The sequence below is a fragment of the Mirounga angustirostris genome, unplaced genomic scaffold, assembly GCF_029215605.1.
Source record: "Mirounga angustirostris isolate CCGP_5_RB_7025 unplaced genomic scaffold, mMirAng1.0.hap1 SCAF_6, whole genome shotgun sequence".
NCBI lineage: Eukaryota > Metazoa > Chordata > Mammalia > Carnivora > Phocidae > Mirounga > Mirounga angustirostris.
The window spans coordinates 122,800,132-123,035,723 of record NW_026991714.1 but is presented as its reverse complement, the minus strand read 5'-3'; the positions used below and the strand labels follow the sequence as shown (position 1 = coordinate 123,035,723).

The following is a 235,592-nucleotide window of genomic DNA, read 5'->3' as shown; positions in this document are numbered from 1 at the left end:
AGCCCAAGGGATGCCTGCTGTACCTTCAGGGATGTCCTGGGGATGTTGGGAGCTAGGCGTGGCTGCTTGCTGGCCCTGAGACCTTGGGTAAGCAGCTTCCCCTCTCTGATTCTTTCCTGTAACACTGAGGGGTTACTGGAGGAGGTCAGGATGGTATGCCCAGCGGTGGTTAGCTCTGAACTTAACAAAGTACCCTTCTCTTCACTTGCATATTGTCCTGTTTTATTCTATTCACTCTGTTTCACTTTGCAGATGATTTTATTTTTTCACTTGTTTGTCTGTCTCCCTCACTAAAATGGAAGCCTCATGAAGGGAAGCCTCACTTTTTTGCTATAACCCTGGGGCCCATCACATGGCTGCCATGGAGTCCCTGAATGTGTGTTGCACGAATGAAATCTCAGAGCCTGGGTTCAAATCCTGGTTGCATTGTTTTCTGTGTGACCTTGAGCAAGCCACTTAAACCTCAACAGTTTTCCCACTTGAAAAATAGGGATTAGTGACAGTGCCTTTTTTATAAGGCTCTGGGGATCAAATGAGAAAATATCCAGGAAGCATTAAGTCCACTGGCTGGTACAGAGTATAATTATGATAGTAGCAAACCTTAATGTAGCACAAAGGCCAGGCACTGATCTAAATGCTTTACATAGGTTAACTATGTTAATCTTGAATACATCCTGTTCTTTTTTTAAAGATTTTATTTATTTACTTGAGAGAGAGTGAGAGATTGATTGGTTCAGAGCTAACCACCGCTGGGCATACCATTCCTCTCTCTCAATAGCACAAGCAGGGGTAGAGGGAGAGGGAGAAGCAGGCTCCCCGTGGAACAGGGAGGCCGAGCTGGACTGGATCCCAGGACCCTGGGATCATGACCTGAGCCGAAGGCAGCCGCTTAACCGCCTGAACCACCCAGACACCCCACTACAACCCATTACACCATTTTACAGATGAGCAAAATGGGCACAGGGGTTAAGTAACATATGCACTCAAGACACGTTAGCTGTTATTTTTATGCCCTAGGTTCCTTACCAGCTCCCCGCGGGCGAGCCTTCTCAAGGACCAGAGGGCGCGAGGCCCAGCCAGTGGCCGGCCAGGACAGAAAGGGTTACTGAGACCGCGCGCGCCTAGTCGCCGAAGATCCGCAGGCCCGCGCTCTCGGCTCACAATGCCGCGGGGCGGGGCGGCGGGACGCTTCGTCGCCTCCCATTGGCGCACACGCCCCTTCCTGTCACGGCCGGACCGAGCACCGCCCCCTGGCACCGCCCACCACCCGGGCGCTGCCGGAGTGGACGGTTCCAGACGCATGCTAATGAGGGGGCGGGCGCCGCGGCCCATTGGCCGGCCGCGGAGTGTCGGTGAAGTCAGCGCCGAGTCCCAGAAAAACAGAGCGGGGCCAACTGCAGCGTGTAGTGCGAGTGGGGCAGGACGCGCGCCGCCCGCCTGCCCGGAGACCCGCAAGGTAAGCCCGCGCCAGCCGCCCGCTCGCCCGCCCGCGCTCTCTGGATCGGCGGCCGCGGCGCCGGGGGCGTGCGGCGGCCCGGCCCCCGCGGGCGGCGCCTTTGTTCCGCGCTCGAAGGAGGCGCGTTTAAAGGGCCAGCTGTTGGAAGGACTTGGGGGACGCCCTCCCCCAGAGCATCCCCCGTGGTCACGGGGAAAACCGTGGTCCTCCTCGGCCGAACCTTCCTTCCTGCTGGGTGGATCCCCAGTCTCTCCAGGAAAGTTCCCCAGGGTGCGGGGGTCCCCGGGATTCAGGTTTTGTTTTCTTTTTTGTGGGTGGGGGTACGTGCGATCATGGCCACTTCTTCAGGCTGGCTGCAATATGGGTGGGTGGAGGAGACATCAAAGCCCGGGGGGGGTTGCGCTGTAAAGTGAAACTACCGAGGAGGGGCTCCTCTGCAGCAGCGAGAGGAAGAAGAAGGGAGCGAGCGGCAGGATGGAGGCATCGCAGGTGTGTTCATTCATCAGCATCCCCCGGGAGGAGAGGGCGGCGGGAGGGGCGCTAGGACGATCCGTCTGGCCTAAGGACCCGCCTGAATGAGCGGGTACGTGTGTGGGTCCGGGAACCCCGTGCGTGCCCATCCGCCCATGCTGCTTCATCCCCCAGGGTGACTGGCAGCATCTTGCTAGGCGGTTCATCACCGACAAGGACGGAAAGCAACTCCTTTCTCCGAATTCCCCGGGCATCCCTAGCTCCCACCTGGCTGCTTTCCGATGTGGCTTCCTTGATAAGCGGTAGCGCCATTCAAGATAGAGGGGGGGGAGAGGCTTGAAGTCATTATGTACCTTTCATGGGGGGATGTGCTGTCGAATTCTGCATCCCCCCTGCATCCGCTGTCGTTAAGATGGCTTTGAAATTCACCAGTGCATGCTTTCTTTGGGCAGACAGAATTTATTACGCTATTACATTGCTGCATAAAAGCAGAAGGGGTCCCACTGAGCGCGGCTCCTTTTATCCAGACCCTGTGTTTTCCCAGCATGTTCTAGCTGAACCTTTGGATTTTTGTTTTAAACTGAGCGCTGGGATGCTCCTGTTGTCACAGGGCTGACCTGCTGAAATTGCCAGAATTGATTTCACTGTCAATAGGAGGGAGGTTCATTTAGAGACATCATGGAACCTATCTGGCAGTCAGGCCTCTGACATCACCCCCTGCCACACACACACATCCCTTTTCCTCTCGTAAGTGAAGGCCAGGGATGGCTTGTTTGTCTCCACTCTCCTTGGTTTTTGAGCTCCTCTATTTAGATTCAGTTTTATGTTTTTAATTGGAAAGGAAGCTTGGTGGTGGTTGAAGAGAAGGGGGTGGATTGAAAGTGGGGTGGGCGGCAGATGGGGACAGCAGCCTCAATGACAGAAAGCACATGCTGGACATTTGGAGACTCCAGATCTACAGCCCTTAGAGACACAGGTGAGATAGATGGCTGTCTACCCACTGGGAGGGCTGTGTGTGTGTGTGTGTGTGTGTGTGTTGGCTTGAGGGAGGGGTGGAGGAAGAGGATGCTGCCAGCAATTTTCTGCCCCACCCTCTTGATGCTGCCTTAAATAGCTCCTTGCCCGCAAAGCTCGGCTGTCTGGGGCTCTTGGCCTGAGGGGATGGCAGGGAAGGGTGGGTCTGTTGGCACCTTTGCTGTGGGCACTTTAGAGAGGACTGTTAGCAAAGGGGTAGTTCTGGTGTTGCCGAGAGCTCATTTCTCAGCTGGAGGGCACTGAGTTGCGCTGTCTCTGGTGACTTCCCCGCAGGGAGTTAGCAACCGAAAAGAAATGCTTTCTACCCTGTGGGGCCAAGAGATGGGAGGGTCTTGTCATCTTCCCTTAGAGCCCACCCCGTTGGCTGGCCCGATCCTCCTCCTACCTGCTCTCTTTCCTGCTAGTTGGAGAGTTTCAGTGAACTTTTCTGAAGGGATTGGGAATAATGAGGGGTGAGGTTGGAGTGCTGGGAAGGGACGAGCAGATGCTTCTTACTGACAGAACAAAGACCTGTTCAGCGCTCCCCTCTTTCCCCCTCCCTAAAATAGAGTTCTATATAGATAGCAGACTCTGGGGTTTTCTTTGCAGAGTATGAGTGGGCAGGGTTCAGGAAAGAAGGCTTTTACCAGGCAGCATTGGTAATCACCTGGTCATCCAGACGCAGCTCTGGACCCTTCCCTGGACGTGGAAATAGATTTGCTGTAGAGGGCACTCACAGGTCATTTAGGATTTAATCTGTCTCTGTAAAAGGAAATGGATGGTCCCAAAAAACTTTGGTGAAAGAGCTCTGGACTAGAGGCGGGGCAGCTGGCTTTGATCCTGGCCACTGATCTGCTTTGGGCCTTGGGCTTGTGGCTTCCACGCTCTGGGCCCGTGTCCTTGTTGGGGAAAAAGCAGAAGGCTTTGGAGCAGACTATTTTCCCGGGTTCCTGACAGCATTACTGTTCTTAGATTCACAAGTCCAGTTTGTGGGAGGGCCTTTTAAGATTCTTTTTTGTTTGCTAAATGTTGTTAAAGTCATAGTGTTGCTCAATGGCATGAAAGAAGTATTCCAGGACTCAGGCTTCTGATGGCTTCAGACTCACCTTTTCCTCAATTAGTACAATTTATGAGGATTTACTGTATGTAAATACTTGAGAGCTAAAATGGCCTGGAGAGGCACAGACCCTCTGAGTGGTGGTTGACTGGGGTGACTTGAATTGGCAGAATGCTAAGGAAAAGGAGTTTCTAGAATTCATTCTCCTTTCCTGTGTATGTTTAACTCACTGCTTTATTTATGGTTATACAGGTGAATGTTCAGTTATTTAGAGCATGAGTGTTGGAAGAAAACCATGATTGCCATGTTTTGCCCCCCTCACTGAGGAATTTGGGATTGGGAAAGTTGTGATTTGTCCAAAGTCACACAGGTAGCAAGATGCAAAGTTGGGACAGGACCCCTGGTGGGTAGATTCTGGGTCCTGTATTCTAGATGTAGCTCTTACTCCCTCCTCCTCTGAGATTCTAAAATGGGATAGAGAAAGTGAGGAGGAAAAAGGCTTAAAAAGGGAGAGGTTGGAGGCAGGTCAGGTGGGGAAGGGGAAAACACAGCCTCCAAGCTTGGAGGAGGGAGGGATGGAGCTGAAAGGGGGGCTCTTCCAGCTGTGAAAGAGCAGATTTCTGCAGCCCTTGGATGGAGGAAGCAAGAAAGGGCTTGGCTTAGACAGGGGTGGGAGTGGGTGGACCTGCCTGGGCTTGGGGCGGAGGTGGAGTCTCCTTGCCATCTCTCCTGTTGACCCTCAGCCTGCAGAGTGTGGTAGAAGCTGCTTTGTTGTAGGGTCAGCTGAGGCCTTTGGAACCACTAGGGACGTGGAACTTGAACACGTGGGAAGTCAGATGTGCTGGTGGTGACAATACTGAGGTGGGACCCAGTTCTGCTGAAGTCCCAGTTTATTTTTAAATGCAAAACGAAAGAACGTTTTCTGTGGAATTTCTTTTCTTTCTTTTTTTCTTTTTTTAAAGATTTTATTTATTTATTTATTTGAGACAGAGAGAATGAGAGAGACAGAGAGCACGTGAGAGGGGGGAGGGGGGAGGGGGGAGGGTCAGAGGGAGAAGCAGGCTCCCCGCCGAGCAGGGAGCCCGATGCGGACTCGATCCTAGGACTCCAGGATCATGACCTGAGCCGAAGGCAGTCGCTGAACCAACTGAGCCACCCAGGCGCCCCTGGAATTTCTTTTCAACTCAAGCATTTTTCCTCTGACTTTCATCGGTGTTTTGTATGTTTTATGAGATAGTGTTTCACGTACTCCCTTTTCAAGAGGCACGCTGGGGGCTGGCTGATTCACTGAACTGTAGCTCATGTGTGGGGAGCTTCTGGCCTGGGACGTGAGCTAAACCTCCGAATGTTTCAGTGAGCAATGAAAGAGCTGTGAACAGTGGTTAACCGGATCAGTAGCCATTCAAAGGCAAGGATGCAAGGTGATAATACTTTGAAGTCTATAACCCAAGCCAACAGCCAGCCTGTGTGGTATAGTTTACTTTGGCTTGTTGGTCAGGCCTGGGAAGTGTCTCTGTAGATTCCTTGATAGGAACCGCCCCCAGCCCTTCCTGCTCTGTCAGACCCACTGGATGTCCCAGTCACGAAGACCTCATCCATGTCCCCAAAGACCAGGTTCTCCCTCACACCAGGGCTTGTTCCTCACCGAATAGGATATGGACAGGTCTGTGTGTCTGTGTATCTCACTGTCTCCCGTTCTTGCTTTCCCACGTCTCCATCTCCCTCCTCTATACATTTCTTTCTCTCTCCTCCTGCTGTATCTTTCTTTTTCTTCTTACCCTCCTCCCCTATTCTTTCTTTACTGTCAATAATACAGCTTTGTAGTGTATTTTAATGTATTTACTGTTATTAAAATTTAATCTTCTCTGTTCTTAATTTATAGTCAGTTGAGTTCACTCCCTTGCAATGTGTGGATATGTGTTTTATACACAGAACAAACGAACAAAACAAACCCTATTAAATTCCTTTTTACTTCTTTCTGTGTGGCCTTCCATTGATTTCTGCCTCCCCTTCCCTCCCCTCCCCCCTTTTCTTCTGTGGTCAGTAGTGGCTCTTTATAGAAAACAAAATTTCCCAGCTCACTGTCATGTGGATATTATTGTTTTTATAACAAAAACAGTTAGGACAATAGAAAAAGTTTCCGCCCCTGTATTGTGGACACAAGGGACACCCTCTCCCAAGAGATGTGCCCTATTTCTTGATTTCCTTCCATGGAAGGAGTGTCTGCAGTGTATTCTCCAACCAGAGGCCTGGACTGTAAAGGTTGGGGATGTTGATGGTGAAGCTGGGGCTCTTGTCTATGATTCTGGTAATGCTTAAAGTCGGGGAGGTGGGTGGGCTTATGGCCAAGAGAGGACATCTAAGAATTCAGTGTGATGGCTTTTCTTTGTTTCCCTAAGCTGGGCTAACCCAGCAGTCAGTGACAAGACCCAGACCCCTTTGGAAAAGAATGAGATGTTTCTCAGCTTTCTGATTCATCTCGGTTGGGACCCGAGGGAAGCTAGGCAGAAGGAGGGTAGGCACCCACTGACAGGTTGCAGGTCTGAAGTTCCAGGTACTTTGATGGATGCTTGCTGTAGTGCTTTAAAATTTTTTTCTGACTCAGGTTAATTACAGAGAAGATCGAGTCTTGGTGCTCAGTGGTCAGCAGATAGTTTAGCATCTAAAGCTGGCCTTGTAAGCAAGCAGTCTCCTTGAAATCCCTAGTTAATATGTTAAAAATTCACATGAGTTTTGTATTCTACTCTATAATATGTCTGGGCTGGTTTTAGTATAAAGGTATTTAAAATGTTTTACTGTCGGGCTGCCTGTGTGGCTCAGTCGGTTAAGCGTCTGACTTCGGCTCAGATTGTGATCTTAGGGTCCTGGGATCGAGCCCCATGTCCAGCTACCCACATAGTGGGGAGACTGCTTCTCCCTCTCCCTCTGCCCCTCCCCCCTGCTCGTGCTCTCTCTTTCTCTCTTTCAAATGAATAAATAAAATCTTAAAAAAAATATATGCTTTGCTGTTAAGTACAACTGATGGTCCAGGAAAATGCTGTGTTTATATGGGGACTTCACTTGTCCATGTCCACTTGAATTATGCACAGCAGGTCCCGTCCTCCAGCTGGAGAAGCCAGCAGTGGGGCAGGCATCAAACCTGGTGGTGTGGGGAGCTGCCCACCGCCCCCAGCCCTTCCTGCTGGCTCTGTCAGACCCACTGGATGTCCCAGTCACGAATACCTCATCCATGTCCCCAAAGACCAGGTTCTCCCTCACACCAGGGCTTGTTCCTCACCAGAAGAAGGCCTTTTCTCCTTTGCCTGGTTGACTCCTCCTTCTCGTTTCAGACTCTCCTCACATCTGAACGAGGTGCTTTTCTCCCTATGTTAAGTAGTAGCTGGTTCCCTGTCTGTCTTTTCTACCAGATTGTGAGATCTGGCAAGACAGAACCTGTGTTTCATCTCTTTTTAAATTCAGTTTTTTTTTTAAAGATTTTATTTATTTATTTGACAGAGAGAGAGAGACAGCGAGAGAGGGAACACAAGGAAGGGGAGTCAGAGAGGGAGAAGCAGGCTTCCCACGGAGCAGGGAGCCCGATGTGGGGCTCAATCCCAGGACCCTGGGATCATGACCTGAGCTGAAGGCAGACGCTTAACAGCTGAGCCACCCAGGCGCCCCTTAAATTCAATTTTAATTTACATCAAAGTCCTATTTTATTTATATATATATGTATATATACGTATATATGTGCGTGTATATAGTATACATACATACTTTTTAAAAGTACGTGTATATATACTTTTTAAAGTCAAGTAACACTGCAAGGCTTATTAGAAAGAAACGCTGTGTCACCCCTTCCCATTCCAGGGATTACTCCCCAGAGTCAGTCACTGAATGTGATTTTCTATGGCTGCAGTAACAAATTACCACCAACACAGTGGCTTGAAGCAAAATAAATTCATATTATGGTTATGTAGCTTAGTAGTCTGAAAAGGTTCTCACTGGGCTCAAATAAAGGAGGTAGCAGATTCTTTTTGGGAAGAATCTTGGGAAGAACCCCTTTTGGGAAGAATCTGTTTCCTTGCTTGCCTCTGCTAGCTTCTAGAGGCTGCCTGCAGTCCCTGGCCCTTGTGATTACTTTGGGCTCCCCTGCATAATCTAGGGTAATCTTATTCTAAGTTCCCTTGATTAGCAACCTTTATTCCATTTGCAACTTTAATTCCCCTTTGCCAGATAACATGTTTATAGGCTTGGGGTTTAGGTTATGGACACCATCTTTGAGGGGCCATTGTTCTGCCTACTACAGTCACTTCCAACTCTATTAGCTGTTTTTCCTGATATTACTATTATATTTGTGAGTTCCCTACTTACATTGCTGTTTCTTGATTGTTCAATTTGGATATTATTTCTTGATGTCCTGCCATGGATTAGAGGAACCCTTATTCCCCTCTTCTCCCCATACACCTCTGTTCACTCTGTCCTCCCAATATGGTTACATCACAGTTTTGGGTTATATTGATATTCAGTGCTTACATTATCTTGGCTGTGTAAATAGCATTCATGGCTGAGCCATATAGTTGTGCTATAATGATATTTCCTTTTTTGTACATCTTTTTTTTTTTTAGTTGATAATTGCCTTCTTTTTTCTATTTATTTTTCTATATACTTATTACTAATTCTCAAAGTCTCTGACAGAATTTTAAAACATCTATGTTTTATAACACATGTTCCTCTTCATTTTTTCCCCTTGGAGACCTCCCTCCCAGAGGCCTCCATCCCTCTCCTCTTTTTTGGGTTGATTGACCTATAGGCCTGTGATATGACTCATCCTGGGGATTCCTTTGCCTTGTCCTAGGCTGGATCTTCTGTTTCCTCTTTCTTGGTTTATTTCCCCAGGAGGTTCTAAGAGAGGGTCTGTGGAGGTTGATCACTTCAAACTTCCATGTCTGAAATATCCTTATTCTACATTTATACTTGATTAGTGGTTTAATTTGTCTAGAATTTTAGGTGGAAAGCCATGGTCCCTTAGAATTTTGAATGCATTGCTCCACTGTCTTCTAGGTTCCAATATTAATGGCAAAAATTCAGATGCCATTCTGATTCTTGATCACTTATGGGTAACCTGCTTCTTTCTCACTGAAAGTTTTAGGATCATCTCTTTTTCTCTGTACTGGAAATTTTCTTGCTTTTAAAATTATTGTGCTAGGTCCTTAGTGTGCTGTTTTGATCTGAAGACTCACATTCTTCAGTTTGGGGAAGATTTCTTCTATTTTTCTTTGATAAATTCCTTTTTTTCTTTTGTCTTTGGAACTCCTCTGTTAGTTGGATGTTGGACTTCCTGGGTTGAGTTTATAATTTTTATTTTTATTTTATGTTTTTAAACATTTTATTATTTTTTAAAAGTAATCTCCACACCCAGTGTGGGACTTGAACTTACAACCCTGAAATCAAGAGTCACATGCTGTACCAACTGAGCCAGCTAGGCGCCCTGAGTTTATAATTTTAAAATCTTTTTTTCTTGTTTTTCATTTTATTTTTGTTTCACTTTGTGAGAGGCCTCTTCAGCTTTGTTCTTAACCCTTTTGAATTTTCAAATTTATGTTTTCATGGTTTTGCATGAAACATGCTTGCATGCTTTCTGGAACTCCCTCGTTCTTAGATGCTCACTTTTTTTTTTTTTTTAATAGCATCTTGTTCTTGTTTCATGGGTGCAATAAATTCACTTAGGTTAGGTTTTTGTTTCTGTTTTTGGTGTTTTTCTACTGTTTTCTGCTTTGTCTTTGTTTCCTCCAAGCCCCTTTTTCCGCTTATTTTGGTTACTGAATTTCCCATTGGAGCTGTTCTTCTACTGATCCTTGACTGTCCATTTATATTTTAAGATTGCTGATTGGGCATTTGTGTGACAAGGAAGGGGGCTTAACTTCATTGTAGGGTTCCAGAAGAGAGCCCACTTTCAGTGTCTGTGCCTATAGATCTTTTTTTCTAGGGGATGTTGGGTTTTCCTGGAGAAAAATGTTGCCTGGTGGTGTAATAGCCTGGATGTCCTGCATCATGGGAGCCTTGATGGGAAAGGAGGCTAGGTACCCTGTTTGGTATGCAGACTTTCACTCACTTGGTCCTTTTCTGAAGGTTCTTTCCCTTCTTCTCAGCTGTGTCCTTCCCTCAACTGTGTCTGGATCCAGAGTCTCTTGGTGTAGTTTGCCTAAACAATGAATCTCTGCCTTCTTCTGCCTGGGGGAGGGAAATCACCAGACTGAGTAGATGTAGGAGAGGCGACCCTGGGCTGGAAGTGCTCCTTCAACAAACTTTTAGTGGACTCTCTTTTTAGCCCCTCTCCCCTCCCCTCTTAGTCCTTGGTGCCTTCCAATTTCTGAGGCTTCTTCTGTTTCTGTAGCATAAGTCCCCACTTGCTTAGTGTTTCCCTCCCCTGCTTGCACTTAGCAGGGCAGAAACCTGAATCAGCTACTGCAGGGCAATCAGCTCTCTGTCTTCCAGAATTCTGTTCATATATCTCATCTGCTGTTGTCTTCTTTCCATCAAAAATCAAAATTTATACTGTCCTTTTAGTGGGGTTCTAGAAGAGAGCAGGCATAAATATGGGTATTTAACCCTCCGATTTGACCAGAAGTTTCATCTCTTTATCCAAGCCCTTAAACTGGTACCTGCTAGATGTAGCATATATTCTCAGGAACTGTTTGTATACTGATTGAGTGCATGTTCCTGAGGTGGTATGCATACAGTTAGTCATGAGATTTCAAGACAGTCCCAAGCATACAATCTTACAAAAATAAATCCATTGTTTATTCTGAGATAGATAGCAGATCTGCCCTTCTCCCATGTAGCATAAGAAGCACTGTTAGACAGCATTGTCAGCTGTTGGGCTGGAGAGTGACCAGGCAGGCTCAGGTGCTATCTCCAGTCCTATCACTAATGACCTGGGTCACCTTGAAAAGTCACATAACCTGTCCGGGTCTTGGTTTCCCCAGGCTTAAAATGAGCTATTGGTCAAGATTTGATGCAGTTCACCTCCATAAATACCTGCCGTGTCAAGGCATGGTGCCAGCATCTTTCTGGCTGTTTCTTCTAAGTCAGTCGGGTCAGTATTTTGTAGATAATGTCTGTGAGGACTTTTGTCACACTGAATGACTGTGCCTTGTATGTCTTGCTCCTGATTGTATTCCGTGCCTGACACAGTCGGTACACTGCAGATTTGACCTCTCCCTCTGGACGGCGGGCTCCTTGTGAGGGCCACATCGCAATCATCTTTGTGTCTGACATAGCCCAAGGTGCAGGGCCCAGGGTGCATAGCCCTTGGTGCATGTTGGGTTTTTCCACTTAGAATACATCAAGGAAATAGAAAACAGGAGCTGCTTTGCCAGAATCCCTAGACGCCGCTTGGAGAACGAGGCCTTGCTCCTTGGGAGTCCAGCTGCACACTCCTTGTGGCGCAGCTTTGGAGCTAGGGGCCCAAATCTCAAGTGCATTGATGGGAAAGTCAGCAGAGATACCCATTCTGTACCACAGCCCTGACACTAGAGGATTGTTTCCCCCAAACAGGTCACCAAATGTATTTGTTTAATGGGCCTCATACTGTTACAAGTTAAGATCAGATTTATCTTAACTAAGAAAGTGAGTTATAGATACAATCCTGCGTTTATAGTGTTTACAAATGTTTAAGTGCTTTTTCATAATTATTTTGGTTTTCCTAAACCTGTGAGCTAATGTGCCAGGACTAGTAAGTAGGAATTTCAGGGAGATAGATTTGGCTTCATAGAAGCACTTTTCATCCTGAGAGCCATTCCCTGTTGCATTTGGGAGGCCCTGAGCTCCTCGCCAAGCCAAGGCTAGATGTCCATTAGTCAGGGAGCCTCGGGAATCAATCCTGGGGTGGGAGAGGAAGTCTTATTAGAGCACCTGAAAAGTCCTTTGCTTTTGATTTGTTCAACAAATCATTACTGGGTACCAACCGTACACCAGGGTCTGGGCTGGGCTCTGGGAATACAGTGGTGACTGAAGAGAAATGGTCCCTGCCCTCCTAGAATTTATAGACTAGAGCTGTGCTTTCCAGTGTGGTAGACACCAGCCATATTCATTTTAAACTAATTAAAATGAAATACAGTTTACAGTTCAGTCTCTTGTTCACACCAGCCACATTTCCAGTGCTCATAGACACAAGTTCCCATCATGCCAGGAAGTTCTCTCAGGCAGCTTGCAGTGGACTACAGAGCTAAGCTTCTGTGTTTCTAGACCAGGCATCTGTGATTAGCCTTCTTTCACAGCGGAGACAGCTGATGCCGAGAGAAGCCATTTGTTTTAGGCCATGTCGCTGGATGGGCCTGAGCTGGGAGCAGATCTCTTCTCATGGAGCTCGGCTCTTCTTGCCTGGAAGTGAGGTGGGGAGCAGAGTGACAAAGGCTGCCTGAGTCCCCAGCCTGCGTCTGCTGCTTCACTCCTCCGTGCCTCAGGTGCTGCACCTGTCAGATGGAGAAAATAATGGTACCTACCTCGAAGGATTGTGGCTGATTCAATGATGCAAGTCTCTAGACTGTGCCTGACGCGTGGTAGCGCTGGTTGCTATGTTGAGGAGAAGGAGACAAGTTATTGGTGGAGTCAAGAGGCATTTTCAAACAGGACACTGTTGAGTGGAGAAAGAACGTCGGCAGGCGAGGCTGTGTTTGCAGAGCTGACTGGCCACCTGGAGAGGGACACAGAACCGAATGTGTCTAAGCCAGGAGCTGCTTTGGGCATGAGAGCTGATGTAAAATGCCAGCGAAGCTCTCTGAATCCCAGTACTTATCACTGACACTTGAACAAGGATCCCTTTGATGTCCCTTTCCTTCTGGTTTGCCTCTACCCATGGACCTTTCTCCTGTCCCCAAACATTTCTTCCCCTACTGTATTTCCACCTTGGAGGGTGGGGTCTCAGACATTTGCCATCAGCCCCGTGGAGCAGAGGGATGGCCAGAGCTGTGTGAAGGAGAGAAGGGACAGATCCTGGGTGATTTGGCAGCTGGCTCTGTGGCTTCTCTTTGGGGTTTCTGTCGCTCGGTGATTTGCTCAGTCTTGCAAGCAGGTCCACCTGGTGTGGCCTGATGTGCTCGGGGTGCCCCGTTTTGTGGAGAAAGGGAGCTCTGATGTTCGCCCCAGGGCGGGGAGGGTGCTGCATTCGATGGGCGGATCCCTGCTTGCAGGTGGAACTTCAGTTTAAGAAGCGCTTTTTTTTTTTTTTTAAAGATTTTATTTATTTATTTGAGAGAGAGAATGAGAGACAGAGAGCAGGAGAGGGAGGAGGGTCAGAGGGAGAAGCAGACTCCGTGCTGAGCAGGGAGCCCGATGCGGGACTCGATCCCGGGACTCCAGGATCATGACCTGAGCCGAAGGCAGTCGCTTAACCAACTGAGCCACCCAGGCGCCGTAAGAAGCACTTTAATAGCCATGGGCTCATTTCATCCTTCGAACAAATGTTGGTGAACGTGTAGCCACGGCCCCCGTCCTCCCCGACTTCTTTCCTCCTTCACGCTGAGAGCGCGGGGCTCTTGGCTTCCCCAGTAGGCATCCGGCAGTTTGTTTCAGGTTTTGAGGTGGGAAGGTTTTGGTTGGACAGCGTGGGTAGGGGTGGGGGTGGTGACGGTGCTCTAGACGCACCTGACCGATACGGCATCTCGCTTCCGCCAGGTGAGGCACACAGAGCAGGTGGTAGAGCAAGGCCAGTGACAGACCCCAAGTGAGGTGCCTGGTGATGGTGGACCCAGGACTGACCTGGGTGGAGACTGCTCCTGGCTACCCGGATTCTCACTGTGCCATACGCATGCTGCCTGAGGACCGGTGATCAGGAGTATTGAATACTTGGACGTTATCCTCTACTTGGCTTTGCCAGGCTCGTTCTCCTTTGGGCCGTGACTTTCCACTATTCATGGACGATGTTCTAGCTCAGAGCAGCTGTGACAGGAATGGGTGCTTAGAAGATTCCGGAATTGCCCACGTGTCAATGCACAAACTCATTACTCATTTATATAATGCCTAGTGTGCATCGATTATTAACATCAGCCTGTAGGCCAACCTTTGAGTTTGGTTTCCCAGCATGAAGGGTCACCAGGACGTATCTTTTGAAATACAAACAGTTTCTCTTGTTGCCTGGAATTTGCGTGGAACCTGGCAGCTGGGCATCTGAGCGGTTTCCTAGTGTGACCTGTAAGAACTCGTTCATGTGCAAATTGCTCTTCTTTAGAGTTTGTCTTTCGTCTGTCCGTCGGGGCAGATCCAGGGTTGAGTGACTATTTCCTGCGAGCACAGGATGGTCAGGGGTTGCAGCCACTGATGCTACATCGAGGGGGGACAATGTAAACATTTTCGTGTTATGTTGATGTTTGAGAGTCTTTCCCAGGCTGCTTTACCATACACACTGCTGACTCTTCTGTGGGTGCGCCTCTCCTTATGGACAGTGCATGCAGAAGGCTGGCGAGAGGAGGGGATCCTGCAGCTGTGGGGGAGGGGGGATGGGCCGGAGCTGGAGCTGGGGGTCTGTCACTGTGGGATTGAGAGCAGGCCAGGGATCTGGACGGAGAAGCCAAGGCAACAGGAGGAACTGGGCCGCTGTAAGCAGGACAAAAGGAATAGCGTCTCCAGAGAAAGAAAAGCCCCAGCGGGGATGGAAGATAGAGTAGCTAGAGAAAGCTGGACTCGGGAGGCCCGAGGGCCTGAGCAGGGTCAGGTGCCAGCTGCTGACAGACGGGTTGCCAAGCCCGTGAGCCTGGCCCAAGACAGTCTCAGGCCTTTTAGGACAGTTTTGTGTTTGCTTTGTGGGGCCTTTATGTTGGGCTTGGTGCACTAGTGAACCAGGACTGGCAGGTGTGAGGGGGCGAGGCCCCCGGGAACTGGGAGATGTTAGTCATGCCTGAGCACGGAGAGAAGATAGGCTCCTCTTCAGAACAGCTGCTGCAGGAGGAGGCCCTGCAGCCTGCCAGCCTACGGTACCATCGACAGTCTTGGTTTGATCTTGAATTATTAAGGTCATGGGCTATTTCAGCACTCACCTGAAGCATCGCTGTGAATAATGGAAAGGAACACCCAGCGAAAATACCCATCCCTGGGGTCCAAGGGGCTCCAGTAGAGAAGGGGTTTTGTGGCCGTGGTTCTGGATTCCCCAGCTTGTTCCCGCAAGGAACAAACACCTGGGCAACCAGGAAATCCAGAGGTTACCCTTGATGGCAGGGTGTGCACCTCCTTGGGCTATCTTGATGGGTATTTTTGCTGGGTGTTCCTTTCCATTGTAGCAAGGAAGAAACAGTGATGTTAGAAGACGTAAAATATTTAATACTGTCTTTAAAAAATTAAACTGCCCAGGAGTCTTTGGTTGGTGATGCCCATAGCAACAGGCATGGTTTCCAGGAGTGTCTTCCTAAGCTTTTGAGCTTCTCAGAAGGGGTGCGGGACCCCACTCCCAGCAGGCTGGGAGGCCTGGAGGAGGCCCACCTGCCTGCTTGTTGGTCCAGAGGCCGGGCAGTATTGAGACTGAGCGACCCCTTCAGAGGTTGGAAGCTGGGGTCTGTTTTGGTAAGTAGTGGGGAGCAAAGGGGAGGAGAACTTGCCATCCTTTTGGGGCTTGTTCATTCATTTTGTTTTATTGGCCTGTTAGTCCCTGGCACTTAGGCTTCTCCGTCCAGTCTCCGGACTTTGCCTGTACAGTTTCCTTAGCCTGGAGTGTTCTTTCCTTCCTTTACCTAGCCACTGTTCATCCTTCAGATGTCACCTACAGCAGCATGTTCCTGGAGAAGCCTTCTCTGATCCCCTGGAGCAGTTTAAAACCTCCCGTTTGAGGCTCTCATGATTCAGTGGTTCTAGACAGAACATTCTTCACGGCATCTGTCTCAGCTGCTTTGTTACACTTGTTTGGGAAATCATTGTTTGTCTGCCCACCCCTCCAGTCTGTAGGATCCACAATTGCTGTGGCCAGGGCTGTTTCTCAGCCACATTCTGTCCCCAGTGCCCAGCATGTGTCTGGCCCACAGAAGGGGCTCACTAGCTGTGAGCAAATTAATTCATATACTAAGTTGTGGGTTCTGTCGCAGATTCTGGGAATATAAAGAGAACAAAACACCCCTGCTGTCCTTACACTGTTCCTAATCTAGAGCAGTGGGTGAGCTCTCAAGAGATCGATTGAGTGGCAGGAAGAAAACATCAGTTAAAGTTCTATTTATTCTTTAACTCAAACATAAGAAAGATGTAGCTTTCCTATTTATAGTAGTACGGATTTTATAATTAACTTGTAAGTAAATATGCTCAAAGCTATTTTACTAACAGGAAGGTATGATCAGAAAGTTGGGTGACTTGGTTTGAAGGGAGAGGTAGGCACATGAAAAGGTTTTTGTGCCCAGGTGTGATAAACACTAAGTTAGAGCAAGTACCAGCTGCAGCAGGGGCCACCGTGGAGGTGGGAGGGGGCTGGAAGAGGACCAGAGGAGGGTGTTCCCGATAAAAGGCAGGGGCACCAGCATGAACAAAAGCGGCGTGGCACGAGAAGGCTTAGTGCATTGGGAGAGGTCAATACTTTAATAAGGCTGGGAGTGTAAGGCCAGGGGAGGGCCTGCTAGATGCCCCTACTGGTTTGGGGAGGGATTGAGAATTGGGAATACCAAGATGGCTGAGACAGGGTCCCTGCCTGCAGGGTGGACATAGTCTAGTTGGGGAGAGAATTGTGCATGCATGCCTTAAGGGGCAGACAGTGCAGTGAGTGCCTGGATTCAGAACAAGGTGGATATTTGGGTTGGGGGGGATCAGGCTGGTCATGCTTTCAAAATCTACCGTGCCCAACCACACGGCCCCCTCTTCAATGCAGGAGGGGAAGGAGGAGGGCTGGCCACTGACTTCAAGCCTCTTTCAAAGCCCATCTCAGGGTTAGGCTCTCCATGAAGTTCTCCTTCATCTACTCCTACCCAGGGAGCTTTTTACCTTAACGTGATTTAGACACCTCCATGGACTATATTTTCTGGGTTACAAAATGGTATATGAACAGAAAAATGGCATATGGCATGTAGAAATATGCGTATTTGACGTGTTTACTTACCTGTGTAATGATACACACTCCTTTCTTTCTTTTTTTCCCTTAAGTCCCAAGGCTTGAAGTAATTATGTAATTAGAATCCGCATAGAGTATGGTTAGATAAGGTGTAATTAAAGAGGAAAGCCTAATTTCGGAAGAATGATAAGAGGTCATTTGATTCAGTCTGGGCCCAAATCCAGTCTTGGAAGAACAGTAAGAGGTCACTTGGGTGTACGGAGCTTGGGGCCACCCGGGAGCCCAGACTGGCCTGAGAATTGGGCAGATTCTGTTTCTTTCAGTTCACTGTGAAAGCTATTCATTGAGCATCTTCTTGGTATAAGGTAATGTAGGAGGCCCAGCTGTGGGTGAGGAAAAGAAGGTCTGCGTCTACGGAGGACGTGGGGGTGGTGGGGAGATTGGCTGGAGAACAACCAGGAGGTCCTAAGGTAGAGAGATGAAGACTCCGTCGTGGGGGTGTGTATGTGTGTGGAGGGGGGACAGTGGGGAGATTGGGGAAGGATTCACAGAGCACGTAGCATTTAAGATTGCTTGAAGGGTAAGAAGGGTTTCAAGAGTAAGGACAAGGACTCTCTTGCCCTTTAATTAGATGCATTCAGATAGTATTTGTGAGGAGGCTGAGGTTGGAGTTGGAAGGAACTTGGCCAAGCTGGTGGGTGGCCATTTGCAGTTTGATGAGGTAAAGTTCATGCAGCTCAGGCAGTAGAGGGAAAACATGAGGCCAGGAGAACACCAGGCTTAGGCCCTTAACTGCATAGTGATGACTACGCATAGAGGAGTCAGAGATTGCTGTGGGCTGTGGAGTTCAGAGGAGGTGTCCTCATGGAGGGGCCAACAGGATAGAAGGAAGGGGAGGACGGAAGATTTGCCAAAGGAGGGGAGTGACATGGGCAAAGGTCTAGGGAGGGAGCCAGGAGATCATCCAGGAGAGAGGGGAGGGGGCACATAGGGAAGCAGGGCAAAACCAGGTGGGCTGGAGTAGGTGAATGAGGTTCCCCGGCCTGTTGGGCAGGAGATCCAGTGGGACAGAGGAGTCCATGGGAGGTTCTTGGACAGAAGAGTGGCATGGAAAAGGTATGTTGAGGGGAGAGGAATTTGGCCCTGCTGTGTAGAGTGGGCTTCTGGGGAGTTCAGCCTGGGCTTCTTGTCATGAGGTGATGGGAACCAGGCAGTGGGTTGGGAGGGTGAGGCTGGCTGTGTGCAGGCCCTTATCACAAAGGGCTACTGGTCGTGGTGATAAGAGCATGAGAGAAATAGGGCAGGGGAAGAAGCTGAGGTGACTGCTGCCTTCGGAGTCTGGGAGAATCGTGGTACCTGAGACAGGAGGGGGTGTAGCTCGTGGGAAAGAGGGAGTGGGCACAGAGGCATGGTGTGTCTAGAGCCCAGAGACCCACGTTCTAACCCAGCCCCGCCTCTGAACTGGCTGAGACCTTGGGCCTATTCCTTCCTCTCCTGCCATCCGATTTTTGGTCAGTAGGCGTTTCTACCTTAGGATTCAAGCTCACCGGAGACTGTGGAGTCATTATAGTTCTAGGGTTCGGGCAAAAGGAAGGGTCTGGGCTGGAGATGTGTGAGGCCCTCCCGTGGAGGGGAGAGAAGAAACCACATGATCTTCTTCCTTGTCTTCCTGGAGTGAGTGGGCAGTGAGCAACAGGAGGGACTCCGGGTGACTGAGTTGCGGGGGAGAGGATGCTGTCCTGACTCCTCTTGCCCATCACAGTGGTTATGGGACTCAGACATAATGCGTGTGTAAACTCCAAGCCTACACAGATGTTGCGGTCAGTGCTCCATTGGGGGGTGGAGCAGGGGAGGGGTTAATCTTCCCGAATTCACAGAAAGACAATTCTCAGGCAGGGAACCTCTTCCCCTCCTCCCCTTCCCTCCCCGAGCCAGTCTTTGGGAAACTTATGGCCTTGGACCTTTAGAAGCAGAGTCCATGCAGAGAAGGCTTCCTGGCAGAGGAGGACTTGGACAGAGGCCTGGGAAAGGAGAGAAGGAAGGACTTTCCAGAGGAGGAAGATGACATGGAGTTATTTTACCCAATTTAAACTAGAGTCCAGAAAGGAAGGGCTGTGTGTTTTGAATACCTAGTGTGTGTACCAGCTCTGCAGTAGGTGCTTTCATGATGTTTGTCTCGTAATCTGTACATCATTTCTGCCTCTCTTATTATCCCATTTTACAGATGAGGCAACAGTGTTATTTTACTCAAGGTCTCGGTGGTCTGGCAGGATTTTATTTTATTCAGATCTGACTCCAGTGGCAACAAATACCCACTTCTGTATTCTGTAAATACCATATTCTGCTGGCTCTTGGGGGAACATACGGAAAAAGAGGATGATTTGTCTTTGTGACCCTTATTCCCAGTGAAGCACTTACTTGAAATGTGGATCCAGCCGCCGTCCACACGCAGCATTCCAATGCAGTGTGGCATCTTGGAGAATGGTAATGGGGGGGGCACTTAGAGCTCCTCGGGGCCTGGAGCCCTCATTTCACAGGTTAGAAAACCGAGGCCCAGCAAGGAGAAGGGATATGCCAGGGTCTGGGCAGAGTGGGGATGAGAACTAGAAGAGTCTGGAGGCTTGGAGACTTGTGGCTCTTTTAAGGCCTCCCTGTGGAAAAGTTTGTTTTTAGACAACAATGGAAACCTTTGTCTGGAGAGTTGGTCTGGGCAGGGTTGGATCTGAAAGGTTCTCTGTGTGTGCGTGCGTGCGTATGTATGTGTGTGTGTGTGTTTTCTTTCCTTCACTTTAACCTCAGATGCCTTTGAACCACGGGAAGGATTCCTTAAGACCAAAGGTTAAGACCAAAGGCATTTAACAGGTGGAAAGGACATAGGAAGAAGGGGGAAGATCAGAAGCCACAGAAATAGAAGACTAAACTCTAGGCATGACTAAAAGGAATTTTCCAGGCCCATAAATAATCACTAACATTTATTGAATGTTAAATTCACTTACTGTGCCAGGCAATCGTTACGTGTCATTTTATGTAACTTCAGGGCCTCCCTATGAGGTAGGTGCTATTTTATTGCTCCCATTTTAAAGATGAAGGAACTGAGGCTCACAAGGCTAAGTGACCTACCTAAAGTGGCAGAGTTGATAAGATGGAGAGAGGCAGGACTCCAACCCAGGCCCACCCAATCCAAAGCTCTGCCTTCAATGCCCAAGCTGTTTTGTAGGACTAGGAGTTCTGGGTGCCTGAGTCTTTGGAGATGTATGGACTAACGCATTTAGGGAGTTCACCCTCTGGCAGTGGTGCTCGGCCAAGGGCAGTTTTATCCCTATAGGACATTTGGCAATGTCTGGAGGAGACATTTTCGGTTGTGGTGATGTATAGGGGTGCTATGGCCTCTGGTGGGTGGAGGCCAGCATGCTCTTAAACGTCAGCAGTGCCCAGGACGGCCCACAACAAAGAGGTATCCCGTGCCAGATGTCAGTGTGCTGAGATCCAGGAGCCTTGCCCTTTGGGGCCTGGTTCTGTTTTCCCCTCAGAGCACAAGGCTAGTGGAAGGCCATTTGGAGAGCCCGTCTGAAGAACTCAGTTTGTTCCCTTATCTTCAGGGACTTATGTTGTTGTACCTCAGTGGATGTTTGCGGTTTGGGCCCCCCATTGACTGAGCCCTGAGAGACTGGTGTGGGGTCGTGGTGGGTGGAGGCCAGGAAGAAAAATTCCAACAAGGCGTGACAGGCCAGGGTGGCCCAGGGCTGCAGGTGAGAGGTGGGTGGGGTGCAGTCTGGGCTGCTGAGAATGGATTCAGCTGTTTCTGTGTGTGGAATTGAAGTAAGTCAGGTCCAGGGAGTTGTGTAATTCAAAATGCCTTTATTAAATTTTTCCTATGACTACTCACCATCGGAAAGGTCTGAGAAAGGGGTATATGTGCTTCGCATCTAACTTGGGTAGTACTCTGCTGCTTGCCAGACATCTTTGTTTCTGGTTACTGTTTAACTCCGGTCTACCCCATGCCACATAGGACAGAACAGCAAACAAATCTGGGGAAGCCCCAGGACCCTTGGCCTTTATGTGAGCTTCTCTGAGCAGCTTCTGCTGAGCGTTGCTGGTGCCCGATAAGTCTGACAGAACAGCCCCCTCTCCTGAGAGGGCACCGCTTGGGCAGTCCTGAGGAAAGCCTCCCTGCTTCACCCCAGACTGCTCTTTCTTCAGGCCCCTCTTCCAGGTCAGACATGGAAAAGGTGGTCCTGGTCTCAGATGGTCTACATCACCAGGGAGGATTTTCACCTCCCTTTGTGACCCTGGTTTCAAGCAAGCCCTCCCTGGCCAAGCTTTCTACTACAGTGCCTTTCCCCCTGCTGGCCTCGCTGACAGGAATGATCCCCCACTACTTTCCATCCCCTGGGCCCCACCCCAAAGCTCTCTGGCCACTCCAGCTAGCAGGATCACCTCCCTGCTCCAGACACCCTCTGTTCCAGTGAGTCCTTTGGTCTTTATTCAGTCAGTGAATTCTAGGCTTCCTGTGTCACCTTTCAGACACTAACTAGCCGTGTGACCTCGGATGAGTCACTTAACCTCTAGAGAAGCAGCATGGGATTGAACCAAGTCAGGTAACTTCAGTTCACTTCCAGCATCAGTGCTGAATGAGAGTTATAGCCATAGGACCTGGGGTGTTTCTCTAAGGTCGTTGGCAAGTCAGGTTCCCCTTTGATCTCATACAGATTCATGGAGGACTCAGAACTGGTTAAGGAACCGTCTTTGGACCAACTAAGCAAGCTGCTTTAATATTAAATCTTTACTCAGCAAATGTTTGTTGAGTGCCAGCTGTAATTAAGGGTGTGTGGTAGGTTCAGTAGGGCTGTAAGTTGGGACCTCTTGGGCTTTGTCCTCAAGGAGCTCATAGCCTTGTAGGGGCTGGGTATGTCTACACCGTAATAGAGTAGACTCTCTGACTCTCCAGCGTATCACCCTGTGTCCATCCTTAATATCAGTTATCACAATTGTGATAACTTCCCCCCTGCCTATGAGTTAAAGTTCTGTAAGAGCTTGATTTTTTTCAGTCTTACTCACTATGCACCTAACACAGAGCGAGCAGTCAGATTTTTGTTGAACGAGTGCAGTGAAAAATGGTACCAGTTGACTTGGGTTTTGAAGGAGGGTAGGAGATAGACCTACCTGGATGGGGGAGGGGGACATTATGGACTGACAGGGGATGTGGGTGGGGTAGAGGCAGGAGGAGGAAATGTGTGAGCAAATGCACAGTTGTAGCAAGGCTCAAGGCATGCTGGGTAACTTGCAAGTCCCTTGTGACTGGACCCTGTGATAGGATCAGTATCAAGAAGGCTGGAAAGGTAAAGTGGGGCCAGATGTGGAGAGTCCTGAATTCAAGATGTGTTAAAGGGTTTGGATTTATCCTACAGTAGGATGACCTCACATTCTAGTTTCCCAGCGTGGCTTTGGCTGTTGTCCCCATGTGATTATTAATAGTGCCCCCCCTGGCTCACAGGTGTCCCTGTTTGGATGATAAATTGTATGACCCCACAATCCTAAAGGCTACTTGGAGCCCTTGAAGGGTTCACGGTGGCACACGGTCCTGCTGGCGTGGGGAAGGTCAGTGCCTGGTGGCACCTGGAGGCAGGAGACAGGACCTTCTCCAGTCCAGGTAGAGAAGGCCTGATCCCAAGAAGTAGTAGTGGCATCTGAAAGGAGGAGAGAGTCACAAAAGAGACTGAGGCCAAAGTGACACCATGCACAGTCTCTAAGATGGCCCCAAAGTGGCTCTTCCCACGATAGACACATTCTAAAGTTCACACCCACTGGGTAAGCAGTTCTCTAACTTGAAGTTATGACTGATAAGAAAAACATCTACATTGTGCCTGTTTCCTGAGCAATTAAAAGTCAGAGAAGCTTCTCCCCAGCCTCCAAAACGTTCTGGTGAAACACACTGGTATTCACTTTCCTAAACCCCAGTATTGTTCCTTGGAATTTAAAATAGGTTATGAATGTGCTTGATGTCAGGAAAGATAAATCTGTGAGGAGGACTGTAGTCAATACATTTCCTTTTTAAGTAGAAACAATATAAAGAGCTTCATTCAGTCCCGAATCAATCTCACTTTGTTGCCATGATTGTGTAAAACCTGACCTGCTTTATGTCCGTCTCACTGTTTATATTCCCCTGATGTTCCCCATCTCAGCTGGCCCTGCACGGAGTCAAAGCCTTTTTAGGCCATGCACTGCTCCCTTTTCCCAGGGCTGGCTTATTGCATGCTGCAAAGGGGCTATGCTCTGAGCAGTCTCTTCATTCTGTATCTGGGGTGCTCTTCAGGACGGCTATTCCGTGTGCCCCCAAATGAGCCGCCTCTGTCTCAGAGTTGGAAGCCCAAATTCCTTGGGTTTTTAAAGTCCCATTAAAAAGATGATTACATTTTAAGATTTTATTTTATTTTTAAGTTACCTCTACACCCAATGTGGGGCTTGAACTCACAACCCTGAGATCAAGAGTTGCACGCTCCACCTACTGAGCCAGCCAGGCGCGCCCCCAAAATGATTACATTTTAAAATAGTTGATACATACACATGGTTCAGAAATCAAAACACTAAATGTATGCATTGAGAATTTTCTTTTGTTTTTTTTAAGATGTTATTTATTTATTAGAGCACGCATGAGGGAGGAGTGCGGAGGGGGGCAGAGGGAGAGGGAGAAGCAAACTCCCCGCTGAGCAGGGAGCCCGATGTGGGGCTCCATCCCAGGACCCCAGGATCATGACCTGAGCCAAAGGCAAATGCTTAACTGACTGAGCCACCCAGGCGCCCCTGCATTGAGAATCTTCATTCTTACCCCTGCGATGTCCACATCACTCCCTCCTCCAACCTGGGCCCTATTAGGTGGGCTAAATGTAATATTCCAGTTTACCTATGACAGTCCTAGTTTGTGTTTTCTATCCCAGTGAATGGTCAGTAACACCCGCTTTCATCCTCAAAAATGTCCCAGTTTAGGTACTAAATGATGTATTCCTCTACAGACAGGTAATTATTTTTATTGGTTTCTTAGATTTCCTTCCAGAATTTCTATATGTAAGGGGGGGGGTAACATACATTGCCTTTGTCACTGAATATACCTTGGAAAACTACCTATCAGTAGAATTGGGGTGTCCTCATTTTGCTTAAGTATCTTTGTGTTTGTAGAGACTAGTGGGCAGTTAACTTTCCCTTGGTTTATCAGTTTAATTACTGTGTAGGAGTTTCTTCTGTTTACCTAGAGAGAAACAAAAGACTGTGGGAAATGAAGCCAGCTTCCTTCCCTTAGGAAAGTCAGTTCAGTAGTAAAGTCATCCTGGAAGCTTTAAGGCACCAGCTTTCTGCCAAACATGGTACTGGGCACTTTGGATGAAGTGGGTCCTGCCTTTATCTCTCCTTGTCTAAATGCTTCAAGATCTAGCTCAGGCCTTCCCTGATTCCCTGGCAAGAATTCTTTGGCATCCCATCTCCATCCACTCATCCATCCATCCACCCATCCATCCATCCATCTACTCATCCATCCATCCATCATCCATCCATCCATCATCCATCCATCCATCCATCCATCCATCCATCCATCCATCCATCTGTCCTTCCATCCATCCATCCATCCTTCCATCCATCCGCCCTTCCATCCATCCATCCATCCATCCATCATCCATCCATCCATCCATCCATCCATCATCCATCCATCCATTTATCGTTTCAGCAGCCAGCCTTCACTGAGCGCATCCTTGTGCCAGGATCTGTGCTAGAGAATAACAGAGGAGGAGCTCCTTGCTGTAGAAGACAGAGAGATGGGTGTGTGAGCTGAGTTACAATGCAGTGCTCAGGCTGGTTGCAGCACAGAGTGAAGGGTGCCCCACTGCTGTTGAATTTGGGGAGGGCTAGGGAGACTTTCTGAAGATACTTCCCCTAATGAGACTTGCTTTTTACTCTCTTCTCTAAGTACTTGCCTTATCTTCACTGTTGTACCGAGGTCCTTCATATTACCCTCAGCTCTGGCCCCTTCCCATTACTGCACGCCTGGTGTAGTGCTCTGCATTTCATAGTCATTCAAATATTTACTGAGTAAAAAAGTCCAAATTAATTAACTAGACCTAGCCTCAAGGATCTTAATATCAAAAAGAGCAGGTGAGATGTTCTTTGCTGCCTTTGGCCTTCACAGTTTATCTAGGCAACTGGTATCCTGCAAAAGCGCCTCTAAATTAGTGCCTGCCCCTCCCTTCAGTCTCCTTCTCTCCCTGCTAAGTGTCCCCCTCCATCTGTCACCATCGCTGTGGTCAGGAGCCCCCTGACTCTGACAAAGAGCTGCGTGAATGGGAACCCCAAGTCCCACCCCCGTTGGTTTTGGTTTCCCCCTTGGAATGAGGGGGGTAGGGTATGACCCCCAAGGATGTTGCACCTCGGACATTTCAAAAACAATGATCTCGGGAATGAGCTGTGGCACAGCCAGCTTCTTCTTTTATCTCCTTCTAAGACGTCCAGCTTCCCCTGCAGTTTCCTGGTGCCACAGGGGGTGATCAGTCCGGGATAAGAAACGGCCAGGCCAGGAAAATGACTTTTTAATAAAGCTGGAAGGGCCACCGGGCGAGCGGGGCTGGCCAGCCGTGTGGCCGCCAGCCACCGGGCCGCGTGCTCTGTGCTGCAGTCGGCGCCGGAAGAGTCCCAGGGAGTGACTCCAGCCGCGGCTGCTGAGGAGGGGACAGAGTCCGGTTGTCCTGGAAGAGGGTTTTGGCCAAACGTTAGCAGATGCTTTTCTAAAAGTGTGCAGAGCAGCCTTTTGTGGGAAGAGGTGAGATCTGCCTGACAGCTCACACTCCCTTGCCCTCATCCGTTCTTTCTGCAGCAGCTTTCCGCAGGAAGTAGGACAGGGGGGCTGGTGTTCCTCAGGTAAATCCACTTTGGACCGATGCTGAGTGTTCACTGTGTGCCTGGCACTGCCCCGGGCGTCTTCACATCCCATTAAAGTGGCAGTTCTCAAACTTCGGGGAGCATCAGAATTCACCTGGGGTACATGCTAAAAATGCATAGCACTCCCTGCTGGGGCCCAAGGATTTGAATTTCTAACGTGTTCCCTAGGTTAGGCAAGTTATCTCTGGATATCGTCAGCTGCACATAACACACTGCAGCTCAGACTGGCTAACAATAGCAAAACTCGCTTCTCAACTTGGCGGGGGTGCATTGTATAACTCCCAGACCCACCGGCCCCGTGGGCTGCAGTGTGAATGGTGCTCCCTGGAGCTGGCAGTGGGACAGTTCTGAATCTAGAGGGAGGGTGGGCTTTGGGGTCATTTCGGTGGCTCCGTGACGTCAGCAAGGCCCCAGGTTCTTCCCCATCTCTGCCATCTTTGTGTTGGCTTCGTCTGCAGAGAATAAGACGGCTGCGGCGTTTCCAAACGTCTTAGTGAGACAACCGCAGCCAGAGGAAGAAGAGGGATCTAGATGGACTTCTGGCTCTCTCCGGAGCCAGGACGGTTCCTGAGGCCCCTCCAGCTCTCTCCCATGATGCCTCCTTGGCTGGAGCTTGGTTGCATGTCCATCCCTGAGTCAATCACTGTTGACCGGAAGGTGATCACACTCCTGGAGCCATCTGGAGGAGAGGCAGGTATCCGAACAAAATGGAGGCTCTGTTAGGAAGGAAGGAGCAGGGACTGGCAGTGGGGAAAGCAATTTCCAGGGCCCAGTGTGCAGGTAGTCCGAGCAGCACTGCCTCCCGTCGTCCTGAGCAGCCGGGCCGTTGGTAAGGTTATCTCTGTCGTGCAGATGAGGAAATGAGACTCCCTGAGCGTAGTGACTTGTAGATAACACACCCATCGCTTGTGGCGGTTGGGAGGGAGGGAACTGAGGTGTTTGCGCGTCCTTTTTAGCCCTAGGAGAGTAATCATACTTCTGTTTTTTGTTTTTAGCCTTTCTGATGTGTCAGAACTGCCTCCTTCATTTCTGATTTCTCTTCCATGACTGCAATTATTCATGGCAGGAGGCCTTCCTCTGTTTTTCCTATGGGGATATTTCTCAAGGCGTGAGGAGAGATCTATACTGAGCTTCCTCCACCTCTGCTTTGGTTGTACCTGAAAGCAGTTGAGATCACGATATCCACCCCAGTTTGGGGGGAAGAGGGTGGCTAGCATGTCAGCCCCTAAGCCAGGTGCAGTGCTTACATTATCTTAAATCCTGGCAGCAACCTATCAGGCTTTATTCTCCGTATTTTAGGGATGGGGAAACTGAGTCGCAGGAAGGCAAAGCTGACAGTGGTGGTTGCACAGCTTGGGGGCAGTGGAGCCAAACCTGCCGGCTCCAGCTCAAGTGCCTTTTCCCTACTCCACGCTGGGGCTTATCAGAGGCTGCCAGCCTTGTTTATGTCCTTGAAGGAAGGTTCTCAGCGAAAGGGGTTTTAGTGTCAAAAGAGTTCCTAAGGGGCTGAATGTTTCCTCTGGGAATAATTCTCAGGGCACCAGGAAAAATATCCTGAGCATAATATACACAAGAAAGAAACAGGAAATTTGGTTTGCTATATAGCAGCTAAAATGCCATTAGGAAAACCCTCCAAAAGGCCTAAAGATTTGTTGGATTTGAAAATGGCTGGCGCTGATTGAGAGGGGAGGAAACCCCTCCATGGGTTTGGAAGACGACCGGTGGACGTGGACCGAGTGGCAGCCAGCAGGAGTGCGAGGTGGAGAGTGAACACCCCGCTTTTCCCCCAGCTCTGCTTCCAACTGTGTGATCTCGGGCAAGTCACTGAGCCTTTCAGCGCAAAGTCCGCACCTGTAGCCTGCGGTCCTGGCTGGCAGCTGGCTGGGCAGGGGGACCAGAGAGGCAAAGGGGGGGAGCGGGCCTTGCCAGCTGTGCAGGGGTGAGGGAGTGTCAGGGTGTACGCCACAGTTGACACCCCAGAGTTTTAAACTTGATGCACTTCTCCCTGGTCGTGAGCTGTTGTTAGCTGCCTAGCGGGGGCATGTCGGAGCGGTGGAGGGCTGGCTTTGGCCTGAAAAAGCGCCTTTTTAGCTCTGGACCCTTGGGTCCCTCCCATGGCGCTTTGCCCGACCTACGCCTTGCGGAGTGTTGCCCACAGATGCCCAGGGGGAGATAACAAGTAGTACCTGGTGGGCTGAGATGAATGCCCCACGCTGAGAACAGAAGGTACAGACTGGGGCTGCTGTGGGTTGTGGGAGGACCCTGGGGGCTTAGGAAGCACTGGACAAGCCGGGAGGATGGAGCCAGCAGTGTGTGTTGAAGATGGATCACAGTTGTGTGTGTGTGCGTGTGTGTTCATGTGTGTGTGTGTTCGTGTGTGTGTGTGTGTGTGTGTGTGTGAGAGAGAGAGAGAGAGACAGACAGGTGAGGCCCTTTCCAAGTGCAGCCAACATATTTCTCTGATTATGGTGGTGCTGGAGACACAGCGACCTGACTTCAAATATGAACAGAGGAAATAGAGGGAGTTCTCCCCCACAGTGAAGCGTATCTGCAGCTTCATAGGGTTTCGAGTCTGTAGTAAGAGATTTAAGATTAGTTTCTCCCTCCCAGCCTTCCTACCCTCCCATTTATATTGGGCAACTTCTGCATAGCACGCTGAACTTGGTGCTGAGGTTTCGAAGACCAAAATCATTGTCCTTGAGGAGGAGTCTTGTCGCTAAACGAGATCATTACAAAACTGTGTGATAAGAGTTGACAGGTATGTACAGGGTCCTCTGGGAGAAGTAGGAGGGAACAGCTGGTTGGGTCAGGTCGGGGGGAGGGACAGTTATTTCTCGGAGGAGGTGACACCTGAGCCTCCTGAGCCGGGGCTTGAAGGCTGGGAGGGAGATGTGCCAGGCAGACCAGCCTCTTGGAAGGAATCTAGGCAGAGGGTGGTAATAGCTTTCACCTGACAATAAAAACAGTTCCTGAAAGTCTGCTGTGTGACAGGGGTGAGGCAGAGGTGGATGGGACTCAGGCCCGGCCCTGCAGGTGCTCGCAGTCAGGGGAGAATAGAGAATGACAGTGCAGGTGACAGTGTGATTTAGTGGAGGGACAGAGTCTGTGGAAACCGGGGCCCTGCGGGTTAGTTGTGCTATTGGCTTATCAGCCTTTGTCCTACGGGACCCCTTTGCAGGTCTTCCGTTGGTGAGAGGCTCTGTTTAGGAAGCTAGCTTGCTGTCTGCTGCCCTGGGGTGGACTGTGTCCTTCAACAGTTTGGATTATTCTATGAGACATTTATTCGTACTTACGGGTTTCTTCCTTGTGGAGTCTGCACTGGGTTTAGGAAGCTGGACTTAGGCAAAACACTTCACTAGTCTGGGCTGCCCACTCCCCGCCCCCGCCCCCCCCCCCCCCCAGCCTCCCCGCTTATGGAAGAAAGGCTGTTGGATCAGATCAGTGTTTCTCAAATAGCAGTCCAGGGACCAGCTCCTTTAGAAAGGCAGGGGTGCTTGTGGAAATGCAGAGTCCTCGTGGGGTGGCGCCTCCTCCCTGTTCTTAAGGCCAGACGCTTGGGAGCAGAGCCTGGGATGTTGCATTTAACAGGCACTCCAGGTGATTCCTAAACATCTGAGAGTTTGGGGACACCTGGGCCACATGATTGCAACCTCTAATCCTTTCAGCCCTGATCTCCTCAGCCACATATACGTCCACCGGAACTGGGAGGATAAAATGTTGTCCTTCCCTAATGTTTTATCCTTGCAGTGGATGCCTTCAGCAAACTGCTCCATAGTTGAGGTGTCCTGGCTGGACCTAATCCGCACGCCGGTTTTGCTCTTGCTTAAGGAAGAAAAGCCTTATTAACACGCACCCGAATGTGACTGTCAGAATCTGTTTATGAATCATTACGATAAACACTATGTTGGCTTTTCATCTTGGCTCTGGATGTTTGACTTGCTTCCCTCTTCTGGGTCCTTCCCCCTTGGCCTCCTGCATCCTGACGAGGTCATCTCCGTTTTGATTCCCTTCTGATCATCTTTGCGAGGTTATTAACGGAGGTTCACGATATTTTATTTTATTTTTTTTAAGCTATTTTATTATTTTTTTAAATTTTATTATGTTATGTTAGTCACCATACATTACATCATTAGTTTTTGATGTAGTGATCCACGATCCATTGTTTTCGTATAACACCCAGTGCTCCATGCAGTACGTGCCCTCCTTGATACCCATCGCCGGGCTAACCAATCCCGCCTCCCCCCTCCCCTCTAAAACCCTGTTTGTTTCTCAGGTCCATAGTCTCTCATGGTTCATCTCTCCCTCCAATTCCGCCCCCCCCATTTTCCCCTTCCTTCTCCTAATGTCCTCCATGTTATTCCTTATGTTCCACAAATAAGTGAAACCATATGACTTATTTCGCTTAGCATAATCTCCAGTCCCATCCATGTTGATGTAAAAGTTGGCTATTCATCCTTTCTGATGGCTGAGTAATATTCCATTGTATATATGGACCTCATCTTCTTTATCCATTCATCTGTTGAAGGGCATCTCAGCTCTTTCCACAGTTTGGCTATTGCGGACATTGCTGCTATGAACATTGGGGTGCATATGGCCCTTCTGTTCACTACATCTGTGTCTTTGGGGTAAATACCCAGGAGTGCAATTGCTGGGTCATAGGGTAGCTCTATTTTTAAATTTTTGCGGAACCTCCACACTGTTTTCCAAAGTGGCTGTACCAACTTGCATTCCCACCAACAGTGTAAGAGGGTTCCCCTTTCTCCACAACCTCTCCAACATTTGTTGTTTCTTTCCCTGTCCATTTTTGCCATTCTAACTGGTGTAAGGTGGTATCTCAGTGTGGTTTTGATTTGGATTTCCCTGATGGCTAATGATGATGAACATTTTTTCATGAGGTTCACAATATTTTAATAGCCGCCGTGTGTGTTCTCATTTTTTTGATATTGTGTCTGAAAGCACAGGTTTTAATGTTCAAAGTAAATAAGGGCTATATATAGCTGCCCGGGAATCTTCCCCAGCTTCTTACCCCCTCCCCCCCCGCCACGAAATCTAATAGCCCCTAAGATGCCACAGTGCTGGTGACTGAGAAGCTGTTGCCTAAGACCACTCTCAGCCTGATCCCCTCCTTGTATTCAGGTGTGAATGAAGCGGTCTTCGGTGAGGACCAGGCACGTAGTCTGGCCCATCGTAATGATGAAACCTTGGCATCTGGTATTCCATATCTTAAAAATTAAGAACTTTCCTCTGGATCTTGGTTCAGTCTGATTCTCTTATTCTGTGTTGTGGTTTTCCTTGTCGAAATCAATCTGTAAACACTATACTAGTAAATTCTGACGAACGTTGAAACGTTCCCCAGGTGGGAGGAATCCAAATCCAGCCTTAAACGATGAAAGTGGCAGATGTAGGAATGTGCGCAAGCAGACAGGGCCAGCGTGACGCTTCTCTGCCTTCCCTAAGGAAGCCCAGTTTCTTGCCCACGGCGTGTGCCCAATGTGTGGCTGCTGGAAGGATGGATTTTTTTAAAGAATGAAAGACTGATGATTAAACTGGTGAAGGTAGGGTATTCAGAGGGTGGACAGTATGATTTTGAATTTGCCCTTGGTTCTTAAGTTGAATTTTCATGGAAATATCATTAGATGCTGGATTAGTTGCACTGTGGAATGGCAGCGAAGAGACCAGGTAGACGTGGTATGCATGTTAAGTACTTTGGTACATCCGTTAGTTGTTTATTATTTGCCAGTCATTAGATAATCCCCAGAGACTGACTGACAAACCCCTTCATTTTGTGTCCTGGGAAACTGAGGCACAGGGATGAAGTAATTAGTGTGTAAATGTCCATAGCGAAGCTGTTGGCAGGCTTGTTGACCAATAATCAAGGAGGATTTAGAGGACCTACTCTCTACTGGAATACACAAGAATTAAAGTTCTGCTTTGCAAAGGCTGTTAGAGGTGCAGGAGGTCACCTTGGAGTATATAGTTGCTTTGTGACATTTCTGTCACTTAGCTGTTTAGCTTTTGCTGGTGTGTCACCAAGGACAAGGAGCTCACTATTCACTGAGGCAGTTCCTTTTATTTTTTTAATGCTTCTAATTATTAGAATTGCTTAATATGAGCCATCATCAGCTTGTCTGTTAATTTTCTACTTTAGGACACATTTCTCACCATATTTCGCACCATGATTCATTCATTCAAGTATATGCGTTGAGCACTGGTTGGTTTTAGATTCAGGAGAAATAAGAGTAAACAAGATAGAATTCTTGCCTCCTGGAACTTAGAGTCTCATGTTAGTACAGTGGAAGGAGCATTGAACTAGATGTCAGAAAATGAAGAAATTTAAAAAGAAGAAAGAAAGAAGCAAAGGTTTTGTACCACTTGCAACCTGTGTGAACTTGGCTAAGACACTTACTTCGTTTTACAGAGGACATTATCCCCTCTGACCTTCTAAAGCAGCGAAAATTCACTGGGTTGATGTATCTTACGGAGTATTAATTGCTGATTATCATTAGGAGCAGTAGTAGCTGTTGCTTCTAGAGCAGAAGTTCTCAAAGCCGGGGAGGCGGGGGGGTTGGTGCTCAAGGCCAGCAGCATCAGCATCCCCTGGAAGCCAGCTAGAAATGCAAGTTCTGTAGCAGCACCCCAGACCTGCTGGCTCAGAAACTTGGGGTGGGGCGTGGGGCCTGCAATTGTTTTTTTCAAGGCCGCCAGGTGATTCTGATGCCTGCCTAGTTGGAGAATCACTAGACTGAACTGCAACTTGGATTCACCTGAGAGCCGGGCTTTTCAGCCTCTGCCTACTGTGCCCTGAGGACTTAGATCAGAATCTGAAGGCGGGGCCATGCAGAAACTGCCCAGGCTCTTCTCCTGCGCAGCCAAGGCTGGAGGAGCCGGCGTTTATGGGGTGAGGAGCACAGATGGTGGAGGTACTTTTGCTTTGGTTTGAGTCCCGGTTCTGCCCATTATCAGCTCTGTGGCTTTTGGCAAGAAGACTCTGGCCTCAGTTTCCTTATCTGCATTACGAGGATAAAAATGCCCATCCCTCAGGGTTGTCTTAACAGTTGAGCGGGGTGATGTGTACGAGTCTCCCAGGATGTGTCCGGCATGCTGGTAAGTGAACCAGGACTGACGCTATTGGTGGTAGGATGGATTTTGAAGTTGATGATGGGTCTTTGAAGTTGATGATGCTTGTCTTTTCTCCCAGCCCTCTTTTCTCCACTCTAAGCCTCTCCTCTTCCTTCTGGGACATAATTTCCTGCCCCCTCTTTTGGGAAACTCCCTTTGTCCATGACTCTCTTTAAAGGGCAGTGGCCCATTTGACAGTATCCATCACAATTACAAATGCACCTGCTTTTTTTACTGTAGTTCTGGTGCTCGGGATTTGTCCTGCAGCTATACCTCCTGCAGAGGGGAGAAATGGTATGTATGTTGATCTCTTACACACTGGAGTAGCAAAAGATTGGAATAACCTCAGTGTCCGTCAGTCCAGACTCTCCGTGCAGTTCAATCCTGTGCAGCCCCACAAAGAATGAGGCTGCTCTTCAGGTCCTGGCAGGGAACTCTGTAGGATCGATATTTCAGGTGAAAAAAGCAGAACTGCGCATAGAGTGTGCTTCCATTTGTGCAATAGAAGGGGAGGACAATATACGTTTATTTGCTTATATATGGGTATAGTACCAATGGAAGGGAACAGAGAAACAGGTAACATTGTTTGCCTCTGAGGAGGAGACTGGTGGCCACAGGACCGGGTAGAAGGGGGACTTTTCACTATAAACTGTTGGGTGCCTTTTAAATTATGTGATTGTAACCCATTGAAAAGACCATTTAAAAAAGTGTGCTCTCCTGAGCGGTATCCGCCACTTGTGGCCTGACCGCTATGGGGTACAGTAGGGGTGTTACCATTTTCTCCTGGATTGGACAGTGTCCTACTTTTGATGCCATTTAAGACTGTGTTACTCTTGGCACGGCGGGCTCCGATGGACCTTGTGGTCAGCTGCAGCACCCAGCTCTGGGTCTCGGGAGTGCTTGCCAGGGCAGGCCTCTCGGACTGGACGAAGTGTGGAACTGCCCGCCGCCCCCCAGCCCGTACTTGCACACTCGGCTGTGTTTGGCCCAGGATGCCAGGCTGTTGGGATCATTTGCATCTAGATTTGGTCATCTGTAGCGTTAGCTCTTCTTCTCCGCTTTGTGCCATCTGGGGGTTTGAGGAGCCTGCCTCCTGTGTCCCGTCTTTAGTCCGGTCATTGTCCGGAAGACAGCGGACAGGGTGTGGCTGAGGATTGAATACTGTGTCGTGTTGTCAGTAACCTTTCTCTGGCTTGCCATCGGGCCATTAAAGATGGCAGGGTGCCAGTTTACTCACCAGATGTTCAGTGCATGCCCCTTACGTGCCAGGCACTGTGCTGGTGCTGAGGGTACACAGAGGAACAAGACCACCTTCTTGCCTGAGAAGAGAGAATCATTTGGTACAGAGGCTAGAGAACTTTTCTTCTAAAGGGCCAGATAGTAAATACTTTTGGCTTTGTGGGCCCTAACAGTCTTTGTCATAAACACTTAACTGCCCCTGTAGCACAGCTGTAGACAACATGGGGCCCAGTAGCCTGGTGGTTCCAGTAAAACGTTACAGACACTGGTGGCTGGCTGGATTTGGCCTGTGGGCGGTCTGGTGGGAAGACAGACTAATAGTTCAGTCAAGTTTAGTAAGTGCTGGGAGAGGGGTATGGATATGTACAAAGTACAGTGGGCCCCAAAGCAGGAGAGAGTGATGTGTATTTTGTGGGGGTGGTTGTTCAGTAGGCTCCATAGTCCTACACTAATACAAGCTGTTTGACTCTGTTTCCCTAACGTAAGTGAATCATGGGAGTTGAAGATGCTTTGCTGACATCATGATACATTGTAGCTCACATTTCACCTGCTCCACCCATTTGGTTATCACAACAAGAAAACACCGATTGCCTTTTGGCAGGACTTGGTCATCCTGTACTCATGTTCATATTCTTTTCTAAATGTCCTCAAACCATTTGTTGTACACTTTTGCCAGGAATCGTTACTGGTTTGTAGTTATCAGGGCTTACTTATTTGTAGGTGTCGAGGGATTGCCCACTTTCCTACTTTAAAATGGGGACATTTGCCCATGTCTCCTGCCATCAAACCCTTCTTCTCCTTTGTGTGATTTTTGAAGTCGATCAGTTGCAGTTCTAAGAAACTTTTATAGGCTGTTTAATATGCATGAAAGAAATTATATTGTGTAAAGAAAATTTGGAACCACATCAAAAAAGTGGAAAGAATGCTGAAATAAATTAGTCATGGCTCACCACTCCAGCTTGGCCCCTGGTAACATTTTGGTTCATTTCTGCCAACTATTTGAAAAATAAAGCTTACAATCGGACTGCTTTGCAAGGGTTTTGGCTTATAGGGGGAGCCTGACGTATAAGCTAATTACTAAAATTGTAGAGGAGCAGGATTCAGGTGTGTTCAGAGGGTAGTGGAAACACGGAGGAGAAAAGGGTCCCATTCACCTGGATAGGGAAATGGCTAGGGAAGACTCCACTGAACAGGTGACTTTTTTTTTTATTAAGATTTTTTATTTATTTGCGAGAGAGAGAATGAGAGACAGAGAGCACGAGAGGGAGGAGGGTCAGAGGGAGAAGCAGGCTCCCCGCCGAGCGGGGAGCCCAATGCGGGACTCGATCCCGGGACTCCAGGATCATGACCTGAGCCGAAGGCAGTCGCTTAACCAACTGAGCCACCCAGGCGCCCTGAACAGGTGACTCTTGATAAGCAGAAGCATTAGTTGGAGGAACAGGAAACTGAGTTGTATCTAAGCTACAGTCACAATCATGTGCTAGATGTATATGAAAAAAAACCCCAAAAACTGCAAGGAAATGTCCCAAAATAATACTGTGCTAGGAATGTTGGCAAATGTGGTTTTATTTTCTCTGCTTTTCCAAATGGCGGTCTATTGCCTCTTGTTAGTATTTTTCTTAACACCACACACACATGCCCCAGTCTTCAATGAGTCAGGGTTGCAGAGCGTGGCTGCAGCCTGCGGCCGGGCCGGGAGCTCGAGCTGGGCCGGCAGGGTTCATGTGGCCCTTTCATTTTCATCTGTGGCACCCGAGGATGAAGTCGAGAAGCCGATAATGCTCCATTAGCCCAGATCACTAGGAGTCATCCAGTGAGTAGTCCAGTATTAGCTCTGACATTTGAAAGTTCTAAGCAATTCTTGGATGTGACTTGAGTAAAAACGGTACAGATTGCTTCTTTGCAGCCCAGCCTGATTAGGTCCGACCTTGCTTCTCTGTGCTGAAGCCGCTGACATACCAAGGGTCACTTTCAAAATGTTCAAGTGCAAAAGCTTGAGATAATGGTTTGGGAGGTAAGTGACGTTACTGGGGACATAAAGTGTTTACATGCAGATTTCTCTCTCCTTCTCCCCCCCACCCCGCCTTAAAAGTCATGAGAAACACCCAGGCATTTACTGCCATCATGCCCTGTGATACTTCTGGCACCTAGATTTCCGGTCTTCAGCATCCATTTCCACCAGCCATGTCCAAAGGGCACGCAGAACTGGGGAGGGCCTTGCACATTGAGTCGTATCTCACCCGTCTCCTCCACCCGTCTCCTCCTCCGAAGAGTTGTCGGATCATCCTGGGTCCAGATTTGGCTTAGTCTCTTCCTTGCTGTGTGACTGTAGGCAAGGTGTTTGAGCTCAGCCTTTTTTCCTCCATTAAATTGGGATGATAAAATGGACCTCACAGTTGTAAGTAATGTAGGTAAGCGCTGGCCCAGTGCCCACCCTATGAGCAGGTGCTCCGTGCATCATGGCTGCTGTTAACTCGTTACTACCATTTGATTGTCGGCACCAGCCTTGTGAATCGGCTCGTGTGTGTCCTGGAGGTGGTTGTGCAGAAAGAACTCGGGCCCTGAGTTCATGATCAGCACTTTGCACCAGTGATTCTGATTATGGACATGAAGAGGGCTGGGTGTGGGGTACTGATGGGAGTTGTGGTCCACCTGCCTGCCTAAAATAACATTTGGCGGAATTTCACCTGGAGAGATCATGATTCACGAAAGACTTCCTACAAGATCCCCAAAGGGTGGACGTCAGAAAATGTCAGGTGCTTTGTATAGTTGCATTGTGTTGATGATAAAGTGGGAAACACTCGAATGTGAAGGTCTCAGATATGTGTTGATTGACTAGAAAAACAAAAGGGGAATAACCAGCAACAGGGGAGAACGGAGAAAAGGAGGCCCTTCTGGGTTGGGTCTTGGGACCGTGCGAAAGCTTCCTCACCCTTCTTGTCTTTCTCTAACCTGTACCACACTGGGACCTGGCTCCGAGCTTTCTGCAGGCCTGGAAAATTTGTCTTCTTGCAGTCGGTGATGTGACTTCATACTCTGTCTGGGAAAGCACCAGTTTTTACCTTTTTTTACTGCTCTGAAGTCCAGCTGAATCCCAGATTCAGTCTTATGCGTGACCAGAAACAAGATAAAATTAGGAGAGAAAGTTCTGCCCTCAATCAGGAGGCCCTGAGGGTGGGAGGGCTGGCTCAGAAGCCACCAGAGAAAGGGTGATGAAAGGGTTAATCAGTCTACATTTGTCAGCCTCTTTGGGTGAAAAAGTCGTCTCTAAATTAGGGCTGACAGAGTCCTCAGTTACTGGAGCACCAAGCTCTCTCTGTATGCTGCGCACCTCTGCCTGCTGGTAAATACCAGCTGTATCTGAAGGCCTGGGATGACCTCCGGTCCTTTTTGTCCATTCTTACCCTGGCACGGCCGTTTGGGCACGGGGAAGACAGGGAGTCAGGCGAAACTGGGACCTTTGGTCTGAGGGCTGGCACACCATAGGTGTTCAATAAAGATTCTTTGGTCTCGGCATCAGGGGCAGCCCCATGTGTGGTAATTATGTTGAATTCAGGGCACAGATAGAACTGGAACCATCCTGTGTGTCTTTTTTAATAAACCTGCACAGTCAAGGAGATGGTATTCAGAGGACTCAGGTCAATATATAAAAAACACTTTAAATATCTTTGCAGGAATGTCCATGTTAACACATTTTAGAGAACATGGAAATCTGTTGCTCTTAGTTTAGCCGCTCATTTCCTTCTCCCTGGTGTGTGGAACCATCGCTTGGGACCTAACAGCTGAGCTCCGTTCTCGATCTTGCTGCAGGTCTCTGCCGCCTCCCAGCATTTAATGCGCAATCCTGGCAGTTCTCTGTGCTCTTTCAAGTGTGCAAGCAATAACACTTTATTTTTATATACCTTAGCATTTTTACTTTATAAATGTATATTTTATCATTTCGAGGGTTTGCCTGAGTATATTTAGGCGTTAAGAGCTTATTTTAGGAGCTGGAAAATGTCTTCAAGTTCTATGCCTGGTATCTGGGTAGGTGGGTCCACTCAACATTCGTCCGTTTGCTTTTCGTCTTTTGTGGGAGATTGGGTGTTCATGTAGTACAGTTGGTGTGTCAGGCGGGTTATATCTTTGATGTTTGATGTTTAGCGGGAATCGCACACCTCCCTCTGGGAGGCAGCTTGGGTAAGTAGGGCCAGGCAGCTTCAGGGGGGTGGCCTACTGGGTGCTGGGCTTCCTCTTTAACCCCATTCCTTGTTTTTCCTTCTCGTCTCCTCTTCTCGTTTGATTTCCCTAGTTTCTCCTGACTCCTGTGCCACTGAAGTATTTTGTATATGTTGCTAGATTTAGTACATTGAGGCTTGAGAAGGGGATGTTCTACCCCCACTCTGCCTTCTTCTGCTCCTCCTAGCTCAGGCTTTGTTTATTTATTTTAAAGCATGTTTATTTTTTTTGTAATCTCTCCACTGAACGTGGGGCTCGAACTTATGACCCCGAGGTCAAGAGTGGCATGCTCTTCCGACGGAGCCAGCTAGGTGCCCCGCTCCGGCTTTACGTTGACGAACGTTTTACAAAATGGCTTTGATCATTTCCCCTTGCTGTATGTGTAAAAAAAAAAAAGTCTGTGTGGGTTTTGCAAAGGATGGGATGGCTAAGGGGTCAACAACCTTCCCAAAAATGGACGTCAGCTATTTGTGCCTCCTATTTTGGTGCTGAGGGTGACGGTGCTCCCCCTTGGCAGGGCCTGGAAGGAGGTGGTGGCCAGCGCCAGGCTCCTTGGCTCCCGCTGCACCCGTTGCTGACTCTGCTTTTCGGCTATTGTGTTTTGGCTTGTGAAGTGTCGTTTGTATTGGCCATAAAGTCTGTGCTGTTCCACAGCCTTTTCACCCTAGGAATTACACAATTTGAGCATTTTTGACCTTGTAAGGCTTGGTGGAGAGACTGTAAATCCCAGATCACTCTGCACAGCCTTGCAGGGGCTGACACTAGGGAGAGATCATTGCTTGAATGGATGGCCTCGGCCTCTGAAGGCTGATCCTTCAGTTCGCCTTGGCTTACACGTTGAAGACCTCCCAGAGGGAGCTGGTGCAGTATAGACGGCTGGTGGGCAGGAGCCTGAGGGAAACTGGGGGACAGACACCTGCTTCTTTCACAGCAAAGGATATTTTTTCATCTTCCTGCTGCAGAAGGGAGGTTTGTGTTTCACGAAACATATGGTAAACTGGGCCTTTTCCCTATTGCGTATCCTTGGTTCATTCCAAGCCAGTGCTCAGGGGGCCTAGTAGAAAAGTCTGTGGCCTCTGTCCTTCCTTTCCCACCAGCAAGCGCAGGGTCTTTGGCTCTGCTTCACCTCTGCTTTCGGTGAGGGAGGGCTGAGCAGCCGCATGGTGGGGTCCTCGGTGAGAGCCTGGCCGATGTGATCGGTTTTGACGGGCAGGCCTTTGTGTGTGCCCAGTGGCACTAGCTCTCCTCTCGAGATGGTCATCTGGTCCTTTCTTCTGAACTACTGGCGAGGAAGCCTCCCTGGAGTCCGGGGAGGTAAGATGACCTACTCTGGGTCACATGACAGCAGAAGATCCCGGACTAGAGTTGCCTGCTTTCTGCAGTGCGTTTACACCACTGCATTGGCTCACGGAAGCCTGTGTGTCCTTCAGAGTCTGGAGAAACTTACACGGAATCAGCACGGGGATAGGAGCTGAATATGGCTAAAAGCAGACACTTTGCAATCTAACTGGGGTTCCAATTCTGGCTTTGCTGCCTATTAACTTTATGATTGTGAGTGTGCTCCTAACCTCCCTGATTCCGTTTCCTCATCTCTAGGATGGCGGGATGGCCATCCCCCCACCTCGTTAGGTTTTGCGGCTCACCCTGGACTGATCCCTGGTACGTGTAGACAACCATCACATTGCCAATGGCAGTAGCGTTTTCCACGCCTTGCTTCAGTGTTCAGGGTGGGGTGAGTGTGGAGTCTTCCCACCTCTTTAACAGATATCGAGGTAGGCAGACTGCAACAAATCCCAACCCTACCTGGACTCCTGCACCATCTGTGTGCGGGACTTGCCGTGTGCACCGACAGAGGCCCTGGGGGACGTGCGCCCATTGGGAGGAGACGCCTGTGGGTTTCATAATCCTCCTCTCCTGGCTGAGTGATATGGCAGAGGCAGATTGCTTTTATTGGGGCAGGAAGAAAAGAGTTGCCTGCTTCTGCAGGTAACGCTGGGTCTCAGCCCACCGGCCCCTGAGTTATCTGCCTGTGTACAGCAGGCTGCACATGGCCTCCTGTTTCTCTTACCCGGCCCTGCCCGGCTGCCCTGGTATGATTCATTCTCTGAGGATCTGAGTACCGCTATGTCCGAGGCGCAGAGCACGACACATTGGTGAGCATAGACAGAGCTAGGCCTTTATTCGATGGAGCCCATGAGGTTGTGGGGAAGATAGACATTAAGCAAATAAGAATAAAATTATACTTGTAAGGTTGTGAAGAGTACTTTGGGGCCTTCGGAACATACACTAGAGAAATTTCACCCAGTCTGGGAGGCCAAGGAAGGTTCCCAAAGAAGTTACAATTGAGCTAAGAGCTGGAGGAAGACCAAAAGAGAGAGTTGGGGGTGACCAGCCACCCTCCTTTCTTTCCCTTGGTCTTTTAGGAGGCAGTCCATCCTCCAATCAATCCTTTTGTAATTTCAAATGTTTGTTCTGTGTGTGTGTGGTTTTTTTTTTTAATTGCATAGTTTTCAGGGCAAAAATATAGTATGGCTGCTACTTTAGGAGTTCAAGTGGTGATAGCTTATATTTTGTAATGTCTACTGTGTGGCAAGCACTGTATGTATCGTGTCATTTAATTTTCCCAGCAACCGTGCAAGGTGAGAATTTTGCTTTCTAGGTGAAGAAGCTGAGCCTCGGAAAGGCAAAGGGACTTGAGCTTTGTCTCATGTTGTTTAATGATGGGAAAGTTGGGCTCTGATCCCTCTGGGCCACTGCCAAACCTACCTGTGCCTTCTGCCTCTCCCGCTTGCTGATGGAATTTTGTGGCTTGACCTGGGGATCCCATCACTCTGTCCATGTTGTGTCCATGGGGAACATGCAGTCTGAGCTCCAGCCCTCCAACTTAGAAATGAACTTTTGGAGCATGGCCCACTTGTCCATTGAGGATTGTTGTCTGTGTCAGGTCAGCATTGAGACTAAGTGGATCTGTCTCACAGTGGTTTTAAAATTGCTTTTTCAGTTCAAATCCAGCATTAATGGAGGATGGTCTTAGAAATGGTCACTTGAGGTGAGTAACAGTGGGCCAAATAAAAGAGATGCCTATTTCCATTCTTGCTGCCCGCGGTCTCCCTGTGGGCCGTGGGGAAAGAACTTGGTTTGGACTGGTAGTTTTTAATTACTTAGAGTTAGGTCTCTGCCACTCTTCTGTGGCTTGTCAGTGAGTGGGCTGTGGGTGGGGGTGACATGTGTCAGTCACTTCATCTCTGTGAGCCTCAATCTCTTTACCTGTAAAATGGGATGGTAATGCTGCTTTATCTTCTCAGCATTGCTGTGAGATTCAAATGAATTATAGGGCCTTAGAACTAGAAGAGGGTATCCATAAGATAATGTTTAAAAATGTTTTGTAGGCCTATGTGAATGGATGCCACTCCACTGTTGATTTACTGTTATGGTTCATATTATTAATAGCATAGAATGCCCCTTCTCAAACTTCAGCTATATCAGAATCACCTGGAGGGCTCATTAAGCCACACATTGCTGAGCTGCTCCTCCAGAATTTCTGATCTCGTAGCCCTAGAGTGGGGCCAGAGGATTTGTATTTCTTTTTTTAAAGATTTATTAGAGCACGCATGAGAGCGAGCGTGCGTGCCCAGGGGGAGGGGCAGAGGGAGAGGGAGAGGGAGAGAATCCTCAAGCAGACCCCCGCCCCAAGCACAGAGTCTGACACGGGGCTTGGTCTCATGACCCTGAGATCATGACCTGAGCCGAAACCAAGACTTGGTACCTTAACTGACTGCACGCCCCAGGCGCCCCAGGCGCCCCAGGATTTGTATTTCTAATACGTTCCCATGTGATGCTGATGCTGTTGGGCTAGTGTGGCCACACTTTGAGAACCACTGAAACACACCACTTAGATCTGGAGCCCCTTGGCCCTGCCACTGCCTCAAGCCTAGAGAGTGCTAGGTGACACCCATTGATTGTTGGAGGATAGTGCATGTGATGGTCCGTACAGGCCTGTGTTGTAGCCACATAGAGCTGAGTGGGCATTGGTGACCCTAGGTCATTGGCTACGATGTCAGGAGTTGGGTGGGAGGAGCTCACTGTTTCTTTGAATCCCTCAGGACTTAGGATGGCTTTTGGTAGTCCCCACTACTCAGGTGCAGAAGGTATCTCTTGCAGGTTGCTTTGGGCCAAACTTGGACAGTCCCATCTGCATTGGCAAACTCTTTCATTCTTTAGACTGGCCCAGACCCACCCAAACTGAAGCCATCTTTGGTTCCAGTAAAGGAATCACCTTTCTTATGATCTTCCCAGGTTGTAGTGGAGGGAGAGTCTCCCTGTGGGCTGGGTGGCTCATCTTCATATTCTCTCTCTTAGCCTAGGAGATTCCTCACTAACTGCTCAATCACTTTCCTCCCTCTCTCCATGACATGTGTGGTTTCTGCTGAAATCTCTTTCCTAATTGAGATACCCAGCCTTTCTCTTAATTATCCCCATTTCAGAAGAAAGGCTGGAACAGGCTAGCAGCAATTCTCACACTTTGGGGATCAAATTGGCTTGCTTAAAAACACAGATTCCCTGGCTACACCCTCAACGACTTTGATTTCTCAGGTCTGGAGAGATTTTAGGGATCTGAGACCTAGACTTGGGGATCCAGTTAGAGAGAATTTGACTTGCTTCTCAGTCTGCCAACATGTGGTGGGCACGTTTACTCCAATCACCCAGGAGCCCCTGCTTGGATGTCTGTCCTCCTCTGAATCTATATTCCATACCTGAGAGAAACAAAGCTGTGGGGCTGGGAGGGGAGAGGGTTGGCTTAATGTTGGCTTTCTGTTCAGCCATTGGTTCTTTGAGGAGAAGAAAGCCTCAGGGTTTCTGTTTTGGCCTCTAAAGAGATCATTTACCTTCCATTATATTCTGCTTACCAAACTATTCCTACCCCAAGGCTCAGTGCAAAGTCTGGGTGACGTTTGTAGCCAACACTTGATCTAGTCTCTCAATTTCTTGTGACTGATAATGGTTTTTTAACCTTTTTTTTTTCCCTTTATATGGCTGTCTGACTAGCTTGCACTGGGTGGTTTTTTATCTCTGAATTTCTGTTGTAAGCATCATGTCTACATGGTACTGGACATATAGATATCTAATCAGTGGTGGGATAGGTAGGTTTCCTATGACCTTTCTGGGCTGGGATGACCACTGCTTGATACCTGCACAGATCTCAGAACCATGGCAATAAGGGGCTAGAACTGGCTTGATTTCCAGTGTCTTAGATGGAAAGTCTTTTATGTGTATGTGTGTGTGTTCTTTTTAGGCCCTTGAGGATTACTGTCAAATAGTACTTCCAAGGAGGGAGCTCCCGGCAAGTCTGGGTCCTAACTGAAGCTTGAGTTTTTAACCAAAAATAGATGAGCATCAGGAAGGGAACTGGTCAGATAACTATTCCACTTCATCAGTGGTTGGCAGAGGCTGCTGGCTACCACAGAGTCCGCTGGGCATCATCTCTGGCAGCGGATTACTCATAAGGCTGGTTGAGTATGTGTGTATGAGGAAGAAAGAGAAAGAAAAGGTCCTTACTTCAAACAGCATTCTTCCTGTGTCTCCCAAGGATATAGTTTGTCCCTTTAAATGTTTCTTTTTTCTTTTTTCTACATAATAGTCAATGTTCAAGATTGTGGGGAAAAAATTCAGGAAACAACCCAAAAACCCAATTTTCAAAAGAGCCTGGGCAAACCGTCAGCATTTTGTAAAGGGCCCTTTCTAGCCTGGATCCTTTCTGTGGTGGCCTGCCAGGTCCCTCCAGCAGGATTGCCGGCTGCTTTGCCCATTCTTTGCTCTCGGTCTAAAGTAACTTCTCAGTTCATTCTAGTTTTTTTTCGTTTTCGTGCGTCTTGCATTTGGGTAACGAAATTTAAAGGGAGAGCATGGAATCAGTATAGTACAACCACAGACCCCAAGCCTGTTGGAGTGGCAAGAGTTTTCCATAGATGGGCCTTGCCGGCCTGTAGAGATCCTGCAGCTGCTTGGGGCCACGGTCCTCAGCCCAGGGGCCCCGTGTCTGAATCAAATACTCTACTCCTGCCCATGCTGCCATTGCAGAGATCCTGGTTCCCTCTACCCCGCCGCTTGGCCCAACACAGGTGTGGCCCGTGGAGAGCAGAGGGTTTCCAGGGCCAATGGCCAGTGGAACTGCTTAAGTTCAAGGAGACTAATGAGGAAAGGCGTGTTGTTCAGATTGCATTTTAACATGGGTTGGGAATAACACTGGCTGTAAAAACATGATCAGAAATCTGCAAAATCAACACTCTTTCTTCCTGGTAAGCATGAAAGCCTGGCAGCTGCACCTCCCTCACATTGTGTTTGGCCAACTGTCGTTCAGGACATCGTGCCTCCCTCAGTGGTGTCTGGGAGCTGACTGAAGCCAGGATTGGCATTCCAGCTCTTTGCTGGTGGAACAGGGCGTTTCAGGGCTCTCAAGAGCTGTACCCGTTCAGGTTGTCATTGAACTTAAACTGGAGCACGTACGCACCCATCTGGGGTTACATGGACACTTGGATACGGCCCCATGTCCCTGGTCTGGCTTTGCCAAGTCAAGACCCCCAGTGCAGGTGGAGGAATGGATCTCACTTAGAGGTGATTTGTGGGTGATTTCTTTTCCGTCAGAATCCTCACCCTCTTAGTCACCCCTAACCTCTGTTATACAAGAGAATTTTGTTTATTTCGGAGAATCAGCCCACACACAGGCTTGAAGCAAGTCCAAAAGGAACATTTGCCACTGTATGAAAATGCGTCTCGTCTTGCTACTCTTTGATGAGAACTGGTGCATCCCTTCTACTCACCCCTCCACCCCCTTCCCCCAGGGGCCTAAATCCTATGTAGAAAACTTACTGTATGGGAATTTACTGGTTTCTTTCTCGAAATGGAAACTAGTGCCTGACTTTCTTAAGGAAAGCAGAATTGCTTTATCTGCGCTCTCATTTTTCTTTTTTTCCTAGGAGTTTTCATGAATCTTCATAAGGAGATGGCTTAGGGATAGTTATGGAGAAGAATGCAGCAGTAATTAAGAACCAGTATTCCTGGGACAGAAGCCCATGAGGAGCCTATGGCTAAAATGGGAAGTAAGGGCTGGGTGATAAGGCTGCAGGTAGATTCACTGCTGGCCGGATTACCAGAACAGCTAGCTCCCCGTTCTCTATGAGGGAGACCGCTCGTTGCAGACCTCGGGTTGTGCCGGGTTTCTATCCCAGTCAGTATTTTTTCTCAGACACTCGGAGCTGTAGAGGACAGCCATATGAAATGCACAGATCTCTTAGGGCCGGGCGAGAGAGCTTACATTTCAAAGAGTAATCAGAACCCAAAAAGCTCTTTTAAGATATGTCCAGCATCTAGGTTATAAAAAAAAAATCTGGTATGTGTAGGATGGGGGTGACCTGATTTTAAAAGAAGCTCTTACAAAATTCTAAGCTCTTGGTTTGAATTGAGCCTTGTGTTGTTACGGGAAAAAAGACTCATTTTGGAAGATCAGAAAAAGAGGCAGGTCCCTCTTAGAAGGATGGAGAGGGGAATAGGTGGTTCTTGAGCTGGATGCCCTGACCGTTTTAGGTTTCCTTCTGGAGCTACTACTCCCACCCCCCAAGGTAAAGCTGGGCTGGGTACATGCCCCTTCTGCCTGCAGGCACCGCAGGTACAGTGTGAGTTGGCTTTGACGTTCGTTCTCCTCCCTGGCCTCTCTGAGAAACCACCACCTTGCCCACACAAAGCCTTTTTCATGCCTGCACTGGCTTTTCCAGGCAGGGGTCTGAGCTCTTCTTATTTCTGAGGGTTTCCTCATCAGGCCCTAGGCCCTGGAGCTGACAGCTGCCTTTGTTTTGGAAAAAAAAGTCTGCAACATGGTCTGTAGAAAATGGATAAATGGAGCACTTTGTTTTCCTGTTTTAAACTTAAAGACAGATCTGTTCTGCCAATGCAAAAAGTAATTAGAGTATGAGTTCAGTTCCTTAGTGCATCAGTTAAGTAAGGGTGGCGGGAAGAAGGTACAGGTGTGAGAGGGGAATAAAACGGGAAGCTGTGGGGGGGCGGGGAATAAAACAGGAAGCTGGGGAGGGCAGCTAGTGACAGGTGGGCGGGGAGAGAGAGGCAAAGAGACTTGCACAGGAAGAAACAAGACACAGAAAACAACAATATCAGGTGAAACCAATTTGTCGTAAGGCCTCCGCCCCATTGCAGTTTTATGTCTAGGAATTCTGGGGAAATCCCAACCACTATCAAAAAAGGGTTTGTTTTTTCTTTGTCATTGTACCATGTAGTTACAATAGGACAACCTGACCTGCCTGTCCTCACAGAAAGAAATTTTTATTGATGGTTTAAGAAGCTAAGGCCCAGTTTAATACTTTGGAAACTATTCCTTCTCCCTCAAAATAAAAGCCTTATGATCACTGGATGAATCCAAAGAGTTAATGAAAATTCTGTTTTTATTGATATATGGATATACATATGCACATATGTCAGAAGAAACTACCTCCAAACCATCCCATGGTTCTCTCTGGATAACTATTTTCCTCTTTTTCTCCCTTTTTTGGAGGAGGAAAAAAGTTATTAAAACATAATAACTCTGGAAAATATGGAGAAATAATATCATTGATTTAAAGTATTCCCCCCCAGCCCTAAAGTATTGTTTTTTTTAAAAACTTAAGTTGGGAAATAGATGCATCCAAGGTACCCTAGCCCCTCCCCCCCTTTCTTCCTTTTAAAAGTTGTAGTTTTTATCAAAATTACATATGTGTATAGTTTCAAGAATCAAATAGTTCTACAGGACCACACAGGTTCCAGTCTCCTCACCTCCACCCCATTCACTTAAAATGGCATTCACTTAAAAATCTTTTTTTTTTTTTTTTTTTTTAGATTTTATTTATTTGACAGGGAGAGAGACAGTGAGAGAGGGAACACAAGCAGGGGGAGTGGAAAAGGGAGAAGCAGGCCTCCCGCGAAGCAGGGAGCCCAGCCTGATGCAGGGCTCGATCCCAGGACCCTGGGATCATGACCTGAGCCGAAGGCAGATGCTTAACGACTGAGCCACCCAGGCGCCCCATTCACTTAAAAATCTTAACAGATTCTTCTAGTATGTACTTCCACATTTTCACTAACTTGCATGTGTTGCTGCTTTGGGGCATTATCTGTTGACTCCTCACCACATAAGATGAGCATTTAGCTCTTCCCTCTCCCTGTATACTATCCCCTTTTGACTCTGGAGGAAGAAAAATCCTGTCCTCTCTAAAAGTCCTGAGTATCATGACTTATCCGAGAGGGACAAAGGATCCTTACATGGAGTGACATACACATCTTTTGGCTTTTCGTGATCTTGCCAACAAGACTTTTAAAGTCTGTCCAAAATTCTAAGCTCTTGGTTTGAATTGAGCCTTGTGTTGTTACTAGCTCCATGGACCAACCAATACCAAGAGCCTGTTGGAATCTGAATTGAATTAGGGCGTCTCCTGGATGTTGTTTTTTTGGACCAAATATCAACTCATTTTGTTATCCTTTGCTTTTCCATAAAAGAGTGTAGAGAAAATCCACCATCCTAATTTATGGCGGGCCATTGTTTGCCAGACTTGGGGTCTTGGACACTCTCAAGGAGATAGCTTCTGTCTCTATTTGACTGGTGATATCCAAAGTTTGTGAGATGGTGGTAGAGACACTTGTATCCTGGGAACCCTAAGGAATTTATGGGAAGTCCTAAAAGTGCTCCCTTTTCCAGAAAAGCTGCTGCAGTCCAGTCTCCCGGTAGAGCACGTGGACTCTACTCTGAGTATCAAGAGTTTGACTTTGTTCCCAGAGCCACCCACAGACACCTCTGAATTCTTTGTCTAATTCTAGAGGCCATTCCTCTGGCCTCATCTATTTTCTCCAGGCTCGTGGATGACTCCTACCTCCTCTACTTTGCCTCTATTTATGGTCCTTCTGAGTTCTGGAGGAGACTTTGCTGGGCTTACAGCAGTGATCTTCCGGTCTTTCTCACTCATGAGGAATGAGGGAAGGCAACAGGGTGGGACTTCCACTGTAAGAAATGAAGACTCTGAATCTTAAAGGTGTCAGGGACCTTGGAAACCACGTGGTTGGTTCAGCTCTGCTTGCCTACTTCCCAGCAGTGAGCGGGCCACTCTTTCGAGAGGCCGTCCCTTTCAATGTTGGATGGCTCATCTCATTGGGAAGTTCTTTCCTACTGGACTGATGTCCTTGTCTGGGACTCCACTAAACAGGTGAGGGCAAACTTGAAGGTCCAGTTTGTTGAAACTAGTCAACAAATTATTCCCCCCATTACTCTTGCATAAGCAGTATTAAAAATGATTTTAAGAGGCAGCTGTAAAAGATGCTGGTAAAAATTAATGTTTTCTAAGCACCAAGTGTGTTGCCAGAGAGGTTCAGTTTTGTTTTTCTTTTTCATTATAATTTTGATTTATTTGAGTCTGATAGAATGGTATCAGTGACAGGAGGAATAATTACAGTATCTTCTGAAATCCTATCCTGGAACCCCACTAGGAACTGACCCAGATTCATGCCAAAGAACACATCATAGGTTTGGGGTTTTTAAAAATGTGTTTTTAAAAATGCTTGTTTGAAATGCTAGACTTTTTGATACTTAAAGAACATTGTTTTAGAGGGTGTAGTTCTTTTTTGATCCTCGGAGTTTAAACTTCTTAGTTCAGGGGTGGCCATAGTGATCAATCCTATATTGTGAGTTTAAGAGGCCTCTGAGAAGCAAGACCAGCACACATGTGTGTGTGCACGTGTGCGTGCCCACACCTATCTCCCCTTTCATCAACCAGGTCTAAATTTTCCTCAATTCTTACTGCTTTTACGGATTCTTCAGAAATGCTTGCCATCTTAGGAAAACTGGGTATAATCTTTAAATAAAAATGACTTGCCATAAAGAGAGACTGGCAGCAATAAATCAACATGTTAACATTGGTAGTTGGATTATTGTGTTTCCTTTGAGACTTCCTGTTTTCCCAGCTTCCTGTGATGAACATATATTAATCTATATTAGAGAAAACTATTTGGGGGTGGGGAGAAAGCATGGTTGCTTTTAAACTCTTTCCTAGTCTGCCAATGAGGTAACAAGGTGGAGAATGCAGGACGGATAACAGATTGGAACCCAGGGACGTTGGGAGCCAGCGCTACCATGGGAACTATTGTCCTGTCTTTTTATCATCAAAGATGCCTCTCTTTTATTTTTACTTTTATACTTACTTCTAAATTTCCCTGATTTGAAAGATTTCATCTAACCCAACATTGTGTTTATTAAGTAGTAATCCCCCATAGTTGATCCCTCCAAGATAGACTAACTGCCTGTAAGAATTGCCTGGGTTACTTTATGGAGTTGATGCTCTTCCAGCTGGGGGGGAAGGTGTGATGTTGGACCCCCTGTTAGGCACTCATCTATGTTCTCCATCTTTCTGGCTGCCGGTGTGGGACTTCCCGAGCCGAGGACCCAAGGTTGGGGTTCTGCAGTTAGAGCTCTTCTGTGTTTTGGGCCCAAGACCCTGTATTCCCTCCAGTACTGGTATCTTTTCCCATAAAACCTGCCTTGGTTTCATTTCTAATGCAACAACATCAAAACAGCCCCAAACTAATAATACAGTAAGGCTTCGTGACTATGCTAACCTTTTTCTGCCTCGTCATTATCATCATCGTGGTAATAACAATTGGCATCAGTTGAGCACATACTGAGCGCCAGATCCTGTGTTAGATGTCGATCTCATTTGATCTTTACAACTCCTCTGAGAAGCAAAGACTGCTCATCAGCCCCCATTTTATTGATGGGGGAAACAGGTTCCGAGAGGTTGAGTAATTTGTCCAAGGTCATGAGGCCAAAGAGCCACAAAGCCAGAATTTAAATTGCTTATCCCTCACACCCTCCATACCTTTTCTCTAATCTCTTTCTTCTTTAGTCTGCTCTTTCTAGACCAGGACCTCAGCTTCGGATCTTCCTCACATCCCAACACATCACCTGCTCGTGGGTGGGCTCGGGGTTCATGGGTCCTCAGCAGGAGGTTCAGGGAAGGTGGCCAGACCCTGACAGTGGAGGCTCGGGTCCGTGGCTGGGCTTATCCCTGAGTGTGTGAGACTGGAGTTGGGACTTGGTCTCTCCTTCTAATTTCCCACTTTGAGAGTGGGGCTGTAAGGGGTGCATGAAGGTATTCCCCAGCCACAGAAAGGATGATTCCCTGCCTCCAGTGCTGTTTAATTCCCTCTGGGAGTTTGGGGGGGGGGCAGAGAAAGCCTCAAATCCCTTTCTTCTGGAAAGGTGAGGAAGCTAGGGGAGGTAACTTCTCTGCTCACAGGATGACCTCGGCTCCATTCCAAGGAGAGCGTGTGGAACAGGGATTCTTAATTTTTGTTGGGTCATGGACCCCTTTGAGAACCTGATAAAAAGTTTGGACTCCTCCCTAGAAAAATTATAGTAATAATAACTAACATTGCATTGTGAGCACTTAAACAGGTATTACCTCTTTTAATCCTCCTCCTAACCCGATGAGGTTTAGGTAGGTACTCTTGTTTTCCTGTTCTACAGACAAGGAAACCGAGGCATTGCGATGTTAAATGGCTTGCCTGTGGACACATGTTTAGAAAGTGGTAAGGCCTTTGCATATGCTATCAGTTGGACCCCAGGAGCTAGAGTACCTCAGTTCTAAAGTACAAACCACATCCTGCATTGCTTACAGATGGAAATGTGTCTGTGTAATAAGATAGCAGGTGGATACCACTCCCCCACAGCTGGTGATCAACCTGCTGTCATGGTGGTGGAGGAAGGAAAGGCTGCTCTTGGCTCCCCTTTGCAGAATCTTCCCCCATCCTCTTGGACCAGTTAGGTGCATCTGCGTGGGGTTTCTAAGTGTCCCAGCTTTGCGGGGATCCCACACAGTTATCTAATTGGCATTTAATGGTGGGTGGGGAGTCGGACAATCTGGGCTTCTCTCCTGGTTTTGCCCCTCCAAGCTGTGTGGCTTGGGGAGTCATTCAGACTCTTCTGAGCCAGTCTGCTCATCTGCAAACCAGAGCAGATGAACTCTGGCCTTCATTAGGATAAGGAAGGTCTTACCACTGTGGGAGGAAGGCAGTGCCCTTAAGCAAATGGCTGGTACCAAGCAGTGTGCACATCGTTCTGTTAAGATTAATGAACCCAGAGACTGATCTGTGGCTGCTGACCATGCTTGACGACTGCAGCTTTAGAAGATACAGAGAGTATTTTCATAGAGTGGCAATCGGTGATCCTAATGAGATTTTGGAATAGTTTGTACTCTGTACTTGTCTGCCTGTCTGCCTTTCTGTTCCCCACCTGTTTGTTCATGACCCCCCACAGCAGGTTTCCCTCAAATCATAGATACCTGGAATGTTAGTTCTGGAAGGGAACTCTGATCACCTGTGGCCAGCCTTCTCATTTTGCAGGAATGGAAATAGGCTCAGAGAGGTATAGGAACTTGTCCAAGACCACACAGCTAATCCATGGCAGAGCCAGAACTTAGGTTAGCAGTCTTTCAGTTGTGCCGTATGGCTGTCCCTGTGTCCATTGGACACAGCTCTGCATCAGTTTTTACCTTATGTGGCCCTCATCCCCTCTACTTGCTTCCTTGAAAGTAGAGACTGGGTTATTCTTCTTTTTTTAATTTGAGAGGGAGGGAGGGAGAAAGGGAGGGAGAGAGAGAGCAAGCGAGAGCACTAGAGCACGGGGAGGGAGAAGCAGACTCCTCGCCAAGCAGGGAGCCTGCCATGGGGCTCGATCCCAGGACCCCGAGGTCATGACCTGAGCCAAAGACACACGCTTAACTGAGTCAGCCGGGTGCCCCGAGGCTGGGTCATTCTCATCATAGTTTCTCCCTCTTTCTCACTGCCTCACTGTGTGGTGAATGAAGGAGCCACACCATCTGCATGAGCAGAGCCATCTCAGGAGACCTTTATGGTGCTAGGCCCACAGGCTTCACACATTCAGATCCGGGTAACTTCTCCATGCGCCGGGATGAATTTCTGCTGTTGACAGAGATCTGGGAGCTCCCGCTCTCCATATACTACTTTATCCCCATTCATGTAATGGTGGATATACCCCACCGATGTGTTCCCGGAAGCTCTGGGAAGCCAAGCTTGGTTTGTGAATGGCTGTGCTGGTGCTCTCGATCCAGCAGAGGTCTGAGCTGGATAGAAAGAGCATCTTTTCTGAAGCTGGGCTGGCTGATCTGGGTGGTGACAAAGCACCACGGGGCATTCACACTGTTGAGCTTGCCCTGCGCCTTGCCACAGGCCCTGTGAATATCCATGGGCTTTCTCTTCTCTTTGCTGAACAGTTTGCCCGGTTATCCTACCTTCTTAGGAGAATTTTATCTTGGTTACCTCCGTTGCTGGCCCGTTTTCATCTAGAGTTGGGACAACAGATAGAAGCAGAGTTGGAAGACCAGGAACTGGGGGTGGTGTGTGTGTGTGTGTGTGTGTGTGTAAAAGTGTAAGTGTAAAGAGGAGCTGTATTTGTATCTGAGAAGGCCCAATGCTTGTGTGACAGAAGAAGGCATGCAGGAGAAGGGTAAAGAGAGGGAGGGAGAAGTGTTTATGGGATTGGCAAGAGTGGGGAGGAGGAGAGGAGTCAACTTGGAAGAATAGTTGCTGTCTGTCTGAGGGATACAAGTGGTAGAGAAGGGGGAAGAGTTTTAAAGATCGTTCCTGGTGCATTAAGACTTTCTTTCTCTCCTGTTGGTGTTCAATAAGAAATGCAATAACATTTTGAACTTTTGTTATGTTTAGACTGGATTGTTTGCTTACGTGGCCACCAAGTGGAGACTGGGCTACTAGGAGACCAGGTTATATTGACGTTTCTCGTGTGTTCTGTCTGGGAGACAGAGGCTGACTGGGGGGCAGAAGAGTGTGAGAAGCAGACTCTAGAGTGGGGGTGACCTGGGGGAAGTGGCCTGTGGTGGGGTTTGGCGTGCCAGAGTCAGCGTGCAGGTTGTGTTCCTCTCTCCTCTGAACAAACTCCTACATCATTTTCCTGCACTAAAAATAAAGAAATATGTCCGAGTTCTCAGATTCAGTGCTTAATCACTTTGGACCCTGTTTCCAAAAAAAAAAAAAAAAAAAAAATACAAGGCAGTTTGGACGTAGTGGGGAGGGATGCAGCGATTCATTCAGATTGTATTTTTTCCACAGAGAGGAAGTTTGCCCTACGAAAAAGGACAAGGTTGAGTTTCTTGGTTGTGTTATACTGACGGAACTTTTATTGGAGAAGATTATTTAAATGTTTGTTCTCCAAGAAATTGCTCTCTTGTACTGGTTTGAGATGGAGATGGCTTAGCACACAGGGTTTTTAAAGCAAGGGAAGGACCAGTGCCTGGTTTGGGTAAAGAGAGTTCTTTCTTCTGCCAGCATGCCTGTAGGGGTTCAGTTGATGTGTGCGCTCTGCCCATTCCGCATGCACATCCAGTAAGAGGACTTCCTGCAGGCCCTGGAGGAAATAGGCTGTTGGACCATGCAGGTCTGTGCATCAAGTGCTGGCCCCTTTCTGGGCTCCGAGGAGAGCAGGAGAAACGCTTCTGGAGAAGAGCCCCAAGCATTGGCCTGATATTGAGGAAGTTCAGGCGAGCGTTGGTGCTTTTGGGAACCAGGCAAGGGCAGAAAGAGGACCTGCCTGGTTCCTCTCATGTTGCTGGTGGGAGTGCTCAGCGGCGCAGTTGTTGTTTTTGTTTTAGCCCAACTGCCAAGCTGTTGGGCACCTTGAAATTACCTATCTATATTTTTTGATCCTCTTAAGGGGCCTTATGTGAGGGCAGGAAGTGTCAGTGGCCTTCTGGTGTTTGGAACAATGTCCAGGGCAGACGGTCATTTCCTACCTAGCTTTAAAAGCTGTTAGGATCGCAGCACTCTGCAGGGGAAAGGCCCTGCTCAGTTCCTGGCCTGTCCATGGGCCACAGCTGCCTCGTTCAGGCTGGCCCAACTCTGGCCAGGGAAATCTTGATGTGGCTCTGATGATGTTGGTCACAGTTCTCAGCCATGTGTTTCTCAGAGGGACTCCTAGAATGTTCCACGGTTCTTGTAAGTAATGCATATACCAGGGGGATAGAGTCGGGGTCTCTGGGGGATGGGGGCCTTCCGGGTGATTCCTTTGTACCCTCTGTGTGGAGAACCACTGTGCCATCTGCAGCCATTGTGTAGAAGTGGGCATTTTGCTTGGTAAATTTGATGCCAGGAGATCCTGGGTTCAGATTTTAGGGCCCTAAGGAAGTCGGAGAAGGGAGGGTGCAGGTGTTGAGTACCAGCTGTTGGAAGATGCCAGGCCTTTTTTATTTACACTCAGCCCAGTGTGCTGGATGTTATGGTGCTGGGTACAGGGGAGGAAACAGTGTCAGATTTGTAACTTGCTTAGGATCGTGGAGTTGAGTTGGTAGGTGGAGACCAGGCTTGACCAAAGTCCTAATTTTTTTTTCCATTATGGCTGGGATCCCCATGCTGGAATGAATGTTGAGCGTCTCCTCGAGCATGGCTGTGAAAGAGAAGGATGATATGAGCCATACATGTTAAGATTTTCTAGAAGCCACATTGAAAATGTAAAAAGAAGCAAGTGAAATTAATTTTAACTACAGATTTTCTTTAACCTAGTATATCTAAAATATTTCAGTATTTAATCAGTATAAAAAATGTCAATGAGATATTTTACATTCCTTATTTCCATACCAAGTCTTCAAAATCCAATGTGTATGTCACCTTCCCAGAACATCTCTAGTCCCACTAGCCACATTTCAAGAGCTCAGTGGCCCTGTGTGGCCAGTGACTACGTACAGGACAGCATAGCTCTAGCATCTCTGGACTGGAGAAGTGTGTCCTGCCCTGCTGCTCAGGGTAGCCAGGGGTTTCTAAATTAATGGTTTACAAAGGCCATAGGATGAATCAATGCTGGGTAGTCTGCATGAATGTCACCTGAAGGAGGGGGGTATTATAAGTCCTCAGTCTAGGGTCCCAGGTGATTCTTTTGTGTAACCTGACTGGAAACAGCTGCACTAAAAGCATTCACTGGGCCATTTCCCTCGGTTCTGTGGTTTTGCCCCGCCCCCTTTCAGGGACACTTGCATTCCAAGCACGTTCTCTGGGGGTGGGGTGGTGGTGTGATGGGAAAGGTGGGGGAATGTATGCCCTGAGGGCCCTTTTCCTCCCTTACTAAATAGAACTTCAGTTTCAATGGGAAAAAAAAGGACTGCTTATTTATCTGGATGTGATCATGCATAAGGGGTGGGACCTTCCTTCTCGGTGGCTGAAAGCAGGATCCTCTGTTCTCAGGAAAGGTAAGATGAAAAGAATAAAAATATTTAGGGGAGAATGGGATACTGTGTATACTTAAGCTGTGTTTTTTTCCAGTGGTTTGGTTTTAAAATTTATTTGCTGTCTTAGTGGAAGAAATCTGGTCCTAAAGAGTTATAGTCCTGGGGTCCAAACCTCAAATGCCTCAGAGGTCCGCCAGGTGACAGGTGGTGAAGGGCCAGAGATTCCAACTCCAATCTTAGGAGTTCTTCACTTCCACAAAGATTGTGGTCTCCCTTTTTTCTGGAAATATAGGACCCTGTTGGTCTGTCATTTTCTTACTGTTGAGAGACAAATATTTCTGTAAGGAAACAAGCATTGTAAGCATTGTGATAAATGGCAGTGACACTTACTTGGTGTTTAGGGAGACGGATCTGAGAGCCGTGCGCCTTTAAGGGGGCGTAGCTACTACCCAGCTCCATCCAATTGCTGTCTTTGAGGCCCACCGTTACCAGATCTTGTTATTTTAAGGAGAAGCCACACATCTAGAATATTTAAAAGGTAATAGCTTGGCCTTTTTTTTTTTTTTTTTTTTAATTTAGAAATACAGTTGAGGGGCGCCTCGGTGGCTCGGTCAGTTAAGCGTGTGCCTTCGGCTCAGGTCATGATCCCAGGGTCCTGGGATCCAGCCCCACATCGGGCTCCCTGCTCAGCGGGGAGTCTGCTTCTGCCTCTGCCTGCCACTCCCCCTGCTTGTGCTCGCGCTCTCTCTCTCTCTCTGACAAAGAAATAAAATCTTAAAAAAAAGAAAAAGAAATACAGTTGAATCTTGAACAACACAGATTTGAACTACATGGGTTCACTTAACCCAGATTCTTTACAGTACTATAAATGTATTTTTAATTCCTTAATGATTTTCTTAACATTTTCTTTTCTCTAGCTTTATTGTAAGAGTATATAATACATATAACATAAAATATGTGCTAATTGGTTATGTTATCGCTAAGACCTGGTCAACAAGAGGTTAAGTTTTGGGGGAGTCAAAAGTTATACATGGATTTTTAACTGAGCAGGGGTTGGTGCCCCTAACCTCTGTGTTATTCAAGGGTCAACTGTAGGTATAGATTCACAGGAAGTTTAAAAAAAAAAAAGTCCAGGGGTTCCTGTGTGTCCTTCTCCCAGCTTCGCCATTGGTAACACCTTACGTAAGTATAGTTCAGTATCAAAACCAGGAGATGGATACTGTTGCAATCTACAGTCCTTACGCCGATTTCCCTAGTTCAGTTTATATATGCACTCAGTGTGCGCATGCATGTGTATGTTCTGTGCAATTTTATCAAGTGCAGATTTGTGTAACCACCTGTACAGACAAAGGCTGGCTTTTCGATTCTGCAGATAACATCAAAAACTCTGTTTAGGGGCGCCTGGGTGGCTCAGTCGGTTAAGCGACTGCCTTCGGCTCAGGTCATGATCCTGGAGTCCCTGGATCGAGTCCCGCATCGGGCTCCCTGCTCGGCAGGGAGTCTGCTTCTTCCTCTGACCCTCCTCCCTCTCATGCTCTCTGTCTCTCATTCTCTCTCTCAAATAAATAAATAAAATCTTTAAAAAAAAAACAAAAAAAAAACTGTTTAGGTCTAAAGTACATGCCGTAGGCCTGGTGTAGCCTTGCTGAGCCTCCAGTTTTCAACCTCTGTTCTAGTCTCGCCCTTTCTTTCTTTAAAATTTGTGTAACAATTCACTACTTTAACCCTTTTAAAGTATTTAATTCGGTGTTTTTTAGCATATTCACAATGTTGTGCAACTGTTAACACTATCTAATCCAGAACATTTTCATCAGTCCCTAAGAAACCTGTATCTATTACCATTATTCGCTCCGTCCCTCCCTCCCCTTAGTCCCTGGCAACCATGCATCTACTTTCTGCCTCCTTGGATTGTCTCTTCAGGATATTTCTTTTTTTTTTTAAAGATTTTTATTTATTTATTTATTTGAGAGAGAATGAGAGAGAGAGAGAGAGCATGAGAAGGGGGAGGGTCAGAGGGAGAAGCAGACTCCCCGCCGAGCAGGGAGTCCGATGCGGGACTTGATCCTGGGACTCCGGGATCATGACCTGAGCCGAAGGCAGTCGCTTAACCAACTGAGCCACCCAGGCGCCCCTCTTCAGGATATTTCATACAAATGGAATTCTGGTACTCTATGTCCTGGTCTTCTGTGTCTGACCAGCCCTTTCATTTTACAGAGAATGAGAAGTGGAGCCAGAGAGGGAAAGTGATGTACCCATTAGTATACTGTGAGTGGCCAAGACTGGACTCGAACCCAGAACCAGTGCTCCTAGTTTCATAGCTTTCTGCCTCTCACCATTCAGCTGTTTGTTTTTATAATATGATGATAAAACTACTTGGTTTTAATAAGCATGCTAACAACAGAATGTCTTCTATTACTTGTGCTGAGTGTTAAGGTTCTTCATGGAGTCCCTGTGGAAATGAAAACTGTCAAAAAGAAAATAAGATAATTCACTTAAGTATGCTTTTACTGGGGGGCGCCTGGGTGGCTCAGTCATTAAGCGTCTGCCTTCGGCTCAGGTCGTGATCCCAGGGTCCTGGGATCGAGTCCCACATCGGGCTCCCTGCTCGGCAGGAAGCCTGCTTCTCGCTCTCCCACTCCCCCTGCTTGTGCTCCTGCTCTCACCATCTCTGTCTCTGTCAAATAAATAAATAAAATCTTTAAAAAAAAAAAAAGAAGTATGCTTTTACTGGGTACCTATTGTGTACCAGGCTCAGGGCCAACAGAGATGAGTTAGATTGGACCCTAACCATCAAGAACAGACCACTGAGGGAAACAAAAGAAAGAATTAACCATCAAGAACAGACCACTGAGGGAAACAAAAGAAAGACTGTGGGGTAGAGGGACAGGGTACCAGGCCGAAAGCTCTGGGGGCTTTGAGAGGCGAGAGGAAGCTAGCAGGTACTGAGGCAGCAGGAGAGACCTGAGCAGAGGTTTCAACTTTAGGAGTGGTAGTTGCACACAGCTGAGCTGTGAGCTGATTAGTGGTGATGGGGTGGAAATGGGGAACTGGGGTATTGGTGATACAGCTGGAAGAGTGGGCTTGGGTCAGAGTCCTGCAGGTCAACTACCCCTGTGGATGTCTGTATTTTGCAAGCTCGGAATGGCTGAATGGAAGCAGAGTAGGAGAAGCCAAACTTGGGAATTGAGTCTCCAGGGGGAATGCCCAAGTCTGAACAGTTGGGGTAGGGAGTGGGATATGCAGTGGTAGAATCACTATCTAAGTATCAACGAGACTAAGGAGAATCAAGGTAAGAAACCAGGAGACCATTCCAGAAGCCATGCCATGATGAAGTCATGCCATAGGACATGTTTGGAGGGCTCTCAGCCCTGTTTCCAGTGGCCTGTCTCCACCTCCTTGTTCACCCACTTATTGAGCACTTGCTTTGTGCCAGGAACTATTGTGGTGCTGGGTTTGCAGCAATGAACAAGTCAGGCAAGATTCCTGCCGCCTGGAGGGAAGCATGGATAAGTTAAGGTTATTACAGGTTGTGATAGTCCTATTGAGAAAGTAGCTTTTGCTGGTGGGACTAAGATTAGGCAGGGCTGGCCTGAGTCAAGAGGTGATATTGGATCTGAGTTCCCCATGGTGAGAATACCCCAGCCATGGCAAGACACAGGGAAAGAGCTTCACAGGCAGAGAGAACAGCAAATGCAAAGACCGTAGAGGGAAGGAGCCTCTGGCCTTTTGCAGGGGGAGTACTCTGGGCTTTGTCAAGATTTTCTCGGGGGGGGGGGGGGGCGCAAATCAGGACAGGTATTTTGTGGAGGTACCCTGTCTCAGGAGTGGAGGGGGGCCTGGGAGGGAATCTTTGTGAGGAAGAAAACTATATCCCAGTGGAAGAAAGTATGAAGTCACTCATACTTAAATGATTCATTTAAAGTAGGCGTGCTTTTTTTTTTTTTTATAAGGGGAGCTAAAAATTATTTTGCTATTTTTCAACTAATTTTATTCTATTTTATGAGCTTTGTGTCGTTCACAGAACTTGGAGACCTTCATTCTGCTTCCTACTGAATCTGAAGTAGGTGGGAGGGCTTTAAAAAGTTCCTCCAAACCCACTTTCCTCTGCCAATGGGTGTAGAGGGAGGACAACTGGTCAAGGGACCAGAGGTGATTCCTGTTTGAGCTACCTTGGCATGGAGTATTTGGGCATGGTCCCAGTGGGATTTGTTCTGGGATATAGGGAAGTACTTTCTGGGCCAAAAAAGTTCATTTTGCATATATTAGAAAATCATCTTAAATAAAATATATACTGCACAAAAGAAATAAAGATAATTATTTTTATTTGATTCCTTCCCAAGTTGGTCAGCCTCAAGGCCAGTTGGGCATTTTCTCCAATTTTAGACTAGCTTTCTGAGCAGTTCTTCTGAGTCCACTAAATTAGTGGGCTAATTAGTGGGGGCCTAGATTTCAGAGTCTAGTGGCAGACCTAAGTAGTTAGGGGATGGGTTAGCTTGATCATCCTTCAGCTGGGGGATATGAAATTTGAGGTATATCTTGAGGGAACCTGGAGGGTTTGAAGGCATTATATTGGCATACAGTGATTAGCTGGGCAAACAAGCAAAAGACTCCTTACCAGGTAAACAACAAAGGAGGTAAGCATGAGTAAGTGCTTGTGCTATGGAGAGGTACATAGTGCTCTGAGGACCTGTAACCCTAGAGGCTCCCATTGGACTAGACCTATTTGGATGGTCTAGATTGGTAGGAATGAAGGTGGCTAATGTGACTTCCACAACACCTAGCTAGCATTGTTCTATATTCTTGGGGTAGGGTAGAGAGGAGGAGGTAAATGAGAGAGGTAATGGTTCCAGGTGTTTGGCGTTTGGCGATTTCTTTTGGAGGGATAAGTCAAAGAAATGTCTTGTTTTAGGCAAAGGCATAATGGTACTGCAGGAAACAATGGATTGCCTAAAAATTGATGACCCCCAGAAGGGGCAGATTAGTATCTTAAGCTTTTCCTAGACTTCCTGTCCCACCTACACTCTTCCAAATTTGCATTATGGCTCAAGTGGAGGACCCTTAGGCTGGCGGGGATGCGTAAGAGTATCCTCCTGGTGAAGGATACTATGGAATGCTGCTGGGCCTTGCGATCAGGAAGGCTGACGTTGGTCAGCTGCGGGTTTCTCTGGTGCTGGGCTGTCTGAAGGTCACCTGGTAGCATCTGGTGATGTCAGGAGAGAGATCTTTTTAGGTTGGCCCATTCACGGAACCAACTTACTCCCGTCTGTCATCTTCGTGGCGCACAGCATTTACTTTGCCATTCTTGGCTTGAGATTGCTCAGGCCATCAGTTAACCACAAAGTGGAAATCTGGAAGGAGAAGTGCTCAGCTGGCGTGGCAGGTTTCTAGGCATTGCGTTGATCTTCAGTGTCTTCTCTTTGGTGGGCAGTAAGGACTTGAGGCAGAGTACTTTGTGCCTTGGAACTGTTCCTTGGAGGCCACCTTGGTGACTGGATGCTCCCAGACCCTTTGCCCTACAGGGTGAGCCTGCATAGGTATGAGGGCTCCGATCTGCTGAGACTGGAATCTGGAAGCAGTGGCTCCGGGTCACCGTATGCAGGCATTCTATGTTTACGTATTTAGAATAAAACGAGTTAAGTGATGGTTCTCTTAATGTGATGTAGGGAGTGGCCAAACACACTAAGAATGTGCAACGCCCCGAAGCCTGGATCCTTGCATCCTGCCTGGAGGATGCTGAATTAATGACCTTGAGGAGATTTTCTGGAGCTCCTGAAGCCTCTGAGTGAAAGATACTTTTTTCCAGGGGCGCCTGGGTGGCTCAGATGGTTAAGCGTCTGCCTTCGGCTCAGGTCATGATCCCAGGGTCCTGGGATCGAGTCCCACATCGGGCTCCCTGCTCCTTGGGAGCCTGCCTCTCCCTCTGCTTCTCTCTCTCTCTGTCTCTCATGAATAAATAAATAAAATCTTTAAAAAAAAAAAAAAGAAAGAAAGATACTTTTTTCCAAATGGGTAGGACTCTGGGCATCAGGATCACCTGAACAATGCCTGGGCCTCCAAATCAGAGATTCTGATTTAATGAGTCGGGGGCCCAGGAATTTTTTTTTTCTTAGTGATTCTAATTGTCAGCCAGATTTGGGAACCTGCCCACCAGTGACAGATCCAGGGAAGTTCTTCCCACTCTTGAGATGAATTTTGCCTCTTTGTTTGCTCATCTTGGTCTTGAACCCTGAGCAACCCTAACCATGCACACATATTTGGTCTTCACTCCTCTTTATGTTCCTTTCCAAAGTGTCTCTTTTGGGGTGCTGCCCCCTGGCTTTGCTTCAGCCTAGATTGGGGCTGGCGGCTCATCCCTATCCCATCCATGAGACTGAGAGAACTCCACCTGGGGATTTTGATGGGCAGATATTCTGGGACATTTTCTTACAAAACTTCCTGCTTAAGGCTTGACTGCATAGTAGATTCTGGCCATAGAAATCCAGGCCCTGAGGTAGATACAGGATGGGCTCATGACTGGCACAGGACAAAAAACTATCAGCTGTCTTCTCAGGGACATGACAGAAGTACTAAAAATACTAGAAGGGTCAGTATTTCTACCACCATGTTTCTTGGGCCTGGCAGACTCTGGGACAGCATTGGTTGCCCTGAGGGAGTCCTAGGTGGGCATTGCCAGGAATCAGTGCTGATAAATGGTGGCACTCTTGATATGGGCACTTGGCGAGATAAATGTCCACAAGTGTACATGACCTCTCAGCAGATGTTGGGTCAGGTGGCAGTGGCTTTTTTTTTTTTTTTTTTTAAGATTATTTATTTTAGAAAGAGCGTGAGCGGGGTGGGGGGCCTGGGCAGGGAGGAAGGAGAGTGAGAACCTCAGGCAGACTCCCCACTGAGCATGGAGCCTGACGTGGGGCTCCATCTCACAATCCTGAGATCATGACCTTAGCTGAAACCAAGAGTCAGACACTCAACCAACTGAGCCACCCAGGTGCCCCCAGGTGGCAGGGGCTTTTACGACTGACAAGGTAACACGAAATGTGGATGAGACCAAATTGGAGGGGCTGTTCACTCCTTGCTTTTGCCCGTGTTGCCCCATGGCCTATAATTCCCACCCTCTCCTCTTTTCTCCCCCTGCCTGCTCCACTCCCCTCCCTGCTTTAGGATTTCCTCGGCATCTGTCCATGCTGGGAAGTGTCTATTCCCCTCAGCTGCACCAGGAGCCCCAGCCCATGCTCCTAGAACACCGGTGCCTTCCCAGATCTTTAGGTTTCCCCATTTGTGTTAGAACTGTTTTTGAGTATCAGATCTTTTACCTTGACAGAGCAGCTTAAGGGCAGGGACTGGATCTGGTTCATCTTTTTGTTTCCATCACCTTGCACACTGCCTGGTGTGTAATTGGGTTCAGTGAGTACCTGTTGAATGATCAATGAATCAGTACATTTTTTGAGGGGATGATATAAATAACTCCTACCAAGATCTTCTAGTTGAACATTGTTTATTATAGTCTAGTACCTCTATATAAGCTTATTTGTAGCCTTGTATTCAAAATGCATATCAAAGGACATTTTTCTAGCATAAAGAGTATTTCAGACAGTTTGGGACATTAACTGACCACTTTTGTAGTAATAGATGCGTGGTATTTATGAGACATTTTTGTTCTTAAAGGAGCAACTTTTTTTTTTTTTTAAGATTTTATTTGTTTTTTTTGAGGGAGAGAGAGAGCGCTAGAGAGAAAGAGAGCAAGCCCAAGTTGGAGGTAAAGGAAGAGGGAGAAGCAGGCTCCCTGCTGAGCAGGGAGCCCCACGGCACAGGGCTTGATCCCAGGACTCTGGGATCACAACCCGAGCTGAAGGCAGATGCTTAACCGACTGAGCCACCCAGGAGCCCAAGGATCCACATTCTTGAGACTGTCACATTAGGAAGTGAAGCCTTAGGGAACCTAATGGAATTTACCTTCATTTGTCAAAGAATAGAAGAGTATGGCAAGCCTTTCAGTGGAGCGGGTTGGATACTTCAACTCTATCTCCTTGACTTTAGTATTAGCTTTGAAAGACCCATACATGCACACCTGTGTATATAAAATATTTTTTGTTTTACAATATAAGACTACCATACGGTGGGACATAGTGGAAGAGTGCCTAGATTGGCAGTCAAGAGACCTAGGTTCTAGAATTAGCTCTGCTTCTAACTGTGGGAGTAGGCAAGTCAGTTTCCTGCTTATACTTTTATAATATGGAAGTGTTGTACTTGTTCAGGGATTTCACATGCCTTCCAGAGTGGGGTACTAACTTAAGTTGCTGATGTGCTGTACCATTTTTTTTTCCTCTTGGAACTCTGCCCCTTTTCCTTTTACATTCCCACTTTCGTTAAGTAGAGGGAATTATTTCTGTATCTCTCTCTCTCTCTCTCACACACACACACATAAGACCAAAAAACCCAATAATACAAGGGCAGTGATAACCACAGCTCTCTCTGCGGTGAGACAGGTAACGGTAGGGAGTGTAGCATTTTGGAGTAGCCAAGCCTGCCTTGAAGGGCAGCTGCTACTTAGCACAGCTGATCGTTTTTAGACATGTGTAGGCCATGTTGACTGATTTTTTGTTGTTGTTGTTGTTTTGGGTTTTTTTTTAAAGATTTTATTTATTTATTTGACAGAGAGATAGAGCCAGAGAGCACAAGCGGAGGGAATGGCAGCGGGAGAGGGAGAAGCAGGCTCTGCACTGAGCAGGGAGCCTGATGCTGGGCTCTATCTCAGGCCCCTGGGATCATGACCTGAGCTGAAGGCAGATGCTTAACCATCTGAGCCACCCAGGCGCCCCTGTTGTTGTTGTTTTAAGAGAACTTAGAAGTCTGGGTTTTTATGTGACCTCTGTGATTTTTAAGTTTTGGCTCAAATTTTCTAAACCTATCTTACAGATCGATTGTAATACTGCTATAAGCTAGATGTAACCCACTGAGCTTTCAGTTTGTGAGCCCTGTTATAGATGATCTCTAAAGCTTCTTTCTGTCCAAGGTCCACTGATTCTAATGGGGACCATTTCAGCTGGTGAACTAAAGATTCTTGTTCCAGTTGGGGAAGTCAGAGAAGAGAGTGGAGGCTGGAAGAGGAGGATGGGGGCGTAAGCCTAAACAGGCTGCCTGCCGATTGGTGTTTTGGCTGGCCTCCTTGGGGAGAGGCCACAGAGTGCCTGATTCACACCACATGTTTTGTATCTTTGTCATTGCAGGGGCTGGCATTTGTTGGAAGACTTTGTGAAACCTTTTCTCTGCCCAGAGCTCAGGACCAATGCATCCCACCACCTTAAACCACTGGTAAATACGTGTTTTGTTTTGTTTCCGTTTCTGTTTCTTTTTTCTCCCCCTTTTTTCCTTCCTTCCTTCCTTCCTTCCTTCCTTCCTTCCTTCCTTCCTTCCTTCCTTCCTTCCTTCCATCCTTCCTTCCTTCCTTCCTTCCTTCCTTCCTTCCTTCCTTCCTTCCTTCCTTCCATCCATCCATCCTTCCTTCCTTCCTTCCTTCCATCCATCCTTCCATCCTTCCATCCTTCCAGCCATCCCTCCTTCCATCCATCCATCCATCCATCCTTCCATCCTTCTTTTCTTTTTTGAAGGAAAGAGAGCACGAGCATGTGCAGGAACAGGGGAGGAGGAGAGGGAGAGCAAATCCTAAGCAGACTCCACGCCTAGTGTGGAGCCTGACATGGGGCTCCATCCCCTGACCCTGAAATCGTGACCTGAGCAGAAATCAAGAATTGGATGTTTGATCGACTGAGCCACCCAGGCACCTCTGTTTTGTTTCTTCTGCTGTAACGAAAGGAAATATTTTTGGTGGACTGTAGAATGTGATTTTCAGAGACCACACCGTCCTTACTGTACTAGGAGGAAGAACACTGGGCTGGGCCGAGGCATATCTGGGTTCTGATACCTATGTGGTTCTGCCACTTCTACTGTGGGATCGCAGGTGAATTGTTTGACCTCTCTGGGCCCTGGACAGGAAATGAAACCTGTCTTGCTAAAAGATCCTATATCTGAGAATGCTTCATACAGAATAAAGTGCTGGACAAATAGAAAGTAACCCTATTTAGCTTTGAGATGTAGAGCTGGGTAGTTCTAAGCTAACAAATTAAAATGTGCACAGGTATTTTGGAAACACCGATCTTAAACACCTATTTTCTGAGTCTTCCAGAGTGGTCCTTCAAGACCTTTGTATTTTCCTTTTCTCCCCTTTCCCACCACTGCTACAGCTGCCCTTTTCTTGAAAGACTGAACTGCATTTCCCAATTACCTTCATTTTTATTTGAGATCAGATAATTTCAGTTAACAAATGTTCCTCATTTTTCCAAAAGAAACTGAATTACTCATCACAGCAGGTAAGTGTCTTGCTTCTGTGACAGTGGAAGGAGGCAAATGTCTGTTCTTTGCAGCGGTGCATTGGGGCTGAGCCGAGGACGCTCCGGGGAGCACCGGCTAGTTGATGTTGAAGGTCTCGTGTGAGCTCTTTGAGGGGAAGGACCACCATGAGCCAAGGAGGCAGTAGGACCCATGTGTCTGGATCCCCACCACTCTTTGTTGAGAAAAGCCGGTTTGTTTGCTGACTGGCTGGTCAGCTGCCACCATGTGGACCAGGAGCTGGTATGACCTAGTGAGACAAGTCTCAGTGGCATGGCCAGGTGGGGAGCTGGCAGAGTGCTGCGGGTTGGTGCAGGAAGGACAGGCAGTTAGGACAGGCAGGCCCAGGGTTAGAGACCCAACTCAGGATGGGAGGCTGGCCAGATTGCTGTGTCTAAAGGGACACAGTGGACATTCTGGGTCCTACAACCAGAGTCCCATCTGGTGGGCAAGAAGAGCTCCATGGTGGGGTTCCTCAGGGAAGCAGATGGTCTCAGGTGGGTGGGCCACTACCCATTCAGCAAATATGTATTAATACCTACTATGTGCCAAGGCACTGCTCTGGGCATTGGAGATTCAGGGGTCTAAAGGCAGACTGTGTCCAGGTTTCTGGAACTTAGACTCAAGTAGGGTGGCAAATAATGTGAGCTCCAAGAGGGCAAAGATCTTTGCTTATCTTGTTCACTGGATATCCCCAGCCCTTAGAAGAGCACCTCGCATGCAAACATGATGGGTGTTCACTAAAAATTATTTTATGAACAAAGTAAATCACTAAATAATAATTTCAGGTAGTAATAAGTGCCATGGGGGGGAAAAACCCCAAAATGAGTGGCTGGAGGGACTGTTTTTGAAAGAGTGACCTGAGAAGACTTCTGTGCATGGGGGAGAGAGGGGGAGAAATTCTGTGCAGAGATCTGAATGGAGTGAAGGAATCTTGGGGGAAGTGTGTAGGCAGAGGGAGCAGCAAGCAGAAAGAAAAGCCTTTGATGTAAGCTGAGCTTGGCGTGATAGAGGGACAGGAGGGCAGCCAGTTTGGCTGGCCTTGAGCTGGGACGTAGGTATGGGGAAAGTGATATGAAGTGAGATCAGTGGCAGGTAGGAGCCAGATCTTGTAGGCCATGATAAGGAGAGTGTGATTGGACAACACTGGAGAGTTTGAGCAGAACAGTAATCATCTTTGTGCTTTACAATTATTTCTCTGGGTCCTGAGTGGAGAATAGACTTTGGGGGCAAGAGTAGAATCAGTGTAACCTGAAGGGGTCCAAGCAGGAGATACGGGCACGACTTGGATTAGGGTGGGGATTATAGAATGATGTGAACTGGTCAAGCTCAGGATATATTTTGAAGGTCGTGCCTTCTGGGTTGGGTATGGGGTGTGAGCAGAAAGAATCAAGGATGAGCCTAGTGTTTTTGGCTGGGTGAATTATGTTGCTGTTAATGGGATGAGGAACAAAGAGGGATGTGTGGCGGGGGACCCTGAGGGTTCAGTTTGGACATGTTAAATTTGAGGTGCCCATTTGGTATTCTCCTGGAGATCTAGAGTTGGCTGGGGCTGGAGATGGTATCTTTGAGAGTCATCAGCATGTAGATGATATTTAAAAGCTAGGAGACTGAGATTACTTAGGTAGAGAAAGGAGGACTACGTTGGATTTGGACAGAGAAAGAGGCAAAGGGTGGATTTTCCATATAAAATCCCTAAGAGGTGAATGAAGACACATGCTAATGAATATGGCATGATTTCATGAGATAAGAATATAAATTATTCAAATGAGATAATGATATAAAAGTAGTAAAGCCTCACCTTATATAAAAAACTTGAAATATCCAAATTAAGAGAATTAGTTTTAGAGTTGCATAATTTTAAATCAGGTCAGCTGAGTGAATTATAAACTGCATTTATGCAATTGGCACATGGGTGTGCCTTTGGCTGGCAAGCAGAAGGTTCCAGCATCTTTTGCCATTAATAGCCTGTAAACTACACTGTTCTTTATCTGTACTAGAACTTCTGCAAGCCATTTTGATGACTAAGTTTAATTCACTGTTAATACATTTTGGGTTTTTCATCCTATAATCATACCATCCAAAAGTTCATTATTTTATTTTATTTTATTTTATTTATTTATTTTTAGAGAGGGAAAGGGTGCAGAGGAGGAGGGAGAGAGAGAGAGAATCTTAAGCAGGCAGAGCCTGATGCGGGGCTTGATCTCATAACCCTGAGATCATGACCTGAGCCGAAATCAAGAGTCAGACACTTAACTGACTGAGTCACCCAAGTGCCCCAAAAGTTCATTAAATGAAGGCTCACTAAAGTGAAAAACAGTGCATGAAAGTCATTAGTTGTGCAATCAAAGTTAGATATGATCACATTCTATGAAAAGGCCAAACGCCTTTTTTTGGTTTGTAGAATCACAATGTAGGAATTATTTAGAACATCTTTGAAATATCAAGGATAAATATTATAAGATAAAAAGCAGCAAAAATATACCATGATGGTTGTAGGAGAGAGATGCATTTCAGGTAGCACCCATGTCCCTCAACTGCCATCGGCTGACGGGAGGAAATCCGTTCTGAATCCTACACATTTTTATCTATTTGGGGGCTTTGGGCACAAAATGCACCGCTCCATATTGTTTTTGTCCATTTTTAAGACAGATCGCCCTATTGAGCTTCATGCACATTCTCATTGGGTTCCTTAGTTTTTCCGTTTTTGCACTACCTGGTGAGTTTCTTTTTTTTTTTAAAGATTTTATTTATTTATTTGAGAGAGAGAGAATGAGAGAGAGCAAGTACATGAGAGGGGGGAGGGTCAGAGGGAGAAGCAGGCTCCCTGCCGAGCAGGGAGCCCGATGCGGGACTCGATCCCGGGACTCCAGGATCATGACCTGAGCCGAAGGCAGTCGCTTAACCAACTGAGCCACCCAGGCGCCCTCCTGGTGAGTTTCTTTAGTCTTGTTATCTCCAGGCCCCATAGACATTTTCGCTGCCTTCTTGAAGTCGCCCCTCAAAGTTGGCTGGCCTCCTCCCTGTCCCCTTGGACTTCGTCTCTGACTGCCCTGGTGAGCCTCTCAGCCCTCTCCAGAGACTTTTAAGGATCTTTTAGGAATCCCTTCTTTGAGGACACTGTCACCTCTTCCCCAGGCCTGGTCTTTTCATGCCTTTTCTGGACATGACAAAATAGGAAACCCATGCAGCTGTTGAGGGCAGTGTGATAAGCAGCCTTCTAGAATGTACTGTTTCAAATATTGCTTGGGCAATGGGAAGCCCGAACTTGCATTTTCATGTATTTCCAAGCCCTTATATTCCATTGAAAATATTCTCCATGGGACTTCTGGAGCATCTAATAAACATTGATTATGTAGCATTCTCTATCCATAACCAATGGTTTATAGCAAAATGAAGCTTTCAGTGGAATGGAATGTCAATCGTGATGATTGACACCAACCCAGGTTTTAATTTTGTCTTTTGGAACTTAAATATGATTAAAAAGAATGAAACTTACTGACAATCATGGGAGGAGGATTTCTCCTCCCTGATTCCTTCTTAGTAAGTGCTTTTAGGAATTAAGAAAAAAAAAAAGAAAGAAAAGGCTGGTACCTTCTCATGTCCTCGGAGACTGAGTGGTCAGGCGTTAAAAAATGGTGGTATCCTCCTTAAGTTGAAAAGCAGAACAGTGCCTTGGTGCTTGTATGCATGTAGACCATCTCAGGAGGGATGCTAGAGAGTAGTGGCCTTTTGGGGAGGGCAGTGGTGTAGGAAGGATGCTTACTTTTCATTCTATACTCTTTTATACTTTAAAAGAAAAAAAAATCCAAAGTGGAGTCACTTGTGCTAAGCCCCTGTCCGCAAACCAAGACTTAAAACCTATCCTAACTATGTAACCTTTAACAGTCAATCTGGAATTACCTGGTCAGCACTACTGAGGAGGGGATCTGCCTGATAGACCCCCGCCTTCCCCCAAAGAAAGGTGACCTTACCTGGAACAATCCACTAGAATAACTTCTTTGCCCCACCTCCTTCTGCCTATAAAAAATCTTCCATTTTGTGTAGTTCCTCAGAGCTCCTTTCTGCTAGATGGGAGGCTGCCCGATTTGTGGCTCAGTGGATAAAACTAGTAAGATCTTTGAATGTACTCCGTTGTTTTGTTTTTTAACAACTTCTAATTTTTTTTGTATCATGTTTATGTATTAGCTTTAAAAAGCATGATAAGTATCCCTTTTAGCCTTTAATATATGACCTGGAAATAGAAAGCTTAAAGTTCCTTCATTACTTGGTTTTCTAAGTGCTCTTGCTCGATGTGTATTTGGATTGAAGACATTGCCTGTTGAGTGTCCATTGCCTTTATTTGTTCTGAGGCTCCCATGTTCATCAGCAGGTTGGGACTAGGCTTCTTTAACTTGAATTTCAAATTTTTGCATATATTTTGCATATATCAGTCAGTCCAGTTGCTCTCTTTCCTCCTTCCTTCCCTTCTTTCAGAAAGGATTTAAGGCTGTTTCTGGCTGATATTTTATTCCACAGCTTTAGACAAAATATGAATTTGAAATAAGGTGGGCTTGCCGTGAGTTGAAACACAAATTATTGCTGTTTCAGCCGGACATCTCTCTGCCACCGTTTGAAGCAAAGTATTGTTGCATTGTGGAATAAGACATGGAATTTGGAATCCAGTAATTGACAGTTTCTAACCCCAGAGTTCAGTCCAATTAAAAGCAACTCAAATTCATTTTCCTTAAGAATCTCAGCTACTGGAGGGAAATGCTCAACGTGGAATTTGCATGAGTTGTCACCTTTCCTTAAGTGAAGGCTGGAATTCAGGGCCTGATACCAACACTGCAGGGTCCTATGCTGCTGTTGGGCCATGTGCCCTTGGAGGCAGCCTCCGCAGGGGTCACTGTCTAAAAGTGTCTCCCTGGGCTTGCTGTATTGGTTCGTGTCACCAGAGTTTCATAGGGCCACTTTCTGGCCAAAGTTACCATGTCCTGCAAAGACAAGCTATTCATTTCTGGCAGCAGTGACATTTTTGAGGTGTTGATATTTCTCCAGGAGATTTACACATTTGATTTTGTACTTTTCAAACAGGAAGTTTTATCACATTTGTCAGCCACGTGTAAAAATAAGATATTTTTCTCCTTTTCCATCCAGTGACCACAAATAGAGAGTGAGTAAGCTCTTTTGCCTTTCTTTTTCCTCCCTGGTTTGGGGAAGTAAACATTAGATGGTACTGGTGGCTGTCACTGAAACGGGGAGCTCATCATCATCTCCCGTGATTACTGAACAGCATGGGAAGAAATCATTCTGATCGCTCCACTGACTAATTTAGACCAGGCACCATCTGATACCTACCTCACAGCACGGTGCCCTCATCCTGCAGTCTCCTTATCAACATGGAGATGACTCACTCTGTTTTCCTCACTCAGAGAGATTTTCTCTGGTTTGCTGATTATGGCAGTGATTAAATAAAAAATGGCTCCTGCAGAGGTATGCTGGAAAAAAATAACTGCTTGTGCTTGAACTTGCACAATTGAACTTTCACTATTATAATCAGTTAGGTATTGTTTCTTAGGCTTTTTTGGGAGAGGGCTCAGGAACCCCTCTAAGGTACTTATGCACAGGCCCAGTCTGCATATATAATACGTTCACATTTTTAGGAGGTGACACCCCTCCACCCAGTTGTCATGCCTTCTTGCTTAGTCACACAAACCATTAGCTTACTCTTATAAAAGTGACTCTGAGTGACAGGTTACCGGCTCTGTATGGCATTTCTGTGAGAGAAAGATTAGGGAAGATAGCTCTGTTCAAAGCAGCCTAACCTCAGTGAAGTTTGCAACTGCCAGAATTGTCCCAACGTGGACTCAAAAGCTGGAAATACTGTTCTATTTTAACAAAAAAAGGGAAAGAGATACCTTTACCTTTTTTGCTTTCCAGCAACTAATTTCGTGTTTTTCTCAAGTTCATTTATTCCCTCTTTCTGCCTCCCTGTTCCAGAGAAAAGTTATTACAGAGGAATACAGGTTTAAAAAAAAGTATATAGAGATCATCCTTCATTTTCCAACAAAGTTTGTGTTTCTAGATGTTGCATTTGTTCCCTGAGTTAATTACGTTTATGGCATCCTGTCTGTTGTGGCAGGTTGCAAACTAGCTGCCCACAAAACACCAGTTTTAAGTTTTTTGAAGTAAGTGGCCAGAATTTTAAGTCAGAAGATTTCGCATAATTTGATTTCTAACTCCTCTTGGCAATTAGAATATGTTGCAGTATCGAGCCATGTTCTTGCATGGGAGCGGCGTGGGCTAGAGTGAGAACCAGTGGTTGTCCCCTTGGTCGGGGGTGGAGGGAGGCATTTGGGTCCCAGTTTGCTGTAGTCCCCACGCCACCCACGTATCACTTGCTTGGCCCTCTCAGGCTTTTGGTTTCATAACCCATGACTTAGAGTGTCCGTTTAAAACCTATTCTTGAAAAATCAGGGGATCTTGAGGTTCAGCAAAACATCATTTTGGTATCCTCCTTTATAAATAATGGAAATTAAATTTAAGATGATAGGGAGAAAAACATTTGGAACAGTGGAGTAGTGAGAACAAATATTTTTTCCTTAAAGAGATTTGTGCATATTTCAATGAGAGGAAGGAAAGAGAGCAATAATGTAATTTTTGGAGCATTCTTTACAAATACCAAGTCATTATATTAGTTTTGAAACGTATCATGTACTCTGCATAATATGGTTTGCTCACAAAATTACCATGTTGGGAACATTTATACAAATCTAATTATATTTTCTCTTTAATAGTTCCCCCTTTTTTTTTTCCTTCTTTCAAATCGAACTACTGAACTTAAAGGAGCGGAACATTTTTCAGGTTTTTTTTTCCCCTTTTTACAATAAGACCAAAACCTAAAACTGGATGACAGAAGTCACCATTTTCACGAACCACAGTTGTTAGTGTTTGAGCCCTGGTACCTTCCAAAGTAACTAGAAAGGTTACAGGAAAGGAACTTTGCACCAAACACGACCAAGCCAACACACCAACCTAACACTTTAATAAGGATGTGAATTTAATCTAAACCATTCCCATTTTATGAGCTTTGTGATGGGCAGTTTGTTTCTTCTAATAATCCCCTTTTTCCTCTTAAAATTATTATTATTATTTTTTTAAAGATTTTATTTATTTATTTGACAGAGAGATAGCGAGAGCGGGAACACAAGCAGGGGGAGTAGGAGAGGGAGAAGCGGGCTTCCTGCCGAGCAGGGAGCCCGATGTGGGACTCGATCCCAGGACCCTGGGATCATGACCTGAGCCGAAGGCAGACGCTTAACGACTGAGCCACCCAGGCGCCCCTCTTAAAATTATTCTTGTAACCTCCTTGTAAGCAGAATGCTAGCCAGAATGCAGACAACATCTTTGTCCTTCAGTTTCTGGGTTTAAAGTGCGAGCCCATCACCGAGGAGCCAGGTCTCCTCACCCTGGCCACCTGCAGGCCCTGACTTGCCACCAACCTTAGAACAACCTCCCCGCCCTGGGCTTCATTTCTTTCTTGCATTAAATGAGATCGTATCTGGGTTCCCCTCAGAGGTTAACTGCCTAGAATTCTCTGTCATATGTCACTCTCAGTTCTGGGCATGAGTTTTGGGAAGCTGTGCTGTTCTGGCCCCATAACAAGTTTTACGGGGTTGGAAGAGCAGAGTCTCAGTGGAGAAAGTTCCTCATGTCATCAGGAATTCCTCATGCTTGCCTCTAATATAAGTGGAAGAGCTAAGTGTAATGGGATTTGTACTCAGCAAGCTCTCGGCACAACCCTGCACTCACTGCACTGGGAGAGAACTTGGTAGCTCTGCTTAGTGGATGGGGCAGAGGTGAACTAGGAAGAAAGATTTTTATCTTCTTGGCATTCTGTAGAATATTTCCGATGATTGGTGCTCCCAGGTCTGGAAGTGGGCTCCTCTTCACTAGCTGGACAGTCTTAGCACTTGAATTGTACAATCCTGGGTCACACTTTTCCTTTATGTCTTCGTGGCAGGTCCGACACCAGTTCCATACCATCTCTTGGCCACTGTGTGGCAAAACTGTTGACTGGAACAAATAAAAACATAAATAAATAAATGGCAGACAGGCTTTCACAGAGTAAACAAGACATGTTCTAGAATATGATTGACACAGGATGGTGTCCTAGAGGCCGCTGTGGGTGTTTTGTGGTGGGGCCATGTCCGCAGTTGGCCGAGAGTGTGATCGGCTTCTTTTCATTGGCTGACAGCGTATAATGGCACATAGAGCATGGAAATAGAAATAGATACACATCCATACACATACAGTATAGTGTATGTAATATACATTAAATGTCTTGTATATGGATTTTATATTAAACCTTTCTCTTTTTAAGATTGGTTTTATTTATTTGACAGAGAGAGACACAGTGAGAGAGGGAACACAAGCAGGGGGAGTGGGAGAGGGAGAAGCAGGCTTCCTGCTGAGCAGGGAGCCCGATGTGGGGCTCGATCCCAGGACCCTGGGATCATGACCTGAGCCGAAGGCAGACGCCTAACGACTGAGCCACCCAGGTGCCCCTGGATTTTATATTAAATATATTGGCATACTTGAGGACATTTATTTCAGAAATAAATGGCGCTGCCATGATTCTGTGCTGCTTGAGTCGGCTGTGTGTGTTGGGAGCCCAGCAGGGACCAGAGTCTGGTCTTGCAAGGGCCTCGGGATTGTTTTAAAGGCTCTGACAGATTCTAGGCTGCATTTTTCGTTCACATGCCTGAAGATACTGTGGATTTTGCACCGCTTTTAGATTGTCTCTTCAACATCAGATTCATTGATTTGTTTATTAAAACAAATCTCTTTGTCTCTTCAACATCAGATTTACATTTATTTGTACTCCTTTATTCAGATGACAGCTATGGAGTAGCTAATACTTACGTAATGCTTTTTGGCCTACGGAGTATATCCCCGGACCTTATCCCACTTAGATGTGCTTGTTTCAGAGTCTGGTCAGATGCGTGGGCAACAGCCCACGTTGGTCGATGACTGTGGTTTTTGTTTCTTGATGGAGTCTTTTTACTTTCTTTTGTACTTGCGAGCAGATATAGCCACAGCTTGGCCGGGGCTATTTAGGAAGGAACTTGGGACAGGTGGACAGAAGGGTTGCTACGGGAGCTGGGCTTGGACAGTCATGCCCAGGAACAGAGGAGGTGGGAGTCCTCTACTGAGCATGAGTGGGGTGGGTGGGATGTGCTTGTGGCTCTGAGGAAGATGGAAACTATTTGGCCCAGCTGCCATGGGCTGGGCACGAGGGGCGGAGCAAGAGCAAGGCCTGCCGAGTGCCTGGGAGGAAACCTAGTGAACAGCAGGTGTGGCCTGGCTGTGTGACTCGGGGACAAAGGGAGAGGCTGGAGGGCGGGGGGGTAGAGATTGGACGGTTGCTTGATGGTTGACCCAGTGTAGGCCTACACCCACCCTGAGAGTGTGGCCATACAGGGAGCTGTTGAGGTGGACGGCAAGGAAGTTGAGGGGGTCTGGGGATGCTGGGTGGCAGCTCTTCTTAGCATGGCTTATGAGGCCCTTTAGCTCTGAACTCCCACCATGCATGCCCTGTTGGGTCATTCCTGTGTGCTATTTTTTTTTTTTAAGATTTTATTTATTTATTTGAGAGAGAATGAGGAGAGCGAGCACAAGAGTGGGGAGGGTCAGAAGAAGAAGCAGACTCCCCGCTGATCAGGGAGCCTGATGTGGGAACTCGATCCTGGAACTCCAGGATCATGACCTGAGCCGAAGGCAGTTGCTTAACCAACTGAGCCACCCAGGCGCCCTCCTGTGTGCTTTTATACATATTATTCCCTCAGCCAAATTCTTCCCTCCTCCACGCGCGGGCCCAGGCGTCGCTGCTGGGACGCTGTTCCTGCTTTCACTCTGCTCCCTTCTCTGCTGGGTGGGCCGACCCTTCGCCCTGTCCACATGTCTTTCCCGTGGCACTGTAGAGACTTGTTTACAGGCTGCTGCCTGGTTCGTTGAGTACAGGACTGTCCTCGTCCCTAGACATGCAGAATGTATTCAGCAAATGTTTGCTGAGTGGAGGCCTGACTGCTGTGTTGCAATATCAGTTTATAGCAGATTATTAGATCTGGAAGAAAACTGTGAGATCAGCTGGCCCAGAAAGAACTATTCTTTTTATAGTTCATGGAGAACAGAAACTCAGAGAGGGTGAGTGCCTGACCTGATGTCACACAGCTTGCTCAAGGCAGAGCTAGGACTCACATTCACCTTCTCTGACTCCAAATGCCATGGCCTTTGCACTAGGGCCACGGCAGCCTCCAAACTTGTCTGCGCGGGACTTCTAAGTGTGTGAAGAGGGCGAGCCTCTGCCTCTGCCGAGCCCGTGGTCACGGCCTCACGTCCCCGTTCACAGGGGTATGTTATCTCCTTCTTCTCCCAGGGAGGAAAACCGTGTCCTGACAACGCGAGGAACTTTTCCTCTGCATTGTGCCAGGTTTACAACAGCCCTTACCTCACCGCTTCCCCTTCCCTTTCCGGGTTTGTCCTAGTTTATCTTTGGTCAGGGCGAGCATCGGCAACTGTTTCTAAGTAAATAGAGGAATTGCAGATTCAGGGTTGGCAGTGTCCAGCATTCAGTGCTTTGGGCTTCAGCCTGTCCCCTTCTAGCTGCTGTCATTGCTGCTCCTGTCTCCACGTTGCCCTGATGGAGCATGTGTTGAAGACTGGTCGTGCACGGTGGAAGTTTCCTTCTTGGAGCAAGCAGAGAGCTGTCAGAACACTGAGAAAGGGAAGCCTTCAGAGAACGAGAGTGGGCATATGCCTGAACCATTCTGTACCAGTAGAAAAAACAGGGTGTCTGTCGGTTTCCAGACCCATCCTTGGAGAACGCAATACACTGGGGGGGGGGGGGGGGTGTCTAGAAATGCTGCTTGTGTATTTTCCGTCTCCAGAACTTGCCTCTGAGCTTTTGGATGATATCTGATGTGTAGAATGTTCCATCTAGGGTTAAAGTCTTGGTGTGACGGAGGGTGGGGTGTGGTGAGTTCCCTTACCGCCTTTTCATGGATGACGCAGTTTCGTGAGATTGGTTCCAGTTCACAGTGGATCATCTCAGCTCCCTGCCCATCACCCCTGGTCCAAAGTACCGCAGGGTCAGTTCCGGGACTACAAGGTCCACTCACTGAGTGCTGGGAGGCAGGGTGACTGGTGTGAACCTTGGGGTTCCTCTGTTAATTGACCAAACAGTATATGCCCCCCCCCCCCAAATGCCCGTTTTGGTAAAAATACTTTAGAGACCAGGGTCTTCAGATTTTCTTTTTTACTTTAGGGAGCTCTGCAACACTGCTCTCCCTTAGCACTTCCATATTCCTCTCTTTTTCTTTTCTTTCTTTTTTTTAAAGTGAGATGATGTCCAGTGCCCTCAGTAGCTCAGAAATCCTGTGGCTTGGAACACGCCCAGTGTCTTTGGTTTTGCAGGGCTTCCAAAGCCACTTTGGACCTTCTTGGCTCCCAGCCACTTAGGAGCCTGTTTCTGATTCTCCCTGGGCTGGTCTTGAGTTCCAGGTATTGAGCTACAAGTACATCAGCCAAGGATTTGGATTGCATCAGGAAGTATTTTGATTTGCTATATTTTCTGCTTGGCATCTACTCATTTCCTCCAGGGACATCCTTTTCCTTGGGAAAAATAACTCCAAAGATGCTTGTCTGACCAATGAGCTAATAAGAAGGCACTCCAACCAGGCGCTTCCCTTTAGGGATCTTAGCCTGTCAGTCACAGGTCACTGGGTGAGAAGGGTATCACCCAATGTTAAGTGTTGCTGACATCCACTCCCCCGACCCACCCTGCCAGCAGTGGTCCCTATGTTGGCTAGTTTGAGAATGTCGATCTCGGAACAGAACCAGCTTTGACTGTAGCAGATGTTGACCAGAAGGTGTTTCTAAGGTATCAGCTATCACACTGCTGGTGTCTCCTAAGACATACCCTAAGTAGAGGCCTCTCTGAGCCCCCACCCTGAGCTCTCATCTAGGTGTGTGTACTCTTTCTCCGTGGTGCCATAACTTCTCTGTAGTTACGAATGAGAGCATTAGAAGGGGCTCTGTTGGGGTCCCAGAGCTGAGTTGGGATCTCAGCTGGAAGCTCTCTGAGGATCATCACAAGGACCCCCTCATGCAACTAAACTTGACTGCTTTTTTCAGGAACCAATTCAGGATCTTGGAATTTGTGTGAAGTAGGTGATCAACCAGAGTACTACCTCCTCCCCAGTTTCCCCCCTACATGCGTAGACTTTACATGTATTCATCTTAAATTTCATCTTGTTAGATTTGATTCACCTTACAACCTGTGAGGAACTTTTAATATCCAGCTTTTGTCTCCTCACAAGGTGACGAGCCTTCCCTCATGTGTATTACCTCTAGATATAAGCCTCATGTATGGGACAGGGCTGAGTCCACGCGTCTGACAGGCTGGTGGCTCATTCATCTCTGTATAAATCTGCCTCAGTGCTCCTATTCATATTCACAAGAATATCATTGAACTATTAAAGCCCAGCTCAAGGGAAGTTACACTCATATGAACTATCCATCTTATAAATCTAACAAAAACGGGAATTGGTTAATCTGATACTTATTTATAGTGAACCTCTGTCAGTTTTTGGCGATTGTCACTCTTTCTTGGGTATTCATCTATTTAATACTCCAGGCTAGGGGTGCCTGGGTGGCTTAGTTGGTTAAGCATCTACCTTCAGCTCAGGTCATGATCCTGGAGTCCTGGGATCGAGTACCGCATCAGGCTCCTTGCTCAGCGGGGAGTCTACTTCTCCCTCTCCCTCTGCTCCTCCCCCTTGCTCATGCTCTTGCTCGCTCTCTCTCTCAAAAAAATAAATAAAATCTTTTTAAAAAAATACTCCAGGCTAGAATTCTGCTGGACATGAATGCCAAGCCTCTTGGCATATACTTCTAGAATCTTCCTTTTGTGAATTAGTTCCGTATCTTTGAACACCATTCCTTTCTTTGAGGTTTCTGAAGGATTCCTGACAGTGATTCATCTGTGACACGTGTCCGTACTTTGGCTGTCTGTGGATGTGATTCATCTGAGCCTAGAAACCTGACTTGACTTAAAGTAGCTGTTGCTCTCCCAGCTCCACACCTGTCTTCCACTCCAGTTGCTTCTTACCAGAGTTGCCTTTTCCATCATGAAGAACGTTCCCTCAGCACCGGTGAGGCGCTGTTTCTCTGCTCTCTGTAACATGACACTGGGTTCCCCAAGCAGGCCTATACTTCTTTGCTTTTCTTGTCAAGCTGATCATAGCTTTGCAAACAAACCAACAAACAGAAACCTACCCCTGATGGTTATTCACATTTCTCACGTGTTTTAACGCATCCCAGACATTAGCCTTTGGGACTTTCGTCTGACTGATAAATGCTACTGTCCTTTGTTCAGCCTCAACTCTGTTCTGTCTTCCTGTGGCCCAGACATGAGAATAAAGCCTTCCATGCTAGGAGTGCTTTGCAGCCATTTAAAGGACTTTACAGGGCCTTCCTGGCTGTAGTCCTCCCTGGCCTCTTTGGACCACAGGAGTTTTTCTCCAAGCTTAGATAACCTCTGCCTCCCTGTTTGCCTTTCCAAGACTTAGCTTCTCACCATTGTGTTCTCGCTAATTTTAAGTCGTGACTGGCTCTCTGGGCTGCCTGGTATAACCATGCAGAGCTGAGTTAGTGACTCAGGACAGGAGTCGGCCATGTTGACCGCCCAGAACTTTTATTCCCACCCTGACTCCCCAAGAGACCAGCTCTTCAGAATTCCCACCCAGGGCAGGGCTGGGCTGGGTCCATGGATACCTCTGCCAGAGTTGAATTCTCAAGGAGCATCTGGGCCTCTCCCTGAGCTGAGGCAAAAGACCAAGGCCGCCCAGCCCCTGGGTCAGAGAGCCAAAGGAAGGGAATAGGCGAGGGATGGGCCAGCAGAGCGGACGGGCTGCCTGAGCTGGAAGCAGGACATCTGGGGGAGGCTGGAAAGTTTGCTTTCGATAACTCTGAGGACTCTAATGCAGGGGGCCCAGCCACAGGGTGTTCCACTTTTTTGCAAGAGGAACTCGGTACTGGGAGAGTGCCCTCTGAGTCGCCATCCTATTTTGGGATGAATAAGTCAAGGAGCAGCTCTATCCTAGCGCCTGGAAGTGCCTCACATTCCCTCATTTTAGACTTGCCATTCCTATAAAGAAAAGCTTCTTAACTCCTTTACAGATTCTGGATCGTTAAGACTCAGGCTGGCTGGAAGTTTATCTCTTTACTGTCTATGGACAAGGATTTACTGGAAAAATCTCAGTAAGGGATGTTGGTTTAGGGAAAGCTTTTTAGAGGACCCACTTTAGGAATGTGCATTTGCATACAAACAATGAAAGTGCTAATTAAAATGATTCTCACATAGTCATTTTAGCAGTGCAGGGACTGCTGCTTGGCAACATTTGTATAGTGGAAATGAGTGTACTTGGAAATCATAAAGTAACGCTCCTTTCATCCATCTAACCGGCTAAGACATATTGAGCGTCTTCTGTTTGCACAGAACTGGGCTAGAACCAAGGGGGTTGGGCCTGAAAGGTCAAGAGTACAAAACCTGATGTTTGCCCTCTAGGGTGACCGACCGAGGGGTTTCCCGGGACATGAGACTATCTGGAAAGTCCAGGGAGAACCCGGGTATTTGGTGATCCTACCTCGGGAGTTGAAAGATTAATAGGAATTAACAAAGTACCTGAAGTCTTCCGTCAGTGGAGACCACACCTGTTCACACTGTTTTAGAAATTGTCTGTATTCTGCCCTTAGGGTTTTTCCCCCTCCAAATGGAGTAGTCGCGTTCCCTTTTGAAACCCCGTACTAACATTTCAGATCTTTCTGTCATCGTCATCCTTACTGGCATCAGCTCTCACAGGGCACCTGCTGTGTGCAGGGCTCTGGTCTTTGGCCTGTTAGGTGGGGCTGATTTAGCATTGAGGTGCTATGAGAGCCTTTCCAGCTCCTGACGGAACACCACCACCAACCCCTTGCCTTTTTAAAAAAGTGTTTTAGGGCGCAGAAGGGGCAGAATAAATATTTGTGGATCAGAGCTTATTAACGTGGCGGTTAATCATGCCCAGGCCAGAGTCACATGGACTTTCACATTCTCTCTGCCGTGGGCTCACTTTATGATCTTGGCTTGCTTGTAACTTCACCTCTGAGCCTCATGTTCCTCATTTGCGGAATCGGGATTAATACAAGGGGTTTATTATAATACATCATCATCATCCTAACAATTACGACAGGCTCCATAGTATAGCGTATGATAGAACAGAGTCTGGACTCAGACGGCCAAAGTTCAGAGCCTGCTCCCTGGTTATATAACCAGGGGCAAGTTATTGAGCCTCTCTGGGCCTTCGTTTTCTTACCTATACGACGGGGATAATACTAGTACCTGTATCAGAGGATTGTTAAAAGGAAGACTTGGGCATGAGTCTCTGAGTCTTCCAAGGTGATGAGGGCAAGTTAGTATGACAGCATTCCAGGCAGCTCCTGCCTGTGGTTTTGGCAAAATAAAGCCATTGTTTGGGTCTCAGCTTTCAGTTAAAATTCCTATGTAACCTCAGGCCTGTGTTTAACGCTGCCCGCCCTCATTTCCCCTTCTCTGATCTATATTCGTGTATATCTCAATGCTATATATGCATGCTTATCTTAAAAAATGTACGGCTCGCACAACACCTTGTGCCTGCCTGGTCTGTCGTGTTACATAAATATTTGCTAAATTTTAAAAACTATAAAACTTACTTTGGTTATTTTAGATTCCTGTGAGATTAGATAGGACAGATGTTATTCCCTTGTCACCTGTCTCTTGTTGTATCCGAGGGGCACAAATGAGAAGCTGATGGGTTAAAATGGTTTGCCAAAGGGAGCCTGGCTGGTAAATGTGGAGAGCGGGCCTAGAACCCATGGTATTTGCAATGAAAGATAGGGTACCTCTACACATTTATCAAGGGCACATGGGTGTGCACAAAAACATTAAGCATTTGCTATAGTAAATCTGGTGATCAGTGAATAGTGTATTTACTTCTTCTCTCCCTACTGCCCTCACTCCAATGTGCCGTGATCCCCTGGCGTACTGCTAACTGATGTCCTCTGTGAATTCCAGCATTGAACTTGTTCCCTGCAGTTGGGTCTCTGAAGCTTCCTAAGGCTGCCAGTTTAAACCTTGTCCAGATCCTAACTGCCTACTGTCTGGCCATACTCCCTTTGGAGACCAAACGATTCTACTGTGTTTATGTACCTCCTTTCAGAGCCCCTTCAAGGAGCTGTTTCATTCGGGGGAAGCCCAGGCCAAACAGGAACACTTCCCCTCCCCCTGCCTTTATATTTGGTATTGAAGCAGTTCATTTCTTGTAAGGAACTTAGCTATGAAAGGGGTGTATCGAGAAATGTGAATATCGGTTTAAAACACTTGTATTTGCCAGTCTCTCGTTGCTTAAGCAGATACCCTTAGATTAAAATACGTTCATGTTTGTTCATTAACATGGACACTTTTAAAAAATGCAGCGTCAGGGGTTAAAATATAAAATTCTATATGAGCAGTGAAAGGTGGTTTAGTACTTAAGTCCTATTTTTGAGCTCTGGAATTCAATTCCTTCCTGTTACCAGCTGAACCTGGGACTGATGTATTAGATGAAAATATAGTCCTATCTTCAAACGTGGACAACAGGACATTCTGTCCTCCAGATTTCAGCATTTGAATCGGCTGTTGCAGGAAACTTGGCACCCTCTCTTTCTTTTCAAAATAATAAACAGAGATGATGTCGCCTCAGGTTTCATCTGATGGGGCTTAGATGCTACTGCCTCATAAAGGCTGATTCATAGACAAATGGGAACTAATTATAGTAACTTAAAAATAATGTCCCCGTTTAAATTTGGCAAGGCAAGATGCCTTGCGTGTTTTGTAGGACATGAGAGACTCCATTTCTTTAGTGGCACAGAGGTGACATGCCCATTGCTATTTCAGCCACACAGTGGCTGTGCTGGGTCACTACCGGCTCTCTTCATTTGATTTTGTTAGGGATTTCTCATGCTTTCTCGTGCACACCGCGTGCACACACATTGAAACACCTCTTACTACTATCTACACGGGGAATTCTTCCTTGCTGTTTATCCATTGCATTTTTAAGAAGCAGGTGTCCCAGTGGAAGAAAGTGGATGGCATTTTAAATTTATTTTTTAGTTCTAAGTATTTCGGAATCACTACTATGAAAAATTATTCAATGAAATGAATAGAGAATTATCACAGGGTGTTCTGGTCACTTCTCACCCTCCCCACTCAGAATTAAGTTGGAAGACATTCCATTGTGATTTTCTTCAAATAACTTTTGTCTTTGAATTTGCTTTAAATAAGTAGGTGATATGTGACCATGTTCAGAATTCAAAAATTAGAAAAATATTTGTGATGGAAAGTAAATCTTTCATCACTCTCTCTCTCTGAATTCCTGTACCCGGCCCTCTCTTCAGAAGCAATGCTGGGCACCGGTTTCTTGTAAACTATGCTGGAGATTTTCTCAGCATCTGTAAATCTGTAGGTCTGTCTGTTTTCTTCACGCAAATGACTTCATACTATCCATGGTATTTTGAACTTGGCTTTTCTATTTAACCATAATCCTAGAAATCATTCCATCTCACATTTTGAGCTACCTCATGGTCGTTGGTAGTTTTGTTGTTTCTGTTGAGTAGATGTGTCAGAGCCCATAAACAGTCGTCTATGAATGGTATTTAGGCTCTTTTCCTCTTTTGCTACTAAAATCCTGGAATACTGATAATCCCATACATCTGCTGCGGGATAGGCACTCCCTCTTGGGTAGTTATCAGTGTGGGCTCTAGAGCCTAAGGGCGCCTGGGTTTAAGTCTTAGTTTCTCCATTTACTGTTGAACTCTATGGTCTTGGCCAGTTACTTATTCTTACTGGCCTCGGTTTCATCATTTCTAAGATAGTCTTTATCTTGGAGGCAGGATGTGATGATTAAAAACCTTGGTCTGTAGAAAGCTTACAGACAGTGCCAGGCATGTCGACAGGTCTGTACCTATTTACTAGTGGTGTCATTTTGCATGATGTGGAAACATCTGAATTTGGAGATGTACCTATCTCTGCGTGTTTCTGAACCACTACTGGTAATACACAGCTTTTGAGTGTGTGGGTTCTATCCTAAATTTACTGAAATGCCATGTTTCTCCTCCCCGCCCCCCCCCCCCCCCGCCATTTCTTTGTTGCTTTTGTGTACATCCTGGAGGAGAAAAGGAAAGATTGAATTTCTGGCCACTCATGTGTCCAGACACCTTCAAAGGCATCAAATGCATTGCCCATGGTGATAATTTTTAACAAATGGTTCAAAAATTTACCCCATCCATAACTAGCTTAGAACTTTATGATACTTAAATATGTTACATTTTCGGGGCGCCTGAGTGGCTCAGTTGGTTAAGCGACTGCCTTCGGCTCAGGTCATGATCCTGGAGTCCCGGGATCGAGTCCCGCGTCGGGCTCCCTGCTCGGCAGGGGGTCTGCTTCTCCATCTGACCCTCCTCCCTCTCATGCTCTCTTGTCTCTCATTCTCTCTCTCTCAAATAAATAAATAAAATCTTAAAAAAAAAAAATGTTACATTTTGGCAAATACATTGTGTGTATGTGTGTATGACTCAAATTTATTTAATGATTTCACCATATTTGAAATTATAACTCTTTGGAAAAGACTGGAGAGTGTATTTACCCTGGTTTAGCTAACTTCAGGAGAAGGTACAGGGTCTTACGTCACTTACAAATCTTACAACGTCAAAGACCACCACCTTTGGATTCAGACAAACCAAAGCTAAAGTCCCCGTGTAGGTGTTTGCCAGGTGTTTGACCTTACACTTGCAGGGCGTTGTAAATGAAGACATCCGTCCACCTCATAGGACTTTGAGGTTGTCGAGAGAGAGTAGGTGAAGGACCCAACGGTGTATGGCACACAGCAGGTGCTCACGAACCATCAGTTCCTTTACCCTTCCTGTCCTGCGTCCCACTTCCTCCTGCCATCAGCACAGCCCCTTGGAAGTAACCTCTCCCACCTGAACCCCAGTGTTCTTCGTCTCCACTCTCCTCCTGACTTGCCCTGCGATTCACCAGTGTGCTTTCTCTGCTTCAGCTGGGAGGGCAGTTGATATCTCAGTGGTTGTCACTTGCATCTTACCCGGTGTTAACCAGTTTTCAGTGAGTGCTGCAAGTGAGTGAGTGTCAGGCTTACCGTTTCCCTACCCTAGCGAGGTCATTATGGTTGCTTTGAAAGCGGTAGCCAGCGACAGCACTGCAAGGTTGTAATTAGGGGCCATGGTGTGTTAACGCTAGCTCCGAAAGTGATCATAGAGAATGGTGTTTTCATACTTGGCTATTCCTTTTAAGAAAATGTGCTGTAGCCAACTTATAAAAATTATTTTCCCAGATAATTCTTTTTTGGGGGGGGGAGGTAGGTATAGGGGAGAGGTCTTGAAAGTGTTGCACTTCATCAAAGCTCCATTAGAAGGCACTTGCAGAAGGCCTGTTTTGACCGTTTTACTCCCACTTCCCAAGAAAAGCGTGAGTCAGCTGGCTTATAGACTCGGTGGCCAGCTTTGCTTGGCCCTTGGTTTAATGTCTTGGAGGTGGGCTGTGGGGGACCCGAGCAGGGGAAGTGAAGCTACAGCTGGAAAGGGAGCAGGAAGACCTTTGCGAGATCCTCCAAATCACTCCTTTGGAGAGAAGCTACTATATTTTGCATGAAGTGTTTTGCTGTGAATTTTTGAAATAGCAGTCACACTCATATTCAAATGTAAGAACCAGGGTGCTCTCCAAAGACATGCACAGCCAGGTCCCTTCCATTCCGCAAACAAGTATTTGGATGATAGGAACTATTGTTGCCACTTGGAATGCTCTTCCCAATTATCCTTTTTGTTTGTTTGTTTTTTTTAACTCAGGCTTTCCTATCCTTTCACCTCTAGCAAATTCCCACTGTCCAGTTTTTGTAGTTTTTTTGGACTCTGGACTGTTTGGCTGTTTGTTAGGTAAAGCCTTATGTGTTGAATTGTTAGTTATTAACCCTGTTGTCATGTAGATTCCTGTAGGCGGTTTCCTGTGTCAATGCCTTGGCTTCTCTTCCCCACAGGGTCTTCACTCCTTAGGCTGGGGCACTCCCCGGCTCCCGAGCCACTGTAGATGGGTTTGGGCAGTGGTTCTCAAAGCGGCTTCCTTCCCACAGCAGCAGCCCCCGAGGACTGTTGGAAATGCACAGCCGCCCCGCTGAATGAGACAGTCCGGGGGCCGGGCTCAGCAGTCTGCAATATTCACGAGCACTCCTGGCTGGCCGCTGTATGATGAAGTTAGAGACCCTCTGGTATAGGGAGAAGAACTGGGGTCTGGGGGTCGGAGAGGTCTAGGCCTTATGCCACCCCTGCCATTTGCTAACTGACTTTAGGGAAGGGAGTTTTTCTGTTTCTTCTCTACCATTCCAGGGGTAGTTTGTAGAAATTTGTTCTGCAGGGTGTTAACGGGTACACTAGAGGGAGGGGTGGGGCAACCGTTCTGTGGACAAATAAATGAACAGAATGCTGCCTTACTGAATTTCAACAGGATTCCCTATGGCCAGACTACTCAGATGCCTAAATATGTCACTGAGAGTCACCGTGGAAAGACGTTGCAAATTTGTTAGATTCTAGAACATCTTTTCTGGCAACAGTATTTTGTGGAGCATGTTTTGGAAGATGCTGGCCCAGGTGATGTGTGAGGGTCCTGTTAGCCTTGCGATTTTTTTTTTAAGATTTTATTTATTTGAGAGAGAGAGACAGCAAGAGAGCACAAGCAGGGGGAGCAGCAGAGAGAGGGAGAAGGAGGCTTCCCGCTGAGCAGAGAGCCCAACACGGGGCTCAATCCCAGGACCCTGGGATCATGACTTGAGCTGAAGGCAGACGCTTAACGACTGAGCCACCCAGATGCCCCAGCCTTGCGATTTCACAGCCCTGTAAATGAGTGCGAAACTCTGAAACTTCAAACTCAGGGTGAATCAGACATGATGCCAGAATTTATAATTTGGGTAAATCAGACTTACACAACAACTTGAGCATTGGAACAAAATGGAAGTAACTAAACATTGAATAGTAAAAGGTTATATATTTTTATTCATTTATTTTTAAAGATTTTTATTTATTTATTTGATAGAGACACAGCGAGAGAGGGAACACAAGCAGGGGGAGTGGGAGAGGGAGAAGCAGGCTTCCCGCCAAGCAGGGAGCCCGATGCGGGGCTTGATCCCAGGACCCTGGGATCATGACCTGAGCCAAAGGCAGACGCTTAACAAGTGAGCTACCCAGGCGCCCCAAATTTATATATTTTTAAAGCAGCAAATTTTTCTTAGGTAGAAAACCATATACTAGGGGAGAAGCGGGGAAGGCAAGTCAAGGCAAATGTCACTTACTAAGCATATTGGGAGTCCTGGCAGGAATCCTATGGCACATTCAAATCAGGTAATTTAAGGAGATTTAAATAAAGGAACTATTTATAAAAGGTGTAGGCAGAGTTTGGGAAAAGCAACAATGGTTGACGCAGGACTCATTCCTCTGTATATACAAGGTTTTTCACGTATCCGGTTTTAGTCCTCACAATCACCCCAAAGAGAGGTTTTATTATTTCATGCTTTGCAGAAGAGGAAAGTGAAGTTAAAGGAGGCAAAGGAAGTTACCCTTCGATGCTAGCTGGGGAACAGAGGCCCAGTCGTGACGGCTCTGTCAGACTCGCAACCCGGCGCTTTCCCCACACGTTTCTTTAGGAGAACATCCTCTTTCCCCTCCGTCTTTCTCCGTATGATGAGGCTGAAAACACTGCTCTCTAGAGGCTCATGTTCTGAGCCAGATGTGTTGCTCTGAGTAATCCGTAGACAGAAGATAGTGCATTAGGCAAATATGTAAATTAACAGAAGTGTGCAGCTTATATATATGGGGGAGAGAAAGGCGGGCAACAGGCAGTTCCCATGTCCAGGTGGGTTGGGGCTGTGGAAATCTGTCATCCATCATTTTTTGGGGATCGGTCCCATTCTAGAAAATATTTTTGGAGGCTATGGGAGCCATTTGAAGGGCATGAATGAGGCCGTTTAGCTCGTTGGGGCTGGGACGAGATAGAGGGGAACTTTTGAGACATATGGCGCAGCTTGGGAAGGCTTGCTGTGGGAGTAGCATGCAAGAGTACTCTATTCCTAGGTGCTTCCACCAAATGGAGATGGTGCTGGTGGCAGGAGGTGGGCAAGTGTGTGGGAGAAGGAAGAGGTCATGGTGGGACCCTCAGGTGCTTCTGACTCCAGTTTTTATACTGGGGCCACACTGTCCAGTGAAGTGTCCTTAGCCTAAGACCTTTGTTAGAGATGGTAAAGGTTGAATTTTCTAAGAACGTCTCGATTTTTACCTCCGTCAGGAAGTTTCAGATATGAATGCTTCATTCCTTTTATACCCTAAGAAAATTTAAAAGTCCTGTTTCTGAGGAGGTTACTTTTCCCATGTCATGTTGAGTTTGGGTTGGCTTTTACTGCTCAATTAGAATGTATCTTATGGTCAAGTCCTCTTTATTCCAGAAAACAAAAATACCTCTCAAATACCGTGCACAAGCCCTGCCTTTGAAAACATCTGGTAAAAATAACAAGTCGCTTGGAAAACGGTGATTCTCAGATGCGACCCCTGCCTCTTTATTAGCAGGGAGTCACTGGAGTAAACCTTTATTTCCTGTTGCTTCCACACAGCGGTCCTTCACGGAAATATTTTGCATGTTTCCTTAGGCAGCAGGGAACCTTGAAGGGCAAACAAAGTGCGGAGGCCCCGGATCAGAACAGAGATGCCGTCTCTGCCTGGTCGCGCCTCAGAGGGCCTGGGAGAGCCCGCCTGGGCCTCGGAGCTTTGAAGCTGTGCCAGGCCTCTGCCCCAAACCGCTCAACATTTCAGCTCTCCCCCAGGCACCAGCAAGGCCCCACCTGCCACACCTCTAAGCTCTTTTTCCAAGAGAGGTGTTTTAAAATAGTCTTAAATGTCAGACGTATTTTTTTTCACCACAACATTCCTCAGACATCTCATAAATTATTCTGCAGTGAAACTTTAATAGGGATGCTTGGAAGATGAAGAATTCTCATCAATGGAGTTTTTGGTAACTTAGACAACTGTTAACCCCAAGCCCTCCTGCTTTCTCCACCCCAGAACTCATTGAAGACAATCACGAACTAGAGAGAATTTCCCTGAAACCGTGCTTGAGGCTGTCTTCGATGACAGGAGGTCTTAGGTTCCCTCATAATGTTGTATGTTAACTTGAGTCCTGTGATGTTCCAATATTTGACTCTTTTTGGCTTTCAGGGCATTTGATATGGTTCAACCTGATAATGGTAAAGAAAGTTGAGGAGTTTGGGGCGCCTGGGTGACTCAGTCATTAAATGTCTGCCTTCGGCTCAGGTCATGATCCCGGGGTCCTGGGATCAAGCCCTGCATTGGGCTCCCTGCTTGGTGGGAAGCCTGCTTCTCCCTCTCCCACTCCCCCTGCTTGTGTTCCCTCTCTCACTGTCTCTCTGTCAAATAAATAAAATCTTTTAAAAAAAAAAGAAAAGAAAGTTGAGGAGTTTGAGCTCAGTGATTTCTGGCTTCACGATAATATCATGAGAAAAAAAGGTTTTTTTGTTTTTGTTTGTTTGTTTTGTTTGTTTTTAAGAAGTCTGTGTTACCCACCTCCCTTGCCATTTGCTTCTTAGGAAAATAGGTAATGAAAGATTCTGGTTGCAGAAGTTGCCATTGCTGCTCACTGTCTGCTGTCACAGACTCTACATTGGGGGCTTCTACAAATATGCGTCCCACCTACAGCTACAGACCTCTTGGGTTCAGTGTATGTGCTCCTGGGGGTGAGCATGTGAGCCTTCTTTTTGCGGGTTTTTAGTCTCTTTTGTCTTACGGTTGTATCTTACATTATGCTTACTGACTCGATTTATTTGGTGACTAGTTTCTGGAAAACTGGAATTTAGGGGAGAACTTAAATGATTTATTGGTACAAAGAGATAGAAAATTTGAATTTGGAGCTATCCTAATAGTCTTCAGTGTGTAGTACAATGGAGAATCGTGGTCACTGATGCTCTCTAGACGCCTTTTGGTTCATAGAAAGATAAAGTGTATTAAGGATGCTAGTATACTTCATTTCATGGTATTTCTCATTCTTTAACAATTGGACATTGTTGTTAACCAGTGTCTTAGTCTTTTCAGGCCAGTATAACAAAATACCACAGACTGGGTGGTTTAAAAACAACTGAAATTTATTTCTCACAGTTTTGGGATGTTCCAAGTCAAGGCACCAGCACGATCGTGTTCTGATGAGGACCCTCTTGCATGTTGCAGACTTCTCGTCATAGCCTCACATGGCAGAAGGGATGAGGGATCACTCTGGAGCCTCTTTTACAAGGGCACTAACCCCATTTATAAGGGCTCCACCCTCATGATCTAATCACATCCCTAAGACCCCCACCTTCTAGTACCATCACCTTGGATGTTAGGTTTTCAACATATGAATTTTGGGGGGACATAGGCCTTTAGACCATGGCAACAGTTTTATCATCTGGAACATTCCATTATTTCTTTGGATATGGATATGGAAAGTTAGTATCTAGAAAGAGTTTTTCATAGGGTATATTTCTTAGCATCATTTGCCTTTTTATGTAAAAGCAAATCAAAATATTTATTGCCCCTTTACTACATTCAAGGAACTGTGTGAAAATTCAGAAAGAGTATTTGTAGTAAATAAAGAATTTTGTTCCTCCTGAAATATGGTGTTAGCATGACATTCTCCTTACCAGTTGGTCTTTAGAAAAATAAGGCAACATCCTTTGGGGGAAACAGTGCTGAATTGGGAGTTAAAAGCCCTTGTTTTATTCCTGTCCAGGTCACAAGCTCACTCCAACCATGTGGGCCTCTCCTTTCCCACCTGGACTGCTTTCTTGTCTATACAGTGAAGGTGTCAAACTGGATTATTTCTAAGGTCCTTCATAACAAAATAAACCCAACAGTGATTTTTATTGAATACTTTCCACTATGTAAGTTACAGAGATAGTTCCGAATAAGTCTAAGAGAGTCTCTTACTTCTGTGAGTTTTTAAAGGTTCCTCAGAGCTAGATAAACAGAAACAAAACCCCAAAACATTTATTGACCATCCTACAAGAGTCAGTCACTGCAAAGAGTAGAGTGAACGTGTAGAGTACTCAGCCACCCTTCAGAGAATTATCCCTTGTTTACAGAAGAATGAACAATACGAGAGCCAACACAGAAGTGGGACAAGGTGGACCAGGCTGGGAGTGCCGTGAGTCAAAGCTGTCATTTGTCAAGCACTGCACCGTGCCCAGCTTTGTGCTGGGAGCTTCTGAGTGTGTGACCAGTGTTACCCAAACCAAACCTCCACATGGGAGGGATGCTGTGATTACTCCATTGTACAGATGTGGAAACCCAGGTCATTTGCCCAAGATCACACCATCAGTCACTGACGGAGCTGATAATTGATACTGAACCTACATTCTTAATCACCATGCCTCTGGGGAAGGTGAGGCCACGGGTGGAGAGAGGCAACAGGCCTCTCTTACTGAAGAAAGCATGGACTTGCCAAGGGTTAGTGATGGAAGGAGAAGGGGACATTCATGACCATGGGCCACCTACACGGACCCATTTCCTTAGGTTCTCTCACCTCAGTCACCTTCACTGCCTTGCTGGAGCCCAGGGCATACTGCCCCTCTGTAAAGTCTGTGGCCCACGCTTGGCCAAAACCACGCCTTCCAGCCTCCCCCCAGCACTCGTGCCAGAGCTAAAAAGAGCTGTGTGTGTGTGTTTACTGGAACTTGGGATATCTTTGCCACTTGAGTTGACAAGAGTCAAATCAAGGGAGTAAACAGCTAGACTCAAAGAACTACGTGGAATTGGAGACTGACCCCCCCCCCAACAGCGTAACTCTAAAAAGTTTTTCAAATTTTCCAAAACTCCGTTTTACTTCAAACTAACGTTTCTCTTTTAACATCTCCATTTGTAGAACCAAAAAATTCTACTTTTGGAATCTGCTGTGAACGGCTTATAGTCCTTCACTAACCCTCAGTTCATCCCGTGGACCGAAGGGGTCACCTGTATCTGCTCACGGGCCTCAGTCCAAGCTCCTGTTCCCTGTCAGTCTCTCAGCAGCCAGCCATGGACTATGTCTGGGCATCACGTGGCTTTAACAAAACAAAAACAACACCATTATCTGCTTTTAAGCACCTTCCACGGCTTGGGTTGTAGGCCTCTCGAGGGCAGTGATGGCGTTCATCTCTGTAGCCAGCCCCGAGCACAGCATGTGGTGCGATGTCGTAAAGGCTGGCTGTGTCTGGAACGATTCGTCGCGCTCATTCTCTTAAACACCGAGAAAAATGAGTGCCGTTTACAAAATGAGTGGGAGGAGTGGAAGGAAGGGAAATGGAATGCAAAGCTAGTATGAGGTGATCTTTACGAGCCTGGGATTTAAGGCCCCTTCAGGTTTTACCTCACGGTTCCAAGGCCTACTGGTCACGCGACCCCGGGAGAGACATTGAACCGTTGCCTCCTTTCCTTTTCCTTTTCCTTTTCCTTTTCCTTTTCCTTTTCCTTTCCTTCTTGATTACTTATTTATTTGAGAGGGAGAGTGTGTGAGCATGGGGTGGGGGGGGAGGAGCAGAGGGAGAGGGAAACTCAAGCAGACTCCGTGCTGAGTGTCGAGCACGACGTGGGGCTCAATCTCATGACCCTGAGATCATGACCTGAGCTGAAACCAAGAGTTGGCACCTCAACTGACTGAGCCTTCCAGGCGTCCCAAGTGCCTCCTTTCTAAATTGGTAGCAGCAGGGCATACGTCATAAGGTTATTAGTGTTAAATGAGATATTGTATGTAACATCTACGTATAGTGCCTGTGCTTAAAAGGGGCGCTCTGGATGATAAAAAAATTGTATTTTCTTTATTGCTAGGGGGACGAATCAGATTTGGCTACCTTTCAGAAGAAACAGGGAGCAGACCTGAGTATATATATGGCTCCCTGGCTCCCCAAGTTAAAGAAGTTTACACGTTGCAGGGTAGTATAATCCTGAATACTTTGCCGTTACCTGGATCAGAAACAAGTTCACCAGGGTATGAGGGCTATTTGTCGAAGTTCGGACCTACAGAGGAAGAGGTTGTGTTAGGGTGGTGACAGTATGGATCTTTTTCTTTAATTTTCAAATGTTAAATTTTGTGCTTATATTTCTTTTGTACTTTAAAAAAATAAAAAACCTGTTAGATGTAAAAAGAACTACACTCTTGAGATGAAAAAGGGATTCTTCTAAAAAAGAGTTTAATAGTTAGCCACTTTTGAATTTTTTCAGCTTTAACTGCTTTTCTGATTGCTATCTGCAAGAAACTATTTGCCGTTGCAGAATAGTTACTGGAACTGTCTCGTGGAAACACGGTGAGAAGTTAGGAGTTTGAGTTAGGTAAAATGTTGCCCTTACAATAATATAGGATAAAGTATTTAATGGACTTGTAGGAATCAATGTCTGTTTAATTTTTAAAAATGCTCTTGAGATGACATCAACAGATGTATCAAAATATATCTTTTTTTTTTTTTTAAGAGTATAGTCATTTTATGGGTTTTGGTATGAAACAGTCCTAAATTTGGGGCACATTTGATTCCTTGGCTTTCTCAATCATCCAGTTTAGGAATATTTAAGCTAATAGATGAATGTGCTCCTCGTAAGTCTATCTTTTGGAAGCCCCGTGCCAGACAGTGTGCAGATGGGGCAGCCGTCATGCCTGGCAGGCCCTGAAAGTGGGATTGCATTTGCACCTTGTCTTATGCGCTGCGAACATTTTGCAGGGAAAAAAGGAAAAACTGTCTCCCTGCTTAAATGAAATTCTGACACAATCGATGCAAATTATAAATTATATTTAATTCGATGCAACAAATTCATAATCATTTCCAGCTTTGTGTCAAGTGTGGTGGTGAAGCCCTGGGCATTTAATACTGCAGTATTAAAGCTGCAGTAACTTGGTCACTTTGATGGGTGTTTCTCAAAATAGGGCCTTAAACCCTATCTGCCAGAAATGCAGATTCTGGGGCCCCCTTGGAACTTCTCCATCCACACATCCGGGGGCAGAACCTGTAAACTGCATTTTAAACCAGTGCTTCCTCCACGTGGCCAACATATAGCAGTTTTTGATACAGAAGGAACATTTTTGCAAAGGTTATTTTAGTTGTGATCTGAATTGACAATATTTTTGAATCCAGAGAGTTCAAATTTATAAAGAAAATTGAAGTACAAGTTAAAAATTAGAGGCGAAGGGCACGTACAAATAATTTTAAAAATGCTCCTTTTCTGCATTCTCTGGTTCATCAGGGTTGACTAAGAACAGCATTGCAACTGGTACTTTAAGATAGCTTTTTCGACATCCGTAAGAAAACTTACATTTGGGGAAATCATTGATGATTAAGTCATTTTTGAATTTATAAAAGAGGAAATTGCTAAGCTTGGAGGAAAAGGAATGAAGAGAAAGACCCGGTGTTACCTCCTATCCAGTGTTAAGACCAATATTTAATTTAATAGATATGATTTATTTGGGGGCAAAAGTAAAGCCAGCAGCCAGTTCTCCACAGTAAGATGATGATGAATGCCTTAGGCTCTTCCAACCACGTAGCAGCATTTTTGGCTTTTAGAGTAACAAAAGTAAAGCCAGTGAGAGGTCAGTCTGTGTCTTGCCATATTCCCTATTACAGATACAGCTTTTAAGGAAAAAATAATCAGAACATGAGCGGGAAAAAAATCATTTTATCTTAAAATTTCTTTGACTTAAAACTGATTTCATATAACATCTCTATTTAAATATTAATGTCATTTGTGTAGATTTAAGTGATAGAAGAATTGAGTAAGATTTAAATTAAACTTTTCCACCTCGTTAGTGAAGGATTGTATATGTATTTATTCATATAACTTTAATAATTCTTGTAAAGAATCGATAATTTTTGTTGAGACACTGTTTGAGTTGGTCCGCTAGTCATCAGCTCTGTTTTACTGGTCTTTGGGGACCCCCGACCCCTCCGCCTGTATCTTCCTCCATCTGTTCTCTCTCCCTTCTGACAATGGACTCAGCACATTCTAAGAGAAACCATGCTTTATTTCCAACAGGAGCAGAGCAATACTCTAAGGATGATTTCCTTATCTTTCACAGAAGGCCTGAAATCTGCCTTCTAGCCCTGTGATCTGTGAGCTCCCACGACCCAGGCATTCAATCTGTTTTCTTTGCTAGGAATTCCCAGAGCCATGGCTGGGTCACCCTTTGCCTTTTCTGGCAGCTGGTTTCACTCTGAATTTAATGAGGGAGCCGAGCCGAATGGCCAGAGGAGGGTTTTCCCGTCTGGCCCCTCATTGGAAGGACTCAGCTGCTTGTCCATGTTCAATGAGTAAATGCCCACTGCTGGGCCATTCCAAGAATGGGCCCTTCCAGCTGGTTCTTGTCTGGACAGTGTCTGGGGCGCCTTCTGAGTCTTCCTGCTCCTCCTTCCCTTCTCTTTGGACTTGGTTGTAACCAACAGGGAAGGAGGAGCACTAAGTATTTTAAATCATACCTAGGGGTAAATTTTAGCGTCACTGAGATGTTCTGTCCTTATTCACTGGTTGGACATGACAGTCTAGCAAGGCCTGTTGGCAGACTTCACGTAGTCCTCCCGGATTTCATGTTCTCTAAGCCCTCCCTGCACCTGATTCTCTGCATTTAAGTTTGCCAGTCCGTTTTTAGAGCTGTGATATTAGCAGGTGGGAATTTGAAATGCTTCCATCACCATGCTCAGAGTTCAAGTATTTTTCATGTCTGTTTTTAAGAATTTTAAGCTCATATTTTAGTCCCCCCCCCTTATAATCTAGCGTATTTACTTAGGCTTTACATTTTTGCATAAGAAAAAACTTACGCACTTTTATTATTAAACAGATAGGAAGAAAGTCTATAATTTTGTGCTTCTTACACTGGATTTCCTCCAGACATGTGATATATTCACCAAACTCCACAAATACTGCAGCTCCCTGAAAGAAGATTGGGAACCAACCCAAGAGTTCTAAAGTTACATTTTTAGGACAGATTTTTGTTGCATGCTTGAGGGGCAGGGGAGATTTTTGTATGGGACCTTTTCTTTCCCTCATCTCTGCAGTCTTCTTAAAATGCCCTCTGTTAGAATCCTGGTGGTTTGACTTCCAGCTGTGTACAACATACTATAAATTAAAATGCAAGAACCACTATTCATTCCTCACATGTAGTGAACTTTTATTGAATGAATGAATAGGCTCAGCAGCACCAAAGGGCATCTGATTGTGGACTTGCCTTAAATTAATGATGGATTTTTTAGAAAGGAGAAAGCCATTTATTCCCCAACTTTGTACTTGTTATATAAGATTTTAGACTTCAGTTTTAAAGACATTTGGACTTCCTGTAAATGTTATGAAACCTTAGATTTTAATTTTCTACTGCTGCCTCTTTTTTTTTTTTAAGGAAAGAGAGTGCCACGATGAAATTTTCAAAAGCCATTTAGAGTACTTTAGTGCCCTCATGACTTACAAATTCCTGTGATCTCAGATGCATGTCTCAGGGAGCTTAGCTTCTAGAAAGCACACAGGAACACAAGCATAGGAACTGTAACATCTCTTGCTGACTTGCTTGTCTTTCCCCCACGCCCCGTCCTGTTGGAAGAGCTCGTCAGGGTGGGGGTTCTCTCTGTTTCAGGGAGGATGTGTGTCTGGATTTGCTTTCTCAACGTCAATGGATTGGTCAGGACTTCAGGGTTCATAACATTTGGAAACTGTGGTCCTTTCCAGCCCTGACCTATTAGGATACTCTTGGAGTCCTTTGGCCACATGAAAACTTAAAGATCGACCACATTGCATTTCTTTCTTTTTTTTTTTTTTTTTAATTGAACTCAGTTACCAGCCTTTTTGCAGACCGCCAAGGGCACTGCTGTTCTAGATCCTATGAAGTTCCGTACAAATGTCAGGTGCTGCTGAAGTGGCCGCAAGTGTGCTGTGTTCTCTGTCCAGGGCAGAAAGCCTTCGATCCTGGCAGTGCCTCCGCCTCCTTCCAGCAGAGTCCCAGGAAACCGTTGTTCTAGTAAAACAGTGACTAACCAGAGCCTTTTTTTTTTTTTTAATTTTTTTTAATTTTTTTTTTTTTTGAAGATTTTATTTATTTATTTGACAGAGAGAGACACAGCGAGAGAGGGAACACAAGCAGGGGGAGTGGGGGAGGGAGAAGCAGGCTTCCCACAGAGCAGGGAGCCCGATGTGGGGCTCTATCCCAGGACCCTGGGATCATGACCTGAGTCGAAGGCAGACGGCTAAAGACTGAGTCACCCAGGCGCCCTAACCAGAGCCTTTTATTTACCAGCATTTCCACCCACCTACTACTCTCATTTTTGGAGTTAGAACGAGACTAATGGGAAAGAAACCAATTTTGTCACCACCTGCTGGTTTGTCGAGTTCTGACTGCGCACGCGCCGTGGCTCCGCGGACAGCGCTTGGCGCCATGACTCCTTACAGCCCCAGGGAAGTTAGTGCTGTTCTAATCCCTTTTTCACATGTGGGAGAAAGTGAGCTTCATAGCGGTAGGATCGCTGCCTAAACACCTGGAATGATTTGCTGACGGAGTCCAGTGTGAGCCATTTAATGTTCTCTCCATCAGGATCTCTGTGTCGTCCCTCCCCCTCTCTCCCAAATCCCACATTAACTGTAGTCGAATACATAGTTCTCTTCTTCCAACATCTTGTGTCATATTTACGCGCGCTGTGAGTTGTGAATACAAGGTTATTTTGTGTTGAGAACTGTTCTCTGTAACATTAGTTTGAAACCGATCCCTGACTCTGTCATCTTTATTCTGTTTTAGTGGTGGTTAATTGTAGTGTGTGTCTAGTTAGTCAGCTTCTTTGAGTTATAAAGGATTCTTGACACCTTTTATTTTCTGATAATTTTATGTCAGCCACCAAGGCAATTGGGCAAGAAGTAAGATTGGCCGTGGGCAAAAGTGGCAGAATGAGATTTAAGGAGTAAGCTCAAAAAATCAGATTCTCTCTGAGCAGCAGTTTTTGCTGCAAATAAGCAAGACAAGACAAATGTAGAAATTGTCAGCTGTGGTTGCTGTAATCAACGCCTCTGTGGAGCTTCTCATAGCCAAACGGGCAAAACAAGTTTGCTGGGAGCTGCTTTCCTGGGCAGGGAGGGTCTATGGGGTTGATGGAAATTGGAGGCGGAGCTCTGATAAAAAAAGATGTAGATGTCAATGCCCCGTCCTTTGGCCTGGTCTCAGCTCACCTACACTCCCTGCACCTGTGCCCCAACCTCTGTAGTTCGTCCTGCATGCCTCAGTCAGATTGATCTCGACTTAGGACAGGTCTAAAGAACTCACCTTGGGTTCTAGAGCCTGATGGAAGCAAGCACAGATGGTATTGCCTGGCATTCGAGGCCAGTTGGGGCCCGTGTGCCCCACCTACCCAATGTTATTTCCATATGCTCTTCAGTAAAAATCCTTTCCAGTTTTTCCATCAACTGGACTGGACTTGGGTCTATTCTGTGTACGTTCCATGCTGTGGACCAAACACCGCCGGGTGGAACCCACCTTGGAAAGCCCAGCTCACGCACTCGCGTGAGAGTGGCTTGTGACTAGCAGAGCGCACGGAAGACAATAAATTTTACATGGGAGTCAAGTGATAGCCGGTAACATCCCTGAGAATGAACTGTTCCGTGAAAGGGTAGACCAGTCACATGGTCTGTCTTTCCCCAACAGCACAGTCCCTTCCCTGTTGTCCAATAGCTGCTCAGAGAATCCAGCTGAGGGGAGGGTGGTTTTGAGCCTCCCCATCAGATGCTACTGAGGACGATGACGATCAGCTGCGAGCAGCTAACATTTACTGAGAACTTTCTAGTCCCGTGATGGGCACTTGGTGCGCTCGCTTTCATCGGTAACACTCTGAGGCTGTGGCTGTTATTCCCATTTTATAGATGAGCAAACAGGCCTGCAAGGTCAACTGACGAACCTCAGATCAGGCCTCTAGTAAGTGGCAGAGCAGCAACTGAAATCCAGGTTATTTTAGAGTTCCTCTATGCATTTTTTAAGGCGTGTGTGTGGGTCATGGGGTGTTGGTGGGTGTCGTTGATTCCTAAAGGCTGCTAGAAAATGCTGTGTGTAATCATACTCAGTGTAGCCTCCCCCAGTGAACACTTTCTCTAGAGAAGTTACTATAAGAACTGCAGGAGTTCTTATATTAGAGAGGGAACATAAGCAGGGGGAGTGGGAGAGGGAGAAGCAGGCTTCCCGCCAAGCAGGGAGCCCGATGCGGGGCTCGATCCCAGGACCCTGGGATCATGACATGAGCTAAAGGCAGTTGCTTAACCAACTGAGCCACCCAGCTGCCCCTTTATTCCACTTTTTATTGCATCTATAAGACTCCTTAACTTTCATTGAGGATGAGTTTCTCCATTTGCCAAGTGGGTATAGAAACCTTACAAGGTGTTCTCAAAATGAGAAATGGCATGTGTTAAAGTGGCTGGTTCGTCTGTCTGCTCTGAAGCGTGAGCACAGGGTCTCGCCCAGAACGCATGCACAATAAATGGGTTTGGATAATAACGGCTTGGTTCCTTGAGACCTAACCTTTAAGAGAGAGCAACTGTGAAGTGTCTTAAAAAAGCATGATGCCTTTATCGAGAGTGTCCTTTGTTGCCTGACTTTGCATAGGAAGGCAGAGCCGAAGTTGGATTTCTTGATTCTTCGATGCTCCTTCAGTTTGTAAAGCTTAATGTTTTGTACAGGTAAGTATTGTTAAAGCAATAAACAAAGGGAGACAGGACTAGATCAGCACCTTCTTCGCTAGAACACTTTTCCTTTCGCAACACAATTTACAATGTTTTGTACATACTTTTAGATTTAATCTTAGAAACACCTTATGAAATTAGGTATTATCCATTTCCTTGTATAGGTGAGTAAACTGAGGCTGAGAAACTAAGGGACTTCCCAATTTGCACAGCCCTGGCGGGTTTGGATTCAAACCCCATTCTCACCGTGGATTTTTGTTGTTTTCTTGCAGCCGGTAACCACATGTAGTGACTGTTAGCAGGTGTATTTTTCTCCATGCATGTATTTTTAATCTGTATGTGTCTTTGTAGTCAAAGTGGGTTTCTTCGAGACAACATACGGTTGGCTCTTGTTTTTTTTAATTCACTCTGATAATGTGTCTTTTAATTGGTACATTTAGACCATTTATATTCAGAGTGATGATTGATATAGTTGGATGCACATAGAACAACTGAATTTAGAAATGTGTGTATATGCATATGTATACAATTTCTATTTATATAAAAACATATAATAGATGCCAGTCTATTTCCAAGTAGTCTGAGAGTTGTCATATTTAAAAGATAAATACTTTTATTGAATGTTTACCATATATGAGCTTGCTACTGTATCTTAGTGATTTTAGCTTAGTTTGAAGAAAACCCATTTTGGAAATTTGCATTGTATTCTCAAATGCTTAGATGCAGCTTTTACACCTGATATATTGAAAAAGTGCTTAAAATAAGTACAAAATAAAATGATGAGAATAGAGAAAAGTAGCTAAAAAATAATTTACTGATTATTCAGTGATTAATGGAAGTCAGGGTCTCCCGTTCATTACTGGTAGGGACCAATGGTCTGATGAAATCCTTAGCCTCAAAGGCCTGAGTTAAAGAATCATTGATTCTGGGCCTTGTCTATATGTGTTCTACCTCAGTTATTCAACAGATGCCACTGAGGAGAGAGATTTTCTCAGAAAAGATACTGTTTTCTGTGTTTCGTACTGGCTCTTTGCTAACTTAAATGTACTTCCAGTAAAATTTCAAAACTCCTTAAGGAAAACAAACAATTCCTGAATAAGCCAGTATTATGAATTGAAGTATTTAAGTTATGTATTTGCAAAAGACCCAGAGTCTTTTTACTGAATGGAACTTCTGTTCCCTTATTCCTGAGCATGGTGTGGGCCTCTACCACAGATGTCTGTGTGATCTACGATGTGGTGCATAGCCTTAGGAGTGTTGTGGTTCAAAAGCCAAGTTGAGAGGGAACTGTGGATTGTCTATAAGAGTGGACACCTCTCCTGCCATATCAAGCCCACCCTTCTTTCAGGCTCTAACAGACCCCTTTTCAGCTTTTTAGGACTTCTTTTCAGCCACACACAGTAACTCCTTAGTCTCCTTTTCCTGTACTGTAGACTCTGGCCCAACCTTGATTCTTCTGAGAATTCAGAATGCCCATGGCTATGGTTTCCCTACAGGTAGGCATCGTGTAGTGACGGCTGCAGAAGAGAGGCCTCGTCTGTATCCCGGACTTGGAGGTTAGGTGTTTACAGCTGAAATGAGCTAGGATGTTCTCCGTTTATCTCGTGAATTTGGGAATCTGCCCTTGTTTGAATTCTCTAGGTTGTCTCAGTGGAGAGTTCCAAATGTGCGGGATGCTGCAATTAGACATCTTTGTTTTGGTTCTGTAGACACAGCCATATTTGGGAAACACAAATGGGCCAGTTTTCGTATTTAAGACTTGTCTTGGTTAACAGTGCATGTTTAAGAAACTTCGTGTGCCCAGAGTTGTACATATAAAGAGTTTGAGAAGGAGCTCAGGGCTCTGGAATGCCGTGAAGTCGGGTTAGGGGCAGGGAATTGGCAGCAAGCAGGCCTAGGGAGCAGTGGGGTACTGTGCGTTGTCACCTGGCAGCCCCTGCTGACTATTTTAAGATGAAACATTTTGGTGCAATTGCTTCTCAGGAAATCTGGCTGAACATTCTAGTCGTTTTATTGCCCCCCTTGTCCTCATAAGGAACTACACGGGAGTAGTTTGGCTTCATTAAACAAACGCAATCACTGGCAACTAATGTTGGAATCTCGCATTTAGAGCATTTCCTATTAGTCTTGTGGAAGATTGCATCATGTGGGGCTATGTTCTAATGGACAAGATTGTTCGTGGCGTGTTTTTTAGCTTGTCACCTACATTTTCTCTTGAAAGTTCTAAATATTACACAGTTGCATTTCAAATGCTAGGTATGAGCTGAAAAAGTAACTTTTCATTTAAGAAGAAACATCATCTAGAAAACAGAAATGAAATTTAAAAGTTGCCTATAATTCCATGCTGCCAAATCATTATTAGAATTTGGGCATGTTTCCTTTCAAATATATGGATATATCTTTTTGTTTGTTTGTTTTAAAGGTTTATTTATTTTAGACAGAGCACGGGTGAGCGCGGGGGTAGGGCAGAGAGAGAGGGAGAGAGAAACTCTAAGCAGACTCCGTGCTCAGCTTAGAGCCTGATGCGGGGCTCGATCTCACGACCCTGAGATCACGATCTGAGCCGAAACCAAGAGGCGGGCGCTTAAGTGACTGCACCACCCAGGTGCCCCTGGCTATGTTTTATTTTTTACATAACCATAATCACAAATGCACACAGACCTACACCCTGCTTTCCTCACCTACTCTTATAAGAAGTGTCTTCCCGTGTTGTGTGGTCTACATAGCCATTATTTTTACAACTGTTCCAACAGTCCACCCAGGGGTGTGTGTGGCCATGTAATTGGTCCCCTGTCACTGAACCAGAGAGTGTCCAGGTTTTCACTATTTTTAGTAAAGCCGTGAGAAACATCTCTGTGTAGGTTTTTGTCATTTGGGGGGCTTTCTTTGGGTAGATTCGCCGAAAGCACAAAGGGATTGAGGTATGTTGCTCTTGATGTGTAACGCTAAAGACAGGGATAACAACTTACAGTGTCACTGGCCATGTAGAAAAATGTCAGTGCCTTTGCTTTTGTCCACATTGAGTGTTAGTGTTTTTAAATTTATGGACTAATTAGGAAGTGGAAAAAATAGTCATTATTTGCATCTTTTTTTTTTTTTTTTTTTAACTAATCAGGTTAAGTGAACCTTTTCTCATGGGTTGGTTGGTTTGCATTTTTCTTCTGGGAATTATTTCTTCATGGCTTTTTAATTTTTTTCCTGGCAATAAGTATGAACATACTGTAAGATCAGGATATTAATCCTCTATCATGTATGCTACAAACCATGCATTTTAATACATAGATAATATAACATATGATTGCAAGTTATCCAAATTCTGTTGTCTGGAGCTCAAATAATATTGCATTGATAAGACTTGAAACTATTTGGGGGCTGTATTTTGCTTATTGGCAATTGGCAGAATCAACTTTGTATGTTTATTTTAAGGCTTTGTTTACGTATAAAAGATAAAACACCATTGCAAGTGTATTGGTAATTAGCTTTCCAGCTCTGGATCTGACCTGTCTCTGGCAAGGGTCTGGGATGAGAGTGTGATGATTTTAGTGGGAACGTGGGCATCAGATTTCTGAATTCTGTGATTGGAAATTGGTCTTATTAAAATGAGTTCCTTATCAGCATGACTTCTAGTGGAGATTAAAAACAAAACTAAACCCAAATAAAAACCTGTAATTTTTGTTGGGCCAGTGCATCTGGCGACTAGGGTTGCCATTAAAGGTTGGGGAGGTGAGGGAAAGGGTATTAGTGGGAAGAAACCATGAGATGAAGGACTTGGAAAGGGGAACTGTTATTCAGGGTGCAGCAGGAATGACAGTCTGCTACCGTGGAGTTTAGGGCTTACTGAATATATGGGGGAAGCAAGATGGAAGGCTCACCGGGACCTTATCTTACATGGCCTGATACTGTATTCAGGAATTCAGACCTCAGTTTTTAAAGATTATTTATTTATTTATTTATTTATTTATTTATTTATTTATTTGAGACAGAGAGAACGAGAGAGAGAGAGCACATGAGAGGGGGGAGGGTCAGAGGGAGAAGCAGGTTCCTTGCTGAGCAGGGAGCCCGATGCGGGACTCGATCCAGGGACTCCAGGATCATGACCTGAGGCGAAGGCAGTCGCTTAACCAACTGAGTCACCCAGGCGCCCCCAGACCTCAGTTTTTAGACCAGTGTTTCCCAAAGTGCGATATCTCGAAGTGAGCTGAGAAGTATGTCACTGAACATTTGAAAATGTTAGCGTTCATTCCTTGATTCTCTGTCCCATGCAGAACTTATTCCTTTTCTTTCTGTGGCCCTGTACCATGTAGCTCCGATTGCTAGCAGAAGGGCTCTGCATCATATTATATTTCAGTGGGACATGTCTGTCACCCAGCACTCTGCGATGGCCTCAAAGACCGCAGCTGTGTGGTTCATGCTGGTCTCCTCTGGGCGAAGCACTGTCCTGGTTGCATAGCAGGTGCAAGAGAAATACTGTTTGAACAGTGTCACCAGGCCTGTGTCTTAGCCACCATTATTCTTTCCTAGGAGGTTTGGTGCCCTTTTTCCTTTAGCTCTGTACTGCCAGCCAGCCCTCTGAGCTCACAGGGGCTCTGTGGGTTGTTTTCCCCGTGGAAATGTGACCTCTAGGGAGTCTTCCACGGCTAAAGTCACAGTGTGGCCCTCCATGGCTGTGTAGGGTGGTTCTGGGCTTCTTAGGCCATTGTCATGGTCTAGGAATGAGGTGGTGGAGTGTGAGTGTGAGCGTGAGGTTGGAAACCCAGAGGCGGCTGAGGCGCAGGACTCATGAAGAAGGAAGAATTGACTAGACCAGGCAGCTTGTCAGGTGCGGGGTAAGAGGGGGGTGACAAGGGGAAAGGAGAAAGCAGCGCGCACTGACTGGTGTGTGCGAGGGGCAGTGGATTCTCTGCACCATTAATTGGGCGCTTGCCAGGCACCATACCAGATGTTGGGACACGGAGATGAGCAAGACCCGGCCTTGCCGGAAGGTGCTCACTGTCTATTGGGCTCAGTGCATGAGGCCTGGTTGGAGGGGCAGAGACAGACTGGAAGGCAAGGTGGGGGCGAGATGAGTATCGGACTCAGCCATCTCTTGTCGCTGATTATTGGGACTTGGTGTTCACTGAGTAATGGGGTGATATTGGAAGGTTCTAAAAGGGGAAATGGCACTGGCCAGTCTGTGCATTAGCTGTGGAGGATTGATTCTCATCTGGAATTCTGTATCCATTGCCAAGAGGCCAAAGGCTGCAGGTGGCCTGAGGAGGATGAAAAGGGATAGAGGGCTTAGTAGAGAAGTAAAAAGCAAGACAAAGGGAAACTTTTTCTGAATCTCAGTTTTTACACCCCAGTAAGGGTGTGAATTGGATTTCTGGTTTATGAGCTTTTTTTTTTGGTAGCCACAGAACCCAATCATCCAAGGGAAACTCAGGAAATATAAATTAATGAAATCAACAAAAGTACAGCTGCCCTGGTTGAAGTGAAAGATGGGGATGGGGTGGGTGGGTTACCAGCACTGTGGCATGAGGGGGCTCATGGAACCTCCTTCCAAAGCAGGCAGAAAGCTAGTGAAATGGGCTAGGTAACCTACATGGATCCTTCTGGCTCTCGTATTCCAGATAAAATCCCCAAGGAAGTGAGCATGAAGATAGAAAGGAATGAGGACCCAGTGTGGGGTCCTCTAGATCTCTGAACTCCTAGAAGAACAGTGGAAGCCCTGATCCAGAAAGGAGATTCTCCTGGCCTGATGTAAACCAACCCACAGTGGCACTTAGAAACCAGGACCAAAAAGTGTTTGTGGGAGGAAGAAGGAGTTAAGTGTTTTAAATTCAGTGGAAAAGGTCAGTGAGGCCCCGACCAGTGCAGAAGCCAGTGTTGGGCTTGGCCGTGTCTGCACTGGAAATCTTTCTGAAGGCCATTTCAGATAATTGGTTAGAGCGGAAACCAGTTGGAGAGACTCCAGGAGGAAATGAGAGGATGTGGAGGATGGCCTTTCTGATGTGTTTTCCTATGGCTCCCTCTCCAGAAGCATCGGTCTTTTCACAAAAACCTTGTGCTTGTTGTGTTTTGAGCCCCCAGCTATGTCATGGGATTCCATACCTAAGTTCATGTCACGGTTGGGTTTATCCTATCTTCCTCCCCTTGAAAGGCAGTGTCAGCAACTCAGTGTGTATCCTTTCTGGCTTTCTGAAGAACCTTCTGTGCCCTCTTCAACTAAGTAGAGAGTGCATTTGGAGAGAAATGACCATTAATAGAGATTGAGAAGAGGATGAGCTGTTGAAAAATTGGAGAAATTTGACTTTGCTGTGTGGGTCAACAAAGTATAAAAAGCAAAAAGGCCGAGCATTTATTCTGGGGCTTTGTGAGCTGTCACTATTCTTTTCAAGCCATTGGAAGGAAGTAGCTGCAAATAAATCAAGTCCCAGACTGGATTTCAAAGCCAGAGTGTAACCAGGGTCTGGTTGGGATGGGGAGCTAGCTTGTTTTTAGACAGCTATGTTGGATTTAAGGAGGGTCCCGATTATCTTGAAGTGAAGACTCCAAAATTGGGTTCTAAAGGCTAAATAGAGACAAGGACAGAGTTCATGACTGAGCACCCACTGAATTCTTGGTCATGGGGATGACACAGTGTCTCTCCTATGGAAATGTAAAATTGTGTGTGTGTGTGTACACACACATACTTAGTACATACGTGGGGAGAAGCAATGGAAGTCAGACACCATAGGGCATAGGAGAAGCTGGAGCACCTTTTGCGAGAGGTCAGTCTGAGACTCCTTCTTTTCCAAGAATCTTTGCTGGACCTTGAATTCATTTTAACAGACAAACTCAATTCTTCCATCGTCCTACATCCCTGAACCATCCATATAAGGAAGGACCTTCTTTCCTTCCCCAATAAACAACCCATATTTAGTTATTGGATCCTATTTGAGCTGGAAGCATGAGTATAACTTTTGCTTTTCAGTAATTATTCACTCTGTGTCATCAAGACTTATCTCAGAATTATAGGGTCGTGGAATTAGGGAGGGACCATGCAGAACCATCAGTTATCCAGATGCATTCTTAACAAGTCTGGGTGCTTTACATTTTGTTCTTCTGGTGGAATGTCTGTGTTGACGCTGTGAGCCTTTACCCAAGTACGGTAGGTCCTGGCTGTCCAAGCTTGACCCTCGCTGGCCCACCCAAGCTCTGACACTGAGGAGCTTCCTGCGATTTACTGGGGGATAGCTGTCCACTTGGAGCTGTATGGTGTTGCCACTAGATGGCACTGTTCATCTTTTTGGCTTGTACCCAAAGGTGCCTGCCTCCTTTGGAGGCGACTTGTGGGAGAGAAATTCCAAAGACATACCATCATGTTCTCAACCAAATCAAACCCTTTACAGCTTGGTTTTCAAGTAAATATTAAGTGTCAGGGGGTTTTATGTAAAATAAACTCTCACATTCTACATATGATTTTAATAGCTTGCATTATCTCTAAATAAACTGCAGGGACTAGATTATGACTTTCAAGGCTTACAGTGTGCTGGTCAGACTCAGTTTGTGCACCTTCCTGATCCCGTCCTCACCATCCCAACTCTGAGCTCTTCAGGTCGTAGAGACAAGACCCTTTGCTGAGCCCCCTTGGGATTCAGATCTGGATGGCCTCACTTGAGGAGAGAGGAATGAAGATTCTCCTCTCAGAATGAAACCTCTGGGACTTCTTCCTCCCCCTCACCTTGTGCCGGTCAAGATTCTTGGGTTGCAAATGACCGGAAAGTGCCTCTCAAACGGAGCTCAAACTGAAATGGGGTTTATTGGTAAGAGCTTGGGTAGTTCCGAATTTGTGGGAGGCTGGAGAACTGCCCTCCGAACAGAGGCAGGAATTCAAGGAGACTGAGTGGGATGGAGTGAGAGCTGAAATTGGGCCCTGTGATAGTCGGGATAGGGCTGCAATAGTCTGTAGCCGCCACTGGTGAGGACTGGACACCGGGCACCCTCCTTGGTACAGCCGCCATGGCCACGCTTGCTGGAGATCTTATTTTAAACTGTCCCCTTCTTCTTTGTGTCACCTGCGGCCGATTCAGTCACCAAATGAGAGCATGCCACAGAACCTACGACCCAAAAAGGCTGTGTCCAGAGCTGGTGCTCACCTGTGCATGGTCATTGTCACCCATTACTGTTATGATAGTTCTTAAAATATTAAAACAGTGTCCTAGCACTCTGGGTCCATTCGCCTTCCATCTTACAATCCAGCCACTAACTGGCTAACACCTGGCATGGGGGGGCCTCCCAGAGACTGCTACAGCTGACCTCTACTGGGGTTGCTGGGCACTTGTGACCAGGTGATGGTATTTTGGATAATCTCCCTGACCGGATGTACATTAGATCAGTTTGTAAGCAAGAGTGGGGCTGACACTTAGAAATTACCAGTGTCTATGTTGAAAAATATTAACACACGCAAAGGGCTACCCACGTATGACGGTGATATTCATCATGTGTGAGTTGAGGTACCTTTTTTGTTTGGTTCATAGGACATTTCCATTCATCTCTTTCCTAGCCTAAGAATGCATTTGTGCCATGTACTTATTTTTAAAATGAAGATGAATTAAACAGAACTGTCCAGAGGGAAGTGGTAAATGAATTATGAAGGGTTAATACAATAAAATATTATGTAGCCATTAAAATAATGGATATGATGACTGTGTAAAAACCCAGAAAAATGTTGAAATCTTAATTTTTTTTAATTTTTTTATTTTTTAAAGATTTTATTTATTTATTTGACAGAGAGGCAGGAGAGAGGGAACACAAGCAGGGGGAGTGGGAGAGGGAGAAGCAGGCTTCCTGCTGAGCAGGGAGCCCGATGTGGGGCTCGATCCCAGGACCCTGGGATCCCGACCTGAGCCGAAGGCAGACGCCTAACAACTGAGCCACCCAGGCGCCCCATAAATGATATCTTTTGATATCAAAATGATATCTTTTATCAGTGAAGTTGGAAGGTCTCTTTTCTTTCTTTCTTTTTTTTTTTTTTAAAGGTTTTATTTATTTGACAGAGAGAGACACAGCGAGAGAGGGAACACAAGCAGGGGGAGTGGGAGAGGGAGAAGCAGGCTTCCCGCTGAGCAGGAAGCCCGATGCGGGGCTCGATCCCAGGACCCGGGGATCATGACCTGAGCTGAAGGCAGACGCTTATTGACTGAGCCACCCAGGCGCCCCTGAAATCATTAAAAAGTAAAACATAAAGCTGTCTAGACATTACGTTTACAGCTATATGTAAATGGTACTTCTGCAGATAGAGGTTAGAAAGGACTGTAAAGAAAGAAAATACACATTCTATTAAGACAGCTTCATGCTTGAATCAAAAGCCCTTCTTTGGGCGCCTGGGTGGCTCAAATGGTTAAGCATCTGCCTTCGGCTCAGGTCGTGATCCCGGGGTCCTGGGATCGAGCCCCACATCGGGCTCCTGGCTCGGCCGGGAGTCTGCTTCTCCCTCTCCCTCTGCCTCTCCCACTGCTCATGCTCTCTCTCTCTCTCTGTATCTCTGTGTCTCAAATGAATTAAAAAAAAAAAAAAATCTTAAAAAAAAAAAAAAACCCTTCTTTAATCACTTTAAAAGTTGAAGAAACCTTAATGAAACTATTAAAATTATTTTAAAAATAAAAACGTTTGGATGCTATCCTTCTTGCCCCTAGCATTCTACTCTGTTCCAAGGACGGTGAGCAAGGACAGTGCCTGGCCTCATGTGTTAAAAAGGAAAGTAACGCATGTCTCCTTGCACAGACCCTCAGGCCATGCCTAGGCCTTCTTATTGCAGAATTCATGAACTAGGGAGCTGATTTCCTCTCCCTCTTTGCTTCTCACATTTTAAAGTGCAGAGAGACCAGCTGGAGATCTTGTTAAAATGCAGATTCAGATTCAGTCATTGTAGGGTCGAGTCTGAGTTTCTGCATTCTTAGTAAGTGCCCAGCTGATGCCAGTGCAGCTGGTCTCTGGACCACACTTTAAATAGCAAGGTTCTGCACATCCTGAAATCTTACTTTTCACATTGTCTTTCCAGTATGTTCATTTAAGCCATTTTATTCAAAATATGTGCAAGACCAGTGCTTTGGAAACTACAGAATATTGTGGAGAGAAATGAAAGACCTGCATAAAGGGACAGAGGATCTACTCTCATGAATTAGAAAATTCAATATTGGTAAAATGTTAATTTCCCTCCAGACTGATGTATAGATTCAATACAGTCCCAATCAAAAGTCCAGCACGCTTCTTGCTCGGTTTTTGGTAGAAGTGGGTAAGCCTCTCAACTTTGTGAGAATGCAAAGGATCTAAAAGAACCAAAAATGATTTTTGAAAAAGAATGAAGTTGGAAGACTCACACTACCAGATTTCAAGACTTACTCTAAAACTGGAGTAATCGAGAGAGTGAGTTATGGGCTCAAGTCAGATCCGTGGAACAGACCAAAGTCCAGAAATAGACTCACACACATATGGCTGATTGCTGAATGATGGTGGGCTAAGTGAGAGAAGTCAGGTGCAAGAAGTCAGGTGTAACATTCTAGGAAAAGGGTTAGACTCTGGTGATAGAAAGCAGATCCGTGGTTACTGCAGACTTGAGATGAGGCCATACTAAATGAGGGGCTGGTCTTTGTGAATCAAGAGAATGCATTCCCCCCTCAGGCCAATAGAGTGCAGAACCTGACAGCCTGGGCCTTCGAGTCCGCTCGTCTGGGTCCCAGTACCAAGCTGTGCCCCCCTCGCACCTCTGTCTCCTTATCCATGTAAACTAATACAATGTCAGTGCTTACTCTGTAGGGTCATTGGGAGGATCAAATGAATATATTTAAAGCATCTAGAACATTTCCATGTGCATAATATATATGTATAACTTATTATCCTTTGATAATCATTTTGTGTTGTGATTTCAACGTCTTTCTTCTAAAATTTGGTTCTTTCTTTCCTTTACCCTCTCCTTGACCCATGTGCATTCATGGAACTTGAGGTTTTTAATAGAATCTTAGAACTGGAAGAGATCTTGCTTAGTACCTAAACCAAGTACTGGTGACAAAACTGAGGCCAAGGAGGTAGAGTGCTGTGCCCAAGGTCAAGGTCATGTTCATAGGCAGCCAGCCAAGAACTAGAAGCCTGGCCAGGCGACTCCTGGTTATATATGGTGTCTGCATTATTCATGCAAACCATGGGGACTAACTGTGAACCTGCCATTCATCAGTTCTGTTGTGGTGTTGTCTGTTTTCCTGCAGAGCAGTTCGGAGCCCCCGTAGTGGAAGACTTGTCCTGTTACCATCATGAGCTCTGGTAAGTCATTTTAAACCCTGTCTTTCTCCTCTGGACAAATCTATAAAACTGGGTAGTTTACCCAGATTTCCTACTTACTCATAAGGCCCCAACTGCGTTTCATTTTTTATTTTTTGAGACCTGGGCAAGCGCCAAAGCTCTGTCATAGTTGTCATTGCTACCGCCGCCTTCATTACAAATGATTTAATGACTGCCTACTATGTGTTAAGCACTAGGCTTAACATGCACCACGTCCTAATCTTTGTAATATCTCCTTTTCTTGCTTTTTAAACAACTTTATTGAGGTATAATTGTCATACAGTGAACTGCAGAGATTTTCAGCATGCAGTTTGATAGATGTTGACATATGTATATACCTCCGTGGCATTGTTTAATCCTGGTGACTGCAGCAAAAGGAAACAGATTGGCCATAATTGTCCCAGGGTGCAATCTAATCTAACACTTCCTTCATCGAGGCTGGAAGAGCAGCTTGCTCACAGTTTTGCAATGCCTTTGGTAGTAAAAATCAAGACCTAAAGAAATGACCAGTTTTGCGTATGTTTAGTTTAGAGCTGGGGTAGAAAGCACGGGCTAGGGAAGTCAGAGAAGGGAACAGTTCCCTGCTCATTGTGCAGCCAAGAGTTGTCAGTTTTCCGGTCCAGAATTCAAGGCAGAGAAGTTTCCATCTGGAAATTAAGGCCCACCTTGGCTCTGAGCGTGCTCTGGAGCCTCCCGAGGCCCATAGGCTGTGTGTGGGGTATTGGGCAGATGACCAAGTAGCAGCTCATTCATGAGTCTCCTAATTCTGCATTATGTCTGGAGTGTTACCAGAGATCTCTGCAGATTAAAAACAAGCCTTTCCATGTATTGACATACGGTGTCCTTTTAGCCAAATCTAAATTGTGCAGGACGGTGTGTGCTTAGGACTGAGGGGGGCTCCAGGTAGAACAGCACAGGGCCTCAACTTGGCTTCCTCCCAGACCGACTGTGCAGCCTCTGGCCTGTGGGGACCTCCCTCTGCATTCTGCTCTGTGAAACGGACGTCATGGAAGCACCGGCTCCCTGGGACTGTGAGGATTAAGTGACACGGTGCCTCGGATGTTCTGTGCCCACCACGTGGCCAGTGTTCCGTCCTCGCTTATCAGCTCAGATCTCCTCCTTGCAAGGAGGGGGCTTGGCTTGTTCTGATCCCTTGAGCCCTTTTGCTGCACGTGGAGAGGCTACACACCTTCTTTTTCCCTCCAAGTGGACTTGGGTACTGCCAGGAGCTCCTGCTTTGTCACTCTTCATTTGCTTGGCTTTTTGGTTTTGTGGTCATTTAAAACAGGCCAGGAAGCGCCTTTTTTTTTTTTCCCCTGCTCTGCAGCCTAAAATTTCTGGATCTTCTCTCAGGATGAGCCTAAGCTGGCATTGAGGCTCCTGGCATGCCAAAGGGCAGGAGGCAGAAGAAGGGAGGGCGCGGCAGGAGGGTAAGGGTGTGGACAGGCCTGTGGGACTTCTCCCAGGTTCGTTCTCAGGCGTGGTGCTAGGAGGCATTTTATAGAAAGAGTCCAAAAAATCCAGACCCTCTGACCTGGTAATCCCACTCTTGGGAATTCCTGTCTTAATTCGGAGGAAACAAAAACATTACCCACATGAAGGTGGGGAATGAGTAGGTTCATTGTGTGTATTTACTTGATGGACTATTACGCCACTATTAAAAGTGGCCATTAGGAAGAAAGCAGCTATGAGGAAAACATTTGTTTTAACCTTCGGTGGAAAGAGAAGCATGAAAATGATGCATTCATTTTATTCCAAGTTCGGCCTGGGCTGCCAGTCACCAGGGGCAGGGCTTTGTTTGTGTTCTCTCATTGGATTCTCCTGGCAGACCCACAAAGACCAGCATGGTGTACCCCGGCCTATTCTGTGCATGGGGAACCTGAGGCCCTGAGAGGTGGAGGATTTGTCTGGCATAGCCAGCTGGTGGGTAGTGGAGCTGAGGCAAAGCCAGGCATGGGCACTAGCACACTGTGCCTCAGAGGTCTGAATGGGAGGTGCTGGGACGATTTTGCAAATTTTCTTCAAGTTTCGCTATGTTTCATGAAAAGAAAGCAAGGAAAGGAAATGCACGGGGCTTAGCCCGGTGGGAGCTCAGAGGCTAGCGTGGGGGGGCCCGAAGCAAGGCCTGCAGCCCCAGAGAAGAGATAGTGGAGAGGAACTAGGGCAGGTGCAGGGAGAAGAGAGAGTTACAGAAATAACAGATGGGGTGATGGAACCTATGTTACTTCTTTTACCTGGATTTCTGGCCTTCTTGCCAACGCCCTCCTTCCATCCATCCCAAGAATGTAGGTGCGAGGGAGATATTGGCATCGGGGGGAATTAGCCTTCATCTGCAGGTGGGTGGGGGCAGCGAGCAGGACAGAATCTGTGGGGCCAGTGTCGGGAGGTCCAGGCTGCTGGTGGGGAAGGGTGGTGGCCCTGCTCGTGTCTGGATCAGGGGCATCCGGGCTGGCCCAGCAGTGTGGGCCATGTCAGGGAGGCTGATTGTTGGGAGCCTAGGTAGGTGACCTGGTCTCAGCCAGGGGAGCCACCGGGTTTTGGGACAGGGCTTCAGTCCCAGCATTTGGGGAGATTAGTATATAAGCTCTTTCATATAGAATATATTTAGTTTGTATTATAGACTATATAGGAGCCATTTTTTATTTTAAAAATAAAAAATGTTTCTCCCTGTTGGGGGCAAGAAGATGCCCTGGGGGATGGAGCAGACCAGATTGGAGACCCCAGCGTGGTGATCTTGGGCGGGCCTGGCATCCTCTCTGCGCTTCACATTTCTTATCTGTGAAATAGGAGTTCCTGACTCCCAGCTCCAGGGGACTGGGTCTGAAGGATAAAAATGAGATGCTACTTACAGAATGTTAGCGTGGATCCTCAGATCCGGACAAATAGATGTTTAAGAAACCATGGCTGTTATGATTATATTTGTGGCTTGGTTAGCTCTTGGCTGGTGGGGGGTGGGGGTGGGGTTACTCCAAACCACACAGGTGGGTCTTAGGCTGCTCTCAGTGCCTTTAGCTGAGCAGAACTTGGAAAGGTCTCCATTGACCTAGAAGAGATGACATTTGCGGTAAGCAAGCCTCGAGGAGGCACAGGATTTCCCCAAGGTAAGGAAAGCAGAGGAGGCATTCCTGGTGTGGGTCTTGTAGGAACCAAGCCTAAAGGTCTGGAAGTTCATATCTGACAAGCTCAGGGGTTATGAGGAGATGGGCATGGCGGGCAGGGGAGGAGGGAAACAGAGCAGGAAAAGGCTATAGGACCAGTGGTTAGGAGAGCCCAGAATCCAGTGTGAATTGCCCAGGCTTTGTCCCCTAGGTAGCTGATGGCCACTGGGGCTTGTTTGCTTGCTTGCTTTTAATTATCAGGAAGATCAGTTAATTTAAATATAACCACGTAGGCCAAGATATAAGTCCTACAACTTACTAAAAAATTATATTCCAAACAATCATTTGTACATTTGAGGGAACTCAGAATACATTTTCTCCTCGTGGATGATTTTTTTCCTCATATGCATGATTGAATTCCCAACTAAACCCCAATATTTTTATTTTTAAAACAGAGATGAAATACCATCTACTTAAAATATACTGAGTTGTCGTAGAAGATCCTATTGCATTGTCCTGTTTCGTTTTCGTCTGTCCTGCACCCTGGGGCTTTTTAACCCAGGGAGGGCCATGGTTGGATCAGGAGCTAGAAAGTGCTGTCTGGATGCAGACTGACAGTGGGGGTGGAGAAGGGACAGAATGAAGACATGGGGGAAGCGGTGGGGAAGCCAGGTCATCTCTGGGACAGTAACAGAAGAGCCGCAGTGGGGGTGGGGGGGCGAGGGGCAGTGTCCAGAGACATTCCAGGGGATGGATAGCATGCTTCTGATGATGGGGGACGTGGGTGGGTGAAGGAAGGTGTCAAAGAGCCTGAGGTCTCTGTCCTCTGACAGCTCTCACTCTGGATGCTCAGGGATGCGATTGAGCTGGCCTTCCGGTGAGTAGATAAGCCTTTGTCAGTCGGGAGATGCCATTTTGAGGGAATGAAGCAGATTTTTTAAAAATGTCAGAAATGAAGCCATAGCGAGGCGGTGGGAGAATTTACATCACCTACCACATACTTCCCATCCCCAAACAGCTCTTGGGTTCTCTCCTGGTTCAAGCCACACAGTGTTCTCAGAATTCTCCCATGGCGCCTGAGGGGGCACCTGAGAAAGCCAGCATGTCCCCAGCATGTCACACACGCAGGACTCAATAAATGTTGGGGAGAGAGGATCCCAAGCCTTGTGCTCTTTGTCTCTCTTTCAGAATGTGACGTTGGTGCTTCTAAAGCCGTGGTCAACGGGTTGGCGCCAGGCAGCAATGGGCAGGACAAAGGTAAGCTCTTGAAGGGAAGCCCGGCTGGGTATTAGGAAGCAGTTCTAGATGGAACAGAGTATGTGGGGCCAGGGCCACTGGCCTGGTACGAGCAGTCACTGGTCGCATCGGGCTGTGAACCAGAGACCTGTTTCCTGTGCCGACTTTGAGACTGGGAGCATGTTCTTGCATCTCATGGGTCTGAGGCCACTCTTTCCCACCGTGAGGTCACATGGTAATAAAACCTGTCCCTCACTCCCGGGATGTGGATAACAATAGGTCAAGTACACTGACCAAGGCCTTCGCCTGGTGCAAACAGCATTTATCGACGTGGAGTCTCCCTTACCTGACATTTTACCTTCAGTGGCGGTAAGTAGTGACGCATCCACAGTCCTGCCCCGGAGGCAAGAACCTCTGATTGCTGAAATCAGTTATTTCCGTGACATTAGTTCCATGTGCATCCTCGATTTTCAGTTTTTAAAAAATTTCAGGACAGAAGATTTAAGTGGGAAGTGAGTGATGGATAAGATGACTGTTGAGGTCCCGTTTGCCTTGGGGTCTCTCCTCCACAGCCTCTCAACATGACTGCCCGTGTAGCCAGGCTCCAAGGCTCCCATGTCACTTCCTCAGTGTGGCATGGGCTGAGCGATGAGGTACGGACTCGTGTTCCGCTTCTGCTGCTCACAGACAGACATCTGGGGAGGTCCATTATCTTTATGGGTGTGAGTCCCCTTATCTAGAAAATGAGGGAATGAGATGTTCTGCTTCAAATTCTGGGTTTTAGTGATTCCATCCATGCTCATCCTGCTAAATTTTATGGCATCCAAGAGAGGAGGGGGCAAAAGTCCTGTCACTGGGCATTCAAGTCAAAATGCACCATCTTGCAAAGAATAATTTCGGAATGTGACATGTTTGGCCTTTGTTTGTAATTTCCATCTGGTTCAGCCGAGTAGTCCTCTTGTGACAAGGCCAAGTGTAAAGTCAGGAGGAGCAGCTGGGAAGGGAAGGTACAGAGCACGGGAGGAGCTAGGGAACGGGGGGCCCTGTTAGTTTGGGGGTCGGTTCCTCTGTGGCAGGTGGCCTCCTGCTCTGTGCTCCTTGCTTCCCTCCCCGACCGCCCTTCTCCACTCACGGTGCGGGATGCGTTCTCAGGGCCTTGGGCAATCGTGGCTAAGTCACACTTGGGGGTGATGAGGGCAGTGCCTGAGGAGTGGCCCCAGGGGCATGTTTCAGCATCCAGGGAGCATGGGGAGGGCTGGGGGCTCTGATGTTTGTAAAACCTGTGGGGCCGTCAACCCCATCCCCGTGAATTCATTCACAGAGCAGACTTCAGGGGTGTGGAAGAGGGTGGCAGGTGGGCGCGGATTCCACTCTCAACTCAGTAGACTCAACCCTCCTTTGGAAAGGAGACAGCAGATGTAACCCGAAGGTCGTCATGGCGGCCTGGGGAAGTCACTGAGCCAGGTCCCTGGACAGCTGAGCTCCAGCCTCTTCACCTAGGAGCTGGATGACCCTGAGTAGCTCAGCCTCTTGCTTCTTCCTCTGAAAGTGGTAACAAGAATCTCCCACTGGCCAATCTCCTACGTGGTCATAAGGAGCAGGCAACGGGATCGCTGTGCAAGCATGTTTGTATCTCAGTACATGCACTGTTGTTATTGTCTACTTAGTTATTGATGGCCGTGGGCTACGTGACCTCCTTATGAGGCGGCAGCGTGATGGGCTGGAAAGTGAACTCTCTGTGGTTGAGGGTCCTGTCTCCCTCCTGTCCCCTTGACAGGTCTTGCTTCCCAAACAGCCCTTATCCCCCAATTATTTTGTAGATGTGGGGCCAGAAGACCTCTGAGTGTTGCTCATTGGGGTGACCCTGGTGCCATAGCGCCTGAACTCCATCTCTCCTTGCTGCCATTGGAGAGACAGGGTGAGGGGAGGCTTCCCCACAGGCTGTGAGGAGGAGGGTTTGGGGCTGTGCCACCATTGAGACTTCAGGATCCGGGGAGGTGGCGGGTCCAGGGAAGCCTTCAGAGGGAGAAGTAGGGGCACCCAGGATATGAGGACAGCAGCCCCAGCCACATCCCAGGCAGTCCTGCTGGTTCTCTGGCGGCCCGGCCAGGTGTCAGGATCCCGGGATTTGTACGTGGGTGCTGCCCAGAGTCTTGAGCATGCACTGGACACCTGGCAACCTCTTGTCCAGGAAAGGCTGGGTTTAAGCAAGAGCATCTGCTGCCCAACAGATGGAGGTTCTGATTTGCTCGGGGACAGAGGACCATGGTGGTCAGGGTCCAGAGGCACAGGAAGGACCCCAGAAGTTGTGATGGTGGGGAGGCAGCCGTGATGTCTGAGGGGCCCAGGCAGCTCACCAGCTTGTTCCCTTCCCTCCCGCACTCATCAGGGGCCTGAGCCAGGGCTCTCTTCCTCGCGGCCCTGCCCCCAGCACAGACACCCCGGCCTTCTCCCAGGGCCCCTCGGACCCTGGGGGCTCTCCCCTCCCACTGTGTGCCAGGCCATCTGCCTGTCTGGAAATCTTTTTGTCCAGAGGCTTGGCACGTTCCTGGTGTGGCAGGAGGCACAGATAAACACTGACCAACTGCGTATGGGTGACGGGGGGACGGGGTTCTGCCATCTCGGCAGGGAACTCTGGAGAGAGAAAGGAGGTTATTTTAAATGACCGCATCTACTGCTCTTCGCATTGTTCTTTTTGTGTGGGCGACTTCCTCCTATTGTCCCTGCCCAGTTCCTCAACTGCCTGTGTTTCCCAAATGTTCTTTCTGGATGCACCATTTACCCTTTTGTGTTTTCAGCAACTGCCGACCCTTTACGTGCACGTTCTATTTCTGCTGTTAAAATAATTCCCGTGAAGACAGTGAAAAGCTCTTCAGGCCTGGTACTCCCTCCAGGTATCTCTCCTTGGGTTGGTTTCTTTTTTTTAATTAGTAGCAGATCATGCATGGTTTTCCTTCCTTTCCTTCTAACAAAGACTTGGAGGCTTAATTCTTGCATGTTTAGGAGCTCTTCCCTCTCACGTCCTTAGCTGGTTTCCTTTCTTCCTGTCCGTGCGTGTGTGCGTGTGTGTGTACGTGTGTGTGTGTGCGTGTGTTTTGTGAGGCAGCATGTCTAGAGGAATACCGAGGATGCCTTGCCCCTCCTCTCTTTAGGAGAAGGGTCAGTCCAGAGGCTGCATGATTTACCCTGGTACAGGTCTCTGGTACATGGGGTACGTGATACATGGAGGTGCGTGCAGTACGTGGCTCTCCCTGGAGGCTTCCAGCTCCCAATACTTTATTTACAACTTCAGTCTCCCCGAGAATTAATGTGTTTACACAGGGAACCTCTGAGTTGGGCCGAAGCAGCTGCTTCAGATGCCAATCCCAGATGCACTGCTGCGCTCCCCCAAGCCCCGACTTCACCCGCAGTCCCTTCCTGCTGCTCCTGTCCGAGGAGGGGCTGCCACTCAGGTGTCAGCTCTGACAGACAGCTTCCTTCTGTGCGAAATGGCACAAGCAAGGCCCAGGTGGTGCTTCATCCCCGTGGTGCTCTCCGGAGTTGGGCAGATCTGGCCATGCATCCGGGAGCCTAGGATGGGCTGGATTTGGCATTTTGCAGCTCATCCTTTTTGAAAAGGCCATGAATCAGTTTTCCCAGTACTTTTGTGACCTCAGTCACTTATCCTCTTGATAGGGTTGGACAAGTCACGTGCCCACCAAGGTCACTGCCTGCTCTGCCACACACTGTCTTTTTGTGCTTTGCTTTCAATGGGAAGAGGTGCTGATGGGGCAGATCTGTTCTCTTCTGTAACACCAGTGGTCGGTCCGTCTGAGTTGTTGGAGAGGCTGCTGGACTGGAAAGGAGGAGAGAGGAGGCTGTACTTCTCTCTGCCCTGGCACGGGAATGGGGAGGCATGGATGTCTGAGCCTCCGTCCTGCCCATCGCCCACCTTAAGCCTTACCCCATAATCCCAGCCTTGACAATTTTAGGTCAGAGATCCAGGCTGTGCTGTGAGCAATTTGATAAACATGAACTGTGGCATTCAGTTCAGCTGAGCTGCACGGAAGGAAACACGTGCCTTCTAGAACTGTGTGATCTATGTCAGTTTCTTGACTCCTCATCACTGGTTTTCCTAGAGGATGAGCATCCAGATCTTCTGAAGCCTGTTTTGAAATCCTTCTCAATGGAATTCTGAAAGATGACCTGAGTGTGCTGTTAGGACATTGTGAGCTGTAGGAGAGGTCAGGGCCCAGGGAAGGCTCGGCAGGGGGCGCAGTAAACACTGTTCACTGAAGGATTTGGTGTTTCTTGTCATTTTCTTTGGTGTGAATTTTCTTCATTAAGTTTGGAATGTGAGGCTCTCACCCATGATCTTTCTCCACAGGCAGTATATCCTGTCATCATTTTAAGGGTCTTGACTTGCTGATAGAAGATTTTTTTTTTCCTTTTTCCACTGGAGAAGAGGGAGCAGTGATTTTTTTTCCCCAGAACAACTTGATTCCCAATATTGCCAACTTGCTCTTTCATTAGAAGGGTGGTCTGGAAGCTTGAGAAATCTCTCATCAACTCTTTCTTGAATTATGCCTTACTAATTGGTCAGAAGTCTACTCACCAATCTAAGCCTCATCTAATAAAAGGAATTAACCTGCTTTCATTTTGAAATGTTTTCAGCTGATAATTATAACTTACACAGAAGTCATTGTCACCTCCATTTCCCCTGAACCTCATGATGTGTGGTAAACCTCCGAAAACGGGATTCGTCTCTCTCCTCCACCCACAAATTAATTCTCATTGACCATCACATTGACCATAAGACTGCGTGGCTGTAAGCAGGTTCATCTCATTCCCCAGCTGTCATGAGTTGCCAGCTGACTGTTGCTTTAATCCTTCAAGAGCCTTGGATTCAGGCTTCTCTTTGCATCTTTCCTTTTCAGACATGGATCCTACGAAAATCTGCACTGGGAAGGGAGCGGTGACTCTCCGGGCCTCATCTTCCTACAGGGAAATCCCGAGCAGCGGCCCCATGAGCCCTCAGGAAACCCCGCAGCATGAAAGCAAACCAGGTGTGTGACCCCTGTGCCTGGGGGAGGGGTTCAGAGTCCCCCCGGGAGGGAGAGAGGCCCTCCTGCTTTTGCTCGGAAGGGTGTGCATTCACGGGCTGCCCCCGATTCTCCCAGAGGTCCCTAACCGTCAGCACCTCGTTCCATCTGGGATGGGTGACGATCAGTGCCCTAAACTACCAGGTGCTCCCTTGCTTCGGGCAGAGGCATGGCAGTGGCCACCGCTTTGTTAGCTGGTGACTGGAGAGATGAGGAGAAACCTCGTTACAGGGCTGGTGGCTGGCTCTACAGACTCCATTCTCGAGGACAGAGGTGGCTTAGGCTGCATGGGTGGGGAGTGGTGCGATGGGCTAGAGGTTGGGTTTCTCAGTGGCCATCCCCGCTTTTGAGAGCTGGCTCTAAGTGGCCAAGCAGGGCTGGGGCGGTGGAGGGGGTGAAGCCAAGGGAGGCTGAGAAGTGCAGGTGCCTGACTGACCTGGCTCCCAGGAAAAGAGGGGAGGGGCAGGGGTCAGGCCTGGGGAGGTGACCCGGCAGCTGAAGCAGCAGGAGCAGAAGAGCCATTCCAAGGTCACTGCACCCTGGGAGCTATGGGAGACAGAAGAAGCCCATCTGCAGCCCGCCTCCCAGTCGGCTCCACTGGTCGGGGTGTCTAGAGAGTGGTGTTGAGACTGGGACTTCGGAACCCGAGAGATCTGTGTTCACATCTGTGGCCGTGCAGTGGACAGGATGTTCCCTGTCTCAGCCCTAGTGGTGTCCTCTGTAGAAAGGGCTTGATAATTGCACCTGCCTCCGAGCATTACTGTGAGCGTGGAGTGTGTGAGGTTTTTGCACCTGCCTAGACGTTAGCTGCTATTAGTAGGTTATGCTTGTGATTATTGTGACCTCTCTAGAGAGGGTTTTCCAGAGCCCCCCCCAAGTGTTCTGGGAGTTGAGAAACACTGAGATTTCACAGGGACAGCTAGCTTAGGGTGGGGCACCCCTCCCCTCCAATCCACTCCATACGGCACTGGTGCTCACACCTGAGCTGCATCAGAATCACCTGGAGTAAAAGGCCAGGCTGCTGGGCCCCAGGCCGGGGCTTTAGGAGTTACAGTTATTCCCACTTACAGGTCTGAGGTAGTGTCTGAGGGTTTGCATTTCTGACAAGTTCCTGGTCATGCTGGGATGCTGCTGGTCCCAGGATCACGTTTGAGAGCTACTGCTAGAGGGAAGGGGAATTTTCTTTCCTTCTTGAAGGAAATGAAGGAAGAAAAGGAGTGAGAGTGAAGACCAGTTCCTTGGGACTGGAGACAAAAGGAGGTGGGGCACACAGACTCTTTGGTGCAGTGGGGAGCAGTGTGTTGTGATGAGATGGAAACCTGAAGGAAGGAGCCGGTCAGTGGCCAGCATCCTGGAAGCTGACTTCCTGTGCCAGCCACCTACAACTAGCACCAAGGCAGATGCCCAAGGATGAAGCCAGGCTAGGGTTTGAGCACAGTCCCCGTTCTGATAATGCTGTGCCCTGTGGAGGGCTACGTTTTCCCTGGTCTCAGGGAAGGCGTAAGTGGCCTCCAGCACTATAGGTTGAAAGTTGCTTCTTGGCCCTGTGTTCCTCCAACCATACCTGCCTTTTGTCCCACTGCAGTGTCCCACTCTAGCCCTCCTGGAAAGGTGGGGCCAAGGAGTGAAGGCAAAATCATTTCTTCCTAAGGCTAGCTTCATCCAGCTTCTCCTGGCCCACTTGGGAAGATCCAGCTCCCAAGGATGTTTGGGGAAAAGAGAATCCTCAGGGATAATAGAAAAAGACCATACCTACAGCCCATGGCTCAATAAAATGACCTTATCAAGTGCAGGGCCCTTCCTCTGGGGATGAATACGTAGTGCGAGTGGGAGGAGAGGGTCCTGGAGCTCCCCCTCCTGGTTATCGGGTGGCACTAACATGGAGCGTTGAAAGGTAGCCTTCCCCCGGCAATCTGTGGGCTTGGGTTTACAGGACCGTGCAGTGATGTGAGCACTTTTAGGAAGCTCCCTAGTCTCCGAATAATTCTATATCTTACGAATTCTGACAGCTAATTTGGGTGAAGAAATATCTTGTTTTAAAATGTGAATACACTGAAGAATTAGGGAAGAGCTATCAGTCATGCACACCTCTATAGTAAATCGATTTTAGTAGATTATTTTCCGCCTTGTAAGTGGAGATCATTGACTCCAAGTCGGCAAACATTCATTTAGTATCATCTATGTGCCAGGCGCTAAGTAGTCCGTGGGAATTGTGGTGAGAAATAGGGAGATGGGAAGGAAAAAGAGCGTAATTCTGGGTGCATCAGATGAGGACAGAAGCCCATTTGCTGCAATAGAAGAGTCAGGCGTGGGCCGCTCATCCACCGTGCTTTCCGACCATGGGGAAGCCACACCGTTGAAGCCCAGGTAAAGTATGAAGGACCTGGGCAAGATGGTTTCCAAGCCTTTCTAGTTCCAACATGCTCTGTGACCTTGGGCAGTGTGGGAATTAACCTGACACAAACAGAATCGCCCTCACTAAGGACAAATTCGAGATACATACCAGGACAGGTCGGGTGGAAGGGACAAGCTGGGTTTGAGTAGAGGGGAGAATACCAAAGAGGCTGGAATGAGTTAACGCTGGGGGGATGGGACTCCAGGGATGGGACCTTCCAGCTGGAGATCCTGTCCTCTCCCCGTACTGCTCATTGGCCAGCATCTTGCTGGCGCCTGACTGGCTGTGTCTGTGTGGCTCTCTAGCTCTCCTCTCATCCCTCTCTGCTCCCTGCACCTGGGCCTCTGCATGACAACTTGCTCCACATCCCCCCCGCCCCCCCACCACCAGTCTTCAGTCCTGTCTCAGGGCCTGGGAGTCCATGGGCCTTGAGAGGCCTCATGAAAACAGCTTTCTGCAGTATTTGTAGGCAGCCATGTCCAGCCCAGCCCGGGAGCCCAAATATGAGGCAGCAAGTGTCTCCTCCATGCTTCCTACCCCCAGTGCCTTCACAGATAGCTGATGTCAGGTAGCGTCCAGCTCTCTCCCCTGTCACCCGGGCCAGCATCTGTCCCCTAGCTGCTCCGCCTGCCTCCTCTCTGCCTCACTCCCGGGCTTCACCACCTTCTTCCCTCCCAGTAGGCCCACAAGTGGCTGATCAGTTGCCCGGACTGGAAGCTCCAGTCTTGTACTACTGCCCAGCACCTTCTTTGCTTACGTGACCCCTTGACACCCACATTTCAGAAGTGTCTCCTGTTCCCCGTCCTTGCTCCATCTCCCTCATCCTGTGAGACACGGTCTAGTTCTGCAGTGACACAGTCCTCTCTCGAGGCTCAGCTCTGCTGCTTCCATCTTTGTGATGTAGGCAACTCATTCAAACTTGGCGAGCTTCACTTTCCTCCTCTATGACATGGGAATGACCTCGGTAGAGTTGCTGGGATTCAGGGAGCTCTTTCACACCAAGATTTAGCACCGAGCCCAGCACACAGCAGGTGTTCTTTGATGGCAGCCATTCTAGCTGTGCACATCCGGAGGCCTGGGGAAGCCTTCCAGTAATTCCAGCTAGAGGCCATGAGGGCAGTGGGAATGAAGAACAGGGCCAGGGTGGAGGTGCGTTTGGAAGAGTGAAGTGGCAGGGCTCGGGGCGGTGTGTGTGAGGAGCACGGAGACGTGGACTCCCTGCTGCATAGGCACTGCCTCCCCTGCTTGACCCGGAGAAAGGCTGTGGCATTTGTGGAGACAGTGGCTTTATGGAGGGGGAGAAAGCAATGTTGAATTCCATTGTTTGCCATATTGAGTTTCGGGGCAAGGGCAGGACTTCTAGGAGGAAGTTTCTAGTAGACATTTGGAGTTTGGAGTGCGGATTTGGGAACCATGTGCATCCAGACAAACACTAGGAAGATGGAGGTGCTCTCTGAGGTGGAGTGAGATGGAGCCCTTGGAGTTGCCCAGTTTAAACCCACCCTCTAGACTCCAGCCCTCAAGTGGTAGCTTGACTCTGGATCCCCAATCACAGCTTCCTGACCAGCCTCCTAATCTCTGAATGTGGACCTTGGTTTTTGGGTCAGAAGCATCTGGAAAGAACTGCAGTGATCTTAGTGCTGACGCCCTGCCCCGGGAGAGGGATTACCTTATCCCTGCTTCCTGATAGCATTTGCCCGGCCAGGTCTGGGTATTGGCTTTTCTGGTTCAGGGTGACTCCACCTATGTCCCCAGGTCAGGGTGTTCGTTATTCTAGAAGAGACACGAGCCTAATGAACTGCTGAGTGTGATACGAAGCTTCCTGTCTGGTATACCCTGAAGACCATCAATCCCTGTGTTCTGACCCGCAAGCCAAAATCCAGTTCAACCCTTAACATCTTGTTAATTCTGTGCCAGTTTGCTCCAGTCCTTCCTACCCGGTTCTTGACCACCTTGTTAGTTTTGGAACTAAATTGACACATTTCCCCTGGTTTGACTCTCAGGTTTGTGCTCTAGAAATGGCAGTAGCAAAAAGGTATCATGAGAAAATGGACATGGAAGCAGTTAAAGACACTCTCTACCCCCGGTAACTCAGAGTCCTCTTTATGAACGCCTGTACAAGAATGAGGGCCAAACTAAGCAGTTGGAAGGAAGAGTCTCCACAAGAGAACACCCTCACTCCTTTTTTTTTTTTTTAATTTGTTTATTTATGGGGCGGGAGGGGCAGAGGGAGAGGGAGAGAATGCCAGGCAGACTCCCCGCTGAGCGTGGAGCCCGACATGGGGCTTGATCTCACAACCCTGAGATCATGACCTGACCTGAAATCAAGAGTCGGATTCTTAACCAACTGAGCCGCCCAAGGCGCCCTGAGAACACCCTCACTTCTGACACCAAATGCTAGTTGAAGGGATTCCCAAAACTACCCTCAGGTTTCATAATTTGCTAGGACTCAAAGAACTCATTGAAAGCTATTATACTCATGGTTATGGTTTATTACAGGGAGAGGATACAGATTAATATTGGCTAAGAGAAGAAGCCCAGCATGGACTCTAGGGAAGAACCAAGCATGGGGCCTTTTGTTGACCTCTCCTAGGGAGTCAGAATGTATTAATTCCCAGCACTGAGATGTGATAGTATGTTCCGAGTATTGTCAACCAGGAAGTTCTCCTGAGCTGTTGTGTCCAGAATTTCTATCCACTGCTTACTCTCCAGTCCATTAGGAGGTTGAGCTCTTGATGACTCAGAGCCCCCACCATAAATCACATTATTGATCTGGCACAAAGACCACTCCCATTGGGATGACATTCCAGGGGTTTAGAGATTAATTGCCAGAAGGCAAAGGCCAGACTTCTTTTTGGGTAAGGAATAAAAAATAAATAAACACAAAAAAGATTTGGAACAGTATTAGGCCCACTTTTAACACCTCACCTAATTCTTGGTTACTCTACTAGAACACATCAAATCTGACTCAGTAAAAGTCGTCCTAAGATCCCAAGAAGAACTGATCAGCAGAACAACTTTAAAGCAGACCAAATTGAAATTAGCACAGAATGAGAGAAAAGAAAGTATCAGGAGGCTGTGTCCACAGGCCACAAAAGATTATGTATAAAGAAGAGATAGAGGAAAAGATAAGATAAAACAAATTATACTTGTCCTGGAAAGGCTCGGTCTCTTCAGGGCTGCAAAACCTATCTAGAATCCAGCTTTCCTAGACGCTCCTCCCCCTTCAGGAACGTTGAGATGACACTGAAAGAAGCATTTTGACAGCCTCCTCAACCAAGAGTTAATAACTGATGATTATGTATATAATATCTCACCTGCCGCACTCAGGTGCAAGTGACTGTGGGCTGCTGCCGACCTTGAAGGTTCAGAAGACTAGGTAACAGAGGATGATGGATGTTGGGAATTCGGCTCTCCTTTGGTAACGAAGAGAGGAATGCCTAGAGAGGTCCTGGGAACTGCCTATTCTGGGGCAGGGTGAGGGGAACAGTTTTAATGACTTGGAATAAGAAGAAAAAGAGGGTTGATCCCCAAGGATATTATGTTCTCAAAGCTATTTATCAAACAGCAGATGTCAACAACTCCTACTTATTTCTGTGTTTGGGGAAACTTTTTTTCCTTATGCTTTGAAGTCCATTTTTACTAAGCACTAACTAAGCCGGAGGTTCCCATTTAGTCCTCACGACTCAAAAGAGGTAGATAACCCCTTATTTCACAGGCGAGGCTGTCATTTGCTGCAGGATGTGCATTTAGCAAGGACTCGAGCTAGGCAGTCTGATGCCAAAATGGTAGTCCCTTCATGACGAGTGCTTTGGAGGGACAGACTCCTCTCAACTGTCCACGACACATCTGTTTGTCAGCGCCACCTGAATAGAAACAACCCAACCAAGAACCAAAGAGCATGCAAAATAATGTGCCCCCATATCCATGTAGAAAGCTCACATCCTTCACTGGATAGCCCCTCACTCCGAACCTATTGAGATCAGTGTATGTGTCGATCTAATACATTTGGTAGAATGACTTGACAGAGATGAACAAGAAGGAACTTAGAAAGGAAGACGTAACAGAAGGTGATGGATGCGGGAAGGGGGTGGGGTGCAGGCACCTCTGTCACATTGTGTCACCGAGTGGTTGAGGGCCTGCCATGTGTAAGGAAACCTCTGGGCCAGGGATCTGGATGGAGGCTACAGTGAGTGTTAAAAATGGTCATTTTTTTTAGCATCCTTCACATGCCTGATCTCTGAATCTTCAGCAACCTTGTGAGGTGTCCATGGAGTCCAGATCGTATTTTATAGATGAGAAAAAGGAAATACACAGTGGTTAGCAGCCTGCTTCGGCTGCAGGAGCCAGTACCTTGCAGTAATGTGCGTGAAATTCAAGTCCTGTAAATTTCCCAGCTACGTGATTGGAAAGAGAAGACAAATACCTATGGATTGTGCATAAGGGAGTGACAGAAATGTAACCGGCAACCTGCTGAAGGAACATACAACCGAAACACGCTGTAAAAACTGTTTTAGAGGGGAAAACAAAGCAAAAATGGATACAGAATAGTTAAAAGTTAATAGAAAACAGTTTCCCAGAGAAAGGATATTCTTTGAGTATTCCTTTTATCATGGTTTTCAAAGGTGGACTGTGGACCGGCAACTGTAGCATCACCTGGGAAACATGTTAGACATGTCCAGTTCAGGCTTTACCTCCTATCTACTGAGTCAGGAACAGGGGGGGAGGCAGACAGTCCGTTCTAATAGGCGCTCTGCTGATTCTGATGCAGCCAAACTGCTGTACCTGGATGCAGATCACCCGAAACCTTTACCTCTGCCTTGCCTTCTGTTCCTTTTTGGCTCCCACCACCTCCCTGGAACATAGGTGGCTGACGGTGGTGGGCAGAGTGCTGCCCTGGATTCTGGAGACTTAGGCTGAGTACTTTGTGTTTCCTGGCTGTGTGATTTTGGGCAAGTCACTTGGCCTCTGTTTCCTCATCCATGAAGTAGAGCGATCACCTACCCCGCAGACCTGTTGTGTGACTAAATCAAATATGAAATAGGTACAGAAGTGACTAACAGTGTCTGGCACTTGGATTGGCGGTCAGTGACATTGGTAAATCTCAGCTTGCCACCTGGAAAGCCCAACTCTTGTCCTGGAGGGATCCACATGGAGATGGGGTTGGGGCTGTGAGAGCTGCTGTGTTAGTCTCTCTCTCTCTCTCTATCTCCGGTAAGGTAAGAGTAGGTAGGGCACGAAGAAGGAAGTTAAGGGGTTGGCTAGTTCAGGAGTTGGCAAACCGGCCTGTGGGTCAAATCTGGCCCATGTCTATTTTTTGTACAGCCCATGGACTAAGAATGGTTTTTAGGAAAAAATGGATAAAAGGAAAATCACAAGAGAAATGGTATTAGATGCATACGAAAATTACATGAAATTCAAATTTCAGTGTCACCACGCTCATTCATTTACATATTATCTGTGGCTGCTTTTGTGCTATAGGACAGCAGGGTTGAATGGTTGCGACTGCTACCATACGGCCCTAAAGTACTGTCTGGCCCTTTGCAGAAAGTGTGCTGAGCTCCGGGCTAGGTGGAGGATAGAGCGGAGAGACGAGATGATGCGGAAGATGATAAATAGCAAACATTGAGCTCTGGCAGGCACCGTGCTAAGCATTTCTCATGCATTATGTCATTTAATCCTTATAGCAACACTTGGGAAGCAGGCATTTCATTATCCCCACTTTTCAGATGGGAAAATGGGCTTGGAACTTGCTCAGGGTCACAGAGCCCATCAGTGGTGGATCCACGACTTGAGCTGAGGTCCAACTGCTTTCCCAGCCAAGCCGGTAGCCCGTGTGCTCTGCTGCCTCTTGGTGCTAGGGGGCTCACGTTAGGAGGGGTTCAGGGCCTCTGAGATGTGCTGGGCATGGCTGGGAGGGCAGGGTGGTAGCCAGCTAAAGGGAGACAAGGGTGCCTTGTGGCGTGATGAAAACTCAGGGTGATTTCAATTTTGAGTTGTTTATGTGGCTCATTTAAATGGAAAGAAGAGAAGCAGGCAGGGAGAAAAAAAAAAGTCCTTATCACAGCAGATACCTCTGGGCTTAAATCATGCTCTCCCCTAGCCCAGCGCCAGTCGCCCGTCGCCACAGAAAAAGTGCTTATCTACTTCTCCCTCTCCCGTGTCTGTTCATTAGCCCAGCCTGCTAATGAGGAGAGGTCATTCCCAGCCCACATCAGGGTTGGAGAAGGGGAATGGGAGTCACTGGGGACCCGGCAGGGGAGAGTTCTGTTGCCTTTTTGTCCGTAAAATAAGAATGTCAAGGAACAATTGTTTCTTCATTACTGTGAATGTGAGCCTTGTGTTTTCAAAGGTCAGTGCCTGTGAGCACATCGTGGTTTAGAGTGGGTTCCTATGGTAATTAGGCCATCATGACTGAGGGCATTTTGTGTCCGGCAACGGGGTGCTGGATTTTCCTCTTTCTCTGTGGTACATGCTTATTTCCTCCAAGTGTAACCATTTCTGTTTGTCCCTTTTTCTTCTTGTTTTCATCCTTTCTGCACCGCACATAGTTCTGGACTCAGAGACTCCCTCAGCAGGTAGGACTGCTCTTACATTCTTTCTGCCCCCGCCTTCCACCAGGGACTTCAGTTAGAGGGGAACCAGGGAGTGTTCCCTCTGAGTGAGGACTTGCTTTCTTTTTTTTCCCCCATCTCTCAGATGAGTGGAGGATTTCTTCCAGTGCTGATGCCAATGGAAACGCCCAGCCCTCCTCACTTGCTGCCAAGGGCTACAGAAGCGTGCATCCCAACCTTCCTGCCGACAAGCCCCAGGTAGGCGTGTGCCGGGGGTGGGGTGGGGACTGGTGAGCGGCACCTCTTCTGAGTCTACACTTGTGACCTCCTGCTTGCCTGGCTGGATAATGGACTAGGTTCTGAGTCACGCTTTTGGCCAACTCGGGAAAAGCTCTGCGAGGACCAGAGTGAGTGAAAAGTTGGGGATCAAGGGTCGCAGAGGCATGGATGAGGATGGCCCATACCAGGGAATAGGAAATTTAAGCCCAGTCTTTTCTAGGTCTGAAACACACGTGGAAATGTTCTGGAGGAGGGACTCTGTTTAGCCCTGAGTAAGCGGTGGAGGGGGGAGGTGTGAGCCTGTTGTGTTAAATACTCTGGAATAGGGTAGTCAAGAGTACACTCTCGTGTTTATTCCGTTAATTTGCTGTAAGAGTTTCAGCAACTCTAGCCTTACAGATGACGCTCAGGTAGCTGTGGCCGGCCCCGAATCCAGCAGCCCACAGCAAGCCCTGAGGTTGGACAGCTTGGAGGAGGGATAATTTTGCTCAAGTCTTTCCCCTAAGTTGTTTTCCTGATCGTTCTTCCTTCCTCTCTCTGTGGCTACTCTGCCATTTTGATGAAAGAATAGCCCCTGTTTTAACTCAGGAGATACATGAAGAGTGGGTTTTTTTTACATAGGAGTAACATCCATGGAACGGAGCAGTACTTTCTTTTAAAGCAAGCCGTGCTGCTCAAAAAAATGTGGCGGGACCGTGTTCCTTGTGTGGTCCACTGCCCTGGGCCTGTCTTCTGCGAAGGTACTCCAAGACCTCACAGGGGCCTGGGGATTCCGAACGCCACCCTGGTTCCCACCCCACTTCTCCAGTGATCCCCTTGCTCCTGCTCCTGAGGGCATAGAATTGCACCCGCCTCTGAAATGCACCCGAGTCAGAGATGACGTCTTCCTTCCTCCCTGCAGACCCTGTCTTTCTGGGCTTCGAGGTGTCTCTGCACAGCCCCGCTAAGCCCTCCCGCCCCTGCCGTGCTTGTCTCCCCTAGGCCCAGCCACAAGTGTGCCCGGCCTCCTGAGGCCCTCATGGGCCCCAGCCGTGCAGTAAATGACTTGCCATCGCCGTTCCGCTTCCCAGACCTTTATTGGTGTGTCAGTTGCTGCCGCCAGGCTCCTGTCTCTGCGGTCGCAGGAATTGGATACCATTGGCACCTGTCCGGGTTAGGAAATGGTGCTAATTAAGCCAAGGCAAATTTGGAAGGACATCCTCCTCCCCTATCAGTGCCTTAGCCCAAAGGTTCCTTTTAGCTTCTTAGACAGCTCTTCTAAAGAGATCATTTTAAAAGCATGTGAATATATAAAAATTCCTCTTAAATAATTTATTTACTACAGCTTCATTGAGCATTCATTGTGTTCAGATCATGATGTTAAACATTGCGTTCAAGGGGTTTATAAGGGTGAGCCTTATCATAGGGTGAACATCCTGTAGTATTGCCTATAAATAGTGTATTTTCTTTTTTAGATTTATTTTAGAGAGAGAGAGAGAGTGGGGGGTGGTGGGCAGAGGGAGAGAATCATCAAGCAGACTCCCCACTGAGTGCGGAGCCAGATGTGGGGTTCGATCTCATGACCCTGAGATCACAACCTGAGCTGAAATCAAGAGTTGGACGCTCAACCGATTGAGCCACCCAGGCGCCCCTACAAACCGTGTATTTTTTTGTCTGTCACTATCCAAGAATTTTTTTTTTTTTACTGGGGTGTCTTCAAGGGAACCTGGCAGATTGGTGATACAGAGGTTTTATTCTGTATATTCAGTGTAAAATTGGCCACTCAACTTTCAAGAACTTTAGGTCATACATTATTTCTTGGATTTGTTTTCTGAATGCAAAAATGGCTTCTTGTCCCTAAAGCCATTGCCAGAGCTGTAAGTATACACTGGCTCAGACAGAAGCAGGTGGGCTGGGCTGGTGACTGCCTTGGCTCGGCTTCAGATGAAGACAGTTCTTAGATCCCACAGGCCTCGCATCTCCTTATAAGGAATGAATTGGGGTCCAGGAGACCCAGGGGCCAGAGGGCAGTCCTGTCTCCTGGTGTTTCCATTTGCTGCCTTCCCTCCTGCTAGCCTGGACCTGCTGTCCCTCTCTCCTCCCCTCCAGGAACGGGGAACCAGGGCTTCCTTCTCTCTCACAGCATCATCGTGTGGTCACCAGTGGAGGCAGAGATTGGTAGTTTCTGGAACTATATCAACTAGGAACATATCCGATTCTTCAAGCAGCCCCATTTCTTCCCTGTCCCCACCTTCTACAAAGATAAATGGGATTTCATTAGTAGCCAGCTAGGCAGGAATGGAAACGGCCTATTTAGTTCCTACAATGTTTACAATAAATCAGAAAGTAGTTCCTTATAAAGTGACGGTGCCTATCCCCCTCCTTCTTTAGGACAGGAAGGCCTTTGGCTCTGAGTGCATTGTCAACACTCTAGGGAAGCGTCCTCTCTACAGGGTCAAAGCCCCGGGAAGGCTTGTGCCTGATGTAATGCAACCCTGGCACCTTTTATGGCCATAACCAAATTAAGTTAAAAACTCATTGAAACAGATTTCTATCTTTGGACAAGAAGGAATCACACGTGGGACACTCGAGCTCAAAGTAAAAGTAAATAAATCTGAGCCAAATTCAGAATTGTCTTCTGCTTACCTCCCTGACAACTCTCACTCAGCCTAGCCTGTAGCCCCTTTGTTGCGTGCTAGTTCGAGTGTTTTGTTTCTAGAGAGCATTGTTCAGTCTGAGACATGCCCCAACCTCCAGTGTAAGTTCACGGAAACCAAGCAAGTCCCAGCTGGAGGGTTTTCCTCCTGCTAACTATTGAAGAGAGGCCGTTCGGTTTGTGTTTTTGGCTGGTGCACATGGCCTCATTCTGCTGGCACTGTCATGGACACCCTGTGGGAAGGATAGGCATCGAGTTAACCTAGGGTATCCAGATCACTTCTTCTCGATCTGGGTTATTTGTAGCTTGAAAACTGAGTTTGTTATGGGATAGGTTGCTTACTGTTTCTGGGGCTGATATTCTCATCCACACTCAAAAAACTTGATTTCTCACCTATTCACCCTTCCCCTTTCTACCTGCAGTCCACAAAAAATAAAATAAAAACCCCCAAACAGACCCACACCCTTGCACTCTCCCAGTTTTTGGTTATAACCCATTTACCAGGTAGTGACCAAACTCGTAATACACGTGACCTGTGCCGTTTAGAGGACATTCTGGTTTTCCTCTAGTACTGGGCTATCTTTTTTTTTTTTTTAAGATTTTATTTATTTATTTGACAGAGAGAGACACAGCGAGAGAGGGAACACAAGCAGGGGGAGTGGGAGAGGGAGAAGCAGGCTTCCCGCCGAGCAGAGAGCCCGATGCGGGGCTCGATCCCAGGACCCTGGGATCATGACCTGAGCCGAAGGCAGACACTTAACAACTGAGCCACCCAGGCGCCCCAGTACTGGGCTATCTTTAAAGATAGAAGCAGTGAGGAAAATCTAGTTGTCTTAGCTTAGGCTGCTATAACAAAATACCACAAGCAGGTGTCTTAAACAACAGACATTTATTTCTCCAGTTCTGGAGGCTGGGAAGTCCAAAGTCAAGGTGCTAGTTGATTTAGTTCCTAGTTAGGGTGCTCTTCCAGGCATGTAGACAACCACCTTCTCACTGTGTCCTCACCTGGTGGAGTGAGCTCTGGTCTCTCTTCTTCTAAGGACACTAAGGCCCCATCAAGGGGGCCCCACCTTCATAACCCCATCTCACCCTAATTATCTCCTACAGGCTCCACCTCCAGACACCATCACTTGGGGCCAGGGGTTCAATATATGAACTTTGGGGGGACATGCACATTTAATCCATAACACTAGGAAAAGAAACTTCTCATTTTCTGGTCTAATTTCTAGTTGAGCCATGATTGACAGATGGTTCTCATTGAAATGAGGATCATTCTGGAGATTTACCCCGTTTCCTCTGCCCCACTGAGACCCACGGAGGAGCTGGGAGCTGTGTGGAGGGAATGAGATGCGACCTACAGCTTCCTAACTCTCAGCCTGGAACCAGAGCTTTGGGCTTACTTAAGCCAGGAGTGTGAGGCTGGTCACCCCACTGTGGGATTGTCTGAGGAAGGGGCTGGAATTGGATGAACCAGGCACAGTCCAATTCGGTAGGCAAATCAAGTGCTTCGTGGCCTGGTCCCTTTGTTCTCTGTGCATCGGAACGGGAGACTACGTGCTTTTAATCTCATGCCTGTCTTCCTCCTAATAATTAGTTCCATCAAATTGCTTCCTCTGAGAAAAGAGCACAGGTGGATTCTAAATCCTTAGCATTCTCTTCTTGATAAGCTTTAATTTGTTATGCTTATGGAATTGAGTGCTAAATCTCAGTGATTCAATTAAGACATCTGTCTCCTATGAACACAAATAAGGATGATTCTTCCAATTCTCTATTTCCTAAGGGAAGAGAATGAAAGACATTCAAGCGTTTCAGTGAACTTAAACTTTTAGCATGAAGGGCATGGCGAGAGAAATCTTTGAGGAAAAAGTGAGAAAACTGAGGGGGCTCTGGGGCCTCTTGCCCCAGCCTTGAGTCCTTGGGCACCCGTCAGTCAGGAGGGCTAACAAAGGGTGCAGGTCAGCCAAGGATCGCTGTCAAACTGACTTAGCCCACGACCTCTCCTGGGCTGAGATGTGAGTCAGGCCTGCCACTCCAGGTGAGTATGATTCAGCCCTTGGCTTCACCCGGAGGAGAAGTGTCGGGACCTAGAGGAGTGCTAAGCTCAGGGTTTGCTTAAAAATATGTCAAGAATTGTTTTTCTTCAGATCATGTTATGGTGTTATTTCTAATGGTGGTCCTTCTTTCCATTTCCCTCCTCTTTCTTTTTTCCCCATTTTCATGCTGTCTCTTGAAAATAATGCTAAAGGTTCTCTCTCCCCCTCGGCCTCCTCTCCCTAAAGACCGCTTTGCATGGCAGCATCCCACCATCCACAGTACCTCCAAGGACTCCCTCTACCTGAGCTCACCAAAGCCTTACGTGCCCCCCAGCACCCCCAACCAGCAGAGGCCCTCACGACCCCAGCTCGTCCCCAAAGGTGTGCCGCGCCCGGGGCCCTCGCTTCCAGGTTCCGTGTTTCCCGGTGCTTCCTCCCAGCCCCAGCAGCACCATGTGGCCACCAGGACAGGTTACAGTGAGAATGTGAGCTCTAACCCACGTCATGAGGCAGATGGGAATAAAAAGGTCAGCAGCTTATACGTCCCTTGTTTATCCAATAACATCTGCCGGGGGGCAGTGGGAGACGCCTCTCGCGTCGCGCATGACCCAGCCACGGGCACTCCCTGGGAAGCTGCAGGCGCTCGCGCACCCAGCATTGTGTCCCTCACAGCCGGCACAGGGACACCACCCTCTGCTCCTCCTGACCCTCCCCAGCTCTTCTTTGACATCCGTAAAGCTGCTGCTAACCGGGGTGCGAGCCCTTCCCTGTGCGCTCGGCCTCCGTTCCCAGACGCGGCGAGACCACCTGTGTTAGGCCCCCAGCTTTCCTCTGCTCCCGAAAACCGGAAGAGAAAAGAACCTTACCTTTTGCAGCCGTGTTATCCAGCCAAGGCAAGGAATGAGGAATGTTTATGTGTCTTCTACACCATCGCTCTCCAAACTCGTGGAGGCAGCTCACTTGTTTGCTGAGCAGCCTCTCCTCCCTCTCCTTGTCAACATTGCCGCAGCCTGAGTCCCGAATTCTGCTCTCTAAACACCTTGGTACAGCCCTCTTTGTCCCCCTCTCTCTTCCCTGGTAGTATGTAAGTATGCCGCAGTGTGGGATCCGTAGACTAATAGGCTGAGATACGGGGTGTCGATATTTTATCACAAGGGGCCAAAGAAACTGTATTTGCTCCCAAGCTTTCAGGCTCTGCAAGCAGTTGGGGGGCTAAACACAGCCTGTCTGCCTGTTCTGCTGTTCTCTTTCTCTCTCTCTAAAGTGTTAAAAGGATTCAAAAATAGATGGATGGAAAGTCAACTTGGATGGGGTTCCCTCTGTGTCATGGAGTGTCAGGAGGCCAGCTGGCTAGCACTGACTGTCTCATGTACTCTGAGGAATGGGCACCGATTAAATAGTTCCCAGAGAACATCACTGCATGTCCAGTCTCAACTGTTTAAATATGGAATTCCTTCTTCCCTGCCGTGCCCCTTTACGTAACGACCCCCTTATTTCCTACAGGATGCCACTTTCTCCAGTTCAGCCCAGCCTGAGATAATAGTTGTCCCTCTCTACCTGGTTAATACCAACAGAGGGCAAGAAGGCACAGCCAGACCTCCAGCATCTCTGGGGCCTCTTGGCCCCCCAGGCCCGGCGACCGCCCCTGCCGGCTCACCTCTGACCTTCCCGACTCTAGATGATTTCATTCCCCCTCGTCTGCAGAGGCGGTCCCACCACAGCCAGCCAGCCCGCGCTCCTGGCCCCCACCCCCCCGTTAGCCAGACACCACCATCCTTCTCACCACCTCCTCCGCTGGCCCCTCCGGTCCCGGAGGGCCCCCACAGAGCCTCGGAGCCTGACCTCACGGGAGCTGTTTCAAGTACCGTAAGCTTCTGGAATCCCCTCCTCACGGCTTTCCTGAATGTCTGCTCCTGGCAGTGAAAAACCCCTTTCTCACTGAAGCACTAAGTCGTGAGGGACGTGTCCGCTGCCACTGTGCTCGCGTGGTCAGCGGACCCTGTTTGCTTCCCCCCGAGTGCATGCCTCCTGCGCGTGGGTGTGTGTGGTCTCCTGCAGCTGCTCACGAGCCCCTCACGTCCCTCTTCCTGTCTGTCCTGTTCGGAATGCACATCTTGCTGAAAGAACTCCGTTTTCCCTCCGAGAACCTCCGTGGCCTTTCCTTTGGCTCGTGATGCTCTTGAGAGGCCAAGCAGATGCGGTGTTGAGAGCCGAGGAAAGCTGAAGAGCCGTGTGGGAAAGCCAACGGCATGCTCTCCACCAGGGAGCAGTGAGCCTCCAGGGGAGGAAGAGATTCCCTCTTTTGTTGAGTTAGCAAGTAAACTCTTTTATGTACACTGATGGCAGAGCGTAGTTTAAAAAAAAAAAAAAAAATGAGGGAGTTGAGTGTAATTGAGCAAATGGATCTAAAAGCCCTGCACAGATGTTAGGACTGTTTTCTCCAAAGGCAGAGAATTGCTAGGGCCCCTGACTAGTGGCTCCCAGGGGCCTTTGTGGCAAAATGTTGCTCCAGGGGTCGTGTGAAGGTCAAGGGCCCTGACACCTCAGGTCCCATCCCGTGAGGGATGAGTCCCCATTGTAGATGGGAGACTCCACGTGCTTTAGAGGAAAAGCTAAATCAGGGCACCCAGTCTTTCTTCTCCTCAGGAGCCCTGGGAATCGAGAGGATCTGAGAACCTCAGAGTGAATTGTAGAATGGGAATGCATGGATCTACTCCATAGGCCTGTGGGATGCAGGGGGACCGAGTATGTTCAAGTTCCTAGGATAGCACTTCCGATGGAGAGAGCGCTCAATAACTGTTTGCTACGTTGTCGAGGACTTGCCCTCGCAAATGGGGGCCAGAGTCGCTCAAAAATAAGTTATTTGCTAATTAGCAATTAATGAGCTCCTGCCATATTCCAGGCATTCTGCTACATTCTGTAGGTACGGTTATGAACAAGGCACAGGCCTTGCTCTCAGGGTTTTTCTTAGGTACCATATGGGCTCTCAAGCTTAGTGTACATGGGATTGATTATCTGAGAGGCAAAAAAGCTCATTTAAGTTGTCAACTCCAGGTTATACTTCAGAGTCCTGATTGAGTGGATCTGCAGAGGGGCCTGGGGCTCTGACCTGGTAACACACATCCTGGGGATTCTGATGCTGAGGGGCCTTGGACCACATTTCAAGATACAGTGGGTCATGTAATTGGCTGATGCAGCTAAATGTTCAGTAACACCCCTTTGTGTAAAGGTTTGTGCCTACAAAACTGGCTCTAAGGGTTCATTAAACTGAAGCCAGTCATGCAAAAAGCAGGGCAGGGAAACTTCTTTTTGGCTTGTAGGAGAACTTATAGCCAGATACCAGGCACACTAGAGCTGGGGATGGCTTCATTCTGGTCTGGGTCCTCTTTGCAAATCTCTAGATGCAACACAGTGCAGTTAGGTCAGGACTCAGGCAAACATGGCCCAAGGGCTTTGGATATCCTTTGCAACTCAGTCCCGTTGGAGGAAATTGCTAGATTGTTTCTAATGCACTCCCCTCCCTCCAACCCAGCTTGTAGATGAATTGAGAAGCTGTTCTTGTTTTGGAGGGTGGTATAGATATTCTTCCTTTGGCACAGAGTATTTCTCTAGAGCAGTATATAAAGCGAGAATTTTTAGTGCCCTAGTATACAATCGTGAGTAGTTTTGTTGTATATTCTAAAATTTATCATCTGTATAGATCTAGATTTGCATATCGGGTTTTGTTACAGGTGATCCAGAACAGGCTAGTTAGGACAGTGTCCTCAGTTTCTCAAACCTGACTGATCAGCCTGGTATAGACTTCTGGGGGAGTCCTCAGCTGGCCTGATAACTTCTGGTTTGGTCCCAGGTAACAGTAAGGTGAAAAGGGGAACTGCTTGGGATCCTCCACTCAGTGAGAACTGTCAAGAAGAGCAGGAGCCCCTGGGGATGGTGGCCAAGCCACAAGTTGAGATTTGCTCCATCTGTAGCTATTTGAGAATAAGAGGGGAAAAGAAAATTCATGTGAATTGATCCAGGTTCTTTAGTCAAGAGCCATTTTTGTGATGCTCCAGAAGTAAGACTTGTGCCACAGAATAAAATTTTGTGGAATGTTTCATGTTCACATGATCCATCCAGATACCACAATAAGCATTTATACCTTAGGAGCCACATGCCTGATTTTGTGTGTGTGTGTGTGTTTCTTGGATGCATTATGGCAGAGTTTTCACGGATATATCATTTATCTTTATTAAATCACTTAGGAAGTAAATTAAGACAAGTGTAATTTTTTTCTACTTTACAATTAAAAAAATGGAGAGGAAGCACTTTTGAACAAGATCATGTTATGCCTCTTGAGTCTCGGGAAAGCTTTTATTCACTAAATTGAGCTGTTGCTCATAACTAGCAGCTGCAACATTAGGGCACTTTTCAGAATTAGACTGAAGCCCCTACTCTGTGTCGGGAGCTGTCCCTGGTCTCTTTGCAAAGAGATGGCTCCAGTCATTCAGGTGGTGTTTATTTACTGAGCACCTGCTGTCTGCAGGGTGTTGTGCTAGGTGCAGGGGTCAAAAAAGAGGAAGGGAGGCATGGCTTTTGTCCTACAGGTGCTTAGAAGCTGATCTCTGGAGCATACTAATTGCTTTGAGCCATACTTGCATCTGGAGAGTAATGATCAAAGTCTTGCCTTTCAAACTCCTTAAGAATGACATTCCAGCTGGAGGTCTGTAAATTCCAAAATAGAAATTTTGTAAACAGGTGTGATAGAAGAAACTGTGTAGGTATCCTTACTGCATATTGAGGTCTTATTTTCCTGTGTTTAAAAAAGACTGCCATCATTCCCATCGTGCAAATTATAATTTTAATAGTAATGATTCTGTTGGATTTTATAGCTGAAACCTCAGGTTTTTGAAGTCAGGATTTTTATAAGTCTTTACCACTTCAGAGATCTTTGTCACTCAGTACTAGAGTGAAAAAAAAAAATGTCAGGGTAGAACCGGATAACATCCAAATCTCAGAAGCAAGTGCTAGTAAGTTTGTTGAGTGATGCAAATAACAAGGGTGGCTTTCCAGGAGGACCAATACTTAATTTTTCCCTACTCTTACATCGATGGCTTCTTGTCCTCACATTGTCTCATGTCTCTTTAGACAAGTGTACTAAACTTTCCTGATTTTTCCCTTAAACCAGCTCTCGTTCTCGGATCACATTTGGAATTGCATGAGTCTTGCATGTTGTTCTGCTTTGTTTTGAATTTCCTTTTTCAGTAACCGGATTGATCCACAGTTATTACCAGGTGAAAATAATGATATTGCTGAGACTTCCAGTAACACTCACCTTCCCTCTCTACCCTTACTAACACCAACAAAGAGACTAAACCTTCCAGATTAAACTTCTAACTGGAATTAGTGATGTCTCATTGATTACATTTCTTTTTATAATTAAGGTCCTTGTAAAGCTGTAAATTTCTTTTTAAAAAGCATTAACATTAGATTTCATGTACTTACAGTTGGTTACAATGTGTGTTCACTTTTCAGGATTCAGGTCCTCTACTAAATGAAGTTTCTTCATCCCACCTTGGAACCGATCCCCAAATCTCCGCACCAGTTAGCAAGCCATCATCTGCCTACCCCTCTACGACAATTGTCAATCCTACCATTGTACTCTTGCAACACAATCGAGGTAAGGGACCTTCGGGGAGCGCCCCCAGCTCACTGGCATTAACAGAGCTGTTCTGTGACTTCCGGGGGCAAGAATTCTGCCATTCCGCAGAAATTTTCACAAACCCCATCCTTCCCCAAGGCCGTCTGCCCCCCCGTTTACTTCCATGACCCACAGCAGGGAGACAGGCCCCTGAGTCGGAATGATGTCGGATATCTGCGTAAGTAAGCTGGTGTAGCATGTGTTGCGCGCCTGGGGCAGTCGCAGTTGTCTTCAGATGGGAGCACCAAAAAGAAAGAAAAGACAGAAGGGAGAAAGTCTGTGCCTCTTAACTCCTCATCATGAGCATTCAGATCAGAGCTTTGCCTGGAAAATCTACATACAATAATACCTCTTTTAATAAGTCATGTGGTTTTTTTTTTTTTTTTAAAGATTTTATTTATTTATTTGACAGAGAGAGACACAGCGAGAGAGGGAACACAAGCAGGGGGAGTGGGAGAGGGAGAAGCAGGCTTCCAGTGAAGCAGGGAGCCCGATGCGGGGCTCGATCCCAGGACCCTGAGATCATGACCTGAGCCGAAGGCAGACGCTTAACGACTGAGCCACCCAGGCGCCCCGGTCATGTGGTTCTTTGACATCATGAATTTTCTAAAAAGCAAAATTTTGAGTACCAAAATAAAAAAAAAAAGAAAGCATAACGGGTGGAAACCTTTATAAAATATCAAACGTGTTTTTGTGGCCTCTAAAGCAGGCATTGGACTTTCTCTTGATGACTCACTGGCCTTGACTCTTGCCAGCAGTTATCACACTCGGCTGTCATTTGGTGTGCACCCTCTGGGGACGTGAGGCTCACGTGGCTGTTTGTCCCTTACGCTCCGTGGCCCCATACAGCTCTGCTGAGGATTTCCATGTTTGTTTTCTGTTGTTTCTCTTACTGCTTCTAGTTGGTTCTTCCCCTTCTCTGAAGGGGCATCTTAGGTAAAGCAGAAGCGCTTTGAGGTAATAGTTGTATCTGTTGACCCTTCTGCTTTAAAATTTCAGGAGATGATTCTAAGTCCCAAGTTTTACTAGTTGGAATTCAATGGAGAGAGAAACTTTCCCTTCATAAAAATCCTTTTCAGTGTGAAGTGTAAAGTTGTCAAGCTGTTTCCTAGAGCAGAAAGGGCTTTTTAGTCTGAGTTTCAAAAAAAGCTGGGCACCAAACCTCTCCTTTTCTTGACTCGCTGCTCGCCTACTGCATAGTTCCCCCAGCCTCCCCACCCCCCACACACATTAACTTGGATGAGAATGGAACTGGAATCTATTTTTAATTGTTTTCCATATTAAATGGAGTTTTTTGTTTCCTGCTTCTAACTTGTAAAACAGATGAATGAAACATTTCCTCTCACTTAAAAATCTTCCCACTTGAATCTTAAATAGTTATTTGAGTAATTTTATTTTTTTTTCATTATGTATGGCCTCCATATTAACCGTCCTCCATGAATCTGTGTTCTTCCAAAGATGACAAGGGTCCCAACCCTAACCCTAAACTATATAAGACCCCATTCTCAGTAAGGGCCATACCCCTTACTGGCAATAGCTTTCTCTGCCCAGACAGTGTCCACAATGCAGGACAAAGTGAAATTTTGGTTCTCTATGAACTTCTTTGTGACTCATCTTTAAAAAAAAAAAAAAAAAATCCAAACAGAAGCAAGTTAGTTCCCAGAAGGAAAGGCAGTTTCTCTAAAAATGGGATTTATTCCCAAGGCAACTTGGTTTTTGGGAAATGCCAAGTGTAATGTCAGCTGCTTCCACCAAATTCCTCTGATGACACCCAGTGAGACATCTTTGGGCACAGAAATGCCTATAAGTTCTTTTTTGTTTCTTCTCTGGGCAAATGGATTCCTCTTACTTGCCCAAATGCTTTCGGTTCTTGCCTTTCTCTTTTGTGCAGTTCTGCCCTTTGGGTTTAAAGATCAGAATCGTGCTGCCAGAATCACACATCCTTCAGTAAAGGATACAAGTACATTCGTTTTTTGGAATTAAAAGTAGCTTCTCCTAAAGAGTAAACCATATGTTCCCTAAGGAGGCGGAGCAGGACGAGTGGAGGAAAATGGAGGCGCCTAGCCACCTAGCTTTGGATCACTAAGTGTCAATGGGCTTTAGGTCATGTGTTTTTGGCCTCGCTTTGGAATTTACCCAGCCTGGCAGCAGTACTCATAGAAAGTACCCGTAGAAACAATTTCTTAACTATTGCAAATTCTCCTGAGGGAATGATAACTTTACTCTACTTCTGGAATTCTAATTTAGTCATCCTAAAAAAGGTTCCCTTTTTTTTCTTGCCTAGGTGGCCCCAGGGCACAGTGTGACAGTAACCGTCTCCCTGCAAGCCAGGCCCCCAACTGTAGACACACGAGGGGGCTTCCCTCGTACGTCTGCCCTGGCACGCACCACACAGCTCCTCGCCCCTCTCCTCAACATTTAGACTGCATGTCTGAGGGCAGCCCACTTACGATCGGTCTGGAAGGAGGGTTGGAACTAGAAAACTCAGGACTGAAGAGGTGCCTGGGCCCCCTAGCTCAGAGCTTCTCAGTCTTCAGTGTGCACGGTCTTGGGAGTACATACTTGCAGATTTGGATTCAGGAGCTCTGAGGCAGGGCTGAGATTCTGCATTTTTTTTTTTTTTTCAGCAACTTGCAGGACACATCAGTGCTTCCGGTCCATAGACCACACTGGAGACTAAGAGCTCCGTGGCTCCCAGACTCTGGGACTCATGGTCACAGGAAGCAGCCTGGGGACTATCCTTAGGGTTGCTCATTTTCAACTATAGTAAATAACACCCCTGAAAAACAACTGCTCTTATCCATATCACATGTCATTCTGTGAAAGGCCATTTCAGATCCCAGAAGGAGGAACAACATAGCCTTTTAAGTTGAATAAGTTTGCTGTTGCCTGCCTGATGAGGAAGCCCTTGCCTCCGGTTGGCAGACTGGAGTTTGGGAACCCTCGGTCTGGTGGGCACTTTGATTGGACAGATGAGGAAACTAAGGGCAGAGTTTATGCGATTGGTCCATATCCCCTAGCAAGTTGCTGGCGGAGCTGAGCCTCGAGCTCGGCTGGGCTCCTGTTGTCCCTCTGGTGTGAACTTCGTCCGCATCCAGAAGTGGGCAGGCTGTTCCACTGGCTGTGAGCACCCCCACTGCTCTGTTTCCTTCTTGCCCAAATGGATTCTGGAGGGAGGGTAGGGCCGCAGCCAAGCGGGATGATGACAGCACCCAGGGGCTGGCCGGTGCTCTATTTTTGTCTATGCGGCTGCTTTATATTTAGCAGCCGTGGAAGGTAAAGGTCATTTTTGTGCTTACCCTGAAGCACGTACACACAGAACTCTCAGAAGGAGATCTTGGGCTCCCCTCCACGAGAGCCCAGGAGGGTGAGGCAGCGAGAGGCCATCTGTGTTGGGGAACAGTGGTGGCCTGACGATCAGGGTTGGAAGGCAGCCCACACTAGGAGTTGGGGATCCAGGTTCTAGGCCCTCCTCTGATGTTCAGTTCATGGGTAGTATGTGCCGCTTCTCTGGGGTGTCTCAACCCACCTGCCCTACCTGCTAGGGTTGTTGCAAAGATTTAAAGTGTTAACATACGAAAGCTCTTAAAACAATGTCTGGTGTTTGACCGAGCTCTCGGGAGGGGGTAGCTGCCGTGGTTACGATCACGGTTCTGTTTCCCTCAGAACGTTACTGAGACTGGGGTCGTGATAACGTCCTGGTCCCTTGAAACCAGGGGAGTTGGGAGGATCTCCTTCCATGATCCGATCACCTTGAAACCAGACGGAAACAACCAGAACACAGTGACCGTTCCCTGAATCTTGGTGCAGACGTAGGAGTGGGGGCTTGGAGACACCACACCTGACAACGGAAGTAATGCCCCAGCATCGGGCTGGGTGTGGTGGCCACGCCACGGTCTGGCATCTCAGCCCAGGGGACAGTCAGGACGCCAGTTTGGGGACGCTCACGAGTTCTGGCAGGACTTCCTGGTCTTACCGTGTCTGTGTAAATCTCACGATGTGCATCTTTTCTTTTATCACAGAACAGCAAAAACGACTCAGTAGCCTTTCAGGTAGGTGCCAAATATTTCTTAACACGCTAACACCTTTGATGTATGAGCAGCACAGTCTGATGATTTCCTCTGATATGCTGGGGACTCTGTTCCTGGGCCGTAAGGATGGTGAGAGCAGGCACCATCCTGCCTCCTCCCTGCAGCCTGTGGGGCGGACGAGGCACCCCACACCAGTGACCCCAACTTGTACACGGGCCCTGGGCAGCTGTGATCAGTGCCTTGATGGGTAAGAACAGGGTCCTCTGAATAAAAAGAACAAAGAGTTATGCCTTAGGTGGAGCGTTTGTGGCAGGCCTTGCTGAAGAAGTCCCCTTTCTGTTGCTTCTAATCCTTCTCCTGGGATGTGATAAGTCAGGGTTAGGAAATGTGGGCAGGTTCTTTTCTTGTCGGGTGGCAAGCCTGGATGCCAATCAGTGGCATGTGATGGACCTGGGTGAGAGCCTCCAGACCAGCAGTGCCTGGAAGGGGGTGAGAGCAGCCAGCCGAGTCTCCTGGAGACCTGGTCCAAAACCCGGATTCGCAGGCCACAGCTCCAGAGATTCGGATTTAATGCGTATGGGTGAGAACTTGCATGTCTAACCGGGTCCCCAGGGATGCTGATGCCGCCTGTGTACTGACCACACTTGAGGAGCAAGTCTCATCAAGACCTGGCAGTGGTGGGGCATGGATCCGCTGGATAATCAGGTGGCAGGGCTCCGTCCCTGATGAAGCATAGCCCCACGTAGGCAGAACTGTGAGCAAGCCCAGGAATGGGAAGGTTTCACCATGTCCTTAGGGCTTTCTGTCGCCATTCTGTTTTGAGTCCTGGTCCTACTTCTCCCCAGGGGTGCAGCTTAGGCAGGCTGCTAATGACCGAAACCACAGGTCAGTTTTCTTCTCTGCCAAATGGGAAATGCAGGAGTGCCACATAGGTCCTGCGTACGAGCAGCCCAGTGCCGAGCGTTGGCTCTCATAGGTGCTCGGTAGACAGGAGTTTCCATTGTCAGCAGGCACCGCCATTGAGCCGTTCCTCATTTTACTGAGTGCCTACTTTGTGTCCGGCCCTGGGCCAGGCTCTGTGGCCGTGTCTGGGAACTGTACCGCCCTCCAGCAGCCCACGGTGTGGTGTGATGGTTCCTAACCGTTTCGTGGTGCTGGACTCATTTGAAGAATCTAATAAAGGCGGTAGATTCATCTCTAAAAGAAACCACACCTGTCAGACGGGCATGTGGTGGATGTACAGACACGTGTGAATCTGGGGCAGGAATCCCTGATCGGTGGATACACCCATTTTCTCCGTTTTCTGAGCAGCTGCTTCACGATTTCTGTGTTACTTCCTGCTACTGCTGCCCTTGGGATTCGTGGAGAGCCCGGGGGGGAGATCACCGGGTTCTCACACCCACTCTGCTTTATCGGGACTTGGCCCCAGGACCAGGACATGCCATGGTTGAGCACGAGGTGCCCTTCGCTGCCCCCTCCTGACTCTGCCACACCAACCCTCTTCAGTCCCTGGCCCCAGCCCAGGTTGCTGAGACCAGGGTGGCTCTGAAATGAAGGGAGCTCCTGTGAATGCCGTCCTGCCTTTGGGATTTGGGAAGGAGCAGTGGAATGGATGAGACGGGCCCAAACACAAGTTAGGAGGCCCACAGTTTGGTCCTGGCTCTTTCTTTTTATTGACATCATTTGTCCCCAAGTAAGTGACTTTTCCTTCCTGCAGCATAGTTTCCTCATGTGGGAAACGGGGATGATTGTCCTCATCCTTCCTTGGAGAGGCATGAGGCTCATGTGCAACAAGAAGAGGGGGTGCGGTATGCTTCGCACACTGGAAAGCGCTACGCGATGTTAGGGCTTCTTCACCAGGCTGGCAGGCTCAGGCCACTTCCTTGGCTCCAAAATAAGCTTAATGTGTCCATCTTCCTTAAGTTTTAGGATAGAGCCACTACTGGTGTTTGATAGAGTGGGACATAAAGTAAGTGCTCACTAAATGTTAGTTTTTGTTGAAAAAGAAGCAGCACCATTTTGTTCAGCAGCTCTTGAAGGAGAGAGGGCTGGCTGGGTTGACTCTGTCTGCTCCCTAGCATCAGTGAGGCTTTGCCCAGCATACCTGGGCTGGTGGCACTTGAAGGGCCACTCACCTCAGCCCGACCCCACAGTCCTTAACAGGTTTTTATTGAGCCTTTATGGGGCTTCTTGTTCAACGAGATTCATTCGGGATGGAGACCCACATGGTGTTTGGCCACCTCCAGCTCATGGTTCCCTTGGGGAGATGGGCAGGGAAGCAGGTCTGGGCTGGGGCGGAGGGTCCGGCACATCTTCCTCAGGGACATGTCAGCATTGCTGTGGTCCTCAATCACTGAGCTTTGGGTGTGAAGAAAAGGGAAGCTGCCCACAAACACAGACACCCTGTCCTAGGTTGTCAGCATTGTCACTCACTGAGTGGCCCTTTCCAGCACCTTCCTTTTAAAAGCTCAGTATAAAACTGGAAGGAAATGCTGCAGGATGTCCTGTTGAGGGATCAGTATTTGCCTCATGAGAAATAGCAGCAACCCCCATTGTCCTCTGGATGTAACAGGGTGGTCCTGTCACCTGCCTGGTACGAGAAAGTGTCATGTTAGGTTTTCACTATGTAAAAAAAAAAAAAAAAAATTTCTTTGAGGCTGCATTTCATCTCTCTGTGCTTTGAAATCTACTTAGTCGTGAATCACATGATCACAGACTTCTAAAATAAAATAATTCAGGGCTAATTTTTGTAGAGCCAAAGAACTCTGACAGCTTTGGAACAAATCACGGGACTGTCAGCCTGCGTTTTGCAGTTAAGTGATTCTTGTTAGAACCACTTGCCCTAACGATTAAAAAAATGTCTCTGGGTCTGGGAACCCTGAGAATGCCAAGTCTGTGATTTGCTGCTACTTCTTAAGAGAGGACACTGGAGTGAGGAGTGTGAGCACCTCCACGCACCGGGTGAGATGGCTTGAAATCAGTCTCACCTGCTGCTTCCTGGTGACAGTTAGGAAGGCCTTTCCAGGCACAAGGAAAATGCTCAGCAGAGCCATATTAAGGGTAGACTTGGGTAACTTGAAATTGCCCTGCACTTCCAGGCTTCCTGCCAAATCCTTGGCCTCCTGTTGGAATTGCCTGGGAGCGTGAGAACTCATCCCGTGAGTCCAGTCTGATCTTACCATCCTTGAAAGCTCATGGCTGTGATGCCAGGGATCGGGTCGTCTGAAGCACACACCGAGCCCCCGGGGCTCGCACAGAAGGTTTAGAAACCATTCTGCAGTCACAGAACGAGTCCGTGTTTCAGCAGTCAGTTTGAAATCCCGGCCGGGTCGCCCCACCAGGTGGGCAGGCTGTGCAGGATGTAGCATGTGAGCGTGCTGACGCAGCGTGTCCCCTCTTCCCCAGCCCCTCCTCCACACGGGGACATCTCAGACTCGGGCACAACCTCACGTGTGCCCTCAGGCCCCTCCTTTCCGCTGGATTTTATTTTATTTCATTTCATTTATTTATTTATTTATTATTTGCAAGAGAGAGCACGAGAGGGAGGAGGGTCAGAGGGAGAAGCAGGCTCCCTGCTGAGCCGGGAGCCCGATGTGGGACTCGATCCTGGGACTCCGGGATCATGACCTGAGCCGAAGGCAGACGCTTAACCGGCTGAGCCACCCAGGCGCCCTCCGCTGGATTTTAGTCTCTAGCCAGCCGTCTGCACTCTTTCCTTTGCCAGAGATGAGAAGCTCTCCCTCGGTCAGTGACAGGGTCCTGCCTGAGCACTGGCTGAGTGCCAGGCCCCTCTCGCTCCCCTTCAGTCTCATTGCCAGGGCGTCGCTGCTAGGACTTAGACTCCCCCGGCTCAAAACCTTTTGGACCCCTAGCCTCTTGACCTCTCTTGTTGCCACCTGCCATAGTCTGTCCTTGTGTGCTGACCCCCCACCCCCACCCCAGTTCCTTCCCTACTTCCTGCTCACGTGATCGTCCCTTTCTCTGCAGCCTGGCACCCACCCCCACCGCCCTCGGAAACTTGCTCCCTCCGTCAGTGATCCCGTGACTCTTCTTTTGCCTAATCGAATGCCTCTTTCTCTGCTTTGGTTTCTTTTTCTTCCTTCCTTCCTTTCATGGGTTGGATCACCCACTTCTTGGAATTCTGTCTTCTCTGGCTTCAGTGATGCCTCACTGTTCCTCTTGGGTTCATTTCCTCCCCCTCCGATAACTCCTACGTCCTTTGGGGGATCCCTTCTGCTCCTCAGCCTGTCGGCTGCGACACCCCTCAGCGCGTGACGTCAGCCCTTGACTCTACCCGCACGTACTCCTCCATGAGCGCTTCCATCTCCCTGACCTCTTCCATGACGTCTATGCTGATGGCCTCACTGGGGCTCTGCTCCCCTATTTCTTTGAGGGCGTTTCTGCTTGGATGTCTCACTGTCAAAGTTACCATATCTGAATGGAAGCAGCCATCTCTCCCTGCCTTCCCCACCCCAGTCCCTTTATTTACTTCTGTTTGGATCAGGCCAGGCTCGAAGCCTTGGTACCATCTTGGAGGGAGGTATGACAGGGTATGGTTCAGAGAGAACCACTGGAGTCAGGTGTCCCTAGTCCAAATCCTAGCTTGGCCACGTGGCAGCTGTGTGACCTCAGGCAAGGCACTTTAACTTCTCTGTGCCTTGGTGCCCTTCACAGTTTTTTTTAAAAAATGGACAGATAATAGTTTCTTCCTCAGAGCGTTATTGGATGAACTGAGATAACGTATATGAGGAACTGAGCACAGTGCCTGGCACCCATGTAGCTCAGAGTAGTTCACAGGTTCCTTGCATTTGCTGATGCTGTTCCCTCTGCCGGGGGCACCCCTCACTTCCTGTTTGGGTGACTCCCTCTGAGACGTCAGCCCTGAACCTAAGTTCCTCCGCTAAGTTGGATGCGGACTCTGTCCGCCCTGGTCATCCTAAGTTCTCATCACTGGCTCTCTTGCCCTTTCTGCCCACTGGCCATCAGCTCCTTGGAGGCCCGTGCTCTGAGAGGTTCACCCCCATAGCCACAGGACATGTCATGCACAGCCGTAATGCCTTCCCATGGTAAGTGACGTGGCTTGGAGTAACAGAGGATAGGAAGTAATTTTATACTCTGTAGACCACACCTGGTCTGTTTGTTCGCTCTCTGGAACCTCTATTCCTGAATCAAATCAACTCTAATGTGCACGTAGTGATTGAAAGGGCTAGATGATAAATATTTCAGTCTTCACTAGCCATAGTTTCTGTTGTAGCTGCTCTGCTCGGCCACTGTAACTTGGAAGCATCCATAGATCGTACACAAACAAATGGGTGTGGCTGTGTCCCAATAAAACTTTACAAAAACAGGTGGCCAGGCCGTAGTTTGCCAACCCATACTCTAAATGAAACTCATTCGTATTGGGAATTAGCAAACACACCTCCCCAGCTGGATTGTTGGGGAGATTTGTGCTCTGGAGCTACTGGAAGAGCTGGTTTAGCTAATGACTCTTTCTCGCTTCCAGATCCTGTCTCAGAAAGAAGAGTGGGAGAGCAGGACTTGGCACCAACCCAGGAGAAACCCACCTCGCCTGGAGGGGCTACTGAGAGAAAGGCGAAGGATGACAGTAGGCGGGTGGCTAGGAGCGCTCAGGACCTGAGCGATGTTTCCATGGATGAAGTGGGCATCCCACTCCGGGTACGAATACGGACCCATAAGTCCTACCTAGGCTTCCCCTTACGCCGGTGACATGCATACCCCCGAGTGCATGTGGCCCTACTTGCGGCTGACGAAGGCTTCATGAGGAAATGCCTCAAAGACTGAGGCACTGCCCACTCTCCAAACCCACTGAGGGCTGCAGAGACGCTCAGAGTGCAGCAGCTTTCCCCAAAGCATGTTAGGTGTTAATAAGTCTCATGAGGAAAGGGGTTTGGGGCTTAGGGGGCTACGGGGGAAAAGCAGGGTGGAACATAGGCAGAGCGGGTTCTCTGCAGCAGAACCTCTGAGAAGCTTCGGGCTGGTACACGTTCAAGGGGAGAGAGAATGTTGTGGGCAGTGTTTCCCAATCTCCCTGTTTTGTCCCTTGGAGTACACTCAGAAATTGTAGGTCTAGGCTTACAGGGCCCTGGGGAGTGTGGGACTCAGGGTCCCTGTTGATGGGTTCAGGAAGAAGTTCCTCTGGATGGGAGAGGCTCCCGTCAGCCAGGGTGAGCAAGAAGCTCTAAAGGAACCACAGAATGAATTCAGGCTTCCCCAGCTCTCCCCCTCCACACAGACGTGCCAGCCTCCTGCAGGCCCCGTGGAATTCAAGGGAAGCCTGCTTTTGAAACCGGATTAGGGTGAATCCCCTTGTTTTCCGTGAACCCCTCAGAACACTAGCTGCAGTATGTTTCTCTACAGTCTCCATGTAACGAATGGACATTTTTTTGTGTCCCTTTGGAGGAGGAGTAGAAACAGCAATGGGCTGAGCCTTGGAAGAACTGTTGTCTGGTCCTAAGTAATACTAAGTATACAAGAACAGTGATAAGTATAAAGGGAGCTGTGAAGGACAGTCATTGCCACCACCGCTTAGGGACTGCACGGTCTCGTCATTCACTCTGTCAGCCATCATTCACTCTACAAGGTGAACACAGATAGAATTCCCATTTTATAGATGAGGAAACAGTAACTCAGAGTGATTACAGTGCTTGCCCAGGATTGCACAACCTGTGGGTGATGGAACAGTCTGACTCCGAAAACCCACACCCCTAACCATCGTGTGAGGCGGCCTTCCCACTCACCTTCTCACCAGCTCTGTGACCTTGGGCATCGTTTTGACTTTTTTCCTCATCCGTAAAGTGGGAGTGAATATGCCTTATCTAACCACCCATCTGTACCCTTCCTTGTTTTATTTTGCTCTTAAAACAAAAACAGCCCAGCTTTGTGGTTAGGATGAGAACTCTCTGGCCCTCTCCAAGGTGACTACACTTGTACAGAATAACCTGAAATGGATGGGGGCATGCAACTATTCTTTGCCTCATATGTTTCTAGGAGGCTTTACTTCTGCTTAGTTGTCTCTCTAAAAAATGAAATTTTTAAAAGTTGTATGAATGGACACATTTCAGGTGGATCTTTGTTTACTTTTTTCAAAATCGGCATCCTTTTTGGCCAAATATTACTCTGCAGATTCAGGTCTGAATCCCTTGGTCTGGCTATTTTATTTTTAAGATCTTATTTATTTTATTTTAGAGAGAGAGAGTGTGTGTATTTGAGCAGTGGGAGGGGCAGAGAGAGAGGGAGAAGGGGAGAAGCTGAGTGTGGAGCCCGACGCGGGGCTCGATCTCACGACCCTGAGATCATGACCTGAGCCGAAATCAAGAGCCAGACACTTAACCGACTAAGCCCCCCAGGCGCCCCTTGGTTTGGGTGTTCTTTCTCAGAAGTTTTGCATTTTTAATGAAGATTTAAATGTGGTATCACCAGGGCGCCTGGGTGACTCAGCCAGTTAAGCAGCTGCCTTCGGCTGAGCTCATGATCCCAGCGTCCTGGGATCGAGCCCGACATCGGGCTCCCTGCTCAGTGGGGAGCCACTTCTCCCTCTGCCTGTCACTCTCTTTCTCTGTCAAATAAATAAATAAAATCTTTAAAAAAAATAAACGTGGGATCACCAAGATGTATAGAGTTAGTGAGTTTTGACTTCAGATGTTGTCACCTTCCATTATGATTTCATGATCACAGAAGTTCTGAAATGTGCTGACATTTCCATTTTATTTTACTGTTTTTCTCTAGAACACCGAGAGATCAAAAGACTGGTACAAGACCATGTTTAAACAGATCCACAAACTAAACAGAGGTACTGATTTTCATTTGTAGAAGCTATGCTGTGTTCATATGTTGACTATTGTGGTGAGGACTTAAACTTGCTTTGCTAGGATGTCAGAAGACTGGGCCCTACGCTCAAGTCATTGGGCACCAGCCTGCCTGAGCCCAGCCATACGCCTGCAGAGCAGAGCACAGCACGGAGGGAACGCTTGTGCTCTGCCTCACATGTGGGATTTGAGGTCAGCTCTCAAATCCTCCCCCTCAGATGTTATGGGATGCAGCAGGTTGAGCCCAGCACTCCACCTATGCTCCAGCATCTGCCTGCCCGGGATGTGAGCAGTTCTGACTCCCACCTGCTTCCAGCTTTAGGTGCAGCCCCCCGTGTCAGCCCATGACTGCCTTGTAGGCAGAGCAAGTTGAGAAAGCCCTGAACTGGGAGTGGAGAAAACTGGTCTTGTCTGGATTTAGTCCCCTAAGCACTCATGTGACTTTGGGCTAGTCACATACCTCTCTGCATTCAACCCACTTCCCTTCCTACAAGGGGTGTTGCAGGGTCCAAATGAGAGCAAATTCTGCCTTAGGAAGTAGAGTGCATGGTGCACCTGTAAGGTGGTGTTAAAATGAAAAATAATCTGCCCCAACTGGGAGCCAGCATTTGGCAGGTAGCCCTGAGAGTCAGTCAAGAGCTGACACACCAAAGCCCGCTCAAGCTTGAAGAGAAGTGCTTCTGAATCAGAGCTACTGGGCTATCAGCAGGTGATCCAGCATGGTGGGAGAACCCCAGGCCAGCGCTCAGGTAGCTCATGACCCCACCAGCTCCCATCCGCCTGTGCTGCCAGTCAGCTGATGGGGATGCTGCTGCACCGTGGGAAGGGTACCACTCCTACCATGGGCAGAGCATTCTGTTGTTCCCTGGGGCCAAATCCAGTCTGGCCGCCTAGCACAGAGGACACATGAAGGCAAAGAGAAAGCGTTCTGGTCGGTGTCGGCCTAAGCCGCAAATAACTGGTCTTTCTGATTAGCTGCAAATGCCAACTAACATCACTGTTAATGAGCTCCTACAATGAGTTCACAATGAACCTGGCTGTGCCTCTCTTCAAACTCTTTCAGAATACTGAGATGTTCAGCGTTTAGTGTTTCTAAACCAAGAGTGAATCCACTGTGGTTGGGTGGATGAGCTCAGTCATGGCGGTGATGCCAAAGGCTGGGTCTCTGACTGGGTGATGTCAGTTCTGTTGGTCACTTCCTCAAGCTGATGTCCATCTCCCCCAGCACCCTGTGTCTCTCTCACCTTGAGACCTGGCTTTGGCAGCCCAAATGCCAAGTCACAGGTGCATATGTGAACAGTCTGTTATTCTGTGCCACGGGCAACATCCCTTCTCTCCTGTTAGAGGGATGAACTCAACCCAAATTACAGGTTCTAAACAAAACCAGCTGCCCTAATGGTAGACAGAGATGTGTAAAAAATTGAGAATCCACTGGTTTATTTGGAAACCTGAAGCTTTGTGCTAAATCCTTCTCGCTTACTAGAGCCTGTGTATATGTCATTCTTTGTCCAAGAGGAAAAATGATATTGTCTTTTTAGATGTGTCTCAGTAATTCAGGCAAAAGGACTGGATTTTTAAAAGCAATCTGAGTTTCTTTCATATCACTAGTGAAGCTTAGTATGTTCCAGAATTCAAGGAGCCTGAACTGTGTGTGGATCCCTATTCGTTCATTCTCTCCATTTGTATCTTCCTCTATTCTCTCTCCCAAACTTCTTCCTCTGCCTAGACACTCCTGAAGAAAACCCTTATTTCCCTACGTACCAATTCCCTGAACTTCCTGAAATCCAGCAAAATTCTGAAGGTACCATAAACTTAGACAGTGTATCTGTTGTCCTAGCCTTAAATTAATTCTTATAGTTCCATTCTAGGAATAAGATTTGGCTTTTAGATTTTGTTTTTATAGTCCTTTTTGGTTGGTGAAAATTTTATTTCACTCATTTGCATGATGTGCTGTATTAAAATAACTAAGGCCTTTCTAATTCATTAATCTCGTGTTAAGTGTGATGCCGTGTGCATTAATAACACTAAAGTAGGTAATCGTTCAAAAGAATCAGTTGCGGGATTTGTCAGTTCCTTCACTTCATGGTGGGTAGTTTAAAATCCACTGCTTTTCTCTGCTACAGAGGACAATCCTTACACTCCTACCTACCAGTTTCCAGCATCTACTCCTAGTCCTAAATCTGAAGGTAATTAAAGGAAAATCATGTGCCTCTCTTTGTACTGGTGATGTTACTTTCTTCTTCACCTTGGGGTTTTTTCTGGTGGCTAACGGGCTGTCTCCCAAGCATTTGCTTCCCCTATCCTTGTGTTTTGTGGTAGAGTCTTGCTCCTCGCTGACTGTATGACCCGAGGCTATCCAGATGGATTTTAGTACTGGTCCCTTGGAGTTTACACGATTAATGGGGTAACCAGTGTAGCTTAGTTATAATGCTTTGAACATCTGAGGCTCTGGGAACAGCTGCCAGTATTTGGGGTGATCTCATGGTGCTGGTAGCTGGGTAGTGACGTGGGGAGGCAGTCATGATGGCCGATGGGCAGCAGGTGGACACACCTGCTGTCAACAACAGACAAATTACCTAGTTTCTATATGTGCTATAACCCGTCACTGGGCCCCTCATGGATCTTCAGGGTATATCTCCTTGGTAGGGAATTCCCAAAGATGTATCCAGGTATGAGGTCCATTCATGGTGGGAGATGATGTCTCTTGAAAATAAGGGTTTTGGCCAAGCTAAAAAATGTTCCATGAAATTGCTGGCTAGGAATTTGGACCTGCTGGGAAGGATGGTCACACTTGTATCTAAAAGCAAAAAATCTAGGTGTCGAAGAAGGTTCTAAAAGGTAAGTTAAAGGCACCATCCTGAGAGCTACCCTAGTCCCAGAGATTATCTGATCCTTGGGTGAGTGACCCAGAAAGAGGGGCATGGAAGGGAGTTTACAAGAGGAAATTTCATTAAATGCTCTTCTAGGATGAGATGTTGAGCTCTCTGAACTTATTTGATTAGTACTGAGCATTAGTACCATGCATTGTCCTTGGAACTGAAAATAGTACCATGAATAAGATATATCCTCTGTTCGCAAAAGTGCACATCCAACAGAGAGACAAGGCCCCGTCCTTGCTCTGTGTCCAGAGTGGTGGCAGTTACAAGAGCATGTGTCCAGAAGGCCAGAGGAAAGCTTGCTGGTGCAAAGGAGCTCCTCAGTATATATCTGGAGAATGTTGATGAGTGGGGCTCTGGACCATGGTACCATAGTTCTTTTTTCGAGATGCAGCCCTGTCCCACCTCCTCGGTATTTCTCTGCTCTAATTAGCTCAGCAGACTGTCCTCCACAACCCTTCTCGTCACTGTTAAAATCGTGCATTCACTCATTCATCAAACTCTTACTGATTGCCTCTCATATATGAAAGGATGTCCTGGGATGTATTAGATACAGTTTTAGTTAAAATACCAGATTCCATTTTGGTTCTCCCTTTGATGTGCTCATCAGTGGTTTCCAGCCATTTCATATCTGGGTTTGGAAGAAAAGCCTACCAAACAAACCCAGCTTCCAACTCGATGCTAATGATTTCATTGTTATCAGTGACCACCTCACTTCCAACAGGAATCTGTCTGGTGTGCGATAACCTAGTCTATTTATCCTGGGGTGCTGATTCTAGCCAAAAGCGTTGCTTAAGAGACAATTGACTGAGCTGAGTGAGGGAGACATTTTATTTTTTTAGGGTGATTTTGATGAAATGCGATTTTCAGTTGGTGCTTCATTTGGACTTGAGAACCCAGCACCAGGCTCCCTTCTGGGAAGATGACAAGTGCATGGAAAGCGTGAAGGCATAGTGTCCCATAGGCAGAGGAAGGCCCCCTGGAGAAGTCCTGTAGAGAAACAGAGACTCCGTGAGACTGGAAGAATGCCATAGGCCTGCCACGGGCGGTGCCGGCAGCTTCCACGGTCAGCCTGGCTGTTGGTCTGAAGACGGGGTTTCGTGGCCTCACACATGCAGCTGCCACGTCGTCAGCTGCCACGCCTAGCAACCCTGGCTAACAGTGACGTCTGCTTTTTGGTACACATCAAGTCAGGCTCAAGAGGGAATTGGGGTGATTTGGCCTTGAGGCATAAACAGTAAGGGATGATTGGTAACCTGTCACCTAAAATGTAGGAAGCAGACCTTAATATTTTTTATTTTCAAAGACCAAAGAGGATGAAATTGTCATAAAGGATAAAAAGGGGGAAAAATTAGTTTGAACATAAAAGATTAATAATAACCAAGGTGATTAGGCTTTAACACAAGTGTCTAAGAAGTCTTCTTCCCCGGAGATCTTTTAAAAATAGGGTGGATTTCATCTCACCCCTGCTCCTGCTGAAGATGACAGAGCCAGACATAGACCACAGATGTATTCAATCACATGAAGGCTCTTTACAAATGAGGGAAATGTTTGATCTAGATCACTTTAAAGAATCTTTTTTTTTTTTTTTTTTAAGTAATCAGAGATTCTCTGGCTTGTGGTTGTGATGTCTGTGAGCTTTGGTAGGTCCCCCTCAGCCCCGTGCTTCTGGGCTCTGCACGCCCTTCTTAACGTGGAAAATATTTATGCCTTTCAAAGAAAGGTGTTAAGGACAAATTAGCACCTAGCCATAGATTGTAATGAGCATTAAAAAATAGCTTGCTTTACTGAGAAATATGAGCTGTCATTCCAGAGTCTGTCCTCTGCAAGGAGACTGTTGTTGCTACAGGTTTTTTTGTTTTGCTTGAGCTCAGAATTTGAAACTAGAATTATTTGCAATAAACCTATCAAAACATAGCCTAAGGGCCACTTCCTCCATCTAAATTCTAGTTGCATATACAGTATAAAAAATATATATTTCTAAGTGTCTGAAAGCTGATTCTCCTGACTAGTAAAAGACTACAGGAAAGTTTGTTTATGCCGGCTTAGCAACCTTTTTTCCCCCCAACTATAATGAAAAAGCAAACTTGTCCAGGCTTTCAGAAGATAAATAGAATTATCACGTCTTAACCTGTGAAGTTTAAAATGTACTTGAAAAGAAACCTGTAAACTCCCAACAGGGAGCAGTCCCTTCTAATCCTTTTGTGATCTCTGAGACCACTCTGGGACAGGAGCGGATTGCTCTTTGTTTCATGAGGTGGTGAGGAGAGATTGGGGCTAGGGAACTGAGGAAGAGCAGAATGAGTTCAGGAGACTGACTTCTTGAAATTTCACTATGTACCTCAGTCACTAGAAAGCTTATCAAAAATAACTTACCAGAGGGATGACTGGGTGGCTCAGTCGGTTAAGCCTCTGCCTTCGGCTCAGGTCATGATCCCAGGGTCCTGGGATCGAGTCCCACATCGGGCTCCTTGCTCAGCAAGAAGCCTGCTTCTCCCTCTGCCTGCCTCTGTCTCTCTCTCTCTCTGATAAATAAATAAAAATCTTTAAAAAAAAATAATAACTGACCAGAAATCCTTTGGGAATAACTTTCAAGTAAGGCTGAGCAAATGAGTATGACTTTCTTTTTTTTCTAACCTTCACTTGACCCATTCTCTCTTCCCCATCATTCCTTCCTCTGTGACCCAAAGCTACTTGTCTGTGAATTCCATTCTATTCTCTCTCTGAAAGGCGGAGAGATGTCCTTCTGTAGCATCTGAGATGTCTGGTTAGAAAGATTGGGGGGATGGGGAGAGAGACCGTTGACAGCGACCAGAGCCAGCCCCACCCACTGCTGCACCCAGACGTGGACGGGCTGCTGGGGTGGGTCTTCAGACCCGCTGCTGGGGCCTCATCCCTTGCCTCCTGCTTTAGGAAATAGCAGTGTGGTGGCTCGGACCTCAGCAGCTCACAGGCATGATTCCATTAATAATAATAATAATAATATTAATAACAACAGCAATAGCATAACCACCACAGCGCCTGCTGCGACCACCATTTATTGAGCCCTTACTGAATACAAGGCCTCACATGCTGAGTGCATCACAACTGTGACCTTGTTTCATCCTCGCAGGAACCCCGCAAGGTAAGTCCTCATTTCATCAATAAAGGGTGTAAGGCTCGGGAAGGCTAAGTAATTTGTGCAAGATCACACAGTAAGTAGCAGAAGCAGGTTTTAAACGCAGATCTACAGGGCCCCCAAGCATGGGCTCTTTCTTACTCTGTTCTGCTACACTGCTGATTCCTTTACCTCTCCTGCTGCACCCTGTGTTCTTGGCTGACCCTCTCTGACCCCTAACTCCAGGCGCCAATGTCTCCCGGGATGGCATGTGGGGGTATGCAGTTAGGAAACGTCCCCAAGTGATTTGACACATGGCCAGGACTGAGAACCACTGGAATGGAGGAGACTACCCTTCCCACCCTCCAAGAAGGAGAAGATACTTGCCAGTGCAATCCAAGGGAATGGGGATATAGAATTGGGGGGGAGGGGGACTTCAGATTCAAAAGAGCTAGACTTCCCGCTCTGAACATGGCCAAATGATGTTGGCTCTCTTGACATGCTTTGTGTCCACAAAATGGCCGCGCTTTTCAGCACAAAAACGCCTCCGAATCAGCACAAAACCAGGTATCTGGTGTGTTATTCCATGGTCCGTGGCCTGTGAGAATACTTTTGGCCATGTCAGGGTCAAGGGCTGCCCTGTCAGCCAAGGGGGAAGTTTCAGAGACCAGCTTTTCCTCTTGCTTTTGGTTGCTCCTTCCACCAGTATCAGGCCAATGGTGACCACTGCCACCTTCTGGTGAAGTGTCTCAAGGCATCCCCAGGGCGTGGTGACAGATCATGCCATAGTGGTCTGTCTCATGGACCTTTCTCCTCGTTCCTAGATGAGGATGTGCCAGGACAAAGATTTGGGAGGCTGATTTCTCCCAGGCACATCTGTATTTGAGTTAAAATAATCCTCTACTGGCCTTACAGGATTTCTAAGAATAGCCTCATTTTGCCTGAGTTCAAGCAAGTAGTTCTATCGTGAAGATGCCTGGCCAGGCTCTGTGTGCCTCCTGTCCCCACTGCAGCTCGCACTGCCCGGGGAGGCGGGGCCTGGCTGCCCACGGCGGTCCCCTTTGCTCTCCTGAGGACAGCCGGGCAGGAGGGCTCCGCCCGGCAAGTGCAGTCTTAGAGCAGCCTGCAGGATAGTTGCGAGAGCGTGCGGTTACACCCTCTCCACCTCCACGGGCCAGGAACGCTGCTGGAGGTGAGGACGGTGAGTCTCCTTCCAGCCCGCTGGTCCTGCCCTTACTTCTTTCCTTCTCTGTCTTGTTCTCTTCTCCTTCAGATTCTTTTTTTTTTCCTGTATTTTTTTCTGTAGCTACTCTATACCCTTTGTGGATCTTTTTTTTTTCCCCTTCCTAATCCCTTAAAATTTGCCTTTAACCAGAACATAGGCAGCTTTGGGAATGTCTCCCCGGGCTCCCTGGACTATTCCTGACCACCTTGCCCCGTATCTCCTTTTGCTGATTCTTCCTCTCCGATCCCACCCAGACTTTGTCCCCACTTCTGCATACATCTTTTTCTTTGAATATTTTTGTTTGTGGGGTGAGTGTGTGTGTCTATCTTGACTCCTTTATCCTTTCTCTTCCGAAGTGTGTGGAATGAAGCAGAAGGAATTAATTTGAGCAGTAGAAAAAGATTGTGTCAAAGATGAGCCCCTGATGTTAGAAAAATAATTTTAAGTTTAAATGCCTAAGAAATGCATAAAATTAAAATTTAATTGATAAAGGCACATGATTATGTAAAGACTGCTTTTTGTGCATCTCATTTTAGTCAGTTACATATTTTTTATAAAATAATCATTCTCAACCAACACTTGTTCCAGTGTTTCTAAGATTGTTATAAATTCTCAAGAAAGAAACCCCCCAAATCCAGGAAAAGTCTTTTTTAGAAGTTCATTTAAAGTCACTGTGCTTGAAAGAGCAATTATGTGCTTCCCGGCAGTTTTAGGAGAATAGCCGTCCCCAAATCGAGCTTCCAAGGATAGATTGCCAAAGCCTAGAGGGCAGTCGCTGGTGTGTAAACATCGGAGCCCAGCAGGGGCCTTTGGGTTCCAGAAGTGGATTGTTCACCCTGAGTAAATCCCGCTGAGCCTTAGAGCTTCCTGGAAGTCGCTGGCACCGGAAGTTCTGGGTGTCACTGCCAAGGCTCTGAGGGGCACCGTCAGCATGTGGCTTCACCACGAACAGCAATCACAAGATCCCAGCTCAGCTGAGCCTCCTAAGGCGCAGTTTTAAAGAACCCGTGGAGAAACCATAAAGGCAGGATTTCAGACACAGACAATGTCTGTGTTCACAAACAGCTTGAAAAACGTTTCATTTACTGTGTCTTAGTTGTGCTTAAAAACATACACTCCATTGGCTAACTCTAGTGTGCAGAAATGCAGAAGGGTGATCCTTGTACCCAGTTTTCCCATTCATTGGTATTTTTAACTTCATACCCATCTACCCCAGTGTGGACTTAGCCTGCCAGGAGAAGGGAGCAAGAGAAACAGCAAGTAGATGATGTAGCAAGAGTGACTCGGTTTTACCCATTGTCCCTAGAAACCAGCAAAAAACTAGAAGTGGGTAACTCAGAAAACTTGCTTAGGGGGGCACCTGGGTGGCTTAGTTGATTAAGCATCTGCCTTTGGCTCAGGTCATGATCCCAGGGTCCTGGGATCGAGTCCCGTGTCGGGTTCCCTGCTCAGCAGGGAGTCTGCTTCTCCCTCTGCCTCTCCCCCTGCTTGTACTAACGCTTGCTCTCTCTCTCTAATAAATAAGTAAAATCTTAAAAAAAAAGGCACCTGGGTGGCTCAGTCGGCTAAACATCTGCCTTCCGCTCAGGTCCTGATCCCAGCATCCTGGGATCGAGCCCCGCATCGGGCTCCCTGCTCGGCAGGGAGTCTGCTTCTCCCTCTGCCTCTCCCCCTGCACTTGATCTTAGCCAAAAGGCCGAGAAGCGATGCCTCTCCCCCTGCTTGTGCTCTCTTGCTTGCTCGCTTTCTGTCAAATAAATAAATAAAATCTTTAAAAGAAAAAGAAAGAAAACTTGCTTCAGCCTCACCAGGGAGGGGATGATGCAGAAAAAGAGAGCAAAGGCTACAAGGGCTGGAAGTCAGTCTGGCCACACCGTAGTGCACGACTTGAGTTTCAAAACAACACCCTCCCCTGCCTCTTCCACAATAAAAATTGTAGAAGAGCCACAGTTTTTCCCAGGATTGGGTAGATGAGGCTAGGGTGAGGAGTAGGACAAAGCCCCCATCCCTGTCACAGGGCTTTGAGGCAGCACAGGGAGGAAGGGAGTCGGAAAGACCTTGGGTCCATTCCTGCTTTGTCCTTTTCTCACTGTGTGGCTAAGGGCAAATTCTCTTAACTTCCCTGGGCCTCCTTTTCTTATCTGTGAGATGAGAGATGTACGTGCCTCCAGGAGTTTTCTCGAGGATTGACTGAGATGATGTGAGTAAACTACCAGCCACTGTTCGGCACTTAATGGAAACCGTGATTGTTTTTATTCATAAGCAGAGGTAAAATTTTCTTACATTAGATTTGTAAGACAAACATCAACAATTAAAGTAAATTTTGCATCCCCTGGGACCTGCCCTGATGGCTAGTGTTCAGCTGAATCCGTGGAACTTCAGTCTGCTGTCTTCAAAGGCGAACTGAAATCCACATGTCGGACTCGGATGCCATGGACACAGAAATGAAGAGCTTGCTCCCCCAGAGGGGCTCTTGCCCTGCGTTGGCTGTAGCCGGGTGACTTTGCTTTTTCTACCTCCGTCAAATAAGAAGTAGCTTTATTTTATTTTTTTTTTTGAAGATTTTATTTATTTGACAGAGACATGGCGAGAGAGGGAACACAAGCAGGGGGAGTGGGAGAGGGAGAAGCAGGCTTCCCGCAGAGCAGGGAGCCCGATGCGGGGCTCAGTCCCAGGACCCTGGGATCATGACCTGAGCCGAAGGTAGACGCTTAACGACTGAGCCACCCAGGCGCCCCAAGAATTAGCTTTATGAGCGTTTAGTCATTCCAACGTCTGTTGCCTTCACCCCTATTTTTTTCTCCTCTTACTTTTCAAAATACATAAATTATTTATCTCCCCAAGCTATGCTATTTTTTTTTCCATCTTATAAGAACTATTTCTCATTTTCTTCTAGCAAATCTTCCAGATTTCTGCATAAGGAAGCTCTGGGGAGAAAAAAATGTTTAAAGAGCTTAGGCTTTAAACATTTTTTTTTTGAGTATTTAAATGCCATGTTTCCCCCATGAAAACGTTGCTTCTTACCCCAAGAACCAGGTAACAGTTACAAACTAACCCTGACCTACTGTCTACGGATAGGCTGTCATTCCATGATTCAGAGATACAGGGTTTTGAGCTAAAATGCTAGGCTGGATTTTAAGCAGTACATACATTGGTTCCTAAGTAAGCTAATTTCTCATTTGGCAACCACCATTTTTCCAGTCAAATCTCTGCAGTCAGAGCTGATTTTTAGTTTTCTTTGACATCATGGCATTTTCAGCAGAGTAATCAGAAGTTCTATTAAAAAACAAAAATAGGCAAGACAAAATTCTTCAGAACAGTACTCCAAAAATACATTTTACCTCTTCTGCCCTATTTTCAGAAGTTAACGTAAATCACCTTGCACATTGCATGTATAGCAGGGCAAGTCTTGTTCAACTTTGATATCGACTAGTTCTATCCTTGAAGTGGAAGGAGGGAGGGAGGGAAAGATAACTTGGTACCTAATACCTTTCCTTTATTTGTTTGGGCCGGGGGAGACCTGGAACAGATAAAAATAGGGAGAGGAGAGGAGGGACTAAGAAGGGCTACCAGAAGGCACTGGTTGGCTCAGTCTGTTGAGCGGCTACCTTCGGCTCACGTCATGATCCCAAGGTCCTGGAATCAAGTCCTGCATCGGGTTCCCTGAAGCGGGGAGTCTGCTTCTCCCTCTCCCTCTGCCACTCCCCCTGCTTGTGCTCTCAGTCAAATAATAAAATATTTTAAAAAGGGAGGGGGCTGCCAGAGAAGCTGTCTTTGAATAATACTCAAGATAATAGCAGTGTTTTATTTATACTTCACAAAATATCCCAGCCTTTCTTGCTCTGAAACTTAGAATGATTTGCAGAGAGATAGGACTTGATTAACACTTAGTCAACATGTGACATTGGAGTCTTTGGCTTGCGTTTGCAGGTTACTTCATGTTTTTTGTTAAAGCTGGTACAGATTTTAAGGGAAGGAGTTGGGTCTTCATTTCATCCTCAAGAATTCTGAATTCGGGTTGGCAAGATACTAGAAAACAGGACAGGCTGACTGATGCAGCCTGACTCTTGTTGGAGAAGTGCTTTGGTGGGGGGGGGGATTATCACGGGCATAGTGACTAAATATCCTGCATTCTCAGGGACAGTTCCAATTTAAAAATCTGTTTCGGTAAATGTCCGTGTGCTCTCGTTTTGAGTTCAGGGCGGCTACTTCCACGAGGGGCTCAGCTCTCATCTCGGTTCCGCAAGTGTCCATGTCCTGGGGTTCTCTGTATTGTGGGACGTGTGCCTTGCCCTTGCAGAGCAAGCCCACAAAACCCTGGGACTTGGTTGGTTCCAGAGTCACCATTTAGACACTGAGCCCAGGCAGTACCTTTGCAGAGCAGACCTGTCAGCTTGTGCTGTGTCTCGAGGAAAGCAAGCTACTCAAGCAACTAGGTTGAGGTGGAATCAAAGCAAGAGACTAGGAGGGTCTTCTCAGCCTGTTTCCTTAGCCACAGCTCCTCTTTGATGAATGGTATTGTGTATGGAACTGCAGCATATAAAACAGGTCACAGCCGCTGTGGGCAGCTGAAACTGCATCTTTGGGCCTCCCCCAACCCATCCAGTAATGGGCCTGGCGGACTCTGGGGGACTCAGCAGGCTAGACCAGAGACCGTCAGCGTGAGCATTCGGGGACCTCTCTCCGCCCCTGTTTCCAGCCCAGGCTGGGGACCCTGTGTTCTTGCTTTGCTTGTGGAAATTGTCTTGAGGAGGACCTTTGGCTATTTGTCCCCATGCTTCCTTGGTGTCAGGTGGCAGTCAACCCCCCGGTGTCATGAGTGGACCTTCCGGACTACAGGTCGGCAGATCCTGTTTGGTTGGGTGGGCTCTCAGATGGGGTCTGCGGTGGTGTAGCTTCTGGCACTGGGCCCCTCCTCTGTGTGTCGGGCTCCCAGTGTGGCTGGACGTCGGTGCAGGACGGTGCCAATGGGGGGACATGTCACTTGGTTCTCTTACCTCAGCCAGATTGCTCCTGATTACATTTTGTTTTGTTCACTAGATGAAGATTCAGATCTATACTCACCTCGGTACTCCTTTTCTGAAGACAGTAAGTGATGTAGAATTTTCTGCTTGCCGGGGAGGAACAGAGGGTGGTAGGTGAGGGAAGACATCTTCCTGTTTTTGGTTTTCCTCAGTTTTTGCAAGTCTTTTGTACCCACTTTTCTTCTCCAGCAAAATCTCCCCTTTCTGTGCCTCGCTCAAAAAGTGAGATGAGCTACATCGACGGTGAGAAGGTGGTTAAGAGGTCGGCCACACTTCCCCTCCCAGCCCGCTCTTCCTCACTAAAATCAAGCCCAGAAAGGTAAGTGCTCCCTCACCCACAATCAGCTCTGAGAGTTAGGGCTCTCATCCCCAAGCTGCCACTGAAGTGCACTCCCTCTGCTGGTCAGGTAGCCTTAGAGGCAAGAGTCACAGACCCAATTTTGAATCCCTGTGACTTATCCTCGGTCTCAGTGTCCTCATCTGTTAAATGGGGATACATTTTACGTTCATAGGGATGTTGCGAGGATAAAACGAGATAATGCGTATAACGTTTCTAGTAGTTCCTGGCTCACAGTATGGGCTTAGTGAACGTTGGCTATAATTTTTTTTAAAAGATTTTACTTATTTAATTGACAGAGAGAGACACAGCGAGAGATGGAACACAAGCAGGGGGAGTGGGAGAGGGAGAAGCAGGCTTCCCGCCGAGCAGGGAGCCCGATGCGGGGCTCGATCCCAGGACCCTGGGACCATGACCTGAGCTAAAGGCAGACACTTAATGACTGAGCCACCCAGGTGCCCCAAATGTTGGCTATAATTATCATGACTTTACCCTTCTCACAAGAGAAATCTTAACTGTTTAAAATTTGTCATGTGTTTTCATACTCTTTGTGACAGGGTCATACCAGAGAATATGATTTTAAAATGAAGCCACACTTACCTTTTTAAAAGACTTTATTTATTTGAGAGAGAGAGAGCACAAACACATGCATGAGTGAGCAGGGGGAGGGCCAGAGGGAGAGAGAATCTCAAGCAGACTCTGTGCTGAGCACAGAGCCTAATGCAGGGCTTGAGCTCAAAAACGATCCTGAGATCATGACCTGAGCCAAAATCAAGATGACTGACCCACCCAGGCACCCCAACGCCACACTTATTAATAGTGATGCAATGTGTATCATTGAAAGATAAGGCTTGGAGTGGTCCTAATGATGGTGTTCGTCATGTCCTAATGGCTGTGCTGAATGACCCACTTTTCTCTATTGAGTTCTTATTCCCGATGGAGCAAACTTTTTATGCCATCTGGACTGGTGTCCCATGCATCTTCAGGCTCCCTCTTTCACCACTTCCCAACAAGGCTCTGACCAAACTATTTTTTTCCTCTAAGTACACACTCAGTTTCACCCCTCCATACCTTTTCCATCTGCATAGACAAATGAGTGGCTGAGTCCCACGCATACACAAGTGGCATCTGCCTGAGGGTTTTGATAATTAATTTGAAAGGAAGGCTGGGTATACCCTTAAGTCTTTGTGGGTACACACTCAAGTGCATTCATCAAGCATCTGCTGGGTACATTCTGTCGCAGATTGAACCAGATGCTATGGGGGAATGTAAGCATATATAAATCACTGTCCCTGCCTTCAAGAGGTTGTAGCTTTGCAGGAAAAAAGTAACTATAGTCACAGTGCAAAATGCAATACTGTACATGCCTTAAAAATTTGTCAACAACTTCCAAGGGTTCACGTATCCTCTGGAACCCATTGCTGGTTCACGTTAAGTATCTACACCCAAGGCTGTGATTTGGGTGACTCCTGGGGCAGGGTGTGGAATAGAGAGGAACGTGGTTATTAATTGCAGATCACATTTATTCAGTGCTTACACCATGGGCCTGGTGCTCTGCTAGGTGATTTACATGCACTGTCTCATTTAATCCCTCCAGTATCCCCATTTTTCAGATGAGGAAACTAAAGTAGCCGTGGGTGAGGTGTTTGGCTCAGCTCACCAGGCTAGCGAGTGCTGTAGCAGGGACTGGAACCACGGCTGACGGGCTCCAGGACCTTCGTTCTCTCCCACTGTGCTAGCAGAAGTGGGAAGCACAGGCATGTTTGGGAAATGATGAGCTCCTGAGAGGAGAGCAAGCTTTGCTGCCGCTGTTCCCCACCCTTCTCCTCGTTCTCTGCGCGTCCGGTGCCCGGTTTTGAGCACAGGACACCTCAAGCCTTTTGTGAAGCCAACACAGAGATGTAACTGGTTATTTTGAGAAGGAAACCAGCTCAACTAAATGCTTCGCGCAGAGTCCGATTTTATGCTTCTGATACAAAAATTTCTTGATTAGACTGCAGTCTGCCAAAGTCAGACCGTGTCGGATGCCAATTTTCATGAACATAGCTCTAATAGGATTTTCTTTCTCCAGAAACGACTGGGAGCCCCCAGATAAGAAAGTGGATACAAGGAAATACCGTGCAGAGCCCAAAAGCATTTACGACTATCAGCCGGGCAAGTCTTCTGTTCTGACCAACGAAAAGATGGTAATGTGTATATTAAAGTTCTTTTGTCTCCCCTGCCGTGTTCTTTAATCTGGATGCATTGTGCGCTTGGAATATATTCTTTCTCCCCTGAGATAGACTCTCTATGTTTCGAAGACAAATGAAAAAATGAAGTATTTTTAGCCTTTTCATTTCTGCAGGTGTTTATAAAATGAGTCCTGAGAGTCTGCTTTGAAAGATGCCATATTGAGCTTTGTTGTTCTTTTTGTGCATGATTTGAACTAATTTAAAATGGTCCACTAATGTAAAGATTGATTTTGCTGCTGTCTGTTTAAAAACGTCTAACCGTTAATTTATCAGGCTTACTACTAACTGGACTAAAGTCAGGGTTTTTTTTATGTGACTCTTATTCGAACATGCATAAATTTTGTAGAAGTTACGAGCACCTCATTAAAAGCTAAATAATTAATATGTTGTTATGACTTGGGAAGAAAAGACCCAGGCTGTTAGAATATGTCTTGTAGGTCTTCCTTTTCTGACAAGTGCACTATGGAGGACGAATTTCATATTCAGTCTGGTTTCTAATTTTCTACACATGTTCACATCGCCGAGCAAGTGCAAGTGGGGGAAATGGCATGTCTGGGCATAGAAGACCACCCTGGAAAAGCGGCTTCTTCTGTGAAACGGGAAAGAATTTTTGCAGTCTGATTAGTTTCATATCTGCCCCTCACGCTTCCTTTTATTCACCCTTCGTTAGGAAAGCTGGTTCAGAATTCAGATCACGGTTAAAGGGATTCTCCAAAGCTCTATAAATATTGCAGCCCTCCAGCCATGCCAGCAGGATGGAATTATCATGCTGGGGATTGGTTTTTATTAAAATGCGGTTACCACACTGAGAACAGATTAAGTAGGCCTCTGAAATGCAGGTTCAAATTATTTTCCCTCCACCTCTTCTGTTCTACATGTTTTAAGTAATAATTGATTTGACTTTTACTAAAATAAAAATGTGACATCTTTAAAAGCACAAAGGGAGAAAGTAATTTTAATTAGGAAGAAAGGTCAACAGTTCACAGAAATGCTTTAGGGTTGTCATTCTTTAGCATTTACTGTGCACCACAGTTATTTTAAGCAAAAAGTTCAGAAAGGAGCCGAGAATTTTGCCTCTGACTCCACCCTGCCCTGGGGGTTCTCTCCCTGTTAGAAGATCATATGCACTGAAGTTAGCCTTCCACACGCAGGTGTGCCCAGAAAGACAGTCATGTGCTTGGGAACATTCCTTATACTTGAATAACAAGCCAGGGATGCACCATCACGTGTCCACACTTAAATGATGTAGTCCTTTCTTTTTTGAATTTTTTTCCTTGCTCTTTTTGCCACGTGAACAGAAAAGTTGGAATGTGTCCATGTGGCTTGCCTTTTGGCATCCAGTATCCAGTTTGCCAGAATTTGAGGACACCTCACACCCCCACCCCCAATCACCACATACACACACGCTTTTGTCTTGTCCTTAACTGTGGATAGGTATGCTAACTAGTGACAGATATAGAATCTAAATTTGCTCTCAGAAATGCACAACTCCTTTTGAGGGGAAAAATGTTTTTCCAATTTGAAGTACTCCTGTCTGCTTCAGCCTGCCAACTTAAATGGCGACCTCACGGGCACATCTACCCGTTGTTTGCAGGAAGGGTTGGTGGTAGACTTGTAAAGGCTGCCAAAGAGCTTGTCTCATCCTTGGAGCGAACCCAAACCATCACAGGTAGAGGAAACCCTGTGCTACCTTCAGAATCCCCCACAGTAGGTTTACAGCCTTATGACCTCTTCAGCCATGTGGCAAACTCCTATGACGTTCTTCATAACTCCCAAGTCCCCCGTCGTCATAGTCTGAGTCCATCGTCTTGTCCTTTGGCCTCGGGATTAGAGATCTAGTGGTCAAGCCCTGCTTTGTCAGAAGTGGCCTTTTTCTGGCTTTGTCCCTTTTACTTCCCTCCAGAACTTCAGCTCAATTCAACAGATAGATATAGAATCACTTTTATGTGCCAAGCCCTGGGTTAGGGGTTGGGGTCCCTGCTGCTCCCACAGGAATATATTGGGAAGGACAGACATTCAAACAGTAATTACAGACATGATACAGATTCAGATGTGTAAAACAAGGGGGTTTCTCCCCAGTACACGGTCACTTTGAGTTCCTTCCTGGCTTTTCAAGTTTGTCACTTACCCCTATTTTAGCTCCGGGTCCTCTGCCAACGCAGAGGGTCTGCCTCCTTCTCAGGATTATGAGAAGGGGATGTTACATACTGGACAGAGCACTGGACTCGGAATTGGAAGATCTGAGTTCAAATACTGACTCTGCCTTCAGCTATCTTGGGGCAAGTCCTTTAACTTTTCAGAGCCTCAGTGTTTTCATCTATAAAATAGAAGTATTGCTTGGCCTGCCAATGTTACTGAAGTAGTGAGTATTGAAGTGAGTACTGAGTAGGATTGCATACTCACCGAAGTATCGAATGAGAGAACCACGTGCTGTAAAATGTATAAGAGAATTATATGAACGTTATCAAGTGCTGTGCACATGAACGTACCACATTCAGATTGTTTAATTAAAAATTGAAGCTAGTCTCTGCTCCCATCCAAGAAGCAAAACCATCCTCAAGGAGAATCAGGCATTTTTCTGGCAGGTCATCTGCCTTTTCCAAGGATTTGGCCGAGCTGGGGAAAGTAGCCCACAGTAGCAGAGAACTCAGCCTGGCCTTGTGGAATCCACCCTGCCTGCCAGGACGGAGATCCTGCTCTGCGTCTAGAAGGACGTTTCCTATTTGTCCATTCCATAATGGGATCTACAGCCGAGTCGTAAATGACAAAACCAAATGCAGATGTTAGTGCTGTGTGGTGGTACCTCTTTCACTTTCTCCCCAGGCAGCTGCTCTGGGCCCAAGCAGTTGACATGCCTCCTGATTCAGTTCTCAGCACAGCGTTAGCCTTCGCAGTAAGAACAATCTGCAAGCAACCTTGGGCAATAAAATGGGCTAATTCTTTCAGGACCGAGTACCAAGACATTCAGGCCATTTCCTGAAAGAGTTGGTACATTTTATTTAAAACAACAACAACAAAAACCTAACCGATTCCCAGGGAGTGTTAATAAATAGTGTTCAAAGATAATAAACATGAAATAGGTTTCATGAAACTCCCACCATGTGAGGATCTAGCATGTCCCAGAGCCTGGACTGTCCCTCCGGAAGAGTTGTGTCCTTCTTGCTGTTGTGCCTCATTTCACTGAATAAATTAAGAATCCTTTTGGAATCCATTATTTTACATCATTTCAGAATCTGGTGAGAAGGAGCACACCTTCTCCTTAGAGATTCAGGCCCCTAAGTCCCTGAAGACAGCTGGAGGAGATTTTAATCTGGATGCAAGGGGGCAGACTCCGTTTCAGGAGACATTTCCCTCTGAGTCCAGCTAACTTATATTCAATGCATGTCACGTAAAGAAAAGTTCTCTGCCACGTCTTCCTCCTTTTAAAACAAAAGTAGGAATAACGGTGAAGACCCTTCGAAGGATTTTAGAAGAAGGGATTGGTCAGGGTCGCAAAGAAAGTTGACCGCCGTTTCTCCAAACTGCCAAAGGCCTGTGAACAGAATGTGAAGAGAAACGGGCCCCCAAGGAGCTGCTCCGTGAAGCAGTGGCTTGGAAAACGTGGCCACAGGACCTGCCATGTGTCATTGCCCTGAGGGAGTGACGTTTCTTAGATATTGTTTTCAATCTCGGTGCAAAATATACCTTTTCTATTTCATATTGTTGTCGGAAAGATCACCATATCTCTCTCAGGTAGTGACTGCCAAGGTATTTTGAAATGTATCTACATAGATGAAATTCATGACGCCATGAGCCCCTCATGCTTTTGTCTGCTGTGAACTTGTATCTCCAGTGTCTGAAGGGAAAACCTGATTTGCTTTCCAGGCATTCGTTTTCCAACTAATTATTTCCAGAAACACATGTGATTCCACAGAGCGAGATGTTAAGACTTTATAAAGATCTGACTCGATATGAAACCCCGTGGAATCAAATGATCAGTCTGTGTGAACCGCCTCTTAGAGTTGCATGAAGTTGAGATACCTGACTTAATTTTTGCAACGTAACCCAGAAGTTTTCTCCCCCCTGTTCTGTCGTCTGTCTTGTTCAGCTTTCCCCTCACTTTATTTTTCCCAGTTCTTTAACATTTATTTGTGAAAGCACAAAGTATATTCTGTCTGTATTCCTCCCCCACGGATGCTCGTTTAAAATGTTTTTGCACTTGTGTCCTCTGTTCTTTACTTACACCATCTTTCACTGTACTGTGTATAGCACATGATTTCTCACCTACTCATGTGCCATTAAAGATGCAGTATTAACAAATTGGCTTTTACAAAGTGTTGGTATCTGCATTTATTTGGAAAACCCTCAAGGCAGCTTTGCAAATAAGTACTAAAACTATACTAGCCCATAAAAATTATTTGCTCTACTCATCTGGCGTAGATGGCTAAGTGTTTGGTGTGCTCACCAGGTTATTTGCTCCTCACTAACAGCTCTTCCTAAAGAGGAAATACAGGCTTTCTCTTCTCCCACGATACGGTTATTGAGGAATATGCCCATGTTCCGACCTGTCGTGGAGGGCAGCAGTGCGGTGCAAAATTCTCCATCCGTGGCCCGTGTGCCTTGTGCCTCAGGGCTGAGAATGATTCACTCCCTGCCCCTACCTCCGTTTCTCTGCTTTTTTAAACCCATCCTCTCCCACCTGTTGCAGCTTCTTGTTTTTGCTGATGTCCATAAAATGGATGATTGCTGCTATTGGATAGAGTTGCTGTTTATCCCTGGAAACCACTGCATCTCTACTGGCCTGTTCCTATGTAATCTCTGCATAATGTTATCCTTCTCTCTCTTCCATTTCCCTGTCACCAACCCCTATAGAGTCGGGATATAAGCCCAGAAGAGATAGATTTAAAGAATGAACCTTGGTATAAATTCTTTTCGGAATTGGAGTTTGGGAAACCGGTAAGTTTAATAGCTTCAGTGGTTATAGACACCTTTTTAAATAATGCTGTTGATGCATTGTTGCTGCTAAAGAATCAGATCTGTTTGTAAGGAATGCAGGAAGTGGGGGGGCAGCCATTTCAGTGGGCAATCGTGGGATTGTCTCTTCTCACTACAACCTGTAAGCTTTCCCGCACTTTACTTCACCAAGAAAGGACAGTGAGCCCTGGAATTATTTCTTGCGAGAAAATCACAGAGAAACAAGACTAAATCATTGCACTAGAAACAAATATCACATACCTTGTAGCTGGCATTGTTTTGTCCCTTGGTTCAATTACTTAACTAGAGTCTTTATGGCAAACTGAAGATAAAGCAGGAAAATGCATTACACACTGAGAGGAGCAGCATTGTTACTGCTTTAAAAAGATTTAAGTACATATGCAAAGGAAGTGCCCCAAACAGCCTCTGTATGTAGATGTCATCCACAAATGCATCCCCATTATAGGTGGCTTTGGAGAATGATTTCTAGGAGTTAGTGTAATATTTCCCAAAACTTAAAATGGGATTAGGCTGAATGCTATATTTGCTAGAATTTCCCAGTGATGTCACTGAGTTGCCTTGGCACAAACTGATTTTTGGCACATACATAAGGAGGATTTTCTTAGCCCTTCACCCAAAGGTGTATCACCCAGAGGGGAGAGTTGAGTTCATTTCTCCACTGGAGAGGACTAGAAACTGACTTTCAACCTACCAGGCTGATCACAGAGCTGATTTAATATACGCTGAGACTGAAATACTGTCCTTTGCTAACAAATATGGAATTATTTGCAATGACCGATTCAGTAAAACAAACGAATCACACCATAGATTGTTTCATACCTGTCCCTAAAAGTTAATATCTCAGATGAAACTGATTTCGTTATTTGGCAAAGGAGAAATGGCTAGAAATGTGTGGATTTTGAAGTCTTACTACAGCTGCAAAAAAGAATTTACAGGTGGAGGAAGTTAAGTATATAAAGATGAGACGTCTTATTTTGTTAGATGTTCGTGTGAAACTTTTTCATTAAGATGAAGACAAAGAGAAATGAAGCGGGTGCTGTGGAATTTCTAGTTTGATTCAGTGAGGCTGAGCTTTGTTAGAAAGTTGAGGCATCTTCTGAGTTAGGAGCACCTGACTTGCAAACTTCCCGCTGGTAGGAACATTTTCCTCCTGCCTTGTCCTCTGCTAGACACGGGCGGCTCATAGCCCTTGAGCTGTCCTGAATGAACAGCGCCACCTAGTGACCAGTGCGGAGGGACGTGTCTAACCTGAAGTCTGCACCACCTTCTCTCCCCAGAGCTGTGGTGCATACCTCATTTCTCTGTTTTCTCCCTTTTTCTTATTTACCATTCAGACTTCAAAGAAGTCTACCTCAGGCAACCTTCTCCACACTCAAATACTGAACAGTATCTTAACCTTTTTCTTTTTCTTAAAACTTGCTCAATTATCTCACACCAAAAGCTACTTTTGAATTGTGTGGTCCCCTCCCCCCTCTGCCAAACAAACAAAAAAAGACCATGACTGGTATATATAATAATAATGCTATCCTTTCATCAAGGAAAGCAAAAAGCTGTCAGCTTTAAATTATGTGCAGTAAAGAGTCCGTGCCATTGATTTTGCAAAGCCTTCTCAGAATCCACACATTTCTAGCCATTTCTCCTTTGCGAAATAACTAATTTAGTTTCATCTGAAATATTAACTTTTAGGGAAAGATATGAAACAATCTTTATAATGTGATTCATTTATTTTACTGAATCTGTCATTGCAAATAATTCCATATTTGTTAGCAAAGGATAGTATTTCAGTCCCAGCGTACATTAAATCGGCTCTGTGAACAGCCTGGTAGATTAAACACTGTTTCTGCTGGAAACCATGGTCTGAGCACCGCACAACCAATGCAAACAAATGTTGAGAACACAGTCCGTTTGTGTAATGGGACCTTCCTAGAATTGGTGTCCCTACTCTGTTGTTCTAACTGCCTCTTAATTATTTAAAGACTTAACGGTGCTTTTCCAAAATGCCATTTCCTCTGAGCCATGATGTTCCTTGCAGAGACCTTAGAGTCCTTCTTAAATGAGACTATTTGAGTGGGTCTTTTAAAGTAGTAAAAGATAATACTGTGGAAGACTTGCCCAAATAACTTAATCAGTGCCCATATCCTGAGGAACAGTGTCAAGATAAACGGTTCCTCATGGTCAGAAGCATCCTAAGGGTGAGCTTATCATCCGGTTGAACCAATTTGATGACTGCCTCTTATGGCCAGAGTTGGGGAAGAAGGTGTGGTAGGGAGAAATTTTTTCTTCATTTCTGTCCTACCATCATCACTCTGGGCTACAATAAAAATAAGAGAGATAAATCAAAGTGGTGTAAACCACGGAAATTGTTTTGGAAGGTTTTTCAGTCATTCAGAAGCAGAATGAAATTAAAACTCCTACCTAATCACGTGGATCATCATTTTTATTTATTTTTTATTCCATACCAGCTCAGGACCCACTTCCCCCAAGTGAAGCCTGCCAGAACTTGGACACTAGAGATTTACCCTGAACTCCTTTCTTCCTCAATTCTTGCACTTAAAGCCCACCAGCCAGAATGAGCTGAAATTGCAGCACGATTCTGTCTGTAGTACCTTTTAGCTCCGATATGTTGTAGAATATCAAATAATTCAAGACTCCCGGGATCATTTTTGGAAGGATTTAAAACCAATTTAATTTGTAAGCACTGCCTTATTTTTTTGCAGTAAAGAAAGAAATGAGTAGGTATCCTAAGTGACTTTACAAAGTCTACTTCTCCAGGGGAAGAGTCCAAGTGTAGTAAGCGCTTAAAGATGAATGGTAATTGTTAATAGCACTACTTTACAAATTGCACAGTATACATAAACAGAGATGGCATTACTGACCCATCACTGTCAGTGATGAAAGTCCCTTGGATTCAGATTGCAGATTCATTACTAAGTCCCTTGGATTCAAATTGCAGATTCATTACTAAGAGTCTGGATGTTAGGTTTTTTTCTTTTTCTCCCCTCTAATTTCTGCAGAAATCCATGTGATTTCTAGAAGTAAGCTCAAGGCAAAATGTCATAACGTAAACCAGTTTGAACGCTTGCATAGAGTTACAATGATATTTGCACAAAATTCCAGGAGCTACTAATGATCTCATCTTTTTCAGGGGTCATCGTATAAGACATTTCAGGTCTAAATAGGCAGAACAAGAAGGTTTAGTTGGTGGGGGAGAGGTTCAAGAATTACAGGAGGCTTGTAACTTCCAGATGTCCTACCCTCCGAACCCTTCGCTCATTAAATTCACAGTTCTCCTGGCAGTTTTAGGAATGCAGCTCTCATCCTAACTTAGAGTTAAAGGAGAAAAACATAATGCTACGGTCCCGCTGTTCAAATTCAACTTGTAAACTGTTCTCTAAGGCAGACGGAAGGGATGGCTGTACTACCAGCAGAATTGTCAAAGTCTGGTTAAGCTGTAAATGGAGATTTAAGTGTTGTCTAGTGGAATTATCTAGTTACACAGTGCATTTATTGAACGCCCATTTTGTGCCTGGATTTCATTGCCACAAACCACAGAAAGCACATTTTGGTTAAATTTACCCTCCCCTGCCAAATCTCCAAAGTCACACGTTTATTAAACAGGATGAATTTTGCCTTGGAGTAAACTGCTTCAAAAATGTAGAATCTCGGTGTCGATCTTAGTTTGAAAACAACAGTGAGGATGTATGTCAACTATACTTCAATTAAAAAAAAAAAATGAGGAATTTTAAAGTTTTGATTTTTGTTCAAATTGGTGTCAATGCTTTTTTTTTCCCTTCTGTTTTCTTTTTTTACGTTTTCAATGTTTAGAATCCAACAATGACATACTCTTGAGATGTAGACATAGAAACTTCCCAGTTAACGTTTCCAGCTCCTAAATTCTGCAGAATCCCTCCCTGGGCAGCCTCCTCAGGAGGCCGAGTGCCCACTCCCTGTGCTTTGAGTTCACTTTTCTGTGTTGATACAGTTCTCCTAGCGTGCCCCTCTTTGTTTGAGCCAGTCTCCATGTTTGTCTTTATGTCTTTATGCTCATTTCTTCATTTCCTCCTCTGCTTCCCGTCAGCCTCCCAAAAAGATATGGGATTATACTCCTGGAGACTGCTCTATCCTTCCTAGAGAGGATAGAAAGGTAATTCTGCTGTGCCTCCTCCGTGGGCTGTGTGTGTGTTCTCTAGCCTGGTTAGTGTGAGTGTGTTGTGGGTTTTTTTCTTTTATTTTCTTAAATCACTTTTCTTTTTTTAACTTGATAACTTGTTTTTTTTCTTTTGGCTTGGTGATAAAACTATTTAACAAAGTCTCTACGACTTCTACTAATGTTGAGAGGTTTTTAAAGCAATGCCTTATTCTCCTGACATATCCTATTTGTCACAGTCACTATACTCTGAAAAGAGAAAAAAATAGGTCTCTCGCGAAAGGTAGGTTTCCGTGGTATTTGTAGTTCTCTCTAGCAAGTAGAATAGACTTTTGAAGCTCTGAAGACTTCAGGATTTATATTTTCTCTGCCTAATGTTGCATTCTCTGTTTTCACGTCTTCACCTGATTTCTAGTGAGCTCTTGTGTTCGGTCATGCCATCTTTGCCTCATTAAAGCCCTAGCACTAAACAAATTCATTTTTCAAACTTAACCTTTCATTCTTTCTGCCTGTCCTCTAAACTAAAACATTCTTTCCCATCTTCTCTTTCTTGAACCAGACTAATCTAGAAAAAGATCTCAGCCTCTGCTCAGCAGAGTTAGAGGCACGCTTAGGAAACACGGAGACGCTTAATAAAGCACCCAGTGCACACCCGTCCCAGGTATTTCCTAGTTTTTCTCACGCTGTTGGTTTCTCTTCCAGCTTGGTTTTGTTTTCTTCTCTGCTCTCAGGTTTCGATGTAGTTGAGGCAATGAATGGTTATGCTGGGTCTTTATAAGCTGCATGGCTTTCTGACTCCTATTTTCGATTCCTCTCCCCGCCCCCCAAGCTAATTTTTGCTTGGATTTCTTTTGAGCTTGGCATCTTCCTTAAAGGGAGTTTTTCAAATATGCAGGGTGGCTGGTGATTTAAACGATGCCACCCCCTTGTCATTCTCTTTCTCTGCTCTTGGGAGGGGACCCTTATAACTTCCTGTCCTTTGCCTCCGTATACCTGCTCCAAATTTTCCAGGAGCCACTTTTGGGGGCAATTCCCTTGTCTTTTTTTTTTTTGCAGCCCTGGGAGATACCAACCTCAGAGATCACTTTCAGAAACACGGTGGCGGTGATTTGAGTGCCTCTTACATGCATGGCATGTACTGGCAGAGTAGTTGTATTTGTCATTTAAAGGGTCAGAAAGTTCTCAATGAAAAAATGCACTCCAGAGACCAGACAGCCTGGCCACAAACAAGCATTTGAAACTCAACCTGTATTGACATTTCTAGAGGGGGCTATGTCAAAATGTGGCTTATTGAAGGCTATGTCAGAGAGAAAGTCCAAGGTAAACAGGTTCCCAAGGGGAAGAAAAATACCAAGTATTTGGAGAACCGCCCCCAGGGCTCCCTGACAAAACAAAAAGGACTCTTACAAGGAAAGGGTTTCTTTACAGAAAATAAAAAAAGGCAGGCAGACACTGCTGAAGAGGCTAGGAAGGTCCACAGACTGTGGCAGGAAAAGTGGAAAATGCTATGGATCTTGTTCTATTTAAGCAGAACTAAGACAAGGAGGGTCAGACCTCCAGCATGAGTGACTCGGGTTATGAAAAGTCTTGAGTGCCAGACCCTTAAGCCAGGGAAGGAGTGAAGAACCAGGGGGTTATGGCAGCAGCCAAGGTGGGCTGAGATAAGGTCAGACGCTGAGGAACTGCAGGCCAATCAAGGAAGTTGTGTTTCTAGGCCCCTCTTCAGAACTTTGGGGAGGCACGAAGTTGAGCCACGGTGCGCACAGTCAAAGCAGATAGGTCGTGGAGCAGGGACAGGGGATGCTCAGTTTCAACCAGGGCAGAGACTGGAACCAGCTGTAGCCACTGTGGGATGGAAGGTCTGAGCTAGTTCAAGAGTGAGAACTAACGGCAGGTAAGTCCGAAAGTGCTCCGGGGTAGGACCGGAGTGCTAAGATTACAGGTCATAAAATGAGTCAGGGGTCCCCTTTTAAAGTAGTCTAATAGGAGCAGCCCTATAACGCATGCAAGGATGGAGGGGCAGCTGGAGAATTACTGAACTCACTGAGGCCTCCCTGAGGTCAGAGACAGCTTCCAGTACCTGGACTCCTGCCCAGGCCAAGGTGGGGCACCAAGAAGGGTCTGATGCATGAATGAGTCATCTTCACATTGGTTCAGTTGCATGTTCCCCATGAGTCCCTAATAGGTATGGGACATGCTGAGAGAGGCTCTAGATCCGGCAAAAACAATGAAATTTGCCTTTAGGAACATGACCGTTTAGGCACACTCATAAATAAAAGATCCCCAACAGTACACAGCAGTGCTGTGAAGAGCTAAAAGAATGGTATGGGCTCTAAGTGCCAGGAGGAAGAGTGATCTTGTGGAAAAGTAGGGAAGACTTCCCAGGGGAGTTAGCCGGGACCTGAAAGGATGGGTGCAGTGTAGGTACGTGGTAGAAATAGGGGGCATCCATGTGAAGCACAAAAAGCACAGAAGTGATCGTGTTTAGCATGTATTCAAGGAATAAAGTAGAAGATTCAGCTATAGTAGAAAATTGGGGGTGGTGGTAGTGATGGGTAGGTGTAGGAAAGAGGGTTGACCCTGGATTGTAGAGGCTCAGAAATACAGTTAGGAGATGATTTTGTGCACAGCCCAATGATGTGGTTCAGGAGTTGTTTTAGGAAGGTCAGCATCCTCTAGAGAGGCTGGGTTGAAAGGAGAACCTCCAGTTGGATGTGCAGAGGGCAAGGAGGCTACTGTGGTGGTCCAGGCATGGAGTGATGAGAGCCCACACTGCAGTGGCATTAGCATGAAGGGGGGAGGGGTGGTATGAGAGTGCTCACAGAGGAAATTGCAATGGAACATTTTAACTAATTGGTGTGAAGAACAAAGAATTGGGGGATGGAATAGGGACAGAAACAACTCTAGGACTCTACCCTCCCCCACTCCCAGTTGCCCATCATTATTCCTCAGAGATTCCTAGGGTTTTGGCCAGAAAGCTGTAAGGATGAGGACATCAGTATGTCACATAAGAAAGATGGGGAGAAAATCCGTGGAGAGGTAAGGTGGAGCTAGTTTTAGGTGATTCGTTTGTGAAGTGCTGGCTGGATATCACCTAGGGCATATCCAGTAGGCAGCTGGAAATAGAAGACTATGTCTCCTAAGAGAGGAAGGGGCCTACATAGTCAGTTGGAGTCACCTGAAGAGAAATGAAGGCTAAAGTCCTAGGAGCAGATGGCAGATTGAAGGACAGGAAGGACGAGAGCAGTAACTACCCACTGGGATGTTGGATGACAGGGAGCAGGAGAAGAAGGGGAGGATCAGAGGGTGAACAGTTCAGAGAAGGAGGAGGAAAAGTAGTAGAACAAGAAGAGAAAGTATGACAACTACCTGGTGCTCCAGAGAGGTCCCCAAAAGTAGACTCTGAGGAAAGGTCAGTGGATTTGATAACCCGGAGGTTTCTAAACACCTTAGAGGTTGCTGGGAGCTAGAGAGTAGGGAAGCATCTGGGGATCCCCCAGGGGTACAGCACTGTTGAAAACATGTGAATGTGGAAGGAAGGGGTGGGAGCTCTTCCCAGAGGACTCTGCAGGGTCACACAAAAGTTTTCCAAGATGGAGACCAGGGCATCATCTTCAGAGTGGATGAAGACCCAGAATAGGACAGGTGCCGAGGTGAGAAATGGGCAGGAGACAACGGGCAAGAGGGCTGCCTTCTCTGAGGAATAATGGTGGGCAACTGGGAGTGGGGGAGGGTAGAGTCCTTATGCTGGGGCAGAGGCGCCCTCCAAAGTGAGAGGACCCAGCAGGTTGAGGGTGGGTGTTCAGCAGGTAGAGGACCAGGTGGGTGAGCCCCGATAACGGTAGCTTCCCCTCCCGTCCTCGCATCCTTCTTGGACCATCTTCCTTTTCTGTCTCCTGCTGTTTCTCTCCTTTCCCCCAATATCTCTTTTCCAGATAGCATCTTTTCCTTGAAATGATTATTATTTAGAGATAGAAGTATCTTTTAAAAGTTAACCTTTTCATCGATTTATTCAACTACCACATTATTTTTTAAAAAATATATTGAGCCCTTTGCCTTTTTTTTCTCCAAGACAACAACAGAAACCTTAAACTACTTAATTATATTGCCTTTTCTCTGCATGTAGCTTTTGGTTGTTTTCTTTCTTTTGCATAGTGGCCTGTCATTTTATAAAATGCTCCCCCACTCCTAGGTTTTGTGAAACTGCATTTCTCCCCATTTCCACATTCTAAATCTGCAGGGTGAACAAATGATCTAAATACAGTGTGGTCTTTTCAAATGCATTTTTTGTATTTTCTGTACCTAAGGTGTTGGGTGACCCTCTCTCTGGAGGTGGCATCTGGGGTGCATGAAGGAGTCTCTGGTGGGCTTGTCCAGGGGCTCTGAGGACTGGGGATAAGCTGATGACGGCGGTGTTGTCTTGTCCATGTCACTAATGCATGTTGGCCAGATGGTGGGCTATCCACCTCGTAGATCTATCTTTATATGAAAGCTAAGTCTAAGCTAAGGGGTCATTTTCCACCTCACCCAGAGAGCGAGAGCACCCACTGGCCCAGAAAGCGTCCAGCACTGAGACCTTTCCGGCCAAGGGCCCCATTTCCCAAAGGTCCTTGGCTACATCAGGAAAGGAAAGGGGCTGCTCTCTTTCCCCCTTGACTTGGAACATCTGATGCAAAATCAGTGATCTACATTCTTTTCTTTTCTTTCTTTTTTTGACATTTACAGAGCTCAGCAATCAGCCCCAGCCCGGAAATTTCTTCAGAGCTTCCTGGATAGTAAGTTGCCACCACGTACATGGCTTCATGTATTAATGTCAGAGATGGGAAGAGGCTTGTGTTTTGGATCCGAGTATGTTTTATTTGTATCAGTCTCGTGGCTTTAGTGATAAGTAGCCATTTAATCATTGTCCTCAAATTATGTTTCTTCTGTTTTCTCCTCCTTCTCCAAATTAATTTTGCGATGATTCCTATTACCTTTGAGAAGCTTTTTCCTGTGTTGGCATCTTTATCTTTAGAATGTGAGTTTGTCTGAGTTTGGAATCCAAGCTCACCTCATTTGCTGGTTCTTGGAGGCGATGTGTGACTGAGACACGCTGTGCTGGGCATAAAGGTGGGGGGATGGTGGGGTTGGGTCCTGGGGTGGCACCTGTCACAGGGAAAGATGGGGCCAAGAGGGGGCGGACTTGACTGATGCTGAGAAATGTGGATTTATTTCCTTATACCAGTCAGGATTCTGTCTGGGTGATAAGTGCACACTCCGCTCACTTCGTGGAGTCACCACCAACCTCTTTCCCCCTCTCCAGACCATCCTGAGCCCTGTACGGATTACTTTTCTCAGTACTTTGCCATGCGGCCATTATGCCAGCTGAAATGTCTCAGTCCTGTCCCCTACCCCTTTCTTACACAGTACATGGCGAGCTCTGAGCACGTATAAATAGGCCCTGAGCCTCCTTGTACCCAATTTAATGTTAAGGCCTCTTATGGCACTTCTGTGGCTGGGTACCTGAATCATACTCATGTATTTTTATAACTGCTGATAAATTAGAAACTCCCTGAAGGCAAGGGCTGCCTCTCTGGGGTACCCGGTGCACCCAGTGGAATTGGGTGCTTGTTCTGGTGGAAACAGCTTCTCGTCACCATCGTATCTGTATCTCAGTCTTGGAAGTATGATGAGAGCCAAAGGCACAACTGTTGCCTGTTCCTTTGGGGTTGGGTAAACCCACAATGAGCAAAATCCACCTCTTCAAAAAGAAGCCTGGCTTGATCGGAATGCTGAGTTTATGGAATTTTTGGCAAATGTTGTGGTCACTTGGGAATGTCCTACCTACCTTGCCAAAGAATGAATTCAACAAGAGTAGTTTCATTTGAAAGTCAGTCAGCTGGGATTAGGGTATTTCAGTGGAAAATTAGAAAAATCTTTTTTTTTTTTTTAAAGATGTTATTTATTTATTTGACTGATAGAGAGCACAAGTAAGGGGAGTGACAGACAGAAGCAGAGAGAGAAGGAGGCTGCCTGCTGAGCAAGGAGCCTGATGTGGGACTTGATCCCAGGACTCTGGGATCACGACCTGAGCTGAAGGCAGATGCTTAACTGATTGAGCCACCCAGGCGCCCCCAAATTGGAAAAGTCTTAATTCTTTTAGTGACCAAATCTCTCACTAGATCCATTCTGTTCATTTTTTTTCTATAAATATGTGTGTTAATGATTATGATTAATGTACCCCAGCGCAAGAAGAAATTGAGAAGATATATTAGAACAGCAGCTAGAAGGGAAGTTACCTGCCTTAGGAGACAGTCCGCCTTGGGAAAAGTCCAGGCATTAAGTCTTCGCCTACTGTGGGGTCGGTCATCAGGCCAGCAGTGTGACAGACATCAAAGCTCAGATCTAGCATCTTCCCGATCTCCCTCCACTCTGGGCTCTGAGGCTCATTCTCTTTAAAGAGCTAGTTGAACTGTGCCTTCAGCTGCAAGGATGACAAGTCACAGGTCCTCTAGGTCCCCAGAGATGTGCTTTCAGAGATGAAGTACACCAGATGACCTTAGGCTACCTGCAGCTAAAGGCCACAGCTCCAGGGTGACAGGGTGGCTCAGGTGGTTAAGCGTCTGCCTTCGGCTCAGGTCATGATCCCAGGGTCCTGGGATCGAGCCCCGCATCGGGCTCCCTGCTCCGCGGAGAGCCTGTTCCTCCCCCTGTTTGTGTGCGCTCGCTCGCTCTCTCTCTCTGACAAATAAATAAATAAGTAAATAAGGCCACAGTTCCCTGCAAACTCTCCTTGGTCCCTGAGGCCACCTATTTGTCACTTGGACAGTCCTGACTGCCCACTGATTGCTCCAGATCTCTCCCTGCCCCTATAATCCTGTTTTCAGGATGGCTCAGTGTTAACCCTTCTGCCTGGTCTCCCCCCTCAACCCCCTTTCCTTTTCCCATCTCCCCAGAGTGCGTGGGGCAGGAAAGGCTGCTTCTGGTGGCTGGCCGAGTGAATTCCTTAGTTCACTTGGTGAGTTCTTGCTGGATCTAGGGCACCATGCTCTGTATTCTCTGTATTATCATAGCATAAGATACAGTACCTTAGTAGTTTTGGCAGCAAACCCCCCCCCAAAAAATGTTGGTAAATGAGAAGGCAAAGTGGCAAATGAAGGAAGGAGACCAAGGATTAAAAGTATTCAGGTTTGGGCCCCCGGGGGTATAACCAGTCAATATAATAAGTTAATAAATATAATAAATAAGAATGAAAATAAATCATAAATGTATTCAGAAGAGAAAGCAGTACCCACAGGCTGTCAAAGTTAGGAATGCAGGTCTTGAATGAAATAATCCCAGTGACTTGCTGGACGTTTACTACGTGCCAGGCCCTGCAGTTAGCATTGTACATTCATTCCCTCATTGAGTCCTTTCACCATTCCAGGAGCGATCCCCATTTTATAGGTGAGTAAACAGGTCCGTAAAGGCAGCGTGATGCCCATGATTCCAAAGTTGGCACCTGGCAGAGCTGTAGCTGGAGGAGAGACATTGAAGTTCTAGGCCAGGGGATGGTGTTAGCGATAATAAGGTCTCGTCTGCACCGTCCTGATTCAGAATGGGGCAGGAAATTCACAGAAAGCATGCTACAGTTTACTGGTTTTGAGTGATTTAAAAAAACAGTGTAAGTAACTATGTATAATACCGTTAGCAGGATCGAAGGGGCCGAACACAAACTGCTTAAAAGAGCAAATTGCCTTCAGACATTCTGAGTATTTGTGGACCTAAAGATATTTGCTGGGTTAATTTATCAAGCGCTCTTATTTATGTCATTGAAATAGGTCTCCAAAGACCTCTGTGTTTCAGCCGTAGCCTGGCTCTCATGAACTACTTGGGAGGAATAGATAAGTTTTATCCTCCTGCTATTCTTCCAGTTGGGGATTTTTCAGTAAGGCAGGCGGGGTTTTCTTTCAGTTTGTTCAAACGAGGAAGTAAGGTTTTTCCATATTTGGAATTGGTGGGGAGCCTGACACCCAGGGAAGTGCACAGCAAATGTTTGCTGAATAAATGAATGAGCTTGTGAGTCTTAATTAACCAGCATCCAGCACGCTCAGCACTGAGGTCGGCAACTTGCAGACTGAATCTGGCTCCTCTCACTGGATGGTTGGGAAGGATGTACTGAAAAAAAAAAAAAAAAAAACGTTGGCAAGACTGGACTTAACCCCAGGGATTGAAGGAGAAGACGCAGGAATGGCTCAGGTTCAAAAACATCGTAATTAAAAAAAAAAAAAAGTCACTGGAGAAGTTGTGTTAAATCCATTTTCATATCTTGGACAGACTTGCAGTTTTAGAATTTTATTCATTACCATGATTACATATCACAATGTTAAAAGAATGTGGGTGTAGAGAGAAAGAAATTTACCCATAGTCCCAATATCCCAGTAGAACTACCAGTCCTTACTGTCAAAAAATATTTTTTTTTGCTTGCAGTCACAGTGTCCAGTTTTGTATTTTATTTTCCGAGAGTTATCAGATCTTAAATCAGCCCTGAAGAGTACTCATTTTCTTCATTGGCATTTCAGCTTGGATTAGCAATCATACATTTTATTGCCTAACCAAAGAACTTTCCTCTGTTTGGCCAGCAAGTGGCGCTCAAGAACAAGCTGATTTTTCCTCAAAAAACCCTTCTCTCTCTTAACCTAGGATCAAAACACAAATCATTACCTGAAGAACTAAATGAAACGCTAGAGACTCCACTGGGCCTTGAAAATGTAATTTTCATTTCTCAGAAATCTGCATGTGAGCATTTAATTTTAGAGAATCATTTATTCTACTAATATTTATTGAAAAGCAGTGCTAGGCGCTAGGCATGCAAAGATTAATAAGATAAACCGCCTGCCCTCAAGGGGCTCAGAGTGTAATGGGGACACAGACTTGTAAATCACAGTTAGAATCCAGATGGTAAACGCAGTGACAGGACCCAGGAGAGAAGGAATGACAATCACATATTATAAATCTAAAAGATCATTTTCTTCCTGCAGTACAGAGGCTAAAGATGAAACTGCCCTCCCCAGATTTCCTAGACTTCTTTCCCCAAAGCCATGGTTTAAAGCAGTTACTTTTTTTTTTTTCCTTGCTGAAAACAACAAATGGTTTTGGACAGTGAATTCCACGAGGCTGGAATTTTTTGTCTATTGTTTTCCCTGTTGAAGCTCCACCTAGGAGAGTGATTCACACTTAATAGGTGCTCAGTAAATATTTGAGTGAATAAAATGAGCAGTGGAATGACCTCGTGAGATCTTTTCTAGAAATACCATTGGCAGTGATTTGCAGAGATGACCAGAGCGAGTCAGGGCTGAAGAGGCAGTAGTGAGGGTGTGCTTACTGCAGAGGTGTAGGTGAGCAATGGTGAGGTGGTAGCCGGGGAGGTCGAGGGAAGGGACTGGTGCACGCTGTGTCAGGACAGGGAGTAAGCAGTACTTGGTGACTGGTTAGGCTTGGGGAGCAAGGAGAGGGAGAAAGGGGTTGATTCCCTGGGCTTTCTGGCTTGGGCCATGGGAGACAGGAACAGAGCTGGGTTTGATTTGGGGCATGTGGAGTTTAAGATGCCTGAGGAATACCCAGGTGGAGGTGTCTAGAAGGCAGTTGAATGTATGCATCTGGAGCTCAAAAGGAAGGTCTATATAATAACAGATTTGAAGGTGGATTTCTTGGACAGTTTTATCATACCTATTGGTTTTATAGATGAAAGAACTTGGGCAACAGATTGTTTCCAAGTTTTTCAAACAGAGTAGGTTATCCTTAGCTGATGCGCATTGCTCGTTGGAGTCAGGCTGGAGTCCTCCGGAGCCCATCTGGTTACAGAGTTGCAAACTGTTGACCCTAAGAGGATCACTCCATTCTCTCACTTTCTTCTTCCAGTGAGTGTGTTTTTGTTGAATCCCCTTGAAACTCAGCGCCCTTTGCATCTTAGCCAGAGGGCGAGTTGTCTGCGCTGTGTCCTCCAGCCTGCTGTCTTTGACCTGGAAACTGGCTCAGCCCAGGCTGCTAAACTAGGCTTGTTCTGTTAACGGGGTCGTAGCTGCCAGTGCTGATTGGGCTTTGCTCATCAGCCCCGCTGCTTTTCTCATCCCGTCTGATCTCTTTGAACATGGCAGAGACCCAGCAACTCTGTGACCTTCAACAACTGCCTTCAGCACTCTGGTCCTCAGTTTCCCTTTGGTACAATGGGACAAATGGTATCTGTCTTTCCAACATTAGGAGATGTGATGGTGAGGATACATTTGAAAACGTTGTTCCAGAGCTTGTAGATGCGTTTTTAACCAAGGAGGGCCTCAGTTGGGAAGTGTTGCCCATCTGGAAAAAGCATGTTGGCTTCAGTATCAGAAAGAAAACAATTAGCTATAGCAAATCCCTTCTGAGAGATTTCCTGAGCGCTGGTTTGTCATTCTGGTGGGGAAGCAGGACGAAATGGTGATAATGGATGGAGTAAAGCCAGAGAGTGGAGTGGCTGAGGGCAGGAGGGGATTTCTGACAGGTCGTGAGGTAGGGGAGGTGTGAAATCAGGCAGCTGGGTGCGGCAAGAGTCATGACCAAATGACGTTAGGTGGAACCAGAAAAGACCGGCTTGGAGTTTATGACCGCGGCTGAGGCAGTTCAAAGGACAGCAGGATAGAAGCCTCTGGCAGTCCCTCCCCAGTGCTGAGGGCAGTCTGGTGACCCAAAACCAGGGCAAGCAGGGCCTAAGAGACTGTCCGCTCACCACTGCAGTTGGTTGGCAAGGCTAAAGGACACCTGTACGTGGACCTTTTAGAAGTTGAGATTGTATAAAAAGGAGCACCGTGGGGTTAAACTGAAGGACAGAACCGGAAAATGCAACCAAAGTGAAGGCAGCCTCTGAAAGGGAAACTGAGAAGAGGGGCAGATCTATTTTTAATTATGAAATTCAAAGTTAAAGTCCATTTAGATGAGCTTACATTGACTAAACTTGGCGTATAGAGTGCCACAACCTTGCAAGTCACCTTTCAGGGTCCTCCTGTCCTCTGGCTGGAGTTGATGCTTTTATCAGTCAGAAGGTTGGGGGGGATATCTTCAAGCCCCCCTACAGGTAGAGCAAAAGCTGTGTGGGTGGCAGCCCTTGTTCCGAGGCCTCTGTCTCCAGGGTGGGAGTGGACACCCCCGGTCAGGGGCCAGGGCACCAGCAAGGCCAGCCAGCCTAGGCCTGGGCCATGTTAATTCCCTGTAGTCTCTCTGTTTCCACCGTTCTGAGGGCTCCGTAGTCACTGACATCAGGAGCCTAAGTGAATGTGATGAAATTCTTATACTTACGGAAGAATTCTAAACACACTTCATGAATCAAAGCATTTCCTTAATCAGCTCATGTGTGCCAATTTTACTTTCAGAAAGTGTGACCTCGTATTCATTCTACAAATATTTATTGGGTATACTCATGGAGCCTCTCGTGGGCCCCTGCAGTTAAGGGCACGGCCTGGGGGGAAGAGACTTGCCCCATCAGGCCCCTTCCGGAGGTTTCTCCCCTCTGAGACATGCTGGAGGCTACTGTGCAGACTGCGTTCACTTACATGCTTTTATGGTCTCAGCTTTATGAGTTGGTTTTCTTTCCCTTTAAATTTTCAGTAATGTTCTTCTGTCTATGCTGAGAAGAGGGGAAAAGCATTTGATCCCCTGACGTAGGCCGGAGAGAATGAGGAGAAGGGACGGGGTGGGGGGGGACCCCGACCTCCTAGGCAGTCCCCTGAAGTAGAGGAATCAAAGCCCTGAAAGGCAGGCTGGGCACATGGGAAGGGGCTGGGAAGCGCTGGCTGCCGAGGGCTGGAAGCGGTGCTGCTACCTCCTTGGAGGTAGACACATTGCCCGTTGTACCAGAGGCTCCTCCTCCTTTCCATTTCTGACTCCTGGGCTCTGGGGCCTCTTGTGCCCCGGAGTACGTTCACGGCAGGGCTCGAGCATCCCTGGGCCTCCCGTGGTGTGCACGCCTGGGCTCTCACTGCCTCCTCATTCGTGGGGAGATGCTCGGCTGGGGGTGCTGGGTGGTGCCCAACGACGCAGCTCAAGTTCTGGCTCTGCCGTTCCCCAGTCAGTGCCCAGGTCTCTTGGTGCCTCCTTCCCTCGTCCAAAAATGGGGAAAGTAGGATTGTTTGTGAGGATTAAAGAGAGAAGGATCGTCAAGCCTCCCACATAGGACATCTCAGCACGTTTAGTAGAGTTGCTGCTGCCATTATCTGTGACCATGGTGACCGAGAGGCTGTGTGAGATGTAGGAATAATCCCATCGTGGAGGGATGGGGAGAGGGAAAGAGATCGGAAGATGTGTGATACAGCAAAGGAAGTCCAGAGTTCTGTGTCCAATCTGGGGACCCAGAATATGTGGGGGTTCACTATTATAATTACTTAAGTTTTTCTATACACTTGATACTATTCATCATAAAATATTGGGATAGAGAAATTCTATCAAGCTGTTTACATCTCCAGAGCTAGAAAAAAAAAAAAATCCATATTGATACCAGTAAACCGAATTCAGTAAGACCGAAAAGCAGCCAAGCAGAGGCCTGAGTACTTCAGTGGGAAGGGGGTCGTTCCCTTATCTGAGTGTGTGTCTGTCTGTGTGTCTCCATGTGTCAGTAGGGGTGAGGGCATAGAAAACTGGGATTAGGGGAAGGGAGGGGCTCAGTGAGTAAGTGCTCTTAATTTTTTCTGCGCCCCACCTCATTCCTAAAAGGATTTGTGGTAACTTGCAAAAATACCTAGAATTTCAACAAGATAAAAATAAATGAAAGATGTAAACGAGCCATGTTTATACTCCTACTACATGTCATAAGATTCTGACTATGAATTTTGAAAGAAGCTGGTGTAACATGTGGCTGGGATGATAACAGCATATAGAATCCCAGGTTCCACTTTCACTTGGTGGCTGATTTTCCTGGAGACCCGGGAGAATGGTTGACTTCAGTGCTCCGTCAACCAAAGCGCTTGTGAAGAATAACCCAGGAAAATAATCCAAGTGGTGAACTTGAAGTCACCAACTCCGGCAGGCGACCTGTCAGAGGCTCCACCCACGTCCTCGGCTGTGTCATCTTGTGTGAAGCTGCTGGGCCCTCAGCAGCCACCCACCCCTCCCCACCCCCTCCCAGCCTGCCCTCCCCAGGCCGAGTTTCTCAGTTACTCTTTTAAAGCACAAATGCAGTCATCTCAGCACTTCTGCTGTTTGGTCAGATTCCTGAGCATTTGGGGCTCCCCCTTGGGCTTGTCTTGTCCGAAGAACTCTAACTAAATAAGAATACCCTTTAGAAAGTTCAGTGCTTGATTAGGATGCCAAAAAGTGTGCCTCTTGTCCTCAGGTGGTAATGTGCTTTTGAGAAAAATGTCAAACATTCTAAGTCCCGTTCTTTTTCTCTCTTTTAAAATTACATTGTCTTTAGTATCTATTCTTCCAACTTCCACGCAGTGAAGAGGGAATCAGACGGGGCTCCCGGGGATCTCGCTAGTTTGGAGAACGAGAGGCAGATTTACAAAAGCGTCTTGGAAGGTGGAGACATCCCTCTCCAGGGCCTGAGTGGGCTCAAGCGACCCTCCAGCTCAGCCTCCACTAAAGGTAACTGGGTGAAGCCTGCGGGGCTCCGGCCCAGCCACACGGTTTTCCACATGCCTCTCGCCCGTGCAGGCCCAGTGTCGGGGTGTCGGCAGCGGGTGACTTCCAGCTACTGGAATATCCTTTGCCTGGTGCAGGTCCATTTCCAGGCCTTTGAGCCCTCTGAGCCCCCTCTCCCAGTTTTTCACCGGCCATTTTTCTTTCTGGTATTACTTTCCCTTCCTTTGAACCCCAACGTTGCTCTCCCTAAAGCATCTCTCTCTTTTTTGTTCTGATTCCCTTTTCTTAGGACATAGCTGAGCCTTAACCCTCCGTAACTGTAGCAGGGTGGCCATTTTTTGTTGCATCTTTGCTCCTGCTTTGCAGCACAGATTATTTTGCTTCCGGACATCGACTGGAAATTATAAAAAAAAAAAAAAAAAACCCTTATGACAAATGAGCATGTGACCTCTCCTTTTATTTTCTTTTTAAGCAGCTTTCAGCTTTAACCTAATGGGTCTGTTTATTTTATTCTGCATGCTTTCCAGTGGATCGTAAAGGTGGGAATGCTCACATGATTTCTTCATCTTCAGTTCCTAGCCGAACGGTTAGCACTAGCAATGCATTAGGCCCCGTGTGTAAGCACAAGAAACCCCTGTCCGCTGCAAAAGCCTGCATTTCGGAAATCCTTCCCTCCAAATTCAAACCCAGGCTCTCTGCTCCCAGCGCTCTTTTGCAGGAACAGAAGAGTGTCTTATTGCCGGCAGAAAAGGCTCAGAGCTGTGAGAACCTTTGTGTTTCATTGTCTTTGAATGATTCCAAGAGAGGTCTCCCCCTCCGAGTGGGGGGGAGCATCGAGAACCTGCTCACGCGCTCCCGGCGGGAGTGGGACAGCAAGTCGAGCAGCACCGTGAGCCTCCAGGAGTGCGGCACCAGTGTCGGGAGGCCCTGCCCGCTCTCCAGAAAGGCCGGGATGCAGTTCACCATGCTCTACCGGGACATGCACCAGATCAACCGAGCTGGCCTCTTCCTGGGCTCCCTCTCCTCCTCGAGTGTGCGAGACCTTGCCTCCCACTTCGAAAGGAGCAGCCTGGCACTGGCCAGGGGCGAGCTGGGCCCCAGCCAGGAGGGCTCGGAGCACGTCCCCAAGCACACCGTCTCCTCCCGCATCTCAGCGTTCGAGCAGCTGGTTCAGCGGTCCCGGTCCATGCCGTCCCTGGACCTGTCCGGGAGGCTGAGCAAGCCCCCCTTGCCTGTGCTGTCCCGGAGTGGCCTGACCTCAGCCCGCTCGGCTGAGTCCCTGCTGGAGTCAACCAAGCTGCGGCCCCGGGAGACGGACGGGATGACCCCGGGCGGGCTCCACGCCGCCCCGACGTGTAGCAGCATGGCCGAACCCACCTTGGGCTTCGGGGGCCCCGTGCCTTCTGAGCCCCTCTCTGCCTGCTCTGACGAGCTGGACCACTGTTCGGACATCTCCAGCGACAGCAGGGAGGCCAGCAGCAGCAGTGTCCACGGAGACTTTGCCAAGCACCGCCTCCCCAAGTGCAAGGGCACCTGCCCGGCCTCGTACACCCGCTTCACCACCGTCCGGAAGCACGAGCAGCGGCAGACGTCCAGGCAGCCCGACTGGCGCCCAGACCTCAGGGGGGACAGGAGCACGCTCCTCAGGAACATCTACCTAATGAGCCCCCTCCCTTTCCGCTTGAAAAAGCCCCTCCCGTACCACCCCAGGCAGCCCCCCCCTGGTGACTTCTCAGCCCCCCTGGCCGGCCAGAAACCAGACCTGCCCAGCCAGCCCCATCAGGACGAGACCCCCTCTGAGGGGAAGCCCTCGGTTCCCAGACGCCTGTCTTCCCGACACACCATGGCGAGGCTGAGCCGGATCTCGGAGCCCCCTCAGGGGAGACCCGCAGTCCCAGAGGACTGCCTGGGGGCCTTTCATAATGGCAACTCCATGCCGTACTCAGACCCTGGCCTGGACAGGAACAACAACCCACACAGTGAACTGGGAACATCCCTCGGAGGTGGCATTTGTGTATTTGCCCGGTCTCACCTCACCCGTCTCTCCACCTTGCTTGCTCTGTCCCCTTTTCCCGTGTGCCCTTGGTGCTCATTTTCTGGTCTGTCTTTTGTTTTCTGTTTGTTTTGCTTGGCAATTAATCATGGCTCGTAGTGGCTGCACTCCTTTAAAAACAAAGCCCCCCATGTCATTTAGACTAACCACCAAACTCTGTTTCGAAAGAAAAATTGGCCGTTTAGCTCAGCTGAGAAATTCGTCCATTTGAACTCTTGAACCCCTTGGAGTTCACGCCAATCCACCGTCACCCTGCGGTTTTTTGAGAGGCAGCCTCTCCCAGTGGCCCTGTGTGTGTGTGAGTGTATGGTGTGTCCCTGTAAGATCCTGCACGCCTCTTAGGAGGGACACTTTTCAGAGAAGGTCCTCTCTCCGCTCACGTTTTGCCTTCTGATGAGTTTGCTTTGTATTAAACTGGCTTTTACAAGTACATCCAAAAAGGTGGGGGGGGGGGGGCACGGATTTGGTTCCTCTTCAGAATTTGAGTATTGGTCAATAATCCATGACAGTAAAAACTTGATAATGGCTGAAGGGTGAAATCTTATCCCAGTCTGGTTTCCCACTAAATCTTTGCGTGTTTTAATTCTACTTTGTTGTTTTGAAGATTCAGAATCACCAAGACATTTTATACCTGCTGATTATTTGGAATCCACGGAAGAATTTATTCGGAGGCGTCATGATGATAAAGAGGTAAATGCCATCTTGAAAACCTCTTAGCTCTTAGATAAAAATATGAAGGAAGCGAACATTCTAGACATCTGTCAGGTGACATGACCTAGGAATGGGAAGCAAAGATTGGCATCTTCACAAATGGCTTTTTATGTGGCATAAGCTCAATTGTTCCACTTCTCCAAAAAGTAGGACTGATATCCCCACAGGCACTAGGTTCTAAATGCCAAGTCCCACTAGCGTCCCTGCAGGGGAGGTTCGCCCTGCATTCAGCGCCATGTGAGGGGACCCGCAGTTGGCTCCACTCACTCACCCCCTCCCCAGTCCCCGCCTTATTATTCTCTACATACATCCCCAGTCCTGCCCACCCCTCTGTTGGCACAAAGCACAGTTCCTGTTGGGGAGGGTGCAGCAGGAAAAAGGAGACTGAAAAGTAATAAATAATGACCACCATGATACATTTTATAAAATAATTTGAAGAAGTTGCCTTTAACTCAGAAGAAGAGCTACCCCCATAGATGCCGGGAAACCCCCACCAAGAACTTCTGGGCACGCACCTCTTCTAGCAGCGGCTGAAATGTCTACACGGCAGTGGAATGACTGGGGAAAGGAGCGTGTTCTCTTGGGATTTCGGAAGAGGCAGTTCTACGTATCAGCTAAAGGGGCAAAATCACAAGAGTGTGTTGTGATAAAGTCGTGTTTCAAGGCATGCTTTCTGGACTTTGCATTCCCAGCAGGAAGGGTCCAGTAGACGAAACCAGCTCCAGGGACCATTTTCCCGTGTCAAGTTAGGAGGTGGAAGAATTGCTTTGAGCCTGGTGCCAGGAGGAGAGAGTGCCCATGTGTACACAGCTCTGTCCCTTTCCCTGTAAAGTCCGAAGCCCCTTTCCTACGTTCCTTTTCGTTGAGTGGTTTCAGAGTTGTGGATTTTCCTTCAGGATTTAGGATAAAGCTGACCTTGGGGGGCTGGATGATAATAGTCATTGCTGCTGAGACAAAAAGACCGTAGCTCTCCCCGCCTGCAGGCATAATACGGACAGTATTCATTAAGACAGTATCTGTCCGGGGAAAGAAAGAAGGAAGCATGTGACCTGCAGGCTTACTTGTAAAAACAGATGAAAAACTCACAGTGAGGGTCCATCAGGCCACAGACCGTTTCACCTCTAGTAGCTGTCCCTGAGATACAAGGAAGAAGATGACATTCCATTTTATTAATATAAATACTAGTGTCCAACGTGGAAGGCTTTGTGATAGGATCATGCCCGTTACATGGGAGGCATATTTTACTTAGTTGGTTTAGCAATTGCTGTATTACAGGGTGCGTTCAGAAGAGGAGTATCTTGTTCCCTGAATGACACTGGCTCACAGTTGTGTCTTCATTCATGGTGTTTGGCTTCTCTGGTTAAACTGTGGGGACGATGGATTTGCTGAGGTCCGATCCAAGCACTGGGCTGGGAGCTTTGCTCCCTTCGCTGCCCACTTCCACTGATCATATGTGACCATGGCCTGAGCACCGGGGGTCACGGGAGCCTCCAACAGCGGTCCCTCCCCACTGCTACAGAAATAACTCGCACTACCAGCTAATGGAGTGTCAGTCCTGACAACTTTCTTTGCAAATGCTTTATTATGAACATTGATGATCGTGGCATTGCAGAAAATGAGAACATGTCAGTCCTGGAAGGGACGTTAGTAGGCCTCTAGCCTGTTAGCCAGGACGGGACTCCAGGGGGATAGTGACTTGCCCAAGGTCACACAGCAAGTTAACTGACACCAGAGAAACAGCTAGAAACCAGGGCTCCACGTTCCTGGGCCAGTGCCCTTTCGGTGGCTCTGGGCTTTGCAAAGCACTGTCTCATGTCTTTTCTCATGTAATCTTTCCGACAACTTACCTGAGCACTGGGCATCCCACAGCCATTTGAGAATTCGTTTCTTGATTATTTGTAGTTCCTGGCAACAAATGGGAAAAATCAGTTCCACCATCCTTTGGGGCTGGGTGTCACGTGAGGCATTTAACTGCCTGCTGGAAGAAGACTAATGCCTTACTGAAAATGCTAAGAATTACCAGTCCTCCGCAATGCTTTTCTACAAGGGATGGTAATCCCAGGAATGTACGACCAGTATGGAATAAGAAAACACATTAAAATTCTATTCCATAGCGTCACTTCAATAGGACATGAGGACATTTGGTAAAAGGCAACATTGTTTACTTATTTGAAAAAGCCTTTAAAAACAGAGGAAGAAAAGAAGAAGCCTTTAAAAATAGAAGTAGATGACTGTTTCCTTAATTTAGGAGAGCATAATTCTTCTAAACTGAGGTGTTTTTATTCCAAGTTCATCCTTTATATTTATATTCTACATCACTCCTTTAAACTCAGCCTCATTTCACCTAATGAAGAAATAGTTATGTAAAAAGTACAGTAAGAAAGTAATTGATGTTGTCTGTCAGTCACAAAAATAGTTTTTGGTGAGTGTGCTAAGGCCTCCTAGACATTGTGCTCAGGGGAGGGGTTGGCCAGCCTAGGAGAAGGGGTGTCATAGTTTCTGAAATGGGCGTCTCTACTCTGGAGCGTATTAGAATAACAGACCCAGGAAGCACAAAAATGATCTAGTTGCCATAGATCCTGCATAGTAAGAGCCCAGATTCGGGTAGGAGGAATCAGCCAGCCCTGGCCCCACCGTGGGAAGACACTGGGAACTCATCACTGCCTAAATGAGGTGAGGGCAGCACCCCCAGGCCCCCACCTCCAGCCCAGCATGCTTGTGGATGCTCCAGATACTCCGCCCACCCCCCACCTCCCCGAGGGCCTGGACTTTGTGGCCATGTATTGGGGGCAGGAGGTTTTTGGCTGAACCAGGAGACAGTTTTCTAGACTGTAACTGTCTGGAATTCATCCTTCCCCCGTGGCCCAGGGCTCCCCAGGTGTCTCCCACGTGGTGCGGTCGCCCTCCTCCACGGAGTATGTGGGGTGTGGCTACAGGGGGACGTGGTAGTTGTGACCATTAAGCTCCTCTGACACCTGACCCTCAGCATTTCCCCCCATTCACCCAGCACCTTTTTCCTTAGTTGTTTTGTTGGCAGTTTTCCAACACCCTGGACCAGATGATTCACCGCCCATTTTATGCAATTTCATGGCAGAAACTTTTAGCGGACCAGAGACGACTTAAGCGTGAGCAAGAAGAGGCCGATATTGCAGCTCGTCGCCACACGGGCGTCATTCCGACGCACCATCAGTTTATCACTAACGAGCGCTTTGGGGACCTCCTCAATATAGACGATACGGCCAAAAGGAAATCTGGGTCAGAGGTCTGTTTTGGTTGCCTCGGTCTGCTGCTTGACCCAAAGCAATATTTGCCTCCCCTTAGCATTGCCTTCTGTAGGCCAAATTAGTTCTCCAAACGGCATCTGTCATCCTGGCTTCCATAGGCTTGCTTTGGCTCTTCTGTGGCTGGTCATGGACATGAGTCCCATTATGTCCTGTGCTCTGTATGTTCAAGCATGCCTGGCTGTGGGACCGGGATCTGCTGGCGCGCACCCCCACCCCATGCATGCCTAGAGCATCGGCTGTCTTCACGAATCCAGTCCTCTACATGCTGCATTTTATCATGACACTGTGTTGCCTGTGTATTCTGCCTAGAAACCTTATACCTTAGCCCATGTGTGTTAGTAGCTATTGTGTGGGCAGTTAGAAGATTCTTCTCTGAAGAAATGGTTTCGTGAAACTTATTATAAAAGTTAGCAAGCAGTGCGTTGTTTACGCCATTTACCCAGGTCCCGAAATACCAGAGAAGAATATTGCTGCTTGGTATCGTATGATGAATTAGTTGAATAAGGTGTTTATTGGTGCTGAAGCCTCACTGAAAAATTTTGAAACCCAGGGGGGTTTGTGGTTAGGATATGCCCATGGAGGGGAAGAGGGCTCTCTGAGAGACATTTCATTTGTTCCCTTAATTTTGACATTTCTCAGCTGAGATTACAAAACTTAATATTATAAAAGGCATGAAGAAAGCACAAACCTTTGAAGCGATTTTATGCAGGCCTTGGCCTCCTGCACTCAGGCCAACATGTTGAAATTCTTATGCCGGCCAAACACTGCTGCTTGCGTCAGAGTATGTTTTGCCATGGGACCCTAACTGGTCCCCTAAGGATTAGCTCCTTCTAGGGAAGTGTGTGTGTCTGGGGCTTGGGAGGTAGGGAGCTGGGGGAGTGACACCAAAGCATATACAGGTTTATAAATCAGTGTAATAGGGGATTGATATTCATGTTTCTACCCTTTGAGTGACAGAGACACTGGCTATTCTCATCAAATGGCTTGTTTTTTGTTTTGTTTTTAAAGAAATGTCTCTCTGTGACAAAGAGAGAAAAGAGAACCAGAATGAAAGAAAAGCAGGGAAAGAGAAGGACACTCTGTGGTGATGGAGAGAAAGAAATAATAAGGAAGAGGCAGAAGTTAGCAGGGGTAACTCCGACGCAAGGGAAAGGCAGCCCCCAGCCCTCAGCATTCCAGCTCCTCAGAACCACCCTGTTCCGAAGGCTCTGGTGATGGATTATCCTCATTCACAGGCCTACCCGCTTGCTAGTGATGGGGAAGAGGGGAGCGCAAGGCGCCATAGGGCTGCATAGATCCATGTATAGGAACATGCACACAGAAACGTAGCTGGGGCAGAACAACCTTGGAGAGAGGCAGGCAAGCTGCCTAACTCTCCCTGCCTCCCTTCCAGAGCAGTGATTCTCAAACTTGGGTGCTCATCAGAATCTCCTGGGGGCTTGTTAAAATACAGATTGTTGGGCCCCATCCACAAATATTCTAATTCTGCGGTGAGGCCCAAGGATTGCCCTTCTAGCCAGTTCCCAGGTGATGTTGATAATGCCAGTTTAGAGACCCCACTTTGAGAATCACTGCCCTGGATGTTGGCTGACAGACATGGGAGAACAGAGACCAACAAGTCCCAGGTGCACAGGGCTATGTAGATGTACTCCAGCCCCACTGAGTACAATGTGGGTGACCAGTAATTCTGTGCAAGACCCCGTGTGGAGGCAGAAATAGGACCCAGACTGTGCCCTTGGGAAGCTGGGAGTCCAGCGGGGGAGGCACCCTCGTGACCGCAGTCTGTGCTGTGGGAGCTGGGGTGGGGAGATGGGTTGGGCCTCAGGGAGACAGGCAGGTAAAGAGGGAGATGCTACTTTGCGTAGGCAACGATGACTCAGGATATGTCTGAACAGTTCCATGGAATCAGTGTTTTTCTCAACTCTGAGTAACATATGGATTCTGATTAATGGGAAAAAAAATTTGTTTTCACCAATCCCCAGTATTGGCCTAAGCCAATTTACAAATTAAATAGTTAATGACACACCTGTAAAACTTAATTAATTTAACCGATAGGTGAAAGCCCTTTGCCTGAACTCAGTTGCCACACAAAGTGTGAATATGGTGCTGTTTGGTATACATTTTTTAAAGTTCCCACAGCTCTACAGCTGGCTGTCCTTGGGTAACGACCATCTTTTTTTTTTTTTTTTTTTTTTTTTTTCAGTTGAAATCACTGTGAAATTTTTGTCCTTACAATGTTGGTTATCTGGCCTTCTCTTTTGAACGTGTCGTTTATCATTAACTCCACACCCGCTCTTTTCTTTTTTGCTTACGACTACTAAATTGTGCTCTTCGGTCACAGACAGACACAAATGCAGGCATTGAAATTGTGTGGCAAGGACTGTAAAGTAGTCATTCAGTTGACCTCTAATACATATATGAGCAGATGAATAGAGGCGAAACATCAACATGAAAATGCAAAAATAAATTCCTGTGGGGAATTCACCACCCTTAAGAAAATCCCTACAAGATACCAGCTTGAGGAGCCTGCTAATAAGGGACATATCACTGAGGGGTTTTGGACCTAAAACTAAGCTTGATGGAGCTTTTATTTTTTTAAGATTTTATTTATTTGACAGAGAGAGATAGCAAGAGCAGGAACACAAGCAAGGGGAGTGGGAGAGGGAGAAGCAGGCTTCCCGCCAAGCAGGGAGCCCAATGCGGGGCTCGATCCCAGGACCCCGGGATCATGACCTGAGCTGAAGGCAGACACTTAACAACTAAGCCACCCAGGCGCCCCTTGATGGAGCTTTTAAATACCTTTTTTTTTTTTTTTTTTCTCACCGAGTCTCCCATTTTCCCCCTCTGCTTTGTCCTCTAATATTGAAGAGAAAGTATGTGAAATTGGGGAGAAATTACCCAAAGACCTTAACCCACGTCAGGAATTGAGATTTGATCTGAGGGATACTTGAGAGCCTCAGCCAACTTCAAAGCAAGGAAGTGATGGACAGAAGTATTTGAGGAATGTTATTTGTGCTCCTGAGTGACAGTAGATGAAAGTGAAGAGAACACAAAGTCAAAGGAAGCTTTGTGTGTGTAGGAGCTAGAGGTCAGACCTGAGCATGCTTGTGGAGGGTTCTGGAGGGAGGGTTGGTATGACTGAGTGACAGACTTGAGGAACTGGAGTCTGAGGAGGGCTTCCAGGCCTGGGGGTCCAGAAGGAGAGGGCTACCCGAAAGGAAAGGAAGCTTTGGAGAAAGAAAATGAACTCAGGGCTCGCTTTGTCTGGCTTTGGGGATGATCTCACAGGCCGGGAGAAATCTACAGAGTCAAAGATGATGTGAGAGGTGAATCAGGGTGTCGTCCACTTGCAGATCATAATTTAAGTCAGGAGAATAGGAGCTGTCCCCCAAAGAGTAGGAATGTCTGAGGACTTCTGGCTGACTGGTGTGTGTATGTGTTGTTTTTAATAGCCATGGTCAGCTTTGGGGAACCAGCGCTTCAGCTTTGGGACTTTTTGAAACCTCTCTTCCCCAAATCTGGCCCTCCTTAGGGAGGTTCTCATGCATGACATAGTTGATCAAACATTCATCTAGTGTTCTGCTGAGGTCAGATGAGTGGAATTTTGCCCAGATTTCTCCACCAGAATGAACTAGTTAGAGTGAATTTTTCTGCTTTGCTTTCTGGAAACTTGTGAAAAATGTGTCCTTTTCATTGTACATAAATTGTGATTTTAAATTTTCACTGTTTCTTGTGTTTAGATGAGACCTGCCAGAGCCAAATTTGACTTTAAGGCTCAGACTCTAAAGTAAGTACTACAATTTGTTGTTACAACTGCCTCTTTGAAACACAGCTCACTTGTAGAGATGGAGAACAACAAGGATGATTAAAAACAATAATTTACAGAGTTTACTACGTGCCAGGCACCATTCAAGTTACTTGCATATGGTAACTGATTCAGCCATCACCAGAACCCTCTGGGGTTGGTGCTGTTGTTATCCCCGTTATACTAATGGGGAAACCGAGAGGCTGTGAGGTTAAGGAGCTTGCCCAAGCTGGTCAGTGATAGATGCAGGGGGTTCAAACCCTGGCAGCTTGGTGCCAGAGCCTGGGCTCCTACCACTGTGCCACCCTGCCGCCTCCTATCCAGGGACTCTGTTTGCTTGATGAAGTGGTGGCTCGATCTGACCCACTCTTTCTATGGCAGGAACAAGAACCAGTATCTAGAATGGTAACTTCATTAGTTTTGCTACAACATCTTATGACATTCAGTGGTTGTGGGAACCCACAGGAAAGCAGTATGTTCCTCAAAGGGCTAGCTCCATAAAATACTTCTCAAAAAAAGTCTTCCATCCTAGCAGTGAGTCTAGGAATCACCGCACATTGTCAATATCTCCTATGCCCCCTTCTTCCCACAGAGACTTTGCTATTGGTGATGGCTCTAGAAGGCCCTCGATGAAGAAACCTGGTTAGCTCATTTAACCCAGTGTTATCTAATTTTAGATGACCAGGAAGCCTTTCTATTCCATGGGATGAAATTTGGAAAATGCTAGCAAGCCTGGGTTCTACAAGGAACCTGCTCACTTCCTATCTAATTATGGATTAAAGTGGGCCATGAGTTGCCATTGGTAGCAATAACCAGCAGCCATCCCATTGCCCTGCTGATGGGAGGCTCCACATCTCCATTCGTGGTGATGAGAGGGGAAGCTCTCCATCACTGGACACTGAGTAATGCCATGGAGAAGGCTACTCAGCCATGATTCTGATCTCCTCCAACACAAAATGAGTGACCAGGCCACAGTCTCCAGACCTAGGCACAAATTCTGGTATGTTGGGTTTGATTGTAATTACTCCAGTCCTTTAGCTCATCAGCTAACAAGAGGTAGCAGTCTAGTGTGCTGGACAGATGGGCTCTAGAGTCAGGAAGTCCTGTGTTTGAGTCGTGACTGGGCCCCTTACTGTCTCTGTGACAGTGAGCAAGTCACCAACCTCCACCTCAAATTTCCTCATTTATAAAATGGACACAAAAATGCCACTCTTGCAGGGCAGCTGAGGTAATAGATCTAAAACATTTTGCATAATGTAGCAAAAGTCAGCATCTCCCCCCGCCCCTTCTTTTTAACCAGAGAGAAGATAACAGAGTTCTATAAATTAATTTTTAGTTTAACCAAACAGTACCTTTTCCCCCTTTTTCCTTTGAATTGAGAGAGGTCCGTGACCATGTTTTCCTTTGAACTGAGAGAGGTATTGTGATGATAATCACACAACAGTTTTTTCCTTAGAGCAACTTAGAGAAGGCTGATTGAGACAGAATTGTCACCAGTGATAAGCTGGGGATGCCTGGGTGGCTCAGTCAGTTAAGCATCCGACTCTTAATTTCGGCGCAGGTCATGATCTCAGGGTCGTGAGATTGAGCCCCACGTCGGGCTCCCCACTGGGCGTGGAGCCTGCTTAAGATTCTCTCTCTCCCTCTCCCTCTGCTCCTCCCCATCCCCCCCACACTCTCTCTCTAAATAAAAAAAGAATTAAAATGGTGCTAATGTTGGAGAAAGGAGTCTACCTCCTGGCTCCATGCTGTTATTACCCCTTGCTCCCTCTCAGAAAAGTTAATACAACTTTTTTTTAAAAGAGTAAAGGACAGATCCATTGACTTGAGTCTTCTAAACATCTCTAATCACTGGGTTCTACTTTTCTCCATAGTATGTTACTCAAAAAAGTGTCCTGTAGGAGCACTCGAGTGAACAAAGTTAAACAGGTTTCTTACCCACAGGACTTCTCTGAGCCTCTCCTGTGCTGATAATATACATGGTGATACTCCAGGAAAGGCCTGAAGTATATCGTATTAGTGCTTCTGGAACCTCATTACCACCAGACCTTGCGCTGTGGTTCTTTGGGAGATGGGCATGTGGTCCGCAGTGCAGGAAGGATGACTGCAGACCTCTCAGCCCCCCACAAGCTGTTGTCCTCCTTGCTCACCACGGGGGCCATGACACTCCCAGCTGCCTCTATACCTGTGGGTCACTGAGGGTGGGAGAGCGTGGAGCGCACGGACCTTCAGCAGGGGTGGATATGCTGAGGGTCCTGCACATCCACGTGTCCGTGCTTGGGGGCTAAAGAGAGGAGGGGATTCAGACACCCCCAAGGAGAGCTATAGCAAAAACCTGGCCAAAAGCATTCTCTCTTACAGAGACAAATGCCCTAGATCCCCTCCCCGGGCCTCCTCAGGATTAGAACCTTGTCTGTCAGTGCGACACCACAAAGGCTGCCTTGTTCTTGCACTCAGCACAGTGAGGACTCGGGGTAAAGTCTTCCAGATGTGCCCCCATTGTTTAGCCGGCGCCCCTCACATACCTGAGCGGCTTCCTGGCACTGCAGAGGAGACAGGCCCACCCCCTCCAAACTGCAGTCAGAGCCTTTCTTTCCATTGCTTTTGGTTGGATGCAAATGGAAAAGATCTAGATCTTTTTTTTTTTTAATTCAAAAAACTTCAAGCTACAATTGTTATCCTTATTTTGCTTATAATTTATTTTTTTCATCTTTTTTTTTTTTTTAAAGGAGCCCTGGTTAGAGGTTAACAGCATCATTATTAAGGCCAGCAAAGGGATGGATGGACATAGAAAAGTTGCAAAAATACATGAAGAACATTTTAAGGAAAATCCGCTTTTCTTTCCAAGGTTCCTTTCCCATGTTGAAAAGGAAGTAGTGAATTCCCATTTCCTGAGTGCTAACTCTGTAACAGGCACCGTGCTGGGTGTTTTACTTGCAGTTTGTTGCTACATTTTTCCAGTAACTCTGAGTTAGCTCCTATTTTCAGATAAAGTATCTCAGAGAGATTACATATCTCGCCCCAGGTCTCAGAGCTAGTAAATGATATAACTGGGTTTTTAACCCAAATCTGCCTAATTTCAGAGCTTTTCTACTGCATGATGGTAGACGGACGGGTGGAGGGTGATGTGGTGGGTGGCTGGCTGGCTGACTGGATGGAAGGACACAAGGATGTCAGTCTATCACAAGTAATTTGAGGGTCATTTCAAGCAATGAAAGCATGCCTTGCCAGGGCGTAGGAGGAGCATAGTGAAGACCCTGAAAGTATCTACAGGGAAATGTTTATCATCATTTACTGGACATCAGTTGAGACTACTGGGTGCATTGTTACGTGCTGCATAAATATTTTGAGCATAAGACCAGCATTCACAAAAAATACATTGAGAAAACCACAACAGACTCACATGGCCTGTGAGCACTTTGGAGTGGGGAGTCCTTTTAAAAGTTATCCATCCCCCAGAAGACTGGAAGGATGCCAAAAGGGATGTAACTTCCTGAAGAGTGGGGTTCTCCCTTCCGAATATGGAGGCCCCTCTTCTATCATTTGTCCCCTTTGACCTCACTCAGAGTCTCCTTTTGCTAAAAAATGGAGTGTCTTCATCTTACACATTTTGAGACCTCTGCTAACACGCTCTGACCTTCTGTCGACAGGGAGCTTCCTCTGCAGAAGGGGGACGTTGTGTACATCTACAAGCAGATTGATCAGAACTGGTATGAAGGAGAGCATCACGGCCGGGTGGGGATCTTCCCGCGCACCTACATCGAGGTACCATCCCTCCTTCTCTTTCCACAGAAGAGCCCGGTCATGCCCAAAGCACCACTTGCTTACCAAGAACTTGTGTTTTTTGTCTGTTTGTTTGTTTCCTCCCTTGCTCTTATCCCCTCGCTTTCTTCTCTTCTCCTTCTCCTCGGCCTCTTTCCCTTTCTCAGCTTCTTCCTCCCGCTGAGAAGGCTCAGCCCAAGAAGTTGGCATCGGTGCAGGTCTTGGAATATGGAGAAGCTATCGCTAAGTTCAACTTTAATGGTGATACGCAAGTAGAAATGTCCTTCAGGAAGGTAAGCGCCCTCTCTTCTCAGCCCTGGGGCTCTGTTTGGATGGCCCTGTTCTCTCGGGGAGGGGGCGTCACGGCATATGGGACGGCGTCCCATACATACCATACTAGTCTCTTGGTACCGTCACTGTGCCAGAGAGATGTGCCCCATCAAGGGTTGCATGAAGGGCAGCTGGAGAATTTTCTGAGGTGAGGCATTTAAAAAGTAAACCCTAGGCTTTGTCAGGGTTTAATTAACATTAAGTTCACTGACTAATGGCAGTATTTCTGGAGTCTTAAGACTCTTCAGCCAACATTTTTTGAGCATCCAATGATGTGAAACGTGGTTGTGACTAGGTTTTACGACGTACTCCTTTGGCCCAGTGAAGAAGAGCAAGTCCTTTGAAGCCAAAAGTCAACTTTTGGGGAGTTAAAGACTTTTCCAAGCCGCCCTTTGATCATCTGTAAAATGAAGATAAATGACCCTCTCTTAGAGCTGTTTTAAGAGGATTCAAGGAAACCACCTCTGTGAAGCCCACAGCATGATGCATGGCATCTAGTCGGTGCCCTCAGGGAGCTCAGTGTGCTCGCTTTGCACACAAGTGAGCTGTGCAGGGATGCCCTTCTTCCCTGCGATCAGATGCTCTCTTCCCGTGTCAGATCTCTCTGGCTTTACTGAAGTTATTAGTTACTAATTTTAGTGAGGATTTACGGAAATGAACACATGCCTTAGAGAAAGATGAACTACCATACGGAAAAGAGAATCACCCTTCATGCCCAATATCAGGAGACCAGTAATTGAGTCATTATATGTGTGTACAATAGAACGGCCTGCAATGGGGCCTTATGCTGTTGCTGCAATAGGATTAAAACTGTAGAATTCTATTTGTTGATAAAGAAGGAGGTTCGTTCTATGTCATAAAGGGTGAAAAAGAAGGTTGGAAAGAGGAATACAGTGCATACTCAGTTTTCGTAAGTAAAAAAATACGTGCAAGTCTAATTCACATGAACAGAATTAAATCTGGGAAATACATATATCAAAATATTAACTGTGGTTACCCCGAGAGATCATCTTCTGGGTAATACTAGTTTGCTGCTTAATGTTTGTGTTTTTACTTTTCTGGAGTGGTGCAGGGGAAAAACAAAGTGCTGAAAAGGAAGAAAAAAAAAGATAACGCTCCAAAACCTTTGCTTTAGAGAAACTTGGATATCAATTTTGTGATAAATGAGGCAAAACCCCTCCATTTGGCTGCTGGTTAGGGGGGATGACTCTGACCTTCTCCTTTACTGTAATATTTAGAAACTAAGCTTCACTTCTCGGCCTCCAGGTAGCTCTCCTGTCAGCACCTCATCTCCATGACACGGATTTTATCCGGGTCTAGCAAGGAAGGTTTTTCTGAACAAAGGATGTGATAAACAATGAAGGATGGCACAGGGTGCAGGCAGGGGCCTCAGACCTGCCGAGGCGTGGTGGCACAAGGACCCTTCCTTGCCGTATCTTGCAGGGTGAGAGCATCATGCTGCTGCGACAGGTGGACGAGAACTGGTACGAAGGGAGGATCCCAGGGACGTCCCGGCAAGGCATCTTCCCCATCACCTACGTGGACGTGATCAAGCGGCCCCTGGTGAAAAACCCCGTGGATTACATCGACCTGCCTTTCTCCTCCTCCCCGAGTCGTAGTGGCACCGTGAGCCCACAGGTACCTAAGCTTCTCGTCCCGGGTCTTCACATTCCTCCCGACCAATCCACAATGCTGATGGCACACAGCCTCTCGGGGGTGATTCTGCAGCACTGTGATTAGGAACCATCTGCAGTAATGCAGAGGATACACACCAGGGTTTGTTGCCATGCATACAAATGACGCGTTTCGAGAACTTGGGAGGAAGAACTATTATCGTGGGGAAAAGAAAGAGCTTAAGGTGATGGCTCTGGGGATAAGATGATAAGGGCAAGAGAAATGAGAGACTTTAGCAGTTGGTCCAAAACTGTATAGGAGCAGCCTCCCCTAGGGGAAGCTGGTTGTCTGGGGACCACCAGTGTCCCATAGACACCATGACCCAGGATGGTTCTCTTCATCATCTTTTTGGTCAAGGCTGGCCTGCAGAAGGCAAAGATTGAAAGAGAGAATTTCACATTCTCATCCTCAGACATATGGACCAGATCCAGGGTATTCTTTGCAAGCAAGAACCAGGCTGGGAAAGGAACGTACAGCATCTCTGTCTACACTGGGCCGAGAAGAAGTAGGTTTATAGGCATAGTAAGATGTTTGCATCCCTAAACATTAATTATGAACAGACTTGTTTTAAAAAATAGAATTATTCCAAACCAATCCCCACTTCCCCAAAGCCAAGAAAGAATTAGGACCTTGGGTTCAGAAGAGGCATGGTGGGGTGACTTCCTGTGAAGACCACTGACCATACCACCATGGTAAGTTGTAGGGAGAATGGCCAGAGGCGTGAGAGCAGGACCCGGACCTGGACTCGGGTGACACTTGGGTGGTGCCTCTTTTCTGTCATCCTCTCATTATTTCCTCCTCTCCCACCTGCCCACCCCTGACCCCAGGGATGGTTCCTGGCAGGAAGCATTAGATGGGCTGACCCGGGGCTCCTGCACAGCGAGATCCATCTCCTGCAATCTCACGGGGAGAGGGCGTGGGGTCAGCGCAGGCCATTCTGCTTCGTAGTAATTCGAGTAACTCAGCGAGATTTTTCGCTCTCTGGAAGGCTCTTTGCTGAGAACTCTAGAGAGAACAAAAGCTCGAAGAAGGGGCAGGGCAGTGGCAGGGCACCTTTTTTCCTTCGTGCTGGTGGGTCAGGGCCTCTTCGGTGGCAGCGGGGTTGGGGTGGGGTGGGGTAGGATGGGGGCCTTCCAGTGTGTCCCTCTGAAAGTCTGATTCTGCAAACCGGCCAGCGCCATCTGTAACCGCCCCAATGGGCCCCTTTCTCCCATCTCTGTTCCACTCACTTCGCCCGCCCCTCCTCCACCACCGGCACACACACACGCATGCACCCACATCCCACTTTCTCTCCAACCTAACCAAACAATTTCATTTTCTTGGACACCAGAGTGTCCTCGTCCTCCGCATTTCATTCCTCTTTGTATATCCCTTGTGATTATTTTCCTCCTGTCTTCTTTATGCTGATACTTGTACCTTTTGCTTCTTTCCTTTGTTTTCCTCTCTCTCCTTTTCTTTTTAAGTTTGCCAGTCACAGCAAGCTCATCATGCCAGCCCCCTCATCCCTGCCCCACTCCCATCGAGCCCTGTCCCCCGAGATGCACGCTGTCACCTCTGAGTGGATCTCCCTGACTGTTGGGGTCCCAGGCAGGCGGCCTCTGGCCCTGACCCCACCCCTGCCTCCTCTGCCGGAGACTTCTGTCTATGACACCGACCACCTCGCCTCGTGGGCGAGGCCTGGTTCCTCTCTGTCTCTCAGCCTTCCCCATTCGAGCTGGTCTGATCTTTCCACCCCACGCTCGATGGCTTCTCCGCTGGCCCTGCCTCCCCCCCACAAAGCTGCCTCCTTGGCACGTGGTGCCCCCGCCTCCCTTCACGTCAACGGGGCCAGTGGTGTCCACGTGCCACTGCCAGGTGCCCGCCAGGATAGCTTCTCTCAGCTGCTGCCGGGGAGCTCTGATAGGGTCATCTCGGAGCTCAGCAACGCCTTTAGCAGCCAGGGTAAGCGGCAGCCGAGGCGAGAAGAGCGCGGACAGTGTGAGAGGAGAGCAGAGCGGGAGGCAGGTGAGAGATACCCCGGAGCACCCAAGATCTCTAAGAAGAGCTGCTTGAGACCTTCAGACGTGGTCAGGTGCCTGAGCTCGGAACAGAGACTCTCAGATCTCCACGCGCCCGAGGAGAGCCGGCCCGGCAGGCCCCCGGGTAGCCCTTTGCCGGGAAGGGAGGCTGAGCAGACAGACCTGCATAGAGGTGGCGAGCAGGCTAAGAGGAGGGCCGTTCGGAGTGCTGTAAGCCAGGTAGGCCTGCAGCGTGACCGCATGTGCCTTGGCAGGGTGGGCTGGACGTCTCACCCGTGGCCCGTCTACCGCGGCCCCGTGGATGCCGGTGAGAGCCCTTCGCTTGCCTTGGGGGCAGAAAGAGTACCCAGGAGGGAACGGAGGGGCCATCGATTAAGGTACCAGGCTGGGGACAGTTGGAGGCAAAGGACAGCACTCTGGCCTCTTGAGGCGATTCAGAAGTCACTCCCACTTTGGGTGCCTCCTGGCCTGGTGCCAAAGCCCCACGAGAAGGAAGGCCTTCCTCACGTCCATTCATGCCTTAGAGACTTCCCTCGGTTTGCTCTAACACAGCTGAGAACACCAGGCTTCAGTATGGCTCCGTGTGGTTGGTTTGGTGTGAGCTGCACTTTGTGTCCGTAACCCATGGTGCTCTACCAGCGCTCAGCTCTGTCAGGTCTCCGTCCCGTCTTGTGTTCGTGTGGGAGCACAGGGCTTCTGTTCCCTGATGAACAAATGCATTTTGGTCCTAAGGAGGTGCATGCAGACCCAGTGCTGGGGCCCCAGCAGGTACAGGGTCCTGGAATGGGCACCCCAGGTTTTTAGGTGACTGTCCCATTTTCTCTCTGGGTCAGCTACAAAGATTTCAAGGACCAAAGTGGCCTCAGGGTGTTTTGAGGGCTGAAAAATTGGGGATGGGGATGAGGACAAACGTGGCAATTAGGTCATGATTCTAATTTTGGCAGTGCTGTTTAGTACCCTAAAAGTCAAAGACTTCGGGCAGTTTCTCCAAAGTAGCTGGGGTTGAATGCCGGTTCACCTCTTAGCGTCTGTGACTGGGGAGTCACTTCCCCTCTCTGAGCCTCACCTGTAAAACAGGTTCACAGCGTGGTTGAGAGGGTTCCACAGAGTAATGCATATGAAATACCCCATGCCAGGGACTGGGAACAGAACGTGGTCAGCACTTTGGCAGCTTTCCATGTTGGGCGATCTGGAGCTGCTTGTGGAACGGAGAACATTCTAGAATGCCTTTAGTATCAGATGGAATTCTTGAAGAAGCCTCATTTATTGTTTACTATGTACAATGCCCACAGTAGACTATGCTTGATCCTCAGACCTGCCATCCTAGTTTTTCTCTAAAGTCACTCAACAAGTATTTATTTCGGGCCTGTAGACACCACTCTGTAGCAGGGCAGGGGACTGGGGTCAGTGCCTCCCTGCTCTGGAGGAGCCTGTGTTCCAGCAACAAGACAGGCACAGCGGCATCGTGACTGCAGTGACAGAGAAGTGCTCGAAGACCACCGGAGCTCAGAGGCCTGAGACACAGACGAGGCCGGACCTCCGGCCCCAGCGTAATGGTTAGGAGCAGAAAATCGCTTTCCACGGGAAGAGCAGTGTGGGATAGTGATAAATAACCAGGCCAGCGAGCTACAGTCTTCTCTGTGCAAAGTAGGAGTAAAAGTGGTCTCTCCTTCAGAGGGTAGTTGTAAGGATTAAATGAGCTAAGAGTGGTGGCCGGCCTGTGGGAAGGCTCCATAAAGTGGATTGTTTCTCCAGCTCTGAGCGTGGGGCCTAGGGAAAATAGCAGAACCTGGGGAAGGCCTTGCCTGGTCCCAGAGCAGGTGCTCCTGGAATGTGCGCTCCAGGAGGAAGAGAAGGGTGTGTCCAGCTAAGCAAAGAACAGTTGGTTGGGGAGAGATGGTGAAAGGGCTAGCTGAAAAGAATTCAATGTCTCTGATGTGGGAACAGTTCTGTAAACGTCCTAAGTCAGCCCACGGTGCCTGGAGACCTCATTATTGTCGGCCGTGAGTCATCAGCACAGCCCAATTCCAGGACCCAGTGTGTACAGGAAGTGCGCATAGTGCGGGAACTCCGGGTGAGTTGAGGGGTATATACTTCCCGCTTCCTAATGGGGGATGGGGGGGCGGGGGAGGTAACTGGCAACATGGAAAGACAGGCCCGTTGAAAATTGGTGGGCCTCCAGAACCCGAGTGTACCACTTCCTGTCCCCGCCCTTTCTCCTGCTCTTCCAGCGCCAGTCCTTCTCCATGGGTGCGCCCGGCCCTGGCCCCGGCCTTGCTCCCTGCTGAGAGCTGGAAGGTTGTGTGAAGGGGGCCCCTGCCCCCACACCTCCCGCGCAACCCCTCTACTTTTCCTCTCCTGTGACTGGGAACAGGAGCCAGCCACTCACGGAAGGGGGACCTGCAGAAGCTCCCTGCCCCTTGAGGCCCTCTTGGGGTGACAGAGCTAAAGATGGAAAGGACTTCAGGGACAACTGTTCTTTGGTGGCCTGTCAGCTTGCTGTGGCCTCAGGCTCTGTCACTTATTTGGATAAATGCACTCCAGCGTGTGTGATCAGGAAAATCGCCAGTCACTGTTCTCCTTGCTGTGGGGAACTGAACAAAAGTTCAATTTTGTGAGAGTTGTTAAGAAGCTAGGTTGACTATCTGACCAGTAAGTAGAGGGAATTTAGCGGGGTACCTTAAATGAAAAGACATTCTAAAATGTTAGGATCTTTTCTGCTTTCATTGCTAATATATCGAAGGCCTCATGTGATCTGGCCATTTCAGACAGCAAGCCGGCTTCGCCTTCCACAGCCTCCCTGCTGGCTTGCCTCGATAATTCCCACCTGTCCTTCACTTCTCCACTTAAATGTTACTTCTTCCAGGAAGCCCCTCCTGACTGCTTCCCCCTACCCCTGCAAGACTGGGTTAAGTGCTCTGACTTTGTGCATCCACGGCCCTGGCACCTGATTTGGGGGATCTCAGCTCTATTGTCTTCTTACCTTCACTTGTCTGTGTCGCCATTAGAGTGTGAGCGCCCTAAGGTCAGGGACCATGACACCTCATATTTGGAAGGTACTCAATAAATACTTGTTGAGTGAAACAAGAGATAAAAAAGTGACTGACCCCAATTAAAGCTATGTATGATCTCCATTGCAGAGAGCGGTTAAGATAATTATATATATAATAATATACATATTATTATATATATAATTATCATGCAGACAGGGAAGGAGAGTCAGTTCACCCTGAAGGTTCAAGATGAGAAAGAATAAGCAACAGGAGGGAGAAGGTGGCAGTCTGGTAGACTTTGTAAAGCAAAGTGGCATTTGACATGGGGCTTTCAAGCACAGGGAGGTTTGTAATAGGCGAACAGCAAGAGGGTGTCAATTAAGGCAAGCAAATAACCCAGCCAAGACCCATAGGTGGGAACAGGAAAGGGGGCACGGGGAATTGTGAGTTTTGGGTGAGGCTTAGGAGGTCCACAGGTGGCTGGAAGAGGGGATCTGGGCAAGGGGCTGGGAGTAGAGCTGGGAAGCACGTAGACACCCACCAGCAACGTCCATTCACCTTCCTCACAGTCACGTGCCCCTTGTGAATCAGTTGTCAAACTTCCCTATTTGGTGCTAAGTCCCTGCGTGGCTGCTTCCTCCCCCCTTCGTCACCTGTCCAGCCCTACCCCTGCCTCCCCCAACGCTCTGTGGGTGGATGAACACTGGTGAAAGGCTTTGGCTTTTCACTCCTTTGTAGACTCCCAGACTGAAATCACATTGGGTCAGTTGCTCATGTTTTTAGGTGTGTGTTCTTTAGACAGTGGAAGGCGTAAAGGAAGGGCAGGGGGTGTTTAGGGGAACCACGATGTCGTGGGGAGAGCACTGTGCTGGAAGTCGGGATCCCCGGCCTCTGGCCCGGCGCTGCTTTTGGCCCGCTGTGTGTCTTCGGATGAATCACTTCCTTTCTCTGGGAGCTTCCTCATCCATAAACAAAAGATATAGACAAGAGAACTGAAGGTCTTTTTAGCATTGATGTTTTATGATTAGCTAAAAATCCTGTGTGAATAAAAGGGGAAAGAAGGAACAAATGCACAATTTTAAGTAGGGGGTTTATTATTGAACCTTCAGACCTTCACAATTGAAAAATGAAAAGTTTTCCCCTGGTTTGGGGGGTGTACTAGGACAAAAACATGCATACAAGCAAAATGCCCAAGAGTTCAGAATTATCAACCAAATTCTTGGATTCTGTCGGGCATCATTTTGGCCAAGAAGGATTAGGGTGATCAAGACCGTGAAGGGGAAGATCATCTTACAAATCTCAGTCATTAGCATTATCAACTGTTGACTGAGCTTTCCCAAGAGAGAGGCACCGTTTGCTGACTGGCATCAGCAGCAAGAGTTCCTACAATTGGCATGAGAGATCCTCATAGAATTTCTGAATTAAAAAGAGTCTTTACAAATCATCTACTCCAGTGACTCGTAACCTTTTCTAGATCACAGAACTTTTGAGAATCTGAGGTCAGCTGAGGACTCTGGGCCAGTAGTCTGGGGACGACGAGGGGAACACACACGATTTTGCATCAAGTTTTAGGAGATCCACACCTGAGTCCATCCGAAAGCTTCCTGGGAGTCCGTGCCCCCCAGGTCAAGAGCCCCTAGTCTATTCTACTTTTATGATGAGTTGAGAAAAGTGACAAAAACTTTTGTGATATTTGTTTGAGTCCCAAAGGGAAGGAAGCCAGTCAACAATAAAATCAGTATTCAGGAAAGCCGTGTGTCCTCAAAGCGTCTGAGAAGCACCAGATCAAACTGCACAGCCTTAGAGAAAGGCGAGGAGAGAATGCTCAGGTGATGACAGAAACAGGCTTTGGCGGATTCAGAGGGAATGCCCCTTACTGTGTGGAAACTAGCTTTGTTCCCAGAAAGGTAACAAAGACATAGTCCTGCTTTGAGCATGGGAATTAAGATGGAAATGTTTTCCTTTGACTCACTCAGAAAGGAAATCTCGAATAACAATTTACAGGATGGGGAGAGGCGTTGGCTGCAGTTCCAAAAATAACCAGCAGGTGTTCTCTCAACACCTGAGGTAGGGAACTAAGACCTCAAGTTGAAGTGTCCACCCCTCAAAAGGTGTTAGGAGCAATGGTAGCAACCGTCATGCCAGCTACAGAGTACCTCCTGAGGCGACCTCCTGATCAGTGACCTCTCCAGCTACTCTCATGTGTCCCTCGGGCAGAGCTCAAGCTCAGAGAATCAGGGTGTAGCAGGATGCCCAGGGCTCGGGGTCTGAGAGCCCGGGGTTCACATCCTGGCTCTTCAGTTCCCAACTCACACATGTTGGGTCTTAGTTTTGTAGGGTGAGGTAAATGTGGACCACCTTGTTGAGTTATGAGGATGAAATGAGAGGCCGTGGAGATGAACCCGCCCAGCACAGAGCCTGTCACTGGGACTCAGTAAATACCTGTTACGTGATGCTGAGGTAACAGGGCAAAGAAACAGAAGCAGTTTGCTTTATCCTCCTACCCCATTCCACCTAAGAGAGGAAGATGGAGGTGGGGGGGGGGTGGCAGGGAGGAAAAGAAAGTAGAAGATAAGCTGGAAGAATCCTTCCACTTTGTGTTCACAAATCTGGAATTTAGAAAACTGAGAATTTGCATTCTGTAACTTAGTGCTTCTCCCTGTTCTCTCTCACCTTGAGTATGAAGGTGTCCTCTTGGAAAGTTTTTGCTTTCTTCATCTTTGAATACATATTTGCCATTTCTCCTCTGATTACTTTAGGAAGGAAACAGACCACACACTACAGACCATGACGAGAAGGGTGAGCATTTGAGTTTAGCGTTGTAATCAGATTCGAGTTACGACAAAGTAACGTGTTCTCTGAGGAGCAGTCTGCAAGGGCATTGTATCTAGGTGGGAAACAGTTGAACTGATCGGCTGTAATTTGTTTTATGTTTAAGCTGGGATCTTTTTCTTAATAAGCTCAGGGAGAACTTGGTCCTGTTGTAAGGGTCCCGTGGAGGTGTTCTAGAGCCGAAAGCCAGGAGCCCGAATCATTCAGGCCTCCGGCTCCTCTGGCCATTTGCCTGTGGTGTTCCCGGAGCTGCAAATCTGCCACCATGCAGGGCAACCCCTCGCCTCCCACAAACTGCCAGAGGAAGCCCTCCATCCACATCTAGAGGCTGCAGTCAGAAGCCCTCTACTCAGTCCTCAGGGGGCCATGAGTGCGGTGCCCCCGTTCTTAAGCCAGGTCAGCCCCTGCCCCCCCACCCCCAGACCCTAGTTCTCAAGTCATAGGATGCATGCACTCTGACCCTTATGTTAGAACCTCGGAGCCGAAAAGGATGTTTATGTAAATCATGTCCAATCCTTATTTTACTAAGAATTTGAAATCCAGAGAAATTCAACATTTTGCTCAAAAGACAATGAATTAGTGTCATAGCCTGGCCTGGAACCCAGTTTTCCTTGCACCCAGTCTGGTCTCCCCCTGGGCGCCAGTATGGGTCACCAGAAAGAGAGGTGGGGTAGGGTCTGAGCAGATGACAAGATAGGTGTGTGCAGTGGGTTGAGGAATGTCGTCTCTGAGCAGACTGGGGCTGGGGGCGGGGTTGGGGGGGGTAGGAGGGCAGAAGGGACCTGTGATGCTTCCGGGGGCTTGGGCCACTCTGAGGTTGAGGTCCTTGTTCACATCTTGTTCACATCTCCAGGACTTCCTGCTGTTCTTTACCCTGTGGAGAGTTTATTTGGGGTTTCAAGGCTTTGGCACACACCCAAAGCTGGAAGAGAACGCTTACTAACTCCTTGGTGGCACGAGGTGTTTCATGGATCCAGAGGGATTAATAGCCCCCGGGGGGGCCAGGGTCACAGTCCTGGGGGTCTTCTGTGAACTGCAGATAGAAAGGCAACAGAGCAAGGATTCATGCAGGATTGCTCACTTGGAGAGAATAAAACCAGCACTCCAGGCCAAGGGGGACAGTTTGTGAGTGTGTGTGCAAATATGGATGCAAAGCAGTTTCCAGATCAGCAACTATCCCCTGCTTGCTGTCAGGTGTAGGGGGGGTGGGGGTAGTGCAGCCTGTGTGTGTGTGTGTTGGGCTGATGGCTGTTTTTCTAAACATGTGGAAAAAAAGAAAAGTTGGTGTGTATCTCCAAGAGTTTGAAATGTACTTGGCATAAGATAATACTCTCTTTATTCTTAACCCTGGATGAGGTCGTAGTTAGAACTTTGTCTACTTTTAGCCTTAAGTACAGGCAGGGGAGGGTTCAGAGCAGCACCATCCAGTAGGAATATAACGTAAATCACATATGTAATTTAAACTTTTCTGGTTACAGTAAGATGGAATAAGTGAAATTAATTTTAACAATATATTTTATTTAGTCCAACATATCTAAAGTAGTATTTAAACTATTAATATAATTATGTAATAGGATATAATCAATCTAATTATTGATATAGTTTACAGTCTATATTTTATGCTGTTTGAAATCCAGTATGTATTTTTACACTTACAGCACATTTCATACTGGCCATATCTCAAGTGTTATTGGCTACCATATTAGACAGCATAGGTTCAGAGGAAGAGATATAGAAAGCTATACACAGTTAGAAATGGGGCCGGGGAGGGGCACCTGGGTGGCTCAGTTGGTTAAGCGTCTGCCTTCAGCTCAGGTCATGATCCCAGGGTGCTGGGATCTAGTCCCACATCAGTCCCCTGCTCAGTGGGGAGCCTGCTTCTCCCTCTCCCTCTGCCTGTCCCCCCGCTCGTGCTCGCTCTCTTGCTAAAATAAAATAAAATAAAATGGGGCCAGGGAGAGAAAAATATATGCCAAAGGAAAAAAATCTGAAGGTAAATAGCCTTCAAAGTGAAGGGCGAATCCCTGCCTCGGGTATCAGTGGTCTCCATCTCCCCTGAGGGTCCACATGCCACACACACCTCCCCCAAAACTGGTTTCTATCCCAACTATATGAAATGTTCGATTTAAATGTAAGGAATGGGGCACCTGGGTGGCTCAGTCGTTAAGCGTCTGCCTTCACCTCAGGTCGTGATCCCAGGGTCCCCGGATCGAGTCCCATATCGGGCTCCCTGCCCGGCAGGAAGCCTGCTTCTCCCTCTCCCACTCCCCCTGCTTGTGTTCCTGCTCTCACTATCTCTCTCTCTGTCAAATAAATAAATAAAAATCTTTTAAAAAATAACTAAATAAATAAATAAATGTAAGGAATGCATTTCAAACAGGAAGAAATTGAATCTTAGCTAATAGGATAAATGTTTATCTTGCTTTTGTCCTTCATTCCACAAACTCTGAGTACAGAGTCCAATCATCCTTACCTCTCGGGGATGACTTAAGTTTGTACTAGATGTCAACTTTGTCTAGATGTGAAGCCGATGATGACGATTATGCTCTGATTTGGATATGGCCTGAGACCAAGGAAGATATTAGCTGGGTTAGTATCCCTTCCGGTACTGTGCATCCTTGAGTTAAGGACTGGACCATATCTATTACCGCACACTGTACCTTTTACATAAAGAAAAAGTATTCAGGAAGAGAAGCGACCGCATCTCTTGTCACAAAGGGCAGAAGCCAGGTGTTGCTATGGTCATAGCTGTCCCAGCGGGACTCGAGAGGAAGGTGGTGTATGTTGGTTAGACACTGAGGACTCAGTATTCGGTGGCTTTGTCACCCTGTGTAAATCTTCACACTTCCTTGAGCCTTAAAATTCCTTTTCCACCTAAGTCAGAAGGTTAGTGTAAAAGTCAGATGAGGTAACGGATCTCTGTGTGCTTTGAAAGCTGTTGTTTGTTTGTTTTTAGGTGCTTTGCAAAAAAGAGCTAGTAAAATATTCAGGTCCTTTTTGCTATATCTGATGCACCAAACCTCTTTTAAGCACCAAATATTTCCTTGATGATAGATTCTAGTCACTCCTTTTAGATTAAATTCATTGAAAGATGCTACAGGACTTCTGTAAGCTATGGACATCATGGGAAGAGGTGGTCCACATCCTCTCTTTGTCCTGCATTTGACCCAAGGTCATTAGGCCACCAGGCGCAGTTTGGCAATATTTTGGTTATTATGAGAACTTTCATTTTCATGAGGTATGACCCACACTGATCAGTCTTGGCATAGTCTAGCCAAAGAATCTCAGTGAAGGATAATTAAGGTGCTCTACAGCCTTAGTCCCCTAGATTGATCTGTGGACCAGCCTCAGGGGCATCACCAACAGAACTGTAGAGTGTCGAGGGCACGGGATGGAATGAGCACTGGGTGTTACACGCAACTGATGAATCACTGACCTCACCTCTGAAATCAATAATACACCATATGTTAATTAATTGAATTTAAATAAAATTTTTAAAATAAAAATAAAAAACATGTAGAGCCTCAGGATGCACCCCAGGTGTGTCCGGTCGGAGTCTGCATGTTAACAGGGTCCCCAGGTGATGGCAGCACACGGAAGGTTGAGAAGCAGCGCCGCACGCAGCCTGCCACCAAGTGATAGCCCAGCCTCGGCTTCCACAGCCACTGGGATCGGCGGCTCCCTTCCTCCCCTGGGAGCCCTTCCGCTGGACAGCTCGCACTTGTAGACTTTTCCCTCCTGTCCCAATCTGCCTGTGAGGGATCACCCAGAATACATTTCCTTCTTCTGCCACATTAAAGCCCACATAGCAAGTGTCACTGAAGTGTCATTACTCTCCTTTGTTACACAGAAGCCTGGACCCGGAGGCTGGGTGGGTGGTGAGTGGGGCCACACAAGGTCACCTGGCAAAGACCAGCAGGTCCTGAGACATTGGAGAAGGACCATGAAAAGGCCCCTTGTAGTTCTGGCTCTTCCTTTACTCCTGCCAGAGTCCAGGGTTTAAAGGATTGCCATTTTGAAGAAGTTTAGAGAACTTAAAGAGGTTTCCCAAAAGGACAGGAATATAGAAGTGATGTCTGGGGTGGAAGTTGGTCCTGCGAGATGTGCTAAACACGAGGGGAGGGGATGGTGTGGTGGCATGCGAGGGGCCGCCCAGCAGCTCGACCTCTTGCTAGCTGTGGGACATTGGGGCATGAACTAAACCCCCTGGGCATCAGCTTCCTGGGTTTTAAAGGCAAACAGGATGATAAACCCTGTTCTGCCTATCTCCAGGGTTTCTGTAGGACTCATGGAAAATAAAACCAGTGAGCACTCTTAATGACATGGGAAATGGTCCAAGGATGAAAGAGAAGATCCAGTGGGACAGTAAATGAATCCAGAAGACAAATCTACCACTGGCTTGCTGTGTGACCTCAGGGGAAGCCCTGGGCCTCTCTGGGCCTCTCTGTGAATCAAGTGGGTCATATACACAAGATCTGAGCACCCTTCTAGAAGGCCCTGGAGTTACCCTGGCTTGTTGCTGTTGGTGCACATTACCGAGAGGGTTTCTCCAAGAAGGATGGCTCTTCAAATATTTATGTAGGGAGATTTCTTATAGCTTGGAATTGAACCCTTTCTCAGGGAAATGATTCCAGACACTCTTCCTGGCCTATCCTATGGGAGACCCACTTTAAATAACGGGTCTGCTTGGCCACAATCGCACCGGTGTTTCCATGTCACCATGTGATACCTGAGCTGGTGAGTGAAGAGTGATGGTTTCATTTCTGCAGCCGCGTCAGAACACCCAGTCCTATTTCTGGAAGCAGGCTCTGCCCTGTGAGATACCTGAACCCATTCCTGGTTGGAGGGTGTCATGTGCAGACTTTTCCAGGGGAACGGTCTTGTTTGATACGTCAGATATCACCAAGGAGTTTTTCAGAAGCATTTCTGTTTGTTTTCACAAGTACGCGGGTGTGGCATACCTGGTAGTTTTGTGAGCCTGCTTTGCCAGAGGAGGCTTCCAGTCGACAAGAAACTGAAACTGGCTTTTGGTTCAGCAGCCCTTCCATAGATGCTTTGCCAGCTGAGAGCAAAAGGACCAATGTGTGTGTTTATGGAGGGTCATAATTGCTCCTTAAGACAGCCCTTCTGTGTCTCTTTCCTGCCAATCTGGGGACCCTGTGTTCATGCTCAACTCACTGTGCTCATATTCCCAACCTCCCATTTCATTGCCTGGATGCTTCTAACTCTGTACATTGCGTTTTCTCCTGTGCACCCACCGTGTTGTCATGGAAACTCGATGGCCGTAGGCCATGAGTATCCGGCGTCATGGAGTGTGACGGTGTGGTACGTGTATTTGCTCACACTTTTATTTTGAATCCATTCCAATGTGACATCTGCTAAAATGTCTCCCTTACAATTTGCTTGGTGATCACAGCCTTCTCATCATTCACTGAGAGCAGGACCTGATCTCACAGAATCTGAAAAGAGCTATGTGGTAAGATGCCTATAGCTTTTCTAAAGAGAACCCTTACTGACTTCTAGAGTCTCGACTGGAGTAATGCCTGGCTAACTCACAGAGCCATTATTTGCAAGAATTATATGGCGGTTGTGCTAGAGGGAAGTGTTAGGCCCACCCCCTTCCCTCTCAGAAAGCAGAGGAGTTTAGAGACCATATTTGCACTCTGCCTACATGTGGGATTAAATTAATGGTTAGTGCATGATTGGGGATCCATACTTGCATTTCTATCCTTAAGTTGTTGCATTTGTGACAGTTACTAATTACAGGCTTTTATGCTGCTGCCTTTATTTTTAATATTCATACTAAATTCCAAATTCTTCTGTATCTTACCTGTTTTTTCCATGCTTACGCCTGGATCCCTCCTGCACTCCACTACTGGAATATCTATTTTTTTAACCTGGATCTTCAACTCTGTTGTTTCCCTGGACTTATGTGCTTCGTCTGGAATGTTACATCTCTTCCTCTCTTTCTTTTTTTTTCTTTTTGTTTTTTGTCCCCATGTTGACTGTTTTTTGGGGGTTTCTGGATATCTCGGGGCCACTCACAGGAAGCAGTTTGCAATGAGATCATAAACATTGCCGAAAAATCTGTTCATTACTGCAGCACTGTTTCTCATCCCCTTGACTTTCATCACAAGGTATCCCCTTCTGACAATAAATCATCTTTAATCATTTCTCAGCAACCTCAAGCCCAGCAGCGAAGAGTCACCCCAGACAGGAGTCAAAGCTCACAAGATATGTAAGTACACTTGGCGAACTTCCTTTCTCACGTTCTTAGTAGACTGTTGGCTTTAGAGAACGAGTCATTGACCAAGCGTGGGGGCAGCTACTTGGGGGAATGGACAAGTCACCCCTGGCTTCTCTGAGGATTTCTAGTTGAGGCCATGTTTCCCATCAGCCAACATGAAACAGGTGGTGGGTGGGTGAATAAAGGAGGTCACAGACTACCAAGAGATAGAGACCAGGAAAGAATGAACTGCCATCCAGGGGCAAATGAGAGCAGTGCTGACTGGCTTCAGTACTAGTGTTGTGGGAATATAGAGGAAGGGGTCATTGGTTCTGCCTAGAGAAATAGAGTTGACCCACTCATTAAAAAAAAAAAAAAAAATCATTGGATATCTCCTATGTTTTAAGCATATAGGAGCAAACTCCATTCCCAGAAGAAGAGAGATTTGGAATGAGCATTGAAAGACACATTGAAGGGGCCCCTGGCTGGTTCAGTCAGTAGAGCATGCAACTTGATTTCAGGTCATGAGTTCAAGCCCCATGTGGATGTAGAGCTTACAGAAAGAAAGCTAGAAAGAGAGAGAGAGGAAGGAAAGAAAGGAAAGGAGGAAAGAAAGACAAACTGGATTTGAGAGCTAAAAGGTCTTCCCAGCTGAGGAAACCACACATGCAAAGACCCAGGGTAGATGGTGTGTTTGGGGAACTCGGAGAAGGCCCATGTGGGGAAAGGACTCAATGGAATGGTGCACTGAGCAGCATGAAGCCCATCCAAAATTAGAGCTGACTGGGGGACCCAAGCTGCAAGGTTCTGGGACCTTGACCCCCCAGTCTCCACTGTCTGGGAGTGAGGATAGAGAAGCAGGTATCAGGAGTTACTTCCCAGAGCTGAGGCTACCAAGGCAGCCATAGTGGAAGTAAAGAGGAAGATAAGGCATTCTGAGGAGTCCAAGTTGGTTGGAGACAGCAGGCAAGTATGGAAACATCAAAAATGTATTCGCTTACCAACTGGAAATCTATCTGCATCTCTTTATTCCTCATTGGAGACTTCCTTCTGGCAGATCCATCTACTGAATTACCAATACATTTGGATAAATGTATAAAATTAAATGGTCCCTTTGTTTCAGCAGAGGAAAATGAACCTCTCATTCCTGGGGACTGGCTCCTCTTACTTGTTTCTAGTCTCATTTGCCCACTTACTGGAATTCACTGGCATCTACTGGAAATGGTAGATGGTTGGCTCATTTGCAAAGTTTTGCCCTCTACTGTTGTGTTTCAGAATAGTAAGTACACAGAATTGTGAACTAGTGCATAGTAGATGCTTCTTAAGTATCTGTCAAAGGAATAAATGAAAACAAACTTTTCCTTGTCAGATTTTACAAGTAGGTCAGCCTCCTCCAGTGAGCTGTTGTCAGGACAGACAGAACAGCACAGACCAGATTGCCTTAGGCCAACTAACAAGTAAATATCTTACTCCCAAACATCACTGGGATAGAAAGAAAGCAAAAAGCTTTCAAGAATTTTGGAAGAATGACATCACATTTAAAAACAATTAACGAGGGGCACCTCCTGGCTGGCTCAGTCAGAAGAACGTGTGACTCTTGATCTTGGGGTCATGAGTTTGAGCTTCACTTTGGATATAGAGATTACTTAAATGAATAAATAAAAACTTAAAAAAAATAAAAACAATGAAATATGTATCAGCATATTAAACTCAAGGTAAGCAATTAGAATGTACTTTTTATATCTTTATATTAATGCAACAATTTTATATATATACAGCAATTGCTTTATGCTCTCCAACGTATATGTCCAGAATATAGTGTCTATCTCTAGACCTGAGTAACTTCTTTTTTTTTGGACTTAAGTAACTTCAGATTATCCTTGATAATCTATATACATTCTCCTATGTTAAGAAAAAGCCTTGGTGGGCGCCTGGATGGCTCAGTTGGTTAAGCGACTGCCTTCGGCTCAGGTCATGATCCTGGAGTCCCGGGATGGAGTCCCACATCGGGCTCCCTGCTCAGCAGGGAGTCTGCTTCTCCCTCTAACCCTCCTCCCTCTCATGCTCTCTGTCTCTCATTCTCTCTGTCTCAAATAAATAAATAAAATCTTTAAAAAAAAGAAAGAAAGAAAGAAAAAGCCTTGGTTAACTTTAAAGAGGGGGCATCTAGACAAAATGCTTAGCTATGGTAACCAAATGAAACTAAATAAAAGGACTGATCATAACCTTGCTTGTCAGAGGCTTCCCATCCTCTGACATCAGTCTTCGTTTCCTTATTATATACTGAATGGATCTCCCCAGATGCTACACTGTCAGGGAAATAGCCAGTAAAATACTTTCATCCCCACTGATGAGTACGAAACACTACCTAAGTGTCGATTTAACAGAATTGGGCTTTAAAAACTCATTATTTGATCCTATCAGTGTTTGAATCAATGTCTCTCATTTTTAGATTTAGCTACCAAGCATTATATAGCTATATACCACAGAATGATGATGAATTGGAACTCCGAGATGGAGATATTGTCGATGTCATGGAAAAATGTGATGACGGATGGTTCGTTGGTAAGTGATCTCCTCGTGCTTTTCTTACTAGCTGTGTATTGAAGAAGTAACTAGGAGTGATAAGCCATGCAAAAGGCAATATTCTCTGCACAGAAAAAAGAGCCTTCCTCAAATCCAGTACTGCTGTCAGGAATGCTGGGCCCCCCGCTTTATGCTTGCTCTGAAGACAGTGTGGATGACGCTCATGATACCCGGACCCAAAAACCAAATACGCCAACACGACTGCACAGAAGGGCAATTGTCAAATTCATTACTTGAGTTCTGTTTGTATTTCTCTTGTGTGTATATCTGTTCTACATTTGAAAATTTTCTTTTTTTTTTAAACTCTTATGGAACAGCACAAGAAAATTTGAGCCTAGGTCTCAACTGTGAAACTCAAGCAAATGTGTAGACCTTCCAAAGACCTTATTTACTTCAGGCTTCTCATAACTTTAAAAAAGCAACCTGCCTAATTAAAAGATTCACCGTCAGAGAACAGGAGAAAGATCAATGTTCTTTGAGATTTTGTTACAAAGCAGATACTTGCTTAATATACTTTGTTACTGGAGTTCTCAACAAATAGCCTGTGAGACAAGAACTATCCTCAGTTCACAGACTCAAAAACTGAAGGCTGAAGAGGTGACGTAACTAGCCCAGGTCACCCAGGTAGCCAGTCATGGAGCCAGTACTTGGACTCAGCTGCATCTGTCCCCAAGCCTCTGTTCTTTCTCCTCAGGCATAAATATGCCTTTGGGAGCCACTGACTCCCTTTTTACCTCTGTTTTCCCTTGTACAAATGGCTTTACCTTTATCGTCTTTCTAAGACCAGCTCTTTCCTGATCTCTCTGGAAAATCTTTGCTAACGTGAAGTCCTCTCAGATCTGGGGTAGTAAGAATGGGAAGGCCTCAGCAGAAATGGGAAGCCAGAAAGATTTGTCTGGGCCTCACTGGCCTCTTAGAAAGCTGCCCCATCCTCCCCAGGCCCCCAGAAGCCTGTGGCCCCTCACTACCTTGAATCGCTCCAATCAGAGGGAAGCCAGTCTCAGAAGTCGGCAACACTCCAGTGGAGTGCAGTCCGGTGGAAACAGAATACAAGCTGTGAATGGAATTTAAATTTTTCCGGAAGCCACCTTGAAAGAAGTAAAATGAAACCCTTGAAACTAATTCTAGGGATATATTTTATTAAAACCAATGCATTCGAGATATTATCATTTGAACATGTAATCGGTATAAAAAATTGTTAGTACGAATAGAAGAACATAAACTATCCCACTAAGCCTTAGAATTCTGATGTATATTTTATAGGTACAGTGTAGCTCAATTCAGACTAGCCACGTTTCGTGGCTGTCGTATTAGAGAGCGCAGCTGTGTTACAGATTCGCTGTTAAACTCCTCCAGGACTATTTACATTTTTTTTTAAGATTATTTATTTATTTATTCATGAGAGACAGAGAGAGAGACAGAGGCAGAGGGAGAAGCAGGCTCCCCGCGGAGCAGGGAGCCCGATGCGGGACTCGATCCCAGGACCCTGGGATCATGACCTGAGCTGAAGGCAGACGCTTAACCGACTGAGCCACCCAGGCGCCCCTATTTACATTTTTTAACGAGAACATGGGGTAGGGTGAGGGGCACCATTTCTCTAATGGGGGCACGCCTGGCAGCTAGGCAAAGGAAGTATTCCTCAATCCCTCAAATGCTTCAAAACGTAGCCTAGCGCTCAGAGGAGAATCAAGTAACCCAGTGGAGCTCATTTTTCTCGTCCATAAGGAAAGGTGAAAGCCAGCTATAGGAGCACATCTCTCACCCTTATCATCGTCTCCGTTCTCTGCAGCCTCCCCTGCGGTCCTCCCTAGGGGGTTCAGTTAGTTGTTTTAGATGTCTTTAGCTTTGATGCTTTCTTTTCGCTTCGGGCAGCAGCTCCAGCCCGCTGGTGGTGGCAGCTTGAAATGCTATGTCCACCGGGGTCCTGGAGCCGTATCCAAGCCAACTGGGAAAAAGATGCGGTTGTCAAATTGTGCTATCTGCCAGTGATTGGGGAATAATGACATGGTCTGGATCTAAAGAGGGGGCATCTAGACAACTTTAGAGCACCCCCACCCGCAGCTTTAGAGAGTCAGTCCCGAGGGAAGGAGCTAGGTTAGGGATCCGGCAGTTCGGGATGTAGAGCGGCACAGGAAGGCCTTTGTGCCCAGGTAGCTCAGTGTTTCTGGCTCGGTGGGAACCCTGAAAAGGTTGGCAGCAGAGACAGAGTCAGCGTGGGGCTTAGGCACAAGCTTCTGGGAGGAATTTCCTTTTGATGTGTGGTCCTATCCAGTGGACTTCTAGAAATCCTACAGTTTAGAAATTCTAAATTCCTGGTATCTTGTGTTGAATAAATGGGCTCATTTTTTCCAAAAAGGAGAAGTATTGGAAAGAGCAGTGGGCTGGGAGTCAGAAGTCCTGGGTTCAGAGCCTGCTTCTGATGCTTGCTAAACTGTGGGACTTAAGCTCTGTGAGCTTCGAGCTCCTCATCTGAAAAAGGGGGGAGTATTGAGAATGCCTGCCTGGCTTAGCACCCAGCATTATTTTGTAGCCTAAATGAGATAAGGCAGGGAAAAGTGCTTTGGAAACCATATGCTGTCCTTCATGCCACAGGGTTGTTATCCAGGGGCGCCTGGGTGGCTCAGTCAGTCGAGCTTCCAACTCTTGCTTTCGGCTCAGGTCATGGTCTCAGGGTTGTGGGATCGAGCCCCAATTTGGGCTCTGTGCTCAGTGGGGAGTCTGCTTGGAATTCTCTCTCCCTCTGCCCCTCCCCCTGCTCGCACGCGCACTCTCTCTCTCTCAAATAAATTAAAAAACAAAACAAAAAAACAAAGGGCTCTCTCTGAACTCACATGGGTGAGTCTTCTGATTTTGCTTGTGTTTTGTTTGTTTGTTTGTTTGTTTTTTATAGGTACTTCAAGAAGGACAAGGCAATTTGGTACTTTTCCAGGCAACTATGTAAAGCCTTTGTATCTATAAGAAGATTGAAAACCAGAGATTATTTTTATTGGAGGATGAAGCGTAATTCATGAACTGGACTCTTTATTTAAACATTGAGTCAGTAGGAAAACTAATGCAGTGGATAAAGTAAGAAGCAAAACAGAGGGACAGAGAAGTGTTGTGTCTAAAGCCTGAGCCTGTCTACGCTTGCTGTGTATCAGGCAAGCCGAACTGAGGAAAAAGGAATGAGGCAAATCTGTATTTACTTAGCTGCTTCTGGGAGCCACTCCAAGCCTTCCCAGCCTTTCCCCTTCTTGGGTAATCTGACCTGTAACACAGTCCAGGATCAGTGAGGTCAGAAATGTCTCCTGCTGCCCAGGCCTTGACCAGCTCTGGCTCAAAGCGGTCATTTAGCCAGAAGCAGCCCTCAGAGCACCAGGCAGATCCCCAGCCATTCTCCAAAGGCTCCGCCTCCCAGAGCCCACCGTTTTCCCAACATTGCTGGAGATCTGCCTGGGATGCCGAGGCCATCCCTGGACAGTGGCGGGGGCCCCCCAGGCTATCCAAGACCATGTGCCTCACTCCTGGGGTACGTGGAGAAATGGAAGCAGAATGGAGCTGCCCTGTGCAGTCAGCCTGCGTGCCGCATTGCCCTCCACGCCCCTGGTGTTCAGACAGAAAAGCACATGAGGTTTGCCTGTGGGCGTGGGATGCCCAGGTCAGGTAGTTAAATTTGTGTTTCCAAGTGTTGAAGTGAAGAAGTTCTGTAGCTGTCAAGGTCACTTGCAGTGTGGTCCTTTCCCATATCACTGACTTTTGTAAGTGGTCACCTTCGGCACAATTTCATTTACCAGAATGCCAGTGCTAAGCTTTCTTTTCTGGATTGTTTCTGGCCAGGGCAGTGTGAGGTCGTGAGGCCTGTTCTCACAGAGAACCAAGGATGGCGTTCAGTGAATCATTTAATAGACACTGATGCACACTGGATGCCGGGGCGACCGGTGAGCAGGACGTGCTCCACACCGTAGGCCCACCGCGTCCTCATTTTTACTCCCCGAAGTAGTTCAGGGACCACCCACAAGGTGGTGGCCCAGGGTCCTGAATCCCGACGCACCCTGGTGAGGCCTCGCTTCAGAGCAGAAGGCACACAGGCAGCAGCCCCACATGCGAGGCAGCGGGAGGCCTGCCCTCTGTGGGGCCACGTGTGAGGAGGGAGGCCCCTATGACGCCTGGGGTGCTCGGTCACAGCTCCATCCAATTTGAGGATGTTCATCAGCCCCTCTGGTAGACCCCTTGAAGAAATAGGGACTGGCCCACCTGCCTGCCGGGAACTCAGAGGTGACGGGAGGGGCAGACACACAGGAATATTGGGTCCAGTGCTATGTGATATGTGCTAAGAAGGGTATGAGAGAGATGGAGGTGATCTTTCCCTGGAGAGACTCTAGAAAGCATTGTCGTATTTCTCTCTCCATTCGCTCACTCTTGAACAATGAGGCTGCTAGAAGAACCTTTGTCCGAGGGTAGTTTATGGCTGGAAGTTCTTGGAACTGTTTCCAGAGTCTTCAAACTCTCATCCTCCCCACAAGTACACATCCCAGGTCACAAATAGAAGCAGCGATTCTAGGTAGGTAAGGAGTATACAGGAACCCTGGCGCTCTGCATGTAGCTCAGAATTGCCGGCGGACCATTGTCCCGAAGTCTGGAGTCTTTACAAGTAGGCGGAGTTTGTCTTCAGTGCCTCTGCCTCGCCCTCTGTCTCTACCACCCACCTGCCACCCATCAGCTGTGCACCCCCCGCTTTCCCCATCAGACAGCCTCATTCTCTCCCTGTCCTTCTTTCAAGTCCCGGTCTCAGGAAGGAAACTGCTGCTTACTCCTTCACACTAGAGTGCAAATGACTGATAAGAAGAATGTGTTAGCTTCTTCCCAGAGACATTTGTTTTTAACTAGGACAGAGCAGAGCCTCAACCCCAAGGAGTGAGGCTGTGGAACTAACGGTGGGGGTACGGGGTGCCGGTGGTGGAGGAGGAGGAGGAGCTTCTTGGGTAGAAGGAGCCTTCCCGATAGTCTTTGAATCAGACTCCTTGCTGTGGAAGGTCCACTTCACCATCCGAGGGTGCCGTTTGTCTCTCTCCGAGGGCATATGGTTCAAGTGCATATGCACGTGCGTTTTGCACGACAGCACTTCACTCGCTTTTGGAATGTAACTCCTGTATTGGCCGACATGTTTCCTGGTCTGTCTTAGATGCAGACAATTAATAACGATCTTACTCTTAATAGTTTTTTTTGAGGGGTGCTTCTTGATTAAGTAGGTAATTTTGAACACCCCTTTAAATACAGCTAGAAAATAAAACCAATCTGTAAAGCCTCATTTGCATATGATGCCAGCCTCACGCATTTGTAGATCCCCAGAAACCCAGGTATGCCTCACCGATTTGCCCGTCTTTAACAAAATCATGTTAAAATTTGCAAAATTTGCATCGAACTTCGGCTTCCTATGTATGACAAGACAAGGAACAAAGGTTTCCAATTGCTCTTTTGTCCTCAGACACTTAGTAATATAAAATACCTATTTTTATGCTGAAATATTTATACAAGTTTATTAATAGCAAGTGCAACTAACTGGCACCATGCCTTGCAACACATTTTGATATACTCGCCATGCTTCTGGGTAAAGGCAAGCCCCCAACTAATCTTTTGCAGTCTCTCTCGGATCAGTAAAAGAAAAAAAATCATATGCGTAAGAAGTAGGACTGTAAATATGTATATTTAACTTTGTATAGCCCATGTACCTACTTTGTATAGAAAAATAATTTTAAAAATTTGAACTGAAGGGGGGTAAAATGAGGAAGTCATGAAGTTTTTTGCATTTTTATTTAAATGAAGGAATTCCAAATAACTCACCTGCAGATTTTTAGCACAAAAATAGCCATTGTAAAGTGTTAAAATTTCAAATAATCATTCTTTCTGGGAGAGAAGGTAATTGTTATCTCAGTTATATAGGTTTTTTTAATTTTGTTTTTGATTTTTTTTTTGCAGTCCTATTTATCTACAGTAGGTATTAAGTTCTTTTGCTAGAATAGGTTACTACAGAGAAGATTATATTCTGAAAGAAAAATAACTGACATTATATATATAACCAATTAATTTAAAGTGTTGCCATTTTAATTACACCTGGAGAGCATGTACTATGCCGACACAGATTGTTCTGTTCATTTATTTTTCTTTATTGCGGTGAATTGATTTGATAAATGGATGTGTTGAGTTACTACATTTGCTGTACATATTATTTAATAAACTTTATTCAGAATTGCGTGGCATATGTTTGTTCTTACCATTCATTGTTTCTTTCCTTCCTTCGCCAAGTTTCTCAGGGGAGGCTTATATTCACTGCTTCGATATCGCATCCTCTCCTTTCCCTTCTTAATCACATACCGTCTCACTTTGCTCCTGGAAGGCCTCACTTCTTACCTTACTCCTTTCTCAATAAGCTAACTCTGTGACCTTCTCTGAATGGACTACTGTTGGCCATCTCACCACGCTTTCTATTCTGATTGCAAAAATAATGATGTGTCTTTAAAAGCACAAGTGAAACATTATAAAATATGTGCAACGGGTCTTGATTTGCTCTGCAAGACATGGGTACGGGAAATGATACAGCATTTGGTTTTCCTAAATCGAGTTAAATCGGCTATGAGCCTTCTCTTGCTGTGATGGGTGAAAATGCAGTCTGTCCCCTTTCACACCAAGTGTGTCAAGATGGTGTCATAGGCATCCAGCCTTCCCTGGCATCCCATGACTAGGACCACACCCATCTCTGGGGGGCAGGGCCTGCTGTGCACAAATCAAACCTCCACCTTCCCCTGGTTCTGTCCTTCTCCACCTCTGTCAACTCAGCACTGCCACCTCTTGGGGGTGACTCAGTGACATCCCTCTCGGTAGACGTAGGCCTCAAACAGTCATGGGAGAAGGGTTGCCTTCCAGGGGGTCTGACAGCCTCAGGACTGAGCCCGGGGTCACAGGCACTACTTTCAGGCTGTTCATCCCTTCCAACAAATCCATCAGCTGTACTTTCAGAGTACATTTAGAACCCAACCTTTTCTCTCTGGAGAAAGCCATTTTCTCTCTGGATCCTTGTGCTTGCTTTCTAACTCACCTTCCTGCTTCCACCCTTGCTGCCTCTACTCCGGTCTTAACGGAACAACCAGAGTGAGCATTTTAAAGTCTATCCAAAACCCTCTCGCGGCTTCTCACATCACTGAGTGGTACCATGGCCTCAGGTCCATTGATACACTGTCCCACCCCACTCCCTTACCTTGGCTTCGTTTCTCCTTGTTCCTTATGGCCTCAGACTCGTCAAGCACACTGCAAGTTCAGGATCTTCCATTCTGTCTTCTGGGCCCGGAAGACCCTTTCTGCTGGAGCTGCATGGCCTTCTTCTCCCCTCTCTTTACATCTTTAGGTTGCCTTCTCAACGAGGCTTTCTCTGACCACTTTATATATAACAAGACCCTACTCTTTCCACCCAGCATCCTCTCCCCCTTCTCATCCTCTGTGCTTTATAACTCATCAGCATCTGATATGTGTTTCACAATCCTGTAAAATCCATGAGGATAATTATTCCATTTGGCTTTTATATGCCCAGCACCAAGAAGAGTGCCTAACATAGTCGGCACTCAGTCACTTGATCAAGTAAATGCGTACATTAATGAACCCCTGGGGCCAGAGATCTTAGAACTCAAAATACTAACAATGAAGGAAGGGATGCGTTATCAGTCCTTTCTTACAGCAGCAGAAATAGAACAGCAATTAATCTCAAATTACTCTGAGCTCATACAAACAGCAGGTGAGAATTTTCTGTAATTACAGTCACCTCCCCACAGAGATTACTGCTGCTGACCATCCGCTCTATGGTCCTCTGAGCTTTCTTTGTACAGTACATATGGTCTATAAACAAAAGCTTTGCATGGTCTTATACACTTTTTCCTCCCTTAACAATAGAGCTTGGACATGTTTCCATCATTTACTTAACCAATCCCCTATTGATGATGCAAATATTGCCAGTTTTTTCCCCCACAATAAACAATGCTGCATTGAATACAATTTATTGGCTTAAAGAGCAAGAACATTTCAAATCTTGAGATACTGCCAAATTGCCTTCCAAAATACATCACACCAGTTTATACTCCCGCCAAGTATGGGAGTGTCTGTTTCCCCACCACCCAGTTATCTGCTTCCATGGAATGCTGTTCCTTGGTTCATCTGCCTTTTCACTGGCCAGCCCTCTTTCTAGATCTTTACTTGCATTCCCAGCCATCTGTTACTTTCTCTTAACACATGCTCCTTCGGGGAGTAGATCCCTTACAATGTAATTTGGCAGAAAGAGTCAGTTGTATGGGGGCTCCCGTTGATGATACGTGGTAGAAACCTAACACTACGGGCCATTCTTGGGTCAAATCGCTGGAAAGAAGGGAGTTGGAACCCGCCTCGGGCAGGAGCGAATCCAGATTCTCAGACTCTCGTACTTGTCTTTTTTTTTTTTTTTTTTTAAGATTATTTATTTATTTATTTATCTGAGAGAGAGAATGGGAGAGAGGGAGAAGCAGACTCCCTGCCGAGCAGGGAGCCCGATGCGGGACTCGATCCCGGGACTCCAGGATCGTGACCTGAGCCGAAGGCAGTTGCTTAACCAGCTGAGCCACCCAGGCGCCCCAGACTCTCGTACTTGTCTTATTCTTGGCGCCGTTGGCTTGTTTGGCTACATTGTCACCTACTGAGTGCGGCAGTAGGCAGCCCTGGGCTCATTCTTACAGGCCTCCGACACCCTTTTCTAGGGAAAAGGGCCTTCCTGTTGTGCTTCCCTGAAAACAGTTCCAGACCCTGCCAGGTCCAACTTGGGTAGTTATCCTTCCTTTGACTAATCACTGGCCGAAGCGAGTATAGTATGAGTGACAGCCTCACCAGCACCATGTGGACTGGGGGAAGAGGAGAAGGCCAGGGGAGGGGTGTGCTGCTAGAAGAAGGAAGAAGGCAGCTGGATCAGTAACTCAATGGTCCACTGTGCAAGCCAGACTCTGAGCGTTACTGTGACAAGCTTTGGAAAATGGAATACTCTTGCCCTATCAATACAAATGTCAGTGAGCTGAATGTAGGCTATGTGCTGAAGCTCTGCAGGCCAAAGTCTTGAGAAGAACATGGTGGAGAGCACGGGATGGCCACCCAGACAAGGGGTTTGATGTGACCACGAGGACACGGCACAACTGTATCATATGCTAAAAATACTAGGACTCTTCTGAAGGAAAAAGGATTAGTGTCTCAAAAGTCACAAAGAATGTTTGCATGAGTCGTACATAGGTGTATTTGCCAAGTCTTGGCATGTCGAGATTGAACCTGTCTCAGGAACGCTTAGCGGAGGCCCTTAAGACAAATGAAAAAAGTTACTACTTGATACAAGTCATCTGTGGAATGGATTAGCCAGGCGGGTGGTTCAGACTGAACATAGTCAAGAAAATTTAAGATGAACTCACAGATGGAAAAAGCCCATGATGAGCCATCTGAATGACCACGTGATGCTGGTTTCTGATGCCTATCCCGGGGGAGGACGACTCTGCTCCTCCAGCACTCACCTCGGTGTCAGCAGAGGGAAAACACTGGGTAGATTAATAAGAGTCTCTGGCCCCCTCTGGCTTACTGGTTTTTAAAGTGAGACTGACAGGGGCGCTTGGCTGGCTTAGCCGGTGGAGCATGCAACTCTTGATCTCGGGGTCATGAGTTCAAGCCCCGTGTTGGGCATAGAGATTCCTTTTTTAAAAAGTGAGGCTGACAAACCTACGTGAATCTGCAAAAGAGAGGTAGAGCTGAGAATCATCGTCTAAACAGTAGCATAAGTCATATAGATTGACTCGAGCTTGTATCATCGAGGTCACTGGGTCTCCAAGGATGGCCCGTGGACCTGTTGGAGTCCCCAGGCCCTTTCAGCAGATTTTTAAAGCCAAAAACTGTCTTAATATTGTTAAGATGCTTGTGGTAGCCAGCTTCCAAGAACACCTTTGGTGATCCCTGCCTCCTAGTATTCACGCCCTTCTGCACTCTGTCAGGGCTGGTCTGTGGAAGCAGTAGAATACGGCACAAGAAATGGTATGTCACGGGCGCCTGGGTGGCTCAGTTGGTTAAGCGACTGCCTTCGGCTCAGGTCATGATCCTGGAGTCCCTGGATCGAGTCCCACATCAGGCTCCCTGCTCAGCAGGGAGTCTGATTTGCCCTCTGACCCTATCCCTTCTCATGTGTTCTCTCTCATTCTCTCTCTCTCACATAAATAAATCTTTTAAAAAAAAAAGAAATGGTATGTCACTTCCAAGACTAGGTCATAAAAGCCATTGTGGCTGCTGTCCCTTGTTCATGGGGAGAAGCAGACCATGCTTTAGAAGTTCTAAGACTGGGGTGCCTGGGTGGTTCAGTTGGTTAAGCATCTATCTGCCTTCAACTCAGGTCAACTCGGATCCTGGGATTGAGCCCCGCATCGGGCTCTCTGCTCAGAGGGAGTCTGCTTCTCCCTCTTCCTCTGCCCCTCCCCCTGCTCACTCTCTCTTGATTTCTCTCTTTCTCTCTCTCAAATAGATAAAAACTTTAAAAAAAAGTTCTAAGACTTAGTTGTCATACTGGATAAATATGCTAATTCTTCCCAAAAGTAGGGCTATTAGGACAATGGGCTGGGAGTCAGAAGACCTCTGTTCAAGTGCTGCTTCTGGTACTTCAGTTGTGAGACCTCAGAAATGCCACTTCAGTTCTCCGAACTGGGGTTTCCTCACCTGGGAGGGGGAGACACCTGGCCCAAGGTGGGTTCTGTTAGGAAGGAGGAAAAGGACATGATGTTTGAAAAGCAACTTGCAGTGCCCAACACAGAGCATTCCTGTTCCTCTGGTGTCTACTCCGTACCAGCATTTTTCATGCATTTTCTCATTTACTTCTCATACCAACCCTACGAGGTAGGCATTCTGATCTCCACTAACAGGTGAGGCACCGGAGACAGAGGAGTTCAGCCCAAGGGTATCCAGCAAGTAACTGGATTCGGTCTGACTCCAAAGCCAGTGTCCTATCCACTGATCACACCCCGCTGCCTCCAAGCCAGGACAGACAGCCAGGATGAGTCTGCAGATCAGTATACCTTGGAACATCTAAACTTTACCTAGAGATTATAACATCTCCAAGAATGACCTCACGGTATAATGCTAACAGTGATAACCATTTGATGAGCACCTACTACATGCTTAAACATTAGAAGTTCAAAAACAGGTCAATTTCCTCAGTCTTCTACCAGAGCCAAGATAGCAAAGGCACAGAAGGAACCTTCAGGTACCCCTGCTGATTCCATGGCATCTTTTTTTTTTTTTTAAGATTTTATTTATTTATTTGACAGAGACAGTGAGAGAGTGAACACAAGCAGGGGGAGTGGGAGAGGGAGAAGCAGGCTTCCCGCCGAGCAGAGAGCCCGATGCGGGGCTCGATCCCAGGACCCTGGGATCATGACCTGAGCCGAAGGCAGCCGCTTAACGACTGAGCCACCCAGGCGCCCCTGATTCCATGTCATCTTATCTTCTACCACTCACGAGCCTCTCCGAAGTGTGGTCCAGCCTCGCTGCTCGTACGTACTTCCTCACCACACCAATCCTTTGTCACCTGCACTGTGGCTCCCCTCTGTAGGGTTATAGATCTGCAAAGCTCAGAGGCCCCCCAAGAACTTTGTACTCTCCATATTATCTATCAATGAAGAATGACTTCAACTCTAATAGCAGATGGCCCCCAAATGTGACAGCTTAGGTAACAGAGGTGTCTCCTTATCTCACAGAAAAGAAGACAGGCTCTGGGTTAGTCTGACTCCCCTGGCCTTTCTATCATGATTACAAGCTGGCTAGCGTGGCAGCTCCGAGCATCACATCCTCACACAACTGCATTTGAAGGCAGGAAGCAGGGAGCAACCCGGGACAGAGGTTTTCTCTGTACATGCTTTCCTTAAGAAAGGAAAGTCTTTTCCAAAAGCACCCCCCAGCCCCCGCAGACATTTTCCCATATCTCATTGGCTGGAGCTGATCCCATGGCTACTCCTCGCTGTAAAGAAATTGCCAGAGGGCGTTGGGCAAGGTGGAAGAGAGTTCGGAGTGACTCCGGGGTCGCTAACCAGCAGTGAGGATCACAAGCAAGCCATTCCTGGTGGCTCACTTGTTCTTTGGCTTCCATCAGGTCTTCCTGCCTTTCCCCTCACTGGTTCTTCGAATTCTTTCCCTGCTTTTCTTCTTCATTCACTCCTTCAGTGTGGATGTTCCCCAAGCTTCTCTCTGTAATCTGTTGCCTGGGCAATCTTATCTCTTTTCCTAACTTTAATATTATTCCTTTTTTTTCTATGTTACTTTTATCCTACTTTTTAAATTAAACAATACAAAGTTATGGAAGCAAAACAGAACTCACCTAATCATTCCCACTGAACTATAACCTCTTTTGTGTTCTACACGTGTGTGTGTGTGTCTGTGTGTGTGTGTAACCTGCTCTTCTCACTTACCATAAACACCTTTCCTGACAAGACCTATTCACCTCTACATCTTTATTTAATGATTACATGGTATTCCATGGTATAAATGTGCCATGATATACCTAGCAGCCCTCTATTGTTAACACTTAGGATGCTTCCAATATTTTGCAATTATGGACAATTCTATGGTGAACCTTTTACATGCTCTTGTACCTTAAATGCCTACTTTTTTTCTAGACAAATTCCTAGAAGCAGAATGGCAAGATCAAAGGGCACACCATATTTAAGGCTTTTAACACATGTACATTGTCATACAACTGTTGACAAGACCTGTCAGTTCTTTCTTGGCACTTCTCTTGGATTTGTCTTTACCTCTTTGTCACTAAGAACTCATCCTCTTACACCCTCCCTCAACTGATACCACTCCCTGAAACCTCTTTTGCTTCGTACCCACAAAATGATTGTGGGTTTAGAGGTGCCCTCATCACCTTAGCTTGGGAGTCCAATTATAGATGATGGTCTCTAGTATTTTTGAGAAGTTTCCAAAGAATGAAAGTGGTGCTCCTTAACATGGAGCATTGGGATCAAGGCAGGCGGCCATGATGCAGGGGGTGTGCCAGAGTGGGTGGTGTGGAACTAGGGGGCACTTCCGGGAACCTATGGGAGAAAGAGGCCAGAGGACATGGGGAGGGGCTCAGGAAGAGAGACTAGAGCTTTCAAGAATTGTTGAATAAAGGAACATGACAGGGAGGAAGCTGAGCTTTCATCCAGGGGGCATTGGAGGGTCAGCCCAGAGCAGGGTCAGGCCAGGGAGAGACTACGAAACAGTAGCGTCCCGTTTACCTAGGAACGATGAAGTCCGTTATATACAGCAAACCTTTCCATGACCCTGCAAGAAAGGGCCAGTCTCCCCTTTCCAGTTAAGGAAAAACCTCTCCTGATCCTGTTCCTCCTCCAGCGACTACCCCGTTTCTCTCCTTCCCTTATGGCAAAATGCCTCAGAAAGCTGTGTATACCTGCTGACTCTGGCTCTTCTGCTCTGTTTGGCTCTTGAATCCACTCCAATTAGGATTTTGCTCCCATCCTACCAAAGCTCTTCAGTCAGGACCTTCGATGACTTTAACAGCATTAATCCCATGGGCGGTTCTCAGTCCTCAACTCCTTGGACTTTCCTGACACACCTGAATACTCCTTCTTCTTGAACCCGTCTTCCCTTGGCTCCCAGGAGCCACTGTCTATCAGTCCTGGTCCCACCTCACC

General features: G+C 47.1%; 1 protein-coding gene across 40 annotated transcripts; it reads left to right on the top strand.

Annotated features, from left to right (window-relative positions):
* Positions 1 to 1,328: 1,328 nt before the first annotated feature.
* Positions 1,329 to 228,130, top strand: SORBS1 (sorbin and SH3 domain containing 1). Of its 40 annotated transcripts, XM_045878470.3 has the most exons (35): positions 1,329 to 1,456; positions 64,988 to 65,072; positions 111,221 to 111,275; positions 115,580 to 115,648; positions 118,426 to 118,521; positions 120,544 to 120,672; positions 129,655 to 129,681; positions 129,803 to 129,915; positions 134,817 to 135,497; positions 136,108 to 136,470; positions 140,119 to 140,263; positions 144,307 to 144,336; positions 149,819 to 149,991; positions 152,062 to 152,125; positions 153,868 to 153,942; positions 154,265 to 154,327; positions 164,380 to 164,427; positions 164,553 to 164,682; positions 166,772 to 166,886; positions 171,783 to 171,866; positions 175,984 to 176,049; positions 176,612 to 176,713; positions 180,778 to 180,827; positions 189,449 to 189,621; positions 192,276 to 192,361; positions 195,477 to 195,644; positions 199,407 to 199,453; positions 203,122 to 203,236; positions 203,401 to 203,526; positions 205,007 to 205,201; positions 206,701 to 207,474; positions 218,497 to 218,556; positions 219,260 to 219,318; positions 221,759 to 221,871; positions 224,783 to 228,130. In XM_045878470.3, exons 3-35 carry the CDS (start codon positions 111,266 to 111,268, stop codon positions 224,848 to 224,850), a joined length of 4,617 nt encoding a protein of 1,538 aa, XP_045734426.1. In that variant the 5' UTR covers positions 1,329 to 1,456; positions 64,988 to 65,072; positions 111,221 to 111,265; the 3' UTR covers positions 224,851 to 228,130. The 40 variants fall into 40 exon arrangements, with proteins under 40 accessions (XP_045734426.1, XP_064451122.1, XP_064451124.1 ...); XM_064595052.1 differs by lacking the exon at positions 154,265 to 154,327 and having other exon boundaries at positions 195,405 to 195,644; XM_045878472.3 differs by lacking the exon at positions 218,497 to 218,556 and having other exon boundaries at positions 1,330 to 1,456.
* The last annotated feature ends 7,462 nt before the right edge of the window (positions 228,131 to 235,592 follow it).

What these genes read in the sequence shown, in the direction of transcription:
- SORBS1 (XM_064595074.1), top strand. An exon ending in CAGCTCAGCCTCCACTAAAG is followed by an intron (nt 189,622 to 190,145) that starts GTAACTGGGTGA and finishes CATGCTTTCCAG; the next exon opens with TGGATCGTAAAGGTGGGAAT. An exon ending in ACTGGGAACATCCCTCGGAG is followed by an intron (nt 191,622 to 192,275) that starts GTGGCATTTGTG and finishes GTTGTTTTGAAG; the next exon opens with ATTCAGAATCACCAAGACAT.